General features: G+C 40.9%; 1 protein-coding gene across 4 annotated transcripts; it reads left to right on the top strand.

Moving 5' to 3' along the window:
• Nucleotides 1-24,870: 24,870 nt before the first annotated feature.
• On the top strand, nt 24,871-230,424 carry LOC128686543 (phosphatidylinositol phosphatase PTPRQ). 4 transcript variants are annotated; one of them, XM_070084317.1, is made up of 7 exons: nt 24,873-25,036; nt 50,042-50,069; nt 111,746-111,991; nt 116,407-116,700; nt 155,468-155,740; nt 182,371-182,423; nt 229,881-230,424. In XM_070084317.1, the coding sequence occupies exons 1-6, from the start codon at nt 24,956-24,958 to the stop codon at nt 182,403-182,405; spliced, it is 957 nt and encodes a 318-aa protein (XP_069940418.1). In that variant the 5' UTR covers nt 24,873-24,955; the 3' UTR covers nt 182,406-182,423; nt 229,881-230,424. The 4 variants fall into 4 exon arrangements, with proteins under 4 accessions (XP_069940421.1, XP_069940420.1, XP_069940418.1 ...); XM_070084318.1 differs by having other exon boundaries at nt 182,371-182,428; XM_070084320.1 differs by lacking the exon at nt 155,468-155,740 and having other exon boundaries at nt 24,871-25,036; nt 182,371-182,428.
• Nucleotides 230,425-263,706: the final 33,282 nt, after the last annotated feature.

Below are 263,706 nucleotides of genomic sequence, written 5' to 3'. Positions count from 1 at the left end.
GGGTGGGGTATTAATGTTTTATTATAGTCTAGAGGAGGTGAAGGAAGTGAAAATATAAGAAGAGAGATAAACTTGTTAAATTGTTTAATAATGATTCCTAGCTAAACTTTATCTTCCATAAGATAATTCATGATAGTGTCTTCTTTACCTGACCCAAACGTGTCTAAAACTAGTTACTTTTCAAACCTTTCTCATCGGATTTCATGAAAAATCTCGAAACCCAACATTCTTTATCAGAATATTGAAATATATAAAGTTACTGTATTCCCGAAAATTTAGGAAGACTGATTATTTTCTGCCTCCAAGTTCACGAGCTTATATTGAATAGACAAACGTAATTTTAACATCCGTAAGGGAGACTGTATGTATAATTGGGCACAAATTTATGTACATATGTATGTGTGGCATAGCGGGACGTGTGTGTGTGTGTGTGTGTGTGTGTGTGTGTGTGTGTGTGTGTGTGTGTGTGTGTGTGTGTGTGTGTGTGTGTGTGTGTGTGTGTGTGTGTGTGTGTGTGTGTGTGTGTGTGTGTGTGTGTGTGTCTGTGTGATTAGATGCATATTAGTGTAAGAGGCGATGAGTGTCTTTTACAAGTGTGTGTGTGTGCGCACGTGCATAGTTCTGTGTTTGTATATATGATGGTGAATCAAGAAGCTGTATTTGCAGAAATGCACAAGTGAACGTAAAAGTGTGTGTGTGTGTGTGTGTGTGTGTGTGTGTGTGTGTGTGTGTGTGTGTGTGTGTGTGTGTGTAAGTTCAATTCAATTCAATTCAAAGTTTATTCTCTATAAGGATTACAATGCTGAGTTTACAGAAATTTGGTTATTGTTTGGTTTACATGTAGTAAAATTGTGATTACAGAGTGTACCACTAGAACGCTTAGCATGGCTAGGCATTTTGGGCATACTTAGTTTTATTCTTAATCGTAAAATATTACAAATTATGAGGTAAGTTGGTATTATGGCTAAGTGGCTAAATACTAGTTTGTGAGTTTAGCGATGTGAATGCTTTTGTTTTGGCACAGTATATAGTTTCAGTATTGGAGTATCACAGGATTCATTATTTTAAGACTGAGATTAATATTTCTGTTTATGGTCAAATGAGTGAGCGAGTGTAAGTGTGAACCACCAGGTGGTATTCGTGTAGTTAGTTGACGGGGTGTATCAGGGAGATAAGATGTTTTCTAATGGTAGTTTTGAAGGTGATGAAGGTGTCTGCAGTTCTAGAGTTCTCAGGTAGGGTATTCCAGATTTTAGGGCCTTTGACATACATTGAATTTTTGTAAAGGTTTAGTCGGACACGGGGAATGTCGTAGAGATGTTTGTTTCTGGTGTTATGCCTGTGGGTTCTGTCACAACTATCAAGAAAGCGTTTTAGGTCAAGGTTGATATTAGAGTTTAAGGCCCTGTAGATATAGAATGCACAGTAGTAAGTGTGGATGTACTGAACTGGGAGTAAGTTTAGATCTTTGAAGAGTGGGGGGGTGTGCTGCCAGGGATGGGATTTAGTGATTATTCTTACTGCAGCTTTTTGTTGGGTTATTATTGGCTTTAGGTGTGTTGCTGCAGTTGATCCCCAAGCACAAATAGCATAGGTGAGGTATGGATAAATAAGTGAGTGGTATAGTGTGAGAAGGGCATTTTGCGGCACGTAGTATCGTATCTTAAGAACATAAGAACATAAGAACGAAGGAACACTGCAGAAGGCCTACTGGCCCATGCGAGGCAGGTCCAAGTCTTGGAGAGGGTCCCAACCGTTTTGGATACTTTTTTGGCTATATGCTGGATATGGGTGCTGAAATTCAGGTTGTTGTCAAGGTATAAGCCTAGGAATTTTCCCCCATTATTTCTGGTAATTAGAGTGTTGTCAATCTTAATGTTAATTTGTGCATCTCCTGCTCTGCTACCAAACATAATATAGTAAGTTTTGTCAGTGTTAAGCGTAAGTTTATTGGCTGCCATCCAAGTCGATATTTTAATCAGCTCATCATTCACAATGGTGTTGAGGGTGGCAAGATTAGGGTGAGAGATGACATAAGTCGTGTCATCAGCAAAGAGAATGGGTTTCAGGTGTTGGGATACGTTTGGAAGGTCATTGATGTATATGAGGAAGAGCAGGGTACCAAGGACACTTCCCTGCGGAACTCCAGTATCAAGTGGCCGTGTTGCTGATGCTGTGTCTTTAATGGTGACGTACTGATTCCTATTAGTAATGTAAGATTTGAAATAAGCAAGCGCATGGCCTCTTATACCGTAGTGGTCAAGTTTGTGGAGTAGGATTTCGTGGTTTACTGTGTCAAAAGCTTTTCTTAGGTCAATAAAAATTCCTAGTGGATATTCCTTATTTTCCAATGCTGTGTAAAGCAGATCTAGCATTTTTATGATTGGATCATTAGTGCTTTTATTTTTCCTGAATCCAAACTGGCAGGGGTTGAGTATGTTTTGAGCCGTTATAAATGAATACAGTCTCCTGTGCACGAGTTTCTCAAAGATTTTGGATAGCAATGGTAAGTTAGATATTGGCCTATAGTTGTTTAAGTCTGTAGTGTCACCACCTTTATGTATTGGTGTAACTCTTGCCATCTTGAGTAGTTTCGGGAAGGTGCTAGTCTCTATTGACTTGTTAAAAAGTAATGAAATAGCATGCGAAAGGACATGGGCCGCTCGCTTGTACAGTAATGGTGGGACATGAGACAGATTCCCCGAGTTATTTTTAAGTGACTTTATGATCTCAATGACTTCCGTGGGCTCAGTTGGTGCAAGATAGAAGGAATTAGGGAAATTTCCATCTAGGTAGTCCCCGGCATGGGCATTGGTATGTGGGATTTTACTGGCGAGATTAGATCCTATGTTTGAGAAGTCGTTTATCTTGTTAGCTGTGTCAGTGGGATGTAGTGGTGTTTCATTAGGTTTAGTTAGGACAATATTCTTGGTTTTTCTCAGTTTGTGGGTCCCTAGAATCTGAGAGAGTGTTTTCCAGGTCTTTTTTATATCTCCTCTAGTGTCTGTGAATCTACTGGAGTAGTATAGTTGCTTGGCTTTTTTTATTACTTTGGTGAGAGCTGATGAATAGTGTTTAAGAGTATCTTTGTGTATTAAGCCCTGTCTATATTGCTTTTCATATTGGTGTTTCTTGTCAATGGATTTCAGAATTGTGCTGGTTAGCCATGGGCAACCAAGCCGTTTGTTTGTGATCTGTTTTGTTTTTATAGGACAATGTTTGTTGTATAGTCTAAGTAATTTGTTAAGAAAGATGTCTGTCCAGTCATCAATACCATTGGCCTTGGAGAATTCTGTAGGCCAATCAACAGTCTCTAGGTCAGCTGTGAACTTCCTTACTGAGGCCTCGTCATGGAGTCTAAATGAGACTTTGTTGTATTCAAGTGGTGGATTACTAATGTTTGTCAGAAGGAAGGTAGGGTAGTGGTCTGTGTAAGTAAGTTTGTTTAGGTACAGGTACACGCAAAAACAGTTACACAAATTATTATACATAGTAACATATGTGTAAATTTCCCAGGATAACCCAAAAGAGTCAGTGACTTATTTCTATTGTGTCTCGTCTCGCAGACACATAAGACAAATAACCAAATAAAACAAAAAGTTCAACACTTATTACAGTTCTGGTGGAGGTGAACAGACACATTAACACACAAACACTCATCCACACACAATAAAACATTCACAAACACACTTAAACTGCTGATTAAGTACAGAAACTTATATTTAATGTAGATGAACTGTATAAGATAAATAGAACTCCCAAATTTTCATTGAGTGGCCAGACCTCGGTGGCTGAACTGGACGGTAGCTTGGCTGCGTCTGGCTGACCTACGGTCTAGACTGTCTTGGTGGGTATAATTACAGGACGCAGATTTCTGTGTGTCCCCTCCTGTAATTCCACCCACCTGGACAGTCTCGGCAGTAGACCAGCTAGACAAGACCTCGTTCTCATCTAGCTAGATCACTGGGGGTGGCTGAGCTGACTTCGGGATACATAACCTGGGGAAGGCTGAGACTGGAAGATATCCTAAGGGAAGTGAGGAAGGGGAGACATCCGGGGGCCCACGGATGGATTCCTGGACACATGAACCTGGGAAAGAGGGGGATACTGGTTGTTGAGGCAGACCTTGGGGAAGTGAGGAAGGGAGAATATCTGAGGGGGCACAGATGGACTCCTGGACACATGAACCTGGGAAAGGCGAGGATACCCTGGGGAAGTGGGAAAGGGAGAATATCTGAAGGCGGACAGATAGACTCCTGGACAAATGGACCTGGGAAAGTCGAGAATACTGGTTGTTGAGGCAAACCTTGGGGAAGTGAGGAAAAGAGAATTTCTGAGAGGACACAAATGGACACATGGACCTGGGAAAGAGGAGGATACTGGTTGTTGAGACAAACCTAGGGAAAGTGAATATCTGAGGGGACACAGATGGACTCCTGGACACATGGACCTGGGAAAGACGGGGATAGTGGTTGTTAAGGCAGGCCTTGGGGAAGTGAGGAAAGGAGAATATCTGAGGGGACACAGATGGACTCCTGGACACATGAACCTGGGAAAGGCGAGGATACCCTGGGGAAGTGGGAAAGGGAGAATATCTGAAAGCGGACAGATGACTCCTGGACACATGGACCTGGGAAAGACGAGGATACTGGTTGCTGAGGCAAACCTTGAAGAAGTGGGGAAGGGAGAATATCTGAGGGGACACAGATGACTCCTGGACACATGGACCTGGGGAAAACTTCAAAAACACAGTAAGTGGATGGGTGGACCTTAAAGACGAACCACTGGCCTCCACGTGGCAAGGTCTGGCAACTCAGAAATAACTCTGAGGTTGACAGTGGTCGCAAATAATAATAATGACAATTTCGTGAGGCAGTAGGTAAAATGAAAGGGGGTAAGGCAGCCGGGATTGATGGGATAAAGTTAGAAATGTTAAAAGCAGGTGGGGATATAGTTTTGGAGTGGTTGGTGCAAATATTTAATAAATGTATGGAAGAGGGTAAGGTACCTAGGGATTGGCAGAGAGCATGCATAGTTCCTTTGTATAAAGGCAAAGGGGATAAAAGAGAGTGCAAAAATTATAGGGGGATAAGTCTGTTGAGTGTACCTGGTAAAGTGTATGGTAGAGTTATAATTGAAAGAATTAAGAGTAAGACGGAGAATAGGATAGCAGATGAACAAGGAGGCTTTAGGAAAGGTAGGGGGTGTGTGGACCAGGTGTTTACAGTGAAACATATAAGTGAACAGTATTTAGATAAGGCCAAAGAGGTCTTTGTGGCATTTATGGATTTGGAAAAGGCGTATGACAGGGTGGATAGGGGGGCAATGTGGCAGATGTTGCAAGTGTATGGTGTAGGAGGTAGGTTACTGAAAGCAGTGAAGAGTTTTTACGAGGATAGTGAGGCTCAAGTTAGAATATGTAGGAAAGAGGGAAATTTTTTCCCAGTAAAAGTAGGCCTTAGACAAGGATGTGTGATGTCACCGTGGTTGTTTAATATATTTATAGATGGGGTTGTAAGAGAAGTAAATGCGAGGGTCTTGGCAAGAGGCGTGGAGTTAAAAGATAAAGAATCACACACAAAGTGGGAGTTGTCACAGCTGCTCTTTGCTGATGACACTGTGCTCTTGGGAGATTCTGAAGAGAAGTTGCAGAGATTGGTGGATGAATTTGGTAGGGTGTGCAAAAGAAGAAAATTAAAGGTGAATACAGGAAAGAGTAAGGTTATGAGGATAACAAAAAGATTAGGTGATGAAAGATTGAATATCAGATTGGAGGGAGAGAGTATGGAGGAGGTGAACGTATTCAGATATTTGGGAGTGGACGTGTCAGCGGATGGGTCTATGAAAGATGAGGTGAATCATAGAATTGATGAGGGAAAAAGAGTGAGTGGTGCACTTAGGAGTCTGTGGAGACAAAGAACTTTTCCTTGGAGGCAAAGAGGGGAATGTATGAGAGTATAGTTTTACCAACGCTCTTATATGGGTGTGAAGCGTGGGTGATGAATGTTGCAGCGAGGAGAAGGCTGGAGGCAGTGGAGATGTCAAGTCTGAGGGCAATGTGTGGTGTGAATATAATGCAGAGAATTCGTAGTTTGGAAGTTAGGAGGAGGTGCGGGATTACCAAAACTGTTGTCCAGAGGGCTGAGGAAGGGTTGTTGAGGTGGTTCGGACATGTAGAGAGAATGGAGCGAAACAGAATGACTTCAAGAGTGTATCAGTCTGTAGTGGAAGGAAGGCGGGGTAGGGGTCGGCCTAGGAAAGGTTGGAGGGAGGGGGTAAAGGAGGTTTTGTGTACGAGGGGCTTGGACTTCCAGCAGGCATGCATGAGCGTGTTTGATAGGAGTGAATGGAGACAAATGGTTTTTAATACTTGACGTGCTGTTGGAGTGTGAGCAAAGTAACATTTATGAAGGGATTCAGGGAAACCGGCAGGCCGGACTTGAGTCCTGGAGATGGGAAGTACAGTGCCTGCACTCTGAAGGAGGGGTGTTAATGTTGCAGTTTAAAAACTGTAGTGTGGAGCGCCCTTCTGGCAAGACAGTGATGGAGTGAATGATGGTGAAAGTTTTTCTTTTTCGGGCCACCCTGCCTTGGTGGGAATCGGCCAGTGTGATAATAAAAAAAAAATAATTTCGATTTCTTATAAACTGACATGTGATTATTTTACGTTTTGGGAGACATTAAATTTACTTGAAACAAGGAAGCATATTTTTACCAATTTTCTGATAACAGATGGATGTTCTCTCACACAAGACACTCCATGCTTTGGCCTCGACCTGGTTTGCCAGATATTAAAGCATATAATTTCAAGGAATCAGTATAAGGTCAGATCTTTGGTAGTGTCCTTAAAGTAAACAGGACTTGATTTTCTTCTCACATCATCTCACATCTTCTCACATTTTCTTTTCACATCTGTGTTTCTAATTATAGTTAATTTTTCTAGTGTTGCCTTTCCACTTGTCAACAATTACAAGGTGACCACAGCTTGACTAAGATAACATTATGATTGTTAGCGAAGATGACAATATTGAACAGACCCACTCGATGGTTTAAGAAAAATGTGATATGAAAATCTGAGAGACCTATGAGTAACCATGTAGAAATAATGTGAAGGATCCTTGAGTAAAAATGTAGCAAGTTTGTGTTAACCCATCAATTACTTGATCTAAGACAAGATTTTCGTAAGCCAGCAACTAATTCTAGATGAGTTTTTCTTTAGAAATTCAAGATGGCTGGAAAACTTTCTTGATTTTATATTAATATTTAATGACGATTTGGTAAAGAACACGTACTTAACAGACTGATATGTGTTAGAACATTTAATGAACAAGTTGAACAGTGAATGAAAGAGAGAGAGAGAGAGAGAGAGAGAGAGACAGAGAGATTATAGAACACTCATCCAACATTCACATGAAACGCTAAATATTGTTCACACCAGTATATACACATGTGAGTCCTGCTTCACATAATGTGGATGGTTGGTAATGGATGGTTGGTAGTGGATGGTTGGTAGTGGATGTTTGGTAGTGGATGGTTGGTAGTGGATGTTTGGTAGTGAGTTGTGGTAAGAGACGGCTGATGATAAGTTGTGATGCGCATATTTTATCTTTACCATCACTTCACTGATCATAATTCTGACACACACTTTACCATCACTTCACTGATCATAATTCTGACACACACTTTACCATCACTTCACTGATCATAATTCTGACACACACTTTACCATCACTTCACTGATCATAATTCTGACACACACTTTACCATCACTTCACTGATCATAATTCTGACACACACTTTACCATCACTTCACTGATCATAATTCTGACACACACTTTACCATCACTTCACTGATCATAATTCTGACACACACTTTACCATCACTTCACTGATCATAATTCTGACACACACTTTACCTTCACTTCACTGATCATAATTCTGACACACACTTTACCATCACTTCACTGATCATAATTCTGACACACACTTTACCATCACTTCAGTGATCATAATTCTGACACACACTTTACCATCACTTCACTGATCATAATTCTGACACACACTTTACCATCACTTCACTGATCATAATTCTGACACACACTTTACCATCACTTCACTGATCATAATTCTGACACACACTTTACCATCACTTCACTGATCATAATTCTGACACACACTTTACCATCACTTCAGTGATCATAATTCTGACACACACTTTACCATCACTTCACTGATCATAATTCTGACACACACTTTACCATCACTTCACTGATCATAATTCTGACACACACTTTACCATCACTTCACTGATCATAATTCTGACACACACTTTACCATCACTTCAGTGATCATAATTCTGACACACACTTTACCATCACTTCACTGATCATAATTCTGACACACACTTTACCATCACTTCACTGATCATAATTCTGACACACACTTTACCATCACTTCACTGATCATAATTCTGACACACACTTTACCATCACTTCACTGATCATAATTCTGACACACACTTTACCATCACTTCAGTGATCATAATTCTGACACACACTTTACCATCACTTCACTGATCATAATTCTGACACACACTTTACCATCACTTCAGTGATCATAATTCTGACACACACTTTACCATCACTTCACTGATCATAATTCTGACACACACTTTACCATCACTTCAGTGATCATAATTCTGACACACACTTTACCATCACTTCACTGATCATAATTCTGACACACACTTTACCATCACTTCAGTGATCATAATTCTGACACACTTTACCATCACTTCACTGATCATAATTCTGACACACACTTTACCATCACTTCAGTGATCATAATTCTGACACACACTTTACCATCACTTCACTGATCATAATTCTGACACACACTTTACCATCACTTCAGTGATCATAATTCTGACACACACTTTACCATCACTTCACTGATCATAATTCTGACACACACTTTACCATCACTTCACTGATCATAATTCTGACACACACTTTACCATCACTTCACTGATCATAATTCTGACACACACTTTACCATCACTTCACTGATCATAATTCTGACACACACTTTACCATCACTTCACTGATCATAATTCTGACACACACTTTACCATCACTTCACTGATCATAATTCTGACACACACTTTACCATCACTTCACTGATCATAATTCTGACACACACTTTACCATCACTTCACTGATCATAATTCTGACACACACTTTACCATCACTTCAGTGATCATAATTCTGACACACACTTTACCATCACTTCACTGATCATAATTCTGACACACACTTTACCATCACTTCACTGATCATAATTCTGACACACACTTTACCATCACTTCACTGATCATAATTCTGACACACACTTTACCATCACTTCACTGATCATAATTCTGACACACACTTTACCATCACTTCAGTGATCATAATTCTGACACACACTTTACCATCACTTCACTGATCATAATTCTGACACACACTTTACCATCACTTCACTGATCATAATTCTGACACACACTTTACCATCACTTCACTGATCATAATTCTGACACACACTTTACCATCACTTCAGTGATCATAATTCTGACACACACTTTACCATCACTTCACTGATCATAATTCTGACACACACTTTACCATCACTTCACTGATCATAATTCTGACACACACTTTACCATCACTTCACTGATCATAATTCTGACACACACTTTACCATCACTTCACTGATCATAATTCTGACACACACTTTACCATCACTTCAGTGATCATAATTCTGACACACACTTTACCATCACTTCACTGATCATAATTCTGACACACACTTTACCATCACTTCAGTGATCATAATTCTGACACACACTTTACCATCACTTCACTGATCATAATTCTGACACACACTTTACCATCACTTCAGTGATCATAATTCTGACACACACTTTACCATCACTTCACTGATCATAATTCTGACACACACTTTACCATCACTTCAGTGATCATAATTCTGACACACTTTACCATCACTTCACTGATCATAATTCTGACACACACTTTACCATCACTTCAGTGATCATAATTCTGACACACACTTTACCATCACTTCACTGATCATAATTCTGACACACACTTTACCATCACTTCAGTGATCATAATTCTGACACACACTTTACCATCACTTCACTGATCATAATTCTGACACACACTTTACCATCACTTCACTGATCATAATTCTGACACACACTTTACCATCACTTCACTGATCATAATTCTGACACACACTTTACCATCACTTCACTGATCATAATTCTGACACACACTTTACCATCACTTCACTGATCATAATTCTGACACACACTTTACCATCACTTCACTGATCATAATTCTGACACACACTTTACCATCACTTCACTGATCATAATTCTGACACACACTTTACCATCACTTCACTGATCATAATTCTGACACACACTTTACCATCACTTCAGTGATCATAATTCTGACACACACTTTACCATCACTTCACTGATCATAATTCTGACACACACTTTACCATCACTTCAGTGATCATAATTCTGACACACACTTTACCATCACTTCACTGATCATAATTCTGACACACACTTTACCATCACTTCACTGATCATAATTCTGACACACACTTTACCATCACTTCACTGATCATAATTCTGACACACACTTTACCATCACTTCACTGATCATAATTCTGACACACACTTTACCATCACTTCACTGATCATAATTCTGACACACACTTTACCATCACTTCACTGATCATAATTCTGACACACACTTTACCATCACTTCAGTGATCATAATTCTGACACACACTTTACCATCACTTCAGTGATCATAATTCTGACACACACTTTACCATCACTTCACTGATCATAATTCTGACACACACTTTACCATCACTTCACTGATCATAATTCTGACACACACTTTACCATCACTTCACTGATCATAATTCTGACACACACTTTACCATCACTTCACTGATCATAATTCTGACACACACTTTACCATCACTTCACTGATCATAATTCTGACACACACTTTACCATCACTTCACTGATCATAATTCTGACACACACTTTACCATCACTTCACTGATCATAATTCTGACACACACTTTACCATCACTTCACTGATCATAATTCTGACACACACTTTACCATCACTTCACTGATCATAATTCTGACACACACTTTACCATCACTTCACTGATCATAATTCTGACACACACTTTACCATCACTTCACTGATCATAATTCTGACACACACTTTACCATCACTTCACTGATCATAATTCTGACACACACTTTACCATCACTTCACTGATCATAATTCTGACACACACTTTACCATCACTTCACTGATCATAATTCTGACACACACTTTACCATCACTTCACTGATCATAATTCTGACACACACTTTACCATCACTTCACTGATCATAATTCTGACACACACTTTACCATCACTTCAGTGATCATAATTCTGACACACACTTTACCATCACTTCACTGATCATAATTCTGACACACACTTTACCATCACTTCACTGATCATAATTCTGACACACACTTTACCATCACTTCACTGATCATAATTCTGACACACACTTTACCATCACTTCACTGATCATAATTCTGACACACACTTTACCATCACTTCACTGATCATAATTCTGACACACACTTTACCATCACTTCACTGATCATAATTCTGACACACACTTTACCATCACTTCACTGATCATAATTCTGACACACACTTTACCATCACTTCACTGATCATAATTCTGACACACACTTTACCATCACTTCACTGATCATAATTCTGACACACACTTTACCATCACTTCACTGATCATAATTCTGACACACACTTTACCTTCACTTCACTGATCATAATTCTGACACACACTTTACCATCACTTCACTGATCATAATTCTGACACACACTTTACCATCACTTCACTGATCATAATTCTGACACACACTTTACCATCACTTCACTGATCATAATTCTGACACACACTTTACCATCACTTCACTGATCATAATTCTGACACACACTTTACCATCACTTCACTGATCATAATTCTGACACACACTTTACCATCACTTCACTGATCATAATTCTGACACACACTTTACCATCACTTCACTGATCATAATTCTGACACACACTTTACCATCACTTCACTGATCATAATTCTGACACACACTTTACCATCACTTCACTGATCATAATTCTGACACACACTTTACCATCACTTCACTGATCATAATTCTGACACACACTTTACCATCACTTCACTGATCATAATTCTGACACACACTTTACCATCACTTCACTGATCATAATTCTGACACACACTTTACCATCACTTCACTGATCATAACTCTGACACACACTTTACCATCACTTCACTGATCATAATTCTGACACACACTTTACCATCACTTCACTGATCATAATTCTGACACACACTTTACCATCACTTCACTGATCATAATTCTGACACACACTTTACCATCACTTCAGTGATCATAATTCTGACACACTTTACCATCACTTCACTGATCATAATTCTTACACACACTTTACCATCACTTCACTGATCATAATTCTGACACACACTTTACCTGGTCTGGTCAACAGTATTATTCCATTATAATTATTACATTCTTTAAAGTTTTCCCCCTTTTCTTCTTTTACAAACATTATGAACAAAATTATGAGCTATTTCAGTACTTTATTACAACTGTGTCACACACTTCAATCTTAATCCATTCTAAATTTCATACACTGCAGTCAGCAGAGTCAGTCAGGCTGACAGCTGTACCACAGAACTGTGCTCTTCCTTATTGTGAATTATTATGTAGTTCATACAAGTTTTCTTCTGATGTTTACTTTTCACTTTGGTCTACACATAAACATCACTACAAACACCATGCTACCAACATAAACATCACTACAAACACCATGCTACCAACATAAACATCACTACAAACACCATGCTACCAACATAAACATCACTACAAACACCATGCTACCAACATAAACATCACTACAAACACCATGCTACCAACATAAACATCACTACAAACACCATGCTACCAACATAAACATCACTACAAACACCATGCTACCAACATAAACATCACTACAAACACCATGCTACCAACATAAACATCACTACAAACACCATGCTACCAACATAAACATCACTACAAACACCATGCTACCAACATAAACATCACTACAAACACCATGCTACCAACATAAACATCACTACAAACACCATGCTACCAACATAAACATCACTACAAACACCATACTACCAACATAAACATCACTACAAACACCATGCTACCAACATAAACATCACTACAAACACCATGCTACCAACATAAACATCACTACAAACACCATGCTACCAACACACACACATAAATACATGTGTAAACGTTCTCATAAGCATATCTGCACTCTCCAACACCATTGTATAAGTTAAACAATAATATAATAATATATTATAATATAATATAATATAATATAATATATAATATATAATATAATTATAATATAATATAATAATATAATATAATTTCAAATTTCTTAGGAAAACTGAATGAGGGATACAATATTCGGATGAAATATTTTGGGAAAGGATGTAAATATGAGAGACTTGTGTTTAAGACAGAGAAGATATTCTTATAAATCATCTTAATGAACATTTTGTTTAAAATAAATTCATTAATGACATAAAAACATTCACCATCACAGATGCAAAACAAAAACTTTCGGTGATGAACATAAAAACTGTCAACTTGGATGATTCCATCTCTTGACAATAAGAACTTTGGTGGTGGTTACCACAACCTGGCCAGTACGACGCCACAACCTGGCCAGTACGACGCCACAACCTGGCCAGTACGACGCCACAACCTGGCCAGTACGACGCCACAACCTGCCCAGTACGACGCCACAACCTGCCCAGTACGACGCCACAACCTGGCCAGTACGACTGTGTGTTAATGTCTCCCATACTTTTGTTATGTACTGTGATGTATCAATGTTAACATATATTACACACTGAATATTGTGGTGCACTATGTTGCAGAGATATATAGCACAAAGTCAGTAAGTGCTGAAAAAGACACAATTGTAGAAGGAACTATTGAATGAAGAAGTTTGTTTCACAGGTGAAAGTTCCTCTCTGTTATAATGTGTTTTTCACCACCATCGTTGTGTTGTGATGTGTATAAAGTCTGTCTGATACACCAGAGTTAATAACACTGTATGTAAACTGTTTGGTAAACATCTGATAGAAAACTTCTTGGTAGGATTTTATCCTTAGGATTCTGTTGGTAGGATTCAAGTGTATAAGACTGAACGCAATTGGAAGAACACTGCTGGAAGGATTGTTACCCGAGGACTATTGGTAGAAGACCTCTGGTAGGTTTCTGGTAGGTAAGACACCTAGGCAACATTTAGGCAACTTTATACCGAAACGTTTCGCCTACACAGTAGGCTTCTTCAGTCGAGTACAGAAGTAGGCAGGAGCAGTAGAGAGGCGATATAATCAGTCCAGTACCCTTGAAGTCGTAGATTTGAGGTTGTCAGTCCCTCAGCCTGGAGAAGTTCTGTTCCAAAGTCTGGAACTAACTGAAGATCAAGCGACAGTGTTGAGACTTAAATACTGTCGGAAGGAGAGGTGCAGAGTTTTAGCCTCAACACTGTCGCTTGATCTTCAGTTAGTTCCAGACTTTGGAACAGAACTTCTCCGGGCTGAGGGACTGACAACCTCAAATCTACGACTTCAAGGGTGATGGACTGATTACATCGTCTTCACATCTCTACTGTTCCTGCCTACTTTCTGTACTCGACTGAAGAAGCCTACTGTAAAGGCGAAACGTTTCGGAATAAAGTTGCCTAAATGTTGCCTAGGTGTCTTACCTACAAACCTGTCGGTATTTTATACCATTTTGATATTCACTGGTAGGTTTCTGTTGGAAATATAGAGCTTCCAAGACTCTGTTGGTAAAAGACTTTACGTAGCGGTTCGTTTGTTACGTATAAGATGAATTATGTCAGCTGGTGTTATAGTAACACATGAAACAATATAATAACACAAAGAGCAGTATAGTGACACAGAACAGAATAGTAACACATAAAACAACATAGTGAAACACAAATAAGTATAATAACACATAAAACAGCATAGCATATAGTGGCATATAATACAATATTGTAACGCTTAAAACAGCAAAAAACACATAAAACAAATATATAACGTGAAACAGTACAACAACACAAAACTGTATAATACAAGACAAGTAAATCAAAATAACAATATTGTAACACAAGACCAGTACAGTAACACAAGACCAGTACAGTAACACAAGACCAGAACAGTAACACAAGACCAGTACAGTAACACAAGACCAGTACAGTAACACAAGACCAGTACAGTAACACAAGACCAGTACAGTAACACAAGACCAGTACAGTAACACAAGACCAGTACAGTAACACAAGACCAGTACAGTAACACAAGACCAGTACAGTAACACAAGACCAGAACAGTAACACAAGACCAGAACAGTAACACAAGACCAGTACAGTAACACAAGACCAGAACAGTAACACAAGACCAGTACAGTAACACAAGACCAGTACAGTAACACAAGACCAGTACAGTAACACAAGACCAGTACAGTAACACAAGACCAGAACAGTAACAGAGAAGACCAGTACAGTAACACAAGACCAGTACAGTAACACAAGACCAGAACAGTAACAGAGAAGACCAGTACAGTAACACAAGACCAGTACAGTAACACAAGACCAGAACAGTAACACAAGACCAGTACAGTAACACAAGACCAGAACAGTAACACAAGACCAGTACAGTAACACAAGACCAGAACAGTAACACAAGACCAGTACAGTAACACAAGACCAGTACAGTAACACAAGACCAGAACAGTAACACAAGACCAGTACAGTAACACAAGACCAGTACAGTAACACAAGACCAGTACAGTAACACAAGACCAGTACAGTAACACAAGACCAGTACAGTAACACAAGACCAGAACAGTAACACAGAAGACCAGTACAGTAACACAAGACCAGTACAGTAACACAAGACCAGTACAGTAACACAAGACCAGTACAGTAACACAAGACCAGAACAGTAACACAAGACCAGTACAGTAACACAAGACCAGAACAGTAACACAAGACCAGTACAGTAACACAAGACCAGTACAGTAACACAAGACCAGTACAGTAACACAAGACCAGAACAGTAACACAAGACCAGTACAGTAACACAGAAGACCAGTACAGTAACACAGAAGACCAGTACAGTAACACAAGACCAGTACAGTAACACAAGACCAGTACAGTAACACAGAAGACCAGTACAGTAACACAAGACCAGTACAGTAACACAGAAGACCAGTACAGTAACACAAGACCAGTACAGTAACACAGAAGACCAGTACAGTAACACAAGACCAGTACAGTAACACAGAAGACCAGTACAGTAACACAAGACCAGTACAGTAACACAGAAGACCAGTACAGTAACACAAGACCAGTACAGTAACACAGAAGACCAGTACAGTAACACAAGACCAGTACAGTAACACAGAAGACCAGTACAGTAACACAAGACCAGTACAGTAACACAGAAGACCAGTACAGTAACACAAGACCAGTACAGTAACACAGAAGACCAGTACAGTAACACAAGACCAGTACAGTAACACAGAAGACCAGTACAGTAACACAAGACCAGTACAGTAACACAAGACCAGTACAGTAACACAGAAGACCAGTACAGTAACACAAGACCAGTACAGTAACACAAGACCAGTACAGTAACACAAGACCAGTACAGTAACACAAGACCAGTACAGTAACACAGAAGACCAGTACAGTAACACAAGACCAGTACAGTAACACAGAAGACCAGTACAGTAACACAAGACCAGTACAGTAACACAGAAGACCAGTACAGTAACACAGAAGACCAGTACAGTAACACAGAAGACCAGTACAGTAACACAGAAGACCAGTACAGTAACACAGAAGACCAGTACAGTAACACAGAAGACCAGTACAGTAACACAAGACCAGTACAGTAACACAGAAGACCAGTACAGTAACACAGAAGACCAGTACAGTAACACAGAAGACCAGTACAGTAACACAGAAGACCAGTACAGTAACACAGAAGACCAGTACAGTAACACAGAAGACCAGTACAGTAACACAGAAGACCAGTACAGTAACACAGAAGACCAGTACAGTAACACAGAAGACCAGTACAGTAACACAGAAGACCAGTACAGTAACACAGAAGACCAGTACAGTAACACAGAAGACCAGTACAGTAACACAGAAGACCAGTACAGTAACACAGAAGACCAGTACAGTAACACAGAAGACCAGTACAGTAACACAGAAGACCAGTACAGTAACACAGAAGACCAGTACAGTAACACAGAAGACCAGTACAGTAACACAGAAGACCAGTACAGTAACACAGAAGACCAGTGCAGTAACACAGAAGACCAGTACAGTAACACAGAAGACCAGTACAGTAACACAGAAGACCAGTACAGTAACACAGAAGACCAGTACAGTAACACAGAAGACCAGTACAGTAACACAGAAGACCAGTACAGTAACACAGAAGACCAGTACAGTAACACAGAAGACCAGTACAGTAACACAGAAGACCAGTACAGTAACACAGAAGACCAGTACTGTAACACAGAAGACCAGTACAGTAACACAGAAGACCAGTACAGTAACACAGAAGACCAGTACAGTAACACAGAAGACAAGTAATGTAACACAGAAGACCAGTACTGTAACACAGAAGACCAGTACAGTAACACAGAAGACCAGTACAGTAACACAGCAGACCAGTACTGTAACACAGAAGACCAGTACAGTAACACAGAAGACCAGTACAGTAACACAGAAGACCAGTACTGTAACACAGAAGACCAGTACAGTAACACAGAAGACCAGTACAGTAACACAGAAGACCAGTACAGTAACACAGAAGACCAGTACAGTAACACAGAAGACCAGTACTGTAACACAGAAGACCAGTACAGTAACACAGAAGACCAGTACAGTAACACAGAAGACCAGTACTGTAACACAGAAGACCAGTACAGTAACACAGAAGACCAGTACAGTAACACAGAAGACCAGAACAGTAACACAGAAGACCAGAACAGTAACACAGAAGACCAGAACAGTAACACAGAAGACCAGTACAGTAACACAGAAGACCAGAACAGTAACACAGAAGACCAGAACAGTAACACAGAAGACCAGTACAGTAACACAGAAGACCAGTACAGTAACACAGAAGACCAGAACAGTAACACAGAAGACCAGAACAGTAACACAGAAGACCAGTACAGTAACACAGAAAACCAGTACAGTAACACAGAAGACCAGAACAGTAACACAGAAGACCAGAACAGCAACACAGAAGACCAGTACAGTAACACATAAGACCAGTACAGTAACACAGAAGACCAGTACAGTAACACAGAAGACCAGTACAGTAACACAGAAGACCAGCACAGTAACACAGAAGACCAGTACAGTAACACAGAAGACCAGTATAGTAACACAGAAGACCAGTACAGTAACACAGAAGACCAGTACAGTAAGACAGAAGACCAGTACAGTAACACAGAAGACCAGTACAGTAACACAGAAGACCAGTACAGTAACACAGAAGACCAGTACAGTAACACAGAAGACCAGTACAGTAACACAGAAGACCAGTACAGTAACACAGAAGACCAGAACAGTAACACAGAAGACCAGTATAGTAACACAGAAGACCAGAACAGTAACACAGAAGACCAGTACAGTAACACAGAAGACCAGTACAGTAACACAGAAGACCAGTACAGTAACACAGAAAACCAGAACAGTAACACAGAAGACCAGTATAGTAACACAGAAGAAAAGTACAGTAACACAGAAGACCAGAACAGTAACACAGAAGACCAGAACAGTAACACAGAAGACCAGAACAGTAACACAGAAGACCAGAACAGTAACACAGAAGACCAGAACAGTAACACAGAAGACCAGAACAGTAACACAGAAGACCAGTACAGTAACACAGAAGACCAGTACAGTAACACAGAAGACCAGAACAGTAACACAGAAGACCAGAACAGTAACACAGAAGACCATAACAGTAACACAGAAGACCAGTACTGTAACACAGAAGACCAGTACAGTAACACAGAAGACCAGAACAGTAACACAGAAGACCAGTACAGTAACACAGAAGACCAGTACAGTAACTCAGAAGACCAGAACAGTAACACATAATACCAGTACAGTAACACAGAAAACCAAAGCAGTAACACAGAAGACCAGAAAAGTAACACAGAAGACCAGTACAGTAACACAGAAGTCCAGAACAGTATCACAGAAGACCAGTACAGTAACACAGAAGACCAGAACAGTAACACAGAAGACCAGAACAGTAACACAGAAGACCAGAACAGTAACACAGAAGACCAGAACAGTAACACAGAAGACCAGTACAGTAACACAGAAGACCAGAACAGTAACACAGAAGACCAGAACAGTAACACAGAAGACCAGTACAGTAACACAGAAGACCAGTACAGTAACACAGAAGACCAGTACAGTAACACAGAAGATCAGAACAGTAACACAGAAGACTTGTACAGTAACACAGAAGACCAGTATAGTAACACAGAAGACCAGTATAGTAACACAGAAGACCAGCCCAGTAACACAGAAGATCAGAACAGTAACACAGAAGATCAGAACAGTAACACAGAAGACCAGTACAGTAACACAGAAGACCAGGACAGTAACACAGAAGACCAGTATTGTAACAGAGAAGACGAGTACAGTAACACAGAAGACCAGTACAGTAACACAGAAGACCAGTATAGTAACACAGAAGACCAGTACAGTAACACAGAAGACCAGAACAGTAACACAGAAGACCAGTATAGTAACACAGAAGACCAGTACAGTAACACAGAGGACCAGAACAGTAACACAGAAGACCAGAACAGTAACACAGAAGCCCAGTATAGTAACACAGAAGACCAGTACAGTAACACAGAAGACCAGAACAGTAACAAAGAAGACCAGTATAGTAACACAGAAGACCAGTACAGTAACACAGAAGACCAGAACAGTAACACAGAAGACCAGTACAGTAACACAGAAGACCAGAACAGTAACACAGAAGACCAGAACAGTAACACAGAAGTCCAGTACAGTAACACAGAAGACCAGTACAGTAACACAGAAGACCAGTATAGTAACACAGAAGACCAGTACAGTAACACAGAAGACCAGAACAGTAACACAGAAGACCAGAACAGTAACACAGAAGACCAGAACAGTAACACAGAAGACCAGAACAGTAACACAGAAGACCAGAACAGTAACACAGAAGACCAGTACAGTAACACAGAAGACCAGTACAGTAACACAGAAGACCAGTACAGTAACACAGAAGACCAGAACAGTAACACAGAAGACCAGTAAAGTAACACAGAAGACCAGAACAGTAACACAGAAGACCAGAACAGTAACACAGAAGACCAGAACAGTAACACAGATGACCAGAACAGTAACACAGAAGACCAGTACAGTAACACAGAAGACCAGAACAGTAACACAGAAGACCAGAACAGTAACACAGAAGACCAGAACAGTAACACAGAAGACCAGAACAGTAACACAGAAGACCAGAACAGTAACACAGAAGACCAGAACAGTAACACAGAAGACCAGAACAGTAACACAGAAGACCAGAACAGTAACACAGAAGACCAGTACAGTAACACAGAAGACCAGAACAGTAACACAGAAGACCAGAACAGTAACACAGAAGACCAGAACAGTAACACAGAAGACCAGAACAGTAACACAGAAGACCAGATCAGTAACACAGAAGACCAGAACAGTAACACAGAAGACCAGAACAGTAACACAGAAGACCAGAACAGTAACACAGAAGACCAGTATAGTAACACAGAAGACCAGTATAGTAACACAGAAGACCAGTATAGTAACACAGAAGACCAGAACAGTAACACAGAAGACCAGTACAGTAACACAGAAGACCAGTACACTAACACAGAAGACCAGTACACTAACACAGAAGACCAGTACACTAACACAGAAGACCAGTATAGTAACACAGAAGACCAGTACACTAACACAGAAGACCAGTATACTAAACACAGAAGACCAGTACAGTAACACAGAAGACCAGTACAGTAACACAGAAGACCAGTACAGTAACACAGAAGACCAGTACACTAACAAAGAAGTCCAGTACGGTAACACTCCCTATGATTCTTAGCATTTTCATGAACACTAATTCTTTCAGGTTCTTTCCATTGGTTGAATCCACTTTCCTGTTCCAATGAGGATTGATGGTCTAACCTGTAATAAAGAAGACAACAAATATAATATGCAGACTTTTTAGAAGGGGACTAGACCAGCCATGAGCGAGTCACTTCCTCACTTCTTTGTTTTGGTAGGAAAACTCTTCACTGTTCTGGAAATACCTCGAACCAGCTTTATTTCTGTTCTACGCATCAGGCAGAATTGATTTTCCAGTATCCTTGTCGAGCTTCACAGGTCCAGTGTCATGCTATTCAATCATTTCTTGTACAACAGTTCGAGGATCTTGGACATCATCCAGTTCACTAGGTTCAGTATCGTCAGGTTCAATTTCGTCAGGTAAAACCTCGTCAATAAACTTTACATCATCACCAACACTACAATCTTTCCCTCCTGTAATGTCTACGTTCTCTCTGGAAGCTTCACTTTTTAATCTCGTCATACTCAGTTGTATCTGACTTGATTTCCTTCTCGGCTCGGGACGCATTTGCACTCGATCCAGTTTCTGATTCTAACAAACTTGTAGTAGGTGCAGGTGACTCCATGGAACGTGTAGAACAACTTGTTCTCGGCGTTTCCGAGAAGGGCGTGAAGAACTTCCTCAACTTCTTGGCTTCCTCCGCCTCCAACTTTCGTCTCTATCGTCCTTCACCTTTCCTTCTTCGTGAAAAAACGTTTCATGGTTCTCATAAACAATGCTCTGAAATAAGGAAATGGCCCTTTTAGTAAGATCATGAAATTTCACAGACTTTGCATAAAAATCTAGACTACCTCCATAGTTTACGCAGGAAAATGATCTTACTGCCAGTTGACACTGCGCAGTGATACTGTGAGGTATGTAGCTCCAAGCACTGTATTTTGACCTAATAATTTACATAAGTGGTCTAACAATCTAGCCATCCTAGTGCTTCTCACCCATGATAATCAAAGATAGATTATACATCTGAAGAAAGTTCTTTTTCACTATCCGAGGATGACTTGTCTGACTCTAATAGATACTGCTCATTGGCGCCCTCTTCAAGTGGAGCCAAGGGCACGTGTCATACCTGCCAGACCTTAAGTACGCTACTGCTCGTGTGTCAACAGACATTCTATTGAAAATATCTCATGTTTGTGTACCAAGAGGAACAGTGCATTCATACGTGCGAGTCGTGTCAATAGACATAAAATTTACTTATTTCCACTACTCCCATATCTAGGATTAAAGTTACCTTGACTGGTAGTGATCAGGTGTTATATAGGCTAAATATAACTCTCATGTGAGCACAGGTTAAGCTCATTTAAACCCTAATAACCCAAATACCTTGGTCTCAGGAGCTGTATTATTTGTCCATCATCCATTCAGGTAAAAGACTTATTCAGTGTACATGGTACAACCTAATTAAAATTAAAGAACTCTATATTGTAAACATGATGGGTACTTCTCAGGCTTCCATGGTTAGTGTGGAAGTCAGTTCATCAGTGATGTCCTTGATTCGACATTAAAAGTTGCTATTCATCATGTACTGACTCGTGGCATGTATTGAATTTGCCTTTACTGAATCTTTTTGTAAACCAGCAGCACATGATTCTGTTGAGCAACATTGCCTCTAAAAGTCTACCACACTAACTGAGGTGTAAGTCAATCTAATAAGTTGAGAGACAGATCTCATAGACACGACGGAATATTTGGTAGACCTCACCTGTATAAACAACATCAATATGTCTCCTCCCACGTCGTTTTATTAGCTTTTGGAATTAATTAACGGAAATCAGTTTAATATCGGGCCAAAATATCCTGCAACCCGTTGACCTCAATTCTTACGCAATTTGGGCAGAGCGCCCCTGTGTAAATCTCCATATAGCTCCTTTTAAGTGTACATTTCCGTATCTCATACACTTAACGCAAAATAATCTCTAGGAGTCAGCGCTCTAATGAAACTGATCTTAATTCTGCACAGCTTCTTGGATTTAGTATGGTCACATGAGCACAGTAACAGGTGACTGAATAAAGTTGCACACACTCGTCAAACCCACACCTTAACCTTTATCGACTTAACACTGAAACAGATAGAGTTCTTTGACAGTCTTTTGGACGCCTTAAGATCTCTTATAGTGCACATATTAGGTACACAGGTAATGAATGACCAGTGAGACCTAGTCGTAATGGGAACTGGAGGAAACTCAGCAGTAGACTATAATGTATATTTTTCCCTCACCCACTATATACAGATAAATACACTTTGTACAATATCCACAGATAGAATATTAAAAAATGTACACCACAGTGAAAGATGGCAAAGCAGAAGCCAGAGAGAGTGCACTGTACTCAACCAGCAGGTAGGTAAGTCTGCCAATGCTTACCTCAAGTGAACCACGTTGCTTCTGCTTTGGCGGGCTTGCCTGTGATTGTTCAATCAACCAAGGTACTGACTTAATGACGGGTACCCTATCGATCATTAAACCCTTAGTACCCGGTTCACTGGTTGGGAGGCAGCCTATATGAGAGTGTGACATATACTGAATAAATTGTAACATACTCTTTGTATGCCACAGCACCTAATCTTGTTTTGATTGCTCTTCTAAGCCACTCTTTTCTTATACGAGAAAGCTGATTATAGGTGAAGTGTCAATGTGAAACAATATTTTGTTGGTAAGCTGAAAGCGGGATTCAATTATAAACGTCTTTGGAGGCTTTTTACTTTATTTGCAAAGTCGTGGTGGGTACACAGGCTTGTGTGTTTGTGCCCATGGCCCGGGAGGGCAGTGCCCATGGCCCGGGAGGGAGAGAGGAGTAGGACCTGTTGACTGAGTGAAATGTGTCGCCAGAGTGAGCAATTGGGACCAGCATCCCACTGACCTGGGCAGGCCTAGAGAGGGCAGCACCTGAGTGCCGCGAAATATGAACTAAGCTGGCAGACAGCATAGGCTATCTCTGCAGACAGTACAGTCTGTCTACATCCATTATGTGAATTTATAAAGTAATAGTGAAATGTGTTTCGTATTAACATATAACACTACATTCCTAGAACTAATGTATTTGGGAACTTTAAACAATGTTCCACCTCAGTTTGTGATGTCAAGAGCTACTCTAGGTTTAGTCTTTTGTTTGCTAGTATTTATTTAACAGTATATATTGCTATCTTTGTGGCCGCCTTGATATCAGAGTGAACCAACCTTGTATATCTTATTGTTTCATAAAGAGAATAATTGATTCCTGAAGAATTTGCCAGCCCATACAGCTAAGTGATGTCATATATAATCTTAGCATAATATAAGTGTAAAATATTGAGTTGTGCATATTTTCCACATAAGTACATCGTCAGCAGTTCAGCGTCAGATATGATAACCAAACTGCGATAAGGCAAAGCATCAATCTGCCTCTACAGGCACAGCCTGCAGTTACCTCAGTCAGTCTCCCAACACTACCTTGAGCATCACAAAATAAACAAAGATGTGTTGCTGGTCGGTACAAGTAGTATTGCTGGGCGTCATGATTCTAACTGCTGTTGCCCAGGACAGTGAAGAAAAGAAGGTAAGACATATTTTGCCCTCAAAAAGACCAACTCTGTCTTTACAAAATTATGCTATCTGGTAGACTTTGTTTATATCCTCTGTTGATGCTGAGGTGTTTATAATGGTTGGGATTCTGTTGTTTTATCTGTAGTGTTCATAATTGCTGAACACTTGATATTCAACAACAATACTATGTCTGAACACTTGATATTCAACAATAACATAGTGAGTGAACACTTGATATTCAACAAAACAGTGAGTGAACACTTGATATTCAAAAAAACACAGTGAGTGAACACTTGATATTCAACAACAACACAGTGAGTGAACACTTGATATTCAACAATAACATAGTGAGTGAACACTTGATATTCAACAATAACATAGTGAGTGAACACTTGATATTCAACAACAACACAGTGAGTGAACACTTGATATTCAACAACAACACAGTGAGTGAACACTTGATATTCAACAATAACACAGTGAGTGAACACTTGATATTCAGCAATAACATAGTGAGTGAACACTTGATATTCAACAACAGCACAGTGAGTGAACACTTGATATTCAACAACAACACAGTGAGTGAACACTTGATATTCAACAATAACATAGTGAGTGAACACTTGATATTCAACAACAGCACAGTGAGTGAACACTTGATATTCAACAACAGCACAGTGAGTGAACACTTGATATTCAACAACAGCACAGTGAGTGAACACTTGATATTCAACAACAGCACAGTGAGTGAACACTTGATATTCAACAACAGCACAGTGAGTGAACACTTGAAATTCAACAACACCACAGTGAGTGAACACTTGATATTCAACAACAGCACAGTGAGTGAACACTTGATATTCAACAACAGCACAGTGAGTGAACACTTGATATTCAACAACAGCACAGTGAGTGAACACTTGATATTCAACAACACACAGAGAGTGAACACTTGATATTCAACAACAGCACAGTGAGTGAACACTTGATATTCAACAACGTCACAGTGAGTAAACACTTGATATTCAACAACAGCACAGTAAGTGAACACTTGATATTCAACAACCGCACAGTGAGTGAACACTTGATATTCAACAACAGCACAGTGAGTGAACACTTGATATTCAACAACAGCACAGTGAGTGAACACTTGATATTCAACAACAGCACAGTGAGTGAACACTTGATACTCGACAACAGCACTGTGAGTGAACACTTGATATTCAACAACAGCACAGTGGCTGAACACTTGACATTCAATAAAAGCACAGTGAGTGAACACTTGATATTCAACAACAGCACAGAGAGTGAACACTTTAACAAGAGTGCAGTGAGTGAACACTTGATATTCAACAACAGCACAGTGGCTGAACACTTGACATTCAATAAAAGCACAGTGAGTGAACACTTGATATTCAACAACAGCACAGAGAGTGAACACTTTAACAAGAGTGCAGTGAGTGAACACTTGATATTCAACAACAGCACAGTGGCTGAACACTTGACATTCAATAAAAGCACAGTGAGTGAAAACTTGGTATTCAACAACAGCACAGAGAGTGAACACTTTAACAAGAGTGCAGTGAATGAACACTTGATATTCAACAAAACACAGTGAATGAACACTTGATATTCAACAACACACAGTGAGTGAACACTTGATATTCAACAACAGCACAATGAGTGAACATTTGATATTCAACAACGGCACAGTGAGTGAACACTTGATATTCAACAACAGCACAGTGAGTGAACACTTGATATTCAACAACAACACAGTGAGTGAACACTTGATATTCAACAACAGCACAGTGAGTGAACACTTGATATTCAACAACAGCACAGTGAGTGAACACTTGATATTCAACAACAGCACAATGAGTGAACATTTGATATTCAACAACGGCACAGTGAGTGAACACTTGATATTCAACAACAGCACAGAGAGTGAACACTTGATATTCAACAACAGCACAGTGAGTGAACACTTGATATTCAACAACAGCACAGTGAGTGAACACTTGATATTCAACAACAACACAGTGAGTGAACACTTGATATTCAACAACAACACAGTGAGTGAACACTTGATATTCAACAACGCACAGTGAGTGAACACTTGATATTCAACAACAGCACAGTGAGTGAACACTTGATATTCAACAACAGCACAGTTAGTGAACACTTGATATTCAACAACAGCACAGTGAGTGAACACTTGATATTCAACAACACACAGAGAGTGAACACTTGATATTCAACAACAGCACAGTGAATGAACACTTGATATTCAACAACGTCACAGTGAGTAAACACTTGATATTCAACAACGGCACAGTGAGTGAACACTTGATATTCAACAACCGCACAGTGAGTGAACACTTGAAATTCAACAACAGAACAGTGAGTGAACACTTGATATTCAACAACAGCACAGTGAGTGAACACTTGATATTCGACAACAGCACAGTGAGTGAACACTTGATATTCGACAACAGCACTGTGAGTGAACACTTGATATTCAACAACAACACAGTGAGTGAACACTTGATATTCAACAACAGCACAGTGAGTGAACACTTGACATTCAATAAAAGCACAGTGACTGAACACTTGACATTCAACAACAGCACAGTAAGTGAACACTTGATATTCAACAACAGCACAGTGAGTGAACACTTGATATTCAACAACGTCACAGTGAGTAAACACTTGATATTCAACAACAGCACAGTAAGTGAACACTTGATATTCAACAACCGCACAGTGAGTGAACACTTGATATTCAACAACAGCACAGTGAGTGAACACTTGATATTCAACAACAGCACAGTGAGTGAACACTTGATATTCAACAACAGCACAGTGAGTGAACACTTGATACTCGACAACAGCACTGTGAGTGAACACTTGATATTCAACAACAGCACAGTGGCTGAACACTTGACATTCAATAAAAGCACAGTGAGTGAACACTTGATATTCAACAACAGCACAGAGAGTGAACACTTTAACAAGAGTGCAGTGAGTGAACACTTGATATTCAACAACAGCACAGTGGCTGAACACTTGACATTCAATAAAAGCACAGTGAGTGAACACTTGATATTCAACAACAGCACAGAGAGTGAACACTTTAACAAGAGTGCAGTGAGTGAACACTTGATATTCAACAACAGCACAGTGGCTGAACACTTGACATTCAATAAAAGCACAGTGAGTGAAAACTTGGTATTCAACAACAGCACAGAGAGTGAACACTTTAACAAGAGTGCAGTGAATGAACACTTGATATTCAACAAAACACAGTGAATGAACACTTGATATTCAACAACACACAGTGAGTGAACACTTGATATTCAACAACAGCACAATGAGTGAACATTTGATATTCAACAACGGCACAGTGAGTGAACACTTGATATTCAACAACAGCACAGTGAGTGAACACTTGATATTCAACAACAACACAGTGAGTGAACACTTGATATTCAACAACAGCACAGTGAGTGAACACTTGATATTCAACAACAGCACAGTGAGTGAACACTTGATATTCAACAACAGCACAATGAGTGAACATTTGATATTCAACAACGGCACAGTGAGTGAACACTTGATATTCAACAACAGCACAGAGAGTGAACACTTGATATTCAACAACAGCACAGTGAGTGAACACTTGATATTCAACAACAGCACAGTGAGTGAACACTTGATATTCAACAACAACACAGTGAGTGAACACTTGATATTCAACAACAGCACAGTGAGTGAACACTTGATATTCAACAACAGCACAGTGAGTGAACACTTGATATTCAACAACAGCACAGTGAGTGAACACTTGATATTCAACAACAACACAGTGAGTGAACACTTGATATTCAACAACAACACAGTGAGTGAACACTTGATATTCAACAACAACACAGTGAGTGAACACTTGATATTCAACAACAGCACAGTGAGTGAACACTTGATATTCAACAACAGCACAGTGAGTGAACACTTGATATTCAACAACAGCACAGTGAGTGAACACTTGATATTCAACAACAACACAGTGAGTGAACACTTGATATTCAACAATAACACAGTGAGTGAACACTTGATATTCAGCAATAACATAGTGAGTGAACACTTGATATTCAACAACAGCACAGTGAGTGAACACTTGATATTCAACAACAACACAGTGAGTGAACACTTGATATTCAACAATAACATAGTGAGTGAACACTTGATATTCAACAACAGCACAGTGAGTGAACACTTGATATTCAACAACAGCACAGTGAGTGAACACTTGATATTCAACAACAGCACAGTGAGTGAACACTTGATATTCAACAACAGCACAGTGAGTGAACACTTGATATTCAACAACAGCACAGTGAGTGAACACTTGAAATTCAACAACACCACAGTGAGTGAACACTTGATATTCAACAACAGCACAGTGAGTGAACACTTGATATTCAACAACAGCACAGTGAGTGAACACTTGATATTCAACAACAGCACAGTGAGTGAACACTTGATATTCAACAACACACAGAGAGTGAACACTTGATATTCAACAACAGCACAGTGAGTGAACACTTGATATTCAACAACGTCACAGTGAGTAAACACTTGATATTCAACAACAGCACAGTAAGTGAACACTTGATATTCAACAACCGCACAGTGAGTGAACACTTGATATTCAACAACAGCACAGTGAGTGAACACTTGATATTCAACAACAGCACAGTGAGTGAACACTTGATATTCAACAACAGCACAGTGAGTGAACACTTGATACTCGACAACAGCACTGTGAGTGAACACTTGATATTCAACAACAGCACAGTGGCTGAACACTTGACATTCAATAAAAGCACAGTGAGTGAACACTTGATATTCAACAACAGCAAAGAGAGTGAACACTTTAACAAGAGTGCAGTGAGTGAACACTTGATATTCAACAACAGCACAGTGGCTGAACACTTGACATTCAATAAAAGCACAGTGAGTGAACACTTGATATTCAACAACAGCACAGAGAGTGAACACTTTAACAAGAGTGCAGTGAGTGAACACTTGATATTCAACAACAGCACAGTGGCTGAACACTTGACATTCAATAAAAGCACAGTGAGTGAAAACTTGGTATTCAACAACAGCACAGAGAGTGAACACTTTAACAAGAGTGCAGTGAATGAACACTTGATATTCAACAAAACACAGTGAATGAACACTTGATATTCAACAACACACAGTGAGTGAACACTTGATATTCAACAACAGCACAATGAGTGAACATTTGATATTCAACAACGGCACAGTGAGTGAACACTTGATATTCAACAACAGCACAGTGAGTGAACACTTGATATTCAACAACAACACAGTGAGTGAACACTTGATATTCAACAACAGCACAGTGAGTGAACACTTGATATTCAACAACAGCACAGTGAGTGAACACTTGATATTCAACAACAGCACAATGAGTGAACATTTGATATTCAACAACGGCACAGTGAGTGAACACTTGATATTCAACAACAGCACAGAGAGTGAACACTTGATATTCAACAACAGCACAGTGAGTGAACACTTGATATTCAACAACAGCACAGTGAGTGAACACTTGATATTCAACAACAACACAGTGAGTGAACACTTGATATTCAACAACAGCACAGTGAGTGAACACTTGATATTCAACAACAGCACAGTGAGTGAACACTTGATATTCAACAACAGCACAGTGAGTGAACACTTGATATTCAACAACAACACAGTGAGTGAACACTTGATATTCAACAACAACACAGTGAGTGAACACTTGATATTCAACAACAACACAGTGAGTGAACACTTGATATTCAACAACAGCACAGTGAGTGAACACTTGATATTCAACAACAGCACAGTGAGTGAACACTTGATATTCAACAACAGCACAGTGAGTGAACACTTGATATTCAACAACAACACAGTGAGTGAACACTTGATATTCAACAACGCACAGTGAGTGAACACTTGATATTCAACAACAGCACAGTGAGTGAACACTTGATATTCAACAACAGCACAGTTAGTGAACACTTGATATTCAACAACAGCACAGTGAGTGAACACTTGATATTCAACAACACACAGAGAGTGAACACTTGATATTCAACAACAGCACAGTGAATGAACACTTGATATTCAACAACGTCACAGTGAGTAAACACTTGATATTCAACAACGGCACAGTGAGTGAACACTTGATATTCAACAACCGCACAGTGAGTGAACACTTGAAATTCAACAACAGAACAGTGAGTGAACACTTGATATTCAACAACAGCACAGTGAGTGAACACTTGATTCATGAGTGAACACTTGATATTCAACAACAGCACAGTGACTGAACACTTGATATTCAACAACCGCACAGTTAGTTAACACTTGATATTCAACAACAGCACAGTGAGTGAACACTTGATGAAGTGAACACTTGATATTCAACAACAGCACAGTGAGTGAACACTTGATATTCAACAACGACAGTGAGTAAACACTTGATATTCAACAACAGCACAGTGTGAACACTTGATATTCAACAACCGCACAGTGAGTGAACACTTGATATTCAACAACAGCACAGTGAGTGAACACTTGATATTCAACAACAGCACAGTGAGTGAACACTTGATATTCAACAACAGCACAGTGAGTGAACACTTGATATTCGACAACAGAAACTGTGAGTGAACACTTGATATTCAACAACAGTGAGTGAACACTTGACATTCAATAAAAGCACAGTGAGTGAACACTTGATATTCAACAACAGCACAGAGAGTGAACACTTTAACAAGAGTGCAGTGAGTGAACACTTGATATTCAACAACAACACAGTGAGTGAACACTTGATATTCAACAACAGCACAGTGAGTGAACACTTGATATTCAACAACAGCACAGTGAGTGAACACTTGATATTCAACAACAACACAGTGAGTGAACACTTGATATTCAACAACGCACAGTGAGTGAACACTTGATATTCAACAACAGCACAGTGAGTGAACACTTGATATTCAACAACAGCACAGTGAGTGAACACTTGATATTCAACAACAACACAGTGAGTGAACACTTGATATTCAACAACACACAGAGAGTGAACACTTGATATTCAACAACAGCACAGTGAATGAACACTTGATATTCAACAACAACACAGTGAGTTGAACACTTGATATTCAACAACGGCACAGTGAGTGAACACTTGATATTCAACAACCGCACAGTGAGTGAACACTTGAAATTCAACAACAGAACAGTGAGTGAACACTTGATATTCAACAACAGCACATTGAGTGAACACTTGATATTCGACAACAGCACTGTGAGTGAACACTTGATATTCAACAACAACACAGTGAGTGAACACTTGATATTCAACAAAACATTGAGTGAACACTTGATATTCAAAAAAACACAGTGAGTGAACACTTGATATTCAACAACAACACAGTGAGTGAACACTTGATATTCAACAATAACATAGTGAGTGAACACTTGATATTCAACAACAGCACAGTGAGTGAACACTTGATATTCAACAACAGCACAGTGAGTGAACACTTGATATTCAACAACAGCACAGTGAGTGAACACTTGATATTCAACAACAGCACAGTGAGTGAACACTTGATATTCAACAACAGCACAGTGAGTGAACACTTGAAATTCAACAACACCACAGTGAGTGAACACTTGATATTCAACAACAGCACAGTGAGTGAACACTTGATATTCAACAACAGCACAGTGAGTGAACACTTGATATTCAACAACAGCACAGTGAGTGAACACTTGATATTCAACAACACACAGAGAGTGAACACTTGATATTCAACAACAGCACAGTGAGTGAACACTTGATATTCAACAACGTCACAGTGAGTAAACACTTGATATTCAACAACAGCACAGTAAGTGAACACTTGATATTCAACAACCGCACAGTGAGTGAACACTTGATATTCAACAACAGCACAGTGAGTGAACACTTGATATTCAACAACAGCACAGTGAGTGAACACTTGATATTCAACAACAGCACAGTGAGTGAACACTTGATATTCGACAACAGAAACTGTGAGTGAACACTTGATATTCAACAACAGCACAGTGGCTGAACACTTGACATTCAATAAAAGCACAGTGAGTGAACACTTGATATTCAACAACAGCACAGAGAGTGAACACTTTAACAAGAGTACAGTGAGTGAACACTTGATATTCAACAACAGCACAGTGGCTGAACACTTGACATTCAATAAAAGCACAGTGAGTGAACACTTGATATTCAACAACAGCACAGAGAGTGAACACTTTAACAAGAGTGCAGTGAGTGAACACTTGATATTCAACAACAGCACAGTGGCTGAACACTTGACATTCAATAAAAGCACAGTGAGTGAAAACTTGATATTCAACAACAGCACAGAGAGTGAACACTTTAACAAGAGTGCAGTGAATGAACACTCGATATTCAACAAAACACAGTGAATGAACACTTGATATTCAACAACACACAGTGAGTGAACACTTGATATTCAACAACAGCACAATGAGTGAACATTTGATATTCAACAACGGCACAGTGAGTGAACACTTGATATTCAACAACAGCACAGTGAGTGAACACTTGATATTCAACAACAACACAGTGAGTGAACAGATGACAGTGAAACACTTGATATTCAACAACAGCACAGTGAGTGAACACTTGATATTCAACAACAGCACAGTGAGTGAACACTTGATATTCAACAACAGCACAGAGAGTGAGTGAACACTTGATATTCAACAACAGCACAGCACAGTGAGTGAACACTTGATATTCAACAACAGCACAGTGAGTGAACACTTGATATTCAACAACAGCACAGTGAGTGAACACTTGATATTCAACAACAGCACAGTGAGTGAACACTTGATATTCAACAACAACACAGTGAGTGAACACTTGATATTCAACAACAGCACAGTGAGTGAACACTTGATATTCAACAACAGCACAGTGAGTGAACACTTGATATTCAACAACAGCACAGTGAGTGAACACTTGATATTCAACAACAACACAGTGAGTGAACACTTGATATTCAACAACAACACAGTGAGTGAACACTTGATATTCAACAACAGCACAGTGAGTGAACACTTGATATTCAACAACAGCACAGTTAGTGAACACTTGATATTCAACAACAGCACAGTGAGTGAACACTTGATATTCAACAACACACAGAGAGTGAACACTTGATATTCAACAACAGCACAGTGAATGAACACTTGATATTCAACAACGTCACAGTGAGTAAACACTTGATATTCAACAACGGCACAGTGAGTGAACACTTGATATTCAACAACCGCACAGTGAGTGAACACTTGAAATTCAACAACAGAACAGTGAGTGAACACTTGATATTCAACAACAGCACAGTGAGTGAACACTTGATATTCGACAACAGCACAGTGAGTGAACACTTGATATTCGACAACAGCACTGTGAGTGAACACTTGATATTCAACAACAACACAGTGAGTGAACACTTGATATTCAACAACAGCACAGTGAGTGAAAACTTGACATTCAATAAAAGCACAGTGACTGAACACTTGACATTCAACAACAGCACAGAGAGTGAACACTTGATATTGAACAATACACAGTGAGTGAACACTTGATATTCAACAACACAGTGAGTGAATACTTGATATTCAACAACAGCACAGTGAGTGAACACTTGATATTCAACAACGGCACAGTGAGTGAACACTTGATATTCAACAACAGCACAGTGAGTGAACACTTGATATTCAACAACAGCACAGAGAGTGAACACTTGATATTCAACAACAACACAGTGAGTGAACACTTGATATTCAACAACAACACAGTGTTTGAACACTTGATATTCAACAACAACACAGTGAGTGAACACTTGATATTCAACAACAGCACAGTCAGTGATCACTTGATATTCAACAACAGCACAGTGAGTGAACACTTGATATTCAACAACAACACAGTGAGTGAACACTTGATATTCAACAACAGCTCAGTGAGTGAACACTTGATATTCAACAACAGCTCAGTGAGTGAATACTTGATATTCAACAACAACACAGTGAGTGAACACTTGGTATTCAACAACAACACAGTGAACACTTGATATTCAACAACAGCTCAGTGAGTGAATACTTGATTTTCAACTACAACACAGTGTCTGAACACTTGATATTCAACAACAACACAGTGTCTGAACACTTGATATTCAACAACAGCACAGTCAGTGATCACTTGATATTCAACAACAGCACAGTGAGTGAACACTTGAGATTCAACAACAACACAGTGAGTGAACACTTGATATTCAACAACAGCTCAGTGAGTGAACACTTGATATTCAACAACAGCACAGTGAGTGAACACTTGATATTCAACAACAACACAGTGAGTGAGCACTTGATATTCAACAACAACACTGTGAGTGAACACTTGATATTCAACAACAGCACAGTCAGTGATCACTTGATATTCAACAACAGCACAGTGAGTGAACACTTGAGATTCAACAACAACACAGTGAGTGAACACTTGATATTCAACAACAGCTCAGTGAGTGAACACTTGATATTCAACAACAGCACAGTGAGTGAACACTTGATATTCAACAACAACACAGTGAGTGAGCACTTGATATTCAACAACAACACAGTGAGTGAACACTTGATATTCAACAACAGCACAGTGAGTGAACACCTGATATTCAACCACATAGTGAGTGAACACTTGATGTTAATCAACATCACAGTGCCTGAAAACTGGATATTCAACAACAACACAGTGAGTAAACACTTGATATTCAACAACAACATAGTGCCTGAACACTTGATATTCAACAACAACACAGTGCGTTGAACACTTGATATTCAACAACAACACAGTGCGTTGAACACTTAATATTCAACAACAACACAGGGCCTGAACACTTGATATTCAATACCAAGACAGTGAGTGAACACTTGATATTCAACAACAACACAGTGAGTTAACACTTGATATTCAACAACAACACATTGAGTGAACACTTGGTATTCAACAACAACAGTGCCTGAACACTTGATATTCAACAACAACACAGTGCGTTGAACACTTGATATTCAACAACAGCACAGTGAGTGAACACTTGATATTCAACAACAACACAGTGAGTGAACACTTGATATTCAACAACAACACAGTGAGTTAACACTTGATATTCAACAACAACACAGTGGCTGAACACTTGACATTCAATAAAAGCACAGTGAGTGAACACTTGATATTCAACAACAGCACAGAGAGTGAACACTTTAACAAGAGTGCAGTGAGTGAACACTTGATATTCAACAACAGCACAGTGGCTGAACACTTGACATTCAATAAAAGCACTGTGAGTGAAAACTTGATATTCAACAACAGCACAGAGAGTGAACACTTTAACAAGAGTGCAGTGAATGAACACTTGATATTCAACAAAATACAGTGAATGAACACTTGATATTCAACAACACACAGTGAGTGAACACTTGATATTCAACAACAGCACAGTGAGTGAACACTTGATATTCAACAACGGCACAGTGAGTGAACACTTGATATTCAACAACAGCACAGTGAGTGAACACTTGATATTCAACAACAGCACAGAGAGTGAAAACTTAATATTCAACAACAGCACAGTGAGTGAACACTTGATATTCAACAACAGCACAGTGAGTGAACTCTTGATATTCAACAACAGCACAGTGAGTGAACTCTTGATATTCAACAACAGCACAGAGAGTGAACACTTGATATTCAACAACAAAGCAGTGAGTGAACACTTGATATTCAACAACAGCACAGAGAGTGAACACTTGATATTCAACAACAGCACAGTGAGTGAACACTTGATATTCAACAACAGCACAGTGAGTGAACACTTGATATTCAACAACAGCACAGTGAGTGAACACTTGATATTCAACAACAGCACAGTGAGTGAACACTTGATATTCAACAACAACACAGTGAGTGAACACTTGATATTCAACAACAACACAGTGAGTGAACACTTGATATTCAACAACAACACAGTGAGTGAACACTTGATATTCAACAACAGCACAGTGAGTGAACACTTGATATTCAACAACAGCACAGTGAGTGAACACTTGATATTCAACAACAGCACAGTGAGTGAACACTTGATATTCAACAACAACACAGTGAGTGAACACTTGATATTCAACAACGCACAGTGAGTGAACACTTGATATTCAACAACAGCACAGTGAGTGAACACTTGATATTCAACAACAGCACAGTTAGTGAACACTTGATATTCAACAACAGCACAGTGAGTGAACACTTGATATTCAACAACACACAGAGAGTGAACACTTGATATTCAACAACAGCACAGTGAATGAACACTTGATATTCAACAACGTCACAGTGAGTAAACACTTGATATTCAACAACGGCACAGTGAGTGAATACTTGATATTCAACAACCGCACAGTGAGTGAACACTTGAAATTCAACAACAGAACAGTGAGTGAACACTTGATATTCAACAACAGCACAGTGAGTGAACACTTGATATTCGACAACAGCACAGTGAGTGAACACTTGATATTCGACAACAGCACTGTGAGTGAACACTTGATATTCAACAACAACGCAGTGAGTGAACACTTGATATTCAACAACAGCACAGTGAGTGAACACTTGACTTTCAATAAAAGCACAGTGACTGAACACTTGACATTCAACAACAGCACAGAGAGTGAACACTTGATATTGAACAATACACAGTGAGTGAACACTTGATATTCAACAACACAGTGAGTGAATACTTGATATTCAACAACAGCACAGTGAGTGAACACTTGATATTCAACAACGGCACAGTGAGTGAACACTTGATATTCAACAACAGCACAGTGAGTGAACACTTGATATTCAACAACAGCACAGAGAGTGAACACTTGATATTCAACAACAACACAGTGAGTGAACACTTGATTTTCAACAACAGCACAGTGAGTGAACACTTGATATTCAACAACAGCACAGTGAGTGAACACTTGATATTCAACAACAGCACAGTGAGTGAACACTTGATATTCAACAACAGCACAGAGAGTGAACACTTCATATTCAAAAACACACAGAGTGAACACTTGGTATTCAACAACACAGTGAGTGAACACTTGATATTCAACAACAGCACAGTAAGTGAACACTTGATATTCAACAACAGCACAGAGAGTGAACACTTGATATTCAACAACAGCACAGTGAGTGAACACTTGATATTCAACAACAGCACAGTGAGTGAACACTTGATATTCAACAACAGCACAGTTGGTGAACACTTGACATTCAACAACAACACAGTGAGTGAACACTTGATTTCCAACAACAGCACAGTGAGTGAACACTTGATATTCAACAAGAGTGCAGTGAGTGAACACTTGATATTCAACAACAGCACAGTGAGTGAACACTTGATATTCAACAAGAGTGCAGTGAGTGAACACTTGATATTCAACAACAGCACAGTGAGTGAACACTTGATATTCAACAACAACACAGTGAGTGAACACTTGGTATTCAACAACAACACAGTGAACACTTGATATTCAACAACAGCACAGTGAGTGAACACTTGGTATTCAACAACAACACAGTGAACACTTGATATTCAACAACAGCTCAGTGAGTGAACACTTGATATTCAACAACAGCTCAGTGAGTGAATACTTGATATTCAACAACAACACAGTGAGTGAACACTTGGTATTCAACAACAACACAGTGAACACTTGATATTCAACAACAGCACAGTGAGTGAACACTTGGTATTCAACAACAACACAGTGAACACTTGATATTCAACAACAGCACAGTGAGTGAACACTTGATATTCAACAACAACACAGTGAGTGAACACTTGATAATCAACAACAACACAGTGAGTGAACACTTGATATTCAACAACAGCACAGTGAGTGAACACCTGATATTCAACCACATAGTGAGTGAACACTTGATGTTAATCAACATCACAGTGCCTGAACACTGGATATTCAACAACAACACAGTGAGTGAACACTTGATATTCAACAACAACATAGTGCCTGAACACTTGATATTCAACAACAACACAGTGCGTTGAACACTTGATATTCAACAACAACACAGTGCGTTGAACACTTGATATTCAACAACAACACAGGGCCTGAACACTTGATATTCAATACCAAGACAGTGAGTTAACACTTGATATTCAACAACAACACAGTGAGTGAACACTTGATATTCAACAACAACACAGTGAGTGAACACTTGATATTCAACAACAACACAGTGAGTGAACACTTGATATTCAACAACAACACAGTGAGTTAACACTTGATATTCAACAACAACACAGTGAGTGAACACTTAGTATTCAACAACAACAGTGCCTGAACACTTGATATTCAACAACAACACAGTGCGTTGAACACTTGATATTCAACAACAGCACAGTGAGTGAACACTTGATATTCAACAACAACACAGTGAGTGAACACTTGATATTCAACAACAACACAGTGAGTTAACACTTGATATTCAACAACAACACAGTGAGTGAACACTTGATATTCAACAACAACACAGTGAGTTAACACTTGATATTCAACAACAACACAGTGAGTGAACACTTGGTATTCAACAACAACAGTGCCTGAACACTTGATATTCAACAACAGCACAGTGAGTTAACACTTGATATTCAACAACAACACAGTGAGTGAACACTTGGTATTCAACAACAACAGTGCCTGAACACTTGATATTCAACAACAGTGCAGTGAGTGAACACTTGATATTCAACAAAACACAGTGAGTGAGCATTTGATATTCAACAACAACACAGTGAGTGAACACTTGATATTCAACAACAGCACAGTGAGTGAACACTTGATATTCAACAACAGCACAGTGAGTGAACACTTGATATTCAATAACAGCACAGTGTCTGAACATTTGATATTCAACAACATCACAGTTAGTGAACACTTGATATTCAACAACAGCACAGTGAGTGAACACTTGATATTCAATAACAGCACAGTGTCTGAACATTTGATATTCAACAACATCACAGTTAGTGAACACTTGATATTCAACAACAGCACAGTGAGTGAACACTTGATATTCAACAACAGCAAAGTGAGTGAACACTTGATATTCAACAACAACACAGTGATTGAACACTTGATATTCAACAACAGCAGAGTGAGTGAACACTTGATATTCAACAACAACACAGTGAGTGAACACTTGATATTCAACAACAGCACAGTGAGTGAACACTTGATATTCAACAACAGCACAGTGAGTGAACACTTGATATTCAACAACAGCACAGTGAGTGAACACTTGATATTCAACAACAGCAAAGTGAGTGAACGCTTGATATTCAACAACAACACAGTGAGTGAACACTTGATATTCAACAACAGCACAGTGAGTGAACACTTGATATTCAACAACAACACAGTGAGTGAACGCTTGATATTCAACAACAACACAGTGAGTGAACACTTGACATTCAACAACAGCACAGTGAGTGAACACTTGATATTCAACAACAGCACAGTGAGTGAACACATGACATTCAACAACGGCACAGTGAGTGAACACTTGATATTCAACAACAGCACAGTGAGTGAACACTTGATATTCAACAACGGCACAGTGAGTGAACACTTGATATTCAACAACAGCACAGTGAGTGAACACTTGACATTCAACAACAGCACAGTGAGTGAACACTTGATATTCAACAACAGCACAGTGAGTGAACACTTGATATTCAAAAACAGCACAGTGAGTGAACACTTGATATTCAAAAACAGCACAGTGAGTGAACACTTGATATTCAACAACAACACAGTGAGTGAACACTTGATATTCAACAACAGCACAGTGAGTGAACACTTGATATTCAACAACAGCACAGTGAGTGAACACTTGATATTCAACAACAGCACAGTGAGTGAACACATGACATTCAACAACGGCACAGTGAGTGAACACTTGATATTCAACAACAGCACAGTGAGTGAACACTTGACATTCAACAACAGCACAGTGAGTGAACACTTGATATTCAACAACAGCACAGTGAGTGAACACTTGACATTCAACAACAACACAGTGAGTGAACACTTGATATTCAACAACAGCACAGTGAGTGAACACTTGATATTCAACAGCAGCACAGTGAGTGAACACTCGATATTCAACAACAGCACAGTGAGTGAACACTTGATATTCAACAACAGCACAGTGAGTGAACACTTGATATTCAACAACAGCACAGTGAGTGAACACTTGACATTGAACAACAGCACAGTGAGTGAACACTTGATATTCAACAACAGCACAGTGAGTGAACACTTGATATTCAACAACAGCACAGTGAGTGAACACTTAATATTCAACAACAACACAGTGAGTGAACACTTGATATTCAACAACAGCACAGTGAGTGAACACTTGATATTCAACAACAGCACAGTGAGTGAACACATGACATTCAACAACGGCACAGTGAGTGAACACTTGATATTCAACAACAGCACAGTGAGTGAACACTTGATATTCAACAACGGCACAGTGAGTGAACACTTGATATTCAACAACAGCACAGTGAGTGAACACTTGACATTCAACAACAGCACAGTGAGTGAACACTTGATATTCAACAACAGCACAGTGAGTGAACACTTGATATTCAAAAACAGCACAGTGAGTGAACACTTGATATTCAAAAACAGCACAGTGAGTGAACACTTGATATTCAACAACAACACAGTGAGTGAACACTTGATATTCAACAACAGCACAGTGAGTGAACACTTGATATTCAACAACAGCACAGTGAGTGAACACTTGATATTCAACAACAGCACAGTGAGTGAACACATGACATTCAACAACGGCACAGTGAGTGAACACTTGATATTCAACAACAGCACAGTGAGTGAACACTTGACATTCAACAACAGCACAGTGAGTGAACACTTGATATTCAACAACAGCACAGTGAGTGAACACTTGACATTCAACAACAACACAGTGAGTGAACACTTGATATTCAACAACAGCACAGTGAGTGAACACTTGATATTCAACAGCAGCACAGTGAGTGAACACTCGATATTCAACAACAGCACAGTGAGTGAACACTTGATATTCAACAACAGCACAGTGAGTGAACACTTGATATTCAACAACAGCACAGTGAGTGAACACTTGACATTGAACAACAGCACAGTGAGTGAACACTTGATATTCAACAACAGCACAGTGAGTGAACACTTGATATTCAACAACAGCACAGTGAGTGAACACTTAATATTCAACAACAACACAGTGAGTGAACACTTGATATTCAACAACAGCACAGTGAGTGAACACTTAATATTCAACAACAGCACAGTGAGTGAACACTTGATATTCAACAACAACACAGTGAGTGAACTCTAAACAACGGAATCTTGGTGTAGATCGAAGAACCATTTGAACTGCGCACTTCTGGCAAGATAACTATTGAATGAGTGATGGTTAATGTGTTTTATTTATTTTTTGGGTTAACGTGCTTGTTGGACACATTATCTGTGTTAAAAAAAACGACTTTTGGCATAATCTATGTCCTTATAATTACTAAAATAATTGGTAATAACACAAACTGTTGTTAACTCATGATATTGCAATTAAACTTATTAAAGGAATAGAAAGTTAATGCTAAGAATAAATAGGTAAAATCTTTTCTAGATTCTTTCTAATGCCGATTTTCGTTTTAAATTTTGGGATAACACTGAAAAGAAGATTTTATGATGCAACACTGATGAGTGCTTGACAGACTACATACTGATGAGTGCTTGAAAGTCTACACTGATGAGTGCTTGACAGTCTACATACTGATGAGTGCTTGAAAGTCTACACTGATGAGTGCTTGACAGTCTACATACTGATGAGTGCTTGACAGACTACACTGATGAGTGTTTGACAGTCTACACTGATGAGTGCTTGACAGACTACGCTGATGAGTGCTTGACACTCTACACTGATAAGTGCTTGACAGTCTACACTGGTGAGTGCTTGACAGTCTACACTGATGAGTGCTTGACAGTCTACACTGATGAGTGCTTGACAGTCTACACTGATGAGTGCTTGACAGTCTATACCGATGAGTGTTTGACAGTCTACACTGATGAGTGTTTGACAGTCTATACCGATGAGTGTTTGACAGTCTACACTGAAGATTGTCTGACAGTCTACACTGAAGATTGTCTGATAGTCTACAATGTTGAGTGTTTGACAATCTACACCTATGAATGTTTGCCAGTCTACAGTGATTAGTGACAGTCTACTCTGATGAATGTTTGACAGCCTACACTGATGAGTGCTTGACAGTCTGTACAGATGAGTGTTTGACAGTCTACACTGATGAGTGTTTGACAGTCTACACTGATGAGTGTTTGACAGTCTACACTGATGAGTGTTTGACAGTCTACACTGATGAGTATTTGACAGTCTACACTGATGAGTGTTTGACAGTCTACACTGATGAGTGTTTGACAGTCTACACTGATGAGTATTTGACAGTCTACACTGATGAGTGTTTGACAGTCTACACTGATGAGTGTTTGACAGTCTACACTGATGAGTATTTGACAGTCTACACTGATGAGTGTTTGACAGTTTACACTGATGAGTGTTTGACAGTCTACACTGATGAGTATTTGACAGTCTACACTGATGAGTATTTGACACTCTACACTGATGAGTGCTTCACACTTTACACTGATGAGTATTTGACAGTCTACACTGATGAGTGTTTGACAGTCTACACTGATGAGTGTTTGACAGTCTACACTGATGAGTATTTGACAGTCTACACTGATGAGTGTTTGACAGTCTACACTGATGAGTGTTTGACAGTCTACACTGATGAGTATTTGACAGTCTACACTGATGAGTGTTTGACAGTCTACACTGATGAGTGTTTGACAGTCTACACTGATGAGTATTTGACAGTCTACACTGATGAGTGTTTGACAGTCTACACTGATGAGTGTTTGACAGTCTACACTGATGAGTATTTGACAGTCTACACTGATGAGTGTTTGACAGTCTACACTGATGAGTATTTGACAGTCTACACTGATGAGTGTTTGACAGTCTACACTGATGAGTGTTTGACAGTCTACACTGATGAGTGCTTCGCAGTCTACACTGATGAATGTTTCACAGTCATGTATCTGAACTAGTAGGCTACTGCCTCCTGGTTCAGATAACAATTGTTTTATGTAAAGAAATATAATTAGAAAAGAATGTGCTGACCTGACGAGCATTCCATCACCCGCTTCAAATAATTAATTTGGCAAACCTGACCTCGTCCATCAGCAGTTATGAATTAATTATAAAACTGGGATGTTTGAATGTGTGTGGATGATAAAGATGTTTGCTGATGTTATGAATGAAAAGAAGTTGCATGTCCTGGCCCTAAACGAAACAAAGCTGAGGGGGTAGGTGAGTTTCAGTTGGGAGAAATAGAGGGGATTAAGTCAGGAGTACCTGAGAGAGTTAGAGCTAAGGAAGGAAGGTGTACCAATAATACTGAAGGATCAGTTATGGAAGGAGAAGAGGGAACATAAATGCATAAATTATGTAAATTAAAATAAGGGTTGGGTGCGAAAAGTGGGTCATAATAAGTGTGTATGTACTAGGAGAAGAGAGTAGTGTAGAGGAGAGAGAGAGAGATTTTCGGAGATGTTATGCGAATGTATAGGAACCTTTGAACCAAGTGAGAGAGTATTTGTGGTAGGGGACCTGAATGCTAAAGTAGGAGAAACATTTAGAGAGGTTGTGGTAGGTAAGTTTGGGGTGCCAGGTGTAAATAATAATGGGAGCTCTTTGATTGTACTTTGTATAGAAAGGGGTTTAGTTATAGGTAATACATATTTTAAGAAAAAGAGGATAAATAAGTATATAAGATAAGATGTAGGGCGTAATGACAGTAGTTTGTTGGACTACGTATTGGTAGGGTGCGTTGAGTAGACTTCAGGAGGTATATGTTTATAGAGGGGCAACAGATATATTACATCACCTTTTAGTTGTAGCTACAATGAGAGTAAAAGGTAGATGGGATACAGGGAAAACAGAAGCAGCAAGTAAGAGAGGTGAAGGTTTATAAACTAAAAGAGGAGGCAGTTAGGGTAAGATGTAAACAACTACTGGAAGAAAGATGGGCTAGTGAGAGTATAGGCAATGGGGTTGAAGATGGATGGGGTAGGTTTAAATAACAGTGTAGTGTTAGAGTGTTCAGCAAAAGTTTGCGGTTACAGGAAAGTGGGTGCGGGAGGGAAGAAGAGCGATTGGTCGAATGATGTAAAGAGAGTAGTAAGGGAGAAAAAGTTTGCATGTGAGAGGTTTTTACAAAGTAGAAGTGATGCAAGGAGGGAGGAGTATATGAAGAGAAAAACAGAGGTTAAGAGAGTGGTGAAGCAATGTAAAAAAAGAGCAAATGAGAGATTGGGTGAGATGTTATCGTCAAATGTTTTTGAAAATAAGAAAAAGTTTTGGGGTGAGATTAATAAGTTGAGGAAGCCTAGGAAACAAATGGATTTGACAGTTAAAATAGGAGAGGAGAGTTATTAAATGGAGAGTTAGAGGTATCGGGAAGATGTAAGGAATATTTTGAGGAATTGTTAAATGTTGATGAAGATAGGGAAGCTTTGATTTCTTTCATAGGGTAAGTAGGAATAACATCTGTGAGTGTGCGGGAAGTTTGTGGGGCACCGGGTAGAATGAAAGAGGGTAAGGCAACAGGGATTGATGGGATAAATATAGAAATGTTAAAAACAGGTGGGTATATAGTTTTGGAGTAGTTGATGCTATTATTTAATAAATGCACGGAAGAGGGTAAGGTACCAAGGGATTGGCAGAGAGCATGCATAGTTCCTCTGTGTAAAGGCAAAGGGGACAAAAAATAGTGCAAAAATTATAGGGGAATAAGTCTGTTGAGTTTGCCTGGTAAAGTGTATGGTAGAGTTATTATTGAAAGAATTAGGAGTAAGACGGAGAGTAGGATAGCAGATGAACAAGTAGGTTTTAATTAGGAAAGGTAGGGGGTGTGTAGACCAAGTGTTTCCAGTGAAACATATAGTTGAACAGTATTTAGATAATGGTAAAGAGGTTTTTGAGGCATTTATGGATTTGGAAAACACGTATGACATAGTGGATAGGGAGGCAATGTGGTAGATGTTGCAGGTGTATGGTGTAGGAGGTAGGTTACTGAAATCTGTAAAGAGTTGTTATGAGGATAGTGAGGCCCAGGTTAGAGTATGAAGGAGAGAGGGAGATTATTTCCCTGTAAAAATAGGCCTTAGACAACGATGTGTGATGTCACCGTGGTTGTTCAATACATTTATAGATTGGGTTGTAAGAGAAGCGAATGTGCGGGTGTTAGCAAGAGGTGCGGAGTTAAAGATTAAGAATCTAATACAAAGTATGAGTTGTCACAGTTGCTCTTTGCTGATGACACTGTGCTTTTGGGAGATTCGGAAGAGAAGTTGCAGAGGTTGGTGGATGAATTTGGTAGGGTATGTAAAAGAAAAAAATGAAAGTGAATATAGGAGAGAGCAAGGTGAAGAAGATAACAAAAGACTGGATATCAGATTGGTGGGAGAGTATGGAGGAGGTGAATGTATTCAGATACTATTTGGGTGTGGTCGTGTCAGCAGATGGGTCTTTGATGGATGAGGCGAATCATAGAATTAATGAGGGGAAAGGGGTGAGTGGTGCATTTAGGAATCTGTGGAGACAAAGAAGTTTGTGAAAGCAAAGAAGGGAATGTAAGAGAGTATAGTTATACCAACACTCTTATAAGGGTGTGAAGCATGGGTGGTGAATGTTGCAACGAGGAGAAGGCCGGAGGCACTGGAGATGTCAAGTCTGAAGGCATTGTGGGGTGTGAATATAATGCAGAGAATTCGTAGTTTGGAAATTAGGAGTAGGTGCAGGATTACCAAAACTATTATCCAGAGGGCTGAGGAGGGGTTGTTGAGGTGGTTCGGACATGTAGAGAGGATGGAACAAAATAAATGCCTTCGAGAGTGTATAAATCTGTAGTGGAGGGAATGTGGGGTAGGGGTCGGCCTATGAAAAGTTGGAGGGAGGGGGTACAGGAGGTTTTGTGTGTGAGGGGCTTGGACTTCCAGCAAGCATGCGTGAGCGTATTTGATAGGAGTGAATGGAGACAAATAGTTTTTCAGACTTGACGTGCTGTTGGAGTGTAAGCAAGGTAACATTTATAAAGGGGTTCAGGGAAACCGGCAGGCCGGACTTGAGTCCTGGAGATGGGAAGTACAGTGCCTGCACTCTGAAGGAGGGGTGTTAATGTTGCAGTTTTATAACTGTAGTGTAATTGCGCCTCTGGCAGGACAGTGATGGGGTGAATGATGGTGAAAGTTTTTTTTTTTCGGGCCACCCTGCCTTGGTGGGAAGCGACGGATGTGTTAATAAAAAAAAAAGTTCCCTGATTAAACAAATATTATTGAGAAAAAACGCAACTTATCGTACTATAAAAGATAATCATAATGTTGGTAGAATTACCGACAATATGTAAAGTAAGAGGACACAAGTGCAACTAATGTGACATTTTATTGTGGCAACGTTTCGCTTGATAAAACTCCTGGAGAGCGAAACGTTGCCACAATAAAATGTCACATTAGTTCCACCTGTGTCCTTTTACTTTACGAAAGTTAGTCACTTTGTGTGACTTTTTTGGGTTATCCAAGGATCTTTACACATGTGCTGCTATGTATAATAATCTATGCAACTGTATTCGTGTATACCTGAATAAACTTACTTATTCATTCATAAAGCAATACTGTGTGTATTAAAACACTGCACACAAGCAACATGAATGATGTTACAGTTGCCATATTTCCACCTCGCTACTGTTTAAGTGGTGAGTTGAGTTTCTGATGGTTTCTTGCACCTGTCTTTGTTTATTGTATAAAAGAGGTGAATTATAGATCTTATTAACAAGAAAATGGTTTTATGTGGTTATATGCAATATGAAATTCTTGTTCTTATATGGTGGATTATCTCCCATTTTTCAATATTTAAGTTTTTGTACGCATAGGTTTGTCAGTTTGGGAAGCAACACTTCTACACCTGCAACATCATGTATGGGAACTGATAAATGTTTTTTGCTTAATTGCTTTTATATCCCCCCCTGACTGTTTCTTCAAACTTATTTTTATACATTACTCAGCCTTACCTGGTACAGGTGAGGGAGCAATTCATGTGTCGTTCATGATATTAGATTGTTCAACACTGGTGATTTATGTAAATATATAGCCAAGTGTGTTGTGCCATCAGCCAGTCAGGTTACACCCTCACAACTTTACATATGTAGTTTGAATAGAACTAGTAAACAATATGACTAAAAAGAAGAGCAAGATGGAAGTTATATACAAAGAGAAGTCACAAGACTGAGTCTGGGAAAGAAACAGATGAAAAAAAAATGAACAATAGATGAATCAGTCAATGATAACTTTTCAAGTAATTCCCATAGAAATGTTGATGGTTGTGCCATTAAGATTGTCTTCACAGCCGCAACACTATGACTCCCCACAGTGTCATAACCGAGGTTTCTACTGGATGTATTCTGGCCACTCTGCAATCCCAGAGGTATTGTCGTATTATATAACCCCAGGATCATGTACGTCCAGTGTACGTCAGTGTACATCCAGTGTACGTTAATGTACATCCAGTGTACGTCCAGTGTACGTCAGTGTACGTCCAGTGTAAGTTTGTGTACATCCAGTGTACGTCAGTGTACGTCCAAGTACGTCAGTGTACGTAATAAGATTAAAGAGCGTGGCATAGGTATGTTATGTAAGTATTAACGTTGAAGAATCAAAACGAATCTAATTTGGTATTCAAAAATTTTGACATTGATAATAATAGCTGCATTTAGTCAATAAAAACAGAAATTTTGACATATAACCCCACATTAAGTCAAACTTTCCACTGAGGAGAGTCAGTTTTGAAGAAAATCTAAGACAAATACTTTTATCTCAGATGGATCAGTATCCTAAAAGGAATATCAAAACGGTGTGCAATACTAACAGGTTGGTAAGACATGTGGAAGATTTACTTGTTAATTCCTCCAGGCCAGCCTAGCAATACCACCTCACACTCAGATTCGTCCAGGCCAGCCTAGCAATACCACCTCACACTCAGATTCGTCCAGGCCAGCCTAGCAATACCACCTCACACTCAGATTCGTCCAGGCCAGCCTAGCAATACCTAACACTCAGATTCGTCCAGGCCAGCCTAGCAATACGCAATACCACCTCACACTCAGATTCGTCCAGGCCAGCCTAGCAATACCACCTCACACTCAGATTCGTCCAGGCCAGCCTAGCAATACCTAACACTCAGATTCGTCCAGGCCAGCCTAGCAATACCTCACACTCAGATTCGTCCAGGCCAGCCTAGCAATACCTAACACTCAGATTCGTCCAGGCCAGCCTAGCAATACCTAACACTCAGATTCGTCCAGGCCAGCCTAGCAATACCTAACACTCAGATTCGTCCAGGCCAGCCTAGCAATACCTAACACTCAGATTCGTCCAGGCCAGCCTAGCAATACCTAACACTCAGATTCGTCCAGGCCAGCCTAGCAATACCTAACACTCAGATTCGTCCAGGCCAGCCTAGCAATACCTCACACTCAGCCTTGTTGCAACACCTGATGTTTAACTGTGAACCTTTTCTTCATATAATTTCATAATAATAATTAAGCATAAAACGTATATTATTTGCTTTTTTTTACAGAAAGAAGAGGAAGATATCGGGAGAGATGGTAAGTAACCTGTTTTTTCTCGTTTATTTAACCCTTAAACGTTCCAAACGTATAATATATACGTTTTTACCGCTAGCGCCCCAAACGTAAATAGTATACGTTTTATTTTTCCTGCCTCCAAATTTGGCACGATTGGCCTGAGATGCCTGGTCAGCATAGAATGGGTCTTAACACTCGGTGTGCATCATATTAAAAAACTTCTGAGACAACTTAGTATCTTGTGGGAGCGCCAGTTATATTGAGCGCCAGCTAGAGCAAACAGTGGGGCAAACACCAAGGATTCACTGATGTAATGTCATATTAACACTCCCCTTTTAAGAGGAAAGTGATGTTAACCCCAAGTTTAGGGTATGTCTATCTGTTTCTGTCTATCTGTCTCACAGGTACACACAAATACAATTATAAATAGTGTAAATTACCTAGGATAGCCTACAAAATCCGAAGTGCTATACTGTGCTTGTAGATATAATGCATAAGAATACATGTTGGTTCACAGTGGCTCTCTCTGAGACAGACAAAGAGACAAGCAGAGAGACGGAAAGAGACAAGCAGACAGAGAAATAAGACAGAGAGACAGATAATCAAAGATACGAGCTCATCAAATGTCATCCCTTATCTCTGCACCCTCGCTGGCGCCCATCAAATGTCATAGCTTATCTCCTCTCATATCTCCTCTTATCACTACCCTCCCAATGCTTGTCACTGAACACTTGCCTTACACATTGCTTCAAGGGAATTTCTTCCTTCTTCCTTCTTGGTCCTCCTCCTTCCTTCTTTTTTCTTCTTCTATCCCCCCGTGTATCCAGAACTTTGCTGTAACCTATAAATACTTTATATATATTCCTAGACAATAGTACATGACCAAGGCAGGTGTAAATGTCCACCTGTCAATGTGTTTGTGACAATTTAAGTACAATTTCAGTACGTAACATTAGTGTCAGAACAAAGATTGGTTATGAAATGACAAGAACTACAATAATTTGTAATTATCAGAACATAATTATATAAAATAGCATAAAAATGAGAAAAAAATGGTATGTCGGCAACACTTCTGCAAGTGGCAGGACTCTATGTTGCCGTCAGGTGAGCATCCAGTGCCAACTTTGTAGCCTCATATCTCAGTAAGTACTGACCCTAATTTTTATTTTATTTTAATCACTTACAAAAATGTGCTCTTTATTTTCATTAAATTTTTTTTTTTTTTTTTTTATTTTTCAAAATATTCGGGGCACTGGGGTAGTGAATGTATATATAAGTTTGGACGTTCATGGGTTAGTGATTGTGTTTTTGTCAGTGAATTACTCAGTGAACTGAGTCTGTAATATATGAAGAACAGTTCCGTTGTCTGTCGAGCTGCTGTTTACAAGTGATTTGCAAGTAACTACTTCCTCAGGTTCTGCGAATTCTAAAGGAGGTGTCCTACTGTTAAGTAAGATAACATTCATGTTGCACTAAAATAAAGTATCTTTGTCCATTACAAAGTTATTTAGGTCGACGCTCTCTTACTGCAGAATTTGCTCTGAATGAACTAGCATGGCTGTTGAAAACTTCATGAATTGTCTTTGGAATGTAGATGACACATCTTGATTTGCCGGTACTCTCCCGGCCCGGGTGTCTTCCAGATGGTGACCTGGCAGTGGTTCCCTGTAGTGGGAGCGTCTGAGATCTGTGTTTCTCATGGGAGGAGGTACAAGGACTTCCTCGTCCTCTGCGACCAACGATAGATGATGAGGATTAATGATGACTGTGAGATGATTAAATTCAGACTATTGGGAAATATGACATCATTAAAAAAAAACAACCATACCATCGGGTACAAAATGATTCATCCAACTAAGTATATTTCTACACCATGAGAAGGTGAGCACAGGCACCACTGTGACCACAAATGCAAGTTTTTACAGACGAATCTCCAGCTAGCGTAGTGTAGAAATATACCTAGTTGGATAGATCTTATTGTGGCTAGCTGGCCCAGTGGCTGGCTAACGCGACGGTCTGGAGTTTTGAGACGCTCTCCCCTCCAGGGAGGTTCCTTGACGCTGGTGAGGGGCTCTTGATCTAGGGAATTGGATCTGTGCTCCAGTTCCCTGAATTGAGCCTGAATACCTTCCATCCCTGCCCCCCCACATGCGTTGTATAATCCTAAGGGTTTAGCGCTCCCACATGATTATAATAATAATAATTGAGACTCTGATCGCGGGTTCTAATGCCCGCCCGTGGTATGGTTTGTTTGCAATTGCGTCATTACGATTTCGTGAGTCATTTGACATCATTTGTTCCTATCCACTATGTTGCATCTAGGACGTTTCTTTTTCATTCAACTTACCTGTTGTATCTCCCTGAGGCAGGTGACTTAAATAGAAAAAGTTTTGGGTTTTCTTTTTAAATTTAGTAATTTATATAGAAGTGGTCACTAGCCCTTTTTACGATCACAGGTAAAGAATGGCCTGTGAGACCTGGTCGTAGTGGGAACGTGGAGCAAACCAAACTCATTAGAATATATATATTTGCTCTCACCAGACAGTTTATTCAAGTATATACACTACATACAATATGTACAGATGGATCAGTAAGTGTACACCATTTTAATGTTCAAGTGTACACCATGGTGACAGATGGCAAAAAGAAGCCAGAGAGAGCGCACCGTGATCAACCAGCAGTTAGGCAAGTCTGTCAATTTGCAGGCGGGCTTGCCTGTGATTGGCCAATGAACTAAGGCACTGATTTAACGACAGGTACCCTATTGATCGTTAAACCCTTAGCAACTCGTTGTGAGGCAGCCTATATGGGAGTATGACATACCTGTGGCTTGGTGGCTAAAGTTCTCTCTCCATACGGCGAGGGTCTGGGTTCGAATTCCAGCGAGGGATAGAAACATTGGGCGTGTTTCCTTACACCAGTTGTCTATGTTCACTCATCAGTAAAATGGGTACCTGGGAGTTAGTTGACTGGTATGGGTCGCATCCTGGGACAAAACTGACCTAATTTGTGGGAAATGCTCTGCATAACATTCGACTTTCTGTGTAGTAGTGTCAATGATGTCAGCTATGGTTTATATTACCTTATACATGTACTTGTAGTAAATAAAGATATTATTATTATTATTATTATTATTATTATTATTATTATTATTATTATTATTATTATTATTATTATTGCATGCCACACCCCTGTACCCAGCAAATTAGTCACTTCATATGACACAGGTTGCTTACGGAGGAAGAATTCCTTTCCATTTCCCCTAGGAGATCTAGGAAGTGTAATCAGAATTTAACACTACTCACAGACTTTCTGACCTCTAGTAATTTCCCGTTGCAACCAAATCAGGAACACTTTTTTTTAACACACTGGTTGTCTCCCACTATTGCAGCGTGACCCAAAAACGAAACACATGCAGCATCATTCATTCAACTCTTGCGCTACCGTCCACAGGATGGATATTGGGTACACAATATACTAGCCACTTCGGTGGCAAAATCTAAATTTCTTTCAACAGCTGTCTTGTCAGAAGTGTACAGATATTCTGTTTCAAATGGTCCTCCGAAAGTGACACTGCCATTCCGCCATCAGAGTGCTGGCACTGTACTTCCATCCTCTTGGAATCATAAATTTGACCATGCTCGCGCTCCGACACTATTTCAAGACATAAGAACCACTTATTTACTTTCACTGCTATCTAACCTCTCTCCTACATACCGTAACCTGAACCTTACTGTCTATATAAAGGCTATCAACTATTGTAAGTAGCCTACCATCTATATAAAGGCTATCAACTATTGTAAGTAGCCTACCATCTATATAAAGGCTATCAACTATTGTAAGTAGCCTACCATCTATATAAAGGCTATCAACTATTGTAAGTAGCCTACCATCTATATAAAGGCTATCAACTATTGTAAGTAGCCTACCATCTATATAAAGGCTATCAACTATTATAAGTAGCCTACCATCTATATAAAGGCTATCAACTATTGTAAGTAGCCTACCATCTATATAAAGGCTATCAACTATTGTAAGTAGCCTACCATCTATATAAAGGCTATCAACTATTGTAAGTAGCCTACCATCTGTTCCATACATTTGCAACAACTGCCACTTTACTTCCTTGTGGTTCTTATCATATACCATTCTTACATTCATAAATCCAATACAAAGAAAATTACTTTTATCCAGTATGGTCTCACTTGCTTGCTTCAGTGTAAACACTTGGATTACATTGTACAGGAATATACCCAGTGTCACCGTGTCGCCGTGCCGCCGTGTCGCCGTGTTTTTTCACGGTATTTCTTGAGTGCCAGAACTTTAAACTGTGTACAATTAAACTGGGTATCTGCAGGCACAGGTGGGACATGCACCTCTGACCATCCCAAAAAGTGGAGCACCCACATGACAACAGGAGAGTGCAACTGAAATAAGACAGGAGGATCCCCTCCTGTAACTTATTTCACCCAGAAATGTGTCACTCATTAATCCATGAGAGAAAATGCTGCAACGCTTACTGCCAGGCACATGACCTAAATGGGACAAGAAGACACACACCAGCCAGAATATAGGAAACAAGAGAGGGGAGTCACAACCTCTCCAGGGACAGAGGTTTTTTAGGGCCAGGAGGGAAAAAAAGACTGGCAAGAAATGACAATAATCCTACACCAACTGAAATCACTTCTGAAGCAGAGGCACGGACATTGGCCTCCACTCCAGAAAAACAGATATTAGAGCCAGCAAATAAACCTCCCCTAAATTCCACCAATATAACGACATTTGCCTTTGCAAATATACAGGGTCTAAAGCCGTCAAAAATAACAACAAAATTCCTTACATCAAGGGACTGCTCACGGAGTCAACTTGAGACACCTAAAATGGAAGGGTATAGCAAACAATGTTTTAGCAGAGATCACCCCAGGAGGCACACACGATATATTAAATCTCTGCACCAAACTCACCTTAAACCAGCAAATATTAGAGTCTACAAGACTAGAAAATATGCTAGACCTCATCTCCACTAACAACGATGATTTGATACGTAACATAACCGTATCAAAGACAATACACTCAGATCACAACATAATAGAGGTGCAGACATGTATGCACAGGGCTCCTGACCAACAAAATATGAGTAGTTATGACGGTCTCTTCACGAGATTCAATTTCAATAACAAAAACATACAGTGGGATCAAGAAAACTATGCCATAAATGAAACAAGCTGGGAAGATGTCCTAAACAACACGGATCTGAACATTTACCTTGAAAAAATTAATTCTGTGGTTCTTGAGATCTGCTCAAGACACATTCCATTAAGAAAGAGAAGATGTAAACTAGAAAGCGAGAGATGCTCCCTAAACAGTAGAAGGCGAAGAGTCACAGAGCTGCTAAGAGGGTCTAATATATCTGAAATACGAAGGGAGGCACTGGTCAATGAAATTACAATTATCAAACTTAAGCTGAAGGAATCTTACAGGAGACAAGAATCACAGGAAGAACTGAAAGCCATAAAGGAAATTGATAAAAATCCAAAATACTTATTCTCTTATGCCAAATCTAAGGAACAAACAACATTTAGTACTGGGTCCCTGCTCAGGCAGGATGGGACACATAGATGATAGTCAAGAAATGAGTGAGATATTAAAGCCTCAGTATGACTCAGTGTTCAGCGAGCCACTGCCCAGACTAAGGGTCGACAACCCAAATGAATTCTTTATGAATGAAACCCAAAATTTGGACATCTCAAAAATCTCGGATATTATTCGAACTCCACAAGACTTTAAAAACACAATAAATGACATGCTCATGCACTCTGCCCCAAGCGCAGATTCATGGAACTCCATGCTAATCAAGAATTGCAAGAAGCCCCTATCGCGTGCCTTCAGCATTCTTCAGAGAGGGAGCATGGACACAGGGGTCATCCCACACACTAAAAACAACAGACATAGCCCCACTCCACAAAGGTGGCAGTAAAGCAATTACAAAGAACTACAGACCGATAGCACTAATATCTCATATCATAAAAATCTTCGAATGGGTTCTAAGAAGCAAGATCGCCAACCACCTAGATACCCATCAGTTACACAACCCAGGGCAACACGGGTTTAGAGCAGGCCGCTCCTGGCTGTCCCTGCTACTGGGCCACTATAACAAGGTCCTGGATGCTGTAGAGGATAAACAAAATACAGATGAAGTATACACAGACTTTTCAAAATCTTTCGACAAGTGTGACCACGGTGTAATAGCGCACAAAATGCGTGATAAAGGAATAACAGGAAAAGTTGGTAGATGGATTTATACTTCCTGACAAATAGAACACAAAGAGTAATAGTAAACAGAGTATAGTCCCAGGCTGCCAAGGTAAAATGCTCTGTTCTACAAGGCACAGTACTCACTCCCATTCTATTCCTCATCCTCATTTCTGACACAGGGATGTATGCCATAGCTCTGTGTCTTCCTTTGCGAATGTCACCCGGATTACCATGGCAGTGACCTCCATCGAAGACACTGCAAGACTCCAAGTGGACATCAACCAAATTTTGAATGGGCCACTCAAAACATGGCAACTGTCATAGAGGAACCTATTTCTTTCTTTGCGGATGACACCCGAATTACCTTGGCAGTGACCTCCATCGAAGACACTGCAAGACTCCAAGCAGACATTAACCAAATCTTCGAATGGGCCACTCAAAACATGGTAACTGTCATAACGAACCTATTACAGCAGTTGATTTAATTGATGATAGCTTCCAGACCTTTAAAAGTAAACAAAGGAGAAAAGGTGAGAAAGGACTAGAGCACCGACATAGACTCACTTGACTCGTAGACAATGTGAAACTAAACATCCTTGGTGCACACAGGCTGCAAGAAGTCTTTCTTCAAAGGAAGAATGTGGTAAGCTGAACTTCCCTGACAGCACCCTGATGTCTGCTAAGTGTGCATGGCTACAGAGAGCAGTAAAGAAACATCCTCAGGCAAGGATCCAATATAGGAAAAACCCACACAACTTTGTGTTTGTGGAACAGAATGAAGAACTAATTAGTGATCTACTTAATACACCTTATGGGGGTATTAAGCTGCTCCGTCCTCCATCAGACACTCACTACTCTAAAAAATGGGTCAGTGTCATAATCTTTGGATACCCTCTCTACATGGACACATCCCATCTAAGTCTGAGTGAGCATATCATCAAGCCTAAAAGGCTTAAAGGAAGATCCCAAATTATTGCCAGTTGGGTAGGCTGTGTGCCCCTCCCCCGAAATATCTGGGTGCCTGGCCCACGTTTCCTAAACATCGAAGTGTACCTACCCCCTCAACGTAGGTGTTACAAATGCCAGCACTATGGCCATGTTGCAATAGACTGTGGAATACTACATTCTTGGTGTGGTAAGTGTGCTGGGAAACATTCCACTAGAGAATGCACAGTGGGCCTTGACAGCCAAAAATCTAAGTGTATTAACTGTAAAGAAGCTGGGGTTACAATTTCACATAAGGACTGCAGTCAGAACCCAAACAACCTTCGATGTAAACCTGATAACAGTCCTTTAATGGTAACTGACGATGAAGCCATCCAGTCTACCACAGCCAGATCTAAGACTGAACCTCTATAAGTGTGGAAGAGCCCAACCTCCCGGCAAAGGATTCTGGTGATACCAGAATGCCATCACACACACCACTTGTGGAGGAGCTAGCCATCCCTGCTAGCACATGTGGAACTACTGATCTGCTACTAACTATACCTACGCCTACACCTGAATATAGGGATGAGCATGTCATTTTTCCAAATACACATAACTACAACAGTCAGGCGGACACCACACAGGTAACTCCCCTGGAAACTGGAGATGAGTTAGATGCACAGTACCTACCTACAGTGAATGATGAGACAGTCTTGCCACAGGCACCATGAGAGAACACTAATGTAACCATGGTACCTGTTAAGGTGATAGGTGTTACAGAAAGAACTAACTTAGAAGTGCCATCTTCTGGAGAGGCATTGGATTCGCCTGACCTTCCTCAAAAAAATTGAGCAACTTGAACAGATCCTGACAAGTTTAATAAATATGTGCAGTCAGGATGATGCTCTTGAGTACGTTGTTGATGTCAAAAGTGCAGTAATCTCCGTTCAGTTTCAAGCAATTTGTAAGAAAGAAGCTTGGAACTGGCAAGTCTTGAAGCCGAGAAATGCTTAAAGAAAAAGGTTCTGAACATAAACACGTAAAAACTATGCTATTTGCTCTAAAGTGTCTGCACACTGTAGCCAAAGCATAATAGTCTTACCATCTTCTGTGCAAGAGATTTTGTAATAACTCACTACAATGGATACATAACAAATATTTTCATGGAACATTGCTTCCATTAGGAAGCGGTTGCCTGACTTACATCATATCACAGCAACCAAGAATATTGATGTTATCTGTTTGCAGGAATGTAGACTGAAAGATGGAGCACCTCCACCAATGCCTGGATATGCAGCTTATAACTTAAGGTCAACCAACTGTTGTGTGATGTATGTCAAAAAGAACTTGCCACATTCACTCCTTGCCATGTAGAGTCAAGTAAACATGCAGTATCATAATCTCAAAGTATATGCAGGCGATTTTTCCATACATATTTTTAATCTCTATGTCCCAGAGAACCAGCTTCGACCTGATGCTTTACCATATTGCATTAATAGTGAACCTACCCCATTCTTTGAGATTTTAATACCAGACATAAGAATATTGGTGGGTCTATAACAAACACCAATGGAAAAAACTAGTGAAATTGTTAAGTGAGCATAATAATGTTCGAACTGTGGGCACTACTGAGCCTACTCACATATATGGTGGCATACTATATCTGTGCCTTGGATTTAATACATCATATACGATGCATGACTCTGTCATAGTTGATGATCTTCTATCTGATCACTTTCCAAGTCTCACAACTGTCAATCTTGATCACATCTCCAGCAATCAAGAAGCTAAATACAGAAGGAGGAAACTTATTCTCAACCCAGAACACAGAGATAACTTTATTAACCACTTGGATCAATGGTATAAGAATTACGAGCCCAGTGGCACACAAAAATTTAATGATGATTTAGTTGCCATTATTGAGACTGTCCTCACAGATCAAGTGGGCAGGAAAAGAAAACATAGACCTTCCTCTATAAATAACAATAAAAACCATTGTAAATACTAAATGATCCACAGCTGCAGCTACGCAATCTAACACATGCAGCTAGGAGGATTGGTAAAGCATACCGTGAATGTAGAACCCCAGACCTGCTCAGAACGTTCCAAGCTGCACTAACAAATGCAAAGAATAGAAAGCAAAAACTTAGGCAACAGGAATGGGAACAATTTGTTAGTGGAGTAAATGGGTCCACCCCTTTAAGTTTGGCTTGGATAGGCATAAATAAAATAACCAGGAAAAAAACTGGCAATGTTGCTCATCCTTTTCCTCTTGAAAAAGCAAATGACCTCATAAATGACTGGTCCAAAACATCCAGGCATGAAAACATTCCATCTCATATTAGAAAAAGTTAGAGAGTGCTTCTGAAGAAATGTTGAAACTGATTAATTTTATGAGAGCCAAAATACTGACGAAAGTGATTGCCTCTTCACCGAGTATAAATTAGATAATGCATTAATAACAAAAAAAAGCACAATACCGTGACTGGAACGATACACAAATAACCCGCACATAGAAGAGAGGAGCTTACGACGACGTTTCGGTCCGACTTGGACCCTTAACAAAGTCACACTAACCAGAAGTGGAGCAGAACGGGTATATATAGGCAGGAAGAGGTAGTGGTGGTAGTAGTAGTAGTAGTAGTGATAGCAGTAGTAGTAGTAGTAGTAGTAGTAGTAGTGGTGGTAGCGGGGAATTAAGGAGGAGGAGCCAGTCAAATACAAAGAAAGGGGAGCACTGCAAGGGAGCTAGGTGCCCACAGAGGGAGAGCAAGTGCACAGAGGTGGGGGAAGGGGAAGTGATGAAATAAATAATGAAGGAACAGAAACACGAGACAGAAGAAAGAAAGACAACCCAGAGGAGAAAAAAAGGAAAGAGGGGAAAAGGGAGAAGAAGAAAAAATGAGGAATCAGGTTAAGTCACGGGTGTTCTGAAGTTTGGAGCATTTTACGATGTAGTGGGAGAGGAAGGCATCTACAGAGACGAAGCCAGGACTACGATTCATACAAGGAAAGTTGTGTATTAGAGATGATTCAACTAGATGGCGACTGTTAGAGTTGGAAGTAGGGAAGACAGTTTTAGCGGAAGACCAGTCAATAGGATGGCTGTGATCTCTGACGTGACAGAACAGAGTATTGTTAGTGTCGGCAAGCCTAACACTATTTTTGTGCTCCCTAAGTCTGTCAGAAAGAGATCGACCAGTTTCTCCAAAGTATTGAAGAGGACAGGAGGAGCAAGAAATAGAGTAGACACCAGGAACATCTGTAGAGGGAGGAGAGGTATGAATGAGATTAGTGCGAAGAGTGTTAGTCTGGCGGAAAGTAAGCTTGATGTCTAAGGGACGGAGAGAATTGTTGAGATTAGAAAGCCCTGAAATGTAGGGAAGGCAGAGGACAGAAGAGTTCCCAGGAGTAGAGAGTTTGGGAGAGAAGAAATTACGTTTAGCACGTGAGAGGGCAGAGTGTATGAAATGGGAAGGGTAGCCAAGACGGGAAAACGAATTATGAAGAGTGGAAATTTCTGCTGGAAGGAACTGAGGATCACAGATGCGGAGAGCACGGAGAAAGAGGGAGATAAGAACACTTTTCTTGACAGGGGAAGCATGATAGGAAAAGTAGTGAATGTACATGCCATTGTGCATAGGTTTTCGGTAAACGGAAAAGGAAAAACCTGTATCTGAGCGGTGGACATGGACATCAAGGAAAGGAAGCAAGGAATTAGATTCCCATTCAGCTTTAAACTTAATTGAAGGGGCAAGATTATTAAGAGCTTCAAGAAAAGGTTGGAAGAGACTGGAGTCATGAGGCCACATAGCAAAGATGTCATCCACATAGCGGAGCCAGAGTGAAGGTCGCACATCGAGGGTAGGAAGAAGAACAGTCTCGAAGTATTCCATGTAAAGATTAGCAAGGACAGGAGAGAGAGGAGAGCCCATAGCGACACCGAAGTTTTGATAATAATATTTCCCTTGGAAGGAAAAGGAATTAGAGTCCACACACAGGCGGATAAGATCAAGAAAGACATCATTAGGTATAGGGAGATGTAGAAACCCTTCATGGGCCTTCTCTCTAAGGAAATCAAGGACATCGTCAAGAGGGACATTGGTGAAGAGGGACTCAACGTCAAGACTAAGCATCTTACAGGTTGGGAGAGAGCGAACCCGTTCAATGAAGTCTTGAGAGTGACGGAGGTGGGCAGGAGAAAAGGTACCAAGAAAGGGAGTGAGGGTTTTGGCCAACCAAGAAGCAAGAGAATAAGAGACAGAACCTCTAGAAGATATGATAGGACGAAGAGGAATATCAGGTTTATGAGTTTTGGGAAGGCCATAGAAATAGGGAAGAGAGGGACAGATGACACGAAACCGTTGAACAAGGTCAAAGTCAGGAGGACAGAGGTCGGAGAGAGTCCTTAGTTTCATCACTTCTCCTTCCCCCCACCTCTGTGCACTTGCTCTCCCTCTGTGGGCACCTATCTCCCTTGCAGTGCTCCCCTTTCTTTGTATTTGACTGGCTCCTCCTCCTTAATTCCCCACTACCGCTACCACTACTACTATTACTACTTCTACTACTACTACTACTACTACCACCACTATTACTGCTACTACTACTACTACTACTACCACCACCACTACCTCTTCCTGCCTATATATACCCGTCCTGCTCCACTTCTGGTTAGTGTGACTTTGTAAATGGTCCAAGTCGGACCGAAACGTCGTCGTAAGCTCCTCTCTTCTATGTGCTGGTTATTTGTGTATAATGCATTAACTAAAAATCGATCAACTGCTCCTGGAGAGGATGGTATAACCTATGACGTTCTCAGAACTTTAAGGCACGTGCCTGATAACCCTTTGTTGGCACTGTATAATGCCAGTTACATTGAGGGAGTTCTTCCTACTTCCTGGACCAATAGTCTCATTGTGCCTATCCCTAAGCCCCAACAGCCTGATACATTTAGACCGATCTCCTTAACTAGTTGTCTTTGTAAAACTTTTGAAAGAATGATACTTAACAGACTGTACTACAGACACCAACTTTGCCCCTACCTCTATGGGTTTATGAAAGGTAAAAGTTTGCAGAACTGTATTTCCACCTTTCTCACTGCACACACCTCTACTAGTTTTACCACTTTTCTTGATCTAAAATCTGCATTTGATATTGCGAAAAGAACCGTTATACTACATGAACTACCCAAAATGAATATTGGTGGTAGCTTACTCTGCTGGATAATAGGATACCTGTCAAATAGAGTATCCTCTGTCCTCTATCAAGGCTTTAGAAGTGAGTCTAAGTACACCGCAGGGAGGAGTTCTCAGTCCCATGCTATTTATATTCTGATTAATGCTCACCTAATGCCTCACCTAAACATATAGCTATAAGTTATGCTGATGACATCATGATCCATACAACAGGACATAAGAAGATGAGCACCATTCTTAATGAAGTTCAAGCAGTTTGTAATCGACTAGGCCTCATAATATCTTCCTCTAAAACAAAGATATTAACAAGCAAACGACATCCCCCACTTTCTTGTTTGCAGGGTGAAAACATTAGCTACTTAAAACTTACAGATATCTTGGTGTAGATGTACCCTTTAACAAATACACTATATTACAACTAAATAAGAAATGCAAAGATAGCCTAAATGCTCTGAAAGCTGTTGCTGGCTACAACTTCAACTATGATGCTAATGTGAGAATCGTGAGAATGATGTACATAGTCTATGTTAGGTCCTTAATTGATTATGCTGCTCCCATGTTGATATTATCTAGAGAAAGTTCTCTGCGACCCTTGGAGTTAATGCAAAATGAAGCTCTCAGAATTATTCTTGGCTGTCCCAGATCTAACAAGGTTCTTAATATGAGGAAGGAGCTTGGTATTTCTAGTATCAGTGATAGGATTGTTGAGATTAACACTGTACTCGGTATTAGAATGCTAAGAAATGAACCAGACACTGTCACAATGAATCTTACTAAGTGTCTAGAAGTAAATACACACAGATCTAAATAGATTGTAAAAATGTGCAATTGCATTAAGTTTTATAGCCTGCATGAACTGTATCACTGTAGGCAACAAGAGCATTTCACCCCTCCATGGAAGATGTGTTCATTTAATATCACATACCTACAAGTCCCTCCCAAGAAGCTCATTGCTAATAATCCCTTCCTTAAATCTCTTGTTAGAGCAACTGCTCAAGAAGAAATTTCTCACCTAGCCGGTAGTAATAAGTTATCACAAGTTATATACACTGATGGATCTAAACAGGAGTCTTCTGGCAGGGCTGCATCTGCTCTTGTTGCCACCTCCCTAGTTAAGAACGGTAATAAATTTGTTGAGTTAGGCATAAGAATTAACAACTGGGCGTCTACACTGCAAACTGAATTGTTTGCAATCCTAATGGCGCTAAATCTAACCTATCACACTGAGCTTGACTCTATCATCATTACTGATTCTATGTCATCATTGAAGGCTCTTGACTCATATGATGACTCAAACAACATGCTCATTAGAGAAGCCAGGTATAGATACTCAAAAATCAGGAACAAAGCAATTAATGTACAATTGCTATGGATCCCATCACACATCGGATTACTCCTTCATGATAAAGTTGATTTGTTAACCAAGAAGAGTACTCAGAAGGAGAATGTAGAATATAACTTTGGTATATCTGTGTCTAGCATTAGGAATAATATTAGGAGAAAAGTAAATAATGAAAACTATTGTTACAGGAATGCAGTTAGAAGCCTGAGTAGATCTATAACCTATAAGAGTAGATCTATAACCTATAACGTAGATAAGTATTTTTATGGAGAAACTTGCAATGTGAACAGATTGACTGATGTAGTGGCCAGGCTTAGGCTTCGTTACAAGTACTTCTGGCAGTTTGAGAGACACGCAGACGATCAAACTAAATGCAAATCATGTGATTAGGCATATGGTCACTGTCTTAATTGTCCACTTACTGAGGAATACAGAGACAGACAGTATAATAACCTGTGTGACATGTCAAGATATCTTATTAATGAAAATTAGATACCAGATATACCAGATATACCAGTAATAACACCAGGAGGCAGCTCTGATGAAAACTCACACTCACACGAGCTTTTAAATCTCTGCACAAAATTCAATTTAAACCAGCAAATAATAGAGCCTACTAGACTGGAGAATACACTAGACCTCATCTTCACTAACAATGATGATCTGATAAGAAATGTCACCATATCAAAAACAATATACTCAGATCACAACATAATTGAGGTTCAGACATGTATGCGTGGAGCCCCAGACCGACATAATGAGACTAGTCACGAGGGAGCATTCACCAAATTCAACTTCAATAACAAAAACATAAAGTGGGACCAAGTAAACCAAGTCCTAACCGATATAAGCTGGGAAGATATACTAAGCAACACAGACCCAAACTTATGCCTAGAACAGATTAACTCGGTGGCACTCGATGTATGCACAAGGCTTATTCCTCTAAGAAAAAGGAGGAGTAGATGTAAAATAAAAAGAGACAGGCGTTCCCTTTACAGGCGACGGAAAAGAATAACAGAGCGGCTAAAAGAGGTCAATATATCTGAAATGCGCAGGGAGACACTGGTCACAGAAATAGCAAGCATCGAACTTAAGCTAAAAGAATCCTTTAGGAGTCAGGAATCGCGGGAAGAACTAAAAGCCATAAATGAAATCGAAAGAAACCCAAAGTATTTCTTCTCCTATGCCAAATCAAAATCGAGAACAACGTCCAGTATTGGGCCCCTACTTAAACAAGATGGGTCCTACACAGATGACAGCAAGGAAATGAGTGAGCTACTCAAGTCCCAATATGACTCAGTTTTTAGCAAGCCGCTAACCAGACTGAGAGTCGAAGATCAAAATGAATTTTTTATGAGAGAGCCACAAAATTTGATTAACACAAGCCTATCCGATGTTATCCTGACGCCAAATGACTTCGAACAGGCGATAAATGACATGCCCATGCACTCTGCCCCAGGGCCAGACTCGTGGAACTCTGTGTTCATCAAGAACTGCAAGAAGCCCCTATCACGAGCCTTTTCCATCCTATGGAGAGGGAGCATGGACACGGGGGTCGTCCCTCAGTTACTAAAAACAACAGACATAGCCCCACTCCACAAAGGGGGCAGTAAAGCAACAGCAAAGAACTACAGACCAATAGCACTAACATCCCATATCATAAAAATCTTTGAAAGGGTCCTAAGAAGCAAGATCACCACCCATCTAGAAACCCATCAGTTACACAACCCAGGGCAACATGGGTTTAGAACAGGTCTGTCCTGTCTGTCTCAACTACTGGATCACTACGACAAGGTCCTAAATGCACTAGAAGACAAAAAGAATGCAGTTGTAATATATACAGACTTTGCAAAAGCCTTCGACAAGTGTGACCATGGCGTAATAGCGCACAAAATGCGCGCTAAAGGAATAACAGGAAAAGTCGGTCGATGGATCTATAATTTCCTCACTAACAGAACACAGAGAGTAGTCGTCAACAGAGTAAAGTCCAAGGCAGCTACGGTGAAAAGCTCTGTTCCACAAGGCACAGTACTAGCTCCCATCTTGTTCCTCATCCTCATATCCGACATAGACAAGGATGTCAGCCACAGCACCGTGTCTTCCTTTGCAGATGACACCCGAATCTGCATGACAGTGTCTTCCATTGCAGACACTGCAAGGCTCCAGGCGGACATCAACCAAATCTTTCAGTGGGCTGCAGAAAACAATATGAAGTTCAACGATGAGAAATTTCAATTACTCAGATATGGTAAACATGAGGAAATTAAATCTTCATCAGAGTACAAAACAAATTCTGGCCACAAAATAGAGCGAAACACCAACGTCAAAGACATGGGAGTGATTATGTCGGAGGATCTCACCTTCAAGGACCATAACATTGTATCAATCGCATCTGCTAGAAAAATGACAGGATGGATAATGAGAACCTTCAAAACTAGGGAGGCCAAGCCCATGATGACACTCTTCAGGTCACTTGTTCTATCTAGGCTGGAATATTGCTGCACTCTAACAGCACCTTTCAAGGCAGGTGAAATTGCCGACCTAGAAAATGTACAGAGAACTTTCACGGCGCGCATAACGGAGATAAAACACCTCAATTACTGGGAGCACTTGAGGTTTCTAAACCTGTATTCCCTGGAACGCAGGAGGGAGAGATACATGATTATATACACCTGGAAAATCCTAGAGGGACTAGTACCGAACTTGCACACGAAAATCACTCACTACGAAAGCAAAAGACTTGGCAGACGATGCACCATCCCCCCAATGAAAAGCAGGGGTGTCACTAGCACGTTAAGAGACCATACAATAAGTGTCAGGGGCCCGAGACTGTTCAACTGCCTCCCAGCACACATAAGGGGGATTACCAACAGACCCCTGGCAGTCTTCAAGCTGGCACTGGACAAGCACCTAAAGTCAGTTCCTGATCAGCCGGGCTGTGGCTCATACGTTGGTTTGCGTGCAGCCAGCAGCAACAGCCTGGTTGATCAGGCGCTGATCCACCAGGAGGCCTGGTCACAGACCGGGCCGCTGGGGCGTTGACCCCCGAAACTCTCTCCAGGTAAACTCCAGGTATACAAGCAAATTTAATAAATTTGCTTGTAACAGATAAGTGAACTGTAGATATAAAGAAAAAAAACCCATATGTACACCTGTTAACCCTTCTGGGGCCTAGTTCCTAGGCCTTTTGTGTATCCATATGCTCTTGCGCTACCGTCCACAGGATGGATATGGGGTGCACAATAAACGAGCCACTTCGGTGAAAAAAATCTCTAAAAACCAATATGAAGTTCAATGAAGAGAAATTTCAACTACTCAGATATGGGAAACTTGAGGAAATTAAAAATGTATCAGGGTATACGACAAATTCTAACCATACAATACAGTGAAAAAGTAATGTGAAGAATCTGGGAGTGATAATGTCAGAGGATTTCGCTTTCAAAGACTACAACAATGTATCTACCTCATCTGCTAGGAAAATGATAGGATGGATAATGAGAACCTTCAAATTGCTTGTGCTCTCTAGGATGGAATACTGCTGTACACTAACGGCCCCCTCCAATGCTGGCGAAATTGAAGACCTGGAGAGTGTACAAAGAACTTTGACAGCACACATAAGTACAATAAGGCACCTAAATTACTGGGAATGGTTGAAGGTCCTTGATCTGTATTCCCTGGATTGCAGGCGAGAGAGAAACATAAGAATATACACTTGGAAGGTCCTGGAGGGATTGGTACCAAACCTGCACACGAAAATCACTCCCTATGAAAGGAAAAGACTCGGCAGGAGATGCAACATTCGCCAGATGAAAAGCAGGGACACCACGAGTACATTGAGAGACAACACAATAAGTATCCGGGGCCCGAGACTGTTCGACTGCCTCCCAGCATACACAAGAGATTATTACCAATAGACCCCTGGCTATTTTTAAGAAGGCACTGGACAGGCACCTAAAGCCAGTACCTGACCAACAAGGCTGTGGTTCATGCATCAGCTTGCGTGTGGCCAGCTGTAAGAGCCTCAGACCGAGCTGCGGGGGCGTTGACCCCCAAAACCCTCTCCAGGTAAACTTCAGGTAAATACCAACAATTACAAAACCAACAAGATTAACCGAGACAAGTGCAACCATAATTAACCATATAATAGTGGACCCCCGGTTATCGTAATTAATCCGTTCCAGAAAAAGTGACTAAACCCGAATCTGACGATTTCAGAATCATTTTTCCCATAAGAAATAATGTGAATCAAAGCAATCCGCTCCAGACACCCAAAAGTATTAACAAAAATTATTTTTTATAGATTAAATATAGATTTACATACAGAAAAGAATGAGATATCGAGTATAAAAAAAATAATATCACACCTTCATTGAAGACTCTTGTTGGTGTACAGAAGATGGGAGGAGTGGAGAGGGTTAGGGTGACGTTTCTCCAAAAATGTTTGCACATCACTCCACTTTGCACAAATGTCCTTAATCTTTGAAGAAGGCACGTTCTTCCCTCTCTCTTTCTCCTCCTCTGATGCAATTTCCTCAGCTGGTGTATGTAAGAATATAAGAAAGCAGGAACACTGCAGCAGGCCTCTTGGCCCATGCTAGGCAGATCCTTCACAAACCATCCCACTAACAGAATCGTATTTGCTCAACCCAATTTTTAATGCTTCCCAAGCAATAAGCTTTCGTAATTCTATTCATTCATGCACAAGTCCCACTCAAATCAAATCGTGTGTGCGGGGAAGTACCCTATCTGGTGTGTGGGAAATACCCTGGCTGGTGTGTGGGGAAGTACCCTGGCTGGTTTGTGGGGAAGTACCCTGGCTGGTTTGTGGGGAAGTGCCCTGGCTGGTTTGTGGGGAAGTACCCTGGCTGGTGTGTTCTTTTTTGAATTCTAATGTGTTTATCGCCTTCTTTACGAAAGGGCGGGCAATAGGAGTTTTCTTTTAGCCCATGGTAGCTTATTTAACAGTTGCAAGCCCTAAAACAATTGGAATATTACAAAATGTATCATATGAACGTGTGGGATAATGCTCACTGGCTGATAAACAATGACACACTTACTGTAAATGGTATGTCGGGCTGCTCGGACGCGTTTGAGATGAATAACTATAACCGAGTTAAATGACATTCACCAAACCAAAATTTTGATGAAAAAACGTTACTACTTCTGAATATTAGGAAATCTAATGACTACGAAATCGGGGGGTCCACTGTATCTTTATTTACTACAAGTACATGTACATGGTACAGTGTCCCATAGCTCGATCACAATGAGGTCCAGGGTTTGAATCTGCTCCGGTATGGTTGGAAAATATTAGGGACAAGTTTCCATAAGACGCCTGTTGTCCATGTTCACACATCAGTTTAAAATGGGTACCTGGGCGTTAGTCGACTAGTGTGGGTCACATCCTCGGACAAAGCCGCTCTAATTTGGCCGAAATGCTTTGTATAACAAGGGGCTTTCTATGTAGTAGTAAGTCACTGATGTCAGCTAGGCCTGTATACCATGTGCATGTACTTGTAGTAAATAAAGATATTATTATTATTATTATTATTATACAGGACAAGCTGACATCAGTGACATACTACTATACAGAAAGCCCCTTGTAATGCAGAGCATTTTTGGCAAATAAAGTCCCTGTCCCAGGATGCGACACACACCAGTCGACTAACACCCAGGTACCCATTTTACTGATGGGTGAACATAGATAACCGGTGTAAAGAAACAAGCCCAATATTTCTACCCGCGCTTGGTATCAAACGCAGACCCTCACCGTGTGAAGCGAGAGCTTTAGCCACTAGGCCACGGAGCACTGTGGACAAACATATTAGCTCTTCTTAAGTGAGGATAAGCACAGACAACACTTCTGAGCACTACCCAACTTTCCTCCTAACAAACATTTGTAAGCAAGCAATGGAATACAATAAGAAGTGTCTTGTGTGTCTTGTGTGCTCCCCGTGGACTGAACCAAGATGCCCTCCATCGAGCAACTTTACCAGCAGCTTAAGGAAGAATTGAGGGTAGCAAAGATGGAGATACGGCAATTGACTGAGGAAAACAAGACGATTCGTAGTAGTCCTCCTGTTTTGAGTCCTAAGGTCAAGAAGGGAACGTGGTCAGTGGCTGGACAGCATGGAACGAAGTTGACGATCAAGAAGACGAATGGAAAGGTAGAAACGATCAAGAAAAAAGAGACTGCTGTGGAAACTGTTGTGGAAACATCTAATGCATTCTCCGTGCTACCCAACGAATGTGAGTCGACTACTGGGAACGTCACGAAGAATCACACCAAGGAAGGTAAGAATATTGTTGTTGTTGGGGACAGCCAGGTTAGATACATGGACAGGGCATTCTGCTTGAAGGACAGGAGTAGGAGACAGAGGGTTTGCTTTCCTGGGACTGGGATGGAGGATATTGTTAGCCATCTGGATGACATGATGAGAGGTAATGGGAGCAATCCTATTATCTGTCTCAGTGCTGGAGGCAACGATGTTGGCAGACGTAGGAGTGAGGACCTGATTAGCAGGTATAGGTCAGCAATAGAGATAATTAGGAGGAAGGGCGGGAACCCTGTCATATGTGGTATTTTGCCAACGAGAGGAGTTGGAAACGAATGGTTGTCCAGGGCAATTGGTGTCAATTGCTGGCTGGACAAATACTGTAAAGAAAATGCGGTAACATTCAGTGACAACTGGGACCTCTTCTATGGCAGAAATGACATGTATGCCAGGGATGGGGTTCACTTATCTAGGTCTGGGGTGGAGGCACTGGCAACTGCAGTGGAGGGAGCTGTTAGGACTTTAAACTAGAAATAGTTAGTGGTATGGGTTTTGGCAGGAAAACACTGAAGTCCCAGTGTTGCAATATGAGTACTAGGAGAACTAATAACAGGCATAATGAGGTGGATATTGGAAAGACAGTGACACTAGGCGACAAGGACAGTAGTATATTTAGTGGAAAAACAGAAATGAGCAGGAAGGGTAAAGAAAAAAGAGGGCTTTTAAATATACATTATGCTAATTCCCGTAGTGCTAGGAATAAGATGGACGAGTTGAGATTAGTTACTAGTGCAGGTAACATCGATGTATTTGCCATAACTGAAACGTGGTTTAATTCAAAAAGTCGGGACATACCTGCAGAATGTCACATTCAGGGTTTTAAATTGTTCCAAGTAGATAGAAGTATCGGGAAGGGGAGTGGGATGGCACTGTATGTCCGAGATCATTTGAACTGTTGCATAAAGATGGGTATTAAGTCTGAAGTAACACATACAGTCTGTTTAGATAGAATTTTCAGAGAGGCGTGAAAAATTTATTTTAGGTGTAATATACCGTCCCCCAAACTTAGATCAGTACCGTGACAGATTATCTCTCATGGATGAAGTCGATATGATAGACCACAGGATCGTGATACCACAAGCACTTCGGAATGAGGTCCTACGGACACTTCATGCGGCTCACCAATGCAGCAGTTGCATGCACAGTAGGGAGGTAGGCACCATCTTTTGGCCCGGCATCACCAGAGACATCGAAGGCACGCATTCCAGGTGCCACACTTGCTGGAAAATGCCACCTTCCCAGCCTCACATGCTGCCTGTACAAACATGTGTGCCAAGCAACCCCTTCCAAGCCATTGCCATTGACTTCTGTGTAGTGCGCAGCATTGGGTACGTGGTCATCGTGGACAGGTTCAGTGGCTGGCCACACATTGTCGCATCTAAGTTGGGCACCAAGGGCTTCACCACGGCCCTTCTCAATTACTTTGCAACGTTTGGTGATCCTGAAGAACTGAGCAGACGGAGGCCCGGAGTTCACTGCAAAAGAAACGGAGTCACTTCTGCGACGATGGGGAGTGAGCCATCGCTTTTCATCGGCACACCACCCACAGTCCAACGGGCGGGCAGAGGTAGCCCTCAAGTCTATGAAGCGCTTATTGACATCGCACATAGACGCAAATGGGAGTCTCGATATCGAAGCGGTGACTGCCGTCTTGCTTCAGCATCAAAACACGCCAGACCCTCAGATCAGTATGTCACCAGCACAAATCATCTTCGGCAAGAATCTTCGGGATCTGCTACCCATCGCTCCGGGAATGCAGGTATTCACCAACCCATTGATTCACCCCATGTGGTGTCAAACGTGGGGTATGCAAGAAGAGGCCCTCCAACTAAGATTCGCCAAACAAGTTGACGATCTACAGCACCACACCCAGCAGCTTTCCCCCTTAGTGCCTGGTAATCGGGTGATTCTGCAAAACCAGACTGGGAATCACAGCACGAGATAGTACAGGACCGGTGTGGTGGTGGAGTTGAAGCCGTACGACCAATGCTTGGTCAAACAGGACAGTTCGGGACTGTTTACTTTGCACAATCGGCGGTTCCTGCGCCATATTCAGGGGCTGGCCAATGACAACCAGCCCCCATCGTCTCAATATCTTGATCCTCAGCCTCCCGACGTCACATCCAGTACAGTTCTGACAGATGTGTCCCTGCTGTTCGTACTTTGGAGCAGCACATGTTCAGGTGCAGCGATAGTCCCCTGATTATTAACTGCACCAATCTCCGTTGGAGAAAATCCTGACTCAGTACTTGCAGATGAAGCACTTCTGCCAAATGTTGGAATAGTGTCGGCAGGTGTGCTGACAGGTGTAGGATCAGTGATGGTATTTGTGCTGTCTGGTGTACTGCCAGGTGCCGAAACAGTGATGTCAGGTATACGAAAATTAACAGATCCAAGGCTTGCTTCGTTGCTGGGAAGAGAATCTGTTCCCTTTGTGTTGGTCAGACGAATTGTGTTAGATTACCCAAATGTAGTGTTTTGAACACTATCTAACTGTGGAGCCTTAGCAATGACAGAATTCCACCAGTTGTTTACCTCTGAGTTAAGCTCAGTGTGGGACTTCCAGTCTTTGTCAATAGTGTCACCATCACCTGAGCAGCTTATGTCACTTGATGTAGGCTTGCACTGGCCTTCTACAATAGCTTGAAGGTTATATAATGATTTAAGAGCTCATGAAGTGCTTCCCTGTGATGGATTATCTTAATGCGACTTTACAACACAGCCCAAGAGGGCAGTCTTGATCTTTGGATACGAGTCCCTGAGGTACTCCTGAGCCTTCTTCCTGTAGCTCCAGGTTTGTTTCCACATATACCACAGGATTATGGATATCCTTCGATTTTCCGAGATGTTCTACCTGGCTACAACAAAATTCTTCTTATGGAATGCAATCTGCGTGGCAGTAGTTGGAAGAAGTAGGCTCCTTACATTTAAGAAGTATTTTGTCTCTTGTAGTATACCCACAAACACTTTAGTATCTACTGGGCCAATAGCCAGATAGCGAAATATTCATGCTATTTTGCGATGTGAAGTCATCACAGAGGAAGCTTTGCAAGTTTACAGTGAAGTACGCAGGAGAGAGAGGGTGGTGGTATCGTGGGGGTTTATAATGGGGTAGGTAGTGAGGGCAGGCTGTGGGCCGGCAAGCTTGAAGTCTTGCCTTCTTCACTTAATAAACAACTGTGTATGTTATCAACGTTTTCACTACAGGAAAATTTTAGCACAGATCATTATGTTACAGCTGTACAAGTCACGATGTTAGTACATAGCACCAAAGAGATATAATATTACATTATCACTGTGAAGGCAATAATGACGTCAGTACCTAGGCCTGCCAGTGTCCCCTCACTCTCACCATATTGTTCACCAAAACACTTAAATATCACTGGTTTTGCTTATATTCACTTCTATGGAGGAGTTGGCTTGTACCAATGTGTTGTAGGTAGTACTGTCACTGAACAGCTTTCTTCCTCACCAACCCTCGTAATTAAGTAATAATAAGAAAGTTTGTGGAGAGCACTGTGACACGTTCTCTCTCTCTCTCTCTCTCTCTCTCTCTCTCTCTCTCTCTCTCTCTCTCTCTCTCTCTCTCTCTCTCTCTCTCTCTCTCTCTCTCTCTCTCTCTCTCTCTCTCTAATCTTCTCTAACTGCAATCAATCTATTGCGTTCGCTTTTCGTTAATAATTCATTGTAAACTTTTAAATTTAAAATTACACTCGCCTAAGTGACCATATGTACATAATTACTCAAACTGTTACTACCTTATTAATCTTAAGTTAGTGTTAAGTTTCCCTGAAATGTTCCTCATATCCAGGGGCATTTGGCATGTACATTTAATTGTTATAGTAGTCTGTACAAACATTGTACCATTATGAAATAAACATCATATTCTTGTTCCAAATCTCTCTCTCTCTCTCTCTCTATCTCTCTCTCTCTCTCTCTCTCTCTCTCTCTCTCTCTCTTTCTCTCTCTCTCTCTCTGAAGGAACGTGTGGCTTCTCTTATGTGAGACTAGTTGCCAGGTGTAGGTCATCTCCTGGGCAGGTGATGCTTGCAAGGATTATATGCTGCACACAATATACTTAATTACATAATTACTGTGCATCCTGTGCAGATTAAAAATATTAGTTTACGTTAATGTTAACTATTGGTGAGACTCGGCAGAGCAAGGTAAGCTGGTTCTTAGAATATTATCGTTGTCGTAGATAGAGATTAGATATGCAAGTCCAGTACATGGCAGCGATAGATAATGCTGCTATTCTCTACATACGAACAGTCCTCATTTTCATTTTGGTCTTAATTTCTAGCCCTACGTATGCATAAGCTGAAAATAATTGAGGTAAACAGAGGTTGACAAGACTTAAATTGCTATCATAAAATGATTAAAAAATTTTATATATTACACATTTGTATTTATTACACATTTGTATTTATTACACATTTGTATTTATTACACATGTGTATTTATTACACATTTGTATTTATTACACATGTGTATTTATTACACATTTGTATTTATTACACATGTGTATTTATTACACATTTGTATTTATTACACATGTGTATTTATTACACATTTGTATTTATTACACATTTGTATTTATTACACATTTGTATTTATTACACATTTGTATTTATTACACATTTGTATTTATTACACATTTGTATTTATTACACATTTGTATTTATTACACATGTGTATTTATTACACATTTGTATTTATTACACATTTGTATTTATTACACATTTGTATTTATTACACATGTGTAATTATTATACATTTGTATTTATTACACATTTGTCCTATTTTCACGTTTGTGTAAATATTGTTTCACAAACAGATGTTAAACATAAGAAAGTCAGTAACGTAAACATAGTTTTGTATTACAATGGATATTTTGCTAAGAAAATATAACTGGGTTATAGATAAATCTTTTTATTGTAAATTATTTAATTTGAAAGAATTGAACATTTTCGTCCAAATAGTAAAACTTGAGCCTGGGGTATGAAAGGTTGGAAGAGTGAGTCAAGTTCACCTTAAACTTGAGTCTCACGTATGAAAGGTTGGAAGAGTGAGTCAAGTTCACCTTAACCTTGAGTCTCAGGGATGAAAGGTTGGAAGAGTGAGTCAAGTTCACCTTAACCTTGAGTCTCACGTATGAAAGGTTGGAAGAGTGAGTCAAGTTCACCTTAAACTTGAGTCTCACGTATGAAAGGTTGGAAGAGTGAGTCAAGTTCACCTTAACCTTGAGTCTCACGTATGAAAGGTTGGAAGAGTGAGTCAAGTTCACCTTAAACTTGAGTCTCACGTATGAAAGGTTGGAAGAGTGAGTCAAGTTCACCTTAACCTTGAGTCTCAGGGATGAAAGGTTGGAAGAGTGAGTCAAGTTCACCTTAACCTTGAGTCTCAGGGATGAAAAGGTTGGAAGAGTGAGTCAAGTTCACCTTAAACTTGAGTCTCAGGGATGAAAGGTTGAAAGAGTGAGTCAAGTTCACCTTAAACTTGAGTCTCACGTATGAAAAGTTGGAAGAGTGAGTCAAGTTCACCTTAACCTTGAGTCTCACGTATGAAAGGTTGGAAGAGTGAGCCAAGTTCACCTTAAATTTGAGTCTCACGTATGAAAGCTTGGAAGAGTGAGTCAAGTTCACCTTAAACTTGAGTCTCACGTATGAAAGGTTGGAAGAGTGAGTCAAGTTCACCTTAACCTTGAGTCTCACGTATGAAAGGTTGGAAGAGTGAGTCAAGTTCACCTTAAACTTGAGTCTCACGTATGAAAGGTTGGAAGAGTGAGTCAAGTTCACCTTAACCTTGAGTCTCAGGGATGAAAGGTTGGAAGAGTGAGTCAAGTTCACCTTAACCTTGAGTCTCAGGGATGAAAGGTTGGAAGAGTGAGTCAAGTTCACCTTAACCTTGAGTCTCACGTATGAAAGGTTGGAAGAGTGAGTCAAGTTCACCTTAAACTTGAGTCTCACGTATGAAAGGTTGGAAGAGTGAGTCAAGTTCACCTTAACCTTGAGTCTCACGTATGAAAGGTTGGAAGAGTGAGTCAAGTTCACCTTAAACTTGAGTCTCACGTATGAAAGGTTGGAAGAGTGAGTCAAGTTCACCTTAACCTTGAGTCTCAGGGATGAAAGGTTGGAAGAGTGAGTCAAGTTCACCTTAACCTTGAGACTCAGGGATGAAAGGTTGGAAGAGTGAGTCAAGTTCACCTTAAACTTGAGTCTCAGGGATGAAAGGTTGAAAGAGTGAGTCAAGTTCACCTTAAACTTGAGTCTCACGTATGAAAAGTTGGAAGAGTGAGTCAAGTTCACCTTAACCTTGAGTCTCACGTATGAAAGGTTGGAAGAGTGAGCCAAGTTCACCTTAAATTTGAGTCTCACGTATGAAAGGTTGGAAGAGTGAGTCAAGTTCACCTTAAACTTGAGTCTCACGTATGAAAGGTTGGAAGAGTGAATCAAGTTCACCTTAACCTTGAGTCTCACGTATGAAAGGTTGGAAGAGTGAGTCAAGTTCACCTTAAACTTGAGTCTCACGTATGAAAGGTTGGAAGAGTGAGTCAAGTTCACCTTAACCTTGAGTCTCAGGGATGAAAGGTTGGAAGAGTGAGTCAAGTTCACCTTAACCTTGAGTCTCAGGGATGAAAGGTTGGAAGAGTGAGTCAAGTTCACTTTAAACTTGAGTCTCAGGGATGAAAGGTTGAAAGAGTGAGTCAAGTTCACCTTAAACTTGAGTCTCACGTATGAAAAGTTGGAAGAGTGAGTCAAGTTCACCTTAACCTTGAGTCTCACGTATGAAAGGTTGGAAGAGTGAGCCAAGTTCACCTTAAATTTGAGTCTCACGTATGAAAGGTTGGAAGAGTGAGTCAAGTTCACCTTAAACTTGAGTCTCACGTATGAAAGGTTGGAAGAGTGAGTCAAGTTCACCTTAACCTTGAGTCTCACGTATGAAAGGTTGGAAGAGTGAGTCAAGTTCACCTTAAACTTGAGTCTCACGTATGAAAGGTTGGAAGAGTGAGCCAAGTTCACCTTTAAACTTGAGTCTCACGTATGAAAGGTTGGAAGAGTGAGTCAAGTTCACCTTAAACTTGAGTCTCACGTATGAAAGGTTGGAAGAGTGAGTCAAGTTCACCTTAACCTTGAGTCTCAGGGATGAAAGGTTGGAAGAGTGAGTCAAGTTCACCTTAACCTTGAGTCTCAGGGATGAAAGGTTGGAAGAGTGAGTCAAGTTCACCTTAACCTTGAGTCTCACGTATGAAAGGTTGGAAGAGTGAGTCAAATTCACCTTAACCTTGAGTCTCAGGGATGAAAGGTTGGAAGAGTGAGTCAAATTCACCTTAAACTTGTGTCTCAGGGATGAAAGGTTGGAAGAGTGAGTCAAATTCACCTTAAACTTGAGTCTCAGGGATGAAAGGTTGGAAGAGTGAGTCAAGTTCACCTTAAACTTGAGTCTCAGGGATGAAAGGTTGAAAGAGTGAGTCAAGTTCACCTTAAACTTGAGTCTCACGTATGAAAGGTTGGAAGAGTGAGTCAAGTTCACCTTAAACTTGAGTCTCAGGGATGAAAGGTTGGAAGAGTGAGTCAAATTCACCTTAAACTTGAGTCTCAGGGATGAAAGGTTGAAAGAGTGAGTCAAGTTCACCTTAACCTTGAGTCTCAGGGATGAAAAGTTGAAAGAGTGAGTCAAGTTCACCTTAACCTTGAGTCTCAGGGATGAAAGGTTGGAAGAATGAGTCAAATTCACCTTAAACTTGAGTCTCAGGGATGAAAGGTTGAAAGAGTGAGTCAAGTTCACCTTAAACTTGAGTCTCAGGGATGAAAGGTTGGAAGAGTGAGTCAAGTTCACCTTAACCTTGAGTCTCAGGGATGAAAGGTTGGAAGAGTGAGTCAAATTCACCTTAAACTTGAGTCTCAGGGATGAAAGGTTGAAAGAGTGAGTCAAGTTCACCTTAAACTTGAGTCTCAGGGATGAAAGGTTGGAAGAGTGAGTCAAGTTCACCTTAAACTTGTGTCTCAGGGATGAAAGGTTGGAAGAGTGAGTCAAGTTCACCTTAAACTTGTGTCTCAGGGATGAAAGGTTGGAAGAGTGAGTCAAGTTCACATTAAACAAGCTTGAGTGTCAGATATGGTTTTGATCATCCCAAAAAAATGCCGCACCCACATTACAACAGGAGAGTGCAACTTCCCCTCTAGCAACTTATTTCACCCAAAAATGTGTCACTCATCATTCCATGAAAGAAAATGTTACAACGCATACTGCCAGGCACATCATCTAAAGGGGACTAGAAGACACAGACCAATCAGACTATGGGAAACAAAAGAGAGGAGCCACAACCTGTCCAGGGACAGAGGTTTTTTAGGGCTAGGACGGAAAAAAGACTGGCAAGAATTGACAATAATCCCACACCAACTGAAAACACTTCTGGAGCAGAGGCACGAACATTGGTCTCTACTTTAGAACAACAGATATCAAAGCCCGCCAATAAATATCCCCTAAATTTCACCAGTATAACGACATTTGTCTTTGCAAACATACAGGGTCTAAAGCCGTCAGAAAAAAAACAAAGTTCCTTACATCAAGGGACCGCTCACGGAGTCAAATGCAATGTTTGCAGCTTCACAGAGACCCACATAAAGGATCATTATGACAACGAAATGTGGATCCCAGGTTATAATCTATTCCGATGCGACAGACCAAACAGGCAACAAAGGGGGATTAGCCTGTATGTCACAGGCCAAATCCCCTACTAAACTATTAAACACTTCAAATGATGTAGTTGAAGTTTTGACAGTAAAGATTGAAAACCAAAACCTTGTCATTGTGGTAGTATACAAGCCTTCAGATGCAACTTCCCAGCAATTCCAGGAGCAGCTTGAGAAATTTGACCACTGTCTGGAAAATCTCCCTTCTCCGGCCCCAAACATCTTATTACTAGGAGATTTCAAATTGAGGCACCTAAAATGGATTATAGGAAACAATGTTTTAGCAGAGATCACCCCGGGAGGCAGCTCAGATGAAAATTCACACACGCACGAACTATTAAATCTCTGCACCAAATTCACCTTAAACCAGAACACAGTAGAGCCTACAAGACTAGAAAATAAGCTGGACCTCATCTTCATTAACAATGACGATCTGATACATAATATAATATAACAGATCACAATATAATAGAGGTACAGACACGTATGCACAGGGCTCCGGACCAGCAAAATGTGAGCAGTTATGAAGGTCTCTTCACGAAATTCAATTTCAATAACAAAAACATACAATGGGATCAAGTAAACCATGTCCTAAATGAAACAAGCTGGGAAGATATTCTAAACAACATGGATCCGAACATTTGCATTGAAAAAATTAATTCTGTGGTTCTTGAGATCTGCTCAAGACACATTCCATTAAGAAAAAGAAAGAGAAGATGTAAACTAGAAAGAGAGTGACGTTCCCTATACAGATGAAGACGAAGAGTCACAGAGTTGCTGAGTGGGGCAAACATATCTAAAATACGAAAGAAGGCACTAGTCAATGAAACTGCAAATATCGAACTTCAGCTGAAGGAATCTTATAGGAGACAAGAATCACAGGAAGAAATAAAAGCCATAAAGGAAACTGAAGAAAAACCCAAAACACTTCTTCTCTTATGCCAAATCTAAGGAAAAAACAACATCCAATAATGGGCCCCTGCTTAGGCGGGATGAGACACACAGATGACAGCCAAGAAATGAGTGAGATACTAAAGTCCCAATATGATGCAGTGTTCAGGGAGCCACTGCCCAAACTAAGGGTCGACAATCCAAATGAATTCTTTATGAACGAAACACAAAATTTGGTCATCCCAAAATCTCGGATATTATTCTAACTCCACAAGACTTTGAAGAGGCAATTAATGACATGCCCATGCCCTCTGGCCCAGGCCCAGACTCGTGGGACTCCGTGTTCATCAAGAATTGCAAGAAGCCCCTATCGCATGCCTTCAGCATTTTATGGAGAGGGAGCATGGACACAGGGGTCATCCCACACATATTAAAAACAACAGACATAGCCCCACTCCACAAAGGTGGCAGTAAAGCAGTTGCAAAGAACTACAGACCGATAGCACTAACTTCCCATATCATAAAAACCTTCGAGAGGGTTCTAAGAAGCAAGATCGCCAACCACCTAGATACCCATCAATTACACAACCCAGGGCAATATGGGTTTAGAGCAGGTCGCTCATGCTTGTCCCAGCTACTGGACCACTATGACAAGATCCTGGATGCTGTAGAGGATAAACAAAATACAGATGTAGTATACACAGACTTTGCAAAAGATTTCGACAAGTGTGACAATGGTGTAATACCACACAAAATGCGTGAAAAAGAAATAACGGGAAAAGTTGGTAGATGGATCTAAAACTTCCTGAGAAATAGAACACAAACAGTAATAGTAAACATAGTAAAGTCCCAGGCAGCCACGGCAAAAAGCTCTGTTCCACAAGGCACAGTACTCGCTCCCATTTTATTCCTGATCCTCCTTTCTGACATAGATAGAGATGTAAGCCATAGCTCCGTGTCTTCCTTTGCGGATGACACCAGGATTACCATGGCAGTGACCTCCATCAAAGACACTGCGAGACTCTAAGCGGACATCAACCAAATCTTTAAATGGGCCACTCAAAACAATATGAAGTTCATCGAGGAGAAATTTCAACTACTCAGATGTGGGAAACTTGAAGAAATTAAAAATGTGTCAGGGTATACAACAAATTCTAACCATACAATAGAGCAGAAAAGTAATGTGAATGACCTGGGAGTGATAATGTCAGAGGATCTCGCCTTCACAGACCACAACAATGTATCTACCTCATCCGCTAGGAAAGTGATAGGTTGGATAATGAGAAACTTCAAAACTACGGACGCCAAGCCCATGATGATTCTTTTCAAATCGCTTGTGCTCTCTAGGCTGGAATTTCGCTGTACACTAACGGCCCCCTTCAAGACTGGCAACATTGCAGACCTGGAGAGTGTACAAAGAACTTTCATGGCACACATAAGTACGATAAGGCACCTAAACTACTGGGAACGGTTGAAGGTCCTTGTTCTGTATTCCCTCAAATGCAGGCGAGAGAGATACAAGATAACATACACTTGGAAGGTCTTGGAGAGATTGGCACCAAACCTGCACACGAAAATCACTCCACATGAAAGCAAAAGACTCGGTAGAAGATGCAACATTCCCCCAATGAAAAGCAGGGGCGCCACGAGTACACTGAGAGACAACACAGTAAGTGTCAGGGGCCCAAGACTGTTTAATTGCCTCCCAGCATACTTAAGGAGGATTATCAATAGACCCCTGGCTGTCTTCAAGAAGGCACTGGACAGGCACCTAAAGTCAGTACCTGACCAACCGTGCTGTGGTTTATACGTCAGCTTGCGTGCGGCCAGCAGTAACAGCCTGGTTGATCAGACCCTGATCCACCATGAGGCCTGGTCTTAGTCCGGGCCGTGGGGGCGCTGACCCCCGAAACACTCTCCAGGTAAACTCCAGGTACAAGGTATACAGGTCTAACTGACAGTGCCATACTACTATATAGAAAGCCACTTATTATGCTGAGCATTTCAGGCAAATTAGGTCAGTTTTGTCCCAGGATGCGAGCTACACCAGTCCATTAACACCCAGGATGCGATCCACACCAGTCCACTAACACCCAGGATGCGAGCTACACCAGTCCACTAACACCCAGGATGCGAGCTACACCAGTCCATTAACACCCAGGATGTGAGCTACACCAGTCCACTAACACCCAGGATGCGAGCTACACCAGTCCATTAACACCCAGGATGCGAGCTACACCAGTCCACTAACACCCAGGATGCGAGCTACACCAGTCCTTTAACACCCAGGTACCCATTTTACTGATAGGGAACATAGACAACCAGTGTAAGGAAACATGACTAATATTTCTACCCTCGACGGGAATCGAACCCGGTCCCCTCACCATGTGAAGCGAGAGCTTTAGCTACCAGGCCAAGGGCCACCTTATCAGAGCATGGTAAGCTGCAAGAATGAGTCCAGTTGGCCTGGTAGGACAACCTAGAACACAGAACCCAAGTGAACTCAAGGCTCAGTGCCAAGGAAATATCATTTACCTTCACCAAAATAACGTGTTTATATTGCATAGGGTAAAGAAATGACAGTTTTATGATTTTCTAGGTAATGAAATAGTGTGTGTAATGAATGTTCATGAATGAAAGGGAAAATGTAATCATTGTATGTGTTTATACGTGTGAAAAGCAGTTATGGGAGAAGAGCAAGTGATCAGGGAGAAGTTATTAACTGGGAAGTTTGTATGTATATGTTTGGTAAGAAATAGTTTTCAACATTAAAGTTGTGATAAAGTGGGAAATGTTACAAGGATAAATATATAATTTATATGAGTATAACACAAGTCACAATGTAAGTGATGATCTGTTATGTTAGGATTGTATAGAAGAGCAAATGGAATTTGTGTGGCTATTGGTGTTTGTGATTAATGTAAATTTTTGGTGCTTATGGTTTAATATAGGGTAATTTTTGTGAGATGTGGTTTAATATAGTGGCATTTCTGGTGACTGTGTAGTAGTGTAAATTTCTGGAAAACGTGGAATGAAATATTTAATTTGTATTACCAGAAAGAACAGATCCCACAAACTTTGGGAAACAACAAACCAGAGTAGTTACAACAACTCCACAGAAAGATTTTTTTTGTGTCTGGAAGGAAAAAATAGTGAAAATGACTACACAACCTTAGTTCATTACTTGAGTGGAGGCACAGTCAGTGGCCCCGCATTTAGTACAGATATCAGTGCCAGCAAATAAAGCTTCCCTACAGACCATCAATGCGCCAACATTTTAATTTGCAAATATACAGGCTCTAAAGCCATCAGCCAACAACAAAAATACTTTTCATCAGGGGCCAACTCAAAACGTAAAATGTAATGTTTGCAGCCTTCACGGAGACCCACACTGAAGATCACGTTGGATCTCATAGTACAACATTTTCAGATGTGTTCCTAACAATTCAAGGAAATGCTTTTGAAAATTGACTACTGTCTGGAAGACCTTCCTACTCGAGCCTCAAGTATTTTCTTGCTGAATGATTTGAACTTAAGACACCTAAAAGGGAGGAATGTGGTAAACAATGTTTTAGTGGAGATAACCCAAGGGGGCAGCTCAGATAAACATTCACACACAAACAAGCTGTTAAACCTCTGCAGCAAATATATCTTAAATTCAAATTCAAATTTATTTATTTCTTTGCAAGTAGTACACTGAGATTATGTATTTACAATAATGGGTTGCAATGCAAAGTGAGCCTCTGTTATGCCTAGGCATTATGGGCTGACTTAATTTATTGGCTTACTGACTATTTATCACTAAAGAAATTTATCATAGTTGTACAGTAGTTCAATTAATTATAAGTGATCTAATTTATATAAACCAAAGGATATATTCATATATTCAAAAATGCTCTTTGTGAAACATGATTCAATTATATTCCTGTTGAGAATGGACAATAGGCTCAAAAGTAAATATTGAAATTATATTATAGGAATATTGAGTATTGAGCATTTAGTCTAGGGTGATTAAGTGGCTTTTGAGAAGAGACTTTAATAGATTTTCAGACCGAGTTACTTTAGTATTTTCTGGTAATGAATTCCATATTTTGGGGTCCTTTATGTGCATAGAGTTTTTACACAGTGCGATATGATATCTGTGTCTTGTGTTATGGTCGTGTGTCCTGTTAAGGCTGGTGAGGAGAAGTTTGAGTGGAGGGTTTATGTTTGCGTATATTGTTCTATGTATTTAGTAGGCACGTGAATAAGTATGGATGTTCTTAATGGTTAGCAGATTTAGACTTTTGAAACTGGTGGAGTATGCTATCGGGAGTGGGAATTTGTTATCATTCTAACTGCTGCCTTTTCCTGGGTTATTAGTGGTCTTAGGTGATTTAATGTTGTTGATCCCCATGTACAAATTCCATATGTGAGAGAAGGGTATATGAGTGAATGGTACAGTGCAAGGAGATGTGATTGTGGAAGATAGTACCGTATCCTTGATAGTATGCCTGCAGACTTAGAGATTTTCTTGGTGATTTGTTGTATATGTGTCTGGAAATCGAAGCTACTGTCAAGGTGAATTCCTAGGAATTTTCCCTCTGCGAGTCTTGTGACGGGTGATCCGTTTATCATTAAGTTAAATGGAACATTTGCAGATTTGTGTCCAAACTGAATGAAACAGATTTTGTCAGTATTCAGGGTAAGTTTATTAGTCATCATCCAGGCAGATATTTTCTGCGATTCGGCATTGACAGTGTTGGCGAGCATAAGAACATAAGTACCTAAGAACATAAGAAAGAAGGAACACTGCAACAGGCCTACTGACCCATGCGGAGCAGGTCCATGTCCCCCTCCCCGGATTAGCCCAATTACCCCCCCGGATTAGCCCAATGACCCACCCAGTCTGGTCACCTCCACTCAAGGAAGGAGCACGGCACCAGACCCAGCAGCACAAGCTAGTCAGGTCTAACTCACACCCACCCACACCCACTCATGTATTTATCTAACCTATTTTTAAAACTACACAACGTTTTAGCCTCAATAACTGTACTCGGGAGTTTGTTCCACTCATCCAGTATGACTGGGTTTGGGTGGGAGAAGACGTATGTAGTGTCATCTGCAAATAATATGGGTTTAAGTAGCTGTGATGCATTCGTTAGGTCATTGATGTAGAAAGAGAAATGAAAGAGTTTGTACCATTCGTGTACACATATTGGCTTCTGTTACTAAGGTATGATTTTAGGTAGTTGAGGGAGTGGCCTCGCATACCATACTGCATGATTTTAGTGTATATCAATTCATGGTCGACTGTATCAAAAGCTTTACGTAAATCAATGAAAATTCCCAGCGGGACTTCTTTCTTTTCAAGAGTGGTATACATTAGTTCTGACATGTGTATGATAGCATCATCTGTGCTTTTATTATTCCTGAATTCAAACTGGCTGAGATTTAGTATGATCTATCTATGACTTAATTTTTCAAAGATTTTAGAGAGCAGTGGTCAGTTAGATATTGGTCTATAGTTATTCAAGTCAGCTTGGTCACCTCCTTTGTGGATTGGAGTGACCCTCACTATTTTGAGGATTGTTGGGAAGGTAGATGATTCAATGGATTTGTTAAAGAGTGTTGCAATAATTGGTGAAAATACTTGAGAAGTTTATTTGTACAAAAAAGCAGGCAAGTTGTTTATGTCTCCTGCCTTGTTTTAAAGGGTGTTGATGATGGGAGAGACTTCTGCTGGGTTGGTTGGAGCTAGGAAGAGTGTACTAGTCGGGTAGGTGGTCGTGAGGTAGTCTGATGGACGGGTGTTTGAGTTTTGGATTTTGCTTGCTAGGTTCTTTCCTATGGTGGAGAAGAAAACATTGAGTCTGTTTGCTGTTTCAGTTGGTGGGAGTTAGGGTTCATCTGGTTTTGTTAATTTGATTGTTTTGTTTTTGGATAACTTTTTAGTTCCAAGAATTTCAGAGAGAGTTTTCCATGTCTTTTTCATATCAACTTTGATGTTATGTAATCTATTTTCATAATACAATTTTTTAGATCTTCTTATCAAGCTGGTAGGAGCTGACGAGTAACGTTTAGACTGTTCTCTAGTTATTTGACTCATTCTGTACTGTTTTTTATACTGGTGCTTTGTGTTAATGGATTTAAGGATGCTGGGTGTTAGCTAGGGACTATTGAGTCTCTTAGCTGTGTTCTGTTTAGTTTTTTTAGGGCAATGTTTGTTGTAGAGGTAATGGTTTTTTTTCTTTAGAAAATTATTTATTCATTCATTCATATCTGTATATGTTTCGAGCTCATGTCAGTCGATGTTATTCATAGCTGCTATAAAGTTGTTAACAGCTGTCTCATTATGTAGTCTGTAGGTAACTTCAGTAATGCCTTGGGGCAATTTACCTAGATTGGTTATGAGAAAGGTTGGGTAGTGGTCTGTGGTGTTGCCTGTGATTATGCATGATTTTGAAGGGGATATGGTGTTAGTCCAGATGTGGTCTGTTAAAGAGATACTAGTCTCAGAGATTCTTGTAGGTTTAAATATTGTTGGTAGCAACAGGCAGTTGCTCATAGTGTTTGTGAATTAGGTTACTTGTGGGTCTTGGTCATGTAGTAGATTTATGTTGAAGTCTCCTGTTAGCAGAAGGTGATCTTTGTTCGTGTGTGTATCAGTAATCATGTTTCCTAATTTTTCATTAAAGTGGTAAATGTTTGACTGTGGTACTCTGTAGATGTTTATAACTGTGAGGGGTTTTTGCAGGTCTTTTGATTTAAATTTGGCTATGATATATTCACCATGCTCATCCCTTGTGCAAGATTTTTTGATACATTCGAGTTGATTTGAGTAGTATATACTGTTCCACCCTCTTGCTGGTCTGTCCTGCACTTGTGTATGGCATGACACAGACATCTATAATATCAGGAATGACACAGACATCTATAATATCAGGCTTTAGCCAGGTTTCTGAGTGATGATTGACATACTGGAATGAAGGGAATTAAGTAATGCTGTGAGGTCGTCATAATGTTTGCTCAAGGATCTGACATTGTAATTAAAGATGGTTATGTTATTGTTTGCTCTGAGAAATGTCTTTGCTTGGTCTGCTGTATAATCATTACAGTCGCTGTTTGATTCGTGTAATTCATTTAGCAAAAAGTTTACATCAGGATCAATGTCTGTCGTCATAAGAATGACAGAGACTCTAGAAGTAGATTTTTGAGTAAAATATTATAAGGTTTATAGTGAATCTATAACTAGACTTAGGAATAAGACTATGTAAATATTCTAGAACTAAAAAAGAATAAAAGAGCTGGGATTATCAGAGTAAAACAATGAAATAATACACTTCAGCATCTGAAATAGCACATTAATTATTTTAACAAATGTGAGTAGTATATGAACTATGAGTAGTATATTTAAAGCTAAAATAAAGAAGCTAGTGAATATATATAATAAATGAATGAAAATAAAATACAGTAACACCTGAGTTAGCACCTTGATTATTTTAACAAATGTGACTATATGAACAAGAGGGAAAAATATTGTAGCACCTGAAATTAGCCGCTTAATTGTTATTAAAACCAAGAGTATAGCAATTACTGAATAAATGGCAGTACAAGGTATTGGTGTGTAGAGAACTATTCCAGGAGAAATATATAAAGGGACTAAATTAAATAGTGATAAGCCAAATTAAATGGATAGATAGTAACTATGATGTAAAATTAATCTCAGATTAAGATTTGCCTTATACCTAAAATTTGAGCAATTAATAGCACAAAAAGAAATATATGAGGTAGTTGATACTAGCTAGTAAAAGATGGTACAAGGAATTGCACAATAGTTAAGTAGAACCATACACTAATTTGATACTTGTAAAATGGGAGTAAAGGGAAAATTGGGTAAGATTGCGAAAAAAAACACAGAAAATAGTAGAGCGGTCAAGACTGGAAACATACTTGATCTAAATTTCACTTATAATTATGATCTGATACAAAATAAAACAATATCAAAAACAATACGCTCGGATTACAACAAAATAAAAATTCAGACGTGAATGCGCAGGGCTACTGACCAGCAAAATGAGAGAAGAAGAAATTAAAAATGTCTTAAATGAAACATGCTGGGAACCACATGAGGTATGCACAAGGCGCATTCTCTTAAAAAAAAAAGAAAAAAGAGAGATGTAAACTAGAAAAAGCCTTGGGCAGATTGCATGGGCATGTCATTTATTATTTTTTTCAATCTGCCCCATGCCCATACTCGTAGAACTCCATGTTCATCAAGAACTTTAAGAAACCTGTTTCACATTCGTTAAACATTCTATGATGAGGGAGCATAAACACGGGATAATGCCACAGTCACTAAAAACAACGTATTTAGTCCCACTCCACAAAAGTATCAGTAAAGCAATTGCAAAGAATTATAAACCGTAGGTAAACCATACCCCCGGCCGGGATTGAACCCGCGGTCATAGAGTCTCAAAACTCCAGCCCGTCGCGTTAGCCACTAGACCAGCTAGCCACAATAAGATTCATCCAACTAGGTATATTTCTACACCATAGGAAGGTTAGCACAGGCACCACTGTGACCACAAATGCAAGTTTTTACAGACGAATCTCCAGCTAGCGTGGCCGTGACGAACTCTAGCTCAAGTCCCTTCACTGCCGTCAACATGACTTAAGAAATCGTAATGACACGATTGCAAATAAACCATTCCCCCGGCCGGGATTCAACCCGCGGTCATAGAGTCTCAAAACTCCAGCCCGTCGCGTTAGCCACTAGTCATGTTGACGGCAGTGAAGGGACTTGAGCTAGAGTTCGTCACGGCCACGCTAGCTGGAGATTCGTCTGTAAAAACTTGCATTTGTGGTCACAGAGGTGCCTGTGCTAACTTTCCTATGGTGTAGAAATATACCTAGTTGGATGAATCTTATTGTGGCTAGCTGGTCTAGTGGCTAACGCGACGGGCTGGAGTTTTGAGACTCTATGACCGCGGGTTCAATCCCGGCCGGGGGTATGGTTTATTTGCAATCGTGTCATTACGATTTCTTAAGTCATAAACTGTAGGTACTAAAGTCCCTACATCATAAAATATCTTTGAAACGCTTCTAAGAAACAGGATCACCAACCACTTGGATACCCATCAACTGCACAACCCAGGGCAGCACGGGTTTAGAGCAGGTTTCCCCTACCTCTGACAACTAGTGGACCACTATGATAAGGTCGTGGATACACTGGAGGACAAACTTCAACAGGTGCGATCATGGTGTAATAGCGCACAAAATGCGTGATAAAGGAATAACAGGGAAAGTTGGTAGATGGATCTATAGCTTCCTAATAAATAGAACATAAAGAGTAATAGTAAACAGAGTAAAGTCAGAAACAACAACATTGAAAAGTTCTGTTCCACAAGGTACCTGGAGTTTACCTGGAAAGGGTTTCGGGGATCAACGCCCCCGCGGCCCGGTTTGAGACCAGGCCTCATGGTGGATTAGGGTCAGATCAACCAGGCTGTTACTGCTGGCCGCACTCAAGCTGACGTACGAAAAACAGCCTAGTTTTCCAAGTACTGACTTTAGGTACCTGTCCAGTGGCTTCTTGAATACAGCCAGGGGTCTATTGGTAATCCCCCTTATGTATGCTGGGAGGCAATTGAACAGTGTTGGACCCCGGACAATTATTGTGTTGTCTCTCAGCGTACTTGCGGCGCCCCTGCTTTTCATCGGTGGAATGTTGCATCTCCTGCCGAGTCTTTTGCTTTCATGTGGAGTGATTTTCGTGTGCAGGTTTGGTACCAATTCCTCTAGGACCTTCCAAGTGTATATTATCATGTATCTCTCTCGCCTGTGTTCCAGGGAATACAGATCAAGGAACTTCAACCGGTTCCAGTAGTTTAGGTGCCTTATCGCACTTATGTGTGCCGTGAAATTTCTTTGTACACTCTCCAGGTCTGCAATGTTGCCAGCCTTGAAAGGGACCGTTAGTGTATAGCAGTATTCCAGCCTAGAGAGCACAAGCGATTTGATGAGAATCATCATGGGCTTGGCGTCCCTAGTTTTGAAGGTTCTCATTATCCATCCTATCATTTTATTAGTGGATGAGGTAGATACATTGTTGTGGTCTTTGAAGGCGAGATCCTCTAACATTATCACTCCCAGGTCTTTCACATTACGTTTCCGCTCTACTGTATGGTTAGAATTTGTGGTATACCCTGACACATTTTTAATTTCTTCGAGTTTCCCATATATAAGTAATTGAAATTCCTCCTCGTTGAACTTCATATAGTTTTGAGTGGCCCATTCGAAGATTTAGTTGATGTCCGCTTGGAGTCTAGCAGTGTCTTCGACGAAGGTCATTGCCATGGTGTTCCGGGTGTCATCTGCAAATGAAGACACGGAGCTATGGCTTACATCTCTATCTATGTCAGAAAGGAGGATCAGGAATAAAATGGGAGCGAGTACTGTCCCTTATGGAACAGAGCTTTTTGCCGTGGCTGCCTGGGACTTTACTCTGTTTACTATTACTGTTTGTGTTCTATTTCTCAGGAAATTTTAGATCCATCTACCAACTTTTCCCGTTATTTCTTTATCACGCATTTTGTGTGGTATTACACCATGGTCACACTTGTCGAAATCTTTTGCAAAGTCTGTGTATACTACATCTGTATTTCGTTTATCCTCTACAGAATTGAGGACCTTGTCATAGTGGTCCAGTAGCTGGGACAGGCAGGAGCGACCTGCTCTAAACCCGTGTTGCCCTGGGTTGTGTAATTGATGGGTATCTAGGTGGTTGGCGATCTTGCTTCTTAGAACCCTCTCGAAGGTTTTTATGATATGGGAAGTTAGTGCTATCGATCTGTAGTTCTTTGCAACTGCTTTACTGCCACCTTTGTGGAGTGGGGCTATGTCTGTTGTTTTTAATATGTGTGGGATGACCCCTGTGTCCATGCTCCCTCTCCATAAAATGCTGAAAGCACGTGGTTAGTTTAATATGTTTATTATGCACCCCATACCCATCATGTGGGCGGTAGTCAAAAGATTACAGAGGTACATAATTGGTCCAGGGACTGGACTCCAAAGTTTTGATAGCTGAGCAAGTTACAGAGGTAATGAACTCACAATTTACAAAGGTAATGAACTCCAGGTAGGTCTAGTCACAATCATGACAAGTTACATAGGTATTTACAGATTACAGAGGTACGTAATGGGTCCAGGGACTGGGCCCCCAAAGTTTTGATAGCTGAACTAGGTACAAAGGTAATGAACTCACAAGTTACAAAGGTAATGAATCCTGTAAGAATGATTACTTACGTTTATACATGGGTACAATCATGAACAAATTATAGAGTAATGAGCAATTCACACTTCCACACCCGGTCACAACTGTAGTGAGTTATTGGTGCAAATATTGCTTGTTGTGTCACACACACACACACACACACACACACACACACACACACACACACACACACACACACACACACACACACACACACACACTCACACACAAACTCATACACACACACACACACACACACACACTAGCTAGGACTCGACCCCTGCAACCACAAATAGGTGAGTACAAATAGGTGAGTACACACACACACACACACACACACACACACACACACACACACACACACAAACACACACACACACACACACACACACACACACACACACACACACACACACACACACACACACACACACACACACACACACATACACAAACTCATACGCACACACGCACACACACACTCATACCCACACACACACACTCATACACACACACACACAAACACACACACACACACACACACACACACACACACACACACACACACACACACAAACACACACACACACACACAGGGGCTTGGACTCGACCCCTGCAGCTTCTTGCAATTCTTGATGAACAGAGTTCCACGAGTCTGGGCCTCGGGCAGAGTGCATGGGTATGTCATTAATTGCCTCTTCAAAGTCTTGTGGAGTTAGAATAATATCCAAGATTTTTCGGATGACCAAATTTTGGGTTTCGTTCAGCAAGCCACTGCCCTTGGAGTGGGTAGTGGCTCGCTGAACACGGAGTCATATTGGGACTTTAGTATCTCACTCATTTCTTGGCTATCATCTGTGTATCTCCCATCCTGCCTTAGCAGGGACCCAATACTGGATGTTGTTTTCTCCTTAGATATGGCATAGGAGAAGAAGTATTTTGGTTTCTTTTCAAATTCCTTTATGGCTTTTAGTTCTTCCTGTGATTGTTAGTGAAGATGAGGTCCAGCGTATTTTCTAGTCTTGTAGGCTCTACTATTTGCTGGTTTAAGGTGAATTTGTTACAGAGATTCAATAGTTCATTTGTGTGTGAATGTTCATCTGAGCTGCCATTTTAGGTGTCTCAGGTTGAAATCTCCTGGTAGTAAGATGTTTCGGGCAGGAGTTGGGAGATTTTCCAGTACAATACTAGCTCTCGTCCTTTTCTTCATCCTCATAACAACTGCAATTTAATTTAGCCTAATCCAGCTAAACATATTTTTGTTAAGTTTACATTAATTTAATAATAAACTTCTTGACGTGAGAGTTCGCCCTTTTGATTATTTTATGAGAATTATTCTTCAGAAACATATTGAAATTACTAAAATACAAGAGAAGGAAGCATTCAAAATATTGAGAAACAAAAAATACTCCTTTAAACAGGCTATTCCATCAGACTGGAAAAATATTGTTAGATTATTACGATATTAAACTCAGAAGAATTTGTAATGAACTCCGAAATGAACTACAAAGAAAATTAGACAGTCTAATTGACAACAGTGACTGGACAAAGCATGTTAATAACACCTTTGTAATTAACTTATCAGATGAAATATTAGATAAAAATACAACTGCTGCTCTAGGTGTCGGTCTAAATTTTGTAACTTCAAAAAAAAGCTAGACAATGTAGAAATTGCAAAAGCCTTTTGTGACTTAGAAAAATCTTCTGATTTATCTACTGGTGAAATTAGTAAGTAAAGGAATGGTTTATAACTGTATGAAAAGGCAAAATATTCTCAATTGCCCTCAGTTATTTTTCAAGTCTTATGAAATACTTATTAATAATAAAAATTTGCATCTTACTAAAGCAGAAAAAAATAAATGCAATAGTAATTTTGAAACAAAATGATTACTATGAAAAAATGAATAATCTTTTAAATAATACAGATACTCTAAACTTGAAAGAATCCTTTATATTCTGTTACCAGTAAGTTTAGTAAAACAATAACACGGCTATAGAAAGGCAAAAATGAATTAATTAAGAAATTTACTTCCACTAATCCATCTTTATCCTATATGTATGGATTAATAAAAACACAAACCAGGTAATCCAGCCAGACCAATTATTAGCTCAATAGGTTCAGTTTCCTATAAATTATCTAAATGGCTAGTATAAATTTTGAGCCCAAATGTTGGAAAAAATTTTAATTTTATTGTTAAAAAATATAGATTTAGTTGATAAGCAACTTGATTGATTTAAATGATTTCTGTACAATTAGTTATGATGTTACTTCCTTGATTTATTAAGTTTCCTATCTGAAGAACTTACTAATTATGATTTACCATTGCCAGTTCCTACTGTCATTAAACTTTGTACTGTTGATTCAAAGTTTGTGTTTAATGACAAGTTTTACACTTAGAAGTTTGGTATGACAATGGGAAATCATCTCTCACCTGCCCCTTAGTAACTTATAAATGGAATATTTTGAGACAAGATCACTTAACAAAATCCTTACTAGTAGAACTTAGTTCAGATATGCTGATATTTTATGGTTTATGCCTAAGTATATTGATGTGAACTATTTCCTTGGTAAATTAAATAATCTAGCTCATTCCATAAAATTTACTGTTGAATTGGAACATAGTAACTCACTTCCTTTTCTTGATATTTTAATTAAGGGGAACCATGATTTTAAATTTAAAATTTACAGAAAACCAACAAATAACTGTTCCTATGTACATTATTATTCTTCATATCAAGATAAAACTAAACTGTTTGTATTCTTATCAATGTTTTTGAGAGCTTTATGTATCTGCAGCCTAGAATTCATAAGTGACGAAATCTCGAAAATTTATAGCTAATGATCTGAAATACCCAAGAAACGCAGTTGATAAATCTTTTAAAATTGCTAGAAATACATTTAGAATTCGAAAAGGGACAACCAACCTTATTCAACTAAAAATACGTTGGTTCTCCCTTACCATGAAAACTTGGTTGATATGACTTCCCTACTTAAGAATTTTAATATCAAAGTTGTATTTAAAAATCTTGATATAGTTGAAAAAACTTCTGATATAAATTCCCCTAGAAATTTTGGCGGATGTGTCTACAAGATTTCTTGTAAAATATGTGATAAAATTTATTACGGTCAAACTGGCAAAAGTCTTGAACTAAGATTAAAACATAAATATGGCATTAGAAGTGGACAAGATTCTAATGCTTTGCTTATTCATTTGAAAGATAGTAATGACAGCAAGTCCATGGTCGACAGGAATAATAGAATCTAGTTTCATAAGAAAATGCTTTTGAAAAATAATACGAATATTGGTTTTGGGTTATTCAAATTGGATTTATTTATAATTAGTAAAATATGGGAACAATTTCAGATACAAGAGACAAATTAAAATTTGGGTAGAATTTAAAATACATGAGAAAAAAATTTTTGTGTAGAATATAAGCTGTGTTTCACGGATCACTGACTACCTACCTACATCATTATAAAAAGTCAAGTGTTGTTGGAGGGTGGCAGTGAGGTGTAGTCTCGTCCTTATATACCTTCTTGAAAACCTTGTATTTTTATAGTTTCTTGATAATGTAAGAAATCATGAAAGCACTTGGAATTCTACTATTTTTCAACAGTGGTTGTTCTGCATATTGTGTTATCACCTCTCGTTCTGTAGCTGGATCGCTAGAGCACTCAGCTCACACACACGGAGGTCCGGAGTTTGAATCTCTTCCAGTACGGCTGAAAAACATTAAGGACGCGTTTCCATAAGACACCTGCTGTCCCTGTTCGCCCATTAGTAAAATGGGTAGCTGGGAGTTAGTTGACTGGTGTGGGTCGCATCCTGGGACAAAACTGACTTAATTTGCCCGAAATGCTCGGCATAACAAGCGACTTTCTATATACCTTGTATACTTTTCTGTATACTTTGTACATGCACTTGTAGTAAATAAAGATATATTATTATTATATTATCTTCTTTGCATATACAGTAGACCGTTATATTACATGGATTTATTTGCCACGTTTTGGTTATTGCATGTTACGACTTTGATGGTATAACTTAAATAAAATGTTCCTGGCTCCTAAAAGCTGTTTATACTGCTGTCTAGGGATTATAAAATTACACTGAAAACACAGTGAACCTTGGGCCAGCATGTACTCATACAAATTAAGCATGAGTGCAAATAATTAACGATGTATAAGGAAGGACACAAAAACTCACCTATACAAAAATATATATAATATAATAATAGTTACATGCAACTTACAATCTACTCCAAAAAAAAAAAAACACACTCCAGTTCACATAAACTCACTAGCACACTGCTACTAATGAGTTAAAAAAATAAATGAACATTTATGAACAGGGAGGCTCCATAACACCGCCCTTTCTGTAGGCTACTTAGCCTACAGTGGAAATGTTACTCTCCAAAACACAGGCCCCTGCATAATAGGGCTTTACAAATAATCATGAGAGCACTTAAACACAAACACCTATAGTATACACTAAAAAACTTACCTACTCAAACTACTGCCCAAACATGATGACTTCACCCCACGACCACCCGTCTGGTACTGAACTAAACACACCTCTCATCTGCTCCTGTCACTTTCAGGGAATACTGCACATCCAGTTTCCGTGTACTACAAGCAAAACGACATGATACATGGAACATTATTTTATGTAAATATTTTTTTACAGTATTCCATAATATTGCACTACTGAAAAATTGCAGCACAATTTTATACAGCACTTCATAAAATTAACTTAACACAGTTCGGTTTGTGGGAGGGGAAAAAAATTGTTGGAGTGTCCCCCACAAGATACTTCCCCAACTGAGGCCTCTGCCTGGCTGTGGGTTAGAGCGATGAGTCAACCGGGGAGACCTACCACCATCCTCTGCCACCCCCGCCACCCTTGTTCCAACATTTGCTTTGCCATATCTTGTATCTGCCAAGCAATCATAGCACCCAGTAAACAGACAAGTGTTGCTGAAAGTGGCAAGAAAAAGTTTCAGCATATAAGTCTAGGAGTTATGAAGAAAATTGAGATATTAGACAAGCTAAAGAGTGGCTCACTTGTGGTGGATATAGCGAGGGACTATGGCCTTCAAGAAGCATAAGTTCATACAGTTAAAAACAATGTGGTGAATATACGAGCTTGTGTAATGAATAATCCAGGATGTCATCTCATGAAAATAATGACACATAGATCACAATAAAAAAATAAAACAGGAAACTTGTTGCTTGAGTGGATCAAACAAAAGACAAAGAAAGGTGCACCGCTTAATTTCATTTTAATTAGGGAAAAAGCCTTACTGATCTCTCGAGATCTTTGAGTGACTGTGGTGATGGTGGTGACTCTTCTCTCACACCTACACTCAAATGAGAAACGAGATCTCCCAACCCCTCAACAATTTGTTGTATCGTGAACCTGTTCATCCGAAATTTTAAGTGTAACTCATGCACTGTAGTGCCAGCCAGTTTCCTCTGAATCACCTGACTGATGAACCATTCTGACTTACCCCAATCATGCAAATCTTTAAAACTATTTGTCAAACTCATAACTTCGATTCGGAGCTTCTCTAGGCTCTGATGGTCATGGCGACAAGCCTCTAGATCCAACAATCGATAAAGTATAGCTACCTTTATCTCCTCAGTGTTGCCAAACATGTCCTTTAATTGGTCTTTGGCATGTTGGTAATTAGTGTCAGTGGTTTGGTAATGCCGGACCAAGTCCAAGACTTTACCCTTGAGCTGTGAACGTAAATACTGTAATTTGACGGCATCTGACAAATCGTCTCTGTCATCTACTTGGGCTTTAAACTGATCCCAGAAAGCAATGTACTCTGTTAAGGTTCCGTCGAACGTTGGTAAATTCAGCTGGGGCAATCTGGGCAACACATTAATAGGCATGATGCTGTTCGTGCTCCCTGAAATATTTGCTCCCCCTGCCATACCGGCCTTCAAAGTCTTTATTAACTGCCTGCAGAGCTTCATCTCTGCTTTACACTCTGCCCTTCGTTCGTCATAGTCCTTCCGAGCTACCTCGACTGTATAGTCAGACTCACATGCAGCATAGGCCTCTGTCTCATAAAGGATAAATGATCTCTCAAAGGCCCCCAACCTTTCCTCCAAAGGTTTCAGGCAACTCTCTAGTTCCTCACAGTCTACATCCTGATCTTGCCTGGCCATACGACACTCCTCACGTGCTTTGTTAAGGCGTCCCTTATAGGCTCCCATAGACCGCTTTAATTGACTTACAGCTGAGACAACTGGCACTCCATCTTCATCCGCCATAGTCGCGGTTTAGTTAAGATCACGGTACTAATTTGTACTTCAATTAGCCCACCCCACAGCACGAACGGTGTTAGTCAAGAATGAACAAGTCTCAAGGCTCCTCAACAAGCTTAACAATTCCCTTTATTATATTGATTCTACTCAAAATGTACAGTGTTAGCTCTCAAATCCCAATCGAAATGTGTATCAATATGAAAGCTTAACCTAGCAATTTCCTGTACAACGTCAACAAATAATTACAGGACATAACTTAGTCTCTGGTACAAATCAATGAAAATCACACAATGAAAATGCAGTATACAAATTAAAAATCACTTGGTTAGCACATATAAATTCAACAATTCAACCTGTGAAACAGTAAATAAATAATGTGTGTAAACAGCCTGGCCTAACTGTGCCCAGCTTACTCAGTCTAGCGTGGATGGTTGGATAAGGTAATCCTAACCTTACTTATGTGCTATACCCTAAACCTAGCTTTAGAACTCCCTTTAAAAAATAACTAGGTTAAATCTGTCCTAGCTACTATAACTGTTGTAAATATTGCACAAGCCTAGCCTAACTGTGGCTACCTTGCAAATCCACTGTAAGTAATTAACACACAAGTCTCCTACTCTGGTTTACTTGTATTCACTGTAAATAATTAAATTCACAAGCTTCTCTAGCCTACCTGGCCTGCCTGTAAATTACTGCAAATAACAACTTCTGTGCATAGTCAGCTTGGCCTAGCCTGTGTGTTACTCTGGGCCTGGGTGCTAACTTAACCTAACTCTGTTAAACTGGTTCCTAACTGTGGCCTAGCTATGTTAATTTTAACCTAGCTATTCCACATCACGATTCAAAGGACCACTTGTGAAAATTTGTCTGGACTGCCTCTATGTGAGTTGTCTACCCTGGTAAGCTCTGTTGACACCGAGCCCTGAGGTTGGTACTTCAGCCTCACTCGTGACTTATAGGACAGATTTTCATAAATGACTGATGTTGCAAGAAATCTCGCCTGCATGCACGTATGAAGGACTAACTTACTTGTGTTGGAGAATCTATTCTGGTCTTCAACCTCCCTAAGCTTAGCCCTCTGGACTTCCTCTCAGAACCACGTGCAACCGGGAGCCTTAATTCCTGCAATATTCGATCGATATTAGTGACCTGCCTGCACCTCATAAATTCCTGTTTCCAAGGGGGGGGGGGTGTATCCCCTAGTCTAACTATGCAGAGAGTGACACTAGCTTGTAGACAGACAAGAGACGCCGGTACGTACTGGTCATGAACTGTCAGTTGCACAAATGCCACAGCACGGTTCACTCACAATTTTCCCCAGACACTGGCCAGGATCGAGTAGAAAAAAGGGAGGTCTCGTCTTACTGTATGGGCCTGACGGAGGAGGACATCAACAGTACGCCGAGGTGACTCCACCAGATTTCCCCAGGTCTAGTATGTGAAGACACATGGGGGCACCGCCTGCTGATCATGGCACTTGCTGCTTCGACGGTGTCTAGTCTTAGAAGAAAGGGCACAGCGGCCTCAGACTCATGCCCCAGTATTCAAACTTGGGCTGCCAGTTCTCCCTGGTTAACATAACCTAGTGTTTGCCTATATTATCGGCCTATTACTACCTACGTTAAGGGCTTACGTCTACATTATTATTATCTACAATTGCCTCAATAATCCTAATATTAGTGTACTAACAGTATAAACTACCTACTTCTTCCCTGAAGGGTAAATCTATCAATTAAGAAGTACTTTCCAACCACCTTCGCCAACCCGGGTGTGTGTGTTTGTTTTGGTTGGGTGTAAGGGCCACCCTATCCAGCCCTTCTATACATGGCCATGTTGGGTTCTTTGTACACTGTATCTGTCCTGTGGAACTTTTAGGACCGAATAAATTTCCACATCCTCCCACCGGCGAAGGTAGGCGCTAAGTCTACATCAAGTTCCCCTTCTGTGAGCCCCCACAGCGGACCCTGGACACGAGTGCCGTCAGGTCACTCTCGTCGAGCAGAATCCAGTCTAACTTCAACTGTCCAGTTTTCCCCGCATGGATCTCTGGGGGTGTAAACTCGTTGGTTCCGGTGGTCTTAGCACCCTTTCTTTTAACTTTAACATCTTTCGTATGTCTAGCCTTGACTGAGTGGCTCCATACTTTCCCACCCAGTGGCCCACATGCTCTGGTAGCCTTTCCTCCCACTGCTACGAAGTTCCCTGGATTTAATGGCAATCTATCTCCCTGTTTATGTGCCCCGTAAAAGTGTCTTTCCAAGGTGGCCGAGTGTTCGTCACTCCCTACCTGGTTCAGCTTCCCTGGCGGTTCATCGTGTATACTGGTACTCATTATCACTACTCCCCCAGCTATCATGGGGACTCCTTTTTCTCTCTCTAGTGTGGCATGGAATTCAGGTGGAATCCTGCCACCTATAATGTATCCTACTGGGGATCTGTATAAACCAATTCCTTCCTTAAACGTCCGTCGTGTAGACAGGAAGTCATCTATCTGGCTGGCTCCCACCAGGATACCTACATTTCTAACTGTGTCAGTGGTAATTCCCTGGCCTGCCAGCTTCACGCCAAGGTCTTTCAATCGCTTTGCTGCTACAGCAAGACCTCTCACTGTAATTGCCGTGGGTAACGTCTCTACCACCAAGGCTGTAATGTCTCTGCGATGTCCACCTAATTTGACTGTGACATCCACCACGTCATAAGATTTGGGTGGGGCCTGACTTATAGCCCCTCCCAACATCATACTAACTTTCCTGGTGGCCTTCAACTTTAATTTAGCCACCAACTTCTTTGTTATCACGGATACTTGTGCTCCTGAGTCAAAGAATAATCGGGTTGTTTCGGACCTGTGCCCATTCACAACCTTTGCCATGACTGTAGGTAGGGAAGTACCTCCGTGATTCTCACTCGGATTAGTGACTTCACTCCCACTAATCACGCTGGCTACCATTTCAAGCTCAGACTCACTTCCTATCTCTACCTGAGATATATCCCTACTAGCCTGGGGTTCCCTTAAATTATTGGGACATAGTGCAGTATGGTGCTTACCTTTGCAACAGACTCGACACTCACTGAGCTGGGTGTCACCGTTTCTAGCAAAGTGTTCCCCACAACATTTGAAGGAGAATCTCAACTCCTTTAGTCTCTGTTGCCTACTGCTCAGTGTTGTATACTCCGAGTAACTCGTGCTAGCGTGTTCGCCTTCGCAGAACACATATTCTGGCATGAGTGCCTCTGAGGTTCTGCTTAGAGGTTCTTACCTTAGACACTTCTTTACCATAGTACACTCCAACATTAGTCGTATGAGCTTTAGACTGATCACTCGAGATCTTTGAGTGACTGTGTGTGTTTTTATGTGGTGATGGTGGTGACTCTTCTCTCACACCTACACTCAAATGAGAAACGAGATCTCCCAACCCCTCAACAGTTTGTTGTATCGTGAACCTGTTCACCCGAAATTTTAAGTGTAACTCATGCACTGTAGTGCCAGCCAGTTTCCTCTGAATCACCTGACTGATGAACCATTCTGACTTACCCCAATCATGCAAATCTTTAAAACTATTTGTCAAACTCATAACTTCGATTCGGAGCTTCTCTAGGCTCTGACGGCCACTGACAGACACTGGCCAGGATCGAGTAGAGAAAAGGGAGGTCTCGTCTTACTGTATGGGCCTGATGGAGGACATCTATGGTACGTCGAGGTGCCTCCACCAGATTTCCCCAGGTCTAGTATGAGAAGACACGTGGGGGCACCACCTGCTGATCACGGCACTTGCTGCTTCGACGGTGTCTAGTCTTAGAAGAAAGGGCATTGCGGTCTCAGACTCATGCCCCAGTATTCAAACTTGGGCTGCCAGTTCTCTCTGGTTAACATAACCTAGTGTTTGCCTACATTATCGGCCTATTACTCCCTACGTTAAGGTCTATATTATTATTATCTACAGTTGTTTCAATAATCCTAATATTAGTGTACTAACAGTATAAACTACCTACTTCTTCCCTGAAGGGTAAATCTATCAATTAAGAAGTACCTTCCAACCACCTTCGCCAACCCGGGTGTGTGTGTGTGTGTGTGTGTTTTGGTTGGGTGTAAGGGCCACCCTATCCAGCCGTTTCATACACGGCCATGTTGGGATCTTTGTACGCCGTATCTGTCCTGTGGAACTTTTAGGACCGAATAAATTTCCTCAATATTCCTGTCGGCCATGGACTTGCTTGATACAACTTTCTCAACTTTTTGAAAATCAATTGGATTGTTAAAATTTCTAATGCTATATTTATGTTTTAACCTTAGTTCGAAACTTTTATCAGTTTGACCTTAATAAATCTTATTGCCACATCCATCAGCATTTTGGGGGGAACTCTTTATCAAAAGTTTTTTTTACTGTATCAGGATTTTTAAATACAACTTTGATATTAAAAGTCTTAAGAAGAGAAGGAATATCAACTAAGTTTTCATGGTTAGGGAGAACCAACATATTTTTAGCTGAATAAGGTTGGTTGTCCCTTTTTGGATTGTAAAAAGTATTTCTAGCAACTTTAAAAGATTTATCAATTTTACGTTTCTTGGGTATTTCAGATCATTAGCTATTTCATAAATTTTGAATATTTCTTCATCTATGAACTCTGGACTACAAATATGCAAAGCTCTCAAAAACACTGATGAGAAAACAGACAGTTTAACTCTATCTTGATGTGAAGAATAATAGTGTACATAGGAACAGTTATTTGTAGGTTTTCTGTAAATTTTAAATTTGAATTCATTATTACTCTTAATAATTAAAACACCTAGAAAAGGCAAGGAGTTATTTTCTTCAAACTCAACAGTAAAGTTTATAAAATGGGCTAAGCTATTTAATTTACCAAGGAAATGGTGTATATCTACATTCTTGGGCATAAGACACAAAATATCATCAACATACCTGAACCATTTAGCTCTATTAGGGAGGATTGTGTTAAGTAACCTTGTTTCAAAAAATTCCATGTATAGGTTACTAAGAACAGGTGAAAGAGGATTTCCCATTGCCATACCAAACTTCTGAGTGTAAAAGTTATCTTTAAATACAAATTTTGCATCAACAATGCAAAGTTTAATAAGCTTAATGATAGTAGGAACTGACAATGGTAAATCATAATTAACGAGTTCTTCAGATAAGAAACTTAATAAATCATGTTAGTATTCACGAAAGCACTTGGAATTTCTCAATTCTTTCACAGTGGTTGTTTTGCATATTCTGAAATCACATGTTTACTGTGATCTAATTGCATATATATATATATATATATATATATATATATATATATATATATATATATATATATATATATATATATATATATATATATAATATATATATAATGTGTGTGTGTGTGTACTCACCTATTTGTGGTTGCAGGGGTCGAGTCATAGCTCCTGGCCCCGCCTCTTCGCTGATTGCTACTAGGTCCTCTCTCTCCCTGCCCCATGAGCTTTATCATACCTCGCCTTAAAACTATTTATGGTTCCCTCCTCCATTACGTCACTTTCTAGGCTATTCCACGACCTGACAACTCTATGGCTGAAGAAATAGTTCCTAAAATCCCTTTGATTCTTCTGAGTCTTCAACTTCCAATTGTGACCCCTTGTATGTGTGTCCCTTCTCTGGAACATCCCGTCTTTGTCCACCTTGTCTACTCCGCGCAGTATTTTATGTCGTTATCATGTCTCCCCTGACCCTCCTGTCCTCCAGTGTCGTCAGGCCGATTTCCCTCAACCTTTCTTCGTAGGACAATCCCCGTAGCTCTGGGACTAGTCTTGTTGCAAACCTTTGCACTTTCTCTAATTTCTTGACGTGCTTGACTAGGTGTGGATTCCAAACTGGTGCTGCATACTCCAATATGGGCCTGACGTAAATGGTATACAAAGTCTTGAATGAATCCTTACAGAAGTATCGGAACGCTATCCGTAGGTTTGCCAGGCGCCCGTATGCTGCAGCAGTTATCTGATTGATGTGCGCCTCGGGAGATATGCTCGGTGTTATACTCACCCCCAGATCTTTTTCCTTGAGTGAGGTTTGCAGTCTTTGGCCACCTAAACTATATTGTGTCTGCGGTCTTCTTTGCCCTTCCCCAATCTTCATGACTTTGCATTTGGCAGGGTTAAACTCAAGGAGCCAGTTGCTGGACCAGGCTTGTAGCCTGTCCAGGTCTCTTTGTAGTCCTGCCTGATCCTCATCCGATTTGATTCTTCTCATTAACTTCACATCATCTGCAAACAAGGACACTTCTGAGTCTATCCCTTCCGTTATGTCGTTCACATATACCAAGAACAGCACAGTTCCTAGGACTGACCCCTGTGGAACCCCGCTTGTCACAGGCGCCCACTCTGACACCTCGTCACGTACCATGACTCGTTGTTGCCTCCCTGTCAGTATGCTCTGATCCATTGCAGTGCCTTTCCTGTTATGTGTGCCTGATCCTCTAGCTTTTACAGTAACCTCTTGTGAGGAACTGTGTCGAAGGCCTTCTTGCAGCCCAAAAAAATGCAGTCGATCCACCCCTCTCTCTCTTGTCTTACTTCTGTCACTATGTCATAAAACTCTAGTAGGTTTGTGACACCGGATTTTCCTTCCCTGAAACCGTGCTGGTTGTCAATTATACACTTGTTTCTTTCCAGGTGCTCCACCACTCTCCTCCTGATGATCTTCTCCATGACCTTGCATACTATACACGTTAGTGATATAGGTCTGTAGTTTAGTGCCTCATGTCTGTCTCCCTTTTTAAAAATTGGGACTACATTTGCCATCTTCCATACCTATGGGAGTTGCCTAGTCTCAAATGATGTATTGAAGATCTTTGTTAATGGCACACACAGTATCTCTGCTCCCTCTTTAAGGACCCACGGAGAGATGTCTGGTCCCACTGCCTTAGAGGTGTCAAGTTCGCATAGCAGCTTCTTCACCTCCTCCTTGGTTATATGTACCCCATCCAGCACTTGCTGGTGTACCCCCCTGTTCTGATTACCTGGAGTCCTACTGGTTTCCACTGTAAATACTTCTTTAAATCTCGTGTTGAGCTCCTGACATACCTCTCGGTTGTTTTTTTGTGAACTCCCCATCACCCTTCCTCAGTCTGATTACCTGGTCCTTGACTGTTGTTTCCCTCCTGATGTGGCTGTACAACAGCTTCGGGTCAGTCTTGACTTTCGATGCTATGTCATTTTCATATTGTCGCTGAGCCTCCCTTCTTATCTGTGCATACTCGTTTCTGGCTCTTTGGCTAATCTCTTTATTTTCCTGAGTTCTCTGTCTTCTGTACCTTTTCCATTCTCTAGTACACCTAGTTTTTGTCTCCCTACACCTTTGGGTGAACCAAGGACTCGTTTTGTTCTCATCATTATTTCTGTTTCCCTTGGGAACAAACCTCTCCTCTGCCTCCTTGCATTTTGTTGCCACAGAGTCCATCATTTCTTATACTGGTTTTCCCGTCAGTTCCCTCGGCCACTGAATGTTTTGAAGGAAGTTCCTCATGCCTGAGTAGTTCCCCCTTTTGTAGTTTTGTTTTCCCAACCTATTCCTGCTACTCTCTCCAATTGGAGCTCAACTATGTAGCCGAAGCACAGAACCACATGATCACTAGCTCCCAGGGGCCTTTCATACATGATATCTTCGATGTCCGAACTACTCAAGGTGAATACAAGGTCCAGTCTTGCTGGTTCATCCTCTCCTCTCTCTCTGGTACCACATCCATCATCTTGGCTCTCCATGTTTCGGGACCCCCATGGGGCTCCAGGTTTTCCCAGTCAATCTCGTTGTGGTTGAAATCAGCAATAACTAGTAACTTTGCTCCTCCCATGTGTGCTCTCCTGGCTACCTCGGCTAGTGTGTCGACCATTGCTCTGTTGCTCTCATCGTATTCTTCTCTTGGCCTCCTGCAGTTCTGTGGTGGGTTGTACATTACTGCAATTATCACCTTATGTCCCACAGACTGGATTGTTCCTACTAAGTTGTCCCTTTCGCCCGTGCCATCCATTCCTTCCATTTTCTCAACCCCCCACTGGTTTTTAATGAGCAGTGCAACTCCTCCTCCCCCTCTCCTCCCTCTGTCTTTCCTGAGGATTTGATATCCGGGTGGAAAGATTGAATCTGTTATTATTCTGGTGAGTTTTGTTTCTGTGAGTGCTATTATGTCTGGGGATGTCTCCTTGATTCTTTCATGCCACTCCTCATACTTATTTGTTATTCCATCTGCATTTGTATACCACATCTTCAACTTCTTTTCTGAGACTGTGGTCTGGGAGGTATATTTGGGTTGGGGAAGTGGGAGACCTGATAAGGAACTATGAGTGGTTGCTGTGGGGGTGGAGTTTGTAATGCAGTGGGTGGGGGCATTGGATGTGGCATGGGTGTTTTGGTTTAGTGTGTTTGGTTGCACTGGGGTTGACCTGGTTGGGAGGCTTCTATAGGAAGTTGTGAGGGAGGCTGTATTTAATCTTCTTCCTGAGTCTGGGATCTCCTGTCTGTCTTCTCAATCCCCTCTCCTTCCTCCTTTCGCCTTTACACCATCTCACTCAGTTTCTGCCTTTCTTCTTGTGTTCTGTTGCGGTCGAGATACACCTTCCAGTATTCCAGCATGTCCCTTAACCGTGCTTTCTCCTGCAAGATCCTGTTCCGAGTCGATTCTGCCTTGAAGGTCACTTTCACTGGCCAGGTTCTTTTTTTTTACAAACCCTCCTATTCTCCGAAAATTTTCCAGCTGGGTCATGTCGTCTTCTCCTATTGCTTTTATGCTTTCAATTGCTTTTTTTCCCCTTGTTTTCTTGCTTTATATGTTTCCCCTTCAACTTCCTGAAGCCCATACAGAAAGACAGACCTCACCCTTTCATTCTCCCACTGCATATCCTTGTGTATCCCCTCATTCAATTTGATTTCCTCCATTGCAGCTTTCCTTTCTTCAGTTTCACTAGCTAATGCACTTGGGCTCAGTGGCCTGTCATTTTCCCTTCTCGGCTTTCCCTGGGCTCTGCTTTGGTCTGCTAGGGCCTCCACATAAAGCTTAGCTCTTTCATTTACTATAGTCTTTCTGATAGAGCTTCTACATGCAGTTTTGCTCTTTTCCCTGCCGTCCCCTTATTTGTGACTGAGGTAGCAGTCTCTGATGTCAATCCCAAAATGTTCTTTCGTTCTTTAAGCTGTTTCAGATTTTTCAGTTCCTCTTCTAAACTCTGTATCCTAGCCTTTGCTGCTTTGACTTGCACCTCCCACTTCCTGCTTTCCATATCTATCCTCTCTTCCATTCTCATGCTAAGTTCTTCTAGTTTCTTTTCCCATTCATGTTCCCTTTTTATGAGCTCTGCTGTCCAATCTTTCTTTGCAGCTTCCTCCTCCTGTCCCTTGGTTTTTCTTCCTGCTCTCTGGCAACAAATTTTTGTTTTATCCTGATTGCCTCAGAGTGACATACACACTACTAACCTAGGTTAGTAGTGTGTATGTCAGAGTGTGGGAGGAGGAAGGTAGAGGAGGAACTGTGGCTATGTTGGGGAGGAGTGGGGAAGGGGATTTAGGGGGGAATATGGGGAGTGGGAAGGAGGGAGAAGCAAGTGGGTGAGTGGGAGAGGGAGAGGGGGAAGGAGGGGAGAGGTGGGGAGGGGGAGGGTGAAAGAGGGAGGGGTGGGATCAGGGGAAGGAGTGAGATGTCGGTGGGGAGGGGGGAGTGTATGTGTGAATCTGGATATATATGTGTGTGTGTGTGTGTGTGTGTGTGTGTGTGTGTGTGTGTGTGTGTGTGTGTGTGTGTGTAATTATGTGTGGAATTATGTGTGGGTTTATTATGTGTCTGAAAAGTAGGTGCTTGTGCATTGGAGTGTAATGTGGAGTCTCAGTGGTCGCTTGTGACCACAACCTCTTGTGACCTGACCCCCACCCTCCTGGGACTTGACCCACACCTACTTACAATTTTGCCCTTAAATGCTTGTCCTGCCACCTAGCTTATAGTAAGTTACTTGCCTTGTTCAATGAATTACCAATTGCTATTCTTTATTGAATACTTGAATGCCTATTCTTTATCGTGCTATGAGAGACCATTCACAATCAGCTTGGCGGTTAATTGGAACCTGGAACCCCACACCCACTCAACCACTCATAGGTGAGTACAGTACTTGCAATGCAGCTGTAGCAGCCTGTAGATTGTCCAGCTCGATGTGACGTCCTGCCGTAGATCCACCTCAATTTCTTCTCGTTAATAATGTACCCTATTCACTGTATTTCTCTCTCTGGTCACACGATTGTTTCACTTTATTATCTTTCTTGGGTGACACGTGACAACGTCGCCTTACCACCCACACTAGCCTGCCTGCTCTGACTGCGCCACCACGTTTTACTTTCTAGATCACTTACAAAATTGTGGCTCTCCCCACACTTATGTGGCTCAGGCAGATTGTAAATCGCTTCCAGGATTGTTCACTACCCCAACACACTTTGCAACCCTTGCAGAACACTTGGGTAGCCCTCAAAAACACTTATATTCGCGGAGCACGGAAGGCGTGACTCACGCGCTCGGTGTCTCTACTCTGTGTGTGTGTGTGTGTGTGTGTCGTGCCGAATAGGCAGAACTTGCGATCTTTGCTTAAATAGCAACGCTCATCTTGCCATATAGGACAAGCGAAAATTTGTGTATGCAATAATTTTGCTGAAATAATTCTGAACCTAACGAAAAAAATATATTTCACTGTGTTTGTTTAGTGTTAAATTATTGTAAACAAATCTAAAATATATTTAGTTGGGTTAGGCTAAAATAAATTGCTCTTGTTATAATAAGGTTAGGTAAGTTTTCTAAGATTCTTTTGGTGCAAAATTATAATTTTTTACATCAACATTAATGAAAAAAATGTATTTTTAAAAGTATAAGGGAAAATTTCAGAAAGGCCTTAATTTTAAATGAATTCTTGCTAATTGACCAGTTTTACATATTCGGCACGACATATATATATATATATATATATATATATATATATATATATATATATATATATATATATATATATATATATATATATATATATATATATATATATATATATATATATATACCAACACTGTGACTAGCCAAGGTTTCGAACCCATGTTGTTTTCGCCCGCCCCATGGTGAGCGAAAACCACATGATGCTCTAACCCACAGGACCATCAAATCCTACAAGAACCAAGCACCCAGCAGAGCTAGGTGTGTTACCTTGATCCGAAGTCATACTGTAGTGTGGGTGCCTCTGAGACAATTTAATTCTACTCCCCGTTTGGTGTACTAGCCTCAACGAGCAATATTTTATATTATTATAACCACAAATAAGTGGTATTGATCAATAACAGTCCAACTAGCCAAGGATTCGAACCCATGTTGTTTTGGCCCACCCTATGGTGAGCTGAAACCACGTGACACTCTAACCCACAGGACCACCAAATCCTACAAGAACAAAACACCCAGCAGAGGTAGGTGTTTTAATGTGATCCAAGGACATGCGGTGGAGTGAGTCCTCACCTTGAGACGGGCCAAAACAACATGGGTTTGAATCCATGGCTAGTCACAGTATCATTTTTAATTAATATCACTCGTTTGTGGTATATATATGTCCTCAGATCAAGGTAACACACCTAGCTCTGTTGGGTGCTTGTTTCTTGTAGGATTTGGTAGTCCTGTAGGTTAGAGCATCATGTGGTTTCCGCTTACCATGAGGTGGGCCAAAAGAAAATGGGTTCGAATACTCTGCTAGTTGCAGTGTTTGTTTATTGGTCAATACCATGGTTACAATTATATATATATATATATATATATATATATATATATATATATATATATATATATATATATATATATATATATATATATATATATATATATATATATATATATATATATATATATATATATAATATATTGGTCAATACCATGGTTACAATTTTATATATATATATATATATCATATATATATATTATATATATATATATATATATATATATATATATATACATATATATATATATATATATATATATATATATATATATATATATATATATATATATATATATATATATATATATATATGCAAAACAACCACTCTGAAAGAATAGAGAAATTCCAAGCGCTTTCGTGACTACTCACATTATCAAGGAACTATGAAAGTAAAGCATCCAAGAAAGCTATATAAGGGGTCTGGCCAACACCTCACTATCAGATCCCACAACAGTTAAACACCTGATGCGCGCCGGCCCAACTGGACAGGTCCTTTGCACAACTCACCAACAAACTATTCTACCCAAGAAAATTTAAAAATTATTATTTGTCCAGTGTATTATTAAATTCTTCCCAAATTCTATTAATTATAAATGGATCTAATTTATATAAACCAAAGGAAATATTCATATTATTGTCGAAAGCGCTTGGAATTTCTCTATTCTTTCAGAGTGGTTGTTTTGCATATTCTGAAATCACCTGTTTACTGTGATCTTATTGCATATATATATATATATATATATATATATATATATATATATATATATATATATATATATATATATATATATATATATATATATATATATATATATATATATATATTATATATATATATATTTATATATATATATATATATATATATATATATATATATATATATATATATATATATATATATATATATATATGTATGTATATATATATATATATATATATATATATATATATATATATATATATATATATATATATTTCCTAAGATGTGCACCTTCATATGATAACCCTATACTGCACGAATATGACAGTATCCTGAGGCAGATTTTAACGAAAGTACTTAACCTTACTCTAGAAGACAGGCAATGGAAACAAGCTACACTTCCAGTCAGACTAGGAGGCATTGGTGTCCGCAAGTCATCACAGATTGCGCTACCTGCTTTTCTATCCTCATGTACTGCATCCAGAGGGCTTGCAGCAGTGCTTCTCCCTGAACATCTTAGGGACAAGATTGGAGTCTAGGACCAAAAGTTCATTGACGGAGCCATGATCTGGGATAATCTAGCGGGCTCTGAAACCATTCCTGCTCCCCCCAACAACTACAAACAATCGCACTGGGATAGTCCAATAGTGGAAAATATAGCCTCAACAATGCTTCAGAGTGTGTCAGGGAAGGATAGAGCCCGCCTCCTGGCAGTGAGAGCCCCTCATGCAGGGGATTTTCTGCTGGCTGTTCCCAACTCCAGCCTTGGCACACGCCTCGACCCACAGACCATCCGCATCGGTGTTGCTCTTCGACTTGACGCCCCTATCCTCGCCGAACACAGGTGTATTTGTGGCAGTGAAGCAGCAGACCGATTCGTGTACCACGGTCTTGTGTGCCGTAAATCCGAGGGAAAGAGTGCAAGACATGAGGAGGTTAATAACATTATCAAGAGGAGCCTCACATCAGCCGGATGCCCAGCAGTAAGGGAGCCACCTCAGCTATGCAGATCTGATGGCAGCCAGAAGCGTCCAGATGGTATCACCCTTCAAGCCTGGACAGATGGGAAGCAGGTGGTGTGGGACTATACATGTGCATCTACCTTGGCTGATACCTATCTCCAATACACCAGGGAGGAAGAAGGGGCAGCTGCCAGGTTCAGGGAGTCCCAAAAGTGTAGAAAATATGGAGAACTTGCCCATCATTATGTTTGTTCCCATAGGCTCAGAGACCCTTGGCTCATGGGGAAAGAATGCATCTAAATTCCTTAAGGAGCTGGGAAAAAGACTCATCAGGGTAACTAGGGATCCCAGGGCAGCTAGCTTTCTGTTCCAGCGGCTCAGTCCGGCTGTTCAAAGGGATAATGCCTGTTGTATTTTGGGCACACGCCCCAGCTCTGAGGAGCTGGATGAGATTTTCGCCTTATAATCGGTGATACACACGTAACAACATGTACCGTATATGCCACCTTTATATCAACAATGTATCTCTTAAATCTTTTGTAACATATTATGTAATAAAATATTCCTATTGGTAAAAAAAAAATATGAAAAGATGTGGTGGTAGGGGAAGTGGAATATTCAAACGGCTTCAGGAAGAAATCCAAATATTCATCCTTGAAGCCTTTTTATCCACTTCTCCGAGGCTATGGATCCCACAATTTACACCAGAGGTATATATATATATATATATATATATGTATATATATATATATATATATATATATATATATATATATATATATATATATATATATATATACAGCATGAGTAATTAAGAGGTCCCATTGAACCATTTTTGCTTTTCATGTTAATATGGTTTCTACTAAATCATGAAGACAGTTTTTAACAGGAATAATCACAAAAGTGCTGCATTTCAGTTTTTTTTTTTATTTAGTTAAAGGATATTATATTTTTTTATAAATAAAATAAACTCTGAACATTAATGGAGTACATTTAATTAGATTATCATTAACTGTGTCTCTGATTTCACATGTTTTATCATTATTTTAACATTAATACTATAAAAAACTAACTTGTTTAAAATATTGTGTGTCTCAGGTCGTGGGCCACCACAGAACGTGACAGTGACGGCAGGTGTGACAAGTCTCACTGTGTCATGGTATGCACCTGATAAACCTCCTCCCTACTACATCGTGAATATTGATAACAGACACCAAGAAACACAACGAACCTTAGTCGTCTTTAATAATTTACAACCTTGTACATCGTATGATATATTTTCGGTATCTGTGTACGAGGGCGAGTCATACCTGACCTATGACAGCGGTAGAACACTGGACTCAGGTAATATCTTAGGTACAGTGTTTGCTCTGTCTCTTGCAACTAAGTTATTTACCAAACTTGATGTTTACTTCTCTAATTGTTTACCTATCATCTTGTTTGCTTAAAATGGTCACATTTTGTTGCTTATCTTCTACGCTGTTTTCCCCTCTTTGGTGTTCACCTTCCATGTTGTCTATCATAGTGTTTACCCTCCATGTTGTCTACCATAGTGTTCACCTTCTATGTTGTCTATCATAGTGTTTACCCTCCATGTTGTCTACCATAGTGTTCACCTTCCATGTTGTCTATCATAGTGCTTACCTTCCATGTTGTCTACCATAGTGTTCACCTTCCATGTTGTCTATCATAGTGTTTACCCTCCATGTTGTCTACCATAGTGTTCACCTTCCATGTTGTCTATCATAGTGTTTACCTTCCATGTTGTCTACCATAGTGTTCACCTTCCATGTTGTCTATCATAGTGTTTACCCTCTATGTTGTCTACCATAGTGTTCACCTTCCATGTTGTCTATCATAGTGTTTACCCTCCATGTTGTCTACCATAGTGTTCACCTTCCATGTTTTCTATTATAGTGTTTACCCTCCATGTTGTCTACCATAGTGTTCACCTTCCATGTTGTCTATCATAGTGTTTACCCTCCATGTTGTCTACCATAGTGTTCACCTTCCATGTTTTCTATTATAGTGTTTACCCTCCATGTTGTCTACCATAGTGTTCACCTTCCATGTTGTCTATCATAGTGTTTACCTTCCATGTTGTCTACCATAGTGTTCACCTTCCATGTTGTCTATCATAGTGTTTACCCTCCATGTTGTCTACCATAGTGTTCACCTTCCATGTTGTCTATCATAGTGTTTACTCTCCATGTTGTCTACCATAGTGTTCACCTTCCATGTTGTCTATCATAGTGTTCACCTTCCATGTTGTCTATCATAGTGTTCACCTTCCATGTTGTCTATCATAGTGCTTACCTTCCATGTTGTCTACCATAGTGTTCACCTTCCATGTTGTCTATCATAGTGTTTACCTTCCATGTTGTCTATCATAGTGTTTACCTTCCATGTTGTCTATCATAGTGTTTACCTTCCATGTTGTCTATCATAGTGTTCACCTTCCATGTTGTCTATCATAGTGTTTACCTTCCATGTTGTCTATCATAGTGTTCACCTTCCATGTTGTCTATTATAGTGTTCACCTTCCATGTTGTCTACCATAGTGTTCACCTTCCATGTTGTCTATCATAGTGTTCACCTTCCATGTTGTCTATCATAGTGTTCACCTTCCATGTTGTCTATCATAGTGTTTACCTTCCATGTTGTCTACCATAGTGTTAACCTTCTATGTTGTCTATCATAGTGTTTACCCTCCATGTTGTCTACCATAGTGTTCACCTTCCATGTTGTCTATCATAGTGTTTACCCTCCATGTTGTCTACCATAGTGTTCACCTTCCATGTTGTCTATCATAGTGTTTACCTTCCATGTTGTCTATCATAGTGTTCACCTTCCATGTTGTCTACCATAGTGTTCACCTTCCATGTTGTCTACCATAGTGTTCACCATCCATGTTGTCTATCATAGTGTTCACCTTCCATGTTGTCTATCATAGTGTTTACCTTCTATGTTGTCTACCATGGTGTTCACCTTCCATGTTGTCTATCATAGTGTTCACCTTCCATGTTGTCTACCATAGTGTTCACCTTCCATGTTGTCTATCATAGTGTTTACCCTCCATGTTGTCTACCATAGTGTTCACCTTCCATGTTGTCTATCATAGTGTTTACCCTCCATGTTGTCTATCGTAGTGTTTACCCTCCATGTTGTCTACCATTGTGTTCACCTTCCATGTTGTCTACCATAGTGTTCACCTTCCATGTTGTCTACCATAGTGTTCACCTTCCATGTTGTCTACCATAGTGTTCACCTTCCATGTTGTCTATCATAGTGTTTACCCTCCATGTTGTCTATCATAGTGTTTACCATCCATGTTGTCTACCATAGTGTTCACCTTCCATGTTGTCTACCATAGTGTTCACCTTCCATGTTGTCTATCATAGTGTTTACCCTCCATGTTGTCTATCATAGTGTTTACCCTCCATGTTGTCTATCATAGTGTTTACCTTCCATGTTGTCTATCATAGTGTTCACCTTCCATGTTGTCTACCATAGTGTTCACCTTCCATGTTGTCTACCATAGTGTTCACCTTCCATGTTGTCTACCATAGTGTTCACCTTCCATGTTGTCTATCATAGTGTTCACCTTCCATGTTGTCTATCATAGTGTTCACCTTCCATGTTGTCTATCATAGTGTTTACCTTCTATGTTGTCTACCATAGTGTTTGCCTTCCATGTTGTCTACCATAGTGTTCACCTTCCATGTTGTCTACCATAGTGTTTGCCTTCCATGTTGTCTACCATAGTGTTCACCTTCCATGTTGTCTACCATAGTGTTTGCCTTCCATGTTGTCTACCATAGTGTTTGCCTTCCATGTTGTCTACCATAGTGTTTGCCTTCCATGTTGTCTACCATAGTGTTTGCCTTCCATGTTGTCTACCATAGTGTTTGCCTTCCATGTTGTCTACCATAGTGTTTGCCTTCCATGTTGTCTACCATAGTGTTCACCTTCCATGTTGTCTACCATAGTGTTTGCCTTCCATGTTGTCTACCATAGTGTTCACCTTCCATGTTGTCTACCATAGTGTTTGCCTTCCATGTTGTCTACCATAGTGTTCACCTTCCATGTTGTCTACCATAGTGTTTGCCTTCCATGTTGTCTACCATAGTGTTTGCCTTCCATGTTGTCTACCATAGTGTTTGCCTTCCATGTTGTCTACCATAGTGTTCACCTTCCATGTTGTCTACCATAGTGTTTGCCTTCCATGTTGTCTACCATAGTGTTTGCCTTCCATGTTGTCTACCATAGTGTTTGCCTTCCATGTTGTCTACCATAGTGTTTGCCTTCCATGTTGTCTACCATAGTGTTTGCCTTCCATGTTGTCTACCATAGTGTTTGCCTTCCATGTTGTCTACCATAGTGTTTGCCTTCCATGTTGTCTACCATAGTGTTCACCTTCCATGTTGTCTACCATAGTGTTTGCCTTCCATGTTGTCTACCATAGTGTTCACCTTCCATGTTGTCTACCATAGTGTTTGCCTTCCATGTTGTCTACCATAGTGTTCACCTTCCATGTTGTCTACCATAGTGTTTGCCTTCCATGTTGTCTACCATAGTGTTTGCCTTCCATGTTGTCTACCATAGTGTTTGCCTTCCATGTTGTCTACCATAGTGTTCACCTTCCATGTTGTCTACCATAGTGTTTGCCTTCCATGTTGTCTACCATAGTGTTTGCCTTCCATGTTGTCTACCATAGTGTTTGCCTTCCATGTTGTCTACCATAGTGTTTGCCTTCCATGTTGTCTACCATAGTGTTTGCCTTCCATGTTGTCTACCATAGTGTTTGCCTTCCATGTTGTCTACCATAGTGTTTGCCTTCCATGTTGTCTACCATAGTGTTTACCTTCCATGTTGTCTACCATAGTGTTTACCTTCCATTTTGTGAACCTGCCATGAAGTTTACCTGCGATTGTATTCACCTACTCTACTGTTTACCTTTTTTCTCTTTAATTTTTTACCTTCCATGTAAAAATTTGTAACATGTAAAAACCTTTGCAGCATTTAATTTCATTTGGCTTTAAATTCCATTGTGTTTTTTTGCTATGTTGGTCTTTCTGTTGTTCATCTTCTATGTTGTTCATCTTCTATGTTGTTCATCTTTCATGTTGTTAACCTTTCATGTTGTTTACCTTCCATGTTGTTTACCTTCCATGATTATCGCCTACCATGTTGTTTACCTTCAATGATTTTCGCCTACCATGTTGTTTACCTTCAATGATTTTCGCCTACCATGTTGTTTACCTTCCATGTTTGTCGCCTACCATGTTGTTTACCTTCCATGATTTTCGCCTACCATGTTGTTTACCTTCCATGTTTGTCGCCTACCATGTTGTTTACCCTTCATTGTGTTTACATTGTTCTTTCCCTGTATACTCGTCATATAGAAATATGTCACTGATGTCAGCTGGTCTGTATACCATGTGCATGTACTTGTAATAAATAATGATATTGTTATATTATTATAGTGTTTATGTTTGGTGTTGTTTACCTACACTGGTATTACTCTACATGTTTGTAATAACATCGTGACTATATTATGTGACAGTGCCATTCACTAATTATATATTTTATTCATTATTTTACACTAATTATATCCTGGCATATTACCATCCTGTATTATGAGACATTTCTTGCAGCTTCTCACAGTCTTAACTTCAATGGAAGCATCAATTTAAATTTTCTTTTTATCATAAAGCGGCACATTATTTTTTTTCACTCGTTATAACGCTTTTCCTCAGTGCCGCCGCCACCACAAAGTTGCTGGTTTGATAACATCACAAGCACAACTATGACGTTGTACTGGCAAGACGTAGATTTTGCCTGTCCAATTATCAGCCACAACATCAGCTTGTCATGGGACGTCTTGTGGAGTGATGACGTTGGTTCAGATATCACTAACACCACCATCACGGGTGACTACATCACACTGCTCGGCATTCCTCCCTATACCAACGTCACAGCACAAGTTGCAGCTGTTACAGATGTTGGTTATGGTCCCTCCACAAGTTGCTGGAATGTTACATCTCAGGATGGTAAGTTTACATTGTCTAATTTTGATAATGTATTTCATATTAAAATGATTGTAATTATAGAAGACAATGGACATCAAAAATACTTTGATCTGCAACTTAGATAAATATAAGTGTTCTTATGTAATATAAACATCTTCATTACTAATTTTAAGTCGAAATGGAGATATAACATGAGGATTTTTAACTATTGGAAAACATATAATTTTATGTATTGTTTACTTGTATATAATATTCTATCAAAATTAACAACACTTAATATAATGAGTCATTAAAAACTTATTCTCCGTTATAAAGTAACTGCTAAACAGTTCTTCAAGAATATTATGTCACATATTCTAATTGGAAGAAGAAAATATTTAACGATAGTTGAAGTATTCTGACTTTACTCTCTTGACTAACATTGTTGTGTCTGTGAAGACACCAACCTGACAGTGGTCACACATCCCTCCATCACTGATGCACTCACCTCACACACTGAGGTCCGGAGTTCGAAACTCCGGTACGGCTGGAAAACATTAGGGATGTGTCTCCATAAGACACATGATGTTCCTGTTCATCCATCAGTGTAAAAATGGTACCTGGGTGTTAGTGGACTGGTGAGGGTCGCATCCTGGGACAAAACTGACCTAATTTGCCCGAAATGCTCAGCATAACAAACAGCTTTCTATATAGTAGTATGTCACTGATGTCATTTAAGCCTGTGTACCTTGTATATGTACTTGTAGTAAATTAAGCTAATATTATTATTATTATTATTATTATTATTATTATTATTATTATTATTATTATTATTATTATTATTATTAATATTATTATGTAGGAAGTGAAACGCCCCTGAGGTCAGTGGTCACGTGTGTTCATACCTGTCCCAAGCTGTCTGGGATTAGCGTGGGGTGTTACCTAGCACCATGGTTTGTTGTAGTGTTTTAGAATCTCACGTTAAAGTATTGAAGAAAGATATTCTACTTCTTCAGGAGGAAAATAGGAGGCTGAAGCTTCGTCTAGATGGGTTTGGGAGTGAGTGTGAGATGGTTGTAGCTGGTGAGGAGGAAAAAGTTACCAGCAGTGATTTGAAGAGTGGCAGCCGCTCTAAGTGGCAAGTGGTTCACAATTCAGGAAGAAGGATGATAAGGAAGGTTAATAGAGAAGATGTGATGGTAGGAAATCGATTCTCTGTTCTCCAGCACGAGTGTACTTCAGTGGTTAGTGAGATTAAAGGCACCATTGATTCCCCTGCTTGTCAAGGTAAGAATATTCTAATTGTGGGAGATTCACAGGTAAGATATATGGACCATGCTTTTGGTAACGGAGATAGAAAGGTCAGAGAGAAGGTGTGCCTCCTAGGAGCTGGTGTTGGTAACATAGTCAGCAGGTTGGATAATAATATGTCAGACAATGGGAACAAGCCCATTATCTGTCTTAGTGCTGGTGGAAATGATATCGGGAATGGTAGGAGACAGAAGCTGCTGGATAAGTATAGGTCAACCGTAGATGTGGTCAGGTCTAAGGGAGGGATCCCAGTCATATGTAGCATCTTGCCTAGAAGGGGAGTGGGCAATGAATGGATGTCTAGGGCAATTGGTATAAATTGCTGGATAGACAGGTATTGCAAGGAACTTGCAATCCCATACATTGATAACTGGGACGTATTCTATGGAAAACGTGATATGTATGCAAGGATAGGATTCGTCTCTTTGGGGCTGGAGTGGTTGCCTTAGCCAGTTCGATTGAGGGGGTTATTTGTGACATGTCTAGGACTTTAAACTGACAGATTATAGATGTATGGGTGTCCATGGGAAACAATCAGGCTGCAGCACTAGGGTTGAAACCCGGAGATATAACCAGGATACCTCAGGGATGTGTTTAAAAGACAATATTCAAAATAAAGTTGCAAGTAAAGGCAAAGCAATTGATCAACAAACAAAGAGAGATAGTAGAGGGCAACGAGTGACTAGCTCCCTTAAGGTTTACTATACAAATAGTAGGAATCTAAGAAATAAGATAGATGAGCTAAGATTACTTGCAAGTGCAGGTAATATAGATATTATTGCTATAACAGAGACCTGGTTCAACTTGAAAGATAGAGAAATGCCTTCTGAATGCAAGATACAGGGTTTTAAACTATTCCATACTGACAGGGTCAACAGGAAGGGTAGTGGAGTGGCAATGTATGTCAGAGATAATTTAAATTGTTGTGTAAGACATCGGACACAGAATCTGTTTGGCTACAGTTAATTTTGGGTGTGATTTATAGACCCCCAAACCTTGATAGGGAGGACAGTAAGCTGCTATGGGACGAAATTCATAAGGCATCTAGATATGAAAATGCTGCGTTAATAGGACATTTTAACTTTAGACAAATTGATTGGAACAATGTGACAGGAAATCTTGAGTCTCGTGGCATTCTTGATACGGTTCAGGATTGATTTTTAAAACAGCTTGTGACAGAACCAACTAGAAGAAACAACCTGCTTTACTTGGTTTTTGCCAACAAAGATTCACTAATTAATAATCTTGAGGTTAATGATGAGCTTGGGGAAAGCGATCACAAATCACTTGGTTTCAATATATCATGGAATTACCCAGATAACTGCAATCAAATCTCTATACCAGACTTTTGCTTGGCCGATTTCATGGTACTGAAAAATTACCTGGGTGGGCTAAATTGGGATGCCCTGACTATGGGTCAGGTAGGTGGTCCTGGTTGCCAATATGACGTTTTTCAGAGCATAGTTCTAGCTGCCCAGACTGCTTTTGTTCCGAGTAGGGAAATTAGATCTAACAAAAATGATCCCAAATGGATGAACAATAGATTATAACATCTCATTGGTCAAAAGAGAGGCATAAACAGGCGTATCAAAAGAGGGGAGGGGCAGTTAAGAAATCAATATATTCAGTTAAAGAGAGAAATAAAACAAGGAATAAGTAAAGCAAAAAGGATTATGAGGCGAAGGTCACAAGGGATTCGAAGACTAACCCAAAAGGGTTCTTTCAGGTATACAGAAGTAAGACTGTGGACAAGATAGGCCCACTTCAGAGTAACTCTAGTCAGATCACTGACAGTGATAAGGATATGTGTGAAATTTTCAATAATTCCTCTCAGATTTTACCCAGAAAAATACTAGCGACATTCCAGAAATAATATATTATGTAGAACCGGACGATAATAAACTATGCACAATTGCGGTAACTAGTAATATGGTTCTCAGACAAATAGAGAAATTTAAACCTAACAAATCCCCAGGCCCTGATGAACTGTTTGCAAGGGTGTTAAAGATATGTAAAGAGGAGCATAGCATACCTTTGGCTGATCTTTTCTACATATCACTACAAACTAGCATAGTGCCTGATAAATGGAAAATGGCAAATGCAATACCTAGTTACAAGGCAGGTGACAGGTCCTTAGCTTCGAACTATAGACCAATAAGCCTTATCTCCATAGTGGGAAAATTTATGGAATCAATAATTGCTGAAGCAATTGGTAGCCATCTAGAAGGACATAAATTGATTAATGAATCTCGGCATGCGTTTACAAAGAGGCGTTCCTGTCTTACGAATTTACTAACTTTCTTCACTAAGGTATTTGAGGAGGTAGATCATGGTACTGAATATAATGTTGTGTATATGGACTTTAGTAAGGTTTTCGATAGAGTTCCACATCAGAGGGTATTGAGGAAACTTAAGGCACACGAACTAGGAGGGGAAATTATTTCCTGGGTTGAGGCATGTTTGACAAAAAGGCAGCAGAGAGTTTGCATAAATGCGGAGAAATCAGAATGGGGGCACATCACAAGCGGTGTTCCACAGGGGTCAGTGTTGGGCCCCTTGTTGTTCACAATTTACATAAACGATATAGATAAGGGAATAAATAGCAACATAAGCAATTTTTCTGATGACACCAAAATAGGCCGTCTAGGATGGTTTGTGTAGACTGATGCAGTGGTCAGAGAAGTGGCAGAAGCAGTTTAATATAGACAAATGCAAAGTTTCAAATGTTGGACAGGAAAATAACCATGCCCCATATAAACTAAATAATGTAGACCTTAATATTATGGATTGCGAAAAGGATTTATGAGTTCTGGTTAGCAGTAATCTAAAACCAAGACAACAGTGCATTAGTGTTCACAAAAAAAGCTAACAGAATCCTTGGCTTCTTAGCAAGAAGTACAGATAATAGAAGTCCTAAGGTTGTTCTTCAACTCTATATATCTTTGGTTAGGCCTCATTTAGATTATACTGCACAGTTCTGGTCACCGTATTACAGAATGGATATAAATGCTCTGGAAAACGTATAAAGGAGGATGACAAAGTTGATCCCATGTATCAGAAATCTTCCCTATGAGGATAGACTGAGGGCCCTGAATCTGCACTCTCTAGAAAGACGTAGAATTATGGGGGATATGATTCAGATGTATAAATCGACAACAAGGAATTAATAAAGGGGATGTAACTAGCGTGCTAAAAATATCTAGCATAGACAGGACTCGCAGCAATGGTTTTAAGCTGGAAAAAATCAGATTCAGGAAGGATATAGGAAAGCACTAATTTGGTAATAGAGTTGTGGATGAGTGGAACAAACTCCCGAGTACCGTCATAAACGCTAAGACGTTTTGTAGTTTTAAATATAGGTTGGATAAATACATGAGAGGGTGTGGGTAGGTGTGAGTTGGACCTGACTAGCTTGTGCTACAAGGTCGGATGCAGTGCTCCTCCCTTAATAAGTGACGTGTCTGACCTCATGAGGTCAAGGCTTTAGCTTAAGCAGGTGGGAGAATTGGATTTGCCTCGCATAGGCTAGTAGGCCTCTTGCAGTGTTCCTGCTTTCTTATATTCTTAAAAACTTACCTATATTGTACTGATATCTTGATGGAATCTTCCACAATGTTGCTCAGTAGCAACACAAAGATTGGATGGAAAGAAGTTTAGGTATGAAAGAAAAAAGTGTATTTTCTGGCACAAACAGCAAGCCAGTGATGTAAAAGCTGTGTAATAACTCGGTATAACCGTCTGTTCTTTGTCTTGCTGGGAAGTTCCGGACAACCTGTTTGAATACTTGACATGCAGCCAGCTGCAGCAGGCTCAGGTATGATGGGAAGACTGGCTGTGATGTAGCCAATTTCAGCAGGCTCAGGTATGATAGTAAGACAGGCTCTGATGTAGCGAGTTGCAATAGGCTCAGGTAAGATAGGAAGACAGGATTTGAAGCAGCCAAATGCAGAAAACTCAGGTAAGATGGTAAGACCGGCTCTGATTTAGCAAGCTGCAGCAGGCTCAGGTATGATAAGAAGACTGGCTCTGATGTACCAAGCTGCAGCAGGCTCAGGTATGATAGGAAGACTGGTTCTGATGCATCCAGCAACAGTAGGCACAGGTATGATAGGAAGTCTGGCTCTGATGTAGCCAGTTGCAGAAGGCTCAGATATGATAGGAAGACTGGCTCTGATACAGCCAGCTGCACCAGGCTCAGGTACGATAGGAAGACTGGCTCTGATGCAGCCAGCTGCAGTAGGCTTAGGTATCATACGAAGTCCGGCTCTGATGCATACAGACGCAGCAGTCTCAGGTATTATAGGGAGACTGGCTCTGATGCAGCCAGCTGCAGCAGGCTCAAGTATAATAGGAAGACTGGTTCTGATGTAGCCAGCTGCAGTAGATTTAGGTATGATAGGAAGACTTCCTCTGATGCAGCCAGCTGCAGTAGGCTTAGATATCATTCGAAGTCTTGCTCTCATGCAGACAGCTGCAGGAGGCTCAGGTATGAGAGGAAGACAGGCTCTTATGTATCCAGCTGCAGTAGGCTTAGGTATGATAAGAAGACTGGCTCTGATGCAGCCAGCTGCTGTAGGCTCAGGTATGATAGGAAGACTCGCTCTGATGCCGCCAGCCGCACTAGGCTCTGGAATTATAGGAAGGCTGGCTCTGATGCAGCCAGCTGCAGCAGGCTCAGGAATGATAGGAAGACTGGTTCTGATGTAGCCAGCTGCAGAAGACATAGGTACGATAGGAAGACTTGCTTTGATGCAGCCAGCTGCAGTGAGCTTAGGTATCATTCGAAGTCTGGCTCTGATGCAGACAGCTGCAGGAGGCTTAGGTATGATACGAAGACTGGCTCTGATGTAGTCATCTGTAGTAGGCTCAGGTATGATAGGAAGACTCGCTCTGATGCAGCCACCTGCAGCAGGCTCTGGTATAAAAGGAAGACTGGCTCTGATGTAGCCAGCTGCAGCAGGCTCAGGTATGATAGGAAGACTGGCTGTGATGCAGCCAGCTGCAGTAGACTCAGGTATGATAGGTATAATTGCTCTGATATAGCCAGCCGCAGTATTATCAGGTATGATAGAAAGACTGTGGCTCTGATGCAGCCAGCTGCAGTAGGTTTAGGTATGATAGGAACTCTGGCTCTGATTCAGCCAGCTGCAGTAGGCTCAGGTATCATAGGAAGACTGTGGCTCTCATGCAGCCAGCAGCAACAGGTACAGGTATGATAGGAAGATTGGTTATGATGCAGCCAGTTGCACTAGGCTCAGGTATGATAGGAAGACTTGCTCTGATGCAGCCAGCTGCAGTAGGCTCACGTATGATAGGAAGATTGGCTCTGATGTAGCCACCTGCAGTAGGCTCAGGTATGATAGATATAATGGCTCTTATGTAGCCACCTGCAGTAGGATCAAGTTTGATAGGAAGACTGGCTCTTATGTAACCAGCTGCAGTAGACTCAGGAGTCATAGAAAGACTGTGGCTCTAATACATCCAGCTGCAGCAGGCTCACGTATTAGAGGAAGACTGGCTCTGATGTAACCAGCTGCAACAGGCTCAGGTATGATTGGAAGACTGGCTCTGATGCAACCAGCTACGGTAGGCTCAGGTATCATAGGAAGACTCTATCTCTGATGCAGCCAACTGCAGCAGGCTCAGTTATGGTTGGAATACTGGTTCTGATGCAGCCAGTTGTAGCAGGCTCAGGTATGATTGGAATATTGGCTCTGATGTAGCCAGCTGCATGAGGCTCAGTAATGACAGGAAGAATTGCTCTGATGCAGCTAGCTGCAGCAGGCTCAGGTATGATATTAACACTGGTTCTGATGTAGCCAGCTACAGTAGACTTAGGTGTGATAGGAAGACTGGCTCTGAAGCAGCCACCTGCATTAGGCTTGGCTATCATTCGAAGTCTGGCTCTGATGCAATCAGCTGCAGGAGGCTCAGGAGTGATAGGAAGACTGGCTTTGAAGTAGCCAGCTGCAGCAGGCTCAGGTATGATAGGAAGACTGACTTTGATGTAGCAAGCTGCAGCAGGCTCAGGTATGAAAGGAAGACGCGTTCTGGTGTAGCCTGCTGCAGTAGGCTCAGATATGATAGGAAAACTGGCTCTGATGTAGCCAGCTGCTGTAGACTCAGGTATGATAGGAAGACTGGTTCTGATGCAGCCAGCTGCAGTAGACTCAGGTATGATAGGAAGACTGGCTCTGATGTAGCCAGCTGCAGTAGGCTCAGGTATGATAGGAAGACTGGCTCTAATGTAGCCAGCTGCACTAGACCCAGGTATGATACGAAGACTGACTCCGATGCAGCCAGCTACAGTAGACATAGGTATGATAGGAAAACAGGCTCTGATGGATCCAGCTGCAGTAGACTCAGGTATGATAGGTAGACTGGCACTGATGCAGCCAGCTGCAGTAGACTCGCTACAGTGGACTCAAGTATGGTAGGTAGATTGGCACTGATGCAGCCAGTTACAGTGGACTAAGGTATGATAGGAAGTCTGGCTCTCATGCAGCCAGCTGCAGTAGACTCAGGCATGATAGGTATATTAGTTCTCATGCAACCAGCTGCAGTAGACTCAGGTATGATAGACTGGCTCTGATGTAGCCAGCTGCAGCAGACTCAGGTATGATAGGTAGACTGGCTCTGATGTAGCCAGCTGCAGTAAACTCAAGTATGATAGGTAGTCTGGCTCTGATATAGCCAGCTGCCGTAAACTCAGCTGTGATAGGAGGACTGTCTTTGATGTAGTCAGCTGCAGTAGGCTTATGTATAATAGGAGGACTGGCTCTAATGTAGCCAGCTGCAGTAGACTCAGGTATGAAAAGAAGACTGGCTCTGATGCAGCCAGCTGCAGTAGACTCAGGTATGATAAGAAGACTGGCTCTGATGCAGCCAGCTGCAGTAGACTCAGGTATGATAAGAAGACTGGCTCTGATGCAGCCAGCTGCAGTAGACTCAGGTATGATAAGAAGACTGGCTCTGATGCAGCGAGCTGCAGTAGACTCAGGTATGATAAGAAGACTGGCTCTGATGCAGCCAGCTGCAGTAGACTCAGGTATGATAAGAAGACTGGCTCTGATGCAGCCAGCTGCAGTAGACTCAGGTATGAAAAGAAGACTGGCTCTGATGCAGCCAGTTGCAGTAGACTCAGGTATGATAAGAAGACTGGCTCTGATGCAGCCAGCTGCAGTAGACTCAGGTATGATAAGAAGACTGGCTCTGATGCAGCCAGCTGCAGTAGACTCAGGTATGATAAGAAGACTGGCTCTGATGCAGCCAGCTGCAGTAGACTCAGGTATGATAAGAAGACTGGCTCTGATGCAGCGAGCTGCAGTAGACTCAGGTATGATAAGAAGACTGGCTCTGATGCAGCCAGCTGCAGTAGACTCAGGTATGATAAGAAGACTGGCTCTGATGCAGCCAGCTGCAGTAGACTCAGGTATGAAAAGAAGACTGGCTCTGATGCAGCCAGCTGCAGTAGACTCAGGTATGATAAGAAGACTGGCTCTGATGCAGCCAGCTGCAGTAGACTCAGGTATGATAAGAAGACTGGCTCTGATGCAGCCAGCTGCAGTAGACTCAGGTATGATAAGAACACTGGCTCTGATGCAGCCAGCTGCAGTAGACTCATGTATGATAAGAAGACTGGCTCTGATGCAGCCAGCTGCAGTAGACTCAGGTATGATAAGAAGACTGGCTCTGATGCAGCCAGCTGCAGTAGACTCAGGTATGATAAGAAGACTGGCTCTGATGCAGCCAGCTGCAGTAGACTCAGGTATGATAAGAACACTGGCTCTGATGCAGCCAGCTGCAGTAGACTCATGTATGATAAGAAGACTGGCTCTGATGCAGCCAGCTGCAGTAGACTCATGTATGATAAGAAGACTGGCTCTGATGCAGCCAGTTGCAGTAGACTCAGGTATGATAAGAAGACTGGCTCTGATGCAGCCAGCTGCAGTAGACTCAGGTATGATAAGAAGACTGGCTCTGATGCAGCCAGCTGCAGTAGACTCAGGTATGATAAGAAGACTGGCTCTGATGCAGCCAGCTGCAGTAGACTCAGGTATGATAAGAAGACTGGCTCTGATGCAGCCAGCTGCAGTAGACTCAGGTATGATAAGAAGACTGGCTCTGATGCAGCCAGCTGCAGTAGACTCAGGTATGATAAGAAGACTGGCTCTGATGCAGCGAGCTGCAGTAGACTCAGGTATGATAAGAAGACTGGCTCTGATGCAGCCAGCTGCAGTAGACTCAGGTATGATAAGAAGACTGGCTCTGATGCAGCCAGCTGCAGTAGACTCAGGTATGAAAAGAAGACTGGCTCTGATGCAGCCAGCTGCAGTAGACTCAGGTATGATAAGAAGACTGGCTCTGATGCAGCCAGCTGCAGTAGACTCAGGTATGATAAGAAGACTGGCTCTGATGCAGCCAGCTGCAGTAGACTCAGGTATGATAAGAAGACTGGCTCTGATGCAGCCAGCTGCAGTAGACTCAGGTATGATAAGAAGACTGGCTCTGATGCAGCCAGCTGCAGTAGACTCAGGTATGATAAGAAGACTGGCTCTGATGCAGCCAGCTGCAGTAGACTCAGGTATGTCAGGAAGACTGGCTCTGATGCAGTCAGCTGCAGTAGACTCAGGTATGATAAGAAGACTGGCTCTGATGCAGCCAGCTGCAGTAGACTCAGGTATGTCAGGAAGACTGGCTCTGATGCAGCCAGCTGCAGTAGACTCAGGTATGTCAGGAAGACTCGCTCTCATGAAACTTCACAATAAAATGCATGATTGAAAATATGTAGGAATTCTAGTGAATAAGTAAGTAAGTAAGTAAGTAAGTAAATTTATTCAGGTATACACAATACAGTTACATAGAATTATCATACATAGCAGCATATGTGTAGAGAACCTAGGATAACCCAAAAAAGTCAGACAGAGTGACTTATTTCCATTGGGGTCCATTGGGGTGAAAATAAGAAAGAAAACCTGAGTGTTTTCATATGCTGACACAAACCTCTGGAGACTAACAGGAGAGAGAAAAGAAGCTCATTATAGAAGTGACACCTCACTCAGCAAAGGTGACACCTCACTCAGCAAAGGTGACACCTCACTCAGCAAAGGTGACACCTCTCTCAGCAAAGGTGGCACCTCTCTCAGCAAAGGTGGCACCTCACTCAGCAAAGGTGACACCTCACTCAGCAAAGGTGACACTTCACTCAGCAAAGGTGACACCTCACTCAGCAAAGGTGACACCTCACTCAGCAAAGGTGACACCTCACTCAGCAAAGGTGACACCTCACTCAGCAAAGGTGACACCTCACTCAGCAAAGGTGACACCTCACTCAGCAAAGGTGACACTTCACTCAGCAAAGGTGGCACCTCACTCAGCAAAGGTGGCACCTCACTCAGCAAAGGTGACACTTCACTCAGCAAAGGTGACACTTCACTCAGCAAAGGTGACACCTCACTCAGCAAAGGTGACACCTCACTCAGCAAAGGTGACACCTCACTCAGCAAAGGTGACACCTAACTCAGCAAAGGTGACACTTCACTCAGCAAAGGTGACACTTCACTCAGCAAAGGTGGCACCTCACTCAGCAAAGGTGGCACCTCACTCAGCAAAGGTGACACTTCACTCAGCAAAGGTGACACTTCACTCAGCAAAGGTGACACCTCACTCAGCAAAGGTGACACCTCACTCAGCAAAGGTGACACCTCACTCAGCAAAGGTGACACTTCACTCAGCAAAGGTGGCACCTCACTCAGCAAAGGTGACACCTCACTCAGCAAAGGTGACACTTCACTCAGGAAAGGTGACACCTCACTCAGCAAAGGTGGCACCTCACTCAGCAAAGGTGACACCTCACTCAGCAAAGGTGACACTTCACTCAGCAAAGGTGACACCTCACTCAGCAAAGGTGACACTTCACTCAGCAAAGGTGGCACCTCACTCAGCAAAGGTGACACCTCACTCAGCAAAGGTGACACTTCACTCAGCAAAGGTGACACTTCACTCAGCAAAGGTGACACCTCACTCAGCAAAGGTGACACTTCACTCAGCAAATGTGACACTTCACTCAGCAAAGGTGACACTTCACTCAGCAAAGGTGACACCTCACTCAGCAAAGGTGACACCTCACTCAGAGAAGGTGACACCTCACTTAGCGAAGGTGACGCCTCATTCAGCAAAGGTGACACCTCACTCAGCAAAGGTGACACCTCACTCTGCAAAGGTGACACTTCACTCAGCAAAGGTGACACTTCACTCAGCAAAGGTGACACCTCACTCAGCAAAGGTGGCACCTCACTCAGCAAAGATGATACCTCACTCAGAGAAGGTGACACCTCACTTAGCGAAGGTGACGCCTCACTTGACTAAGGTGACACCTCACCCAGAGAATGTGACACCTCACTCAGAGAGGGTGACACGTCAGTCATAGAATGTGACACCTCACCCAGAGAATGTGACACCTCACTCAGAGAGGGTGACACGTCAGTCATAGAATGTGACACCTCACTCACAGAGGGTGACACCTCACTCAGCGAAGGTGACACCTCACTCAGCGAAGGTGACTCCTCACTCAGAGTGACACCTCAGTCAGAGAAGGTGACACTTCACTCAGAGAAAGTTGCACCTCACTCAAAGATGGTGACACCTCACTTAACGAAGGTGACACATCACTCAGCAAAGATGACATCTCACTCAGCGAAGATGACACCTCATTCAGCGAAGGTGACACCTCACTTAGGGAAGATCACACCTCACTCAGAGAGGGTGACACCTCACTCAGAGAGGGTGACACCTCACTCAGAGAATGTAACACCTCACTCAGAGAAGGTGATACCTCTCTGAGCGAAGGTGACACCTCACTCAGACAAGGTAACACCTCACTCAGAGAAGGTGACACCTCACTTAGCGAAGGTGACACCTCACTCAGAAATGGTGGCATCTCATTCAGCAATGGTAACACCTCACTTAGCGAAGGTGACACGTCAGTCAGAGAAGGTGACACCTCATCTGAGAATGTGATACCTCAGAGAAGGTGACACCTCACTTACCGATGGTGACACCTCTCTCAGCGAAGGTGACACCTCACTCAAAGAAGGTGACACCTCACTTAGCGAAGGTGACACATCACTCAGCGAAGGTGACACCATACTCAGCGAAGGTGACACTTCATTCAACGAAGGTGACACCTCACTCAGAGAAGGTAGCACCTCACTCAGAGAATATAACACCTCACTCAGAGAAGGTGACACCTCACTTAGCGAAGGTGACACCTCTCTCAGCGAAAGTGACACCTCTCTCAGAGAAGGTGACATCTCATTCAGCGATGGTGACACCTCACTCAGCGAAGGTGACACCTTACTCAGAGAGGGTGACACCTCAGTCAGAGTAGGTGACACCTCAGTCAGAGAAGGTGGCACCTCACTCACAGAATGTGACACCTCACTCAGAGAAGGTGACACCTCACTCAGCGAAGGTGATACCTCACTCAGCAAAGGTGACACCTCACTCAGCAAAGGTGACACCTCACTCAGGAAAAGGGACTCCTCAGCAAAGGTGACACTTCACTCAGAGAAGGTGATACCTCACTCAGCGAGCGTGACACCTCACCTTCGGTGTGCGAGGTGTCAGATTTGAAATATGTTATGCATCATACTTGATAAGAGATCATTTCCTAATATTTCTTTGAATTTTAGATTTACATGGAAGTAATTCTTTGTCATCGGTAAAATTATACATATTCTACATATTTTGCTGGTCAGGTCATTGGTGGAGCTAATGTTATAGTTAGCGGATTAGCGGTTAGCAAAGCTAACTTTTCGGTTAGCTACTCATACCACTACCAATAGATATATTTCTATGTGATTATAACAAACAACACATAGAACATTAACTTACACCCACAATTTTTCAGCCACAACATTCACATCACATTACACCAACACTTAACAATATCACAACACATTCACATAACACTAACAACATGCACTCACAGTTTTTCAGTCACAACATTCACAACACCAAGACATAACACCAACAACAATGTGCACAGCACATAACAAAACATAAAACATTCTTTATAACACTGAAAGCTTTTCAAACAGAGCATCAAGCTTTCACTCAGGATCTTTATAACCCCTACAACCCCTAGAGAGAGGATTGCCTATTCAACTACCTGGGATCAGTGATAACTTTTTGCTGACCACACGTCATTACTTGTCAATTCCTGTCGGTTCTACCTAATGACCTCAAGTCATTATTCGAGTGAAGATGTCTCTAACTAAATCTGCTAGACCTAGCTAATGAGCAGAGATCATTATTCTAATCCTGGAAGCATCTTTGCTGACCATCTACTTATGTTGACCACAAAAAACTCCAGAATGCACAAACATACACATACTCACCCACACCACACATAAACATACTCACCCACACCACACATAAACACACACAAACTATGAAGAATAAGCGAGGAGGTTAATTTCCGGGCACACTCTCACTCTCTCACAGACACACTAGGAAGCAGGTATTCTATGAAGAAAGATAAATATAGAAGGAACTAGTTTGTCAGCGGTTCAGTCAGCATCAGGTCAAAGTCTGGCCAGTGAATCACATGTACACACGGACCATGCAAACATTCTGAGTGCGCATATGCACACATAATGCACACACATATTCACGCATGCACTCAAACCCAAAACTAACGCTCACACAACACACATGTACACACACATAAATATATACATGTACACAGGCTAATTTACACCTCATTGTGACTTCATAGTACCCTACCCATTCCGTTCCCTACACCTCTCTCTCTCTCTCTCTCTCTGTCCTTTTCTCATCCTCTCCCTTCCTCCCTTTCTCTCTCTCTAGCCCTCTTCCCACTCTTTTTTCCACCTTCCCATCACTCTTCTTGTCCCCCTCCCTCCCTCTCCCCATCTCTCTTCCCTTTACAACTCCACACCCACACCTCCTTTATCCCTCTATCCCTCTTTCTCTCCATGTCTCTATTTTTCTCTCCACCTCCCTTCCTCTACCCCTTTTCTCTCCACCTCTCTCTCTCTACCTCTCCCTCTATCTCTCCACTTCTCTCTCTACTACTCTCTTCCTGTCTCGCACACACATTCAGATACACACAGACACACACACACACACACACACACACACACACACACACACACACACACACACACACACACACACACACACACACACACACACACACACACCAGTGAAAAGGCGGGGCCAGGAGCTTGGATTCGACCCCTGCAACCTCAACTAGGTGAGTACAACTAGGTGAGTACACACACACACACAAAGAGCACACACACACACACACACACACACACACACACACACACACACACACACACAAAGAGCACACACACACACACACACACACACACACACACACACACACACACACGCGCGCGCGCGCACACACACACACACACACACACACACACAAACACAAACAGCACACACATGCACTACAAAAACCTAACCCATTAAAATAATGGGGGCTCAGAGGGGAAGTCAAAGGATCAGAGGATCAGAGGAAGATAGTCCTGGTAAGGAAGAATGAGTGGAAGATCAATGTAAAAGGATGGAACAAGAGTGTGAGAGCAAACTAGGTGAGCTTGCTGTGAAAATGGAGAAGATGGTGGAGGCAGAGATGAAGAAATGGGAATCATAAGCTGAAACCTCAGAAGCCAGGATACAGGCCCTAGAATATGAGGTAAATATCCTGAAGCGAGTTATAGGGATATTACCCAGAGGAGACATGGCATTTGAAGCAGGTACACCCCTATTAAATGAGCCCAATCGAAAGGCGGGTGATAAGACTTATGCTAAGGCCCTATCAGTCCACCAAGCAAGGCTGAGGAATATAGAGGGAGAGCTGTTAGGAGCAGAGATAGCCTTATGTGAGGGGGAGAAGGTAGAGAAGGTGACAGGTTCCATGCAGAGACACAACAATGCCACCAAGAGTTACAGGATAAGGGAGATAATGGCTATACAAATGAGACCAGAGACACAGTGGGAAAGGCAATGAGAGGAGGAGAGGAAGAAGTAAGTGTTTATTCATGGGCTTCAGGAGAGTGAAGGGGAGGACACATAATGAAAGATGACAGAAAGAAAAACGGGAGATTGAAAACATCATCAAAGAAATAGGCGATGAGGATATGACTAAGATAGAAAATTTTCAGAGATTAGGAGGGTACTTAAATGGAAGAAATCAGCCAGTCAAACTGATTTTCAAGGAAGAAATGGTGCAGAGTAGGTTCTTTCAAGAGAAACCATGGCTGAAGGAATCATCAACATACACGAGGATGTTCCTAGACCATGACAGAACAATAACAGAATGACAGCAGCTGAGGGAGAAGACATAGAAATGAAAGGGGCTAGGAAGAGAGACAAGGACAGAGTCACCAGAGGACAACCAGAGCTGGGCAGAGCAACAAGTGCAAGCACACACAGAACCACCATCAGAACCCATAGCCAAACACACTATTCCAACACAAACCACAATCCACACTTACAGTCCCCACCCCACAATATGCTGTAGAATCCCACAGAACACTACCAGGCCCCCACCACCACAGAACTCCCAGAACACAGTGATGGAGAGGAAACTGAAAGTATGCTACACCAATGCTGATGGAATAATAAGTGGGAGGAATGGTACAAAAAAATCAGAGGCATCACCAGACATCATAGCTTTCACTGAAACCAAACTCACAGGAATGAAATCAGATGTCATCTTTCCAACAGGATATCAGATCCTGAGGAAAGACCAAGGGAACAGAGAGAGTGGCACTGCTCATCAAAAACCAATGGGAGTTTGATGAGCTGGAGAGAGGAGGAAGAGGAGAAACAATAGACAAGATAATTGGAACACTTCAGTCTGGAGGTCCCAAGGTGGTAATATTATGCAGTGATATATAACACCACAGAACAGCAGGAGGCCAAAGTAAGAGTTTGATGACAGTAACAGATCCATGGTTGACACACTGGCTGAAGTGGCCACAAGGGCTCATGTGAGCAGGGGAAGAGCTACTGATCTTTGGTAACTTCAGTTACAGAGAAATTTACTGGGAGAACTTGGAACCACATGGGGGGCCCATGAACATGGAGGGCTAAGATGATGGAGGTGGTACTGGAAAACCTCATGTACCTACACGTAAGGGACACTACCAAAGAGAGGAGGGGATGAACCAGCAAGACTGAACCTAGTATTCACCTTAAGTAGTGCAGACATTGAGGACATCACATATGAAAGACCCCTCGAAGCCAGTGATCACGTGGTTCTGAGCTTCGAATACATAGTAGAATTACAAGTGGAGAAGGAAGCAGGAAGGGCAGGACGAACGAAGCCAAAGTACAAGAGAGGGGACTACACAGGCATGAAGAATTTCGTGCACGATGTTCGGTGGGACAAAGCACTGGCAGGAAAGTCAGCAAATGAAATGATAGAATATAAGACAACAATATGCAAGGAAGCTGAGGAGAGGTTTGTACCCAAGGGTAACAGAAATAACGAGAAGGCCAGGATGAACTTATGGTTCACTCAAAGGTGTAGAGAGGCCAAAACCAAGTGTGCTAGAGAATGGAAGTAGTATAGAAGGCAAAGGCCCCAGGAGACTAGGCAGAGAAGTCAGAGAGTCAGAATTGAATAAGCACATGTAAGAAGGGAGGCCCAATGACAATACAAAAATGACATAGCAGTGAAAACCAAATCTAACCCAAAGTGGTCTATAGCCACAACAGTAGGAAAACAACATTCAAGGACCAGGTAATCAGGCTGAGAAAGGAAGGAGGGGATATCACAAGAAATGACCAAAAAGTATGTGAGGAGCTCAACATGTGATTCAAAGAAGTGTTCACAGAGGAGACAGAAGGGACTCCAGGAAGACGAAGAGGTGGGGCACACCATCAAGTGTTGAACACTTGATGCTGTACCACCGAGGAAGAAGCGAAGAGGCTGCTAAGGGAGCTAGGTACCGCAAAGGCGATGGGGCCTGATAACATCTCTCCATGGATCTTGAGAGAGAGAGCAGAGGCACTATGTATGCCACTAATAACAATCTTCAACACATCTAAAGAAGTAGGCTGACTACCTGAGGTATGGAGACAGCAAATGTAGTCCCAATTTAAAAAAAAAAGAGACAGACACGAAGCCCTCAACTACAGACCAGTGTCACAGACATGTATAGTATGCAAAGTCATGGAGAAGATTGTCAGGAGAAGAGTGGTGGAGCACGTAGAAAGCTTACCAATGACAATCAGAACGTTTTCACCGACAGGAAATCCTGTGTCACCAGCCTACTGGAGTTCTATGAGAAGGTGACAGCAGGGTGGGTAGAATGCGTTTTCTTGAACTGTATGAAGGCTTTTGACACAGCTTCACACAAATGACATCTAAATAAGGAGTCATTCAGGACACTGTACGATATGTACGTTAGGCCCATATTGGAGTATGCAGTGGCAGCTTGGAACTCTCATCTAGCCAAGCATGTAAGGAAACTAGAGAAAGTGCAATGATTTGCAACAAGACTAGTCCTGGACACACAAAGTTTACTGCCCATGGCAGAACAAATAGACAGGGAAAACCAAGGATGATTGGTCTGAGAAGGTAGAATGGACAACATGGCTCAAGAGCACATTGCAAAAAGAGTGGGAAAAAAAGGCAGTACACTTGTGGAGATGTCTACAGAGAGAATTAAGTGGAAATTATGAGGTACAGCTCTGAGATAAAGGTACAAAGTCTGGAGGAGGAACTGAAGGTGATGAAGCAGGATATAGAACCAAGAAAAATAACTGAGCAAGGTGTTAAAAATAGGAACATAAGCCTATGAGGGGATTGAAGTAAGGAAAGGAGCTAAGAATTCCCTAACAGAAGTGATAGCAGGGCACCAGCAGATAACGGAAACAGTATAGAAGATAATTAAATCGGATCCAGTGATATGAAGGAAAGGAAATGGAAACGGAAGAGAAGTTACTAATTATTAATGGGAAGTAGTAAGCTGAAGGGAGGACCACGATGAAAGAGGACAAGGAGAGGAAATAGAGATGGTGACTGCTATTGCAATAGCAGGAGAAAAGGACATATTCCAGTAGGCAAATTTTCAGAGACATGGGGAGTATTCGAAGCTAAAATATTACCCAGTAGCAGCCCAGTTCATTGTACCCAATAGTCCCATTTTTGGAAAGGAACATAATTGAATCCTTTCTCATCAAAAGTGATTGGAATGTCATATATAATTCAAGTGGTGGAATGTACAAACTCGACAAATATTTAGTAGAGTGAATTGTGCACAATCTTTAAGCAAGGATGCTATTCAAAATCCTCATTGTGTAATGGGTCCTCCTGAAGATTTGGTGACATTAGACCAGTGTTCTCTTCAACTGTCCTGCAACTTTTCCCCTTTGGGAATCTTTTCCATCTGGGTCGCAGTAGATAGAGAATTCCAGGAGGTTTAACACTCGCTTAGATGAGTGTAGAGGAGAGTATGCCCTTATTAACACTGAGGGTAGACTATGATAGATTCTTCCACATATTTCGCCCATCGTAGATTGTGTTCCTTCAGTAGTGCCGTGTATGGAGATTTCCATAGTATTATTAAGTCTGCTTAGGCTCTACATACATGAACAGTTACATAGTTTATGTGACTGCGTTATAATCATATATGTGATTTTCTTAGGATAGCCCAGAGAGGTCAGGTAGAATGATTTATCGCCTCTTAGGTCCTAAATTCAGTGGCGGCTCGTGTATAGGAACTGTGGATCCGCAGCGACCCATATTTTCACTCGATATTATAGATAACATTCAGTATAATGAGACTTCTTTTCTTTAATTCTTGTTTATACTTGTACTACAAGTATAAAGAAAGAATTAAAGAAAAAAAATCATTATATTGAATGTTATCGATAATATCAACTCAGTGAGCGAGAACAGTGGTGCTGCAGTTCCACAGCGCCTATATACCAGCCGCCACTGGTCTTAATGTTCAGAAACAGTGCAATTGTCATGGAGCAGGATAGGTAAATATGTAGAGACCTTCTCTGCTGGCACTTTCTGGAACATTCTCTGATGTATGATAGCATAGGTTAACATTTAGTTAATCTGATTCGAATAATAATGAAATGTGACATATAGCTTGAGTTTGTGGGGGGGGGGGGTTAACCACTTGGGTAAAATGTTTACTTACAGTAATAGATAAGTCGATATCGATTATATGCGGTTTTGTGCTAATTACTGAGCTTTTAATATTGCCCATCAGTGCTGAAAATTTCTAGTCTGTCAAGAAAGGAATTTTCCAGCAAAAATTAAGCCTCTGAATCCATTGATTCCAAATTTTATAACAATTTTATTAAAATTTCAGATTTATATCCAAACATACAGAGGAATGTCTTCCATCTTATGGAATGCTTTAACATTAATGCTTTGCAACCCATAAAATGAGGCATTACCTGGAGTAATAACACCAGGAGGCAGCTTTGATGAAAACTCACTCACACGAGCTTTTAAATCTCTGCACAAAATTCATTTTAAACCAGCAAATAATAGAGCCTACTAGACTGGAGAATACACTAGACCTCATCTTCACTAACAATGATGATCTGATAAGAAATGTCACCATATCAGATCACAACATAACTGAGGTTCAGACATGTATGCGCGGAGCCCCAGACCGACATAATGAGACTAGTCACGAGGGAGCATTCACCAAATTCAACTTCAATAACAAAAACATAAAGTGGGACCAAGTAAACCAAGTCCTAACCGATATAAGCTGGGAAGATATACTAAGCAACACAGACCCCAACTTATGCCTAGAACAGATTAACTTGGTGGCACTCGATGTATGCACAAGGCTTATTCCTCTAAGAAAAATGAGGAGTAGATGTAAAATAGAAAGAGACAGGTGCTCCCTTTACAGGCGACGGAAAAGAATAACAGAGCGGCTAGAAGAGGTCAATATATCTGAAATGCATAGGGAGAGACTGGTCAGAGAAATAGCAAGCATCGAACTTAAGCTAAAGGAATCTTATAGGAGTCAGTAATCGCGGGAAGAACTAAAAGCCATAAATGAAATCGAAAGAAACCCAAAGTATTTCTTCTCCTGTGCCAAATCAAAGTCGAGAACAACGTCCAGTATTTGGCCCCTACTTAAACAAGATGGGTCCTACAGAGATGACAGCAAGGAAATGAGTGAGCTACTCAAGTCCCAGTATGACTCAGTTTTTAGCAAGCCGCTAACCAGACTGAGAGTCGAAGATCAAAATTAATTTTTTATGAGAGAGCCACAGAATTTGGTTAACACAAGCCTATCCGATGTTATCCTGGCGCCAAATGACTTCGAACAGGCGATAAATGACATGCCCATGCACTCTGCCCCAGGGCCAGACTCATTGAACTCCGTGTTCATCAAGAACTGCAAGAAGCCCCCTATCACGAGCCTTTACCATCCTATGGAGAGGGAGCATGGACACGGGGGTCGTCCCACAGTTACTAAAAACAACAGACATAGCCCCACTCCACAAAGGGGGCAGTAAAGCAACAGCAAAGAACTACAGACCGATAGCACTAACATCCCATATCATAAAAATCTTTGAAAGGGTCCTAAGAAGCAATATCACCACCCATCTAGAAACCCATCAGTTACACAACCCAGGGCACCATGGGTTTAGAACAGGTCGCTCCTGTCTGTCTCAACTTTTGGATCACTACGACAAGGTCCTAGATGCACTAGAAGACAAAAAGAATGCAGATGTAATATATAGAGACTTTGCAAAAGCCTTCGATAAGTGTGACCATGGCGTAATAGCGCACAAAATGCGTGCTAAAGGAATAACAGGAAAAGTCGGTCGATGGATCTATAATTTCCTCACTAACAGAACACAGAGAGTAGTAGTCAACAGAGTAAAGTCCGAGGCAGCTACGGTGAAAAGCTCTGTTCCACAAGGCACAGTACTCGCTCCCATCTTGTTCCTCATCCTCATATCTGACATAGACAAGGATTTCAGCCACAGCACCGTGTCTTCCTTTGCAGATGACACCCGAATCTGCATGGCAGTGTCTTCCATTGCAGACACTGCAAGGCTCCAGGCAGACATCAACCAAATCTTTCAGTGGGCTGCAGAAAACAATATGAAGTTCAACGATGAGAAATTTCAATTACTCAGGTATGGTAAACATGAGGAAATTAAATCTTCGTCAGAGTACAAAACAAATTCTGGCCACAAAATAGAGCGAAACACCAACGTCAAAGACCTGGGAGTGATCATGTCTTGAAAAGTGCTGTTAGTGTGCAGCAATATTCCAGCCTAGATAGAACAAGCGACCTGAAGAGTGCCATCATGGGCTTGGCATCCCTAGTTTTGAAGGTTCTCATTATCCATCCTGTCATTTTTCTAGCAGATGCGATTGATACAATGTTATGGTCCTTGAAGGTGACATCCTCCGACATGATCACTCCCAGGTCTTTGACGCTGGTTTTTCGCTCTATGAAGATTTAATTTCCTCGTGTGTACCATATCGGAGTAATTGAAATTTCTCATCGTTGAACTTCATATTGTTTTCTGCAGCCCACTGAAAGATTTGGTTGATGTCTGCCTGGAGCCTTGCAGTGTCTGCAATGGAAGACACTGTCATGCAGATTCGGGTGTCATCTGCAAAGGAAGACACGGTGCTGTGGCTGACATCCTTGTCTATGTCAGATATGAGGATGAGAAACAAGATGGGAGCGAGTACTGTGCCTTGTGGAACAGAGCTTTTCACCGTAGCTGCCTCGGACTTTACTCTGTTGACTACTACTCTTTGTGTTACATTTTCTGCCGAGTCTTTTGCTTTCATTGGGAGTGATTTTTGTGTGCAAGTATGGTACTAATCCCTCTAGGATTTTCCAAGTTCAAATTCAAATTCATTTATTTCTTTGCAAGTAGTACACTGAGATTATGTGTTTACAATAGTGGATTGCAATGCAAAGTGAGCCTCTGTTATGCCTAGGCATTATGGGCCGACTTAATTTATTGGCTTACTGACTACTTATCACTAAAGAAATTTATCATAGTTGTACAGTAGTTCAATTAATTAAAGTAAATCTAATTAATATAAACCAAAGGATATATTTATGTATTCTAAAATATTTTTTTATGAAACATGGTTTAATTATATTCCTTTCGACAATGGACAATAGGCTCAAAAGTAAATATTGAAATTATATTATGGGAATATAACATTGTGATTTGCTAAAAGTAGTTTACAGTATGAGAATGTTACAATTTGATGAAGGGCAATACTGTTTTTGGTAGGTATGTATTCTTCTGTGTGGTAATTTGTCAATGTATGAACTTGGTCGTCTACTCTTGAAGTTTCAAGATTTAGGTATATTATCATGTTTATTATCATGTATCTCTCTCGCCTGCATTCCAGAGAATACAAATCAAGGGCCTTCAACTGTTCCCAGTAATTTAGTTATTGAATAGAAATTAATGTAATTACTTATACATATATTAATACTGAAAATTTATGATTTATGAAGTCTAGTAACAACCTGAACCTTCCTTTCTGGTAAACACACATGGGCTGAAAATCTGAAACCTATCAGATGAAGCATTTTCCACTAACCGCACGAATTATATCTCATAATTCATTATTATTTTTTACTTTAGTGCATAGAAAATTTACTCTGTTACTACCATAACTGTAGGATGAATCAACATTAAATAATGAAGATGGTCTGAATGGTAGACTCAGATATATTTAATATGATTGTTGATGAATGGTTCATAGAACCGACATGTTGATAAATTAGACACATGTGCAACTCTTGGGTATCTTTATTGAGGAAACGTTTCGCCACACAGTGGCTTCATCAGCCACTGTGTGGCGAAACGTTTCCTCAATAAAGATAATCAAGAGTTGCACATGTGTCTAATTTATTTAATATGATTAAACGAGAATCGTAGGTAGTAGGTTGGTAGACAGCAACCACCCAGGGTGGTACTACCGTCCTGTGGTAGTAGGTTGGTAGACAGCAACCACCCAGGGAGGTACTACCGTCCTGCCAGATGACTGTGAAACAGAAACCTGTAACTGTTTTGCATGATGGTAGGATTGCTGGTTTCTTTTTCTGTCTCATAAACAAGCTAGATAACAGGGATATCTTGCTACTTCTACTTACACTTTGGTCACACTTCACAGACACGCACATGCATATATATAATATATATATATATATATATATAATATATAAATATATATATATATATATATATATATATATATATAAATATATATATATATATAAATATATATATATATATATATATATATATACATACATCTAGGTTTTTCTCCTTTTTCTAAATAGCTCTTGTTCTTCTTTATTTCTTCTATTGTCCATAGGGAAGTGGAAGAGAATCTTTCCTCCTTAAGCCATGCGTGTTGTATGAGGCGACTAAAATGCCGGGAGCAATGGGCTAGTAACCCCTTCTCCTGTAGACATTTACTAAAAAAGAGAAGAAGAAAAACTTTATAAAACTGGGATGCTTAAATGTGCGTGGATGTAGTGCGGATGACAAGAAACAGATGATTGCTGATGTTATGAATGAAAAGAGGTTGGATGTCCTGGCCCTAAGCAAAACAAAGCTGAAGGGGGTAGGGGAGTTTCGGTGGGGGGAAATAAATGGGATTAAATCTGGAGTATCTGAGAGAGTTAGAGCAAAGGAAGGGGTAGCAGTAATGTTGAATGATCAGTTATGGAAGGAGAAAAGAGAATATGAATGTGTAAATTCAAGAATTATGTGGATTAAAGTAAAGGTTGGATGCGAAAAGTGGGTCATAATAAGCGTGTATGCACCTGCAGAAGAGAGGAATGTAGAGGAGAGAGATTTTGGGAGCTAAGTGAATGTATAGGAGCCTTTGAACCAAGTGAGAGAGTAATTGTGGTAGGGGACCTGAATGCTAAAGTAGGAGAAACTTTTAGAGAGGGTGTGGTAGGTAAGTTTGGGGTGCCAGGTGTAAATGATAATGGGAGCCCTTTCATTGAACTTTGTATAGAAAGGGGTTTAGTTATAGGTAATACATATTTTAACAAAAAGGGGATAAATAAGTATACAAGATATGATGTAGGGCGAAATGACAGTAGTTTGTTGGATTATGTATTGGTAGATAAAAGACTGTTGAGTAGACTTCAGGATGTACATGTTTATAGAGGGGCCACAGATATATCAGATCACTTTCTAGTTGTAGCTACACTGAGAGTAAAAGGTAAATGGGATACAAGGAGAATAGAAGCATCACGGAAGAGAGAGGTGAAAGTTTATAAACTAAAAGAGGAGGCAGTTAGGGTAAGATATAAATAGCTATTGGAGGATAGATGGGCTAGTGAGAGCATAGGCAATGGGGTCGAAGAGGTATGGGGTAGGTTTAAAAATGTAGTGTTAGAGTGTTCAGCAGAAGTTTGTGGTTACAGGAAAGTGGGTGCGGGAGGAAAGAGGAGCGATTGGTGGAATGATGATGTAAAGAGAGTAGTAAGGGAGAAAAAGTTAGCATATGAGAAGTTTTTACAAAGTAGAAGTGATGCAAGGAGGGAAGAGTATATGGAGAAAAAGAGAGAGGTTAAGAGAGTGGTGAAGCAATGTAAAAAGAGAGCAAATGAGAGAGTGGGTGAGATGTTATCAACAAATTTTGTTGAAAATAAGAAAAAGTTTTGGAGTGAGATTAACAAGTTAAGAAAGCCTAGAGAACAAATGGATTTGTCAGTTAAAAATAGGAGAGAAGAGTTATTAAATTGAGAGTTAGAGGTATTGGGAAGATGGAGGGAATATTTTGAGGAATTGTTAAATGTTGCTGAAGATAGGGAAGCTGTGATTTCGTGTATAGGACAAGGAGGAATAACATATTGTAGGAGTGAGGAAGAGCCAGTTGTGAGTGTGGGGGAAGTTCGTGAGGCAGTAGGTAAAATGAAAGGGGGTAAGGCAGCCGGGATTCATGAGATAAAGGTAGAAATGTTAAAAGCAGGTGGGGATATAGTTTTGGAGTGGTTAGTGCAATTATTTAATAAATGTATGGATGAGGGTAAGGTACCTAGGGATTGGCAGAGAGCATGCATAGTTCCTTTGCATAAAGGCAAAGGGGACAAAAGAGAGTGCAAAAATTATAGGGGGATAAGTCTGTTGAGTATACCTGGTAAAGTGTATGGTAGAGTTATTATTGAAAAATTAAGAGTAAGACGGAGAATAGGATAGCAGATGAACAAGGAGGCTTTAGGAAAGGTAGGGGGTGTGTGGACCAGGTGTTTACAGTGAAACATATAAGTGAACAGTATTTAGATAAGGCTAAAGAGGTCTTTGTGGCATTTATGGATTTGTAAAAGGCGTATGACAGGGTGGACAGGGGGGCAGTGTGGCAGATGTTGCAGGTGTATGGTGTAGGAGGTAGGTTACTGAAAGCAGTGAAGAGTTTTTACGAGGATAGTGAGGCTCAAGTTAGAGTATGTAGGAAAGAGGGAAATTATTTCCCAGTAAAAGTAGGCCTTAGACAAGGATGTGTGATGTCACCGTGGTTGTTTAATATATTTATAGATGAGGTTGTAAGAGAAGTAAATGCGAGGGTCTTGGCAAGAGGCGTGGAGTTAAAAGATAAAGAATCACACACAAAGTGGGAGTTGTCACAGTTGCTCTTTGCTGATGACACTGTGCTCTTGGGAGATTCTGAAGAGAAGTTGCAGAGATTGGTGGATGAATTTGGTAGGGTATGCAAAAGAAGAAAATTAAAAGTGAATACAGGAAAGAGTAAGGTTATGAGGATAACAAAAAGATTAGGTGATGAAAGATTGGATATCAGATTGGAGGGAGAGAGTATGGAGGAGGTGAATGTATTCAGATATTTGGGAGTGGACGTGTCAGCGGATGGGTCTATGAAAGATGAGGTGAATCATGGAATTGATGAGGGGAAAAGGGTGAGTGGTGCACTTAGGAGTCTGTGGAGACAAAGAACTTTGTCCTTGGAGGCAAAGAGGGGAATGTATGAGAGTATAGTTTTACCAAAGCTCTTATATGGGTGTGAAGCATGGGTGATGAATGTTGCAGCGAGAAGGCTGGAGGCAGTGGAGATGTCATGTCTGAGGGCCATGTGTGGTGTGAATATAATGCAGAAAATTCGTAGTTTGGAAGTTAGGAGGAGGTGCGGGATTACCAAAACTGTTGTCCAGAGGGCTGAGGAAGGGTTGTTGAGGTGGTTCGGACATGTAGAGAGAATGGAGCGAAACAGAATGACTTCAAGAGTGTATCAGTCTGTAGTGGAAGGAAGGCGGGGTAGGGGTCGGCTTAGGAAAGGTTGGAGGGATGGGGTAAAGGAGGTTTTGTGTGCGAGGGGCTTGGACTTCCAGCAGGCATGCATGAGCGTGTTTGGTAGGAGTGAATGGAGACAAATGGTTTTCAATACTTGACGTGCTGTTGGAGTGTGAGCAAAGTAACATTTATGAAGGGGTTCAGGGAAACCGGCAGGCCGGACTTGAGTCCTGGAGATGGGAAGTACAGTGCCTGCACTCTGAAGGAGGGGTGTTAATGTTGCAGTTTAAAAACTGTAGTGTAAAGCACCCTTCTGGCAAGACAGTGATGGAGTGAATGATGGTGAAAGTTTTTCTTTTTCGGGCCACCCTGCCTTGGTGGGAATCGGCCAGTGTGATAATAATAATAATAAACGAGAATCAGATTCCCTAAACATTTCAGACATAATTAGCAGATGTGCAGCACCTGCACACCTGAAGTTTGCTCTCAGCTGTCGTTGAATTACGAGACTTCTTCTATGAAGATTTAAAGTGTCTTTCAGTTTTGGTGATAGGGCACCAACACATGCCTAGTTAGTGTACACCATCGGTGAAAATGAGCCAAAGAAAACCGAAAAGTAGGAAGAAAAAAATCTGGTAGCCTCGTAAATTTCTTTCAAGGATTCCTGCTTGACCATTGTTTATGTGTTAAACATTAATATTATGAACACATGTACACTAAGAAAGGGCCAGTAGTACCTGGCCCTCGATCAAGTCCTCAGACAAGTAACAAACCTCGAAAATAAAGACAATGTCATACACATTGAGTCACTGTATATTCCCTCCACCAAATTTGTAATATAAACAGAGTTCAGAAGAGCATCAAGACATAAGTGAGCGAGAGAGGAAAGTGAGTTTAGTCACTGCAGTTAGTTTTCACCTCTCACTAAACCAGAGATGTAAACCTGACGTCAAATCGGCGTTAGTTAATTGATATACAAACCTGATAGCGAATCATCATGTCTGAAAGCCTCTGACAGCCACCTCTACTCAAACTGAAGGGGAATACAAAAATAAACTGTAATGTTCTTGGCACACTCACACATGCATGGTATATTACTTAGAGCAATAAAAAGTTATTGAAAAGATGAGTAACACTGAAGCAAAATGTTTATTAAATTTTATATGCTGATGATCACAGCATTTGAACAATGAATGCAATATGTGGTGTTCGGTGAAGAACTAATTACCTTCATGATGTAAACAATATGTGGTATTCAGTGAACTAATTACCTTCATGATGTAAACAATATGTGGTATTCAGTGAACTAATTACCTTCATGATGTAAACAATATGTGGTATTCAGTGAACTAATTACCTTCATGATGTAAACAATATGTGGTATTCAGTGAAGTAATTACCTTCATGATGTAAACAATATGTGGTATTCAGTGAAGTAATTACCTTCATGATGTAAACAATATGTGTTATTCAGTGAAGTAATTACCTTCATGATGTAAACAATATGTGGTATTCAGTGAACTAATTACCTTCATGATGTAAACAATATGTGGTATTCAGTGAACTAATTACCTTCATGATGTAAACAATGCTAGATATGTTTGATTTCATACTTTAACATCAGTTACCTTTTACTGATTATATGAAATATTTAATGTTGTGCAGGTAAATATTGTCATGTGTTTCTGCTAAAAAAAAAATTAAAAACTTTTTTTAAAAAAATGCAATGGATTGGATGTTTACTGTGTGTAAAGTGAGGAGAGTGTTATTGTCCTATACATTAAATGAGTTTTTATACGAGTCCAGACAAAAAACTCCAGGAAAGTTTGCTGAGTTAGACAAAGGTCAATTTGAACATGGAATGTAGTACATTCTGCCAGCTGAATTTATAAAGAAATTATTAATTAGTAATTGCTTCATTAAAGAAATCTTTTTTAACTTTTCTTATACTGGTTATTTTTAAGGAAAGAATTTGTTTTAATTATTTTATACAATCAAGACGATTTCTTGTACTTGTAGTAACCTGGTCTCTGTTACAGTATCTAACTTAACAGTATCAATATCTTGTAGTAACCTGCACTTTGTTACAGTAACTAACTTTACATGACAGTATCAATAGCTTGTACAGTGAAACCTGTACTTATGAGTGCGTCCATGTGCGAGTTTTTCCAGATACAAGCAGCCGCTTGGTCAAATTTTTGCTTCCAAACACAAGTAAAATTTCCAGATGCAAGCAGGCCTCAAGGGAGGTTAATTGACACTAGTGAGGGGGCTCTTGCTCTTGATCTAGGGAATTGGATCTCAGTTGTTTGTTGGACTATCTTATTGAAACTTAGGCAATATATGATGAAAAGATGCTTCTTAGCATACGCTAGAAATGAAAGAAATCATACCATAAATAACAGAGTGCACTTCTCAGCCATTAGCCTCCCCTTAGCTGTATATTTTCATATGGTTTTTATGGTTGCATTCTCGTTTTTTATTGGTCTCATTTGATAGAATGGAAGACATATTACAAAAATAAACATGATTTTAATTGGTTTCACGACGAAAAGTACCTTGAAATTGAGCTCAAAGTAGCAGAAATGTTCGATTCTTTGGCGACATCAGTGGTAGACATCATGAGGTAGCAGTGGCAGATGACATGAAGCAGCAGTGGCAAAGTGTAGCATTAAGAGTGTAGCATTAAGAGTGTAGCACTTATAAGTCACTCTGATTTTTTGGGGTTATCCTAGGTTCTCTACACATGTAGTCAAGAGTAGGAATGGCCGCTGTGGTGGCCCTATAAACCCCAACAACAGTGGTCACTGTCACCACCACTAGCCACATACCTAATGACATGTATTTTATTCATTCTAGTGTATACATCATGTTTCTCTGTTATTAATATTGTTTATTATGTCATATTACATGAATTGTGATAGATAAATAAGCTGTAGAGTTGATATTAGGAAATTATTGAATTTTCTCGTGCCTGGAATTCCACTGGAACAAATTAATTCCATTTCACTTAATTTAAATAAGGAAAATTTACTCTGCAAATGAGCAAATCCAGATGCGAGCAAGGTCATGGAATGGATTAAACTCGAAAGTAGAGGTTCCACTGTAGTAACCTGGTCTCTGTTATAGTACCTAACTTTACTTGACAATATCAGTATCTTGTAGTAACCTAGTCTCTGTTACATTACCTAACTTTACTTGAGAGTATCAATACAGTGGACTCTCGGCTAACGATGACATTGGCTAACGATGACATCCGCTAGCGATAGAAACGGATAGCAGTGTGTTTTAGCGTAAAAATATTGGCTCGGTCTACGATGAAAAACCAGGTTTAGGACATTTGTCCCAAATGCATCCCCCTGTTTACCTGGAGTTTACCTGGAGAGAGTTCCGGGGGTCAACGCCCCCGCGGCCCGGTCTGTGACCAGGCCTCCTGGTGGATCAGAGCCTGATCAAGCAGGCTGTTGCTGCTGGCTGCACGCAAACCAATGCACGAGCCACAGCCCGGCTGGTCAGGAACCGACTTTAGGTGCTTGTCCAGTGCCAGCTTGAAGACTGCCAGGGGTCTGTTGGTAATCCCCCTTATGTATGCTGGGAGGCAGTTGAACAGTCTCGGGCCCCTGACACTTATTGTATGGTCTCTTAACGTGCTAGTGACACCTCTGCTTTTCATTGGGGAGATGTTGCATCGTCTGCCAAGTCTTTTGCTTTCGTAGTGAGTGATTTTCGTGTGCAAGTTCGGTACTAGTCCCTCAGGGATTTTCCAGGTGTATATAATCATGTATCTCTCCCGCCTGCGTTCCAGGGAATACAGTTTTAGGAACCTCAAGCGCTCCCAGTAATTGAGGTGTTTTATCTCCTTTATGCACGCCATGAAGGTTCTCTGTACATTTTCTAGGTCAGCAATTTCACCTGCCTTGAAAGGTGCTGTTAGTGTGCAGCAATATTCCAGCCTAGATAGAACAAGTGACCTGAAGAGTGTCATCATGGGCTTGGCCTCCCTAGTTTTGAAGGTTCTCATTATCCATCCTGTTATTTTTCTAGCAGATGCGATTGATACAATGTTATGGTCCTTGAAGGTGAGATCCTCCGACATGATCACTCCCAGGTCTTTGACGTTGGTGTTTCGCTCTATTTTGTGGCCAGAATTTGTTTTGTACTCTGATGAAGTTTTAATTTCCTCGTGTTTACCATATCTGAATAATTGAAATTTCTCATCGTTGAACTTCATATTGTTTTCTGCAGCCAACTGAAAGATTCGGTTGATGTCCGCCTGGAGCCTTGCAGTGTCTGCAATGGAAGACACTGTCATGCAGATTCGGGTGTCATCTGCAAAGGAAGACACGGTGCTGTGGCTGACATCCTTGTCTATGTCGGATATGAGGATGAGGAACAAGATGGGAGCGAGTAATGTGCCTTGTGGAACAGAGCTTTTCACCGTAGCTGCCTCGGACTTTACTCTGTTGACGACTACTCTCTGTGTTCTGTTAGTGAGGAAATTATAGATCCATCGACCGACTTTTCCTGTTATTCCTTTAGCACGCATTTTGTGCGCTATTACGCCATGGTCACACTTGTCGAAGGCTTTTGCAAAGTCTATATATATTACATCTGCATTCTTTTTATCTTCTAGTGCATTTAGGACCTTGTCGTAGTGATCCAATAGTTGAGACAGACAGGAGCGACCTGTTCTAAACCCATGTTGCCCTGGGTTGTGCAACTGATGGGTTTCTAGATGGGTGGTGATCTTGCTTCTTAGGACCCTTTCAAAGATTTTTATGATATGGGATGTTAGTGCTATCGGTCTGTAGTTCTTTGCTGTTGCTTTACTGCCCCCTTTGTGGAGTGGGGCTATGTCTGTTGTTTTTAGTAACTGTGGGACGACCCCCGTCTGTCCTGAGCGCACCTCAGCTGCCCTGCTTTCAGTTAGTGTGCCATTGTTTACAAGCCAGTGCGGACGATTCCACACATACATTCGATACATTTTTGTATTTTTCCATTCTTTTTAGTGCTTGTAACTTTTAGTGCTTGTAACTGTGGCCAGAATGTGTACAAGAGAGGGATTTTGAAGGGTTTGAGGTTAACCCTGAGGAGCCTATACCAGTTGTGGAATCTATTGTGTCATTGGGGAAGTCCATGGGGTTGGAGGTTAGTGGCAAAGATGTGGAAGAGTTGGTGGAGGACGACGATGACGAACTAACCACTGATGAGCTGCAAGACCATCTGCAACAGCAAGAGACCACAGCTGAGATAATTGCTTCACAAGAGGGGAGGGAAAGATGGAGGAAGTTGCCACCTTCAGTGATTAAGGACATTTATGCAATGTAGATAAAGGTGCAAGCCTTTATGGATGAACATCACCCTGACACAGCTGTTGCAAGCCGTGCTGGTGACTTTTACAATGACAATGGTGTGTCCCATTTTAGGGAAATCTTAAAGGAACGCCAGAAACAGAGCTCTATGGAAAGAATTTTGGTGGAACAGAGGTCCAGTGATTGTCAAGTTGTTTCCAGTGGCATTAAAAAACAAAGAAGGGATGTAACCCCAGAAAAGGAATTGGTACCTAAAGTCCTTATGGCAGGGGATTCCCCTTCCAAACAATAATACACCTCCATCAACTCCCCTCCTCCCATCAGATGACTCATCAATAAATCTTCAATAAAGGTAAGTGTCATTTATTCTTCATGTATTTATTGTGCATGCATTATTGTGTAGGGAAATGTATATTTCACGTAAAAAAAAATAATACTTTTGGGTGTCTGGAATGGATTAATTGGATTTCCATTATTTCTTATGGGAAAAATTAATTCTGCTAACAATAAAATGGGTTAAGGACAAGCTCTCTGGAATGGATTAAAATCGTTAGCCAAGGGTCCGCTGCATCTTGTAGTAACCTGGGTTCTGTTACAGTACCTAACTTTACTTGACAGTATCAATATCTTGTACAGGTCGGCCATCACTAATCTGGCATCACTGGGACCTGTGGTGTGCCAGATTAGTGAGTCTGCTGAATTAGAGAGTGGTTAGGTTAGAATACACTTAATTAACCTATCAACAGAGACTTTCTGCTACATCTTCCTCATTCTCATCATTGCTTTCTCCTCCACTGGCTTCCTGCTGTGGATTTACAATCACCTGCACAATTTCTGAGTCAGTATAATGATGAAATTTGAGTCAGTATAATGATTTGAGTTAGTATAATGATGAAATTGGAAATTATGCTTGCTGAAATTAGTGCCGTATTACTGATGAAACCGGATAACCGATTGCCGGATTAGTGATGGCCGATCTGTAGCTCCCTGGTCTCTCTTTCAGTACCTAACTTCACTTGACAGTATGAATATCTTCTAGTACCCTGGTCTCTGCTACAGTACCTAACTTTACTTGACAGTATCAATATCTTGTAGTACCCTGGTCTCTGTTACAGTACCTAACTTTACTTGACAGTATCAATATCTTGTAGTACCCTGGGCTCTGTTACAGTACCTAACTTTACTTTGCAGTATCAATATCTTATAGTACCCTGGTCTCTGTTACAGTACCTAACTTTACTTGACAGTATCAGTATCTTGTAGTACCCTGGGCTCTGTTACAGTACCTAACTTTACTTGACAGTATCAATATCTTGTAGTACCCTGGGCTCTGTTGCAGTACCTAACTTTACTTGGCAGTATCAGTAATATGTAGTACCCTGGTCTCTGTTACAGTACCTAACTTTACTTGACAGTATCAATATCTTGTAGTACCCTGGTCTCTGTTACAGTACCTAACTTTACTTGACAGTATCAATATCTTGTAGTACCCTGGTCTCTGTTACAGTACCTAACTTTACTTGACAGTATCAATATCTTGTTTTACCCTGGGCTCTGTTACAGTACCTAACTTTACTTTGCAGTATCAATATCTTGTAGTACCCTGGTCTCTGTTACAGTACCTAACTTTACTTGACAGTATCAATATCTTGTAGTACCCTGGGCTCTGTTAAAGTACCTAACTTTACTTGGCAGTATCAATATCTTGTAGTATCCTGGGCTCTGTTACAGTACCTAGCTTTACTTGACGGTATCAATATCTTTTAGTACCCCAGTCTCTGTTAGTACCTAACTTTATTTGACAGTATCAACATCTTGTAGTACCCTGGGCTCTGTTACAGTACCTAACTTTACTTGGTAGTATCAGTAACATGTAGTACCCTGGCCTCTGTTACAGTACCTAACTTTACTTGGCAGTATCAGTAACATGTAGCACCCTGGGCTCTGTTACAGTACCTAACTTTACTTGACAGTATCAATATCTTGTCGTAACTTGGGCTCTGTTTCAATTTATTAATTCAATACATTTTGCTGGAATTTTCAGTTTTAATGATATTTCAAGGAATTTTGTCTGTCGGTGAATTCCCTTGGCAGAACCTGGAGCTGCAGTCATCACCAGTACTACTGACACACTTGTATCCTTTCACTAGTTCATGATACTTCAGCCATCATAAACATTACTGATGCATGTATCCTTACACCAATACATGGAGCTGCAGTCTTCAGCATTGTTGACACATATGTATCCCCACATTAGTAAGTGACCATACAGTCTTAACCAACTTTACTGACATACATCACAACCTGGAACACTAGTCATCACCAGCATTACTTACTCAAATGTATCTTCACACCATTAACTGAAGCTTCAGCCATCACTAGCATTATGGACACACAAGTATCCCTGACACCAGTACCTGAAGCTTCAGCCATCACTAGCATTATGGACACACAAGTATCCCTGACACCAGTACCTGAAGCTTCAACCATCACTAGCATTATGGACACATATCTCTGACACCAGTACCTGGAGCTTCATCCATCACATGTATATCTGAAACCAGTACCTGAAGCTTTAGGAACCTGAAGTTCACCTGGAGAGGGTTTCGGGGGTCAATGTCCCCGCAGCTAAGTCGGAGACTAGGCCTCATGGTGGATCAAGGTCTGATCAACCAGGCTGTTACTGCTGGCCACACACAAACTGATGTACGAACCACATCCCATTTGGCCAGGAACCGACTTTAGGTGCATGTCCAGTGCCTTCTTGAAGACAGCCAGGGGTCTATTGGTAATCCCCCTTATGTATGCTGAGAGGCAGTTGAACAGTCTTTGGAGCAGGACACTTACTGTGTTGTCTATAAATGTACTCGTGGCGCCCATGCTTTTAATCGGGGGAATGTTACATCTCCTGCCAAGTCTTCTGCTCTCACAGAGAGTGATTTTTGTGTGCAGGTTTGGTACTAATCCCTTTAGGACTTTCCAAGTGTATATTATCATGCGTCTCTCTCACCTGCATTCCAGGGAATACAGATCAAGGACCTTCAACTGTCACACTTCTCAAATCTTTTGCAGAGTCTGTGTATTTTGTTTATCCTCTACAGCATCCAGGACCTTGGCATAGTGGTCAAGAAGCTGGGACAGGCAGGAGCTACCTGCTCTATACCCATGTTGTCGTGGATTTTGTAATTGATGCGTATCTAGGTCGTTGCCGATCTTGCTTCTTAGAACCCGCTCAAAGATTTTTATGATATGGCATGTTAGTGCTATCGGTCTGTAGTTTGCAACTGCTTTACTGGCACCTTTGTGGAGTGGGGCTATGTCTGTTGTTTTTATTGTGTGTGGGATGACCCCTGTGTCCATGCTCCCTCTCCATAGAATGCTGAAGGCACACGATAGGGGCTTCTTGCAATTCTTGATGAACACAAAGGTCCATGAGTCTGGGCCTGGGGCAGAGTGCATGGGCATATCGATTATTGTCTTTTCATAGTCTTGTGGAGTTAGAGTAATATCTGAGATTTTTGGGATGACCAAATTTTGGGTTTTGATCATAAAGAATTCATTTGGATTGTCGACCCTTAGTCTGGGCAGCGGCTCGCTGAATACGGAGTCACATTGTTACTTTAATACCTCACTCATTTCTTGGCTGTCATCTGTGTATGTCCCATCCCGCCTAAGCAGCGGCTCAATATTGGAAGTTGTTTTTTCCTTAGATTTGCCATAAGAGAAGAGGACAGTTGCTTCTAAAAAAAATTTTTTTTTATTTTTTGTCCGATTTTGTTTCTTTTTTGGTGTACGTTCAGACGCACATATTTGATAACTTTTGGCAAAGTTTCAGTAAGATCGGCCAACAAACAAATTAGAAAAAAAAAATTGCTGAGTATGGCACTTGTCAGCAAGCAGCTTCGTAGCGGCACTGCAAGTGATTCAGCAGGCACTCCCGACACAGAGCAAACATTGCTCGAGTATCAAATGAAATAAAATAATATAATATACCTTGTCTTCATGCCGAAAAAAATATATTTGGTACTCTTTTGGCATTCACTAAAATATCTGCCTTTTACTCCTCCACAAAATCAAAAAATTTGAGATATTCCAAATGTCTGTACATTTGAAATTCGCATACACTTTGTTTTATGCTTGCTGTGAAAATTACTTTAATCTAATCATTAATAATGGAACTCTTTCAAACAATAGACCAAAATCTTTCTTCCGAGATATTAAGGTAAACGCGCGTGCACTTGACTGTAAAAAAAAAAAAAAAAAAAAAAAAAAAAAAAAAAAAAAAAAAAAAAAAAAAAAAAAAAAAAATCGCGTTACTTTGGGCTTTTTCTACGCAATACAAGTGATGTCTTGCAGTTCCCTTTGTATATTACACCGTTTCCTCTAGTAAGAGACCAGGTACCAAAGAGAAAACCTTTCTATGGTCAGATACTTAAGTAAATCATTGATTGCGGTGGCCACCAACCGTAAGTAAGTCACCAAGTTTATTCAGGTATACACAAATACAGTTACATAGATTATCATACATAGCAACATATGTGTAGAGAACCTAGGATATCCCAAAAAGTCAGAATAACTTATTTCCATTAGGTTTATAATATGTCAAATATTATTATTTGGGCCGTCTTATTATGCTTTTATCTTATTTATCTTATGTCTGCTATCATTTTTGAATAATAATATAGACAGATAAAGTTAATTACTAATAATGCCGTCAGTACAAAACATTCTGTGGCCGCTGATGAAGCAAATTCCTTCCCTGCTTCTTCATATGACTCCTCCTACTACGCTATAACTCCTCACAAACTGTAATGATGTTCAGTCCCAAATTTAGTGTGTTAAAAAGAAAAATAGGCAAATTAAAAAAAAAATATCTAAAAATTCGCCTCACGTTAACGCATATATTTACGTGCTGCGTCATCACAAGACATGTTCAAACAGTTATAATTTACTGTAGAAGTACCAAGTTACAATGGGATTTTCGCCAAAATGTTTCCAGATTCTTAAACTTTTTCTGTAAACAAAACTCATTTTCTATATTTTTTATTTATTTTCTTATCCGCGTTCCGTACAAGTTCAGCCGTCCCTTCAATAATCACCAATATTAATGACTTTTATCCGCACACCAGTACCTGGAGCTTCAACCATCACTAGCATTATGGACACACATGTATCCCTGACACCAGTACCTGGAGCTTCAGCCATCACTAGCATTATGGACACACATGTAACCCTGACACCAGTACCTGGAGCTTCAACCATCACTAGCATTATGGACACACATGTATCCCTGACACCAGTACCTGGAGCTTCAGCCATCACTAGCATTATGGACACACATGTAACCCTGACACCAGTACCTGGAGCTTCAACCATCACTAGCATTATGGACACACATGTATCCCTGACACCAGTACCTGGAGCTTCAACCATCACTAGCATTATGGACACACATGTAACCCTGACACCAGTACCTGGAGCTTCAACCATCACTAGCATTATGGACACACATGTAACCCTGACACCAGTACCTGGAGCTTCAGCCATCACTAGCATTATGGACACACATGTAACCCTGACACCAGTACCTGGAGCTTCAACCATCACTAGCATTATGGACACACATGTATCCCTGACACCAGTACCTGGAGCTTCAACCATCACTAGCATTATGGACACACATGTATCCCTGACACCAGCACCTGAAGTTTCAACCATCACTAGCATTATGGACACACATGTATCCCTGACACCAGTACCTGGAGCTTCAACCATCACTAGCATTATGGACACACATGTATCCGACACCAGTACCTGAAGTTTCAACCATCACTAGCATTATGGACACACATGTATCCCTGACACCAGCACCTGAAGTTTCAACCATCACTAGCATTATGGACACACATGTATCCCTGACACCAGTACCTGGAGCTTCAACCATCACTAGCATTATGGACACACATGTAACCCTGACACCAGTACCTGGAGCTTCAACCATCACTAGCATTATGGACACACATGTATCCCTGACACCAGTACCTGAAGTTTCAACCACCACTAGCATTATGGACACACATGTATCCGACACCAGTACCTGAAGTTTCAACCATCACTAGCATTATGGACACACATGTAACCCTGACACCAGTACCTGGAGCTTCAACCATCACTAGCATTATGGACACACATGTATCCCTGACACCAGTACCTGGAGCTTCAGCCATCACTAGCATTATGGACACACATGTATCCCTGACACCAGCACCTGAAGTTTCAACCATCACTAGCATTATGGACACACATGTATCCCTGACACCAGCACCTGAAGTTTCAACCATCACTAGCATTATGGACACACATGTATCCCTGACACCAGTACCTGGAGCTTCAACCATCACTAGCATTATGGACACACATGTAACCCTGACACCAGTACCTGGAGCTTCAACCATCACTAGCATTATGGACACACATGTATCCCTGACACCAGTACCTGAAGTTTCAACCACCACTAGCATTATGGACACACATGTATCCGACACCAGTACCTGAAGTTTCAACCATCACTAGCATTATGGACACACATGTAACCCTGACACCAGTACCTGGAGCTTCAACCATCACTAGCATTATGGACACACATGTATCCCTGACACCAGTACCTGGAGCTTCAGCCATCACTAGCATTATGGACACACATGTATCCCTGACACCAGCACCTGAAGTTTCAACCATCACTAGCATTATGGACACACATGTATCCCTGACACCAGCACCTGAAGTTTCAACCATCACTAGCATTATGGGCACATGTATCCCTGACACCAGTACCCGGAACTTCAACTATCACCAGTATTAATAACACAGTTTTATCCCCACAACAGTACCTGGACCTGTAGTTATCACAAACATCACGTGGTTTGAACAGTCACTGTATGTTACCTGGTCACCTCCTGAAGAAGAAAACGGAGTAATATTAGAATACTCGATCAACATTATGAATGAGGACGATACTGAAATAGTAACTGTGGAAGGAACTACAAATGAAGCTGTAATTACTGACTTACAACAATGTGTGTCGTACGACATCACTGTTGAGGCTGCAACTGAAGCTGGCTGGGGACCTCCATCAGATGTCAAGAATATTTTTATCTGCGGTATGAAAATATTTTGTTTGTTGTCTTCGTTTCAGTAAATTTTCCAGATATATTTTATTGGTTTCATAATATTAAAATAATTATTTAATTCTGAATTATTTCTAATAGAATTTGGTAGTTATCAACTTCCTTAATATTAGACAATATTTTAGAACAATTGTATATCATCATTTGTTCGTTAAAAAAATATAAAAATGTGATTAAAAGTAACATTTATATTCCGGAAACACTTGTTCTGTTTCCTGACAAACCTTACCTAACCTAACCTGATAAAGCAATAAATTTTATTTGCAGATAAACGATACTGACATACAATAAATAATAACATAAATATATAAATAACAAAAAGGCACAATACCGTGACTTTGTCAATGGTCCAAGTCGGACCGAAACGTCGTCGTAAGCTTCTCTCTTTTATGTGCGGGTTATTTGTGTAACATAAATATCATATGATAATTTGTGGGGAGAATTAGAGAATTTAACAATGAAAACAAAGGTGCATGATACACCTTTGTTTTCATTGTCTATAAGAAAGTAATAACAGCTACTGCAAGACATTGTGTTGACATTATTTAAAGGTAATATTTACTACAAAACAACTTTTCTTTAAGATATAAGAGTAACGGCTTCTGAAAGACAACGTATCTACAAGACTCATCAGCAATGTTTACTATATAACTACTTATCTACGAGGTAGTAACAGCTACTGAGGAACAATTTAACTACATATATGAAACAACGTTAACAATAAACGTATGACAACTTTCCTGCAAGACAGAGTTACTGCTGGATAACTTCTCTACAAGACACAACAGTAAGAACTATTTTAAGACAACTTGTCTATAAGACAACGGCAGGACTAACGTAAGTCAACATGAATACATGACTCAACAAAGACTCCTGTTGCAGGGAAGCTTTTTTATTAGACAGTAACTGCTGCAGCTATCATCCAGTCGATAAGCAGAAAAGCTATTGCCGGACGAGTTTTATTAAAGTTCTTTGACTAACAGCTGTTTCTGGTTAATATCTTCACAAGATAAAACAATAACTGCTGCTACTTCTACTACAGCAGAACCTGTCTGAAATACTCTGCAACATGATGACACTCTTCAGGTCACTTGTTCTATCTAGGCTGGAATATTGCTGCACACTAACAGCACCTTTCAAGGCAGGTGAAATTGCTGACCCAGAAAATGTACAGAGAACTTTCACGGCGCACATAACGGAGATAAAACACCTCAATTACTGGGAGCGCTTGAGGTTCCTAAACATGTATTCCCTGGAACGCAGGCGGGAGAGATACATGATTATATACACCTGGAAAATCCTAGACGGACTAGTACCGAACTTGCACACGAAAATCACTCACTACGAAAGCAAAAGACTTGGTAGACGATGCAACATCCCCCCAATGAAAAGCAGGGGTGTCACTAGCACGTTAAGAGACCATACAATAAATGTCAGGCGCCCGAGACTGTTCAACTGCCTCCCAGCATACATAGGGGGGATTACCAACAGACCCCTGGCAGTCTTCAAGCTGGCACTGGACAAGCACCTAAAGTCGGTTCCCGACCAGCCGGGCTGTGGCTCGTACGTTGGTTTGCGTGCAGCCAGCAGTAACAGCCTGGTTGACCAGGCTCTGATCCACCAGGAGGCCTGGTCACAGACCGGGCCGCGGGGGCGTTGACCCCCGGAACTCTCTCCAGGTAAACTCCGGGTAAATAACGGCTACTGTTCGACAAGTATTTTTTTTTACAACAGAAACAGCTACTGGAGGATGACTTGTCTCTCAGACAATAACAATTACTGTAAGAGAGCTTGTCAATAAATATTATCAAATCCAGGAAAACCTGTTTTCAAGAATATCACATTTCAGCAGGACAACCTGACTGTAAGATACAGCAGTAACACATATTACATATATCAAAGAGTAAAACATTCATATGTAAATACCCTCGTTGTAGTCTCATGATTCTGCATTCAACTTATTCTAAGGTTACACATTTAAATATCACTGTAAGAAAGGTACATAATAACCTAATGTAGAGCTAATTAATAAAACTCTATATAATATTAAAACATAACTGAGAGGGAAAAGATGAGTTACCGACAACTCATGGCTTGATAACCAACATTTTCTAGTTTTTATTACATCCAAATTATTTAAAAAAAATATTCAGAATGTTAGAATAAAGAATTCTTGATGCCATAAAAATAATACTACCATCAAATAGGTTTACCTGTGCGAAACTAAGAAGAAAAATACCAAATTCCTATTGGTCAAAGATAGTCAAGTACTTAAAAACTTAGTTTTTATTGTTAAAGAAATTACTTCTTATATACTTTTGTGGATATTATCCCAGAGTTGCAAGAATACTTTAGATAAAGCTGGTCTTTAAAATGAGCTTATGTACGATAATAACGTTACGCTTGAGAGTAAGACACATGTGCAACATCTGGGTATCTTTATTGTAGACGTTTCGCCATCCAGTGGCTTTATCAATACAAATTCTAGGACATAACTTGAAGACAGTAGAACTATGTCTTCAAGTTATGTCCTAGAATTTGTATTGATAAAGCCACTGGATGGCGAAACGTCTACAATAAAGATACCCAGATGTTGCACATGTGTCTTACTCTCATCTTGTCGGTATCATATACCATTCGTATACAACGTTACGCTTGTAAATTCAACCCTATTTCTGCCTAACGGCGGCCTCACTAGTGAGTCTTAAGCATACTCAATGCACCTCACAGTAACAAGCAAAAGTATATACAAAAAAATGTCGCAGCCAGCAGGATTCGAATCCACGTTAGACACTGTACACAATAATAATAAAACCACTCATTTAGAGATTCCTCATAACGTCTGGTAGTCTGCTTGAGTGCTCGAAATGTTTCTTACCAACATGTCCCGTGTTAGGAAGAAACATAGCTTGTGGTCAACCAGACTACATACCGTTATGAAGCATCTGTAAATGACTCTGCACCAAATTCACTTTAAACCAGCAAATATTAGAGCCACCAAGACTAGAAAATATGCTGGACCTCATCTTCACTTAGAACGACGATCAGATACCTAATATAACCATATCAAAAAAATTCACTCAGTTCACAACATAACTTAGGTACAGACATGTATGCACAGGGCTTCTGACGAGCAAAATGTGATCAGTTATGAGGGTGCCTTCACAAAATTCAACTTCAGTAACAAAAATATACAATGGGAACACGTCAACCATGTCCTAAATGAAACAAGTTGAGAAGATATCCTAAATAACGCTGATCCGAACCTTTGCCTAGAAAAACTTAACTCTGTGGCACTTGAGGTCTGATCAAGGCATATTCCATTAAGAAAAGAAAGAGAGGGTGTAAACTAGAAAGAAACACGCTCCCTATACAGGTGAAGGCAAAGAATCACAGAGCTGCTGAGAGTGGCCAATACAACTGTAATATGAAAGAAGGCACTGGTCAAAGAAATAGCAAATATCGAACTTAAGCTTAAGGAATCTTCCACGAGACACGAATCTCAGGAAGAACTAAAGGCCATAAATGAAATTGAAAAAATCCCAAAATAGTTATTCTCTTATGCCAAAAATAAGAGTAAACCAACATACAATATTGGGTCCCTGCTTAGGCGAGATGGGACCTACACAGATGACAGCAAAGAAATGAGTGAGATAATAAAGTACCCATTGTCAAGCGTGTCAGCGTGCCTCGTTGTGCTCCGGGTTTTCTCGTATTTTCACGGTCGCTCTTACGTGCTAGAACTTTAATTTGTGTCATCAATCCTATACGATACATCCCTCTAGCGCCTGGAACCAATCTTGGGCGGAAAACATTATATACTGAGTCAAAAAAGGAGTATTAGTGTGCACTACCTAGCAGAGTTTACTGCCAGAGGGGAATCAGGCCTGTGTCCCGTGTGAAAAAAAATAATAATAATTGAACTTTTCGTGTCAGAGGAAAGAAAGTCTCCCTGATAACATTGAGTATACATAGTGTATAGTGTATACTACAGTGGCTCCCTAGTATATTGATGATAAAGGCTAAAGTGTCATTTGAAAACAGGTGAATTTGTAAATGAAGTGATAAGCCTATAGAGGCAGGTGCCAGAAGTCGCCAGAAACTTACCACAGGTCAGCTGTTTTTAATAATCTTCCTGACTCGCATATAATCTAGTGATACAAGTGAATAGCAGAATACAGTGTTGTAGTAGCAACTAACCAGTATTAAAATGGTACTTAGTGGAGTGGAGTGACTTTCATTAGTTTCTTTTTTCTTGAAATACCAAACGTATACTGTGAATTTCATATAACCTGTAGTTACCAGCGGTCGCAATATACACAACGAGAAGCAATTATTACTACAGAAAAAGCGTCCTTCCTCCAAAATTACCACCAGTCAACTATAGTGATAATATAGCATTTATTGTGGTGGAGACGGAAAAAAATAGAAAAGCTAGATACAGCGATTGATAAACAAGGGTTGAGGTCGACCGTTCGTCATTGTAGGAGTTGCCAGCAGTCACCGGTTTCTTCAACACGCAAGTTATACTTTTGTATCAATCAAATCACATATTACTTGGGTAGATAATTTCCAGTAGATCCTTCATGTGTTAGCTCAAATCACCGACCAGTATGTTTTAAATAAGTGACCCACTGATCAGATCAGATCGACTGGTCCGAACCCTTGACTGGTTTCAAACGGTTTCGTTGGACAATAAAGCAAACTGTAAACGGATGGGGTTGTAGGCGCCCTTATAAACACAAACATTAAATATAAATCAGGAACGTGCACGGTAAGCTGTCCAATATACAAAAACAGTTAGAAACAGAAATACAGATAGCTAGAACTTCATTTAAGGAGGTTATTAATAGAATATTCAAGAGGTTGCTAGTAGAATTGCAGTAAATCAACCATTCAAATCATTATGAAGCTGTGTGTAGTCTGTGGTCAGTCAAACAAACGGGCTTCCACATGGGTAAATTGTCATTTTTGTGGAAATTGGTGTCACGCCCCTTGTGCAGATATCCAAGAACTAGCTACAAGCAGTGTTAAAACAGGGAAGTGTTTCTGGGTATGCCCAAATAAGATAAATCTGTGGACTAAAATCACAAGGGTATTAAAAGAGGACAACATCAAAGCTGCTTTCATAGAAAACCTGGAAGCTTTCTACAACAGATGGGAACATAAAAAGTCTGGGCTGAATGGTACTGCCCTTGATACTGGCCATGTAGTCAGAAACTGTAAGGCTGGAGATGAAGTCCTGGTAGTCAGTAAATGTGGGGCTGATAGTGCTGTCCTGGGAGACAGTAATGGTGAAGCTGGAGGTGCTGTCCTGGGAAACAGTAATGGTGAAGCTGGAGGTGCTGTCCTGGGAGACAGTAATGGTGAAGCTGGAGATGCTGTCCTGGGAGACAGTAATGGTGAAGCTGGAGATTTTGTCCAGGTAGTCGGGAATTATACGCAGGAAGGAATACATATAAATGACCTCATAGGGGACAGGAGCCATAGTAGGGAAACAAGTGTAGTCAAAGATAAGATAAAACCAATATTGCAAACTAGAAATACCGCAGGAAATAGCAAACAAGAGGACTCCACTAGCAATAGTGAGGATATATTACCAAAAACAACTGGTGGGAGCTCCATTGTTGGTGCTAGGGAGGATAGAAGTAAAACAGGGAAACATGCACCAACAGGGAATACAGTCACAGAAACCCAAGGCAAACGGAAACCAAGCCTGTGCACATACTATGCACTTGGTATCTGCTGGCACGGGAAATCTGGAAAAACAGATGGGACGTGCAACTATGACCACCCTAGAAAATGCCATGCCCATATTGACCAGGAAAATGGGTCAACGCCCCCGCGGCCCGGTCTGAGACCAGGCCTCCTGGTGGATCAGAGCCTGATCAACCAGGCTGTTGCTGCTGGCTGCACGCAAACCAACATACGAGCCACAGCCCGGCTGATCCGGAACTGACTTTAGGTGCTTGTCCAGTGCCAGCTTGAAGACTGCCAGGGGTCTGTTGGTAATCCCCCTTATGTGTGCTGGGAGGCAGTTGAACAGTCTCGGGCCCCTGACACTTATTGTATGGTCTCTTAACGTGCTAGTGACACCCCTGCTTTTCATTGGGGGGATGGTGCATCGTCTGCCAAGTCTTTTGCTTTCGTAATGAGTGATTTTCGTGTGCAAGTTCGGTACTAGTCCCTCTAGGATTTTCCAGGTGTATATAATCATGTATCTCTCCCTCCTGCGTTCCAGGGAATACAGGTTTAGGAACCTCAAGCGCTCCCAATAATTGAGGTGTTTTATCTCCGTTATGCGTGCCGTGAAAGTTCTCTGTACATTTTCTAGGTCGGCAATTTCACCTGCCTTGAAAGGTGCTGTTAGTGTGCAGCAATATTCCAGCCTAGATAGAACAAGTGACCTGAAGAGTGTCATCATGGGCTTGGCCTCCCTAGTTTTGAAGGTTCTCATTATCCATCCTGTCATTTTTCTAGCAGATGCGATTGATACAATGTTATGGTCCTTGAAGGTGAGATCCTCCGACATGATCACTCCCAGGTCTTTGACGTTGGTGTTTCGCTCTATTTTGTGGCCAGAATTTGTTTTGTACTCTGATGAAGATTTAATTTCCTCATGTTTACCATATCTGAGTAATTGAAATTTCTCATCGTTGAACTTCATATTGTTTTCTGCAGCCCACTGAAAGATTTGGTTGATGTCTGCCTGGAGCTTTGCAGTGTCTGCAATGGAAGACACTGTCATGCAGATTCGGGTGTCATCTGCAAAGGAAGACACGGTGCTGTGGCTGACATCCTTGTCTATGTCGGATATAAGGATGAGGAACAAGATGGGAGCGAGTACTGTGCCTTGTGGAACAGAGCTTTTCACCGTAGCTGCCTCGGACTTTACTCTGTTGACGACTACTCTCTGTGTTCTGTTAGTGAGGAAATTATAGATCCATCGACCGACTTTTCCTGTTATTCCTTTAGCACGCATTTTGTGCGCTATTACGCCATGGTCACACTTGTCGAAGGCTTTTGCAAAGTCTGTATATATTACATCTGCATTCTTTTTGTCTTCTAGTGCATTTAGGACCTTGTCGTAGTGGTCTAATAGTTGAGACAGACAGGAGCGACCTGTTCTAAACCCATGTTGCCCTGGGTTGTGTAACTGATGGGTTTCTAGATGGGTGGTGATCTTGCTTCTTAGGACCCTTTCAAAGATTTTTATGATATGGGATGTTAGTGCTATTGGTCTGTAGTTCTTTGCTGTTGCTTTACTGCCCCCTTTGTGGAGTGGGGCTATGTCTGTTGTTTTTAGTAACTGTGGGACGACCCCCGTGTCCATGCTCCCTCTCCATAGGATGGAAAAGGCTCGTGATAGGGGCTTCTTGCAGTTCTTGATGAACACAGAGTTCCATGAGTCTGGCCCTGGGGCAGAGTGCATGGGCATGTCATTTATCGCCTGTTCGAAGTCATTTGGCGTCAGGATAACATCGGATAGGCTTGTGTTAATCAAATTTTGTGGCTCTCTCATAAAAAATTCATTTTGATCTTCGACTCTCAGTCTGGTTAGCGGCTTGCTAAAAACTGAGTCATATTGGGACTTGAGTAGCTCACTCATTTCCTTGCTGTCATCTGTGTAGGACCCATCTTGTTTAAGTAGGGGCCCAATACTGGACGTTGTTCTCGATTTTGATTTGGCATAGGAGAAGAAATACTTTGGGTTTCTTTCGATTTCATTTATGGCTTTTAGTTCTTCCCGCGATTCCTGACTCCTAAAGGATTCTTTTAGCTTAAGTTCGATGCTTGCTATTTCTCTGACCAGTGTCTCCCTACGCATTTCAGATATATTGACCTCTTTTAGCCGCTCTGTTATTCTTTTCCGTCGCCTGTAAAGGGAGCGCCTGTCTCTTTCTGTTTTACATCTACTCCTCCTTTTTCTTAGAGGAATAAGCCTTGTGCATACATCGAGTGCCACCGAGTTAATCTGTTCTAGGCATAAGTTGGGGTCTGTGTTGCTTAGTATATCTTCCCAGCTTATATCGGTTAGGACTTGGTTTACTTGGTCCCACTTTATGTTTTTGTTATTGAAGTTGAATTTGGTGAATGCTCCCTCGTGACTAATCTCATTATGTCGGTCTGGGGCTCCGCGCATACATGACTGAACCTCAATTATGTTGTGATCTGAGTATATTGTTTTTGATATGGTGATATTTCTTATCAGATCATCATTGTTAGTGAAGATGAGGTCTAGTGTATTCTCCAGTCTAGTAGGCTCTATTATTTGCTGGTTTAAATTGAATTTTGTGCAGAGATTTAAAAGCTCGCGTGAGTGTGAGTTTTCATCAGAGCTGCCTCCTGGTGTTATTACTGCAACAATATTATTTGCTATATTCCTCCATTTTAGGTGCCTTAAGTTGAAATCCCCCAGGAGCAAGATGTTGGGTGCAGGAGCTGGAAGGTTTTCCAGACAGTGGTCAATTTTTAACAGCTGTTCCTGGAATTGCTGGGATGTTGCATCCGGAGGCTTGTAGACTATCACAATGACTAGGTTTTGGTTCTCGACCTTTACTGCTAAAACTTCCACTACATCATTTGAGGCATTTAGCAGTTCTGTGCAAACAAGTGACTCTGCAATGTACAGGCCAACCCCCCCCTTTTGCCTGTTCACTCTGTCACATCTGTATAGGTTGTAACCTGGGATCCATATTTCGTTGTCCAAATGATCCTTTATGTGGGTCTCAGTGAAAGCCGCGAACATTGCCTTTGCCTCTGCAAGCAGTCCACGGATGAAAGGTATTTTGTTGTTTGTTGCTGGCTTTAGACCCTGTATATTTGCAAAGAAGAATGTTATCGGACTGGTGGTATTGTTGGTACTGGGGGGGGATTTTTTTTCCGGCATTAGTATCTGTATCTGTTGGTTTGGAGTGGAGGCCATCGACTGTGGTTCCACTCCAGGAATGACTGGATTTGGTGTACGATTTCTGCCATTTCCTGCCAGTTTTTTTTCCTTCCTGGCACTAAAAAACCTCTCCCTCTTGAGTGGCTGTGGCTACCCAGGTTTTCCCATGGCCTGGATGTTTTGTATCTTTTTGTCCCCTTTAGATGGTATGCCTGGCAATTTAAGTTATAGCACAGTCTTTCCTGTACTGAAGAGGTACACAGTTCAGGGTGAAAAAGCTTACAGGAAGGGAGTTTGCATTTTCCTGTTGTCATATGGGCATGGCATTTCCTAGGGTGGTCATAGTTGCACGTCCCATCTGTTTTTCCAGATTTCCCATGCCAGCAGATACCGAGTGCATAGTATGTGCACAGGCTTGGTTTCCGTTTGCCTTGGGTTTCTGTGACTGTATTCCCTGTTGGTGCATGTTTCCCTGTCTTACTTCTATCCTCCCTAGCACCAACAATGGAGCTCCCACCATTTGTTTTTGGTAATATATCCTCACTATTGCTAGTGGAGTCCTCTTGTTTGCTATTTCCTGCGGTATTTCTAGTTTGCAATATTGGTTTTATCTTATCTTTGACTACACTTGTTTCCCTACTATGGCTCCTGTCCCCTATGGGGTCATTTATATGTATTCCTTCCTGCGTATAATTCCCGACTACCTGGACAAAATCTCCAGCTTCACCATTACTGTCTCCCAGGACAGCATCTCCAGCTTCCCCATTACTGTCTCCCAGGACAGCATCTCCAGCTTCACCATTACTGTCTCCCAGGACAGCACCTCCAGCTTCACCATTACTGTCTCCCAGGACAGCACCTCCAGCTTCCCCATTACTGTCTCCCAGGACAGCACTATCAGCCCCCCATTTACTGACTACCAGGACATCATCTCCAGCCTTACAGTTTCTGACTACATGGCCAGTATCAAGGGCAGTACCATTCAGCCCGGACTTTTTATGTTCCCATCTGTTGTAGAAAGCTTCCAGGTTTTCTATGAAAGCAGCTTTGATGTTGACCTCTTTTAATACCCTTGTGATTTTAGTCCACAGATTTATCTCATTTGGGCATACCCAAAAACACTTCCCTGTTTTAATACTGCTTGTAGCTAGTTCTTGGATATCTGCACAAGGGGCGTGACACCAATTTCCACAGAAATGACAATTTATGCATGTGGAAGCCCGTTTGTTTGACTGACCACAGACTACACACAGCTTCATAATGATTTGAATGGTTGATTTACTGCAATTCTACTAGCAACCTCTTGAATATTCTATTAATAACCTGCTAGGTGGTGCACAACGAAACCGTTTGAAACCAGTCCAGGGTTCGGACCAGTCAAGGGTTCGGACCAGTCAAGGGTTCGGACCAGTCAAGGGTTCGGACCAGTCAAGGGTTCGGACCAGTCTATCTGATCTGATCAGTGGGTCACTTATTTAAACCATACTGGTCGGTGATTTGAGCTAACACATGAAGGATCTACTGGAAATTATCTACCCGAGTAATATGTGATTTGATTGATACAAAAGTATAACTTGCGTGTTGAAGAGCCGGTGACTGCTGGCACTCCTACAATGACGAACGGTCGAGCCTCCACCCTTGTTTATCAATCGCTGTATCTAGCTTCTCTATTTTTTTTTTTTTTTTTTTTTTTCCGTCTCCACCACAATAAATGCTATATTATCACTATAGTTGACTGGTGCAAATTTTGGAGGAAGGGCGCTTTTTCTGTAGTAATAATTGCTTCTCGTTGTGTATATTGCGACCGCTGGTAACTACAGGTTATATGAAATTCACAGTAACGTCTGGTATTTCAAGAAAAAGAAACTAATGAAAGTCACTCCACTCCACTAAGTACCATTATAATACTGGTTAGTTGCTACTACAACACTGTATTCTGCTATTCACTGGTATCACTAGATTATATGCGAGTACACTAGCAGGCCAGGAAGATTATTAAAAACAGCTGACCTGTGGTAAGTTTCTGGCGACTTCTGGCACCTGCCTCTATAGGCTTATCACTTCATTTACAAATTCACCTGTTTTCAAATGACACTTTAGCCTTTATCATCAATATACTAGGGAGCCACTGTAGTATACACTATACACTATGTATACTCAATGCTTTCAGGGAGACTTTCTTTCCTCTGACACAAAGTTCAATTATTATTATTTTTCCACACGGGACAGGCCTATGATTCCCCTCTGGCAGTAAACTCTGTTAGGTAGTGCACACAATTCTCCTTTTTTTACTCAGTATATAATGTTTTCCGCCCAAGATTGGTTCCAGGCGCTAGAGGGATGTATCGTATAGGATTGATGACACAAATTAAAGTTCTAGCACGTAAGAGCGACCGTGAAAACACCAGAAAACCGGGAGCACAACGAGGCACGCTGACACTGTGTGTGAGTCACTTGTTTGCACAGAACTGCTTAATGCCTCAAATGATGTAGTGGAAGTTTTAGCAGTAAAGGTCGAGAACCAAAACCTAGTCATTGTGGTAGTCTACAAGCCTCCGGATGCAACATCCCAGCAATTCCAGGAACAGCTGTTAAAAATTGACCACTGTCTGGAAAATCTTCCAGCTCCTGTACCCAACATCTTGCTCCTGGGGGATTTCAACTTAAGGCACCTAAAATGGAGGAATATAGGAAATAATATTGTTGCAGTAATAACACCAGGAGGCAGCTCTGATGAAAACTCACACTCACACGAGCTTTTAAATCTCTGCACAAAATTCAATTTAAACCAGAAAATAATAGAGCCTACTAGACTGGAGAATACACTAGACCTCATCTTCACTAACAATGATGATCTGATAAGAAATGTCACCATATCAAAAACAATATACTCAGATCACAACATAATTGAGGTTCAGACATGTATGCGTGGAGCCCCAGACCGACATAATGAGACTAGTCACGAGGGAGCATTCACCAAATTCAACTTCAATAACAAAAACATAAAGTGGGACCAAGTAAACCAAGTCCTAACCGATATAAGCTGGGAAGATATACTAAGCAACACAGACCCAAACTTATGCCTAGAACAGATTAACTCGGTGGCACTCGATGTATGCACAAGGCTTATTCCTCTAAGAAAAAGGAGGAGTAGATGTAAAATAGAAAGAGACAGGCGCTCCCTTTACAGGCGACGGAAAAGAATAACAGAGCGGCTAAAAGAGGTCAATATATCTGAAATGCGTAGGGAGACACTGGTCAGAGAAATAGCAGGCATCGAACTTAAGCTAAAAGAATCCTTTAGGAGTCAGGAATCGCGGGAAGAACTAAAAGCCATAAATGAAATCCAAAGAAACCCAAAGTATTTCTTCTCCTATGCCAAATCAAAATCGAGAACAACGTCCAGTATTGGGCCCCTACTTAAACAAGATGGGTCCTACACAGATGACAGCAAGGAAATGAGTGAGCTACTCAAGTCCCAATATGACTCAGTTTTTAGCAAGCCGCTAACCAGACTGAGAGTCGAAGATCAAAATGAATTTTTTATGAGAGAGCCACAAAATTTGATTAACACAAGCCTATCCGATGTTATCCTGACGCCAAATGACTTCGAACAGGCGATAAATGACATGCCCATGCACTCTGCCCCAGGACCAGACTCATGAAACTCTGTGTTCATCAAGAACTGCAAGAAGCCCCTATCACGAGCCTTTTCCATCCTATAGAGAGGGAGCATGGACACGGGGGTCGTCCCACAGTTACTAAAAACAACAGACATAGCCCCACTCCACAAAGGGGGCAGTAAAGCAACAGCAAAGAACTACAGACCAATAGCACTAACATCCCATATCATAAAAATCTTTGAAAGGGTCCTAAGAAGCAAGATCACCACCCATCTAGAAACCCATCAGTTACACAACCCAGGGCAACATGGGTTTAGAACAGGTCGCTCCTGTCTGTCTCAACTATTGGATCACTACGACAAGGTCCTAAATGCACTAGAAGACAAAAAGAATGCAGATGTAATATATACAGACTTTGCAAAAGCCTTCGACAAGTGTGACCATGGCGTAATAGCGCACAAAATGCGTGCTAAAGGAATAACAGGAAAAGTCGGTCGATGGATCTATAATTTCCTCACTAACAGAACACAGAGAGTAGTCGTCAACAGAGTAAAGTCCGAGGCAGCTACGGTGAAAAGCTCTGTTCCACAAGGCACAGTAATCGCTCCCATCTTGTTCCTCATCCTCATATCCGACATAGACAAGGATGTCAGCCCCAGCACCGTGTCTTCCTTTGCAGATGACACCCGAATCTGCATGACAGTGTCTTCCATTGCAGACACTGCAAGGCTCTAGGCGGACATCAACCAAATCTTTCAGTGGGCTGCAGAAAACAATATGAAGTTCAACGATGAGAAATTTCAATTACTCAGATACGGTAAACATGAGGAAATTAAATCTTCATCAGAGTACAAAACAAATTCTGGCCACAAAATAGAGCGAAACACCAACGTCAAAGACCTGGGAGTGATCATGTCGGAGGATCTCACCTTCAAGGACCATAACATTGTATCAATCGCATCTGCTAGAAAAATGACAGGATGGATAATGAGAACCTTCAAAACTAGGGAGGCCAAGCCCATGATGACACTCTTCAGGTCACTTGTTCTATCTAGGCTGGAATATTGCTGCACACTAACAGCACCTTTCAAGGCAGGTGAAATTGCCGACCTAGAAAATGTACAGAGAACTTTCACGGCGCGCATAACGGAGATGAAACACCACAATTACTGGGAGCGCTTGAGGTTCCTAAACCTGTATTCCCTGGAACGCAGGAGGGAGAGATACATGATTATATACACCTGGAAAATTCTAGAGGGACTAGTACCGAACTTGCACACGAAAATCACTCACTACGAAAGCAAAAGACTTGGCAGACGATGCACCATCCCCCCAATGAAAAGCAGGGGTGTCACTAGCACGTTAAGAGACCATACAATAAGTGTCAGGGGCCCGAGACTGTTCAACTGCCTCCCAGCACACATAAGGGGGATTACCAACAGACCCCTGGCAGTCTTCAAGCTGGCACTAGACAAGCACCTAAAGTCAGTTCCTGATCAGCCGGGCTGTGGCTCGTACGTTGGTTTGCGTGCAGCCAGGAGCAACAGCCTGGTTGATCAGGCTCTGATCCACCAGGAGGCCTGGTCACAGACCGGGCCACGGGGGCGTTGACCCCCAGAACTCTCTCCAGGTAAACTCCAGGTAGCTCATTTTTCAGCGAGCCACTGCCCAGACTAAGGGTCAACAATCCAAATGAATTCTTTATGAATGACACCCAAAATTTGGTCTTCTCAAAAATCTGTGATATTATCCTATCACCACAAGACAATGAAGAGGCAATAAATGACGTGCCCATGCACTCTGCCTCAGGCCCAGGCTCGTGAAACTCCGTGTTCATCAAGAACTGCAAGAAGCCCTTGTCATGTGCCTTCAGCATTCTGTGGAGAGGGAGCCTGGACAAGGGTTATCCCACACTCGCTAAAAACAACAGACATAGCCCCACTCTACATAGGTGGCCGTAATGCAATTGCATAGAACTACAGCTCGATAACACTATCGTCTCATATCATAAAAATCTTTGAAAGGGTTTTAATAATCAAGATCGCCATCCGCCTAGATACCCTTCAGTTTCACAACCAAGGGCAACACAGTTTCAAAGGAGGTCCCTGTCCCAGCTACGGAACCACTATGACAAGGTCCTGAATGCTACAGAGGATAAACAAAATGCAGATGTAGTATACAGAGACTTTGCAAAAGCCTTTGACAAGTGCGACCATGGTGTAATAGCACACAAAATGGGTGTAAAGGAATAACAAGAAAAGTTGGTAGATGGATCTATAACTTATTAACAAATACAACACAAAGAGTAATAGTAAACAGAGTCAAGTCTGGGGTAGCTACAGTGAAAAGCTCTGTTCTACAAGGCACGGTACTTGCTCCCATCCTATTCTTCATATCTGACAAAACAGAGATGTAAGCCATAGCTCTGTGTCTTCCTTTGTAGATGGCACCCGAAATCCCATGAGAGTGTCCTCCATCAAAGACACGAAACGGAAATCAATCAAATCTCCAAATGGGCCACTCAAAACAATACGAAGTTCATTGAAGATAAATTTCAACTACTCAGATATGGAAAACTCGAGGAAATTAAAACTGTATCAGGGTATACAACAAATTCTTACCATACAATTAACCAAAAAAGTAATATGAAGGACCTGGGAGTGATAATATCAGAGGATCTCACCTTCAAAGACCACAATCATGTCTACCACATCTGCTAGAAAAATTATTGAATGGATAATGTAAACCTTCAAAACTAAGGATGCCAAACCCATGATGATTCTCTTAAAATCCTGCCTCGCATGGGCCAGTAGGTCTGCAGTGTTCCTCCATTCTTATGTTCTTATGTTCTCTCTAGGCTGGAATACTGCTTTGCACTAACCACCCCCATCAAGGCAGGCAAAATTGCTGACCTGGAGAGTGTACAAAGAACTTTCACAGCACACGTAAGTTTGATATGACACCTAAATTACTGAGAGTGGTTGAAGTCTCTTGATTTGAATTCCCTGGAATGCAGGCGAGAAAGATACATGATAATATACACTTGGAAAATCTTAGGGAGATTGGTACCAAACTTGCACACAAAAGCAAAGACTCAGCAGCAGATGCAACATTACCCCAATGAAAAGTAAGGGCATCACACATACACTGAGAGACAACACAGTAAGTGTGAGGGGCCCAAGACTGTTCAATTGCCTTTCAGCATACATAAAAGGGATTAACAGTAGACCCCTGGCTGTCTTCAAGAAGGTGCTGGACAGGCACCTAACCAGCCAGGCTAGTGGTGGATCAGACCCTGAACCACCACGAGGCCTGGTCTCATACCAGGCCGTGGGGGCGTTGACCCTCGAGACCCTCACCGGTATACTCCAGGTATTGAGAAGATAGCAGAAATATTTTGAGAAACTGTTAAATGTTGATGAACAGAGGGAAGCAGTAATTTCATGCATTGGCCAGAGAGGTATAACATCTTTTAGGAGTGAAGGAGAGCCTGATGCGAGTGTGGGCGAGGTCCATGAAGCATTAGTTAGAATGAAAGAGGATAAATCAGCTGGAACTGATGAGATCATGCGAGAAATGTTAAAAGCACCGGTGATATAGTTTTGGAGTGGTTGTTCCTTTTATATAAGGGAAAGGGGGAAAGGGGTAGAATGTATGGTAGAATTTTTATTGAAAGAAACAGAGGTAAAACAGAGAGCAGGTTTGCACATTAACAAGGCTTTAGAATAGGTAGGAGATGTATAGATCACGTGTTGACATTGAAGCATATAAGTGAGCAATATTAAGATAAATGTAGGGATGTTTTCACTGCATTTATGGGTTTAGAAAAGGCATATGATAGGGTGGATAGGGGAGTAATATGGTAGATGTTGCAAGTGATGGAATACGTGGTAAGTTACTAAATATTATAAAGAGCTTTTATGAGGATAGTGAGGCTCAAGTTGGGGTGCGTAGGAGAGAGAGTGAGATTACTTCCCGGTAAAAGTAGGTCTTAGACAAGGATGAGCAATGTCACCATGGTTGTTTAACATATTAATAGATGGAGATTTAAAAGTAGTAAATGGTAAGGTATTGGGGAGAGGGGTGGGATTAAATCATGAGTAATCAAATATAAAATGGGAGTTGACACAGTTAATTTTTGCTGATGAATACTGTTCTTTTGGGAGATTCTGGAGAGAAGTTCCAAAGATTAGTGGACGAGGTTGGGAGGATGTGTGAAGAAAGTTGAAAGTGAACATAGATAAGAGTAAGATAATGAGGGTATCAAATGAGTTAAGTAAAGAAAACTGGATATGACATTAGAGGGAGGGAGAATGGAAGAAGTGATTGTGTTCAGATATTTTGGAGTAGATTTGTCAGCAGATAGGTTTATGAGTGATGAGGTTAACCATAGAATTGATGAAGGAAAAAAACTGATAGGTGCACTGAGGTATCTGTGGGGACAAAAAACGTTATCCATGGAGGCAATGAAGGGAATGTACGAGAGTATTGAGGTATTAACAATCTTATATGGATGTGAAGCTTGGGTGAATGCTTGTGAATGCTGCACCGAGGATAAGGCCGGGGCAGTGAAGATGTCGTGTCTAAGGGCAATGTGTGGTGTAAATATTATGCAGAGAATTCGTAGTGTGGAAATTAGGAGGAGGTGTGGAGTTACAAACAAGTATTATTCAAAGGGCTGAAGAGAGGTTATGAGATGGTTTTGTCATTTAGAGAGGAATGACTTGGACAGTGCATAAATCTGTAGTGGAGGGGAGGAGGGGTAGGGGTCGTCTTAGGGAAGGATGGAGGGGAGGAGGGGTAGGGGTCGTCTTAGGGAAGGATGGAGGGGAGGGGGTAAAACAGGTTTTGTGTGCAAGGGACGGTGTGAGCGTATTAGGTAAGAGTGAATGGAGACGAATGGTTTTTGGGACCTGGCGAACTGTTGGAGTGTGAGCACAGTAAGGGATTCAGGGAAACCAGTTAGTCGGACAATCAAATCCAATAAAATAGTCACTTGATACAATGCACAGCCAAATATCTAAACTTCCTAATGTTTGTGAGAACATAAATCTACTTGTAAACAGATACCCAGAATGTACCCGGCAAGTAATTTTGTCAACCAATCACCATCATCGAACACACTGCATTAATTCGTTTGTGATAATAGTGATTAATGTTCTTACTCTGTGGGAGTTGTCAGATGTTACTGTGCCCAGCAGAAAGTGTCGCACACCTACTGCCTATAATTATACATACAATGAAATACTCTTTATTTATTATTATTATTAAAGATTCGCCGGTATTCTCCCGGCCCGGGCTTTTTCCAAGTGGTGGCCCGGCTTTGGCTCCCTCTTTAGGGAGTGTCTGAGACCTAAGTCTCCCATGGGAGGAGGCACAAGTACCCCCTCATCTTTGGGACCAACTGTCCCCAGGCCTAGCCACAAGCTAGGCCTCTCTGGTCTGCCATCCCCGCCCCAAGGGGGCAAATGGGAATGACAGTCTTATGAGCTAAAGGCTCGGGCTCAGGCACCTACCCTACCCTAGAAGAGCTGGGCACCTACCCTACCCTAGAAGAGCTGGGCATGGTGTCGATCAAATACTCTTCATAACAACAGCGTTTTTACATAAATTGTTCATTATAAGATGTCATCCAGTTTTTTATTTACATTATCTTCATTGTTGATATGAAATATAATAATAATAATAATTATTTTATTAGTAGTGTTATATTTTTATTATTATTGTTAGAAGATAATGAGTGCTAGCAACAATATCAAGGTGGCCCTGACTGGTTGATACCAACATATTATATCAAGGTGGCCCTGACTTGATGATACCAACATATTATATCAAGGTGGCCCTGACTTGTTGATACCAACATATTATATCAAGGTGGCCCTGACTGGTTGATACCAACATATTATATCAAGGTGGCCCTGACTTGTTGATACCAACATATTATATCAAGGTGGCCCTGACTGGTTGTTACCAACATATTATATCAAGGTGGCCCTGACTTGATGATACCAACATATTATATCAAGGTGGCCCTGACTTGTTGATACCAACATATTATATCAAGGTGGCCCTGACTGGTTGATACCAACATATTATATCAAGGTGGCCCTGACCGGTTGATACCAACATATTATATCAAGGTGGCCCTGACTTGTTGATACCAACATATTATATCAAGGTGGCCCTGACTTGTTGATACCAACATATTATATCAAGGTGGCACTGACTGGTTGTTACCAACATATTATATCAAGGTGGCCCTGACTGGTTGATACCAGCATATTATATCAAGGTGGCCCTGACTGGTTGATACCAACATATTATATCAAGGTGGCCCTGACTGGTTGATACCAACATATTATATCAAGGTGGCCCTGACTTGTTGATACCAACATATTATATCAAGGTGGCCCTGACTTGTTGATACCAACGTATTATATCAAGGTGGCCCTGACTTGTTGATACCAACATATTATATCAAGGTGGCCCTGACTTGTTGATACCAACATATTATATCAAGGTGGCCCTGACTTGTTGATACCAACATATTATATCAAGGTGGCCCTGACTTGTTGATACCAACATATTATATCAAGGTGGCCCTGACTTGTTGATACCAACATATTATATCAAGGTGGCCCTGACCGGTTGATACCAACATATTATATCAAGGTGGCACTGACTTGTTGATACCAACTTATTATATCAAGGTGGCCCTGACTGGTTGATACCAACATATTATATCAAGGTGGCCCTGACTTGTTGATACCAACATATTATATCAAGGTGGCCCTGACTGGTTGATACCAACATATTATATCAAGGTGGCCCTGACTTGTTGATACCAACATATTATATCAAGGTGGCCCTGACTGGTTGATACCAACATATTATATCAAGGTGGCCCTGACTTGTTGATACCAATATATTATATCAAGGTGGCCCTGACTTGTTGATACCAACATACTATATCAAGGTGGCCCTGACTTGTTGATACCAACGTATTATATCAAGGCCCTGACTTGTTGATACCAACATATTATATCAAGGTGGCCCTAACTTGTTGATACCAACATATTATATCAAGGTGGCCCTGACTTGTTGATACCAACATATTATATCAAGGTGGCCCTGACTTGTTGATACCAACATATTATATCAAGGTGGCCCTGAGTGGTTGATACCAACATATTATATCAAGGTGGCCCTGACTTGTTGATACCAACATATTATATCAAGGTGGCCCTGACTGGTTGATACCAACATATTATATCAAGGTGGCCCTGACTGGTTGCTACCAACATATTATATCAAGGTGGCCCTGACTTGTTGATACCAACATATTATATCAAGGTGGCCCTGACTGGTTGCTACCAACATATTATATCAAGGTGGCCCTGACTTGTTGATACCAACATATTATATCAAGGTGGCCCTGACTTGTTGATACCAACATATTATATCAAGGTGGCCCTGACTTGTTGATACCAACATATTATATCAAGGTGGCCCTGACTGGTTGCTACCAACATATTATATCAAGGTGGCCCTGACAGGTTGATACCAACATATTATATCAAGGTGGCCCTGACTTGTTGATACCAACATATTATATCAAGGTGGCCCTGACTGGTTGCTACCAACATATTATATCAAGGTGGCCCTGACTGGTTGATACCAACATATTATATCAAGGTGGCCCTGACTTGTTGATACCAACATATTATATCAAGGTGGCCCTGACTGGTTGATACCAACATATTATATCAAGGTGGCCCTGATTGTTGATACCAACATATTATATCAAGGTGGCCCTGACCGGTTGATACCAACATATTATATCAAGGTGGCCCTGACTGGTTGATACCAACATACTATATCAAGGTGGCCCTGACTGGTTGATACCAACATATTATATCAAGGTGGCCCTGACCGGTTGATACCAACATATTATATCAAGGTGGCCCTGACTGGTTGATACCAACATATTATATCAAGGTGGCCCTGACTGGTTGATACCAACATATTATATCAAGGTGGCCCTGATTGGTTGATACCAACAAATTATATCAAGGTGGCCCTGATTGGTTGATACCAACATATTATATCAAGGTGGCCCTGATTGGTTGATACCAACATATTATATCAAGGTGGCCCTGACTGGTTGATACCAACATATTATATCAAGGTGGCCCTGATTGGTTGATACCAACATATTATATCAAGGTGGCCCTGACTTGTTGATACCAACATATTATATCAAGGTGGCCCTGACTGGTTGATACCAACATATTATATCAAGGTGGCCCTGACCGGTTGATACCAACATATTATATCAAGGTGGCCCTGACCGGTTGATACCAACATATTATATCAAGGTGGCCCTGACCGGTTGATACCAACATATTATATCAAGGTGGCCCTGACTTGTTGATACCAACATATTATATCAAGGTGGCCCTGACCGGTTGATACCAACATATTATATCAAGGTGGCCCTGACCGGTTGATACCAACATATTATATCAAGGTGGCCCTGACCGGTTGATACCAACATATTATATCAAGGTGGCCCTGACTTGTTGATACCAACATATTATATCAAGGTGGCCCTGACCGGTTGATACCAACATATTATATCAAGGTGGCCCTGACTGGTTGACACCAACATATTATATCAAGGTGGCCTTGACTTGTTGATACCAACATATTATATCAAGGTGGCCCTGACTGGTTGCTACCAGCATATTATATCAAGGTGGCCCTGACTGGTTCATACCAACATATTATATCAAGGTGGCCCTGACCGGTTGATACCAACATATTATATCAAGGTGGCCCAGACTGGTTGATACCAACATATTATATCAAGGTGGCCCTGACTGCTTGAGACCAACATATTATATAAAGGTGGCCCGGACCGGTTGATACCAACATATTATATCAAGGTGGCCCTGACCGGTTGATACCAACATAATATATCAAGGTGGCCCTGACCGGTTGATACCAACATATTATATCAAGGTGGCCCTGACTGGTTGATACCAACATATTATATCAAGGTGGCCCTGACTGGTTGATACCAACATATTATATCAAGGTGGCCCTGACTGGTTGATACCAACATATTATATAAAGGTGGCCCTGACTGGTTGATACCAACATATTATATCAAGGTGGCCCTGATTGTTTGATACCAACATATTATATCAAGGTGGCCCTGATTGGTTGATACCAACATATTATATCAAGGTGGCCCTGATTGGTTGATACCAACATATTATATAAAGGTGGCCCTGATTGGTTGATACCAACATATTATATCAAGGTGGCCCTGACTGGTTGATACCAACATGTTATATCAAGGTGGCCCTGATTGGTTGATACCAACATATTATATCAAGGTGGCCCTGACTGGTTGATACCAGCATATTATATCAAGGTGGCCCTAACTGGTTGATACCAACATACTACGCCAAGGTGGCCCTGACTGGTTGATACCAACATACTATGCCAAGGTGGCCCTGACTGGTTGATACCAACATAATACATCAAAATGGCCCTGACTGGTTGCAACCAACCTAATATATCAAGGTGGCCCTGAATGGTTGCTACCAGCATATTATATCAAGGTGGCCCTGACTGGTTGATACCAACATTCTATGTCAAGGTGGCCCTGACTGGTTGATACCAACATAATATATCAAGGTGGCCCTGACTGGTTGATTCCAGCATATTATGCCAACGTGGCCCCGACTGGTTGATACCAACATATTATATCAAGGTGGCCCTGACTGGTTGATACCAGCATATTATATCAAGGTGGCCCTGACTGGTTGATACCAACATATTATATCAAGGTGGCCCTGACTGGTTGCTACCAACATAATATATCAAGGTGGCCCTGACTGGTTGATACCAACATATTATATCAAGGTGGCCCTGACTGGTTGATACCAACATATTATATCAAGGTGCCCCTGACTGGTTGCTACCAACATATCAACGTGGCCCTGACTAGTTGATACCAACATATTATATCAAGGTGGCCCTGACTGGTTGCTACCAACATATCAAGGCCGCCCTGACTGGTTGATACCAACATATATCAAGGTGACCCTGACTGGTTGATACCAACATATTATATCAAGGTACCCCTGACTGGTTGCTACCAGCATATTATATCAAGGTGGCCCTGACTGGTTGATACCAACATATTATATCAAGGTGACCCTGACTTCTTGATACCAACATATTATATCAAGGTGGCCCTGACTGGTTGATACCAACGTATTATATCAAGGTGGCCCTGACTGGTTGACACCAACATAATATATCAATGTGGTCCTGACTGGTTGACACCGACATATTATATCAAGGTGGCCCTGACTGGTTGATACAAACATATTATATCAAGGTGGCCCTGACTGGTTGAGACCAACATAATATATCAAGTTGGCCCTGACTGTTTGAGACCAACATAATATATCAAGGTGGCCCTGACTGGTTGACACCAACATAATATATCAAGGTGGCCCTGACTTTTGAGACCAACATAGTATATCAAGGTGGCCCTGACTGGTTGACACCAACATATTATATCAAGGTGGCCCTGACTGGTTGATACAAACATATTATATCAAGGTGGCCCTGACTGGTTGAGACCAACATAATATATCAAGGTGGCCCTGACTGGTTGATACCAACATAATATATCAAGGTGGCCCTGACTGGTTGACACCAACATAATATATCAAGGTGGCCCTGACTGGTTGACACCAACATAATATATCAAGGTGGCCCTGACTGGTTGACACCAACATATTATATCAAGGTGGCCCTGATTGGTTGATACCAACATATTATATCAAGGTGGCCCTGATTGGTTGATACCAACATATTATATCAAGGTGGCCCTGATTGGCTGATACAAACATATTATATCAAGGTGGCCCTGATTGGTTGATACCAACATATTATATCAAGGTGGCCCTGACTGGTTGATACCAACATGTTATATCAAGGTGGCCCTGATTGGTTGATACCAACATATTATATCAAGGTGGCCCTGACTGGTTGATACCAGCATATTATATCAAGGTGGCCCTAACTGGTTGATACCAACATACTATGCCAAGGTGGCCCTGACTGGTTGATACCAACATACTATGCCAAGGTGGCCCTGACTGGTTGATACCAACATAATACATCAAAATGGCCCTGACTGGTTGCAACCAACCTAATATATCAATGTGGCCCTGAATGGTTGCTACCAGCATATTATATCAAGGTGGCCCTGACTGGTTGATACCAACATACTATGTCAAGGTGGCCCTGACTGGTTGATACCAACATAATATATCAAGGTGGCCCTGACTGGTTGATTCCAGCATATTATGCCAAGGTGGCCCCGACTGGTTGATACCAACATATTATATCAAGGTGGCCCTGACTGGTTGATACCAGCATATTATATCAAGGTGGCCCTGACTGGTTGATACCAACATATTATATCAAGGTGGCCCTGACTGGTTGCTACCAACATAATATATCAAGGTGGCCCTGACTGGTTGATACCAACATATTATATCAAGGTGGCCCTGACTGGTTGATACCAACATATTATATCAAGGTGCCCCTGACTGGTTGCTACCAACATATCAACGTTGCCCTGACTAGTTGATACCAACATATTATATCAAGGTGGCCCTGACTGGTTGCTACCAACATATCAAGGCCGCCCTGACTGGTTGATACCAACATATATCAAGGTGACCCTGACTGGTTGATACCAACATATTATATCAAGGTACCCCTGACTGGTTGCTACCAGCATATTATATCAAGGTGGCCCTGACTGGTTGATACCAACATATTATATCAAGGTGACCCTGACTTCTTGATACCAACATATTATATCAAGGTGGCCCTGACTGGTTGATACCAACGTATTATATCAAGGTGGCCCTGACTGGTTGACACCAACATAATATATCAATGTGGTCCTGACAGGTTGACACCGACATATTACATCAAGGTGGCCCTGACTGGTTGATACAAACATATTATATCAAGGTGGCCCTGACTGGTTGAGACCAACATAATATATCAAGGTGGCCCTGACTGTTTGAGACCAACATAATATATCAAGGTGGCCCTGACTGGTTGACACCAACATAATATATCAAGGTGGCCCTGACTTTTGAGACCAACATAGTATATCAAGGTGGCCCTGACTGGTTGACACCAACATATTATATCAAGGTGGCCCTGACTGGTTGATACAAACATATTATATCAAGGTGGCCCTGACTGGTTGAGACCAACATAATATATCAAGGTGGCCCTGACTGGTTGAGACCAACATAATATATCAAGGTGGCCCTGACTGGTTGAAACCAACAGAATATATCAAGGTGGCCCTGACTGGTTGACACCAACATAATATATCAAGGTGGCCCTGACTGGTTGACACCAACATAATATGTCAAGGTGGCCCTGACTGGTTGACACCTACATAATATATCAAGGTGGCCCTGACTGGTTGACACCAACATAATATATCAAGGTGGCCCTGACTTTTGAGACCAACATAATATATCAAGGTGGCCCTGACTGGTTGATACCAACATATTATATCAAGGTGACCCTGACTTCTTGATACCAACATATTATATCAAGGTGGCCCTGACTGGTTGATACCAACGTATTATATCAAGGTGGCCCTGACTGGTTGACACCAACATAATATATCAATGTGGTCCTGACAGGTTGACACCGACATATTACATCAAGGTGGCCCTGACTGGTTGATACAAACATATTATATCAAGGTGGCCCTGACTGGTTGAGACCAACATAATATATCAAGGTGGCCCTGACTGTTTGAGACCAACATAATATATCAAGGTGGCCCTGACTGGTTGACACCAACATAATATATCAAGGTGGCCCTGACTTTTGAGACCAACATAGTATATCAAGGTGGCCCTGACTGGTTGACACCAACATATTATATCAAGGTGGCCCTGACTGGTTGATACAAACATATTATATCAAGGTGGCCCTGACTGGTTGAGACCAACATAATATATCAAGGTGGCCCTGACTGGTTGAGACCAACATAATATATCAAGGTGGCCCTGACTGGTTGAAACCAACAGAATATATCAAGGTGGCCCTGACTGGTTGACACCAACATAATATATCAAGGTGGCCCTGACTGGTTGACACCAACATAATATGTCAAGGTGGCCCTGACTGGTTGACACCTACATAATATATCAAGGTGGCCCTGACTGGTTGACACCAACATAATATATCAAGGTGGCCCTGACTTTTGAGACCAACATAATATATCAAGGTGGCCCTGACTGGTTGACACCAACATATTATATCAAGGTGGCCCTGACTGGTTGATACAAACATATTATATCAAGGTGGCCCTGACTGGTTGAAACCAACATAATATATCAAGGTGGCCCTGACTGGTTGAGACCAACATAATATATCAAGGTGGCCCTGACTGGTTGAGACCAACATAATATATCAAGGAAGCCCTGACTGGTTGACACCAACATAATATATCAAGGTGGCCCTGACTGGTTGACACCAACATAATATATCAAGGTGGCCCTGACTGGTTGATACCAACATAATATATCAAGGCGGCCCTGACTGGTTGACACCAACACAATATATCAAGGTGGCCCTGACTGGTTGACACCAACATAATATATCAAGGTGGCCCTGACTGGTTGACACCAACACAATATATCAAGGTGGCCCTGACTGGTTGACACCAACATAATATATCAAGGTGGCCCTGACTGGTTGACACCAACATAATATATCAAGGTGGCCCTGACTGGTTGACACCAACATAATATATCAAGGTGGCCCTGACTGGTTGACACCAACATGTTCACATCAAACTGGTCAGGGAAAATTACATTATGATCATTATTTGTTTCATACTTTCTTACTTTCGTAAATACCTGTTATTAATTTCCATTATTTTTCTTTACAAATGTAGTGATTATTTAAAATGTTAACTTTTATTTAATGTACATTTTATCTTTCTACTTCAGAGACGTACAATAACATGAATATTCAAGACGAATAAGACAGCAACATAATGATGGTAATGTATGAAGAACTATATGTGTTGTGTTGCATTTATCCTGACCTATCAACACTGTGAACTGCATGTGTTGTGTTGCATTTATCCTGACCTGTCAACACTGTGAACTGCATGTGTTGTGTTGCATTTATCCTGACCTGTCAACACTGTGAACTGCATGTGTTGTGTTGCATTTATCCTGACCTGTCAACACTGTGAACTGTATGTGTTGTGTTGCATTTATCCTGACCTATCAACACTGTGAACTATATGTGTTGTGTTGCATTTATCCTGACCTGTCAACACTGTGAACTGCATGTGTTGTGTTGCATTTATCCTGACCTGTCAACACTGTGAACTATATGTGTTGTGTTGCATTTATCCTGACCTGTCAACACTGTGAACTGTATGTGTTGTGTTGAATTTATCCTGACCTGTCAACACTGTGAACTGTATGTGTTGTGTTGCATTTATCCTGACCTGTCAACACTGTGAACTGTATGTGTTGTGTTGCATTTATCCTGACCTGTCAACACTGTGAACTGTATTTTTTGTTGCATTTATCCTCACCTGTCAACACTGTGAACTGTATTTTTTGTTGCATTTATCCTGACCTGTCAACACTGTGAATTGTATTTTTTTTGCATTTATCCTGGCCTGTCAACACTGTGAATTGTATGTGTTGTGTTGCATTTATCCTGACCTGTCAACACCGTGAACTGTATGTGTTGTGTTGCATTTATCCTGACCTGTCAACACTGTGAACTGTATGTGTTGTGTTGCATTTATCCTGACCTGTCAACACTGTGAACTGTATGTGTTGTGTTGCATTTATCCTGACCTGCCAACACTGTGAACTATATGTGTTGTGTTGCATTTATCCTGACCTGTCAACACTGTGAACTGTATGTGTTGTGTTGCATTTACCCTGACCTGTCAACACTGTGAACTGTATGTGTTGTGTTGCATTTATCCTGACCTGTCAACACTGTGAACTGTATTTTTTGTTGCATTTATCCTGACCTGTCAACACTGTGAATTATATGTGTTGTGTTGCATTTATCCTGACCTGTCAACACTGTGAACTGTATTTTTTATTGCATTTATCCTGGCCTGTCAACACTGTGAACTGTATTTTTTGTTGCATTTATCCTGGCCTGTCAACACCGTGAACTGTATGTGTTGTGTTGCATTTATCCTGACCTGTCAACACGGTGAACTGTATGTGTTGTGTTGCATTTATCCTGACTTGTCAACACTGTGAATTATATGTGTTGTGTTGCATTTATCCTGGCCTGTCAACACTGTGAACTGTATATTTTGTTGCATTTATCCTGGCCTGTCAACACTGTGAATTGTATGTGTTGTGTTGCATTTATCCTGACCTGTCAACACCGTAAACTGTATGTGTTGTGTTGCATTTATCCTGACCTGTCAACACCGTGAACTGTATGTGTTGTGTTGCATTTATCCTGACCTATTAACACTGTGAACTGCATGTGTTGTGTTGCATTTATCCTGACCTGTCAACACTGTGAACTGTATGTGTTATGTTGCATTTATCCTGACCTGTCAACACTGTGAACTGCATGTGTTGTGTTGCATTTATCCTGACCTGTCAACACTGTGAACTGCATGTGTTGTGTTGCATTTATCCTGACCTGTCAACACTGTGAACTGCATGTGTTGTGTTGCATTTATCCTGACCTGTCAACACTGTGAACTGTATTTTTGTTGCATTTATCCTGACCTGTCAACACTGTGAACTGCATGTGTTGTGTTGCATTTATCCTGACCTATCCACACTGTGAACTGCATGTGTTGTGTTGCATTTATCCTGACCTGTCAACACTGTGAACTGTATGTGTTGTGTTGCATTTATCCTGACCTGTCAACACTGTGAACTGTATTTTTTGTTGCATTTATCCTGACCTGTCAACACTGTGAATTGTATTTTTTTTGCATTTATCCTGGCCTGTCAACACTGTGAATTGTATGTGTTGTGTTGCATTTATCCTGACCTGTCAACACTGTGAACTGCATATGTTGTGTTGCATTTATCCTGACCTGTCAACACTGTGAACTGCATATGTTGTGTTGCATTTATCCTGACCTGTCAACACTGTGAACTGCATGTGTTGTGTTGCATTTATCCTGACCTGTCAACACTGTGAACTGTATGTGTTGTGTTGCATTTATCCTGACCTGTCAACACCGTAAACTGTATGTGTTGTGTTGCATTTATCCTGACCTGTCAACACTGTGAACTGTATGTGTTGTGTTGCATTTATCCTGACCTGTCAACACTGTGAACTGTATTTTTTGTTGCATTTATCCTGACCTGTCAACACTGTGAACTGTATTTTTTGTTGCATTTATCCTGACCTGTCAACACTGTGAATTGTATTTTTTTTGCATTTATCCTGGCCTGTCAACACTGTGAATTGTATGTGTTGTGTTGCATTTATCCTGACCTGTCAACACCGTGAACTGTATGTGTTGTGTTGCATTTATCCTGACCTGTCAACACTGTGAACTGTATGTGTTGTGTTGCATTTATCCTGACCTGCCAACACTGTGAACTATATGTGTTGTGTTGCATTTATCCTGACCTGTCAACACTGTGAACTGTATGTGTTGTGTTGCATTTACCCTGACCTGTCAACACTGTGAACTGTATGTGTTGTGTTGCATTTATCCTGACCTGTCAACACTGTGAACTGTATTTTTTGTTGCATTTATCCTGACCTGTCAACACTGTGAATTATATGTGTTGTGTTGCATTTATCCTGACCTGTCAACACTGTGAACTGTATTTTTTATTGCATTTATCCTGGCCTGTCAACACTGTGAACTGTATTTTTTGTTGCATTTATCCTGGCCTGTCAACACCGTAAACTGTATGTGTTGTGTTGCATTTATCCTGACCTGTCAACACCGTGAACTGTATGTGTTGTGTTGCATTTATCCTGACCTGTCAACACTGTGAATTATATGTGTTGTGTTGCATTTATCCTGGCCTGTCAACACTGTGAACTGTATATTTTGTTGCATTTATCCTGGCCTGTCAACACTGTGAATTGTATGTGTTGTGTTGCATTTATCCTGACCTGTCAACACCGTAAACTGTATGTGTTGTGTTGCATTTATCCTGACCTGTCAACACCGTGAACTGTATGTGTTGTGTTGCATTTATCCTGACCTATTAACACTGTGAACTGCATGTGTTGTGTTGCATTTATCCTGACCTGTCAACACTGTGAACTGTATGTGTTATGTTGCATTTATCCTGACCTGTCAACACTGTGAACTGCATGTGTTGTGTTGCATTTATCCTGACCTGTCAACACTGTGAACTGCATGTTTTGTGTTGCATTTATCCTGACCTGTCAACACTGTGAACTGCATGTGTTGTGTTGCATTTATCCTGACCTGTCAACACTGTGAACTGTATTTTTGTTGCATTTATCCTGACCTGTCAACACTGTGAACTGCATGTGTTGTGTTGCATTTATCCTGACCTATCAACACTGTGAACTGCATGTGTTGTGTTGCATTTATCCTGACCTGTCAACACTGTGAACTGTATGTGTTGTGTTGCATTTATCCTGACCTGTCAACACTGTGAACTGTATTTTTTGTTGCATTTATCCTGACCTGTCTACACTGTGAATTGTATTTTTTGTGCATTTATCCTGGCCTGTCAACACTGTGAATTGTATGTGTTGTGTTGCATTTATCCTGACCTGTCAACACTGTGAACTGCATATGTTGTGTTGCATTTATCCTGACCTGTCAACACTGTGAACTGCATATGTTGTGTTGCATTTATCCTGACCTGTCAACACTGTGAACTGCATGTGTTGTGTTGCATTTATCCTGACCTGTCAACACTGTGAACTGTATGTGTTGTGTTGCATTTATCCTGACCTGTCAACACCGTAAACTGTATGTGTTGTGTTGCATTTATCCTGACCTGTCAACACTGTGAACTGCATATGTTGTGTTGCATTTATCCTGACCTGTCAACACCGTAAACTGTATGTGTTGTGTTGCATTTATCCTGACCTGTCAACACCGTGAACTGTATGTGTTGTGTTGCATTTATCCTGACCTGTCAACACTGTGAACTGTATGTGTTATGTTGCATTTATCCTGACCTGTCAACACTGCGAACTGCATGTGTTGTGTTGCATTTATCCTGACCTGTCAACACTGTGAACTGTATGTGTTGTGTTGCATTTATCCTGACCTATCAACACTGTGAACTGTATGTGTTGTGTTGCATTTATCCTGACCTATCAACACTGTGAACTGTATTTTTGTTGCATTTATCCTGACCTGTCAACACTGTGATCTGCAAGTGTTGTGTTGCATTTATCCTGACCTATCAACACTGTGAACTGTATGTGTTGTGTTGCATTTATCCTGACCTATCAACACTGTGAACTGCATGTGTGTGTTGCATTTATCCTGACCTGTCAACACTGTGAACTGCATGTGTTGTGTTGCATTTATCCTGACCTGTCAACACTGTGAACTGCATGTGTTGTGTTCCATTTATCCTGACCTGTCAACACTGTGAACTGCATGTGTTGTGTAGCATTTATCCTGACCTGTCAACACTGTGAACTGTATGTGTTGTGTTGCATTTATCCTGACCTGTCAACACTGTGAACTGTATGTGTTGTGTTGCATTTATCCTGACCTGTCAACACTGTGAACTGCATGTGTTGTGTTGCATTTATCCTGACCTGTCAACACTGTGAACTGCATGTGTTGTGTTGCATTTATCCTGACCTGTCAACACTGTGAACTGTATGTGTTGTGTTGCATTTATCCTAACCTGTCAACACTGTGAACTGTATGTGTTGTGTTGCATTTATCCTGACCTGTCAACACCGTGAACTGCATGTGTTGTGTTGCATTTATCCTGATCTGTCAACACTGTGAACTGTATGTGTTGTGTTGAATTTATCCTGACCTGTCAACACTGTGAACTGTATGTGTTGTGTTGCATTTTTCCTAACTTGTCAACACTGTGAACTGTATGTGTTGCGTTGCATTTATCCTGACCTGTCAACACTGTGCCACAGTTTACTGATCTTGTTAATGTTTACTGCAGTTTTGGAACAATACTTTAGCAGTAGTAAATTCATGAAGACTTCCTTGCTTCCTACACTGGATGAAGTCACATTGTTTAGTTAACTATCGCCACCAGTAAAAGAGAGTTAACTGCTATACAAGATTATAATAAAACAATGGATAACTATGCGAACATGAAGACTCAAACATTTTTCATATTTTTTTTATTTTACTTTTGAAATATTAAATAAATAAATATGCTGGTCAAGACTGCTCGCTATCAACATGCAAGATGGCCAAGGTTGATCACTACCAACATGCAGATCATGATGGCCAAGGTTGATCACTACCAACATGCAGATCATGATGGCCAAGGTTGATCACTACCAACATGCAGATCATGATGGCCAAGGTTGATCACTACCAACATGCAGATCATGATGGCCAAGGTTGATCACTACCAACATGCAGATCATGATGGCCAAGGTTGATCACTACCAACATGCAGATCATGATGGCCAAGGTTGATCACTACCAACATACAGATCATGATGGCCAAGGTTGATCACTACCAACATGCAGATCATGATGGCCAAGGTTGATCACTACCAACATGCAGATCATGATGGCCAAGGTTGATCACTACCAACATGCAGATCATGATGGCCAAGGTTGATCACTACCAACATGCAGATCATGATGGCCAAGGTTGATCACTACCAACATGCAGATCATGATGGCCAAGGTTGATCACTACCAACATACAGATCATGATGGCCAAGGTTGATCACTACCAACATGCAGATCATGATGGCCAAGGTTGATCACTACCAACATGCAGATCATGATGGCCAAGGTTGATCACTACCAACATGCAGATCATGATGGCCAAGGTTGATCACTACCAACATGCAGATCATGATGGCCAAGGTTGATCACTACCAACATGCAGATCATGATGGCCAAGGTTGATCACTACCAACATACAGATCATGATGGCCAAGGTTGATCACTACCAACATGCAGATCATGATGGCCAAGGTTGATCACTACCAACATGCAGATCATGATGGCCAAGGTTGATCACTACCAACATGCAGATCATGATGGCCAAGGTTGATCACTACCAACATACAGATCATGATGGCCAAGGTTGATCACTACCAACATACAGATCATGATGGCCAAGGTTGATCACTACCAACATACAGATCATGATGGCCAAGGTTGATCACTACCAACATACAGATCATGATGGCCAACGTTGATCACTACCAACATACAGATCATAATGGCCAAGGTTGATCATTACCAACATACAGATCATGATGGCCAAGGTTGATCACTACCAACATACAGATCGTGATGGCCAAGGTTGATCACTACCAACATGCAGATCATGATGGCCAAGGTTGATCACTACCAACATGCCGAACAAGATGGCAAAGGTTGATCACTACCAACATGCAGATCATGATGGCCAAGGTTGATCACTACCAACATACAGATCATGATGGCGAAGGTTGATCACTACCAACATGCAGATTATGATGGCCAAGGTTGATCACTACCAACATACAGATCATGATGGCCAAGGTTGATCACTACCAACATACAGATCATGATAACCAAGGTTGATCACTACCAACATGCCGAACAAGATGGCCAAGGTTGATCACTACCAACATGCAGATCATGATGGCCAAGGTTGATCACTACCAACATACAGATCATGATGGCCAAGGTTGATCACTACCAACATGCCGAACAAGATGGCAAAGGTTGATCACTACCAACATGCAGATCATGATGGCCAAGGTTGATCACTACCAACATACAGATCATGATGGCCAAGGTTGATCACTACCAACATGCCGAACAAGATGGCCAAGGTTGATCACTACCAACATGCAGATCATGATGGCCAAGGTTGATCACTACCAACATACACATCATGATGGCCAAGGTTGATCACTACCAACATACAGATCATGATGGCCAAGGTTGATCACTACCAACATGCAGATCATGATGACCAAGGTTGATCACTACCAACATACAGATCATGATGGCCAAGGTTGATCACTACCAACATACAGATCATGATGGCCATGGTTGATCACTACCAACATGCAGATCATGATGGCCAAGGTTGATCACTACCAACATGCAGATCATGATGGCCAAGGTTGATCACTACCAACATGCAGAACAAGATGGCCAAGGTTGATCACTACCAACATGCAGATCATGATGGCCAAGGTTGATCACTACCAACATACAGATCATGATGGCCAAGGTTGATCACTACCAACATGCCGAACAAGATGGCAAAGGTTGATCACTACCAACATGCAGATCATGATGGCCAAGGTTGATCACTACCAACATACAGATCATGATGGCCAAGGTTGATCACTACCAACATGCCGAACAAGATGGCCAAGGTTGATCACTACCAACATGCAGATCATGATGGCCAAGGTTGATCACTACCAACATACAGATCATGATGGCCAAGGTTGATCACTACCAACATACAGATCATGATGACCAAGGTTGATCACTGCCAACATACAGATCATGATGGCCAAGGTTGATCACTACCAACATACAGATCATGATGGCCAAGGTTGATCACTACCAACATGCAGATCATGATGGCCAAGGTTGATCACTACCAACATACAGATCATGATGGCCAAGGTTGATCACTACCAACATACAGATCATGATGGCCAAGGTTGATCACTACCAACATACAGATCATGATGGCCAACGTTGATCACTACCAACATACAGATCATGATGGCCAAGGTTGATCATTACCAACATACAGATCATGATGGCCAAGGTTGATGACTACCAACATGCAGAACAAGATGGCCAAGGTTGATCACTACCAACATACAGATCATGATGGCCAAGGTTGATCACTATCAACACACAGATCATGACGGCCAAGGTTGATCACTACCAACATGCAGAACAAGATGGCCAAGGTTGATCACTACCAGCATGCAGAACAAGATGGCCAAGGTTGATCACTACCAACATGCAGAACAAGATGGCCAAGGTTGATCACTAGCAATATCCAGAGGTCAGTGGTCACAGTACGCTGAGGTCAGTGGTCAGTACGCTGAGGTCAGTGGTCACGTGTGGTAACAGTGTGGGCTGTTACCAAGCACCATGGCTTGTTGAAGTGCTTTTGAAACTCAGGTTCAAGTGTTGAAGAAGGAGATTCTACTTCTTCTGGAGGAAAATAGGAAGCTGAAGCTTCGCATAGATGAGTTTGGGAGCGAGTGTGAGAAGGATTTAGCTGGTAAGGAAGGAATGGTCACCAGCAGTGATAGTGGCAGCCGCTTTAAGTGGCAAGTGGTTCACAGTTCAGGAAGAAGGAAGAAGAGTTAATAGAGAAAATGTGAAGGCATGAAATCGATTCTCTGTTCTCCAAGACTAGTATACTTCAGTGGTTAGTGAGGTTGAAGGTACCACTGATTCCCCTGCTAATCAAGGTAAGAATATTTTAATAGTAGGCGATTCTCAGGTAAGACATATGGACCGTGCATTTTGTAACAGAGACAGAAAGGTCAGACAGAGCGTGTGTCTTCCTGGAGCTGGTGTTGGCGACATAGTCAGCAGGTTGGATAATATTTTGACAGGTAATGGGAACAAGCCCATTATCTGTCTTAGTGCTGGGGGTAATGACATTGGGAAGGGCAGGAGAGAGGAGCTGCTGGATAAGTACAGGTCAGCCATAGAAGTAGTTAGGTCTAAGGGAAGGATCCCAGTCACATGTAGCATCTTGCCTAGAAAGGGAGTGGGCAGTGAATGGATGTCTAGGGCAATTGGTATAAATTGCTGGCTAGACAGGTACTGCAAGGAACTTGCAATCCCATTCATTGATAACTGGGACCTATTCTTTGGCAAACGTGATATGTATGCAAGGGATGGGGTTCATCTCTCTGGGGATGGAGTGGTTGCAGTAGCCAATTCAACTGAGAGGGTAATTGATGACTTGTCTAGGAATTTAAACTGATAGATTATAGAGGTATGGGTGTATGTGGGAAACAATTAGGGTTAAAAACAGCAGTTATTACCGGGATACCTCAGGGATATGTTTAAAAGACAATATTCAAAATGAAGTTGCTAGTAATGGCAAATCAATTGATCAACAAACAAAGAGAGATAGTAGAGGGCAACGAGTGACCAGCTCCCTTAAGGTTTACTATACAAATAGTAGGAGTCTAAGAAATAAGATAGATGAGCTAAAATTACTTGTAAGTGTAGGTAATATAGATATTATTGGTATAACAGAGACCTGGTTCAACCTGAAAGATAGAGGAATGCCTTCTGAATGCAACATACAGGGTTATAAACTATTCCACACTGATAGGGTCAACAGGAAGGGTGGTGAAAGTTAAGACACATGTGCAACATCTGGATATCTTTATTGTAGACGTTTCGCCATCCAGTGGCTTTATCAATACAGATTCTAGGACATAATTAGAAGACAGTAGAACTATATACAGAAGATGAAGTAATCAGTCCCTCAGCCTTGGACTGACACTAACTCCAAGGCTGAGGGACTGATTACCTCATCTTCTGTATATAGTTCTACTGTCTTCTAATTATGTCCTAGAATCTGTATTGAAAAAGCCACTGGATGGCGAAACGTCTACAATATAGATATCCAGATGTTGCACTTGTGTCTAAACTTTCACAGGAATGGTGGTGGTGTGGCGATGTATTTCAGAGAAAATTTAAATTGTTGTCTTAGACATGATATAAAATTAGAAACATCGAACACAGAATCTGTTTGGCTACAGTTTCTCGAGGGACATGACAAATTAATTTTGGGTGTGATTTAAAGGCTCCCAAACCTTGATAGAGAGTGCAGTAAGCTGTTATGGGACGAAATTCATAAGGCATCTAGATATGAAAATGTTGTGATAATGGGAGATTTTAACTTTAGACAAATTGATTGGAACAATATGAGAGGAAATCTTGAGTCTAGTGACTTTCTTGATACTGTTCAGGATTGCTTTTTAGAACAGGTTATGACAGAACCAACTAGCGGAAACAATCTGCTTGACTTGGTTCTTGCCAAAAAAGATTCACTAATTAATAATCTTGAGGTTAATGGTGAGCTTGAGGAAAGTGATCACAAATCACTTAGTTTCAGTATATCATGGAATTACCCAGATAACTGCAATCAAATCTCTGTACCAGATTTTCGTTTGGCCGACTTCATGGGACTGAAAAATTACTTGGGTGGGCTAAATTGGGATGTCCTGACTATGGGTCAGGTAGGTGATCTTGGTTACCAATATGACGTTTTTCAGAGCATAGTACTAGCTGCCCAGACAACTCTTGTTCCAAGTAGGGAAATTAGATCTAACAAAAATGATCCCAAATGGATGAACAATAGATTAAAACATTTCATTGGTCAAAAGTGAGGCATATGTAGGCGTATCAAAAGAGGGGATGGGCAGTTAAGAAATCAATATATTCAATTAAAGAGAGAAATAAAAAAAGGAATGAGAAAAGCAAAAAGAGATTATGAAGCTAAGGTCGCAAGGGATTCAAAGCCTAACCCAAAGTGTTCTTTCAGGTATACAGAAGTAAGATTAGGGACAAGACTGGGCCACTTAAGAGTAACTCTGGTCAGATCACTGACAGTGATAAGAATGTGTGTGAAATTCTAAATACCTACTTCCTCTTAGTTTTCACCCAGGAAAATACTAGCGATATTCCTGAAATAATAGATTATGTAGAACAGGATGATAATAAACTAAGTATGATTGCGGTAACTAGTGACATGGTCCTCAGACAAATAGAGAAACTAAACCCTAACAAATCCCCAGGTCCTGATGAACTGTTTGCAAGGGTGTTAAAGGAATGTAAAGAGGAACTTAGCATACCTTTTGCTAATCTTTTTAACATGTCACTACAAACTGGCATAGTGCCTGATAAGTGGAAAATGGCAAATGTAATACCTATTTACAAGGCAGGTGACAAGTCCTTGGCTTCGAACTATAGACCAATAAGCCTTACCTCCATAGTGGGAAAATTTATGGAATCAATAATTGCAGAAGCAATTCGTAGCCATCTTGACAGGCACAGATTGATTAATGAATCTCAACACGGTTTTACAAAGGGGCGTTCCTGTCTTATGAATTTACTAAATTTTTTCACTAAAGTGTTTGAGGAGGTAGATCATGATAATGAATATGATATTGTGAATATGGACTTCAGTAAGGCTTTCGATAGAGTTCCACACCAGAGGCTATTGAGGAAACTTAGGGCACACGGAATAGGAGGAGAAATTTTTTCCTGGGTACAGGCATGGCTGACAAATAGACAGCAGAGAGTTTGCATAAATGGTGAGAAATTAGAATGGGGGCACGTCACAAGCGGCGTTCCTCAGGGGTCAGTGTTGGGCCCGTTGTTGTTCACAATTTACATAAACGACATAGATGACGGAATAAATAGCGACATAAGCAAATTTGCTGATGACACCAAAATAGGCCGTCCAATTCACTCTAATAAGGACACTAGAACACTCTAGGATGATTTGAATAGACTGACGCAATGGTCGGAGAAGTGGCAGATGTAGTTTAATATTGACAAATGCAAAGTTCTAAATGTTGGACAGTTAAATAACCATGCCTGTGAAGGCTTACTCAGCCCTGTAACAACTTCAGTCAGTATTACCAAGGCTGGCTCCTCCTCAGGAAAATTAATGAATAGAAAAAGAAATAATAACAGACAATGATAAACACTTTATTATTTAGAAACGGAAAATGTAAAACAATAAAACATGAATGGGTATCCTAATTGAAAGAAAAATGAAAAATGAAATGAAAAAAATTACATTTGAACTCAACGCTAATATAGGTACATCGTGGTAATGGGGTGTCAGGTGTTGGTGACACTGAGTATTGTTGAAATCATAGCCGTTGCTGATGTGGGGGGGGGGGGGGGTAGCAGGTGTTGGTGACCACCACTGGCTCGTTCTTCACCAAGTATTGCCGTGTGTAATTACTTCAGATGACAGGAAAACAGGTTCGTTACCACTGCTATGATGAGGGGTTAGGTCCTGTGTTGGCTTACATAGCACGTAAGTAGACTAAACATGGGACGTCTCAGGACGTTAGTCCGTCTCCTTCTATTCTTCTATAACTGCTGAAAGTTTTGGCCAGGCTGTAAGGTGGCATACCTGAAATCTTTCCTGTAAGAATTAGTGGTTTTTTGATATGCTTTAAGGATTGCCTTCTTCAGCAGGTTATAACTGCATTTGATATCCTGCAACAAAGTTGCATAGATATTCAAGGCTGTACCAGAAAATAATATTCCTAACCTGGTAGCCCAGGTGTCAGCAGGCCATTCACAGAGGGTAGCAGTATTTTCGAACCTGATAATATATGTAGTTATGTCGTCACCCTCTGTGAAGGGAGGTAAATTAGGTGTTGGAATATGTGCACTAGCTGCATGATGTTCAATTACTCCTTCCTCTAATTGTTGTTGTGTAAGAGTTAACTTTTTATTCTCTAATTCAAGGCGAGCTTTTTCGAGCTCGCGATCCTTTTCTCTCTCTATTAACTCAAGTTCTCTAGCTTTTTTCTCACGTTCTCTAGCTTTTTCCTCACGTTCTCTAGCTCTTTCCTCAACTTCTCTATCCTTTGCTCTTTCCTCAAGTTCTCTTAAGTTAACTTGTTCCTCACATACTTTAGCTTGTTCCTCATGTACTCTAGCTCTCTCCTCACGATCAAGTCTATCACGCTCCTTTTTGTCTTCTCTCTCTCTTTCTAACTGTCTATCTTGGTTTTCTCTTTCAATTCGATCTCTCTCCTTTTTATCCTCTCTTTCTCTTTCTAACTTTCTTTCTTGATTCTCTCTCTCTATTCTTTCTCTCTCCTTATTCTCTTCTCTTCCGATTCTCTCTCTCTCTCTTTCAAGTCTTTCCTGGATCTTAGCACTAATGAAAGATTCTAAATTTTTCCCTGTTATTCCTAACTTACTTCCAGCATTCATCCAAAACTGGTATTCCTCCATACTTGCAAGAATAACTTAAACTATCAGGGGAAATAAAATGGGTATTAAAGAAAACAGAGGGTTCAATTCCTGCTCCGCTCAAACTGCAAATAAACTAGAGGGATCGATCCCTGCTTCAATTAAACAATATGTATTAAAACGGAGGGTTCTATGCCGGCTCCGAGCAAACAGTAAGTAGAATGGGGTCACTTGACCATCCAATCTTCTCACCAACAAATCAAGAGTGTCCTACGACAGTTCCCTTGATATAATAAAGAGCTCAATGAAACAAATTGTCACTGGAAAATCTCGGGTCCCTAGAGTCTAATCCTCCAAAGTGTTTCAAGCTCGAAAAGGTGGCAGAATTAAATAATATATCCTGCCTGACTTGACTTACAATAAATTGAGACTATAACAATCACCAAATCTTTTAAATACCTGTACCGTAGTCCTACCATAGAGAATGATTACTCATGGCTGGTGGTAACCGTCTGTGGTATGCGGCATTGAAGTTCCAATGGTAGATTCGAGATGGAATTGAATCTTGATTCAGTAGAGTTGATCCTGGCAAGGTCGCCACTTGTGAAGGCTTACTCAGCCTTGTAACAACTTCAATCAGTATTACCAAGGCTGGCTCCTCCTCAGGAAAATTAATGAATAGAAAAAGAAATAATAACAGACAATGATAAACACTTTATTATTTAGAAATGTAAAATGTAAAACAATAAAACGTGAATGAGTATCCTAATTGAAAGAAAAATGAAAAATGAAATGAAAAAAATTACATTTGAACTCAGTGCTAATATAGGTATATCGTGGTAATGGGGTGTCAGGTGTTGGTGACACTGAGTGTTGTTGAAATCATAGCCGTTGCTGATGTGGGGGGGGGGGGGGTAGCAGGTGTTGGTGACCACCACTGGCTCGTTCTTCACCAAGTATAGCCGTGTGTAATTACTTCAGATGACAGGAAAACAGGTTCGTTACCACTGCTATGATGAGGGGTTAGGTCCTGTGTTGGCTTACATAGCACGTAAGTAGACTAAACACGGGACGTCTCAGGACGTTAGTCCGTCTCCTTCTATTCTTCTCGTTGGTTGGCAGGTGACCCTCTCTGTCATTCCAAGAGTAGTGTTGGGAGCTGTGAGTCGAGTGATTTACTGTTTGACTGGATCCCCACACGTCACCTTTCGGGGGGGGGGAAGAGGGAGGGGAAGGGATAGCGGGAGCTACACTGACCCTACCTTAACAAGCAGCCGGCAATCAAACTGTCACTTTCGGGGAAGGGGAAAAAAGGGGGGGGGAATAGCGGGAGCTGAACTTACCCTACCTCAACAAGTAGCCGGCAATGAAACTATTGTTACTATACGCTCCCTCGTTACTCCTATCTATTGAACTTTTCCTTCACAATGCCACATATAAACTAAATAATGTAGATCTTAATACTACCGATTGTGAAGAGGATTTAGGAGTTCTGGTTAGCAGTAACCTAAAACCAAAACAACAGTGCATTAGTGTTTGCAATAAAGCTAACAGAATTCTTGGCTTCATATCTAGAAGTATAAATAACAGAAGTCCTCAGGTTGTTTTTCAACTCTATATATCCTTGGTTAGGCCTCATTTAGACTATGCTTCTCAGTTCTGGTCACCGTATTACAGAATGGATATAAATGCTCTGGAAAAATACAAAGGAGGATGACAAAGATGATCCCATGTATCAGAAATCTTCCCTATGAGGACAGATTGAGGGCCCTGAATCTGCACTCTCTCGAAAGGCGTAGAATTAGGGGGTATATGATCGAGGTGTATAAATGGAAAACAGGAATAAATAAAGGGGATGTAAATAGCTCTCTGAAAATTTCTAGCCATGACAGGACTCGCAGCAATGGTTTCAAGTTGGAAAAATTCAGATTTTGGTTTGGTAATAGAGTTGTGGATGAGTGGAACAAACTCCCGAGTACTGTCATTGAGACTAAAACGTTGTGTAGTTTTAAAAATAGGTTAGATAAATACATGAGTGGGTGTGGGTGGGTGTGAGTTGACCTGACTAGCTTGTGCTGCTGGGTCTGGCGCAGTGCTCCATCCTTGAGTTGAGATGACCAGCCTGGGTGGGTCATTAGGATAATCCGGGGAGTGGGTCATTGGTTTAATCCGTGGGATAAACATGGACCTGCTCCGCTTGGGTCAGTAGGCCTGTTGCAGTGTTCCTTCTTTCTTATGTTCTTAAGGTTGGTCACTACCAGCATACAGATCATGATGGCCAAGGTTGATCACTAACTCCATACAGATCATGATGGCCAAGGTTGATCACTACCAACATTCAGATCATGATTGCCAAGATTGATCACTACCAACTTTCAGAACATGATGGCCAAGGTTGATCACTACCAACATATAGATCATGATGGCCAAGGTAGATCACTACCAACATACAGATCATGATGGCCAAGGTTGATCACTACCAACATACAGATCATGATGGCCAAGGTTGATCATTACCAACATACAGATCACGATGACCAAGGATGATCACTATCAACATACAGATCATGATGTCCAAGGTTGATCACTATCAACATACAGATCATGATGGCCAAGGTTGATCACTACCAACATGCAGAACAAGATGGCCAAGGTTGATCTCTACCAACATACAGATCGTGATGGCCAAGGTTGATCACTACCAACATCCCCCTTTATGTATGCTGGGAGGCAGTTGAACAGTCTCGGGCCCCTGACACTTATTGTATTGTCTCTTAACGTGCTAGTGACACCCCTGCTTTTCATTGGGGGATGTTGCATCGTCTGCCAAGTCTTTTGCTTTTGTTGTGAGTGATTTTCGTGTGCAAGTTCGGTACTAGCCCCTCTAGGATTTTCCAGGTGTATATAATCATGTATCTCTCCCGCCTGCGTTCCAGGGAGTACAGGTTCAGGAACTTTAAGAGCTCCCAGTAATTGAGGTGTTTTATCTCCGTTATGCGCGCTGTGAAGGTTCTCTGTACATTTTCTAGGTCAGCAATTTCACCTGCCTTGAAAGGTGCTGTTAGTGTGCAGCAATATTCCAGCCTAGATAGAACAAGTGACCTGAAGAGTGTCATCATGGGCTTGGCATCCCTAGTTTTGAAGGTTCTCATTATCCATCCTGTCATTTTTCTAGCAGATGCAATTGATACAATGTTATGGTCCTTGAAGGTGAGATCCTCCGACATGATCACTTCCAGGTCTTTGTCGTTTGTGTTTCGCTCTATTTTGTGGCCGGAATTTGTTTTGTACTGGAGTTTACCTGGAGTTTACCTGTAGTTTACCTGGAGAGAGTTCCGGGGGTCAACGCCCCCGCGGCCCGGTCTGTGACCAGGCCTCCTGATGAAGTTTTGATTTCCTCGTGTCTACCATATCGGAGTAATTGAAACATTTCATCGTTGAACTTCATATAGTTTTCTGCAGCCCATTGAAAGATTTGGTTGATGTCCGCCTGGAGCCTTGCAGTCTCTGCAATGGAAGACACTGTCATGCAGATTCGGGTGTCATCTGCAAAGGAAGACACGGTGCTGTGGCTTACATCCTAGTCTGTCAGATATGAGGATGAGAAACAAGATGGGAGCGAGTACTGTGCCTTGAGGAACAGAGCTTTTCACCGTAGCCGCCTCAGACTTTACTCTGTTGACTACTACTCTTTGTGTTCTGTTTGTGAGGAAATTATAGATCCATCTACCAACTTTTCCTGTTATTCCTTTAGCACGCATTTTGTGCGCTATTATGCGATGTTCACACTTGTCAAAGGCTTTTGCAAAGTCTGTATATATTACATCTGCATTCTTTTTGTCTTCTAGTGCATCTAGGACCTTGTCGTAGTGATCCAATAGTTGAGACAGACAGGAGCGTCCTGCTCTAAACCCATGTTGCCTTGGGTTGTGTAATTGATGGGTTTCTAGATGGGTGGCGATCTTACTTCTTAGGACCCTTTCAAAGATTTTTATAATATGAGATGTTAGTGCTATCGGTCTGTAGTTCTTTGCTATTGCTTTACTGTCCCCTTTGTGGAGTGGGGCTATGTCTGTTGTTTTTAGTAGCTGTGGGACGGCCCCCGTGTCCATGCTCCCTCTCCATAGGATGGTAAAGGCTCGTGATAGGGGCTTCATGCAGTTCTTGATGAACACGGAGTTCCATGAGTCTGGCCCTGGGGCAGAGTGCATGGGCATGTCATCTATCGCCTGTTCGAAGTCATTTGGCGTCAGGATAACATCAGATAGGCTTGTGTTAACCAAATTCTGTGGCTCTCTCATAAAAAATTCATTTTGATTTTCGACTCTCAGTCTGGTTAGCGGCTTGCTAAAAACTGAGTCATACTGGGACTTGAGTAGCTCACTCATTTCCTTGCTGTCATCTGTGTAGGACCCATCTTGTTTAAGTAGAGGCCCAATACTGGACGTTGTTCTCGACTTTGATTTGGCATAGGAAAAGAAATACTTTGGGTTTCTTTCGATTTCATTTATGGCTTTTAGTTCTTCCCGAGATTCCTGACTCCTATAAGATTCCTTTAGTTTAAGTACGATGTTTGCTATTTCTCTGATCAGTGACTCCCTATGCATTTCAGATATATTGGCCTCTTTTAGCCGCTCTGTTATTCTTTTTCGTCGCCTGTAAAGGGAGTGCCTGTCTCTTTCTATTTTACATCTACTCCTCGTTGTTAGGTAAGACACATATGCAACAGTTAGGTATCTTTATTATGAAACGTTTCGCCTACACAGTAGGCTTCTTCAGTCGAGTACAACTTTTCTGTACTCGACTGAAGAAGCCTACTGTGTAGGCGAAACGTTTCGAAATAAAGATACCTAACTGTTGCATATGTGTCTTACCTCACAGCATGTATAGTGTTCAGAAAACTGTCATATTGATAGCTTTCTTCGTTACCCCAGTCAACAGATGATAAGTGTTCTCTATGCTCATCGGAATCTGCTAATCGAAAATCTGGGACTGTACTGAGTTATCCCTACTATCATACTTCCATTCAATGCTAAATGAAATTGATTTGTGATCGCTAGCACCCAGTTCCTCTGAAACTTCTAAATTATTAACAAGGGATTCATTGTTTGCCAGAACTAAGTCAAGCAGGTTATTACCCCTTGTAGGTTCAGTCACAAACTACTTCAAAAAACAATCCTGAACTACTTCTAAGAAGTCGTATGATTCTAAATTCCCAGTCAAGAAATTCCAATCAATATGACTAAAGTTGAAAGTTAAGACACATGTGAAACATCTGGATATCTTTATTGTAGACGTTTCGCCATCCAGTGGCTTTATCAATACAGATTCTAGGACATAATAGGAAGACAGTAGAACTATATACAAAAGATGAGGTAATCAGTCCCTCGGCCTTGGAGTTAGTGTTCACAGCATCGTGGTGGTGGAGAATCTGGAGCAAAGGCAAGAAGACTGGCGGTTATATAGGCGTCAGTGGATAGGGACGGGCAGCAGACGAGGGCATAGTCACTGGTAGGCGGGATTCCCCAGTGGAAGTAGGTCCTTCCCAAAGCGATGGGTTAGTTGCAGCAGCCGTGAAGAAGGTCTTGTAGATGTCCTCTGAACCAAGATTCCATGATGTTGCAGTGTCTGACAAGTTATGCATGAAAGGTATAAAATACCGACAATATGAAAGTTAAGACACATGTGCAACATCTGGATATCTTTACTGTAGACGTTTCGCCACCCAGTGGCTTTATCAATTCAGATTCTAGGACATAATAGGAAGACAGTTGCACATGTGTCTTAACTTTCATATTATCGGTATTTTATACCTTTCTTGCACATGACTAAAGTTAAGTCTCCTAGAATTACTACATTATCGTCCCTTGTGGCCCTAACAATTTCCTCCCATAGTAGTCTCCCTTGGTCCCTATCTAAATTTGGGGGACGGTATATCACACCTAAAATTAATTTTTCATGCCCCTCTGAAAATTCTATCCAAACAGACTCTGTATGTGTTACTTCAGACTTAATACCCGTTTTTATGCAACAGTTCAAGCGATCTCGGACATACAATGCCACCCCACCCCCCTTCCCGACACTTCTATCTACTTGGAATACTTTAAAACCCTGAATGTGACATTCTGCAGGCATGTCCCGACTTTTTGAATTAAACCACGTCTCAGTAATGGCAAATACATCAATGTTACCTGCACTAGCAACTAGTCTCAACTCGTCCATCTTATTCCTAGCACTGCGACTATTTGTGTAATAAATATTTAAAGACCCTCCTCTCTTTTTACCCTTCCTGCTCCATTCTGTTATTCCACTAAACCTATTACTGTCCTTGTCAATTAGTGCCACTGGCTTTCCAATATCCACCTCATTTTGCCTATTATTAGTTCTCCTAGTACTAATATTACTACCCTGCGACTTCACAGTTTTCCTGCCAAAACCCATACCACTAGCTATTCCTAGTTTAAAGACCTAACAGCTCCCTCCACTGCGTTGGCCAGTGCTCCCACCCCACACCTAGATAAGTGAACCCCATCCCTGGCATACATGTCATTTCTGCCATAGAAGAGGTCCCAGTTGTCAATGAATTTTACCGCATTTTCCTTACAGTATTTGTCCAGCCAGCAATTGACACCAATTGCTCTGGACAACCATTCATTTCCAACTCCTCTCCTTGGCAAAATGCCACATATGACAGGTTTCCCACCCTTCCTCCTAATTATCTCTATTGCTGACCTATACCTGCTAATCAGGTCCTCACTCCTACGTCTGCCAACATCGTTGCCTCCAGCATTGAGACGGATAATAGGATTGCTCCCATTACCTCTCATGATGTCATCCAGACGGCTAACAATATCCTTCTTCCCAGCCCCAGGAAAACACACTCTCTGCCTCCTACTCCTACTCCTATCCTTCAAGCAGAATGCCCTATCCATGTACCTAACTTGGCTATCCCCAACAACAACAATGTTTTTACCTTCCTTGGCGTCGTCCGTCGTGATGCTCCCAGTAGTCGACTCACATTCGTCAGGTAGCATTACACCACTTGTGGAATTCGTCAAGACGTTCTCGATGGTCTTCGTTGGGGTTTCTAGGGATGTCTCACTCACGTCTGCCAATGCTTCTTTGGTGCTCGTTGTGGCATTCCCAGTAGAACACTCACATTTGTCAGGTAGCACGGAGAATGGGTTGGAAGTTTCCACGGCAGTCTTCTGGTTTCTCATTGTTTCTGCCTCTCCAACCGTTTTCTTTATCCTCAGCTTGGTTCCATGTTGCCCGGCCACTGACCAAGCTCCCCTCTTAACCTGGGGACTTACAACAGGAGGATTACTACGAATCCTCTTGTTCTCCTCCGTTAATCGCCGTATCTCCAGCTTAGCAACTCTGAGCTCCTCTCTCAGCAGCTGGTAAAGTTGCTCAAGAGAGGGCATCCTGGTTCAGATTCACAGAGAGCACACAAACAGGTCTTCACAGAGCTAAGTACACGTCACCACTGAGCTAAGTACACGTCACCACGTCACTCTCCATCTTGAAGAACTTGGGAGGCAAGTATTGAAACAAAGGCAAGAAATTCCTATCAAAGGCAAGAAATTCCTATGAGATTCAAATTAGACAAGTTTAGATTTAGAAAGGCTATAGGAAAGTATTGGTTTGGAAATATGGGGCTGGGATGAAGGATATTTGGGGCTGGGATAAAGGATATTGTTAGCCGTCTGGATGACATCATGAGAGGTAATGGGAGCAATCCTATTATCTGTCTCAGTGCTGGAGGCAACGATGTTGGCAGACGTAGGAGTGAGGACCTGATTAGCAGGTATAGGTCAGCAATAGAGATAATTAGGAGGAAGGGTGGGAAACCTGTCATATGTGGCATTTTGCCAAGGAGAGGAGTTGGAAATGAATGGTTGTCCAGAGCAATTGGTGTCAATTGCTGGCTGGACAAATACTGTAAGGAAAATGCGGTAACATTCATTGACAACTGGGACCTCTTCTATGGCAGAAATGACATGTACACCAGGGATGGGGTTCACTTATCTAGGTGTGGGGTGGGAGCACTGGCCAACGCAGTGGAGGGAGCTGTTAGGTCTTTAAACTAGGAATAGTTAGTGGTATGGGTTTTTGTGGGAAAACTGTTAAGTCTCAGGGTAGTAATAAGAGTACTAGGAGAACTAGTAATAGGCAAAATAAGGTGGATATTGGAAAGCCAGTAGCACTAATTGACAAGGACAGTAATAGGTTTAGTGGAATAACAGAAAGGAGCAGGAAGGGTAAAGAGAGAGGAGGGTCTTTAAGTATTTATTACACAAATAGTCGCAGTGCTAGGAATAAGATGGACGAGTTGAGACTAGTTGCTAGTGCAGGTAACATAGATGTATTTGCCATTACTGAGACGTGGTTTAATTCAAAAAGTCGGGACATGCCTGCAGAATGTCACATTCAGGGTTTTAAATTGTTCCAAGTAGATAGAATTATCGGGAAGGGGGGTGGGGTGGCACTGAATGTCCGAGATCGCTTGAACTGTTGCATAAAAACGGGTATTAAGTCTGAAGTAACACATACAGAGTCTGTTTGGATAGAATTTTCAGAGGGGCATGAAAAGTTAATTTTAGGTGTGATATACCGTCCCCAAATTTAGATAGGGACCAGGGGAGACTACTATGGGAGGAAATTGTTAGGGCCACAAGGCACGATAATGTAGTAATTCTAGGAGACTTTAACTTTAGTCATATTGATTGGAATTTCTTGACTGGGAATTTAGAATCATACGACTTCTTAGAAGTAGTTCAGGATTGTTTTTTGAAGCAGTTTGTGACAGAACCTACAAGGGGAAATAACCTGCTTGACTTAGTTCTGGCAAACAATGAATCCCTTGTTAATAATTTAGAAGTTTCAGAGGAACTGGGTGCTAGCGACCACAAATCAATTACATTTAGAATTGAATGGAAGTATGATAGGAGGGATAACTCAGTAACAGTCCCAGATTTTCGCTTAGCAGATTACGATGGGCTTAGAGAACACTTATCATCTGTTGACTGGGGTAACGAAGAGAGCTATCAATATGACAGTTTTCTGAGCACAATACATGCTGCTCAAAGAACGTTTATCCCTTATAAAGAAATTAGATCAAATAGAAATGACCCAAAATGGATGAATAATAGGCTGAAATATCTACTAGGGCATAAGAAAGGAATTTATAGGCGTATCAAAAGAGGCGAGGGTCATCTTATGAATCAGTATATTGACATTAAGAGGGACATTAAAAAGGGGATAAGAAAAGCTAAAAGGGACTATGAAATTAAAGTTGCTAGGGATTCTAAAACTAACCCAAAAAGTTTTTTCCAGGTATATAGAACAAAAGTCAGAGATAAGATAGGTCCCCTTAAAAATAACTATGGGCATCTTACTGACAAAGAGAATGAAATGTGCTCGATTTTAAATAATTATTTTCTCTCGGTTTTTACACAGGAAGACACTAATAATATTCCAGTAATTAATTTTTATAGTGGGCCAGAAGAAGATAAATTATGTAACATCACAGTCACTAGTGAAATGGTTGTGAAGCAGATAGACCGATTGAAGCAAAATAAGTCACCGGGTCCTGATGAGGTTTTTTCAAAGGTTCTTAAGGAATGCAAAATGGAACTCTGTGAACCATTAACTAACATTTTTAATTTATCTCTTCAAACAGGTGTAGTGTCTGATATGTGGAAGATGGCTAATGTAATTCCTATTTTTAAAACAAGGGACAAGTCGTTACCGTCAAATTACCGCCCAATAAGCCTGACCTCAATTGTAGGCAAATTACTAGAGTCAATTATAGCTGAGATTATAAGAAGCCATCTCGATAAGCATAGCTTGATTAATGATACTCAGCATGGATTCACAAGAGGCCGGTCTTGTCTAACTAATTTATTAACTTTCTTCAGTAAAGCTTTTGAGGCTGTTGACCACGATAAAGAATTTGATATTATTTACTTAGATTTTAGTAAGGTTTTTGATAGAGTTCCGCACAAAAGACTGTTAAAGAAAGTGGCAGCTCATGGCATTGGGGGAAGGGTGCTCTCGTGGATCGAATCATGGCTCACTGACAGGAAACAGAGAGTGTCCATAAATGGGGTTAAATCCGAGTGGGGATCAGTACCAAGCGGCGTTCCACAGGGGTCAGTCTTGGGCCCGTTGTTGTTTATAATGTATATCAATGATCTTGATGAAGGAATTAGTAGTGATATGAGCAAATTCGCCGATGACACAAAGATAGGTAGGATAATTGATTCAAACGTAGATGTTAGGGAACTTCAGAAAGATTTAGACAAACTCTATTCTTGGTCAGAAAAGTGGCAGATGCAGTTCAATGTAGATAAATGCAAGGTTCTGAAGCTCGGGAGTGTCCATAACCCTAGCACTTACAAGTTAAATAATGGTAAGACACATAGGCAACAGTTAGGCAACTTTATTCCGAAACGTTTCGCCTACACAGTAGGCTTCTTCAGTCGAATACAGAAAGTAGGCAGGAACAGTAGAGATGTGAAGACGATGTAATCAGTCCATCACCCTTAAAGTCGTAGAATTTGAGGTTGTCAGTCCCTCAGTCTGGAGAAGTTCAGTTCCATAGTCAGGAACTATCTGAAGATCAAGTGACAGTGCCGAGACTTAAATACTGTCGGAAGGAGAGGTGCAGAGTAGTAGTAGTAGTAGTGAGAATGTAGCCACTGAGAGGTCAGGTCCCTCTCAGACCCAACAGTTCTCACTTGAAAGGGTTATCCAAGGTGTTTTCCGTACCAAAAGGCCATGTGTTGCAGTGTCTGACAAGATGAACATTAAAGTGGTATACAATACCGACAGGTTGGTAGGTAAGATTACCTACCAACTACGAATCCTCTTGTTTTCCTCGGTCAATCGCCGTATCTCCATCTTCGCTACCCTCAATTCTTCCTTAAGTTGCTGGTAAAGTTGCTCGATGGAGGGCATCTTGGTTCAGTCCACGGGAGCACACAAGACACTTCTTCACAGAGTTAAGTACAGGTCACCACTGAGTTAAGTACAGGTCTCCACTGAGTTAAGTACAGGTCACCACTGAGTTAAGTACAGGTCACCACTGATGTTCCTCCTTTCTTATGTTCTTATGTTCCATCTATGTCCTCTGCCTGATTCCCCACAATGATATACTGAACTCAGCGTGATTTGTCCCCTTGCTAAACATCATAACAGTATTCTATACAGGATGGTAGATTTCTTGTTATCTAGTTATATGCTACAATTCATAATGGTCCCAAATTGTAGATAAAGTGGTTGCAGGGTTTTTCTTAACTTTCCTGGTAATGGGAAAGCGTAATTACTTTCGTTTAACTGTCACTTGGAGTTGCAATGAAAACTGAACTCTAACAAGGAAAAGATGGCGTGACAGAGACGCTGGAACGAACCATTGTTTTCAAGACAGCAATGCCTAAGCGTACGTAATAAGGCAAATAGATTACTGGGATTTATATCAAGAAGTGTAAGGAACAGAAGTCCAGAGGTTATACTGCAGCTTTATACATAATAAATTAGACACATGTGCAACTCTTGGGTATCTTTATTGAGGAAACGTTTCGCCACACAGTGGCTTCATCAGTCCATACAAAGGAGAATCTTGAAGAACAGGAGGAGAATGAGGTAATCAGTCCCTCAACCTTGAGTCGATGTGGTCAGTCCATCAATCTTGAATAGAATACGGCATACGTGCTGAGAAGGAGCTTATAAACCGTTGGCAGGAGAGGTGCAGAAGTCATAGGTCGTGTAACATTTGTTCAATGTTGAAGTAGGTCGTGCCCAAGAATTAGGCAAGCGAAGAATTCCCAAGTATTAAGATCCCAAGAAGTTGCAGTGTCTGACAGGTTTGTAGATGAATGGTTCAGAGAACCGACATGTTGATAAATTAGACACATGTGCAACTCTTGGGTATCTTTATTGAGGAAACGTTTCGCCACACAGTGGCTTCATCAGTCCATACAACCCCATACAGTCCCTCAACCTTGAGTCGATGTGGACTGACCACATCGACTCAAGGTTGAGGGACTGATTACCTCATTCTCCTCCTGTTCTTCAAGATTCTCCTTTGTATGGACTGATGAAGCCACTGTGTGGCGAAACGTTTCCTCAATAAAGATACCCAAGAGTTGCACATGTGTCTAATTTATCAACATGTTGGTTCTCTGAACCATTCATCTACAAAGCTTTATACATCATTAGTAAGGCCTCACCTAGATTATGCAGCTCAGTTCTGGTCTCCATATTACAGAATGGACATAAATTCGTTAGAAAACCTTCAGCGTAGGATGACTAAATTAATACATAGCATTAGAAATCTTCCTTATGAAGAAAGATTGAAGACTCTTAAGTTACATTCACTTGTTAGACGAAGAATGAGGGGAGACCTGATCGAAGTGTATAAGTGGAAGATAGGTATTAATAAAGGGGATATTAACAAGGTCTTGAGGATATCTCTCCAAGAGAGAGAACCCGCAGTAATGGATTTAAATTAGATAAGTTTAGTAGTAGTAGGTAGTAGGTTGGTAGACAGCAACCGCCCAGGGAGGTACTACCGTCCTGCCAAGTGAGTGTAAAACGAAAGCCTGTAATTGTTTTACATGATGGTAGGATTGCTGGTGTCCTTTTTTTTCTGTCTCATAAACATGCAAGATTTCAGGTACGTCTTGCTACTTCTACTTAAACTTAGGTCACACTACACATGCATGTACAAGCATATATATGTATGTATATATACACATCCCTCTGGGTTTTCTTCTATTTTTTTTCTAGTTCTTGTTGTTGTTTATTTCCTCTTATCTCCATGGGGAAGTGGAACAGAATTCTTCCTCCGTAAGCCATGCGTGTTGTAAGAGGCGACTAAAATGCCAGGAGCAAGGGGCTAGTAACCCCTTCTCCTGTATAAATTACTAAATTTAAAAAGAGAAACTTTCGTTTTTCTTTTTGGGCCACCCTGCCTTGGTGGGATACGGCCGGTTTGTTGAAAAAAAAAAAAAAAAAAAAAAAAAGTATAGATTTAGAAAGGACACAGGAAAGTATTGGTTTGGAAATAGGGTAGTTGATGAGTGGAACAGTCTACCTAGTTGGGTTATTGAGGCTAGGACTTTGGGTAGTTTCAAATTTAGGTTGGATAAGTACATGAGTGGGAGGGGTTCGATTTGAGTGGGGCTTGCACATCAGAGCTTATTTCGTGGGTAGCATTGAAAATTGGGTTGGTCAAATGTTTGTTAGTGGGATGAATTGTAAAGGACCTGCCTAGTATGGGCCAACAGGCCTCCTACAGTGTTCCTCCTTTCTTATGTTCTTCTTATGTTCTTAATTAATTTATGAGGAAGTAAGAGAGTCCATTAGCCCCTTCCGGGGAGCTGAGTCCCTCAGAGGGCTGAAGGGGGGCTGAGAGGGCTGAGAGATACCCCGTTAACTAGAGAATTTTTTCCACACAGTTACCTACATTTCCATAAATAACAACATTTGTTCCCAGCAGAAATTTCCTCGCAGTTACTAAGAGGTAAATGAAGGCATTTCTGAATGCTTTCCCGTATTCCAGCCCGAATTCACTCACTCGCAAGCACTGTTCTTCCATACAGTGTTCAGTCTATGGTACTTCTCACTCTCACCAAGACATTCACTATGTAATTAAACCAGCATTCAAAAGCTTGAATACTATTGTCACACTGGAAGAAGTCACATTTCTAATTTTTGAATAAAAAATTGAACCATATACAGTACTGTGGTTGAAATACAGAATTGCGAGTGAAACACAGAACTCTGGGTGAACTAAAGTAGTGTGGGCGAAATACAGTACTGCAGGTGAAATACAGTAATGCAGGTGAAATACAGTAATGCAGGTGAAATACAGTACTGCAGGTGAAATACAGTACTGCAGGTGAAATACAGTACTGCAGGTGAAATACAGTACTTCAGGTGAAATACAGTACTGCAGGTGAAATACAGTAATGCAGGTGAAATACAGTACTGCAGGTGAAATACAGTACTGCAGGTGAAATACAGTACTGCAGGTGAAATACAGTAATGCAGGTGAAATACAGTACTGCAGGTGAAATACAGTACTGCAGGTGAAATACAGTACTGCAGGTGAAATACAGTACTGCAGGTGAAATACAGTACTGCAGGTGAAATACAGTAATGCAGGTGAAATACAGTACTGCAGGTGAAATACAGTACTGCAGGTGAAATACAGTAATGCAGGTGAAATACAGTAATGCAAGTGAAATACAGTAATGCAGGTGAAATACAGTAATGCAGGTGAAATACAGTAATGCAAGTGAAATACAGTAATGCAGGTGAAATACAGTACTGCAGGTGAAATACAGTACTGCAGGAGAAATACAGTAATGCAGGTGAAACAGTAATGCAGGGTGAGAGAAAGGAAGGTAGTGTAGGTTTACTCTCCAAAAAGTGATTTTAGGCCTCCACTCACCCTCAGATTTCTTCACTCTGCTGATCATTAATAAATAACTAAATGTGTCGAAATTACAGCTGCAAGCCGACATAACCCATAAATTGACTTTAAAGAACCAGCAAACTGGTTATCTGAAGACCACTTAGAAGACCACCAGGAAATTTCCCTGACCAACAATGATAAGACAGACCTGTCCTACAATCACCTGGTACTGACCAACAATGATAAGACAGACCCATCCTACAATCACCTGGCACTGACCAACAATGATAAGACAGACCTGTCCTACAATCACCTGGTACTGACCAACAATGATAAGACAGACCCATCCTACAATCACCTGGCACTGACCAACAATGATAAGACAGACCTATCCTACAATCACCTGGTACTGACCAACAATAAGACAGACCTGTCCTACAATCACTTGGTACTGACCAACAATGATAAGACAGACCCATCCTACAATCACCTGGCACTGACCAACAATGATAAGACAGACCTATCCTACAATCACCTGGTACTGACCAACAATAAGACAGACCTGTCCTACAATCACTTGGTACTGACCAACAATGATAAGACAGACCCATCCTACAATCACCTGGCACTGACCAACAATGATAAGACAGACCTGTCCTACAATCACCTGGTACTAACCAACAATGATAAGACAGACCCATCCTACAATCACCTGGCACTGACCAACAATGATAAGACAGACCTATCCTACAATCACCTGGCACTGACCAACAATGATAAGACAGACCCATCCTACAATCACCTGGCACTGACCAACAATGATAAGACAGACTTATCCTACAATCACCTGGCACTGACCAACAATGATAAGACAGACATATCCTACAATCACCTGGCACTGACCAACAATGATAAGACAGACCTATCCTACAATCACCTGGTACTGACCAACAATGATAAGACAGACCTATCCTGCAATCACCTGGTACTGACCAACAATGATAAGACAGACCTATCCTACAATCACCTGGTACTGACCAACAATGATAAGGCATACCTATCCTACAATCACCTGGCACTGACCAACAATGATAAGACAGACCTATCCTACAATCACCTGGTACTGACCAATGATAAGACAGACCTATCCTACAATCACCTGGTACTGACCAACAATGATAAGACAGACCAATCCTACAATCACCTGGCACTGACCAACAAAGATAAGACAGACCTATCCTACAATCACCTGGCACTGACCAACAATGATAAGACAGACCTATCCTACAATCACCTGGTACTGACAACAATGGTAAGACAGACCTATCCTACAATCACCTGGCACTGACCAACAATGATAAGACAGACCTATCCTACAATCACCTGGCACTGACCAACAATGATAAGACAGACCCATCCTACAATCACCTGGCACTGACCAACAATGATAAGACAGACCTATCCTACAATCACCTGGTACTGACCAACAATGATAAGACATACCTATCCTACAATCACCTGGTACTGACCAATGATAAGACAGACCTATCCTACAATCACCTGGTACTGACCAACAATGATAAGACAGACCAATCCTACAATCACCTGGCACTGACCAACAATGATAAGACAGACCTATCCTACAATCACTTGGCACTGACCAACAATGATAAGACACACCTATCCTACAATCACCTGGCACTGACCAACAATGATAAGACATACCTATCCTACAATCACCTGGCACTGACCAACAATGATAAGACAGACCTATCCTACAGTCACCTGGTACTGACCAACAATGATAAGACAGACGTATCCCACAATCACCTGGCACTGACCAACAATGATAAGACAGACCTATCCTACAATCACCTGGTACTGACCAACAATGATAAGACACACCTATCCTACAATCACATGGTACTGACCAACAATGATAAGACATACCTATCCTACAATCACCTGGTACTGACCAATGATAAGACAGACCTATCTTACAATCACCTGGTACTGACCAACAATGATAAGACAGACCAATCCTACAATCACCTGGCACTGACCAACAATGATAAGACAGACCTATCCTACAATCACCTGGCACTGACCAACAATGATAAGACAGACCTATCCTACAATCACCTGGCACTGACCAACAGTGATAAGACAGACCTATCCTACAATCACCTGGTACTGACCAACAATGGTAAGACAGACCTATCCTACAATCACCTGGCACTGACCAACAATGATAAGACAGACCTATCCTACAATCACCTGGTACTGACCAACAATGATAAGGCATACCTATCCTACAATCACCTGGCACTGACCAACAATGATAAGACAGACCTATCCTACAATCACCTGGCACTGACCAACAATGATAAGACACACCTATCCTACAATCACCTGGTACTGACCAACAATGATAAGACAGACCTATCCTACAATCACCTGGTACTGACCAACAATGATAAGACATACCTATCCTACAATCATCTGGTACTTACCAATGATAAGACAGACCTATCCTACAATCACCTGGTACTGACCAACAATGATAAGACAGACCAATCCTACAATCATCTGGCACTGACCAACAATGATAAGACAGACGTATCCTACAATCACCTGGTGCTGACCAACAATGATAAGACAGACCTATCCTACAATCACCTGGTACTGACCAACAATGATAAGACAGACCTATCCTACAGTCGCCTGGCACTGACCAACAATGATAAGACAGACCTATCCTACAATCACCTGGTACTGACCAACAATGATAAGACAGACCTATCCTACAATCACCTGGTACTGACCAACAATGATGAGACAGACCTATCCTACAATCACATGGCACTGACCAACAATAAGACAGACCTATCCTACAATCACCTGGTACTGACCAACAATGATAAGACAGACCTATCCTTCAATCACCTGGCACTGACCAACAATGATAAGACAGACCTATCCTTCAATCACCTGGTACTGACCAACAATGATAAGACAGACCTATCTACAGTCGCCTGGCACTGACCAACAATGATAAGACAGACCTATCCTACAATCACCTGGTACTGACCAACAATGATGAGACAGACCTATCCTACAATCACATGGCACTGACCAAAAATAAGACAGACCTATCCTACAATCACCTGGTACTGACCAACAATGATAAGACAGACCTATCCTTCAATCACCTGGCACTGACCAACAATGATAAGACAGACCTATCCTACAATCACCTGGTACTGACCAACAATGATAAGACAGACCTATCTACAATCACCTGCTACTGACCAACAATGATAAGACGGACCTATCCTACAATCACCTGGCACTGACCAACAATGATAAGACAGACCTATCCTACAGTCACCTGGTATTGACCAACAATGATAAGACAGACCTATCCTACAATCACCTGGTACTGACCAACAATGATAAGACAGACCCATCCTACAATCACCTGGCACTGACCAACAATGATAAGACAGACCTATCCTACAATCACCTGGCACTGACCAACAATGATAAGACAGACCTATCCTACAATCACCTGGCACTGACCAACAATGATAAGACAGACCTATCCTACAATCACCTGGCACTGACCAACAATGATAAGACAGACCTATCCTACAGTCGCCTGGCACTGACCAACAATGATAAGACAGACCTTTCCTACAATCACCTGGTACTGACCTACAATGATAAGACAGACCTATCCTACAATCACCTGGTACTGACCAACAATGATAAGACGGACCTATCCTACAATCACCTGGCACTGACCAACAATGATAAGACAGACCTATCCTACAGTCACCTGGTATTGACCAACAATGATAAGACAGACCTAACATACAATCACCTGGTACTGACCAACAATGATAAGACAGACCCATCCTACAATCACCTGGCACTGACCAACAATGATAAGACAGACCTAACCTACAATCACCTGGTACTGACCAACAATGATAAGACAGACCCATCCTACAATCACCTGGTACTGACCAACAATGATAAGACAGACCTATCCTACAATCACCTGGCACTGACCAACAATGATAAGACAGACCTATCCTACAATCACCTGGCACTGACCAACAACAATAAAACAGACCTATCCTACAATCACCTGGCACTGACCAACAATGATAAGACAGACCTATCCTACAATCACGTGGTACTGACCAACAATGATAAGACAGACCTATCCTACAATCACCTGGCACTGACAAACAATGATAAGACAGACACATCCTACAATCACCTGGTACTGACCAACAATGATAAGACAGACCTATCCTACAATCACCTGGTACTGACCAACAATGATAAGACAGACCAATCCTACAATCACCTGGCACTGACCTACAAAGATAAGACAGACCTATCCTACAATCACCTGGCACTGACCAACAATGATAAGACAGACCTATCCTACAATCACCTGGTACTGACAACAATGGTAAGACAGACCTATCCTACAATCACCTGGCACTGACCAACAATGATAAGACAGACCTATCCTACAATCACCTGGTACTGACCAACAATGATAAGACAGACCTATCCTACAATCACCTGGCACTGACCAACAATGATAAGACAGACCCATCCTACAATCACCTGGCACTGACCAACAATGATAAGACAGACCTATCCTACAATCACCTGGTACTGACCAACAATGATAAGACATACCTATCCTACAATCACCTGGTACTGACCAATGATAAGACAGACCTATCCTACAATCACCTGGTACTGACCAACAATGATAAGACAGACCAATCCTACAATCACCTGGTACTGACCAACAATGATAAGACATACCTATCCTACAATCACCTGGCACTGAATAACAATGATAAGACAGACCTATCCTACAATCACCTGGCACTGACCAACAATGATAAGACAGACCTATCCTACAATCACCTGGTACTGACCAACAATGATAAGACATACCTATCCTACAATCACCTGGCACTGACCAACAATGATAAGACAGACCTATCCTACAATCACCTGGTACTGACCAACAATGATAAGACAGACCTATCCTACAATCACCTGGTACTGACCAACAATAAGACATACCTATCCTACAATCACCTGGCACTGAACAACAATGATAAGACATACCTATCCTACAATCACCTGGTACTGACCAACAATGATAAGACAGACCTACAATCACCTGGTACTGACCAACAATGATAAGACAGGCCTATCCTACAATCACCTGGTACTGCCCAACAATGATAAGACAGACTCATCCTACAATCACCTGGCACTGACCAACAATGATAAGACAGACCTATCCTACAATCACCTGGTACTGACCAACAATGATAAGACAGACCTATCCTACAATCACCTGGCACTGACCAACAATGATAAGACAGACCCATCCTACAATCACCTGGTACTGACCAACAATGATAAGACAGACCTATCCTACAATCACCTGGTACTGACCAACAATGATAAGACAGACCTATCCTACAATCACCTGGCACTGACCATCAATGATAAGACAGACCTATCCTACAATCACCTGGCACTGACCAACAATGATAAGACAGACCCATCCTACAATCACCTGGCACTGACCAACAATGATAAGACAGACTTATCCTACAATCACCTGGCACTGACCAACAATGATAAGACAGACATATCCTACAATCACCTGGCACTGTCCAACAATGATAAGACAGACCTATCCTACAATCACCTGGTACTGACCAACAATGATAAGACAGACCTATCCTGCAATCACCTGGTACTGACCAACAATGATAAGACAGACCTATCCTACAATCACCTGGTACTGACCAACAATGATAAGGCATACCTATCCTACAATCACCTGGCACTGACCAACAATGATAAGACAGACCTATCCTACAATCACCTGGTACTGACCAATGATAAGACAGACCTATCCTACAATCACCTGGTACTGACCAACAATGATAAGACAGACCAATCCTACAATCACCTGGCACTGACCAACAAAGATAAGACAGACCTATCCTACAATCACCTGGCACTGACCAACAATGATAAGACAGACCTATCCTACAATCACCTGGTACTGACAACAATGGTAAGACAGACCTATCCTACAATCACCTGGCACTGACCAACAATGATAAGACAGACCTATCCTACAATCACCTGGTACTGACCAACAATGATAAGACAGACCTATCCTACAATCACCTGGCACTGACCAACAATGATAAGACAGACCCATCCTACAATCACCTGGCACTGACCAACAATGATAAGACAGACCTATCCTACAATCACCTGGTACTGACCAACAATGATAAGACATACCTATCCTACAATCACCTGGTACTGACCAATGATAAGACAGACCTATCCTACAATCACCTGGTACTGACCAACAATGATAAGACAGACCTATCCTACAATCACCTGGCACTGACCAACAATGATAAGACATACCTATCCTACAATCACCTGGCACTGAATAACAATGATAAGGCAGACCTATCCTACAATCACCTGGCACTGACCAACAATGATAAGACAGACCTATCCTACAATCACCTGGTACTGACCAACAATGATAAGACATACCTATCCTACAATCACCTGGCACTGACCAACAATGATAAGACAGACCTATCCTACAATCACCTGGTACTGACCAACAATGATAAGACAGACCTATCCTACAATCACCTGGTACTGACCAACAATAAGACATACCTATCCTACAATCACCTGGCACTGAACAACAATGATAAGACATACCTATCCTACAATCACCTGGTACTGACCAATGATAAGACAGACCTATCTTACAATCACCTGGTACTGACCAACAATGATAAGACAGACCAATCCTACAATCACCTGGCACTGACCAACAATGATAAGACAGACCTATCCTACAATCACCTGGCACTGACCAACAATGATAAGACAGACCTATCCTACAATCACCTGGCACTGACCAACAGTGATAAGACAGACCTATCCTACAATCACCTGGTACTCACCAACAATGGTAAGACAGACCTATCCTACAATCACCTGGCACTGACCAACAATGATAAGACAGACATATCCTACAATCACCTGGTACTGACCAACAATGATAAGGCATACCTATCCTACAATCACCTGGCACTGACCAACAATGATAAGACAGACCTATCCTACAATCACCTGGCACTGACCAACAATGATAAGACACACCTATCCTACAATCACCTGGTACTGACCAACAATGATAAGACAGACCTATCCCACAATCACCTGGTACTGACCAACAATGATAAGACATACCTATCCTACAATCATCTGGTACTTACCAATGATAAGACAGACCTATCCTACAATCACCTGGTACTGACCAACAATGATAAGACAGACCAATCCTACAATCATCTGGCACTGACCAACAATGATAAGACAGACCTATCCTACAATCACCTGCTACTGACCAACAATGATAAGACAGACCTATCTACAATCACCTGCTACTGACCAACAATGATAAGACGGACCTATCCTACAATCACCTGGCACTGCCCAACAATGATAAGACAGACCTATCCTACAGTCACCTGGCACTGACCAACAATGATAAGACACACCTATCCTACAATCACCTGGTACTGACCAACAATGATAAGACAGACCTATCCTACAATCACCTGGTACTGACCAACAATGATAAGACATACCTATCCTACAATCATCTGGTACTTACCAATGATAAGACAGACCTATCCTACAATCACCTGGCACTGACCAACAATAAGACAGACCTATCCTACAATCACCTGGCACTGACCAACAATGATAAGACAGACCAATCCTACAATCACCTGGCACTGACCAACAATGATAAGACAGACCTATCCTACAATCACCTGGCACTGACCAACAATGATAAGACAGACCTATCCTACAATCACCTGGCACTGACCAACAGTGATAAGACAGACCTATCCTACAATCACCTGGTACTGACCAACAATGGTAAGACAGACCTATCCTACAATCACCTGGCACTGACCAACAATGATAAGACAGACCTATCCTACAATCACCTGGTACTGACCAACAATGATAAGGCATACCTATCCTACAATCACCTGGCACTGACCAACAATGATAAGACAGACCTATCCTACAATCACCTGGCACTGACTAACAATGATAAGACACACCTATCTTACAATCACCTGGTACTGACCAACAATGATAAGACAGACCTATCCTACAATCACCTGGTACTGACCAACAATGATAAGACATACCTATCCTACAATCATCTGGTACTTACCAATGATAAGACAGACCTATCCTACAATCACCTGGTACTGACCAACAATGATAAGACAGACCAATCCTACAATCATCTGGCACTGACCAACAATGATAAGACAGACGTATCCTACAATCACCTGGCACTGACCAACAATGATAAGACAGACCTATCCTACAATCACCTGGTACTGACCAACAATGATAAGACAGACCTATCCTACAGTCGCCTGGCACTGACCAACAATGATAAGACAGACCTATCCTACAATCACCTGGTACTGACCAACAATGATAAGACAGACCTATCCTTCAATCACCTGGCACTGACCAACAATGATAAGACAGACCTATCCTACAATCACCTGGTACTGACCAACAATGATAAGACAGACCTATCTACAATCACCTGCTACTGACCAACAATGATAAGACGGACCTATCCTACAATCACCTGGCACTGACCAACAATGATAAGACAGACCTATCCTACAGTCACCTGGTATTGACCAACAATGATAAGACAGACCTATCCTACAATCACCTGGTACTGACCATTATTATTATTATAATCAAAAAGAAGCGCTAAGCCACAAGGGCTATACAGCGCTGCAGGGTAGGGAAGGAAGCAAGGGAATTGGATGGCAGAAGGGAGGGGGGATGATCAGCAGGTTACAGAAAACAGCGGGGCAGGGGATAGTACGGGGGTAGAGGGTAGCAAGAGATACAAGTAGAAAGGGCTGAAAGTATCAGAATTTGTGAAGTAAGTCAGTCGTTGTCAAAAAGTCAATGAGAGAGTCCGGATGAAAGGTGGGTCCATCAGCGAGAAGGGAAGGTAAAGAGAGAGCAGCGGGGCGAAGACGACGACAGAGGTAAATTCTGCGTGCTCGTTGATAAAGTGGGCAGTCCAACAGAATGTGGCTGACTGATAATGGAGCTTGGCAATTCTCACAGAGAGGAGCAAGACGCCTCTCCATGAGATATCCATGAGTAAGACGAGTATGGCCAATGCGAAGACGGGAGAGAGTAGTCTCCCAACCTCGACACTGGTGATAAGAAGACGGCCAGTAACCTATACTCGGTTTAATAGACTGAAGTTTGTTGCCGAGCATAGTAGACCAACGTTGTTGCCAACGGGTGTGAAGGTGGGAAGATATTACAGCAAAATAGTCCGTACATGGAATACCTCTATAAGAAACTGGTAGGTCATGTACTGCTGACCGCGCAGCAGTGTCTGCCTGTTCATTGCCCTGTACGTCAACATGACCAGGGACCCAACAAAAAACAATATCTTTATGCTTAGTAAAGATGCGGCGTAGCCAAAGTTGGATACGGAGGACTAAGGGGTGAGGTGTATCAAATTTTTGTATAGCCTGTAAAGCACTAAGGGAGTCTGAGACAACCACAAATGATGACACAGGCATAGATGCAATACGGATAAGTGCTGTAAGGATGGCATATAATTCAGCAGTAAAAATACTAGCTGAAGATAGTAAATGCCCTTGTACGACGCTGTCCGGAAACACTGCTGCGAATCCTACGCCGTCAGAAGACTTAGAGCCATCTGTGTACACAGCAATGGCATGAGAATGAGAGTGAAAGTGGTCAAGAAAAAGAGAGCGGGAAGCGACCGTAGACAGTTGGGCTTTCGAGCAAGGGAGGGAGAAAGAACAGACTCGAACAGCTGGAACTTCCCAGGGGGGTAGGGAAAAGTGAGATGCTACATGTACATAGAAAGGTGGTAGTTGAAGAGAAGACAAGAGCGAATGAAGGCGAAGAGAGAAGGGACGGAGTAAGCAGGGGCGGCGAACAAATAAAGAATGTCTACTAATATCAGTGACCATTCTATAAATGGAAGGATTGCGGAGATCATGAGAGCGTACATAGTAGCGCAGGCAATGGGCATCACGGCGATCGGATAAGGATGGAACGTTCGCTTCTGCATAGAGGCTTTCGACAGGGGAAGAGCGAAAAGCACCAAGGCATAAACGTAATCCTTGGTGATGAATGGGGTTAAGGCTAGAGAGAGTAGCAGGAGATGCCGCTGAATAGATCTGGTCACCATAATCAAGTTTCGATAAAATAAGGGTGGAATGTAGGTGAAGGAGGGTTCGACGATCAGCTCCCCACGAAAGATGAGCAAGGGTTTTAAGAAGGTTCAGCCGGCTGTGACAAGTTGCCTTCAGAGAGGTAATGTGAGGTTTCCAGGATAACCTACGATCAAAGAGGAGGCCCAGAAACTTGACTGTATCACGTTCAGGGATACGTGAGCCATAGAGGTACAAAGGATGATCAGAGATGACAGAGCGTCTAGTGAAAGTGATTTGGTGGGTTTTAGTGCTGGAAAATTTAAACCCATGTGTGGTGGCCCAATTGGAAACACGGTCGACTGCATGCTGGAGAGAAACTGTAAGGAGGTGACAGTCAGCGCCTGCACAGGCAATAGCGAAGTCATCAACATAGAGTGATGACCAAATATTTGATGGAAGACTAGAGGCCAAATCATTAATAGCAAGGAGAAAAAGTGTTGTGCTCAGAACACATCCCTGGGGGACACCTTCAGCTTGGACAAAGTCCGGGGAGAGCACATTATTAACCCGAACACGGAAATGCCTGTCAGTTAAAAAGTTCTTAAGGAAGGATGGTAGATTGCCTCGAAGGCCTAAGGAGTGGGCTTGGGCTAAAATATTATACCTCCAAGTTGTGTCATATGCCTTCTCAAGGTCAAAAAATATGGCAATAACTGAGTGGTTATTCGCAAAGGCATTACGAACATACGTATCCAAGCGCAGTAAGGGGTCTATGGTAGAACATCCCTTACGAAAGCCATATTGACGAGTGGAGAGACTGTTGTGTGTCTCTAAATACCACACTAAACGTCTATTTACTAGACGTTCCATTACTTTGCAAACTGCACTGGTAAGAGCAATGGGACGATAGTGGGAGGTTTCATGTCCCGTAGTGCCTGGTTTGCGGAAAGGGAGAACAATGGCGGATTTCCACAGCTGTGGAAGAACTCCTTGTGACCAAATAAGATTGTAAAGGCGTAATAGGACTGCAAGGGCTGACTGATGTAAATGTTGTAGCATACGAATATGAATGTCGTCGGGCCCAGCTGCCGATGATCGACAAGCTGAGAGTGTTGCCTCCAGTTCTTGAAGTGTAAAAGGCACATTATACTGTTCTTCTCTGAGAGAAGAAAAGTCCAAGGGTGCTAACTCTCTGGCAGACTTTGAGGAAAGAAATGAGGGGCATAGATGAAGTCCCTGAGAAATACGGACCAGATGATTGCCAATTTCATTGGCAACATCTAGTGGGTTTGCTATATCAACACCGGCAACCCGCAGAACAGGAGCCGGGTCAGGAGAATATTTACCACTCAGTTTTCGTACTTTTTTCCAGACTGCACTCATAGAGGAAGCAGAGGTGATGGTGGAGACATAATCTCGCCAGCAAGTGCGTTTAGCGTCACGGATGACACGGCGAGCGATCGCACGCTTCTGTTTAAAATCAAGGAGTCGCTCTGTGGTTCTATTGTACCGGTACCTGCCCCATGCAGCGCGTTTCAAACGTACTGCACGAGCACAAGCAGGAGACCACCAAGGCACGCATTTCTGAGAATGCCTGCCCGAAGTTTGGGGTATAGAATGAGAAGCTGCGGTGAAAACGGACGACGAGAAGAGGTGTAAAAGCTCATCGATGGAGGACGAAGAAGGAACCTCTTTAAAAACAGTCAGGTGTGAGTAAAGGTTCCAATTTGCCCGATTAAATTGCCAGCGTGGGGTGCGAAGAGGTGGCGAATATGAAGGGGAAGTAAGAATGATTGGGAAATGATCACTGTCATGTAAGTCCGGGAGAACAGACCAAGTAAAGTCTAATGCGGCGGAGGAAGAGCAAACTGAGAGATCGATGCAAGAGAGAGTATGAGTCCGAGGATCAAAATGGGTGTGAGTACCTGTATTTAAAACATGGAGGGGGTGGGTGGCAAGAAAAGCCTCTAACTGAATTCCACGGGAATCACAGTGAGACCCTCCCCAGAGGAAATGGTGGGCATTAAAATCACCAAGTAACAGAATCGGTGGCGGTAATGACGAAACAAGGAAGGCAAAATCCGGAATAGATAATGCCCGAGAGGGAGAGAGATATAAAGAACAGAGCGTATACCACCTATGTAAGTGGATACGGGCTGCTGTGTAATGCAGCGAAGTATGAATAAATAGCTGATGGTACGGAATATCAGTGCGGAGAAGAAGGGCACTTTCATTAAAGGTCCCATCAGGAAAAGGATCTGAAGAATACAATAAATTATAGCCTGAGATGTGAGAAATAACAGCAGAGTGTAATTTTGGTTCCTGTAAGCAAACACCAACAGGGGCAAACTGGGAGAGTAACATCTGAAGCTCACCCCGATTACCCCTGAGGCCGCGTATATTCCACTGTAAAAAGGCCATGATTGGCAATGATAAAGATACCTGAAATCCGCAGGTAAGGGTTCCTACGGACTAGAAGGGTTAGAAAAGTCCACATGCGGAGGCAGTGGAAAATGTTCAAGCAGCGAAGGAACGGTGCGCTGTGAAGAAAGGAGTTGCGCAGATGGAGCAGAGGAGAGAGAAAGAGCGGAAGGTGGATCAGTGTCCATTGATGGTTTGGTCTCTGCAATATATTCAGAGATTGCTTCAAGTGTTTCGGAATTCAGAGATGTCGTATGGGAGACAATATTGGGAATGGTAGGGGGAGGATGAGTAAAGATTGGAACTGTATTGGACTGTACCAAGGTAGGGGGGGGGCGAAAGGGTGGAGGGAACTGGAGAAGCGTGGCAGGGGACAGAAGAGACAGGAACCTGGGAGGTGGCAGAAGAGGAAGAAACTTGGGAGGGAACAGGGGAGGAAGGTACATTACGAGGAGGAGGGTGAACCTCTGCACTTGTAACTGAGCCAGTGAGAGGGGAAGAACTAGGGACAGAGACAGGGAGGGTAAAATGAGGAGGTGGAAGATGGGTAGGAGGTGTTACCGGACCTTTTTTTGACTTTTGAGAAGTAGAGGGACGATTGGGAAGAGGTGTCGTACGAGGTCTCGTCGATACTGAGGCTTGTAAGAGAGAACTCGAAGAAGCGAGATTAGACTGAGGCGTTGAAGTAGGGACGTCTGAGCCGAGGACAGCAAAAGGATTAGATACAGGAGTGATTATGGGAGAGGTAACCACAGAGGTGGGTGTAGAAGATGGGATACCAGAAGTGGGGGGACGTTTTGAAACACGGGAATAAGAAACACGTGGGAGTCTCCCTTGGAGGCGGAGATGAGAAACTGCCATGGCATAAGGGAGACCTTCTGTCTCTTTGAGGTAACGGATTTCCCGCTCGTTTAAATAGACCTGACAACGGCGAGAGTACGAAGGGTGAGCCTCATGACAGTTAAGGCAAGAGGGAGATCGATTGCAAGATGTATTAGAATGGTCATCAGCACCACAGACTGGGCATTCGGCGATAGATCTGCAATATTTCGCTGGATGGCCAAATCGCCAGCAATTTCTACACTGTTGTGGTGTAGGGATCACCTTTCGAACTTGTAACCGATGTCCTGCTATATAAACGGAGGATGGGAGTTCTCGGCTGTCAAAAGTTAGACGAGCCACATTGCTAGGGTATCGTCTCCGCCCACGGGCAGGAAGAACGTAAGTGTCTACCTTGAGGATTGGGAGATCTTGGAGTTCCAGCTGTTCTAGAATGTCGGTGCCACATGTCTGGAAATTTTGTTGAACTATGGTATGGGGCAGAATAACGGTACCACTACAAGAATTGAGGGAATGATGTTTTTCAAGGGTGACAGGAACAGTATCTATATGGGAAAGACGAGAGAGCTCACGAGCCTGGGTAGCATTCTGTACGGTAATGATGCGCGTACCGCTCTTAAGAGCATGAAAAGAAATATCTTTACCAACATGGCGTAGGAGTGCCTTGCCAATACTATGGTCAGAAAGATAGGCAGTAGAGGAAGTTGGTCGTAAAGTGAAGAATTTATTCCACTGTTCAGTCTGAAACTGAGCGTGGAAAGGTAGTGAAGGACGTGTCGATCGTTTCTGAGAAGAACGAGAAGGTGAAGGTGGAGAAGTATCATCAGCAGGTAATTGTCGTTGACGTTTAGGCGTGGGACCAGAGTTGGTCCGACGTGGAACGGGTCGGCGATTTGAAAATTGCCGCACCGTAGAGGGAGAGGCCGGAAGCATAGTCAGAGGAGAGCGAAGGTCTGATAAATCGAAGGAGTCAGTCGAGGCCTCAGTACCTGAAGCGGGTGAGGAAACAGCACCGGCAATAGGTACAGAGGCATGAGGAATGTCTGAAGAGTGGTCCAAAGACGAGGCGGGGTCAGAACGGGGTGCGGTATCAAGAAGGGGCCCGGGGGTACCAGGTTCATGGACTAGGGCTGCCATGGTTAGGTTACTTCTTTCTTTTTGTTTTTAAGAAAAAAAAAGAAAGAAGAAAAGAAAATAAAAATAAAAAAAAGAAAAAAAAAAGGGGGGACCGGGGAGGGATAGTTCCTAGGAGGAATGAAAGGGCCAGAAATCTCCCTCCGCGCCCAAGAGGACTCGACACCGCTAGTAGCGCAGATGCAGCATGGAACCCGTGCCATACCCTACCCTTCATGCCAGTAAACCAGCAATCTGGGATAGCAACCTCACATCTGCCGAGCTACCTCGGTGGACAAAAGAGAGGGCGGCCGGATATCCGCCACAAAGCATACCTCCTTCAGCCACCACCCCCGGAATCCGAAAGGTGGCTTCCAGAGATACACCCGTCGCCCAAAAGACACCCAAAGCTACTCCGGGATACCGGAGAGGGATCGGGACATCCCTAGGCAATCCAGATTCCACGGCAAACTACGCCACCGCCAAGAAACCTCAACGGAATGGGATGGACCCCGGTGTCCTTTCCCCTACCTAGGAACTAGCGCGCCTGTGGGAGAAATCCCAAAGGACAAAAAGAGGAAGGGCAAAAGGGAGGAGTGGGGAGGAGGAGGAGGAAAGGAAAAAGGGGAGGATGGGGAGGATGGGATAGGGGAGGGGAGATTGGGGGGTAATTAGGTTCGGTCTGAGGAAGAAGACCGATAGGTCTAATTCCTCAGACCAAGAGCCTCTTCACCACGCCAAGGAGCCCCCCTTGAAGAGGTGGTACTGACCAACAATGATAAGACAGACCCATCCTACAATCACCTGGCACTGACCAACAATGATAAGACAGACCTATCCTACAATCACCTGGCACTGACCAACAATGATAAGACAGACCTATCCTACAATCACCTGGTACTGACCAACAATGATAAGACAGACCCATCCTACAATCACCTGGCACTGACCAACAATGATAAGACAGACCTATCCTACAATCACCTGGCACTGACCAACAATGATAAGACAGACCTATCCTACAATCACCTGGCACTGACCAACAATGATAAGACAGACCTATCCTACAATCACCTGGCACTGACCAACAATGATAAGACAGACCTATCCTACAGTCGCCTGGCACTGACCAACAATGATAAGACAGACCTTTCCTACAATCACCTGGTACTGACCTACAATGATAAGACAGACCTATCCTACAATCACCTGCTACTGACCAACAATGATAAGACGGACCTATCCTACAATCACCTGGCACTGACCAACAATGATAAGACAGACCTATCCTACAGTCACCTGGTATTGACCAACAATGATAAGACAGACCTAACCTACAATCACCTGGTACTGACCAACAATGATAAGACAGACCCATCCTACAATCACCTGGCACTGACCAACAATGATAAGACAGACCTAACCTACAATCACCTGGTACTGACCAACAATGATAAGACAGACCCATCCTACAATCACCTGGTACTGACCAACAATAAGACAGACCTATCCTACAATCACCTGGCACTGACCAACAATGATAAGACAGACCTATCCTACAATCACCTGGCACTGACCAACAACGATAAAACAGACCTATCCTACAATCACCTGGCACTGACCAACAATGATAAGACAGACCTATCCTACAATCACGTGGTACTGACCAACAATGATAAGACAGACCTATCCTACAATCACCTGGCACTGACAAACAATGATAAGACAGACAAATCCTACAATCACCTGGTACTGACCAACAATGATAAGACAGACCTATCCTACAATCACCTGGTACTGACCAACAATGATAAGACAGACCTATCCTACAATCACCTGGCACTGACTAACAATGATAAGACATACCTATCCTACAATCACCTGGCACTGAATAACAATGATAAGACAGACCTATCCTACAATCACCTGGCACTGACCAACAATGATAAGACAGACCTATCCTACAATCACCTGGTACTGACCAACAATGATAAGACATACCTATCCTACAATCACCTGGCACTGACCAACAATGATAAGACAGACCTATCCTACAATCACCTGGTACTGACCAACAATGATAAGACAGACCTATCCTACAATCACCTGGTACTGACCAACAATAAGACATACCTATCCTACAATCACCTGGCACTGAACAACAATGATAAGACATACCTATCCTACAATCACCTGGTACTGACCAACAATGATAAGACAGACCTACAATCACCTGGTACTGACCAACAATGATAAGACAGGCCTATCCTACAATCACCTGGTACTGCCCAACAATGATAAGACAGACTCATCCTACAATCACCTGGCACTGACCAACAATGATAAGACAGACCTATCCTACAATCACCTGGTACTGACCAACAATGATAAGACAGACCTATCCTACAATCACCTGGCACTGACCAACAATGATAAGACAGACCCATCCTACAATCACCTGGTACTGACCAACAATGATAAGACAGACCTATCCTACAATCACCTGGTACTGACCAACAATGATAAGACAGACCTATCCTACAATCACCTGGTACTGACCAACAATGATAAGACAGACCTATCCTACAATCACCTGGCACTGACCAACAATGATAAGACATACCTATCCTACAATCACCTGGTACTGACCAACAATGATAAGACAGACCTATCCTACAATCACTAGGTACTGACCAACAATGATAAGACATACCTATCCTACAATCACCTGGTACTGACCAACAATGATAAGACAGACCTATCCTACAATCACTAGGTACTGACCAACAATGATAAGACATACCTATCCTACAATCACCTGGCACTGACAAACAATCATAAGAGGCCTATTCTACAATCACCTGGCACTGACCAACAATCATAAGACCTATCCTACAATCACCTGGCACTGACCAACAATGATAAGACAGACCTATCCTACAATCACCTGGCACTGACCAACAATCATAAGAGGCGTATTCTACAATCACCTGGCACTGACCATCATAAGAGGCCTATTCTACAATCACCTGGCACTGACCAATGTTAGAAGGGAACTATCCTACAATTACCTGTCACTGACTAACAAAGAAAAACCCGTCAGTCTCCTCTGAGTCATTCTCAGTTTTCCATGTCACCAGAACTAACTAAAATTAATTTATAAAAGACTGATTATTCAAGGAAACAATCTAGTAGATTTTAGGCCTAATTTTAAGAGAAGTCCATATTTTAAGCAATGAGTGTTCTATCTGTAGGTCCAAGTTAATGACAAGTCACTGAGGTTATCTACCAGCTGATGCACCAACAATTTGATTGGGCGTATATGTAAATTTCTGGACTGAAGTTATTATGTCCTAATCTATGATTAACTGATATATATTCATTCCAATAGTATGTACATAGTGTGTCAGTATTCGTGTAAGTTCCTGTCTGCAAATTTTTTACTTGAAGTTGACCGGGTATCCTGCCCAATTGCACAAAGATCATTCCAACATTTTCCAGAAATGCCAAGTGACCAGTCCCAGCCTGGATGTACCTTTGATATACCTTTGAAGAGTTTCGAGAGTTTCTCTACTCTCCAAGCCCCGCCATAGGCCAGGCTTGTCTGGTGTCTTGTCTGGTCAACCAGGCTGTTGCTGCTGGAGGCCAGCTGCCCCACATATCCATCACAGCCTGGTTAATCTGGCACCTGGTGAAGATAATTGTCCAGTTTCCTCTTGAAGGCTTCTACACTTGTTCCAGCCATGTTTCTGATATTTTCTGGTAAGATGTTGAATAGTCTGGGATCCCGGATGTTGATACAGTGTTCCCTTATTGTCCACACCGCACCCCTGCTCCTAACTCGGTATATTAGTGCTTTCCAGGTATATATTATCATGTATCTCTCTCTCTTCCGCTCCAATGAGTACATGTTCAAGACTTGAAGGTGTTCCCAGTAGTTTAGGTGCTTTTCTGGCTGAGTGTGGGCCGTAAACGATCTCTCTATTTGTTGCAGGTCCGATATTTCTCCTGCTTTGAATGGTGCCGTCAGCACTGAGCAATATTCTAAGTGAGGGAGCATTAGCGATTGGAAGAATGTCACCATTGGCATTATTTCCCTTGTTTTGAAAGTTCTCAATACCCACCCCGTCATCTTCCTGGCTGTCGTGATCTTTGTCTTGCTATGTTCGTTTAAAAGTAAGGTCAGCTGCCATAATTATTCCCAGGTCTTTTACGTGTTCCTTAAGTTCTATTTGGTGACTCTCTTGAGTTTTGAATATAGTGTTCCTTTCGAGTTATTCATTCTTTCCATATGTAAGCAGTTGGAACTCATCACCATTCAACGTCATGTTGCTCTCCACTGCCCACTAGTAAACCCTGTTTATGTCTTCCTGCAAATGATGATACAAAAGTGTGCCGGGTGTTTTTATCTATGTCTGCTATGAGGATGAGAAACAGCAGAGGTGCCAGGACAGTGCCTTGGGGCACTGAGTTTTTGTCCTCGTTGATGCTTGATCTTGCCCTGTTCACTACTACTTTTTGGTGTTCGGTGTGTTAGGAACCCAAAAATCTATCTGCCTACCTTCCACGTAATGTCCATGGCCCTCATTTTGTACGCTATCACTCCATGATCACATTTATCAAACGTCTTTTGCAAAATCTGTCTTCCAATGCCTCCGTAATTCTGTCATAATGGTTCAGCAGCTGTGACAGGCATGTGACAGGATGTCCAAGGTCCTTACAGGTTTCTGTAAGAGAAAGGTTAGCACTTTTGCAGTCAGTACAAACTGTATAATTGCCAACCGGAAGTGTGTTAATATAAGGGTGTGTTAAATTTTATGCACTCCGGCTGTGAAGACAGAAAGATCTTAGGGTAATTGCCATCCTATTTTGAGATGACAACGAGGAATCTACAATGTGTATTGTGTAAAAGCTGAAACACTTCCTTCATTTGATGCTCTTTAGTGAGTATTATTGCCAAGGTGAGTTGTTGAATTCTGGGTAATATAGTTCCATGGCGGAGAGGCAGAAACTGTTGGTTGGTATTATATAGTTCCATGGGAAAGAGACAGAACTGATGGATGAATGATGGTGGTAGTTTGTAGTGCAGTCTACTGGTTTGACTTATTGTTATAATCCTCACCATATCTTTTAAAGGCCCTACGACCACCGTGTGACTGATTTATCGAGTGGTGTGTAACTCTTTTTTTCTTCCATTTTTAGCCTTGATTGTCGGCTCGGGTCATCCGGCTCATCCAGGATAAAGATAAGGGCAACATATATCTTGTGGAGATAAAGAGAAATCACTCTGACACGTGTACCAACACTGGTCCCCCTTCAACACGTAGCCAAGCACCCAGTCAGCTACACACCATTCAAGCAGCCTTCTCCCAGTTGTAGCTACACCAGCGTTCATGGTGGCTTTTGACTGGCTACTGTATTGTGGTGTTACGAGGATCTGTCAACCTCTCCTCAACAGAATATACATGTGTACTGGGGACACTTTCTTCTGTCTTCAGTCACAACCAGCTGTGATCCCCCCCCCCCCACATCAACATCGGCTTGATGTTCAACCACTATTCACAGCTACGTGCCCAGAATATCGACACTGCACAAATTTACGTCATTGTGTGCATATTAGCTTTGAATTAATTATTTATATATTTCATTTTTCATTTTAGCTGAGTGTAGGATCTGTTTCATTTTTGAGTATTTTATATTCTTTACTAATTAAATGATTAATAAAAATGTTTTTCTTATTATGTTATTATTGAGTTTTCTTTCTTTTTATTTCCATGAAGAGGAGCCAACCGTATCAAATATTACTTGAGGGTCACATAGAGCTGAGTGAACCCTCACACACCAACAATGGAATATATACCAACACTGGAATATATACCAAAACTGGAATATACACCAACACTGGAATATATACCAACACTGGAATATATACCAAAACTGGAATATACACCAACACTGGAATATATACCAACACACTGGAATATACACCAACACTGGAATATACACCAACACTGGAATATATACCAAAACTGGAATATACACCAACACTGGAATATACACCAACACTGGAATATATACCAACACTGGAATATACACCAACACTGGAATATACACCAACACTGGAATATATACCAACACTGGAATATATACCAACACTGGAATATACACCAACACTGGAATATACACCAACACTGGAATATATACCAACACTGGAATATATACCAAAACTGGAATATACACCAACACTGGAATATACACCAACACTGGAATATATACCAACACTGGAATATACACCAACACTGGAATATACACCAACACTGGAATATACACCGACACACTGGAATATACACCAACACACAGGAATATACACCAACACTGGAATATACACCAACACACTGGAATATACACCAACACTGGAATATACACCAACACTGGAATATACACCAACACACTGGAATATACACCAACACTGGAATATACACCAACACTGGAATATACACCAACACACTGGAATATACACCAACACTGGAATATATACCAACACTGGAATATACACCAACACTGGAATATATACCAACACTGGAATATACACCAACACTGGAATATATACCAACACTGGAATATAGACCAACACTGGAATATAGACCAACACTGGAATATACACCAACACTGGAATATACACCAACACTGGAATATATACCAACACTGGAATATACACCAACACTGGAATATATACCAACACTGGAATATACACCAACACTGGAATATATACCAACACTGGAATATACACCAACACTGGAATATACACCAACACTGGAATATACACCAACACTGGAATATACACCAACACTGGAATATACACCAACACACTGGAATATACACCAACACACTGGAATATACACCAACACTGGAATATATACCAACAATGGAATATACACCAACACTGGAATATATAACAACACAGGAATATACACCAACACACTGGAATATACACCAACACTGGAATATAAACCAACACTGGAATATATACCAACACTGGAATATACACCAACACTGGAATATACACCAACACTGGAATATACACCAACACTGGAATATACACCAACACTGGAATATATACCAACACTGGAATATACACAAACACTGGAATACACACCAACACTGGAATATACACCAACACTGGAATATACACCAACACTGGAATATGCACCAACACTGGAATATACACCAACACACTGGAATATACACCAACACACTGGAATATACACCAACACACTGGAATATACACCAACACACTGGAATATACACCAACACACTGGAACATACACCAACACACTGGAATATACACCAACACACTGGAATATACACCAACACTGGAATATACACCAACACTGGAATATACACCAACACACTGGAATATACACCAACACACTGGAATATACACCAATACACTGGAATATACACCAACACACTGGAATATACACCAACACACTGGAATATACACCAACACTGGAATATACACCAACACACTGGAATATACACCAACACACTGGAATATACACCAACACTGGAATATACACCAACACACTGGAATATACACCAACACACTGGAATATACACCAACACACTGGAATATACACCAACACACTGGAATATACACCAACACACTGGAATATACACCAACACACTGGAATATACACCAACACTTGAATATACACCAACACTGGAATATACACCAACACTGGAATATACACCAACACACTGGAATATACACCAACACACTGGAATATACACCAACACACTGGAATATACACCAACACTGGAATATACACCAACACACTGGAATATACACCAACATACTGGAATATACACCAACACACTGGAATATACACCAACACACTGGAATATACACCAACACTGGAATATACACCAACACACTGGAATATACACCAACACTGGAATATACACCAACACACTGGAATATACACCAACACACTGGAATATACACCAACACACTGGAATATACACCAACACACTGGAATATACACCAACACTGGAATATACACCAACACACTGGAATATACACCAACACTGGAATATACACCAACACACTGGAATATACAACAACACTGGAATATACACCAACACACTGGAATATGCACCAACACTGGAATATACACCAACACACTGGAATATACACCAACACACTGGAATATACACCAACACTGGAATATACACCAACACACTGGAATATACACCAACACTGGAATATACACCAACACACTGGAATATACACCAACACTGGAATATACACCAACACACTGGAACATACACCAACACTGGAATATACACCAACACACTGGAATATACACCAACACTGGAATATACACCAACACACTGGAATATACACCAACACACTGGAATATACACCAACACTGGAATATACACCAACACACTGGAATATACACCAACACACTGGAATATACACCAACACACAGGAATATACACCAACACTGGAATATACACCAACACACTGGAATATACACTAACACACTGGAATATACACCAACACACTGGAATATACACCAACACACTGGAATATACACCAACACACTGGAATATACACCAACACACTGGAATATACATCAACACACTGGAATATACACCAACACTGGAATATACACCAACATACTGGAATACACAACAACACACTGAAATATAAACCAACACACTGGAATATATATCAACACACTAGAATATACACCAACGCACTGGAATATACACCAACACACTGGAATATACACCAACACACTGGAATATACACAAACACTGGAATATACACCAACACACTGAAATATACACCAACATACTGGAATATACACCAACACACTGGAATATATACCAACATACTGGAATATACACCAACACACCGGAATATACACCAACACACTGTAATATAAACCAACACACTAGAATATACACCAACACACTGGAATATACACCAACACACTGGAATATACACCAACACACTGGAATAAACACCAACACACTGGAATATACACAAACACTGGAATATACACCAACACACTGGAATATACACCAACACACTGAAATATAAACCAACACACTGGAATATACACCAACACACTAGAATATACACCAACACACTGGAATATACACCAACACAATGGAATATACACCAACACACTGGAATATACACCAACACACTGGAATATACACCAACACACTGGAATATACACCAATACAATGGAATATACACCAACACACTGGAATGTACACCAACACATTGGAATATACACCAACACACTGGAATATACACCAACACACTGGAATATGCACCAACACACTGGAATACATACCAACACACTATAATATACACCAACACACTGGAATATACACCATCACTCTGGAATATACACCAACACACTGGAATATACTCCAACACGCTGGAATATACACCAACACACTGGAATATACACCAACACACTGGAATATACACCAACACGCTGGAATATACACCAACACTCTGGAATATACACCAACACACTGGAATATACACCAACACACTGGAATATACACCAACACTGGAATATATACCAACACTGGAATATACACCAACACTGGAATATATACCAACACTGGAATATACACCAACACTGGAATATACACCAACACTGGAATATACACCAACACTGGAATATACACCAACACTGGAATATACACCAACACACTGGAATATACACCAACACACTGGAATATACACCAACACTGGAATATATACCAACACTGGAATATACACCAAGACTGGAATATATAACAACACAGGAATATACACCAACACACTGGAATATACACCAACACTGGAATATATACCAACACTGGAATATATACCAACACTGGAATATACACCAACACTGGAATATACACCAACACTGGAATATACACCAACACTGGAATATACACCAACACTCTAATATACACAAACACACTGGAATATACACCAACACTGGAATATACACCAACACACTGGAATATACACCAACACACTGGAAAATACACCAACACGCTGGAATATACACCAACACTGGAATATACACCAATACACTGGAATATACACCAACACTGGAATATACACCAACACACTGGAATATACACCAACACGCTGGAATATACACCAACACGCTGGAATATGCACCAACACACTGGAATATACACCAACACTGGAATATACACCAACACACTGGAATATTCACCAACACTCTGGAATATAAACCAACACACTGGAATATACACCAACACACTAGAATATACACCAACACACTGGAATATACACCAACACATTGGAATATACACCAACACACTGGAATATACACAAACACTGGAATATACACCAACACACTGGAATATACACCAACACACTGGAATATACACCAACACACTGGAATATACACCAACATACTGGAATATACACCAACACACTGGAATATACACCAACACACTGGAATATACACCAACACACTGGAATATACACCAACACACTGGAATATACACCAACACACTGGAATATACACCAACACACTGGAATATACACCAACACACTGGAATATACACCAACACACTGAAATATAAACCAACACACTAGAATATACACCAACACACTGGAATATACACCAACACACTGGAATATACACCAACACACTGGAATATACACCAACACTGGAATATACACCAACACTGGAATATACACCAACACACTGGAATATACACCAACACTGGAATATATACCAACACTGGAATATACACCAACACTGGAATATATACCAACACTGGAATATACACCAACACTGGAATATATACCAACACTGGAATATAGACCAACACTGGAATATAGACCAACACTGGAATATACACCAACACTGGAATATACACCAACACTGGAATATACACCAACACTGGAATATACACCAACACTGGAATATATACCAACACTGGAATATACACCAACACTGGAATATATACCAACACTGGAATATACACCAACACTGGAATATACACCAACACTGGAATATACACCAACACTGGAATATACACCAACACTGGAATATACACCAACACACTGGAATATACACCAACACACTGGAATATACACCAACACTGGAATATATACCAACACTGGAATATACACCAAGACTGGAATATATAACAACACAGGAATATACACCAACACACTGGAATATACACCAACACTGGAATATATACCAACACTGGAATATATACCAACACTGGAATATACACCAACACTGGAATATACACCAACACTGGAATATACACCAACACTGGAATATACACCAACACTGGAATATATACCAACACTGGAATATACACCAACACTGGAATACACACCAACACTGGAATATACACCAACACTGGAATATACACCAACACTGGAATATGCACCAACACTGGAATATACACCAACACACTGGAATATACACCAACACACTGGAATATACACCAACACACTGGAATATACACCAACACACTGGAATATACACCAACACACTGGAATATACACCAACACACGGCAATATACACCAACACACTGGAATATACACCAACACTGGAATACACCAACACTGGAATATACACCAACACACTGGAATATACACCAACACACTGGAATATACACCAACACACTGGAATATACACCAACACACTGGAATATACACCAACACACTGGAATATACACCAACACTGGAATATACACCAACACACTGGAATATACACCAACACACTGGAATATACACCAACACACTGGAATATACACCAACACTGGAATATACACCAACACACTGGAATATACACCAACACACTGGAATATACACCAACACACTGGAATATACACCAACACACTGGAATATACACCAACACACTGGAATATACACCAACACACTGGAATATACACCAACACTGGAATATACACCAACACTGGAATATACACCAACACTGGAATATACACCAACACACTGGAATATACACCAACACACTGGAATATACACCAACACACTGGAATATACACCAACACTGAAATATACACCAACACACTGGAATATACACCAACATACTGGAATATACACCAACACACTGGAATATACACCAACACACTGGAATATACACCAACACTGGAATATACACCAACACACTGGAATATACACCAACACTGGAATATACACCAACACACTGGAATATACACCAACACACTGGAATATACACCAACACACTGGAATATACACCAACACACTGGAATATACCCCAACACTGGAATATACACCAACACACTGGAATATACACCAACACTGGAATATACACCAACACACTGGAATATACAACAACACTGGAATATACACCAACACACTGGAATATGCACCAACACTGGAATATACACCAACACACTGGAATATACACCAACACACTGGAATATACACCAACACTGGAATATACACCAACACACTGGAATATACACCAACACTGGAATATACACCAACACACTGGAATATACACCAACACTGGAATATACACCAACACACTGGAACATACACCAACACTGGAATATACACCAACACACTGGAATATACACCAACACTGGAATATACACCAACACACTGGAATATACACCAACACACTGGAATATACACCAACACTGGAATATACACCAACACACTGGAATATACACCAACACTGGAATATACACCAACACACTGGAATATACACCAACACACTGGAATATACACCAACACACAGGAATATACACCAACACTGGAATATACACCAACACACTGGAATATACACTAACACACTGGAATATACACCAACACACTGGAATATACAACAACACACTGGAATATACACCAACACACTGGAATATACACCAACACACTGGAATATACATCAACACACTGGAATATACACCAACACTGGAATATACACCAACATACTGGAATATACAACAACACACTGAAATATAAACCAACACACTGGAATATACATCAACACACAAGAATATACACCAACGCACTGGAATATACACCAACACACTGGAATATACACCAACACACTGGAATATACACAAACACTGGAATATACACCAACACACTGAAATATACACCAACATACTGGAATATACACCAACACACTGGAATATACACCAACATACTGGAATATACACCAACACACTGGAATATACACCAACACACTGAAATATAAACCAACACACTAGAATATACACCAACACACTGGAATATACACCAACACACTGGAATATACACCAACACACTGGAATATACACCAACACACTGGAATATACACAAACACTGGAATATACACCAACACACTGGAATATACACCAACACACTGAAATATAAACCAACACACTGGAATATACACCAACACACTAGAATATACACCAACACACTGGAATATACACCAACACAATGGAATATACACCAACACACTGGAATATACACCAACACACTGGAATATACACCAACACACTGGAATATACACCAACACAATGGAATATACACCAACACACTGGAATGTACACCAACACACTGGAATATACACCAACACACTGGAATATACACCAACACACTGGAATATGCACCAACACACTGGAATACATACCAACACACTATAATATACACCAACACACTGGAATATACACCAACACACTGGAATATACACCAACACACTGGAATATACTCCAACACGCTGGAATATACACCAACACACTGGAATATACACCAACACACTGGAATATACACCAACACGCTGGAATATACACCAACACTCTGGAATATACACCAACACACTGGAATATACACCAACACACTGGAATATACACCAACACACTGAAATATACACCAACACACTGGAATATAAACCAACACACTGGATTATACACCAGCACACTGGAATATACACCAACACACTGGAATATACACCAACACACTGGAATATTCACTAACACGCTGGAATATACACCAACACGCTGGAATATACACCAACACACTGAAATATACACCAACACACTGGAATATACATCAACACATTGGAATATACACCAACACACTGGAATATACACCAACACTGGAATATACACCAACAACACTGGAATATAAACCAACACACTGGAATATACACCAACACACTGGAATATACACCAACACACTGGAATATACACCAACACACTGGAATATACACCAACACACTGGAATATACACCAACACTGGAATATACACCAACACACTGGAATATACACCAACACGCTGGAATATACACCAACACGCTGGAATATACACAAACACACTGGAATATACACCAACATACTGGAATATACACCAACACACTGGAATATACACCAACACTGGAATATACACCAACACTGGAATATATACCAAAACTGGAATATACACCAACACTGGAATATGCACCAACACTGGAATATATACCAACACTGGAATATACACCAACACTGGAATATACACCAACACTGGAATATATACCAACACTGGAATATACACCAACACTGGAATATACACCAACACTGGAATATATACCAACACTGGAATATATACCAAAACTGGAATATACACCAACACTGGAATATACACCAACACTGGAATATATACCAACACTGGAATATACACCAACACTGGAATATACACCAACACTGGAATATACACCGACACACTGGAATATACACCAACACACAGGAATATACACCAACACTGGAATGTACACCAACACACTGGAATATACACCAACACTGGAATATACACCAACACTGGAATATACACCAACACACTGGAATATACACCAACACTGGAATATACACCAACACTGGAATATACACCAACACACTGGAATATACACCAACACTGGAATATATACCAACACTGGAATATACACCAACACTGGAATATATACCAACACTGGAATATACACCAACACTGGAATATATACCAACACTGGAATATAGACCAACACTGGAATATAGACCAACACTGGAATATACACCAACACTGGAATATACACCAACACTGGAATATATACCAACACTGGAATATACACCAACACTGGAATATATACCAACACTGGAATATACACCAACACTGGAATATATACCAACACTGGAATATACACCAACACTGGAATATACACCAACACTGGAATATACACCAACACTGGAATATACACCAACACTGGAATATACACCAACACACTGGAATATACACCAACACACTGGAATATACACCAACACTGGAATATATACCAACAATGGAATATACACCAACACTGGAATATATAACAACACAGGAATATACACCAACACACTGGAATATACACCAACACTGGAATATATACCAACACTGGAATATATACCAACACTGGAATATACACCAACACTGGAATATACACCAACACTGGAATATACACCAACACTGGAATATACACCAACACTGGAATATATACCAACACTGGAATATACACCAACACTGGAATACACACCAACACTGGAATATACACCAACACTGGAATATACACCAACACTGGAATATGCACCAACACTGGAATATACACCAACACACTGGAATATACACCAACACACTGGAATATACACCAACACACTGGAATATACACCAACACACTGGAATATACACCAACACACTGGAACATACACCAACACACTGGAATATACACCAACACACTGGAATATACACCAACACTGGAATATACACCAACACTGGAATATACACCAACACACTGGAATATACACCAACACACTGGAATATACACCAACACACTGGAATATACACCAACACACTGGAATATACACCAACACACTGGAATATACACCAACACTGGAATATACACCAACACACTGGAATATACACCAACACACTGGAATATACACCAACACACTGGAATATACACCAACACTGGAATATACACCAACACACTGGAATATACACCAACACACTGGAATATACACCAACACACTGGAATATACACCAACACACTGGAATATACACCAACACACTGGAATATACACCAACACACTGGAATATACACCAACACTGGAATATACACCAACACTGGAATATACACCAACACTGGAATATACACCAACACACTGGAATATACACCAACACACTGGAATATACACCAACACACTGGAATATACACCAACACTGGAATATACACCAACACACTGGAATATACACCAACATACTGGAATATACACCAACACACTGGAATATACACCAACACACTGGAATATACACCAACACTGGAATATACACCAAAACACTGGAATATACACCAACACTGGAATATACACCAACACACTGGAATATACACCAACACACTGGAATATACACCAACACACTGGAATATACACCAACACACTGGAATATACACCAACACTGGAATATACAACAACACACTGGAATATACACCAACACTGGAATATACACCAACACACTGGAATATACAACAACACTGGAATATACACCAACACACTGGAATATGCACCAACACTGGAATATACACCAACACACTGGAATATACACCAAAACACTGGAATATACACCAACACTGGAATATACACCAACACACTGGAATATACACCAACACTGGAATATACACCAACACACTGGAATATACACCAACACTGGAATATACACCAACACACTGGAACATACACCAACACTGGAATATACACCAACACACTGGAATATACACCAACACTGGAATATACACCAACACACTGGAATATACACCAACACACTGGAATATACACCAACACTGGAATATACACCAACACACTGGAATATACACCAACACTGGAATATACACCAACACACTGGAATATACACCAACACACTGGAATATACACCAACACACAGGAATATACACCAACACTGGAATATACACCAACACACTGGAATATACACTAACACACTGGAATATACACCAACACACTGGAATATACACCAACACACTGGAATATACACCAACACACTGGAATATACACCAACACACTGGAATATACATCAACACACTGGAATATACACCAACACTGGAATATACACCAACATACTGGAATATACAACAACACACTGAAATATAAACCAACACACTGGAATATACATCAACACACTAGAATATACACCAACGCACTGGAATATACACCAACACACTGGAATATACACAAACACTGGAATATACACCAACACACTGAAATATACACCAACATACTGGAATATACACCAACACACTGGAATATACACCAACATACTGGAATATACACCAACACACTGGAATATACACCAACACACTGAAATATAAACCAACACACTAGAATATACACCAACACACTGGAATATACACCAACACACTGGAATATACACCAACACACTGGAATATACACCAACACACTGGAATATACACAAACACTGGAATATACACCAACACACTGGAATATACACCAACACACTGAAATATAAACCAACACACTGGAATATACACCAACACACTAGAATATACACCAACACACTGGAATATACACCAACACAATGAAATATACACCAACACACTGGAATATACACCAACACACTGGAATATACACCAACACACTGGAATATACACCAACACAATGGAATATACACCAACACACTGGAATGTACACCAACACATTGGAATATACACCAACACACTGGAATATACACCAACACACTGGAATATGCACCAACACACTGGAATACATACCAACACACTATAATATACACCAACACACTGGAATATACACCAACACTCTGGAATATACACCAACACGCTGGAATATACTCCAACACGCTGGAATATACACCAACACACTGGAATATACACCAACACACTGGAATATACACCAACACGCTGGAATATACACCAACACTCTGGAATATACACCAACACACTGGAATATACACCAACACACTGGAATATACACCAACACACTGGAATATACACCAACACACTGGAATATAAACCAACACACTGGATTATACACCAGCACACTGGAATATACACCAACACACTGGAATATACACCAACACACTGGAATATTCACTAACACGCTGGAATATACACCAACACGCTGGAATATACACCAACACACTGAAATATACACCAACACACTGGAATATACATCAACACATTGGAATATACACCAACACACTGGAATATACACCAACACTGGAATATACACCAACAACACTGGAATATAAACCAACACACTGGAATATACACCAACACACTGGAATATACACCAACACACTGGAATATACACCAACACACTGGAATATACACCAACACACTGGAATATACACCAACACTGGAATATACACCAACACACTGGAATATACACCAACACGCTGGAATATACACCAACACGCTGGAATATACACAAACACACTGGAATATACACCAACATACTGGAATATACACCAACACACTGGAATATACACCAACACACTGGAAAATACACCAACACGCTGGAATATACACCAACACGCTGGAATATACACCAATACACTGGAATATACACCAACACTGGAATATACACCAACACACTGGAATATACACCAACACGCTGGAATATACACCAACACGCTGGAATATGCACCAACACGCTGGAATATACACCAACACTGGAATATACACCAACACACTGGAATATTCACCAACACTCTGGAATATAAACCAACACACTGGAATATACACCAACACACTAGAATATACACCAACACACTGGAATATACACCAACACACTGGAATATACACCAACACACTGGAATATACACAAACATTGGAATATACACCAACACACTGGAATATACACCAACATACTGGAATATACACCAACACACTGGAATATACACCAACATACTGGAATATACACCAACACACTGGAATATACACCAACACACTGAAATATAAACCAACACACTAGAATATACACCAACACACTGGAATATACACCAACACACTGGAATATACACCAACACACTGGAATATACACCAACACACTGGAATATACACCAACACACTGAAATATAAACCAACACACTAGAATATACACCAACACACTGGAATATACACCAACACACTGGAATATACACCAACACACCGGAATATACACCAACACTGGAATATACACCAACACTGGAATATACACCAACACACTGGAATATACACCAACACTGGAATATATACCAACACTGGAATATACACCAACACTGGAATATATACCAACACTGGAATATACACCAACAATGGAATATATACCAACACTGGAATATAGACCAACACTGGAATATACACCAACACTCGAATATACACCAACACTGGAATATACACCAACACTGGAATATATACCAACACTGGAATATACACCAACACTGGAATATATACCAACACTGGAATATACACCAACACTGGAATATATACCAACACTGGAATATACACCAACACTGGAATATACACCAACACTGGAATATACACCAACACTGGAATATACACCAACACACTGGAATATACACCAACACACTGGAATATACACCAACACTGGAATATATACCAACACTGGAATATACACCAATACTGGAATATATAACAACACAGGAATATACACCAACACACTGGAATATACACCAACACTGGAATATATACCAACACTGGAATATATACCAACACTGGAATATACACCAACACTGGAATATACACCAACACTGGAATATACACCAACACTGGAATATACACCAACACTGGAATATATACCATCACTGGAATATACACCAACACTGGAATACACACCAACACTGGAATATACACCAACACTGGAATATACACCAACACTGGAATATGCACCAACACTGGAATATACACCAACACACTGGAATATACACCAACACACTGGAATATACACCAACACACTGGAATATACACCAACACACTGGAATATACACCAACACACTGGAACATACACCAACACACTGGAATATACACCAACACACTGGAATATACACCAACACTGGAATACACCAACACTGGAATATACACCAACACACTGGAATATACACCAACACACTGGAATATACACCAACACACTGGAATATACACCAACACACTGGAATATACACCAACACACTGGAATATACACCAACACTGGAATATACACCAACACACTGGAATATACACCAACACACTGGAATATACACCAACACACTGGAATATACACCAACACTGGAATATACACCAACACACTGGAATATACACCAACACACTGGAATATACACCAACACACTGGAATATACACCAACACACTGGAATATACACCAACACACTGGAATATACACCAACACTGGAATATACACCAACACTGGAATATACACCAACACTGGAATATACACCAACACACTGGAATATACACCAACACACTGGAATATACACCAACACTGGAATATACACCAACACACTGGAATATACACCAACATACTGGAATATACACCAACACACTGGAATATACACCAACACACTGGAATATACACCAACACTGTAATATACACCAACACACTGGAATATACACCAACACTGGAATATACACCAACACACTGGAATATACACCAACACACTGGAATATACACCAACACACTGGAATATACACCAACACACTGGAATATACCCCAACACTGGAATATACACCAACACACTGGAATATACACCAACACTGGAATATACACCAACACACTGGAATATACAACAACACTGGAATATACACCAACACACTGGAATATGCACCAACACTGGAATATACACCAACACACTGGAATATACACCAACACACTGGAATATACACCAACACTGGAATATACACCAATACACTGGAATATACACCAACACTGGAATATACACCAACACACTGGAATATACACCAACACTGGAATATACACCAACACACTGGAACATACACCAACACTGGAATATACACCAACACACTGGAATATACACCAACACTGGAATATACACCAACACACTGGAATATACACCAACACACTGGAATATACACCAACACTGGAATATACACCAACACACTGGAATATACACCAACACTGGAATATACACCAACACACTGGAATATACACCAACACACTGGAATATACACCAACACACAGGAATATACACCAACACTGGAATATACACCAACACACTGGAATATACACTAACACACTGGAATATACACCAACACACTGGAATATACACCAACACACTGGAATATACACCAACACACTGGAATATACACCAACACACTGGAATATACATCAACACACTGGAATATACACCAACACTGGAATATACACCAACATACTGGAATATACAACAACACACTGAAATATAAACCAACACACTGGAATATACATCAACACACTAGAATATACACCAACGCACTGGAATATACACCAACACACTGGAATATACACCAACACACTGGAATATACACAAACACTGGAATATACACCAACACACTGAAATATACACCAACATACTGGAATATACACCAACACACTGGAATATACACAAACACTGGAATATACACCAACACACTGGAATATACACCAACACACTGAAATATAAACCAACACACTGGAATATACACCAACACACTAGAATATACACCAACACACTGGAATATACACCAACACAATGGAATATACACCAACACACTGGAATATACACCAACACACTGGAATATACACCAACACACTGGAATATACACCAACACAATGGAATATACACCAACACACTGGAATGTACACCAACACACTGGAATATACACCAACACACTGGAATATACACCAACACACTGGAATATGCACCAACACACTGGAATACATACCAACACACTATAATATACACCAACACACTGGAATATACACCAACACACTGGAATATACACCAACACACTGGAATATACTCCAACACGCTGGAATATACACCAACACACTGGAATATACACCAACACACTGGAATATACACCAACACGCTGGAATATACACCAACACTCTGGAATATACACCAACACACTGGAATATACACCAACACACTGGAATATACACCAACACACTGGAATATACACCAACACACTGGAATATAAACCAACACACTGGATTATACACCAGCACACTGGAATATACACCAACACACTGGAATATACACCAACACACTGGAATATTCACTAACACGCTGGAATATACACCAACACGCTGGAATATACACCAACACACTGAAATATACACCAACACACTGGAATATACATCAACACATTGGAATATACACCAACACACTGGAATATACACCAACACTGGAATATACACCAACAACACTGGAATATAAACCAACACACTGGAATATACACCAACACACTGGAATATACACCAACACACTGGAATATACACCAACACACTGGAATATACACCAACACACTGGAATATACACCAACACTGGAATATACACCAACACACTGGAATATACACCAACACGCTGGAATATACACCAACACGCTGGAATATACACAAAGACACTGGAATATACACCAACATACTGGAATATACACCAACACACTGGAATATACACCAACACACTGGAAAATACACCAACACGCTGGAATATACACCAACACGCTGGAATATACACCAATACACTGGAATATACACCAACACTGGAATATACACCAACACACTGGAATATACACCAACACGCTGGAATATACACCAACACGCTGGAATATGCACCAACACACTGGAATATACACCAACACTGGAGTATACACCAACACACTGGAATATTCACCAACACTCTGGAATATAAACCAACACACTGGAATATACACCAACACACTAGAATATACACCAACACACTGGAATGTACACCAACACACTGGAATATACACCAACACACTGGAATATACACAAACACTGGAATATACACCAACACACTGGAATATACACCAACTTACTGGAATATACACCAACACACTGGAATATACACCAACATACTGGAATATACACCAACACACTGGAATATACACCAACACACTGAAATATAAACCAACACACTAGAATATACACCAACACACTGGAATATACACCAACACACTGGAATATACACCAACACACTGGAATATACACCAACACACTGGAATATACACCAACACACTGAAATATAAACCAACACACTAGAATATACACCAACACACTGGAATATACACCAACACACTGGAATATACACCAACACACTGGAATATACACCAACACACTGGAATATACACAAACACTGGAATATACACCAACACACTGGAATATACACCAACACACTGAAAAATAAACCAACACACTGGAATATACACCAACACACTAGAATATACACCAACACACTGGAATATACACCAACACAATGGAATATACACCAACACACTGGAATATACACCAACACACTGGAATATACACCAACACACTGGAATATACGCCAACACAATGGAATATACACCAACACACTGGAATATACACCAACACACTGGAATATACACCAACACACTGGAATATACACCAACACACTGGAATATGCACCAACACACTGGAATACATACCAACACACTATAATATACACCAACACACTGGAATATACACCAACACACTGGAATATACACCAACACACTGGAATATACACCAACACGCTGGAATATACACCAACACACTGGAATATACACCAACACACTGGAATATACACCAACACGCTGGAATATACACCAACACTCTGGAATATACACCAACACACTGGAATATACACCAACACACTGGAATATACACCAACACACTGGAATATACACAAACACACTGGAATATAAACCAACACACTGGATTATACACCAGCACACTGGAATATACACCAACACACTGGAATATACACCAAAACACTGGAATATTCACTAACACGCTGGAATATACACCAACACGCTGGAATATACACCAACACACTGAAATATACACCAACACACTGGAATATACATCAACACATTGGAATATACACCAACACACTGGAATATACACCAACACTGGAATATACACCAACAACACTGGAATATAAACCAACACACTGGAATATACACCAACACACTGGAATATACACCAACACACTGGAATATACACCAACACACTGGAATATACACCAACACACTGGAATATACACCAACACTGGAATATACACCAACACACTGGAATATACACCAACACGCTGGAATATACACCAACACGCTGGAATATACACAAACACACTGGAATATACACCAACATACTGGAATATACACCAACACACTGGAATATACACCAACATACTGGAATATACACCAACACGCTGGAATATACACCAACACGCTGGAATATACACCAACACACTGGAATATACACCAACACTGGAATATACACCAACACACTGGAATATACACCAACACGCTGGAATATACACCAACACGCTGGAATATGCACCAACACACTGGAATATACACCAACACTGGAATATACACCAACACACTGGAATATTCACCAACACTCTGGAATATACACCAACACGCTGGAATATACACCAACACATTGAAATATACACCAACAAACTGGAATATACATCAACACACTGGAATATACACCAACACTGGAATATACACCAACACTGGAATATACACCAACACACTGGAATATAAACCAACACACTGGAATATACACCAACACACTGGAATATACACCAACACACTGGAATATACTCCAACACTGGAATATACACCAACACAATGGAATATACACCAACACACTGGAATATACACCAACACACTGGAATATACACCAACACTGGAATATACACCAACACACTGGAATATACACCAGCACACTGGAATATACACCAACACACTGGAATATACACCAACACACTGGAATATGCACGAACACACTGGAATATACCCCAACACTGAAATATACACCAACACACAGGAATATACGCCAACACACTGGAATATACATCAACACACTGGAGTATACACCAACACACTGGAATATACACCAACAACTAGAATATACGCCAACACACTGGAATATACATCAACACACTGGAATATACAACTACACGCTAGAATATACACCCACAAACTAGAATATACACCTACAAACTAGAATTTACACCTACACACTAGAATGTACACCCACAAACTAGAATATACACCTACACACTAGAATATACAACTACACGCCAGAATATACAACTACACACTAGAATATACAACTACACACTAAAATATACTCCTACACACTAGAATATACACCTACACACTAGAATATACAACTACACACTAGAATATACAACGACACACTAGAATGTACAACTACACACTAGAATATACAACTACACACTAGAATATACAACTACACACTAGAATATACACCTAAAAGCCATGAATGAAATCGAAAGAAATCCAAAGTATTTCTCTTCTTATGCCAATTCAAAGTCAAGAACAAGATCCAGTATTGGGCCCATACTAAAACAAGATGGGTCCTACACAGATGTCAGCAAGGAAATGAGTGTGCTACTCAAGTCCCAGTATGACTCAGCTTTTAGCAAGCCGTTAACCAGACTGAGAGTCGAAGATCAAAATGATTTTTTTACGAGAGAGCCACAGAATTTGTTAAACACAAGCCTATCTGATGTTATCCTTACGCCAAATGACTTCGAACAGGCGATAAATGACATGCCCATGTACTCTGCCCCAGGGCCAGACTCATGGAACTCCGTGTTCATCAAGAACTGCACTAAGCCCCTATCACGAGCTATTACCATCCTATGGAGAGGGAGCATGGACACGGGGGTCGTCCCACAGTTACTAAAAACAACAGACATAGCCCCACTCCACAAAGGGGGCAGTAAAGCAATAGCAAAGAACTACAGACCGATAGCGCTAACATTCCATATCATAAAAATATTTAAAAGGGTCCTAAGAAGCAAGATCGCCACCCATCTAGATACTCATCAGTTACACAACCCAGAACAACATGGGTTTAGAGCAAGTCGCTCCTGTCTGTCCCAACTGCTGAACCACTACGACAAGGTCCTTGATGCACTAGAAGACAAAAAGAATGCAGATGTAATATACACAGACTTTGCAAAAGCCTTCGACAAGTGTGACCATGGCGTAATAGCGCACAAAATACGTGCTAAAGGAACAACAGGAAAAGTTGGTAGATGGATCTATAACTTCCTCACAAATAGAACACAAAGAGTAGAAGTTAGCGGAGTCAAATCTGGGGCGGCTACGGTGAAAAGCTTTTTCCGCAAGGCACAGGACTCGCTCCCATCTTCTTCCTCATTCTCATTTCTGACATAGACAAGGATGTAAGCCACAGCACCGTATCTTCCTTTGCAGATGACACCCGAATCTGCATGACAGTGTCTTCCATTGCAGAGACTGCAAGGCTCCAAGCGGATATCAACCAAATTTTTCAATGAGCTGCAGAAAAAAATATGAAGTTCAACGATGAGAAATTTCAATTACCCCGATATGGTAAACCTGAGGAAATTAAAACTTCATCAGGGTATAAAACAAATTCCAGCCACACAATAGAGCGAGAAAGTAACGTCAAAGACCTGGGAGTGATCATGTCAGAGGATCTCACCTTCAAGGACCATAACAGTGTATCAATTGCATCTGCTAGAAAAATGACAGGATGGATAATGAGAACCTTCAAAACAAGGGATGCCAAGCCCATGATGACACTCTTCAGGTCGCTTGTTCTATCTAGGCCGGAATATTGCTGCACATTAACAGCACCTTTCAAGGCAGGGGAAATTGCTGACCTAGAAAATGTACAGAGAACCTTCACGGCGCGCATAACGGAGATAAAACACCTCAATTACTGTGAGCGCTTGAAGTTCCTGAACCTGTACTCCCTGGAAAGCAGGCGGGAGAGATACATGAATATATACACCTGGAAAATCCTAGACCAAAAGACTCGGTAGACGACGCAACATCCCTCCAGTGAAAAGCAAGGATGCCATTAGCACGCTAAGAGACAACAATAAGTGTCAGGGGCCCAAGACTGTTTAACTGCCTCCCAGCATACATAAGGGGGATTACCAATACACCCCTGGTAGTCCTCAAGCTGGCACTGGACAAGCACCTAAAGTCGGTACCTGACCACCCGGGCTGTGGCTCGTACGTAGGATTGCGTGCAGCCAGCAATAACAGCCTGGTTAATCAGGCCCTGATCCACCATGAGGCCTGGTCACGGACCGGGATGCTGGGGCGTTGACCCCTGAAACTCTCTCCAGATAAACTCCAGGTAAACACTAGAATATACAACTACACACTAGAAAATACACCTACACAGTAGAATATACAACTACACACCAGAATATACACCTACACAGTAGAATATACAACTACACACTAGAATATACACCTACACAGTAGAATATACAACTACACACCAGAATATACACATACACAGTAGAATATACAATTACACACCAGAATATACACATACACAGTAGAATATACAACTACACACCAGAATATACACCTACACACAAGAATATGCAACCAGACACTAGAATATACAACTACAAACTAGAATATACAACTACACACCAGAATATACACCTACACACTAGAATATACAGCTACACACTAGAATATACACCTACACACTAGAATATACACCTACACACTAGAATATACACCTACACACTAGAATATACACCTACACTCTAGAATATACAACAACACACTAGAATATACACCTACACACTATAATATACACCTACACATTAGAATATACACCTACGCACTAGAATATACATCTACACACTAGAATATACAAATGCAAAATTAGAATATACAGCTACTCACTAGAATATACACCTACACACTGGAATATACAACTACACAATAGAAAATACACCTACACACTAGAATATACACCTACGCACTTGAATATACAACTACACACTAGAATATACACCTACTTACTAGAATATACACCTACACTCTAAAATATGCACCTACACACTAGAATATACACCTGCACACTAGAATATACACCTACACACCGGAATATACAACTACACACTAGAATATACACCTACACACCGGAATATACAACTACACACTAGACGATATACCTACACACTAGAATATACACCTACACACTAGAATATACACCTACACACTAGCATATACACCTACACACCGGAATATACAACTACACACTAGAATATACGCCTACAGAATAGAATATTCACCTACACACCTAGAATATACACCTACACACTAGAATATACACCTACACACTAGAATATACAACTACACACTAGAATATACACCTACACACTAGAATATACACCTATACACTAAAATATACACCTACAAACTAGAATATACACCTACACACCGGAATATACAACTACACACTAGAATATACACCTACACACTAGAATATACACCTACACACTAGAATATACACCTACACACTAGAATATACACCTACACACCGGAATTAACAAGTACACACTAGAATATACACCTACACACCGGAATATACAACTACACACTAGAATATACACCTACACACTAGAATATACACCTACACACTAGAAGATACACCTACACACTAGAATATACACCTACACACCGGAATATACAACTACACACTAGAATATACACCTACACACTAGAATATTCACCTACACACTAGAATATACACCTACGAACTAGAATATACACCTACACACTAGAATATACACCTACTCACTAGAATATACACCTACACTCTAGAATATACACCTACACTCTCGAAAATACAACTACACACTAGAAAATACACCTACACACTAGAATATACACCTACGCACTTGAATATACAACGACACACTAGAATATACACCTACTCACTAGAATATACACCTACACTCTAGAATATACACCTACACACTAGAATATACAACAACACAATAGAACATACACATACACACCAGAATATACAATTACACACTAGTACATACACCTACACACTTGAATATACAACTACACAATTGAATATACACCTACTTACTAGAATATACACCTACACTCTAGAATATACACCTACACACTAGAATATACACCTGCACACTAGAATATACACCTACACACTGGAATATACAACTACACACTAGAATATACACCTACACACCGGAATATACAACTACACACTAGAATATACACCTACACACTAGAATATACACCTACACACTAGAATATACACCAACACACTAGAATATACACCTACGCACCGGAATATACAACTACACACTAGAATATACACCTACACACCGGAATATGCAACTACACACTAGAATATACGCCTACACACTAGAATATTCACCTACACACTAGAATATACACCTACGCACTAGAATATACACCTACACACTAGAATATACAACTACACACTAGAATATACACCTACGCACTAGAATATACACCTATACACTAAAATATACACCTACACACTAGAATATACACCTACACACCGGAATAAACAACTACACACTAGAATATACACCTACACACCGGAATATGCAACTACACACTAGAATATACACCTACACACTAGAATATGCACCTACACACTAGAATATACACCTACACAATAGAATATACACCTACACACCGGAATATACAACTACACACTAGAATATACACCTACACACCGGAATATACAACTACACACTAGCATATATACCTACACACTAGAATATACACCTACACACTAGAATATACACCTACACACTAGAATATACACCTACACATCGGAATATACAACTACACACTAGAATATACACCTACACACTAGAATATTCACCTACACACTAGAATATACACCTACGCACTAGAATATACACCTACACACTAGAATATACAACTACACACTAGAATATACACCTACACACCTGAATATACAATTGCACACTAGAATATACACCTTCTCACTAGAATATACACCTACACTTTCGAATATACACCTACACACTAGAATATACGCCTACACTCTAGAAAATACATCTACACACTAGAATATACAAGTACGCACTAGAATATACACCTACACACTAGAATATACACCTACACACTAGAATATACGCCTACACTCTAGAAAATACAGCTACACACTAGAATATACAAGTACGCACTAGAATATACAACTACACACCAGAATATACACCTACACACTAGAATATACACCTACACACTAGAATATACACCTACACAGTAGAATATACACCTACACACTAGAATATACAACTACACACTAGAACATACACCTACACACTAGAATATACAACTACACACTAGAATATACACCTATACACTAGAATATACAAATACACACTAGAATATACAACCACACATTAGAATATACACCTACAAACTAGAATATACAACCACACATTAGAATACACCTACACACTAGAATATGCATCTACTCACTAGAATATACACCTACACTCTAGAATATACACCTAAACACTAAAATATACAACAACACATTAGAATATACAACTACACACTAGAATATACACCTACACACTAGAATATACACCTACGCACTAGAATATACACCTACGCACTAGAATATACAACTACACACTAGAATATACACCTACACACTAGAGTATACAACCACAAATTAGAATATACACCTACACAATAGAATATACAACTACACACTAGAATATACAACTACACACTAGAATATACAACTACACACTAGAAAATACAACTACACACTAGAATATACAACTACACACTAGAATATACAACTACACACTAGAATATACAACTACACACTAGAATATACAACTACACACTAAAATATACAACTACACACTAGAATATACACCTACACACTAGAATATACAACTACACACTAGAATATACATCTACACACTAGAATATTCATCTACACACTAGAATATACAACTACACACTAGAATATACAACTACACACTAGAATATACACCTACACACTAGAATATACATCTACACACTAGAATATACATCTACACACTAGAATATACAACTACACACTAGAATATACAACTACACACTAGAATATACAACTACACACTAGAATATACATCTACACACTAGAATATACAACTACACACTAGAATATACAACTACACACTAGAATATACACCTACACACTAGAAAATACATCTACACACTAGAATATACATCTACACACTAGAATATACAACTACACACTAGAATATACACCTACACAGTAGAATATACAACTACACACCAGAATATACACCTACACAGTAGAATATACAATCAGACACTAGAATATACACCTACACAGTAGAATATACAACTACACACCAGAATATACACCTACACACTAGAATATACAATCAGACACTAGAATATACACCTACACAGTAGAATATACAACTACACATTAGAATATACAACTACACCCTAGAATATACAATTACACACTAGAATATACACCTACACACTAGAATATACACCTACACACGAGAATATACACCTACACACTAGAATATACACCTACACTCTAGAATATACAACAACACACTAGAATATACACCTACACACTATAATATACACATACACATTAGAATATACACCTACGCACTAGAATATACATCTACACACTAGAATATACAACTACAAAACTAGAATATACACCTACACTCTAGAATATACAACAACACACTAGAATATACACCTACACACTGGAATATACAACTACACACTATAAAATACACCTACACACTAGAATATACACCTACACACTTGAATATACAACTACTCACTAGAATATACACCTACACTCTAGAATATACACCTACACACTAGAATATACAACAACACAATAGAACATACACATACACACTGGAATATACAACTACACACTAGTACATACACCTACACACTTGAATATACAACTACACACTTGAATATACACCTACTTACTAGAATATACACCTACACTCTAGAATATACACCTACACACTAGAATATACACCTGCACACTAGAATATACACCTACACACCGGAATATACAACTACACACTAGAATATACACCTACACACCGGAATATACAACTACACACTAGAATATACACCTACACACCGGAATATACAACTACACACAAGAATATACACCTACACACTAGAATATACACCTACACACTAGAATATACACCTACACACTAGAATATACACCTACACATTGGAATATACAACTACACACTAGAATATACATCTACTCACTAGAACATACACCTACACTCTAGAATATACACCTACACACTAGAATATACAACAACACACTAGAATATACACCTACACACTAGAATATACACCTACACATTGGAATATACAACTACACACTAGAATATACAACTACACACTAGAATATACACCTACACACTAGAATATACAACCACACATTAGAATATACACCTACACAGTAGAATATACAACTACACACTAGAATATACAACTACACACTATAATATACAACTACACACTAGAATATACAACTACACACTAGAATATACAACTACTCACTAGAATATACAACTACACACTAGAATATACAACTACACACTAAAATATACACCTACGCACTAGAATATACACCTACACACTAGAATATACAACTACACACTAGAATATACACCTACACACTAGAATATACACCTAAACACTAAAATATACACCTACACACTAGAATATACACTTACACACCGGAATATACAACTACACACTAGAATATACACATACACACCGGAATATACAACTACACATTAGAATATACACCTACACACTAGAATATACACCTACACACTCGAATATACACCTACACACTAGAATATACACCTACACACCGGAATATACAACTACACACTAGAATATACACCTACACACCGGAATACACAACTACACACTAGAATATACACCTACACACTAGAATATACACCTACACACTAGAATATACACCTACACACTAGAATATACACCTACACACCGGAATATACAACTACACACTAGAATATACACCTACACACTAGAATATTCACCTACACACTAGAATATACACCTACACACTAGAATATACACCTACACACCGGAATATACAACTACACACTAGAATATACACCTACACACTAGAATATTCACCTACACACTAGAATATACACCTACGAACTAGAATATACACCTACACACTAGAATATACACCTACACACTAGAATATATAACAACACACTGGAACATACAGCTACACACTTGAATATACAACTGCACACTAGAATATACACCTACTCACTAGAATATACACCTACACTCTCGAATATACACCTACACACTAGAATATACACCTACACACTGGAATATAAAACTACACACTAGAAAATACACCTACACACTAGAATATACACCTACGCACTTGAATATACAACGACACACTAGAATATACACCTACTCACTAGAATATACACCTACACTCTAGAATATACACCTACACACTAGAATATACAACAACACAATAGAACATACACATACACACCAGAATATACAATTACACACTAGAATATACACCTACTCACTAGAATATACACCTACACACTAGAATATACACCTACACTCTAGAATATACACCTACACACTTGAATATACAACTACACACTTGAATATACACCTACTTACTAGAATATACACCTACACTCTAGAATATACACCTACACACTAGAATATACACCTGCACACTAGAATATACACCTACACACCGGAATATACAACTACACACTAGAATATACACCTACACACTAGAATATACACCTACACACTAGAATATACACCTACACACTAGAATATACGCCTACACACTAGAATATTCACCTACACACTAGAATATACACCTACGCACTAGAATATACACCTACACACTAGAATATACAAGTACATACTAGAATATACACCTACACACTAGAATATACACATATACACTAAAATATACACCTACACACTAGAATATACACCTACACACCGGAATATACAACTACACACTAGAATATACACCTACACACCGGAATATGCAACTACACACTAGAATATACACCTACACACTAGAATATACACCTACACACTAGAATATACACCTACACAATAGAATATACACCTACACACCGGAATATACAACTACACACTAGAATATACACCTACACACCGGAATATACAACTACACACTAGCATATACACCTACACACTAGAATATACACCTACACACTAGAATATACACCTACACACTAGAATATACACCTACACATCGGAATATACAACTACACACTAGAATATACACCTACACACTAGAATATACAAGTACACACTAGAATATACACCTACACACTAGAATATACAACCACACATTAGAATATACACTTACACACTAGAATATACAACTACCTGGAGTTTTACCTGGAGAGAGTTTCGGGGGTCAACGCCCCCGCGGCCCGGTCTGTGACCAGGCCTCCTGGTGGATCAGCGCCTGATCAACCAGGCTGTTGCTGCTGGCTGCACGCAAACCAACGTACGAGCCACAGCCCGGCTGATCAGGAACTGACTTTAGGTGCTTGTCCAGTGCCAGCTTGAAGACTGCCAGGGGTCTGTTGGTAATGCCCCTTATGTGTGCTGGGAGGCAGTTGAACAGTCTCAGGCCCCTGACACTTATTGTATGGTCTCTTAACGTGCTAGTGACACCCCTGCTTTTCATTGGGGGGATAGTGCATCGTCTGCCAAGTCTTTTGCTTTCGTAGTGAATGATTTTCGTGTGCAAGTTCGGTACTAGTCCCTCTAGGATTTTCCAGGTGTATATAATCATGTATCTCTCCCTCCTGCGTTCCAGGGAATACAGGTTTAGAAACCTCAAGCGCTCCCAGTAATTGAGGTGTTTTATCTCCGTTATGCGCGCCGTAAAAGTTCTCTGTACATTTTCTAGGTCGGCAATTTCACCTGCCTTGAAAGGTGCTGTTAGAGTGCAGCAATATTCCAGCCTAGATAGAACAAGTGACCTGAAGAGTGTCATCATGGGCTTGGCCTCCCTAGTTTTGAAGGTTCTCATTGTCCATCCTGTCATTTTTCTAGCAGATGCGATTGATACAATGTTATGGTCCTTGAAGGTGAGATCCTCCGACATAATCACTCCCAGGTCTTTGACGTTGGTGTTTCGCTCTATTTTGTGGCCAGAATTTGTTTTGTACTCTGATGAAGATTTAATTTCCTCATGTTTACCATATCTGAGTAATTGAAATTTCTCATCGTTGAACTTCATATTGTTTTCTGCAGCCCACTGAAAGATTTGGTTGATGTCCGCCTGGAGCCTTGCAGTGTCTGCAATGGAAGACACTGTCATGCAGATTCGGGTGTCATCTGCAAAGGAAGACACGTTGCTGTGTCTGACATCCTTGTCTATGTCGGATATGAGGATGAGGAACAAGATGGGAGCTAGTACTGTGCCTTGTGGAACAGAGCTTTTCACCGTAGCTGCCTCGGACTTTACTCTGTTGACGACTACTCTCTGTGTTCTGTTAGTGAGGAAATTATAGATCCATCGACCGACTTTTCCTGTTATTCCTTTAGCACGCATTTTGTGCGCTATTACGACATGGTCACACTTGTCGAAGGCTATAATATACAACTACACACTATAATATACAACTACACACTAGAATATACAACTACTCACTAGAATATACAACTACACACTAGAATATACAACTACACACTAAAATATACACCTACACACTAGAATATACACCTACACACCGGAATATACAACTACACACTAGAATATACACATACACACCGGAATATACAACTACACACTAGAATATACACCTACACACTAAAATATACACCTACACACTAGAATATACACCTACACACTAGAATATACAACTACTCACTAGAATATACACATAAACACCGGAATATACAACTACACACTAGAATATACACATACACACCGGAATATACAACTACACACTAGAATATACACATACACACCGAAATATACAACTACACACTAGAATATACACCTACACACTAGAATATACACCTACACACTAGAATATACACCTACACACTAGAATATACAACTACACACTAGAATATACAACTACACACTAAAATATACACCTACGCACTAGAATATACACCTACACACTAGAATATACAACTACACATTAGAATATACACCTACACACTAGAATATACAACTACACACTAGAATATACAACTACACACTATAATATACAACTACACACTAGAATATACAACTACACACTAGAATATACAACTACTCACTAGAATATACAACTACACACTAGAATATACAACTACACACTAAAATATACACCTACACACTAGAATATACACCTACACACTAGAATATACACCTACACACCGGAATATACAACTACACACTAGAATATACACATACACACCGGAATATACAACTACACATTAGAATATACACCTACACACTAGAATATACACCTACACACTAGAATATACACCTACACACTAGAATATATACCTACACACCGGAATATACAACTACACACTAGAATATACACCTACACACCGGAATATACAACTACACACTAGAATATACACCTACACACTAGAATATACAAATACACACTAGAATATACAGCTACACACTAGAATATACACCTACACACCGGAATATACAACTACACACTAGAATATACACCTACACACTAGAATATACACCTACGCACTAGAATATACACCTACACACTAGAATATACACCTACACACTAGAATATACAACTACACACTAGAACATACACCTATACACTTGAATATACAACTGCACACTAGAATATACACCTACTCACTAGAATATACAAGTACGCACTAGAATATACACCTACACTTTAGAATATACAACTACACACTAGAACATACACCTACACACTAGAATATACACCTACACACTAGAATATACACCTACACTTTAGAATATACAACTACACACTAGAACATACACCTACACACTAGAATATACACCTACACACTAGAACATACACCTACACACTAGAATATACACCTACACTTTAGAATATACAACTACACACTAGAATATACAACCACACATTAGAATATATACCTACACACAAGAATATACAACCACACATTAGAATATACACCTACACACTAGAATATACACCTACACACTATAATATACACCTACACACTAGAATATACACCTACACACCGGAATATACAACTACACACTAGAATATACACCTACACACCGGAATATACAACTACACACTAGAATATACACCTACACACTAGAATATACACCTACACACTAGAATATACACCTACACACTAGAATATACACCTACACACCGGAATATACAACTACACACTAGAATATACACCTACACACTAGAATATTCACCTACACACTAGAATATACACATACGCACTACAATATACACCTACACACTAGAATATACAACTACACATTAGAATATACACCTATACACTAGAATATACACCTATACACTAGAATATACACCTACACACTAGAATATACACCTACACACCGGAATATACAACTACACACTAGAATATACACCTACACACTAGAATATACACCTACACACTAGAATATACACCTACACACTAGAATATACACCTACACACCGGAATATACAACTACACACTAGAATATACACCTACACACTAGAATATTCACCTACACACTAGAATATACACATACGCACTAGAATATACACCTACACACTAGAATATACACCTACACACTAGAATATACAACTACACACTAGAATAGAGAACTTCACACTAGTATATACACCTACACACTAGAATATACAACTACACACTAGAATATACAACTACACACTAGAATATACAACTACACACTGGAATATACACCTACACACTAGAATATACAACTACACACTAGAATATAGAACTTCACACTAGAATATACACCTACACACTAGTATATACAACTACACACTAGAATATAGAACTTCACACTAGAATATACACCTACACACTAGAATATACAACTACACACTGGACTATACAACTACACACTTGAATATACAACTACACACTGGAATATACACCTACACACTGGAATATACACCTACACACTGGAATATACACCTACGCACTGGAATATACACCTACACACTGGAATATACACCTACACACTGGAATATACACCTACACACTGGAATATACACCTACGCACTGGAATATACACCTACACACTGGAATATACACCTACACACTGGAATATACACCTACACACTGGAATATACACCTACACACTGGAATATACGCTCTCGCCATAGAGGAATTAGGAGACAATGATGGTTTTAAAAGTTCTCAGAGTCAGTCATTCCAGATGTTTGGAATGAGTTTAACATCTCCGGTCATATGGCTCATTAACATCTTAATTACTCAAAGAATCTGTACTTATTGTATGAGCTAATTAAGGTTTGAAGCCGATCGGCTGAGTCTTCAAGCACTGAGCGGAAAAATAAAGGAAAAAAATGGAAGAAAATTTTTTTCAAGAAACATGAACAAGATGAAAGATAATTGTTGGAGAGCAGGTGGGAGGGATGGGAAGGTAGCAGGTGGGAGGGATGGGAAGGTAGCAGGTGGGAGGGATGGGAAGGTAGCAGGTGGGAGGGATGGGAAGGTAGCAGGTGG

Source organism: Cherax quadricarinatus, chromosome 12, assembly GCF_038502225.1.
Source record: "Cherax quadricarinatus isolate ZL_2023a chromosome 12, ASM3850222v1, whole genome shotgun sequence".
NCBI classification, from domain to species: Eukaryota; Metazoa; Arthropoda; class Malacostraca; order Decapoda; family Parastacidae; genus Cherax; species Cherax quadricarinatus.
The sequence above is the reverse complement of the archived record's forward strand: the minus strand, read 5'-3'. Positions and strand labels throughout refer to the sequence as shown.

Coding starts and splice junctions, on each gene's coding strand:
- LOC128686543 (XM_070084317.1), top strand. CDS start 24,956: ATGTGTTGCTGGTCGGTACAAGTAGTATTGCTGGGCGTCATGATTCTA. Junction 50,070..111,745: donor GGAAGATATCGGGAGAGATG/GTAAGTAACCTG, acceptor TGTGTGTCTCAG/GTCGTGGGCCACCACAGAAC. Junction 111,992..116,406: donor CGGTAGAACACTGGACTCAG/GTAATATCTTAG, acceptor GCTTTTCCTCAG/TGCCGCCGCCACCACAAAGT.